At 35.9% G+C, this 281,899-nt stretch overlaps 28 protein-coding genes and 1 long non-coding RNA gene across 42 annotated transcripts in view; 17 read left to right on the plus strand and 12 right to left on the minus strand.

Annotated features, from left to right (window-relative positions):
- Nucleotides 1-1,950: 1,950 nt before the first annotated feature.
- LOC129787504 (kinase D-interacting substrate of 220 kDa) lies at nt 1,951-30,848 on the plus strand. Of its 5 annotated transcripts, none has more exons than XM_055823166.1 (13): nt 1,951-2,368; nt 12,505-17,456; nt 20,147-20,365; nt 20,855-21,922; nt 21,984-22,982; nt 23,352-24,151; nt 24,224-24,402; nt 24,461-24,735; nt 24,813-24,983; nt 25,096-25,296; nt 25,970-26,078; nt 29,268-29,492; nt 29,553-30,848. In XM_055823166.1, the coding sequence occupies exons 2-13, from the start codon at nt 17,370-17,372 to the stop codon at nt 29,756-29,758; spliced, it is 4,539 nt and encodes a 1,512-aa protein (XP_055679141.1). In that variant the 5' UTR covers nt 1,951-2,368; nt 12,505-17,369; the 3' UTR covers nt 29,759-30,848. The 5 variants fall into 5 exon arrangements, with proteins under 5 accessions (XP_055679141.1, XP_055679139.1, XP_055679142.1 ...); XM_055823164.1 differs by having other exon boundaries at nt 1,953-2,368; nt 12,505-12,959; XM_055823167.1 differs by lacking the exon at nt 12,505-17,456 and having other exon boundaries at nt 1,953-10,949.
- A 1,088-nt stretch (nt 30,849-31,936) lies between these two features.
- LOC129787505 (glycogen debranching enzyme) lies at nt 31,937-42,723 on the plus strand. Its single transcript, XM_055823169.1, has 13 exons — nt 31,937-32,212; nt 32,325-32,502; nt 37,600-37,774; nt 37,840-38,634; nt 38,693-39,233; nt 39,295-39,693; nt 39,757-40,082; nt 40,149-40,349; nt 40,411-41,247; nt 41,308-41,819; nt 41,884-42,074; nt 42,139-42,324; nt 42,396-42,723. Exons 2-13 carry the CDS (start codon nt 32,346-32,348, stop codon nt 42,660-42,662), a joined length of 4,587 nt encoding a protein of 1,528 aa, XP_055679144.1. The 5' UTR covers nt 31,937-32,212; nt 32,325-32,345; the 3' UTR covers nt 42,663-42,723.
- LOC129787631 (multidrug resistance protein homolog 49-like) lies at nt 32,759-34,324 on the minus strand. Its single transcript, XM_055823355.1, has 4 exons — nt 34,240-34,324; nt 34,009-34,174; nt 33,547-33,951; nt 32,759-33,483 (listed from the first exon to the last, which is right to left on the minus strand). Coding segments are annotated over exons 1-4 (912 nt in total). The 5' UTR covers nt 34,242-34,324; the 3' UTR covers nt 32,759-33,144.
- Nucleotides 42,724-42,828: 105 nt separating the features above from the next.
- On the plus strand, nt 42,829-46,288 carry LOC129787535 (putative sodium-coupled neutral amino acid transporter 10). The gene is made up of 4 exons (XM_055823236.1): nt 42,829-43,210; nt 43,303-43,420; nt 44,023-44,711; nt 44,852-46,288. The coding sequence occupies exons 1-4, from the start codon at nt 43,124-43,126 to the stop codon at nt 46,142-46,144; spliced, it is 2,187 nt and encodes a 728-aa protein (XP_055679211.1). The 5' UTR covers nt 42,829-43,123; the 3' UTR covers nt 46,145-46,288.
- On the minus strand, nt 46,278-53,136 carry LOC129787552 (serine/threonine-protein kinase meng-po). Of its 2 annotated transcripts, XM_055823257.1 has the most exons (6): nt 53,086-53,136; nt 52,153-52,998; nt 50,274-50,635; nt 47,809-47,991; nt 47,419-47,729; nt 46,278-47,330 (listed from the first exon to the last, which is right to left on the minus strand). In XM_055823257.1, the coding sequence occupies exons 2-6, from the start codon at nt 52,213-52,215 to the stop codon at nt 46,363-46,365; spliced, it is 1,887 nt and encodes a 628-aa protein (XP_055679232.1). In that variant the 5' UTR covers nt 52,216-52,998; nt 53,086-53,136; the 3' UTR covers nt 46,278-46,362. The 2 variants fall into 2 exon arrangements, with proteins under 2 accessions (XP_055679232.1, XP_055679231.1); XM_055823256.1 differs by having other exon boundaries at nt 52,153-53,136.
- A 3,625-nt stretch (nt 53,137-56,761) lies between these two features.
- Nucleotides 56,762-63,948, minus strand: LOC129787527 (uncharacterized). The gene is made up of 6 exons (XM_055823219.1): nt 63,892-63,948; nt 62,844-63,061; nt 62,495-62,557; nt 60,096-60,258; nt 58,462-59,878; nt 56,762-57,993 (listed from the first exon to the last, which is right to left on the minus strand). Exons 2-6 carry the CDS (start codon nt 62,912-62,914, stop codon nt 56,972-56,974), a joined length of 2,736 nt encoding a protein of 911 aa, XP_055679194.1. The 5' UTR covers nt 62,915-63,061; nt 63,892-63,948; the 3' UTR covers nt 56,762-56,971.
- A 5,323-nt stretch (nt 63,949-69,271) lies between these two features.
- Nucleotides 69,272-103,820, plus strand: LOC129787531 (hemicentin-1). 4 transcript variants are annotated; one of them, XM_055823227.1, is made up of 16 exons: nt 69,272-70,202; nt 78,881-79,013; nt 82,561-82,778; nt 82,897-83,010; nt 85,789-86,001; nt 86,182-86,351; nt 87,658-87,793; nt 91,637-91,773; nt 91,854-91,992; nt 92,533-92,681; nt 92,807-92,957; nt 98,571-98,761; nt 100,166-100,340; nt 100,489-100,735; nt 102,507-102,670; nt 103,508-103,820. In XM_055823227.1, the coding sequence occupies exons 1-16, from the start codon at nt 70,061-70,063 to the stop codon at nt 103,576-103,578; spliced, it is 2,550 nt and encodes an 849-aa protein (XP_055679202.1). In that variant the 5' UTR covers nt 69,272-70,060; the 3' UTR covers nt 103,579-103,820. The 4 variants fall into 4 exon arrangements, with proteins under 4 accessions (XP_055679202.1, XP_055679205.1, XP_055679201.1 ...); XM_055823230.1 differs by having other exon boundaries at nt 100,531-100,735; XM_055823226.1 differs by lacking the exon at nt 103,508-103,820 and having other exon boundaries at nt 102,507-102,832.
- A 4,773-nt stretch (nt 103,821-108,593) lies between these two features.
- Nucleotides 108,594-130,154, minus strand: LOC129787510 (ankycorbin). The gene is made up of 9 exons (XM_055823191.1): nt 129,820-130,154; nt 126,845-127,137; nt 121,478-122,049; nt 120,321-120,780; nt 116,217-117,024; nt 114,242-115,352; nt 110,292-110,571; nt 109,932-110,052; nt 108,594-109,148 (listed from the first exon to the last, which is right to left on the minus strand). Exons 2-9 carry the CDS (start codon nt 127,082-127,084, stop codon nt 108,865-108,867), a joined length of 3,876 nt encoding a protein of 1,291 aa, XP_055679166.1. The 5' UTR covers nt 127,085-127,137; nt 129,820-130,154; the 3' UTR covers nt 108,594-108,864.
- Nucleotides 130,155-131,819: 1,665 nt separating this feature from the next.
- On the plus strand, nt 131,820-165,954 carry LOC129792608 (dynein beta chain, ciliary). Its single transcript, XM_055831879.1, has 23 exons — nt 131,820-131,969; nt 134,932-135,102; nt 135,693-135,863; nt 135,957-136,076; nt 136,312-136,701; nt 136,777-137,042; nt 137,431-138,611; nt 138,684-139,372; nt 139,491-139,655; nt 140,078-141,907; nt 145,593-145,859; nt 146,065-146,184; nt 146,689-147,833; nt 151,747-152,638; nt 152,711-153,270; nt 155,393-155,992; nt 156,747-157,488; nt 157,647-157,988; nt 158,080-158,255; nt 158,331-159,591; nt 163,590-164,315; nt 164,747-165,346; nt 165,446-165,954. Exons 1-23 carry the CDS (start codon nt 131,820-131,822, stop codon nt 165,908-165,910), a joined length of 13,029 nt encoding a protein of 4,342 aa, XP_055687854.1. The 3' UTR covers nt 165,911-165,954.
- A 5,166-nt stretch (nt 165,955-171,120) lies between these two features.
- LOC129787663 (uncharacterized) lies at nt 171,121-177,207 on the minus strand. 2 transcript variants are annotated; one of them, XR_008750247.1, is made up of 4 exons: nt 177,090-177,207; nt 174,487-177,022; nt 174,033-174,426; nt 171,121-173,948 (listed from the first exon to the last, which is right to left on the minus strand). It is a non-coding gene; the product is annotated as an uncharacterized LOC129787663 (long non-coding RNA). The 2 variants fall into 2 exon arrangements; XR_008750246.1 differs by having other exon boundaries at nt 171,121-174,426.
- A 365-nt stretch (nt 177,208-177,572) lies between these two features.
- Nucleotides 177,573-183,242, plus strand: LOC129787590 (protein fork head). The gene has a single exon (XM_055823305.1). The coding sequence runs from the start codon at nt 178,776-178,778 to the stop codon at nt 180,069-180,071; it is 1,296 nt and encodes a 431-aa protein (XP_055679280.1). The 5' UTR covers nt 177,573-178,775; the 3' UTR covers nt 180,072-183,242.
- A 35,875-nt stretch (nt 183,243-219,117) lies between these two features.
- Nucleotides 219,118-219,961, plus strand: LOC129787655 (40S ribosomal protein S13). The gene is made up of 3 exons (XM_055823384.1): nt 219,118-219,196; nt 219,375-219,502; nt 219,589-219,961. The coding sequence occupies exons 1-3, from the start codon at nt 219,174-219,176 to the stop codon at nt 219,891-219,893; spliced, it is 456 nt and encodes a 151-aa protein (XP_055679359.1). The 5' UTR covers nt 219,118-219,173; the 3' UTR covers nt 219,894-219,961.
- On the minus strand, nt 219,932-223,354 carry LOC129787544 (formin-binding protein 4-like). The gene is made up of 5 exons (XM_055823246.1): nt 222,677-223,354; nt 221,702-222,364; nt 221,500-221,633; nt 220,323-220,569; nt 219,932-220,256 (listed from the first exon to the last, which is right to left on the minus strand). The coding sequence occupies exons 1-5, from the start codon at nt 223,352-223,354 to the stop codon at nt 219,957-219,959; spliced, it is 2,022 nt and encodes a 673-aa protein (XP_055679221.1). The 3' UTR covers nt 219,932-219,956.
- Nucleotides 223,355-223,503: 149 nt separating this feature from the next.
- Nucleotides 223,504-226,148, plus strand: LOC129787566 (actin-related protein 8). Its single transcript, XM_055823279.1, has 5 exons — nt 223,504-223,621; nt 223,751-224,211; nt 224,279-224,446; nt 224,506-225,688; nt 225,757-226,148. Exons 2-5 carry the CDS (start codon nt 224,197-224,199, stop codon nt 226,056-226,058), a joined length of 1,668 nt encoding a protein of 555 aa, XP_055679254.1. The 5' UTR covers nt 223,504-223,621; nt 223,751-224,196; the 3' UTR covers nt 226,059-226,148.
- Nucleotides 226,149-226,739: 591 nt separating this feature from the next.
- On the plus strand, nt 226,740-227,437 carry LOC129787656 (glutaredoxin-related protein 5, mitochondrial). The gene is made up of 2 exons (XM_055823385.1): nt 226,740-227,103; nt 227,165-227,437. Exons 1-2 carry the CDS (start codon nt 226,851-226,853, stop codon nt 227,347-227,349), a joined length of 438 nt encoding a protein of 145 aa, XP_055679360.1. The 5' UTR covers nt 226,740-226,850; the 3' UTR covers nt 227,350-227,437.
- A 725-nt stretch (nt 227,438-228,162) lies between these two features.
- On the plus strand, nt 228,163-230,938 carry LOC129787571 (probable methylmalonate-semialdehyde dehydrogenase [acylating], mitochondrial). Its single transcript, XM_055823283.1, has 3 exons — nt 228,163-228,367; nt 228,679-229,036; nt 229,572-230,938. Exons 1-3 carry the CDS (start codon nt 228,344-228,346, stop codon nt 230,747-230,749), a joined length of 1,560 nt encoding a protein of 519 aa, XP_055679258.1. The 5' UTR covers nt 228,163-228,343; the 3' UTR covers nt 230,750-230,938.
- Nucleotides 230,939-233,384: 2,446 nt separating this feature from the next.
- Nucleotides 233,385-237,071, plus strand: LOC129787621 (uncharacterized). The gene is made up of 4 exons (XM_055823344.1): nt 233,385-233,775; nt 233,968-234,828; nt 234,898-235,047; nt 235,136-237,071. The coding sequence occupies exons 2-4, from the start codon at nt 234,028-234,030 to the stop codon at nt 235,202-235,204; spliced, it is 1,020 nt and encodes a 339-aa protein (XP_055679319.1). The 5' UTR covers nt 233,385-233,775; nt 233,968-234,027; the 3' UTR covers nt 235,205-237,071.
- A 132-nt stretch (nt 237,072-237,203) lies between these two features.
- On the plus strand, nt 237,204-238,628 carry LOC129787619 (GPN-loop GTPase 1). The gene is made up of 3 exons (XM_055823341.1): nt 237,204-237,526; nt 237,589-238,183; nt 238,246-238,628. Exons 1-3 carry the CDS (start codon nt 237,304-237,306, stop codon nt 238,556-238,558), a joined length of 1,131 nt encoding a protein of 376 aa, XP_055679316.1. The 5' UTR covers nt 237,204-237,303; the 3' UTR covers nt 238,559-238,628.
- Nucleotides 238,445-249,408, plus strand: LOC129787502 (receptor-mediated endocytosis protein 6 homolog). Of its 3 annotated transcripts, none has more exons than XM_055823160.1 (8): nt 238,445-238,534; nt 242,858-243,083; nt 243,158-244,800; nt 244,859-247,070; nt 247,146-247,717; nt 247,889-248,059; nt 248,327-248,423; nt 248,636-249,408. In XM_055823160.1, exons 2-8 carry the CDS (start codon nt 242,934-242,936, stop codon nt 248,768-248,770), a joined length of 4,980 nt encoding a protein of 1,659 aa, XP_055679135.1. In that variant the 5' UTR covers nt 238,445-238,534; nt 242,858-242,933; the 3' UTR covers nt 248,771-249,408. The 3 variants fall into 3 exon arrangements, with proteins under 3 accessions (XP_055679135.1, XP_055679133.1, XP_055679134.1); XM_055823158.1 differs by lacking the exon at nt 238,445-238,534 and adding an exon at nt 242,442-242,576; XM_055823159.1 differs by lacking the exon at nt 238,445-238,534 and adding an exon at nt 242,645-242,778.
- LOC129787517 (nardilysin-like) lies at nt 238,561-242,278 on the minus strand. The gene is made up of 6 exons (XM_055823204.1): nt 241,914-242,278; nt 240,371-241,854; nt 239,921-240,309; nt 239,686-239,840; nt 239,230-239,626; nt 238,561-239,167 (listed from the first exon to the last, which is right to left on the minus strand). The coding sequence occupies exons 1-6, from the start codon at nt 242,072-242,074 to the stop codon at nt 238,565-238,567; spliced, it is 3,189 nt and encodes a 1,062-aa protein (XP_055679179.1). The 5' UTR covers nt 242,075-242,278; the 3' UTR covers nt 238,561-238,564.
- Nucleotides 249,409-249,924: 516 nt separating the features above from the next.
- LOC129787616 (diphthine methyltransferase homolog) lies at nt 249,925-251,393 on the plus strand. Its single transcript, XM_055823339.1, has 3 exons — nt 249,925-250,534; nt 250,611-251,050; nt 251,118-251,393. Exons 1-3 carry the CDS (start codon nt 249,958-249,960, stop codon nt 251,148-251,150), a joined length of 1,050 nt encoding a protein of 349 aa, XP_055679314.1. The 5' UTR covers nt 249,925-249,957; the 3' UTR covers nt 251,151-251,393.
- On the minus strand, nt 251,387-256,903 carry LOC129787565 (uncharacterized). Of its 2 annotated transcripts, XR_008750241.1 has the most exons (7): nt 256,738-256,896; nt 256,426-256,583; nt 254,563-254,719; nt 253,776-254,486; nt 253,240-253,639; nt 252,901-253,164; nt 251,387-251,949 (listed from the first exon to the last, which is right to left on the minus strand). XR_008750241.1 is itself a non-coding variant. In XM_055823278.1 (6 exons), exons 1-6 carry the CDS (start codon nt 256,802-256,804, stop codon nt 252,984-252,986), a joined length of 1,674 nt encoding a protein of 557 aa, XP_055679253.1. In that variant the 5' UTR covers nt 256,805-256,903; the 3' UTR covers nt 252,632-252,983. The 2 variants fall into 2 exon arrangements, 1 of the variants encoding a protein (XP_055679253.1); XM_055823278.1 differs by lacking the exon at nt 251,387-251,949 and having other exon boundaries at nt 252,632-253,164; nt 256,738-256,903.
- Nucleotides 256,904-257,684: 781 nt separating this feature from the next.
- On the minus strand, nt 257,685-260,220 carry LOC129787547 (signal recognition particle subunit SRP72). The gene is made up of 4 exons (XM_055823251.1): nt 259,867-260,220; nt 258,266-259,778; nt 257,986-258,195; nt 257,685-257,900 (listed from the first exon to the last, which is right to left on the minus strand). The coding sequence occupies exons 1-4, from the start codon at nt 259,973-259,975 to the stop codon at nt 257,774-257,776; spliced, it is 1,959 nt and encodes a 652-aa protein (XP_055679226.1). The 5' UTR covers nt 259,976-260,220; the 3' UTR covers nt 257,685-257,773.
- Nucleotides 260,221-260,482: 262 nt separating this feature from the next.
- On the plus strand, nt 260,483-267,858 carry LOC129787518 (transcription intermediary factor 1-alpha). Of its 2 annotated transcripts, none has more exons than XM_055823205.1 (6): nt 260,483-260,997; nt 262,686-264,872; nt 265,885-266,062; nt 266,136-266,487; nt 266,563-266,686; nt 266,760-267,858. In XM_055823205.1, exons 1-6 carry the CDS (start codon nt 260,872-260,874, stop codon nt 266,922-266,924), a joined length of 3,132 nt encoding a protein of 1,043 aa, XP_055679180.1. In that variant the 5' UTR covers nt 260,483-260,871; the 3' UTR covers nt 266,925-267,858. The 2 variants fall into 2 exon arrangements, with proteins under 2 accessions (XP_055679180.1, XP_055679181.1); XM_055823206.1 differs by having other exon boundaries at nt 260,486-260,997; nt 265,888-266,062.
- LOC129787654 (coiled-coil domain-containing protein 115) lies at nt 267,856-268,491 on the minus strand. The gene is made up of 2 exons (XM_055823383.1): nt 268,407-268,491; nt 267,856-268,337 (listed from the first exon to the last, which is right to left on the minus strand). Exon 2 carries the CDS (start codon nt 268,330-268,332, stop codon nt 267,856-267,858), a length of 477 nt encoding a protein of 158 aa, XP_055679358.1. The 5' UTR covers nt 268,333-268,337; nt 268,407-268,491.
- Nucleotides 268,492-269,092: 601 nt separating this feature from the next.
- On the minus strand, nt 269,093-273,580 carry LOC129787539 (ubiquitin-like modifier-activating enzyme ATG7). The gene is made up of 7 exons (XM_055823239.1): nt 273,356-273,580; nt 272,733-273,290; nt 272,155-272,665; nt 271,902-272,090; nt 271,654-271,827; nt 269,451-269,741; nt 269,093-269,386 (listed from the first exon to the last, which is right to left on the minus strand). The coding sequence occupies exons 1-7, from the start codon at nt 273,541-273,543 to the stop codon at nt 269,225-269,227; spliced, it is 2,073 nt and encodes a 690-aa protein (XP_055679214.1). The 5' UTR covers nt 273,544-273,580; the 3' UTR covers nt 269,093-269,224.
- Nucleotides 270,177-271,656, plus strand: LOC129787626 (32 kDa beta-galactoside-binding lectin). The gene is made up of 5 exons (XM_055823349.1): nt 270,177-270,418; nt 270,511-270,689; nt 270,747-271,152; nt 271,235-271,324; nt 271,396-271,656. Exons 1-5 carry the CDS (start codon nt 270,327-270,329, stop codon nt 271,589-271,591), a joined length of 963 nt encoding a protein of 320 aa, XP_055679324.1. The 5' UTR covers nt 270,177-270,326; the 3' UTR covers nt 271,592-271,656.
- A 335-nt stretch (nt 273,581-273,915) lies between the features above and the next one.
- LOC129787523 (importin-11) lies at nt 273,916-278,555 on the minus strand. The gene is made up of 9 exons (XM_055823213.1): nt 277,960-278,555; nt 277,770-277,883; nt 276,291-277,704; nt 276,067-276,216; nt 275,309-275,516; nt 274,978-275,215; nt 274,585-274,917; nt 274,341-274,509; nt 273,916-274,271 (listed from the first exon to the last, which is right to left on the minus strand). The coding sequence occupies exons 1-9, from the start codon at nt 278,196-278,198 to the stop codon at nt 274,140-274,142; spliced, it is 2,997 nt and encodes a 998-aa protein (XP_055679188.1). The 5' UTR covers nt 278,199-278,555; the 3' UTR covers nt 273,916-274,139.
- A 278-nt stretch (nt 278,556-278,833) lies between these two features.
- The window catches only part of LOC129787536 (protein AF-9), a 3,584-nt gene continuing 518 nt past the window's right edge, over nt 278,834-281,899 (plus strand). The window contains exons 1-3 of the mRNA XM_055823237.1: nt 278,834-279,097; nt 279,526-279,720; nt 279,798-281,899. The exon at nt 279,798-281,899 is cut by the window's right edge and continues 518 nt beyond it. Coding sequence (XP_055679212.1) covers nt 279,540-279,720; nt 279,798-281,770 — 2,154 coding nt within the window. The 5' untranslated portion in view covers nt 278,834-279,097; nt 279,526-279,539 and the 3' untranslated portion in view covers nt 281,771-281,899. The remainder of the gene's footprint in view (nt 279,098-279,525; nt 279,721-279,797) is intronic.

The following is a 281,899-nucleotide window of genomic DNA, read 5'->3' on the forward strand; positions in this document are numbered from 1 at the left end:
AAAAATATATTTTTTGGGTGGTATTCTAGGATAGAGACACCTTTCAAGATCAAGATAAAAATCAAAATAAAGACCAAGACTGTCGGTATTCTACTTTACGACGAATTATCCAGGAAAGTAAAATCAAAATTTGCGTTATCCTACTTGGGTGGTATTCTAGGATAGAGACACCTTTCAAGATCAAGATAAAAATCAAAATAAAGACCAAGACTGTCGGTATTCTACTTTACGACGAATTATCCAGGAAAGTAAAATCAAAATTTGCGTTATCCTACTTGTCAGTTTCTTGGTTTCAGATTCGCGCCAAGAAAACTTTAGCGATATCTCTTTCTAACGCATTAATATTTTCTATTGCGCTTTCTCGTTCGCTCTCGGATGACAATTGAACGAAATTTAAACACTTCATGGGAATTTCTTCCCTATTGCCATTACATCCAGGAGCCCTGATTGTATAATCTCGGCTATTATTCCCAGGCATTATTGCTCCGGGAATGGAATGAATATTGTCGGAGAGGTGCTTTCTGCCTCCAGATTATGATAATTTGGTGGTAACTGTACCCCCAATGATGGGTATGCTACAGCAAAATTTTGAATTTTTCTTAGGAATCGTAGTCACTTCTTCTTGCTATTGATGGAGTGACCTCCGGATTAAGGAAGGATCTCATCCCAGGATTGTCATATCCTGGACAATCCTGGGATTCTGGGGCAATTTTTTAATTTTTTTCCAGGATTAGTGGTCACTTCTCATTGGTAATGATAAAGTGATCTCCGGATTGGGCATCTCATCCCCGGATTGTCACATCCTGGACAATCCTGGGTTGCTGGTGCAAAAATGTTTGTTTTTCGCCGGAATTGTGGTCACTTCTCATTGGTAATGATAAAGTGACCTCCGGACTAGGGATTTCATCCCAGAACTATCAAGCCCTGGACAATTAGGGAATGCTGGTGCAAAATTGTGGTTTTTTCGGCAGAGTAGTGGTCACTCCAACATTACTAATAGGAAGTGACCACAATTCCGTCGAAAAACCCAGAATTTTGCACCAGCATCCCAGGATTGTTCAGGATGTGACAATCCTGGGATGAGATCCCCAATCCGGAGGTCACTCCACCATTACAAAGGAGAAGTGACCACAATTCCAGTGAAAAACAAAAAATTTTGCACCAACATCACGTATTTGTCCAAGATTTGACAATCCTGGTACAACCCGGAGGTCACTCTATCATTAGCAAGATGGAGTGAACACAATTCCGGCAAAAACCCGTCATTTTGCATCTGCATCCCATATTTGTACAAGAGTTTTCATATCTCCCATACTGAATTTACATTGCCTTTACCTCATTTAAAAACCAATTTTTCAAAGGACCCCAAAACCGTCTTGGAATTTCACATAAATCCAAGACATTTTACGTTATAATAAGACCGTAAATCTCTATCGTAGAATACAGAATCTTGGAATATTTTTATCCAAGTCTCTTTTGACAACTCATTTTGTAAATCTTTATTTTGATTTTGATTCGTATCTCAGAATACTAAAAGTCTTGGAAGTTGTATGAAGAAACAAGATTTTTAGGTTATGGTTCGACCGTAAATCTCTATCTTAGAATACCAAATCTTGAAATATTTTGAATTTCCAAGATTATCCTGAAAATTTCTTGGAATTTTAAAGTAGAATACCAAATCTTGGTTTTTTTCTTTATTTTGATCTTTATATTTATCTTAGAATACCGCCATTTGTTTCTCTTTTTAGAGCTTTAAAAAAGGTTAGAGCTCGCGGCTTAGAAGATATTAATAAATCAGCAAAAACATTAAAATCCGAAGCAAAAAAAATTAAAAAGTTTATTTTTTAGATTTTTTATCAAAAAATTTAATTTCTCTTCGCATTATGTGGGACACACTATCATTCCGCATTTATTGATTCGCGGTTTATTTGGGTTCACGATACGCACTTCGCGATGTCACTTTGACAGGTTTGCGAGGTTTTCTTTATAACTTTTTATTAACTTGTGTACTTGTGTTTTTCTGCATTTTTCCCCGTGAAAATGTACTTAATTGCACTTCTTGATAGTCTCCACGGATTCATCAATTAGTCGTGCATCAAGTTTGTGTGAAAAACTGATAAAGTGAGGTGGAAATTGGTGGGAAAAGGTTGAATGAAAAAAGGTCAATTGGAGACATCAATTTTCTTCACTTTCATTTTTTGCCCTCCACCGTCTTCGAGCACTGCGAGGAAGGAAAATGGAATAAATTTGATTATTTGCCAAAAGGAAAATTAAATGAAAAGCTGCCACAGTGATTTGTGGTGTTTTCTCGAGGATTTTCCGTGGAATTCAGTGAAAATTCCGCGACACTCAGCGACAGGAGGAAAGGGTGAGTAAGCTCTTTTGTGAGATGATAAAAGATTTTTTTTCTCTATAAATTTTATTCTCATTCTCAACATTCTCAAGTTATTATTTTTCTTATCAAATTTATTTGTACAGCCAGAATCTATTAATAGAGGCAATATTCGTATAAACACAATTCTTTGGTCACTCTCCTCGAAGTGTGGAAATTTTTTTAGGCTATTCAACACGGGCTGTTTGCTAATAAGAAAAAAAAACCTCCGACTGTGAGGTCCGGAAGTATCTTGGGGCAAAAAGTTGGGCTACTTTTTCAAATATTTGCCTTTTGAGCCATCATTGAGCATTGTTGGCAATTTTGTATTATTTTATTTTATGCAAAAACAGCATTTTTTTGCCCAAGGAAACACGTGGATTAGCTCAGAGAATGTTTACTGAGCAGATTTTACTCTGATTCGTCAGCCAGCCAAGGTTGAACAGTGAACGAGAGAATTTCCTTGGCAATGAACGCAAAAATGTGTTGCAAAATCTTATTGAGGAAAACCACTTTAACCTGTTTGCCGGTCATGAAATTTCCAAGAATCGCGCTAATTCTTTTCAGCACGTTTCACTCATCATGTTACCACTCCCATAAAAAATACAAACTCATTGGAAAAGCTTTAAAACAATTATTAGAAATCTCTCTTGGAGAATATACTCTCTGATTTTCCTAATTGAATTACCCTCATTAACTATTCAAAACATCTTTATTGATTAATCAAGCATTCAAGCATGGCAGTTAGAGGCTAATTTTGGAAATTTCCTCGTGGAATATTCATTAACATTCACATAACGCTGATCTTCTGACATATGCCGCGCACCTCTTAAAATAAGATATTCACATGCGAAATTCATTTCAAACAAGAAAAAAACTTCCAATCAGAATGACAAAATTTGCGTTTTTGGCATAAAATGATAAAAAAAAATAAAATTCTAACATGCAGCGTATCAGTGTGGGAATTGGGGCAGGGAACATCTTGGCAGAATCACCTGTTTTTTTATAAGCGTGTTAAGAAAATTCTTTGGATTTTTGCGTCGAATGCAAGTCAAGGTATTTTTCTTTTAATTAATTTCCCACTAAATCTGTGTGCAAGAATTCTGGGAATTTTGCTAAACAAAGCATCACTCGTGAGTATTTGTTTTTCTTCTGTGCGGAAATCTAAAATGAATAAATTCTCAAAACTACAAAAGAATTGCCAAGGGGTGATTAGCATTGAAGTTTTTGTGAAAAACTGTAGGTTTTTTTTAGAACTAGAAAAAGACTAAAAATTATGAAAATTATGCACATTTTTCTGTGCAAGATGTTTTTTCTGGTATTAACCCTTTCGAGTCCGTGATCAAGCGAGCTGATTGAACTAAAAATAAATATGGGTTTCTTTAAGCTCAAATAATGCATTTTTACCAAAAAAAAACCAACTAAAAAATTTTCGGTTTTTCGTTCTTCTTGATACTGTGAGTCCTTAGGGATGTCCTTTTGTGGTCATAAAATAATCTGGGATTGTAAAGACATAGTCCTGTATTAATTTGGAGTCAATATTCATAAAATAACTATATAAAATAAAACATTTTCAAAATCGAGCCTTTGGGTTAGCGTATGACCCAATGGACCTGACAGGGTTAAGTTATTTGAAAAGAATTTTGAATGGTGAAAAAAAAACTAAATATTAAGATTTTTATAATAAACTGTTTAATACTTTATTTAATATAGTTGTCTTATTTACGTAAGTTGGCCTAACTTATTTATTTATTATTTTATTTTATTTTATAAAATTGTGGCATTTAGGTACCCTAGATTACAACTAAATGAACCTAATAAAGATTTTAAGTTTTATTAGATCAATATAGCAGATAAAAAGCTTGAGAGCACACTTTTCGTGCATTCCAGCGACGTTTTGATTATTTTTTTGCTGTCTTCTGCAACAATTTTAACGCAAAAAAATATTCAGCTTTCACAATGTTCTTAACTTTAGTTCTGAAAGATTAAGAACAAAGTCAGAACGTTTAACAATAAAAATTCAGTTAAAAAAAGTTCAGTTAGACTCTTATTGGATTTCTTTTCCAAGCAGTTAATTTTTCAAATTGGAATGTAAAATGAATCCAACAAGAATCAAATAAGTGTTATTTTTTTTGGCTATGCTGCAGATCTTATCGAATATTTAAAGACCAAAATGAAGAATCATTATCAGCTAGGTTTAAAAAAAATCACAAAAATTGATTTAAATAAATTATTTTATAATTTTGATTAAAAAGGTAAAGGGTTAGGATTTTATGGGGCTTTTTATTCAATATCGCCCGCAGTTTTTGTGTGGAGTGAAGTTCTATTGAACTCACTTTGATTTTGTGTGATTGTTTTTTGTGCGATTTTATTTTTTGTGTGTGTGCACTTCTCTGTGCACACATTATTTTGTGCGAAAGAGAGGAATGGGAAGGAAACCGGTATTAGGAAACGCTTGGCCAAGGAAAGGTAGAAAATCTACCCAGCAGGGAATCGAACCCGCTTCGTAGCGATATTGGGTATGATCAAATCGGAGCGTTAACTGATTGACCTACCGCCACCCTTAATTTTGATTAGCAAATCCCAATCAATTAAACTTTTTGAAATTTTTTTGATTTTTTAAAAATTATTTTGGAAATCGTTCGAAACTTATATCAAAAATGAATAAACTCCTTCAATTTGCAAAGTTTATGCTATTGACCCCCGGCTGTTTGCCATCAATGCTGATTCACGATGGTTTTGTGATAACTTCAAGATACATTTTCCATTCCACATGTTATCACGAGTGGCTTATTGCTGTGATGACAATAAAATGTGATTATTTTTTTATACGATCCCTCGTGGCTGATGAGGGTGGAAAAATTTCCACCTTATAGTATAAAATTGTATATTGCTGACAATCGTCTGCATTGCGTAAATCTTTTATAGAAATTTACTTTTGTATACCTACCCACAAGATAAGACGCAGGATATTGCTTTTGCTATTTTTGTCTCTTTTTATGGATTTTAATAAAAATTCTTGGCTGAAAGAATTTTTATTTCCTGTTGGGAAAAAAATCTTATTTTGAGGAGCTTTTCTTTAGCTGTTAGCTCATTTATCATTTGGATGCTGTGACAGGGAGGAGAAAATATAAATTTTTGGGCAGCATTATGGATATATTTCTATGTGTAAGTGCAATATGCGGGGAATTGTGTGTGGTATGGGGAGAAATTGTGATTGCGTGTGTTGGTCTCTATAGATAATGATTTATCACTTTCCGTCACATTCTATCGCAAATTGCGATTATTTTTACGATTTGAGAGTGCATCAGTGATTTGTGGGATACCCAGGGGAGAGGATGCGGGAACTTGACCGCGCGCACTCAAGTTATACATTTACAACGAAGAGGAATTAGTATCACACAGTTGGATGTCTTTGGGTCACGGTCAGAGGCACATACGGGGGAGCTAAAAGCAGGGTTGTGTAGCTAAGAGTACGTGGTTGAGTCAATGTGAAGCTATCAGCTGTGGTGTCTGGATGTGACTGAGGTGAGGTGGCTCCGTTCGACATCTCATCTATCGGATGCGGACGACAGTCTCCACCGGAGTTTGGGGGCATTTTGTGGCCGAAAGAAAGGAAAAATACCAAATGAGTGAGACAAAACTCATCCATCTCGTTCACATTGAGCAATCAATTGGCATAAATTACCAGCATTTTTTTTTATTCGTGCCGTTCTATTGCTGTGGCATGATTGATTCGTGATTCGGTGACAAATTCTGTGCTTCTCGTTTATTTCCTCGTAAAGAAAAATATCACTTCTTACCCACAAGTTGTGCCTCTTTGTACCAACACACTTTTCCCGCCACTTTGTGGACCTTCCTAGCATATCGCGAGTGTTTGAACAGCACCGAGTTTTTTTTTGCATAACAATTTGGCACACTTTTTAACCCCTTCCCACACTTGACAATGAGTTTTCGTGCAAATTTACTGGAAAAATGCGAAAAGAGACGACCTGTGGTGAGAACTGTTTCGGAATTGTCACCACTTAATCCGCCAGCAAATCAATCCACAAGCCGTGAAGAGGGAAATTTCTACGGTAGTACATTTTCCTCCTACTTGGGGGGCTTTCGACGGAATAAGAAATCACATTCAGCACAGGTAATTTATCGCATATATATGTGTCTTCCTGGCAAAAATACATATAAACCTACTATTTATGTTACTCTTCCAATAACTCGCGCACTTTCAATGACAAACTCTAATCTATTTTGTACACTGCGATGAAGAAAAGTTGGAGCATTTAGTTTATCTCTAAACGACGTGTCTTTTTGTTGAATATTTTCATGAGAAAACAGTGGAATTTTTTTCATCTTATTTGTTTGCGAATTTAAGGTGTCTCACAAAGAAAGTAAACGGCATTGTACGTCATTTGTTTTAACTACTCAAACAGGGGAAAAATATTTAAGTTGAAAAGAAAATTTACATAATAATTTTTAATTGGTGTTTATATAAAAATAAAATTAAATTACCTGTAAATCATTGAAAGAAGAAAAAACTATTATTTTATTTAAATCAACTATTGCTTTAAAGCTTTTACGGGTAAAAAGGAAAAGCTCGACGAGGATTAACCAATAAACATTTTAATTGAATTTTTTAACCAATAAAAAAGGAGCTTTTAATTCTTCTTATTTATTTGATTTTAAGCAAGATATTTTAGAAACAATTTTTTTGGTCAATGAACTTAAACTCCACCCACATTTTCATCAAATAAAATTTGAAATCAATATGAATTTATTTACCTTCTATAAAATAAAACTAAAAATCATTGAAAGGAAATTACCTTTCAAAAAAATCTTAGGAAGATCTTATTCTTGATCTTATCAATCAAATGAAAAGATTTTCTATGAGCTATTTATAGAAAATCGTCTCCTCGATCTATATATTAAATTTTATCACAAATTTGACAGAGAAACCTTGTATGGTGATAATTCTTCCTTGTTGCTATAAATATGTGAGGTAATGTTGATCGGGTGGTTTAAAGCGATGGAGATATTAGCGTGGAGAGCTCTTGAGTGACTCCCAATATAATTAGTGTGATTATCGCCCAATTATTTCTCTTTTTTTTGCAAAAAAAAATGACTGATAGAGTGATGGAGAGCGAGTGAGGAAAAAGATGAGATAGATAGGAAAAATTATATAACGATTTTCATTACAAAGCGTCAATAAATGTTTACTGGATGATTGTGAATTGAGGCTAAAGTCTCTTCACAAGCTTTTATGCATGACTCTCTGGAGGCACCACCATTTTATTGATGGGCAAAGGGAGAAACTAGAAAAAAAAAGTTTAGAAATCGGGAAAATTACTTTAATAACAAGTTTTTATTAAATATTGATCTGTTGTTTATTTATTCACTTTTATTTTTCCATTAATTTTCTTTTTAAAACCAATACAGATTAAAACTAAATAACGTGATATGTTGTATAACCAAATTGGATTAGTTTCATTGGGATATTTCAGTAAAAATCTACAAATTCGTTTTGTTACAGCAAATTAGAACCTCTGTAGAGCTGATGTGAAAATCTCCAAGCTCAAATTATGACATACACACATTTTAATTAACAATTTATACATACATACATTACTATGTATCTATATAAAACTAGGAGTGCAAAGAGAACCCGCAGAAATAGTTTCATTAACTTCTATATAATAAAATAATTCTAGTTTGATTGCCACATGTTTCATTTATTTTTTCTGTTTTCTCCAACATGAAAGTGAAGTCTTTCTCGGAGTTGATTCATTTTCAAGTGATGTCGTAGAATTTTAATGAATATTTAATTGAGTTGAGTGTGGAAATATAGATATTTACAGACTTTAACGGAATAAGGTTAATTTTAGGTCGTCTTCTCTAGAAAATTGTTTTAAAGCAATTATTTTTAATAAAAGTGTTTGGAGTTTTCAATTTATTCTAAGGGAAATTCTAAACCTTTCTTATGACAAAGAAGCAACTCCAGTGAAATTTGAGATATTTTTTAACAAGGAAATTTTTTTAACTTTCCTCAATGTCACGAAGAAAGAAGGAACTTTGAATCTTTAGATAAAATTAAAGAGGAAAATTTTTAGAAAATTTGCATTGAAGGATTCGGCATTGTCGGTATAATTAAGTCTTTATTCATGTATCAGAGAACCAAAGAATATTTTGCTGTGAATAATGAATTTACATTTTATCCATAATCTACAATTTAATTTTATTAACTACGCTCATTTGAAAAGCCACAATCATCAAAATGCGCCAGTTGTTATTTCCTTAAATCGTTAATTTGCAACAATGTCATTTCAGCAGTATGAACAATATTTTAGCACGCGCACCATACAAAAGGGAATTTATTATTGCATCGATTGGCATGCAAATGAATCACTGAAAAATTCATCAAATTGTTTCCACTACAATTGCTTGACATATGTTGCACAAAAATTGAGTGCTAATTGATGGAGATATTCAGTTCAGACAACTCTTGTCAATTAAATTCCCATTTGACTTTTAATACGTAAATAAATAGTGACGTGGTTTCGCAATAAATTTATGTTGCGGAAAGATTACAGGGTGTTCCACAAAACTGTTTGTTTTAGATGGAATTGAAATGAAATGAATTGATAAAATTAGATGAAAATGGCAGTTCATTGTAAGCCATTTATCAATAATTTTAGAATTTTGTAAACAAAAGAAGGAACTTGTTTTTTATTGTATTTGATCTATTTAGACCTGATGAAGTATATAATATTCTTCAAAACATCATGATCATCTTTCGCGTTCCGGAAAGACTTAAAAAATTGAAGAATATTGATCTGCAAAATATAATTCTATGCTCTAAATTATGTAGAATTTTACAAACACCTTTTCAGCTTTTAATTGATCACCAAACAATAAAATATATTTTGCCAATTAATTTATCTAAAGAAAAATTTTCAGCAATTCTGCCGAAGAACCCTGTATTATGAATAAAGAAAAAAGAGAAGTGCTGTGGGAAGATAGAAAGCAAATATTGTCTTTTGCTTCTGTTTGTGCACAACAAAAAGGAAGAGATATATAGAAAAAGATTCTAACGTGAGTGACTGTTCTAGTTCTCAATGGAAATTGAGAATGAGGCTAAAAAGGCAAGGCAATACAATATACATTACATATATTGCAAATACATAAACTAATTGCAATTTCTACAAAGAGTATCGTTACTTTTCATTTTTAATTTGAAATGGAACATGGGGCGCTCTTTATCATTGCATTGTCTTTATGTCCGTCCCCCGCCCCCACTCCACGGGGGAAATGTGGTACGCGGGGGTGAGAATACGGTGTTGATGTACGCGATTATTGTGTATTGTGTTAAAGTGCGAGAGAAGGAGAGCATGACAGATAATGGTACTACATATAATGTGGAGATAAAAGCTGACGAGAGACACTCAAATGTGTATGATGACGCTTTGTCGACTTCCCCAGAGAAAATCTACAAGTTTGCAACTTTACTTATGGAAGAGTCGCCTTCAGTCACCAACATCCATTCCAATTGCATGGAAGTCTCTTCCTCGTGGGGGCCTATATAGTGATGGCATTTTCCCCCCTCACAAAGTGCCTCGTTCCGTGCATTGTTGTTGCAATTTTTTGAACTTCGTGTGGGTTCTATCTTTTGCAACTTTTCCGCCACTTTTCCTTTCGCGCTTTTCCCATTCGGCATTGTGCCCCGTTTTTTTTCGCGCGCAAAATGCGTTCTCAGAAATATTAGAGAAGGAAGGAAAAAACGAGACTCAAGTGCTCACAATCGTGATACTCCCCCTAATTGGCTACACCAAGTGTGTGATCACTACATTGCGATTTTTATCACACATTTTAAGATTACAATAATTGTTTAATCACTTTATACACGCCAATTTAGATGAGCAGTGTATTTGAACAACATGTGATATTAGGAAGAAGTAATAGAGAGATATTGTTAATTTAAAAGCGTGCGATGGTTATTTTATACATAATAATGTTAAATACTGTGCCCACTTGTGTGTGCTTCTTCAGTCGCGATCTTCCCATTTTCGTAGTTTACTGAAAATTTACTTGTTTTTTTTTTTGGACGAGAATTTTCATGAGCGGTGCTTTGTCAGACTTCTATTTGAGGGGAAAAAATGTCTTTTATCTCGTCTGTCGTCATGAAAGTGGTGTTTCTTTATTGTTTCTGCAAAGATTAAATACAGTTGGGGCTTTTAATTGCACCCGTGGTATCTAATTTTCTTCTATATATTTGCTAAAAGATAATCGCGCGTTTACAAGAATTAGATAATGTGAATTTGCAGCCACCTTCCACTTTCAACCAATTGAACCAACACACACGGTTGTCGCTAAGAGAGAAAGAATTGCAAATGTTAAAGGACAAAAAATAATTTTGCAAACATACTTCCGACTACATAAATTCATTCTCAAACCGTTCTGTGGTTCAGTTTCAATACAAAACTCGCGGTGGGTGTTGTGAAAGTTTCTCTCTTCGATTTTAAATTTTTAATAAGGAAAAGTTTATCTTGTAATCATGCTGAAGGGATTTAGAATATCGCTTGATCAGGTAAATTGGATTAATTTGTGCTGTGTTTTAGTAAGAAATTTTGTTAAACTTTGGTTTACATTTTGATAAGAAATCGATTGATTTTTCCAAATCATTTTGCCTTCGATATGTGCTATCAATAGAACTTTATTGCATGTAGAATATCAATTTGTACCATATATATTTTTATTTATTGTTATGTCATCTTAAAGCTCTTGCATGTGAGGGTGGATTCCGTTACAAAGTTATTTAATATAAATATTCTTATTATGTATAATTTCATTCAACTTTTACCTTGGCTTTTAGGAAAAATACTTAATACTTAAGGAAAATTACTTAAGTATCAATTTCATGTAAATTTGTGATTTTAATCTCAAATCTTATCTAGAAATCTTCCAAAGATTCTGATGATTTTAAAGTATAAAATTATCTTTGTGTAGAAAATAATAAATAAAGATATTTTTAGATTAGACGAAGAGTTTGATTAACAAAGAAATTCTTTGTTGATTTTCATTTAAAAGATCTTCTTGATTCTCTTTGTACACAACAGCACGTAAATCGTAACATTTTTGACGATAGAATTACATTTATTATTGTTTTGTCATCGTAAAATGACACGCTGCTGTAGTAAAAAAAAAATATTTTAGAACAAATAAGCGCAAGAACTTTTAATTCATTAGTTTCAGAATTATCTTGATGCAATCGTTTAAATATTTTAATCGAGATTTCCATAAAAAAAATGTCTCTTCAATGTAGAATTTTTTTTATGTTTTCGTTAAGCATAAGAACAAGCAATAGAAATAATTTGCTTGAATTTTCTTGGAGTCTTTTCCGCAATAATCTTGAATTTTTAACATACCTGACTTGATCTGTATTAGCTGGTATTTTAATACACGTTTATCACCTTTCATATTTGTTTTTTTTTTTGTAAAAATTTTATACAACTTTTTAATAAATTGATGAAAAGCTAAAGACGCGTTTTTACTGAGAAAAATCTTCTGTGTAAAAGATACGAATTTCTTTTATCTTAACTTTATTTTTATCCCCAATATCTTTGTAAGAAAATCCTCTGGTAAACATTGCGAACAAAACCATTACTACCAGTGCACACAAAATCTGTCGTCAGACTATAATCGAAGTTATTGCACTTTGCACACTGCTGATTTAACGATTATATAGGTAGCAAAGAAGCGTGCGTAAGACGAAGGAATATTTTATATTTATCTTTCAGCACATTATTAAAAGAAAAAATTCGCTCAACATGGTTTTTCTCACAAACTTTTTTTTTTTGCAACACTCAAGGAATTTCTCTGAGGTGCATTATGCTATAAAAAGAAGCACGTGCGCCTCATTATGTGGTCTCATAAATTCAGCCAATTTATTGATTTTTTTTTGGCAACACACTGAAAGGGGAGAGTGACTATTTTAGTTATATATTTTAGAGCGTATAATATTATGTATAGTATATTGATGTAGTAAATTGAACTTTGATGTTGTTGGGGGCAAAAGGCTTTCACACACTGATCACTGATTTATGTACAATACACAAATTTTGTGTAAAATTATTTCTCTGTAGAGCAAAAGATTACGTGAAGAATGAGTTCAAGTGAGTATGAGAGTATAGCGGCCCTTGTACGGGGTCTGCATGGCAATGGCGGTGACGGTAGCCAAGGAAGTGATCACGGTAGTGATCGTGGTGAGGGTGGTGGTGATGGTGATGAAAATGATCGTGCCGGAGGTGATGAAACAGAACAGAAAATCACAGAATCAACTCAACTTTTGCGTCCAATGCTGAATCTTCGCCCTCTCTTTATGGGACGACGTGCCTCTCAGGGGTCCGTGGAGATGGAGGGTAGTCGCCCAGTGAGCCCTACACCGTCAACGGGTGGTTCATTTTTCAATGTACGCCTCGGACGGCACAGTATCTCCAGCTTCCAGATACCCAGTCTCATTGTCACTGGCACGGATCACGAACATTCGCCACACAAACGTTTCAGTTTTGGACTACGGAGACACTCACATACCAGCACGGTATTTTGCGCCACTTTTTCGCAAAACTGACATGTTTGTTGCGCTTTTTCTTTTTTTTATCTTGATGGCTCCGCTGATGCGGATTGGTGGTGCAGGAGGTTGTGGAGAAAGAAGATGACTTGGCGCCATTTCTTCACTGCTTCATCTCAAGCGCAGATGATGGCTGTGTTTGTCTCCTCTTTTTACCTTTCTTCTCTGGTGTGCAAAACTCACATAACTGACTCTTTTTCAATATGCTGTAGCTGCTTTAACCACTAAAAAATACCTTATACCTGACAAAATATCTTCTCATTGGTGGGTCTATGTATGCGGAGAAATTGGCCAAAAAAAAACTTTGACCAAAGGTGGGAGGAATAATTTCGTTACGAAGATGCAAAAAATGTGGGAATTTTTGATAATATACGGAAAATTTGAGGTGTGGAGATTGGCAAAAAAAAGATCACCATCCACGTTCCAAACTGACGTCCCAGGTTAAATATCAATGAATATGCGGTATAAATTTCAGGTTTTCGCGTGTAATTAATGCAGAATCTCATAAATAAATCTATGCTGCTGGTATGAAAAATTAATTGATGTGCGTGTTTGTGAGCTTTTTGCTGTGCACACATTTTAGCTACATAGATATAAATACATATCATTCAATGTTGTATTTCCCAGAGTGAATTTCCACAGCTTAATAACATTATTTATGACTCAGATTTTGCATATCTTCTTTTTTTTGGCTAAACATCTGTCTCATGCTTTATTTACTACAATTTGCGATGAAGATTTTTTTTCGATAAAATACCGGAGGGAAACCCCAAAAAAGACATGATAATAATTTGTAAATATCGTGTTTTTTGGCAATATTATTCAATACAAAGATACGTTGATTTTGTGATCATGATCGGAGCTTTCTCTCGCACATCATTTTTTTAGTGTTGCGAATCTCGCTGCTTTGAGTGCGCATAATGAGAGAGAATGACCTGAAATGATATCAAAATGCGCACAGATTCCGAAATGGGTATTAAATCACACCTTATTTGATGCTTTAATTGCGGTTTTCTTATTGGCGCCAATGACATGGAGTAAAAAAAAAATACTTTATTAGACGACGTCAACGACATTTTGTGACAAATTAAATGACAATTTTTTCTCACCACCTGTATGAATTAAGATTAAGAAAAACAAGAAGGAAATGTCACGAAAAAGCTTACAAGACTGTTGCTTATTTTAATAAGTCAAACACTTTAAGATGGAGTAGGGAAGGTCGTGTGTTGTTTTTAGGCACTGCAAGAAAATTTAAAAAATAAATAAAATTTTTAAAATTATTATACGTAATTTCTCTTTTTTTTTGACAATCGAATCTTAAAGAAAAATCCAATGTCTTAAAAAAAACTGAATGAACAATCCTGAGTTTAAAAAAAATCCTTAAAATTAAGCAGATTCTTTCCATTAAACATTTTCATTCATTCATAAAGTTGTTTACCTCTAAAATTCGGGACTTTTTTCTGTGATTTACATGACAGGTAGTTTTATTGTTTAATTAATTTTTATGTACATATTTATTAACCTATTTAAATCACTGAATTTTAAGGAAAAAATTTGTTTCCTGAAGCTTCGCGGTTTTTTACATGTTTTTTTTTTAATTTAAAATGATTTGTTATTATTGTTTTTAAAAAGTTTTATAAATCTCAAAACTTTGAAAAATGTTAAACTTTAATTGTGGAGCATTACTCTACTGTTTGTCAATTCGGCCCTTGCGTTGGATGTTTAGACAGACCACAATTACGTCTTTCTGTTCGGTAACTAAAAGTAACAATATTCAGTTAGTTCATGCTTCAAATTAGTAGTTCTAAAAATATTAAGTCCCCAAAAATTTATTTATGTCGGTAAAAGGGAATTTAGGTCGTCGTTTTGAATAAAAGAACGATGCAAGAATTTAACGCAATTTCAGAAGATTTCTCATAAAACAAATTATTATCTCAACATATCCCGAGCACTCCGCTAAGTTCTACGCCCCTTTTCGTCTGCGTTCCTGGACAGTACGCCCCACTTCCGTTCACTGCGAAGTATCACAGAGATTGTAATCTTACAATTTTGTATATTTCTTTTGGCACCACATCATATGGTCGTTGAATCCCCCCAAAGGTCATTTATTATTTATTTTTTATCACACAGAAACTTTTTTCTGCGCTGCTGTTTTAAAAATTCTCAAAACGTCATAACACGTTGCTGTGAAGAATTATGTATGTAGGTATAAAAAAAGCTCACATCAATTACGTTCAAAGAAATATAAGTTCAATTCCACGCAGTCAATTCATAAACTTTACACCACAAAATGTTGCGTCATGGAATATGCTGATGTTCTTGGTTTCTTTGATTTTTTTTGCCCACATCGTCGTCCTCAATGTGGATTTTTAGTTGATAAAATGGTACAACGGAGATTCTTGAGCGCCACGCAGGTGTTTGAGGAATTCTGGTTTTGAAGTTTTCTAATCATTTTTACGGGCATGGCAATAAATTTGGATAAATTCTGCAAGAAAAAATTTACATTTTTGCTGACAGATAAGTTGACAATATGATGCGATAGTTTAGTGTCCTCACAACCGCAGAATTAAAGATGACCTTTCTGGTAAAGCTTTTTATGCTCCTTATTGATTTGGAACTATCTGCAAATGCGGGAAACGAGCCTCGTATTATATAGTTGAAAGAGCAATTCAAACGATCACATCGAGTCGCAATAAAAATGTCATAAATCAGGGAGTTTCTTGCAGAAATAAAGTAGCTTTATCAAATGATTGAATATATTGAGGAAAAATATATTGCAATATGTTGCAATATTAAATTATTCCACAAAAGTTGGAATTCTTGTAGTGAAATCACAACAGCGTCATTTGACTAACAAAGGATCTCTTGAGAAATAATATTGATTGGCTGAAGAATTCTTCTTGTAGACTTGTTTTTTCAAAGAAATTCGTCTTAGGGGTGAGATCGTTTAATTATATATTTTAGGCTCAGGATAATGAGGTTGTAGTGGGGATATGTTATGATCGTGTTGAGATTTTAATGCATGCAAATAAAATGACGACGAATAGCCGGTGTGACGCAGATAATAATTGGGGAAAAGACAAACATTGAGCTGGGGCCGATCGCAATCGCAACGATCGGTCGACGGCAAATCAGTCCACCTGAGATCGTCTCACGGGGAATTTCTCAGTGCCGGGTGACAAGAAGTACTACGTGCTCGGATCACTGGCAAAAGAGACAAACTGGGTGGCAGCCATGCCGCTGTTGCTGGTGGTGATCTCGTGTGCGATCGCGCGTTAAATCCATGGATTGACTGAGTGAGTTTCCTCAGTCGCATCTGATTCTTGCTGCTGAAAAGATTGGCAATAATACACGGAGTGTTGTATGCCCCATCGAGTGCTGTGTGTCCCACTGCAGACACACTCTTTGCCACTCTGTCCAATTTTTCGTGAACAAACTCTTTTCCAAATAACTCTGCAAAGAGTGATCATCCGTGTTTGTGCAATTCCGTGCATCCTGTGAAAAGGAGAGTTTTTTTAAAGCTTAAATTCAAGTGCAGAACAATTCTCTTTTGCGTGTGGTTACAGACAAGTGTTCTAGTCTTCGAAGAAAGAAAAAAAATAGCTCCTTGTGTTGTGGCGAATGGTGATGGTTGTGGTCTTCAAAGCATTGCAAGACGAAATTAATCGAATTGGTTCTTCCTGGCTGCTTTTTGAATTGTCTTGTGATTTGACAAAAATTTGTTGTGATCACTCAATCGCACAGAAAGACTAACTACAAAAGTCATAAATATCTACCTCAAGTGTTTGCCATTTAATTTATTTATTTAAAGACAAAAAAAAAGAAAGAAATTTGTGCATTTTTGGGGGAATTTAAAAAAAATCGCCTTGCATGAATTCAGTGCATTTGGAATGGAAACCAATCAATAATGCGGTGATTGCAAAAAGAGGAGCATCGAAAATAACATTGGAGAAGAAGAACACAGTGAAGTGGACAAGCAAAATATATATACGAAAAAAAAGAAGTATTAAAGGAGAAGAAATATTGTGGTTAATGACCTTTTGCACTTTTATAGCTGCGTGCATTTGGATTGAATTTGATCAACCTCTAATAAAATTCCCAAATGGGATAATTTCATAAAATTATGCATTTTCCAACGAAAAAGAAAAGTGCAAAATATCTTTAAGGACCTCTGTGATCTCTGTGTTATGTTAAGAAAACAAAAATTCCGTGCCACAACTGCCGAAAAAATCTGTGATAATTTTCATTCCATTTGAGACAGTTAAATTAGAATAAAATAGGTGTGATTGAGTAACCTTTTTGGAGTCTCTACACGTACTTTTTTATTTAAGAGAGTGAATTTATTTAGTGCTTAAAGAACACTACACAAATATATCGAAAATGCGTCAATTTTCTGGACCTTTTGAGGAATTAATTTTAAATGTATCCCGCCTTAAGTTGCATCGTTTCAGACCATCGAGATCTAAAGTAATTTCTTAAAGATCTACCTGCTATTTGAAGCTTTTCTCTATAATTCTAATCAATTTTCCGTAAAAAAAAGCTTTTAATTCTCTTCTCACAGCACTAAAAAAAAAGAATTGACATAAGAATTCGCTTGGTGATGGTGTTTAGTGATATTTTGTGGTGATTTGGAGTCTCCTTGACGGGAGGTACTTACTATTGATACTTTATTTTCCATAATCAATATTTTTGTCACACACACTCCTCGAAAAAACTCAAAAAATGTGAGAAAAACGACAATTTTGATCATCATGTCGTCATACTACGTCATTTTGTACATAGCCTCGACATTTTCCCAATAAAATTGGATCTCTAGACTTGGGTGACACATACATAGGCTTGTTGCATGCATTGAAGAACTCGATGTAAGATGGAATTTGGGAGATTGTACGCTGAATTGCGCAAGAAAACCTTTTTAATGGAAAACTATTTAAAGTATTTTTGAAGATGGTTAAGTCATTGACTTCTTGGATTTTCTTAAATATTTATTGAGAGTTTATCTTGCTTATTAAAGTTATGTGAAAGTAATGTGCAGGATTTACAGAGTATGCTCAAAAAGCTTAAAAGCTTTCTCATTTAATTCTTAACTAATTAATCTTGATTAATACTGGAAGATTTTTTTTAAGTAAAATTTGCATGGCTAAGGCTTATTCAGAAAGGATAAATGTCAAACGTTAGAATCGCACCAATTGCCAAAAACTGCTAATTTGAATGCAAAAACGGTTAATAATGGTTTTGTAAATCTAATCAATAGAAAATTTGACTTATTAGCTCTTTGAAACGATTTTTGGCTTTGCTCTTGCTACAACTATATTCTTTAATTTAACTTCTTTTAAAAGAGAAGAACCTTAACGGACCCAGTGCATACTGTGCGTGCATTAGGTGACTTCGTCTTTGGAGATGTGTACAAAATTTCAAAACCGTTTTTGATATATACACTTGAATTCCATGCCATGAAACGAGTTTTTGCCATAAAAAACAACCACAAATTACAGGTGTTTTATAAATAGAAGAGGAAATTGTCCAAAAAGGAGTCTCTCTGCATCTCTTTGGCGTGCAGTCATGAATGAAAATGTGCGGCAAATGCCCCTCATGATGACAAATCTCGTTTCTCAGTCACCATTTTATTACAATGCGTGCATTTTTTTGGCTTTTTTGTACAACCTCTTCTCTATCTCTTGCATGATTTTCTTGTAAATTAGCGGGAATGTCTGCGGTGTGTTTCACGTGTTGGCGGCCCTTACATATGGGGGGAATTCCCCATTGTGGCATTGCAATGAAAAAGAGACATTTCAATGCGTGTAACATCGAATTAGTATAAATGTTTTTTTTTGCGGTGTGTTCATTCAAACACTAAAAATTTTAATTTTAAGATTTATTCGCAAATTTACCTCCTCGAAAAATTATTTGCTCTTCACACTATCCTTGCTTTGGGAGAGAGAAAAGAAATTTCGCCTTTGAGTGTTTATTATAACAATGCCAAACACATGGCAATGTGCTAATTTAAACACACAGTAGTGTTAGGAATTGATAATAAATTTTTATTTTTCGCATTTAACCCAAATTGCAGTTGATAATACCGTCGTTATATACCTGTATAGTGAGCCTCTATTTTGCAAAAAAAGAATATTCGCTAATCTTATTTCATTGAGTAAAGTTGGTTTGGTGAGAATTTCTTTTTAAATGGTTTTGTAACAATTCTTTGAAATGTTTTATTTTATTTTTGGAGTTGGAGAGTTTATCCTTGATCTTTAAGGAAACGCCGTAGCTGGTACTTCTGACTTATTTTTAATAGTTCTATTCAGAAGTTTAAATAAAACGTGAAAAGTTGTCAAAATATTATTTTTCAGTAAATTAGAATATACGCGGTAAAAGTTCTTTTTGTTGAATTATCGTGCGAATTTTTCGTAAAATTTTAAAAGAAAATAAACAAAAAAAAATTTGGACTAAAAACGTTAAAAAAGAATTGAAAATAAATAATAAAAAAAACAACTAATAAGTTCTTAAGTCTTAAGTCGCAAATTAAGAGCGCTTAACTAGATTTAGTTTTTTTTTCTAAACTAAATTCTTCCTACTTTTATTTTGGGAAAGTTTATTTTTAATTAAACCTGGAGTAAAATCTCATAATAATTAATGTTATTTCTTTTATTTCTTATGGATTTTTTATTGTCCAAGTCACTTTTTTTATAATTTTTAGTATAGTTTGCTAACTTTTAATGAATATACTTGAAAGCTGATTTTTTTTCATGAAATCAACTGGAAAGGCCCATCTCAATAAAATTTACTTTTAATAATTAATTAGACTTGGAAAGACCCGTGCTATTGAACTTATAGCTTTAAATATTTTGGCAAAAAAAGAAAGACTTGCTAAATACTTTTTTTTTGCAAGTGTGCAAAAGTCTTATTGAAAAATTTCCAGTAGCTTTCTCGGAAATAATTTATCTTATTTCCCCAAAGCTACTTTACGCACCACAACTCTGTGGTTTCAATGTCGGGTAAATGAAGCTAAAATTATGAATCATACGTCAAATTAATTTCCACGAAATACCAGCTAATGGTGTGAATGAAATAAGAGGAAGATTCCCTGATAGAGGAATAATTTGTCCATGATTTATGATTTGGTTTATTTCTTACGTTTTCTTCTTAACAATTTCCAGACTCTCAATCGTTGCGAGTCGATGGGGGCATTTGGATACAGGACACTACTACAATATGTGGAATCCAATGATTTGCAAGGGCTCAAAACACTCCTGGACACACGACACCTGCCCGTGGATGATCGAGATGAGAATCAGACGACCGTGCTCATGGTGTGCGCAACCCGTGGCATGGTATCATTCGTCCGGGAGTTGATTGCACGTGGAGCTGATGTTCAAGTGAGTCGTGATCAATTTTTTTTGCTCTCTCCCTCTCTTGTTTTATTTACAAAAATGGATGAAGTACTGTCTAGTAGAGATAAAGTTCTAATCAGTTTTGGATTTTTTTCGCCTCATTTTGAAGTAATTTGGAAAAAAATTGATGAGATAATCAGAATTTTCCTCTTTAATTGACCATTAATGACTTTATTGATGCTTAAAGAGAGCTTTCCTTGAAACTGTTCTTGAAAATTATTATTTTCCTAATTTAATCTGAAATTATAAATTCTTAAATATAAGTTAATAGATCCTGTGTGTCCTTTAAATATCCCTCAAGATCGAAAAATGATCTTAAAGAACCCTTAAAGAATTTTAGAGTTTCTGGAGCTTTTTGCATGCAAAACTCCCTCCTAAAAGCTTTCAGATTAGCAAAGAATCTTTTCGGAAGAAGAAATTCTTCTCCTTCTGCGAAATTTCCGTTTGAATTTTAAATGAATCCCTCGTGTTTAGGCCGAGGACATTGATAACTGGACACCCCTGCTGTGTGCCGCAAAGGAAGGTCACGCGGATGTAGTACAACTCCTGCTGGAACATGATGCAAATCAGGAGCATCGAGACATGGGTGGATGGTCTGCCCTAATGTGGAGCTCATACAAGGGACACACGGATGTTGTGGCTCTCCTGCTGCAGCGTGGTGCTGATGTGCATGCACACGGGAACTACCACCTTGGGCCACTTCTGTGGGCAGCTGGGCGGGGGCACAAGGAGATTGTGGAGATGCTGGTGCAGCGTGGTGCCAAAGTGAATGTGGGCGATAAGTATGGGACGACGGCACTTGTTTGGGCGTGCCGGAAGGGTAATGCTGAGATTGTGGACATTCTCCTCAAGGCGGGTGCCAATGTGGACAATGCTGGCATGTACTCGTGGACACCGCTCCTTGTCTCCGTGGCCGGGGGGCATCAGGAGTGTGTGACACTGCTGCTGGAGAAGCGTCCCAATGTGAATGCATTGGACAAGGATGGGCTCACGGCGTTGTCAATTGCATGCCGGGAGGGGCTGCAGGATACAGCATCGGCATTAATTGCGGCCGGAGCTTATGTGAATATTCAAGACCGTGCTGGTGATACGCCACTAATTCATGCTGTCAAGGGGGGGCATCGAGGTGTGGTTGAGGCGCTCCTCAAGCGACATGTGGACATTGATATTCAGGGAAAGGAGCGCAAGACAGCTCTGTATACAGCTGTTGAGAAAGGCCATACGCTAATTGTGAAACTTCTGCTTGCTTCTAATCCGGATGTGGAATTGGCCACAAAAGATGGTGACACACCACTACTCAGAGCTGTCCGGAATCGGCATCTTGACATTGTGCACATGCTGCTGGAGAAGAAGGCTAAAGTTAGTGCAGTGGATAGGAGGGGTGACACGTGCCTTCATATCGCCATGAGGGCACGATCAAAGGCTATCGTTGAGGCGCTACTGCGTAATCCTAAAAATAGCAAACTCCTCTATAGGGCCAACAAGGCAGGTGAAACACCCTATGGACTGGATACGGTGCATCAGAAGACGATTCTAGGGCAGGTTAGTTGCCCCTTTTGCACGTTTAAGGAAATAACTTGAACATAGCTTAATTTTTCTTTAGGTTTTTGGCGCTAGACCTCTGAATACAAATGAGGATTCTGAGGGAATGTTGGGCTATGAGCTGTACTCCTCAGCTCTTGCGGATGTCCTCAGTGAGCCCACCCTCACAACCCCCATTACAGTGGGTCTGTATGCAAAATGGGGCAGTGGGAAGAGTTTCCTGTTGTCCAAACTTCGGGATGAAATGAAGAGTTTCGCTCGGCAGTGGGCTGAACCACCCATCAAGGCACCCTGGCTACTCTTCACCGTTTGCCTACATGTTTGTCTTCTACTTGGAATCGTTGTGAGTCTCAGCACGTGGTCGTATGTTTGGGGAATATCAGCAGCAGGTTGTGCACTTGTTCTCTTCTACGTAGCTAACTTAGCGATAAAGTTTGCCAGTAGACGGTACGACATCAATTGGGCCTATTCATTCCATCATGGACTAATGAAACGCATCGGAAGGCTTCGGCTCATCATGCAGGTGGCTTTCTGTCATCCACCCGGATCTCAGGGTGACCCCCATGCAATGCCGGTGCGCTTTCACTTTGCCGAAGCAAGTAGTGCTGCTCCAAATGGCGAAGGAGCCGTGGGGCATATGCTAGCGTCGCTCTTTGAAGCCATTGAATCCCACTATGGTTCCCTACCGACGCGTCTCTTTCGCGCCTTTCGTCCCAAACATACATCATCGAGTCACTGGCGATGGAGAAGAATGTGCTGCATGCCACTCATCTTGCTCTTTGAGCTAGCAATAGCAGTTGCAGTAACGGGTACTGCTCTGCTTATTCTCTATCTCAGTAATCTCGACACGGAGCACGATGAAGCCATTCTCATTGCAATCTACGCCTTGGGGTCGGTGCTACTGGTGGGATTTGTGGGGAATCTGCATTCGTGGGCAAAAGCTGTGAGAGCGCTCTTCTTCTCCCAAGGGCGTCAATTGAAGAAAGCCATGACTTCCGCTGATCATGCTTCCCTTACGGCTCTCGGAGCGGAAGTTTCCCTCATGGCGGATATGATAAAGGTTAGTTGGTTTTTTTTTTTCGTTAATTAATTAATTTAATTCCCGCATTAAAAAAATCTTTTATGGGTGCATAATGAGAAATTTATTGCGGAATTAACCAACATTCAACGTTCAATTAAATTGATGGGTTTGCAATTATTGATAAAATGCAAAATAAATTAATTTAAATGCTTATCCAGAATGTTGCTGGCAAAATATGTGGGGTGTTGACTTTGCAAATTTTCTTTATTATTCTTAAAAGGATTTTTTAATGCTTATTCAGCATTTTATTTTAAGTTCTTTCGCCGCTTTCTTTCATATCAAAGTTATGAAATTTCTTAAGATTTCCTAAAATCATAGCGATGGGATTTAAATTAAATTCTTTCGCAGTGTTTGGATGCATTTACGGGACAACAGAGTCGATTAGTTGGTGTGGTCGATGCACTGGATTCATGTGATACGGAGAGAACACTAACAATGCTGAATGCCATTCAAACTCTTCTCTCATCGCCAAATCGTCCATTTGTCCTCCTTTTGGCCGTAGATCCGCATGTGATTGCCAAAGCGGCTGAGGCCAATAGTAGACGTTTGTTTACGGAAGGTGGTATTGGGGGTCATGACTTCCTGCGGAATCTCGTGCATTTGCCGGTGTATCTGCAGAATTCGGGGTTGAGGAAGGTGCAGAGGGCACAGAATACGGCTCTTGCGTACCGAAGGAATACCACAGATGCAGCGGAAGATCCAATATTGAGTCATTCAGCCTCAGCGAGGCGGCTTTCGAATGCATCGGAGATTATGTCGAGTCAGGAGAAGCTACGAGCTCCCCCCGGAACCTCGCGTGGGGGCTCAAAGAAGTTGAGGCTATCGGAATCCGTGGCGAGTTCCATCGGGTCCAATCTCCATCGTGTTGGACAGAATCCTCAGGGTACGCTGGACATGTCGAAGATCCTCCTCACCGATGACTACTTCAGCGATGTCAATCCACGAAGCATGAGGCGCCTAATGAATGTAATCTATATCACGGTGCGCTTGCTGAAAGCATTCCAAATTGACTTCAGCTGGTATCGTTTGAGTTCATGGATCAATCTCACAGAACAATGGCCTGTGAGAGCCAGCATGATTGTTCTGCAGCACGATCAAAATGGTGATTCCCTCGATGACTCAACATCACTCCAGTCAGTGTACGACAAGTGAGTGCCTCATTCGAGTTTTCCCCTATTTAGCATTTTATTTAATATCAATTCTTTGTGGTTTTAAAACAGAGTCAGACCGAAGATTAGTTGTTTGCGTGAAGCAGCAGCACTGTTGGAATTGGATCGCGATGAAAGGAAACTCGATGCATTTCTTCAACTTCACAAAGCTGATCTCCTTGTGGCTGATCTAAGGATCTTCCTGCCGTTTACAATAAATCTCGATCCCTACCTGCGAAAGGTCCTTAAAGGTAAATAATTCTTTTTCTTTTCGTGAATTTTTGCAATAAAGTTTATTTGTTTTTTCAGAGGACCAACAAGCAATGGAGGATGAAGGGATAATCATTCCATTAAAACCAAATATACCGCTGAATCCACGTACTAGTCTTCCGCGCTTTCCGCAGCCTTATCCGCCTTATCAGAATATCTTTGCAGCTGCAAATCCGGCAATCCCAGTGCTAACTTATCAGTCGTATGCAAAACCACCGCCTGTGCCCACGGTTGAGCAGCCGAAGAAGAAGATTCAATCTCAATCCAGTGATGTCTCACAAACTGCTCTCACGGACATTCTAACGAATGTTCCTGTAAGTTTTCTTTGCCATTTTCACTTCAGAATGTTTAAAGAAGCCCAACAAATGATTTTTTTTTCTCCTTTCCTCAGGCGAATTTGCATCAAATCCGACTATCAAAGTTAAATGTAAGTGGCTTGAGTGATTTACTGCAGCAAATCGATGAGCTGCGACCCGCCTTAGATAGTCTTCTTCCGGCATTGAAGCAACACTCCATTTCTGGTCGTGTCTTAATGCACTGTGATCTTCAAGAGTTAAAAAATGTAAGTTTAGTAATTTTTCTCTCTCTCTTGTGGTTAAAATTGTGGTGAGGAAGTTCGTGTCAAAATGCCAAATCACTCAACTATTGCCTTGATTTCTTTTTTTTTTTTTCAGTTACTTAATTTAAGCTTTGGTCATTGGGAAATCTTCAGATTACTCATAATTACACTGAGAAATCTGGAGAAGCAGCAACCAACGACGGCTACGGTGCGCGTGCAAGATGACGATGCCATTGATAGTCAAAATATTCAACCACCGACGTCATCGGCTTCGAGCTATTCGCGCCAAAAACCACAGAGTATAATGGAGAAACAGGTGCGTGGGAATGTTTTTGTTGTTATTTACTTCTTTCTCTTATTCAATTTCGCATCATTTTGCTTTTGGGAGCACGAGGAAGTTTTTCAATGAGGTGTGAGGACTTTTTTTCTTATAAACATTTCAAATCTCAATCTTTTCATGCAGCAAAGGGTGCACGATTATGAATTGTTGCAGGTGTGTGTCTAATGTTGCAAATTTTGTCCTTTTTTGTGGAATATTGTTTGAGATCCCGGTGTTGTTTTCCCTGATTTCCCATTCAAATTAATTCACTGATTTATTGAGGAAAAGGAGAGGTTTTGGTTTTTCATCTTTGCAATTAATTTTCTTGCTGAATTTTCTTGTCTTTGTATTGCTTCTTTGTTCTTGTCAACTGCTTGATTTTTCTTAATTCTTTTTTGAGATTTTGGAGTAAAGAATGAACTTTTTTCTACTCATTATGTTTACTCTAAACCTTCCAGAGAAAATTCATTATTATTTCTAAGCTTTTGTTCATAACATAAGTCATTTAGAAATTTCTTTAATGTTCTTGCATTATTCATTTTTTTATGTCCTTTTTATCATTTAATTTCCTTCTCAAAGTAGATCATAAACTGAATAATAATTAAAAGAACAATCTACAAGAAGAAAAATCAAAGCAAAAATATTCTCTATATGTATCTCGGCTGTTTAGGTTACATTGGAGGAACAGATGATCTGTGGTGCCCTGCAGACGCTCAATGAGGAGGCTTTTGAGGATGTTGTAGGGAGTGAACGTGGTGGTTCGGGGGAGAAGGTGTCAGGTGAGATTTTGCACCAATTAGATCCCATCCGGGAGAGCTTTGAATTTAACTCACCCGGCTCCGACTTTGGGGGCAGTGTCCACACAATGGTGATCCCCACAGCGCCCTACACAGCCGATCTAACCGATAACATTGATCCCGTTCCCACGGTGATTGTCATGTCGCCACCATTTACGCAAAATATCGACGACACACCACTCTAAATTAATTATTTTTGTGTGTTTATTTTCTATTTTTAATTTACCACTTAATGCCCAATTTTTAACGCAATTGCCGAACAAAGAGTTTGAGGATTTTATTTTTATTTTATTTTGTACATTTTTATGCCATTACCAGTGAGAAATTTTTTGAGTAAAGTGAAAAAGATTTGAAATGCTTGTGTTTGATTTTATTTGGTAGATAAATTTTTCATTTATCTAAAATCAGTGATATATTTTTTAGCTTTAATTTTTAGGATTTTTTTTTATTTTTAACACAAAATTAACAAAGTAAAGAAGAGCGAGTTTGTTGTAAAAAAATTTTAATTCTTCTCTAATTTGCTTCTCATAACAGTTTTTCAGCCTTTAATGCATTCATTGATTTTTTTTTAACAAATATAAAAAAAAGTATTTAATTTGAATCTGATGAGAAAATTAACAGACTCTTCTGTAGGGAAAAATGTAGTTTTTTTGTAAAAAGTTTGTAAATAAAATTCACAGAAAAGTCTAACGATTTCCATATCAATTACTAATGCTAAATTTAGTAATATTTACGCGTTATTTATTGATTGGTTTGCATAAAATATGATAAAATAGTGCAAAAGTAATTAAACGGAATAGATGTTTAAAAAAAAAAGCTCACATATCTGATAGAGACTAATTAATTGAATTTATGCAAAAGAATGGAAATAGTGAATGTCTGAAAACGGATCTCTCAATCAATTCCTTTTAACCTGCAAATTCAAAAGAAAACACATTAATCTTACATTTAATGTTTAAGAGTTTCTTTATTTGCATTCTGCTTCGACTCACAATAAGTGATTGGAAAAGGAGAAGGAATTGAATTAAGTGGAGAGAATAATATGCGTTGATAAGGAGAATAATTATCTTTTGAACCGTAAAAGAATCTTTGAAAGAAAATCTCATGGAAATTTCAGTATTACGCGATTCCAAATGAACTTTGATAAGAAGTTGGTTTGAATTGAGATGTTTTTGTTCAAAGAATTCCGTGCAAATTGCAGTGATTCAAATATTTGTTTTTGTGGTCAGTATAGATGAGGAATATCTGCAGATGAAAATTTTGGCGACATTTTTCAATAAGAAGTTTATTGAATAAATAAAAAAAAAACAATCAATTCAAAGTATTTGAAAAGATTCAACTTATTAATAAAAGTGTTTAAAAAAAATATATTTATTTAACCTCATAAATTATATTATTCATTTTTATGATTTTATTAACAATTTAACCGCAAATTCATAAACCACCAGAGCGCAAAATTTCCCCAAACAGTTTTGTATTAAATAATTTCCCACATAATTGCCAATTTATTGGATAAAATATATTTTTTATGGGCATATTAGGAAAGCCAAAATAAATCCCATGGTTCCCACAAAAACCAACGTATATCGCATTAAATATTAAAACTTGTTGAGATGTGATTACGAGGAGTAAATATCATCTAATTTAATAGCCACTTTTATGACCAATTCATGTTGATTTATTTATGTTTTCACACATTTATTTATAATTCAATTTCATGGGGCCATTGGGCGCGTGTTTTTTTATTTATTCATTTAATGTACCCGAGAAGACCAAACAGTGAATGAAAAAAAATCAGAGGATAATCCAATTAATTGCCAGAAGCAATTTCGAGTGTCCCATGAAAATGAACTGACTATATAAAGCCGCCGCAGCATATTTGAATCACTGACAGAATGTACCTACTGCAAATTAATGCTGTTTCATTTAAACTTGATCCGCGTGGAAGCACGATTTATAAAAAAAATGTATTCAATTGTGATTGATTAATTGTTGCACCGGAGTGATTACTATGTAGTTGGGTGTAAATGAAGTATAAAATGTAATAATATAGCCGCAAAAAACACACTTCTAATCAATTTAAATATTGAAAATTTATGAGTTTCAACTTGCCACTACTAAAGCGCCAAACTCATTCATTTATTTTTTTTCTTCAATTGACTCTCGCTTGAAAGAAAAAAGAAGGAATTTTATTAATATCTTGTATCCAGGTGAGAGGCAATTGACAATGAATGCGGCGAGACGAAGTTGTTTTGATAAATTGTCGTGCACGCGTAAATTAAACTTCCACGTGGAGAGAAATATTTTTTTAAAAAAAATGCAAGAAAATAGGGATTTCATAAAATGAAAAATCTAGATATTTTATAGTGGCTAAAAGAAATCAAGGGGCATACAACTGATAGGTTCTCTAACAGTTTTAAAAGAATGGAGAAAATGTTGTACAATATAAGTCAATTTTCTTAAATATCTTACCATTTTAATGTCTATTAATGTTTATTTTAAAACATTTTTTTCTCATTTCTTTCTTTTTCTTTCTAAATTTTGTGTTCTGTGCCCATCAGTTCTATGCCCCTTTACTAAAAACATAGTGTTTGTATTGCATGGAAAAGACACATAGATTGGACAATATTAACGAAATGTATGTAGATGGAAATTATACCAAAATTTTGAAATTAATAAAAAACTAAATTAAGATTAATACTTACGTGCATTAATTCGTTAAAAAACTTTAAATTTAAATTGAAAAAATGTCTTTCTAAAAGGCATTTGAAGAACAAAAAATCTTCAAAAAAATAAATTTCAGCACCTACTAGGCGGCACCTAACAGCTTTTATAGCAGGAATTTCCTTCACTTTGTCTTGTTTTGTGCGTTTTATTCCATCCACCTTTGTTAAAAACCATCAACATACCTACTTATTTTTGGCTAATCAGCACACAACTGAGCAACATTCTTTTGGACATTTTTTCTCGCAATAAATGCTTTGCACTGGGCTTTTTAGTTGCTGTTGCTGCTGCTGCGTCTACTAAACCATCACACCATCACACCGCAATCATGCAAAAGCGATTGGATAAAAATCACCAAAATAGCGCAAGCTGACCGTGCGTTTTGGGTAATAAGAATTTTCCAGAATCTTACTTATATTTTGGGAAAAAATTGGTGATTTTTTGTAGATGGGCAAATTGGAAGGGTATCACCGTCGTCCAGTTGGTCCGCATCGCCGTCAATTGTGCGAAGGGAGCCAATTTTGAGGCCACGTGGGAGTGTTAAGTCAGAGAAGAAGGTCTCAATTAAGAATGAGGTGCCCATTAATATTGAATACATTGCAGAGAAGAGGCATGGATCAACGGGATCCTTTGCTAAGATTCTCTCTCCTGGGTCAGCAGGACTTCCAGCAGGTTTGTTCACATAAAAAAATTCTCTAAAAATTAATTTTCATTCTACCCCTCAAATTGTAGGACGTCCAACAACATTCGTCTATGCGACGAAGAATGAAAAATCCGAACAAGCAGAGAAAGCCTTCAAGATGACCCGGTCGTATTCCTTTGATAACGACTCACTGGACAAGGGGATTGAGCTGAAAGACATTTCAGGAACACCAGCCGGATCAATGGATGAAGAAGTTCAACCACTTGTCAACGCTGCGCCAAACAAGACAAAGTGAAATTTCTCTCTGTGGCTTCCCGCACTTGGCTGGACTTTCCCATTTAAGTGTTGCAGCAACGTTTTCGTTTTTTACACACTCGCTCTAGTCATGCTTGTCGCAAAAAAAAATCAACGATTGTTAAAAAAACCCCAAAAAGTTGCACCGCTGCGTATTATTAGCGCTAAATTTATATTGTTTCAGCTTCGAATAAAAGAAATTAGCACTTTGCTGAAATTTAGTGGGTCAAAGTTAATTATTATTGGCCGAATGCGTTGCGTCTTGTTCCACGAGACAAACACAAATTAATTTAATTGAAATTGCAAATTTTAGTCAAATGAATATAATGAGAAATGTACCAAAAAATAGAGGATCAAAATAGCGAAAATAATAAAGAATTTATTATTATTTTATTAGCTGAATTGACAAAATTATCCGGAAACATTAAATATTTTCTTATTGAAAAGCATTTTTACGTTTTAGAAAAATACTTGATTAAAAACTTAATAAAATAAACGTTAAGTTCTGCCCTACATATGCCCTACCGAACGATGAAATGATTCCGAATTTATTTATTCTTTATTAATATTGCATATCTTAATGATAATTATTTTGATTTTTGCTATGTGTTGTGTCTTAATTTAAGAGCGTGGGACAAAATAGAGCAAAAGTGTCGTTAAAATAAATATTTTCAACGTCCTTTAAAAAAAAACTTCTTATTTCAACTGATTTTCTTTTAATTTCTAGAAAGAATTTAAGAACTTAAATTTTAAATCTTAATCTTAAGCAATTCCGTACATTCATGAGCAAAAATAAAGGCCTAAAATCTCATCTTAAAACGCTTTTCTAAATCTTGAAGAAAAGTGTGTGATTTTTCTCATTCTTCCAAACTTCTTAAGATTACGGAATTGCTTAGAATTTATACTTAAATCACAAATTGATATGGACTTGGTGACTTCGGTACAAAATCAAAATGAAATCTTAATTTTCTCTTAGCAAATATAGGCACTGTAATTCAATTTTAAGGTATAGTAGGTACTGATTGCGATATAAGGTGCAAACAGAATTTATATCCACTTGTTGAAATAAATTAAATAATTATGCAAATTAATTCACATATTTTTTAATTTGTTCGTTTTTTTTTCTTCTTTTAAGTTAATTAATGATTTCTTTAACCCCTAATTTTTTTTATTTCTCTGCATGGAAAATTCCAACAGGTGTGATACAGCTCTGTCAAAATAATAAAATTGATTCGGGAATTTGTACGAGATTTGTTTTTTCTTCTATGTTCCTGTCCTAGACTTCCACATAATTTGCATATTTTTTCTCTCTCAATGTCTGGGGAATTTGCGAAAATTTTTTCTTTTTATTCTCATGTGGTCTGGTCGGTTTGTGACAAAATATGGTTGAATTAAGAAGAAAAAAGAATTCTGGGTTCAATGGCGCTAAGAACACGCGACTGAAGGACGTTCTAATGTGGAATGATTTAGTCTACGATAGAGAAGAGTGGAGTTTATCTGTTTTTTTTTTTGTTGATTACTCAAGTTAATTAATTAAAAACCCTTTTTTACTCTTTGCACGATCATTCCAAATGATTTAAAATAAATTAGCTCATATTAATACAAAGAGTCATATTATTTTATTTCCTATCACTTCTTACTGATACTGCTGACTCTAAAAATAAATTCTTATTATTATCGCTTTTTATGAGACTAAACAAATTAATGCAAAGCTACAAAATATTTTTGTTTGCTCAGTCATTAATTTAAAAAGCTAATTAAAGCTCTTTTATCTCTCCAATCTCATGAAAAGTTCTTGAATAAAAAAAACTATAAATTATTTTTTCTTCTGAAGCTTTAATAAAATTTACAATGAATCATAAAACTTTTGATAAAATATATGATGCAAAAAAAATTGTTAAAGGTCGCAGCATCTTACCTGTGGCTGAAATTAAAGGTGATCTACTCCCGCAAATACCTACTTCTTTGCTCTTTTTTATCATAATTTCCCAGACACGTGAGTTTAGTTTTTTGGCGCGTGCGCCTCTATGGATACACAGCACACCGTCTTTCCCCAGCGTCATGTGTTAATGCCCCACGATGATTTCCCACAACATTTAGCCACTCTCTCGTGGCCCCATGTGATGAAATTCTGAGAGAGGAGAGCGCACACATTTTCATGTGGTGGGGCCGTTGTATCTGAACACTGTGGTGGAGTTCAGTGCGACAAGAACCGGCGCCAAAGTAGCAACGAAGTGAGTGGAAATAACTGACAGTCGGGCCCAGAGGTCACCTTGGAGATTGAGATTTCGTGCTGAAAATCCCTCCTTTGAGGCTTCCGCTTGCAGGAAAAACCCCGCCAAGGAGTGCCAAATACCTGTTTGCGTGATTTCCTTCCCGTTTTTGCCAAGTGCAAGACCACAGCTAAAGCAGACAAGTGAAAGAAGTTGAATTTGCTTTGAAGAAATCATTGAAGGTGATAAGAGCTCTCCATTTAGCAACTGTGGTGCCTTCGCCTCTGCTCTCAAAACAACTCCATCATCTAGCCTTGATCTCCTTCTAACAGATTTTTTTCCTTTCTTTTTTAGAATTAAATTAAACGAGCCGCAATGGGGCATCAGGATGTATTGAGTTTGGCCATTTCACACGGTGAGGATAAGGAAGGAACGCTCTTCAGGCTCAAAAGGGGTACAATTCTGCACATTGTTCCTGGACCTAATCTCCTTGGCAGGCACATCGCATTGTACTGCAACTATCCACAAAATGGTGAGAAAATTTCTTTAAATTCATTACCTAAAGCATGAGGCATTTGCTCTAATTTTAGCCAGTATGATGGTACAACATCAACAACAACTACAAAATGATCTTGTTGATCATGTGTTGATCAAGTCTAGTCATCAGGGTTGTTTACATTTTTTTTGTCAAGATCTTACTATGTATGTTGCAACTTGTTATCTATTAATTATAGTTATTTTATTAACATGTGAAATAACAATTTATAGCGTAAATTGGTCGTAACATTTTTTAAGGCTTTATTTGAAATTAATCTAAACTTTCAATAACAAACTTAGGGTCTTTTTACAAATTAATTATCATTAAATAAAAATTTAATTTGTCTGACAGTCACAGCTTTTTCATACAGCTTTTTTTCTTTAAACTGAATTTATTTACATTTCTTCAATAAATTTTAATTATTCCACGCAAAGCTTTTTGATAGAGACATTTATTTTGATTGTTTTTAATAAAACATACTATAAAATTCACGTGGTTGTATTCTTGACCCAAATAAAACTTAAAAAAAAAGTTATTTCAGTGGAAAGTTTTAGTAAGATTTAGTAAAATTTTAGCGTGAAAGAAGCTTAGAATCATTTTTTTTAATTAAAGATATTCTTATAACTTTTCAAAAAATTATTGAAAAGAGCGATAGAGTTTAGAATAGATTCCATTTGCATTTATGAGCTCATCGTGAGTTCCCATCTCGGTGATCTTTCCTTGATCCATCACACAAATAAGATTAGCGTTTCTAATGGAGGATAGTCTGTGAGAAATGATCAAGCAGGTTCTGTTCTCACTTGCTCTATTCAGAGCATCTTGAACTGTCTTCTCACTTTCGGCATCCAAAGCTGATGTTGCTTCATCCAGCAGGAGGACTTTTGGCTTCCTGATAAGAGCCCTTGCTATGGCTATCCGTTGTTTTTGTCCACCCGATAGAAGAGTTCCTCGTGATCCAAGACGTGTTGCATAGCCCTAAAAGATAGGGTTTTGCATCAAATTAATTCGTAAATTATTTTTGTGATTGTTATAACTTACAAGAGGTAGCTTTGTGACAAATTCTTGATGTATTTGCGCTTCTTTTGCTGCCTCAATAACTTCCGTCAGAGGTACATCTCGTGAATTGTCACCGTAGGCTATATTTTCAGCAATAGTACAGTCAAAGAGAACAGGCTCCTGACTTACAAGACTTAGGTAGGCACGAAGCTTAGAAAGAGAAAATTCCGTCGTTGCTGCACCATCCACAGCTACTTTTCCCTCATTAGGATCGTAGAAGCGAAGAAGCAGTTGAAAACATGTTGATTTTCCACATCCTGAAGGACCCACAATAGCTACGGTTTTCATTCCATCAACATGGAAGTCTAGACCTTTAAGGATTTCCGTTTCTGGTCGATTTGGATAACTAAATTTTATATTTTTGTATTCAATATCTCCAGAGAAAACCTAGAAAATACAAAGTTTTGTTGAAAGATCTTCTTTCTTAAAATTGCTTAGTCTTACCATTTGGCCGTCATGCTTCATGCTCTGAGCAGTTTCTGACGACTTTGTTGAGGTGTCTATAAAGTCCATGATATTTGCTGCAGACGTTAGAGCAGAATTAACATTTGGAGCAGTATTGAGAACAATTCCCATCATCCATGCTCCATAAATTATAGCTTCGATTACCCTAAAAGGATAAAAATCTTATTTAAATCTTGCCCTTATTCTTAGATCCTTCTTGTATTTACTTACATTAAAGCATCAATTAAGGATATTTCTCCGGTTGATATCAAATGTCCAGCGTAGATAAAAGTAACGCCGTATGCAAAGATACTCATTGAGATATTTAGACTATATGCTAGACCTCTATATTTGGTACTCTTCCTTGCTTCTCCTTCTGCTATTTCAATCTTTTCAATAAATCTCCGAAGTACGTGTTTCTCCTGACCAAGGGAGGCTACAGTTCTTACGCTCATAATTGCTTCAATAGCAATCCTTGAAGCATTTTCCATTGTTTCCTTCTCCTTTGCTGCGCTTGATTTTGCATAGAGAGACTCAAAAGCAGCAACAAAGATGAGCAAAGGTACGGTTAGGGAGACAACAAGAGTAAGCTTCCAGAAAACAACTGATCCTACTATAACGCCAATTAGAATGGATGAAGTAGCTTGGAGGATTCCAGCTAAACGAATCCCCGTAGCTCCTTGAACATTAGCACAGTCAGTGGAGAGTCTAGCAGATAATGCGCCAACGGCATTGCTTGGATGATCATACCAAGCTATATTCTGCTTTATAGCAGTTTTGAAACACAAATTCCTAAGAAGAGAAGTAAGACGAACTCCAGCTTTCCCGAAAACATACGTTTGGGTTACTGAAGCTATTCCAGTTACAGTAGCTAGAATGAGGAAGTTTATTCCACATTGAAATTGAACCACATGAATCCTGTCTAGGTCTGTTGTTTCAAAAGCTTCAAAAATTTCCGCATTTAATACACCACTTATGGGGTATGATGCCCCAACGATGATTGAGCAGATGCATCCAATAGCTAAGAGCTTCCAATCCTTCAAACTTATTCTTATAAGGCGCTTCATTGTATTTTTCTTCATTTTCAGAAGCTCTTCTTTGTCTTTGACACCTACAATATCCAATTGTCCAAAATCTTTTGATGGAAATTCACTTTCTTCATCAATTTTATCGGTATTATCAAATTGTAGACCATCATTGAGATCTGAGAATGCAACCTCTTGGCTAGCCATTCGTAGATCATGGTAGATTCCTTTTTGAAGCATTAATTCATTATGCGTTCCAACTTCTGCGTTTTTTCCCTGATCCAGGACTATTATAAAGTCAGCATTTTTTATGGTTGAAAGTCGATGGGAAACAATTAGAGTTGTACGACCTTTTAGAGCCTTATCCAGAGCAGTCTGGACTAATTTCTCCGACTGAGCATCCAAGGCTGAGGTTGCTTCATCAAGAAGCAAAATTGCTGGGTTCCTAACAATGGCTCTTGCAATGGCAATTCTCTGTTTCTGCCCTCCAGACAGTTGGGCTCCCTTTTCTCCAACCACAGTGTCGTATCCTTGCGGTAGCTTTGTAATGAAACTGTGACAGTTTGCTATCTTGGCTGCATCTTCAATTTCACTTTGAGTTGCTTCAGGATTTCCAAAACGAATGTTTTCTGCAATGGTTGTTGAGAAGAGGACTGGTTCCTGATTAACTACGCCTATTTGGGATCTCAAGAATCCTAAATTGTACTGTTGGATGTTGACCCCATCTACAAGGATTTCCCCCTGAATTAAAAAAAAAAAATTAAATAAAATGAAAGAAGAGTTTAACGTTTTTTTTCTTTAATTTCTAAGATACTTACATCATTCACATCATAAAGTCGTTGAATGAGTTGCAAACACGTAGACTTTCCACACCCAGAATGTCCAACAATAGCCACCGTCTGACCACTGTTGGCACAAAAACTGACTCCTTTCAATACTTTTGTGTCTTTCCGCGATGGAAATTGGAAATGAACCTTTTTAAATTCAATGTTTCCTTTTAAGTATTCAACCGTCTTTCCTTTTTCACTAAACGGATTAATTTTAGATTTACGATCAATAACTTCATGAATACATTTTATTGCTCCTTTTGCTGATGCTATAGTTTCCAAGCTAGGAATTGTTAATGTAACAAATTGCGCTCCGTTAACCATGCAGAAGACAACAGTTACAATGGAAATTAAGTTGTAGTTCCTCTGATCTTCAGGTAATTGAAATTCATCAATCATTAGCTGTATACCGTAGCAAAAAGCCGCACCAAAACATGCAAATACCAGAAACCACATAAGGCCACTTTGAAGTCCAGTAAATAGACTCTTCTTAATTCCTGCTGCTTCTGCTATCTTGAGATTCTCAGCATACCTCTGGGATTCTTTAGTTTCACCATTGAAAGCTTTAACTGTTCTAATTGAATCGAATACTTGTTCTGCTATTGCTCCAGCTTTTGAGTAGCTCTGTAACTCTTTTTCTGTTAAGCGTTTTGAGGATTTTCCAACATAAATGGAAAAACCAATAATTAGAATTGTGTAGACTGCTGTCATAGCAAGAGCTAATTTCCATCCTACAAGAAAAGCTATAACAACTTGCCAGATAAAAGCTGAGAAGAGGAAAACGGTTGTTACGAGCTTTTCACCAATAGCATCCTTTATCAAGTCAATATTGCTCGTTATATTGCTCGCAATATCCATTTCCGTCCTGGTGTCAAACCACGCCATATCCTGACTGAGGATAGATTGAATAAAAAGTTTACGGAGACGTGTAGTTTGTCTAAAAGCTAGAATATTTATCTGGTAAACTGCATGCGTTAGGACAACAATGATTGCTAAAACAATTGCAACATTTAAGTAGAACATAGACATAGCATCAGCACTCATAGCTTCTGAAATTTCCATGCTGGTTGCATTTGTTAGAATTTTTCCACCTCCAAAGTAATTAAGTAGGTTGATTTTTGTCGTTGTTGTATTGGCTTTTGTACGATCAATTGTAATTCCAAGAACTTCAGCAAAACCAATGGCAGATAGACCAATTCCCAAGGAAACCACAGACACAAGAAAGAGATTCACAACTGTAGCCAATTTTTCTGTAAACGTGGCATAGCGAAACTGAAATTTTATATTTAAAAATCTTTGTTGTAAAAAGAAAAATATTTAGAATTTATCAATATTAAAACACTCACTAAATGATGAAAATCAGAGGAAAAATTTAGAATTTTGGTCTTTTTCATTTTCTCTAAATTTTCACAAGTATCACAAGAAGTAAGATATTTTATAAGTTGAATTTCTTCAGTCAACAGCAGATCCACAACTGAATAAACCTCGCAACTTGCAGAGAGAGCAAAATTTCTTAATTGGTTAATTTACATTTACACTTATAATAAAAAATTTTTGTGCAGTATGTTTAATCTTTTTCGTGTTAATATTTTTTACTAAAATCACGCACAGTTGATTCATTTTACTTATTCATTCATACGTCATACGTGCATCTTCTTACGTGTTGAGCTTTTTTATAAATGAATATTTAAAATTCTACTACGGTTTTCCTTAAAGATTTTCTTTTTTATTTTTGTCAGATTCTAATGGTTTTGAAAGAACAAAATATTCAACTCTAATTTGGCACACAAGTTCAGGGCAAAAGCTCACAAATGCGGCTCAACCCTTTGTCGAAGTTAATGATCTAGATATTTACTGCGAAATAGTGGCTAACAAATCAGGAACTTTTCATTTCTACTTTAGCTTCCAAGAAAGGTAAATTATTTCTTTAATTACTCAATTATTCAGTATTTTAAACTGTTGTAACTTTCTTGAATCAGTCCAAAAAAACGAGAAGGTTCCCTTTACGTTCAAGTTGAACCAAAGATTAAAGTCGGACCGAAGAATGCAGAACGTGAGATTCCCCTTGACTCCATACGATGCCAGACTGTGATGGCAAAATGTCTGGGGCATTTGGAGACATGGGAAGCTAAGTTGAGGGTTACTCATGAGAGTGGCTACAACCTCCTTCACTTCACACCCATTCAGAAGCTAGGAAACTCCCGTTCGGGATATTCCCTGTGCGATCAACTCAGCGTCAATCCAGACTTCGGTCCTAGTGCAAATTTTGATAAAGTCGGAAAAATCGTTAAAAAATGTCGCGAAGAATGGGGCATTGCCTCTATCTGTGACATTGTCCTCAATCACACAGCCAATGAATCTCCCTGGCTAAAGGAACATCCAGAGACAACCTACTCATGCAGTACTTGTCCACACCTTAGACCTGCTTTCCTGCTCGACAGCGTCCTTGCAATGGCGTCGAGTGATACAGGAAATGGTCTTCTGGAAACTTTCGGTGTACCTGTTGAAATTGATCGTGAAGATCATATCAACGCATTGCGTCATCAACTGCATTCAAACTACCTTCCCAAGGCTAGAATACATGAACTGTATCAGTGCAATGTGGAGGAGTATGTTAAGAAATTCAGTGAAGAAATGCGCAAGAGACCTCCGCCAAAAGCTCCAAAGGAATCCCAGTCAAAGGAGACAATCGTCTTGAAGCAGGATCCTGCCTATAGACGCCTTGCTTGTACAATTGATTTTGAGAGTGCTTTTGAGATCTTTAATGTTTTTAGGTAAGATTCATAATTTTAGGTAGACTAGGATTGTTGTCTGACTATCCTTTTTTACCAGGAATGACGCCTTTGATGAAGATACAAGATTGAGGAAATGCGCTGAAGCCTTTAGGCAACACTTGGAGGAGTTAAATGAAGTTGTTCGTTGTGAAATAGCTGAACATCTTCGTTCAGCCGTTGAAAATTGTTTATCCGGTCTCCGATATGAAAGGATTCAGGATGATGGTCCTAGACTACGGGAGATCAGCATCAAACATCCACTGTTCTGTAGATACTTCACAGATGGTGATGTTACGTGTAAAACAATTGAGGATATTGAAGCTCTCATGTACGGGGATTCGGCAAAGTATCTTATGGCTCACAATGGATGGGTTATGAATGGGGATCCCCTGAAGGACTTCGCTAGGCCCCAGCCAACAACTGCGAATGTCTACATTCGACGGGAGTTGATTGCTTGGGGTGATAGCGTTAAGCTCAAGTATGGGGATAAACCCGAAGATTGCCCATACCTGTGGGATCACATGAAGAAGTACGTTGAGATAACTGCTAAAATTTTTGATGGAGTTCGTCTTGATAACTGCCATTCAACTCCGCTGCATGTAAGTTTAAAGAAAACTGCTCAAAATCTTTAAGATCATTTTCTAAATTTGATAATTAAAGGTTGCAGAGTATCTTCTGGATGCAGCACGAAAGATTAATCCTGAACTCTACGTTGTTGCGGAACTCTTTACAAATTCCGACCATACGGATAATATTTTTGTCAATAGATTAGGGATTACATCGCTGATCAGGGAGGCTCTTTCCGCATGGGATTCCCATGAAGAAGGGAGACTTGTTTATCGTTACGGAGGAGCACCTGTTGGGGCATTTTTCAGCTCTCCCAAGAGACTCCTGGCGCCGTGCATTGCTCATGCTCTCTTTCTCGATCTTACACACGACAATCCGTCCCCGATTCAGAAACGATCGGTCTTTGATCTGCTCCCCTCAGCAGGATTGGTTTCAATGGCATGCTGTGCAACTGGAAGTACAAGAGGATATGACGAACTCGTCCCTCATCATGTAAAATATTTAAGAAGAGTTTCTTTTTTCTTTGTTTTGACTGAAAAAATATTTTTTCATTAGATTCACGTCGTTGACGAAGAAAGGGAGTATCAGGAGTGGGGTAAGGCTGTTGATGCGGAAACTGGAATAATTTCTGGCAAGAAAGCAATTAATCTTCTTCATGGAGAACTAGCTGAGAAGGGTTTCAGTGAGGTATTTGTTGATCAAATGGACTACAACGTTGTTGCTGTTACCCGGAGTTGTCCTAATACGAGAGAAAGTGTCATCCTGGTTGCACACACCTGCTTCAGTTATCCAGATCCATACAGTGGACCTACAAATGTTAGATCTCTTAGATTTGAAGGGCATCTTGAGGAGATTATCCTTGAAGCAGGAGTTACTCACAAGTATGAGTCAGATGAAGGATCAATCCTAATTTTTTCAACATCTTTTTTTGGTGATTCTTATTGCAGATCTCCAAAGCCATATGACTGTCCATATAGGTATGAGAAAGATGAGAAATATATCAATGGACTCACAGAGTATCAGTTGAAGATTGTTGAGCATATTCCTCTGGAGAAATCAACAATTTTCAGCACAGAAATGGTTAAAGATGGCAACATAACGCAATTGAATTTTAAGAATTTAACTCCCGGATCAATTGTTGCTGTTCGGTGAGGAAGAATCTTTACGCATCCTTCTTCCTTCTTGTTCATTTTTTGTGATTCTTTTCAGAGTTTCCCTGCATGAGCGAACTCGTCCCCATTTTGCCAATGTTCAGAAACTCGTGGATGCTTTTCACTTCCAAAAAGGCCAGATCTTCAGTGATCTCCAGAAAATTGTGTCCAAACTCAATCTCATCGATCTCAATCGTGCTCTCTACCGTTGCGATGAAGAGGAGAAGGATATGGGAATGGGGTCTGGAACTTATGACATTCCCGGATTTGGGCGGTTGGTTTACAGTGGAACTCAGGGATTTGCATCAGCTTTGAGTGTTATTGGGCCTAATAATGATTTGGGGCATCCATTCTGCGATAATCTCCGTCGTGGGGATTGGATGACTGACTACATACGCGATAGATTAGCTCGTTGGTCTGGGACTAAAGCTCTTTCAGAATGGTGGGCAACCAATACGGCATCCTTGAAGGAAATGCCTCGTTATCTGATTCCCAGCTACTTCGATGTTATCCTCACGGGAGTTAATACCCTTCTCCTGGAACAGAGTGTAACGCTAATGTCTGATTTTGTCCGGAAGGGAAGTTCGTTTGTGCAATCTCTGGCCATGGGATCAGTTCAGTGTGTTTCTGAATGTCCATCAGCTAATCTTCCGGCTCTTAGTCCGCAAACAAAGGATCCCAAGCCGCCAAATCAGTGTGCAACTATGTCAGCGGGATTGCCGCATTTTTCAACAGGGTACATGAGATGCTGGGGCAGGGATACCTTCATTTCCCTCCGGGGACTTCTTCTCTTAACCGGAAGGTTCGATGAAGCACGCTACATGATTCTGGGATTTGGTTCCTGTCTAAGGCATGGACTTATCCCCAATCTTCTCGATGGTGGCTACAAAGCAAGGTGAGTTGTGAACAAGAAGAGAATTTAGCAAAGATTTTACATTTTCTTATGAATTTCCAGATTCAACTGTCGCGATGCAATTTGGTGGTGGCTGTACTCCATTAAGTATTTCGTGGAGGAGACTCCAAAAGGAGCTGAAATCCTCACGGAAAAAGTCTCCAGGATATTCCCAATGGATGACAGTGAAGCCCGCAAGGCAGGGGAATGTGATCAAGCTCTCTGTGATGTAATCCAGGAAGCCATCACTGTACACTTCCAGGGTCTTGTTTACCGTGAAAGGAATGCAGGTCCTGCCATTGATGCGCACATGACGGAAAAGGGCTTCAATAATCAAATTGGTGTTCATCCAGACACGGGATTTGTCTTTGGGGGAAATGATGCAAACTGTGGGACGTGGATGGATAAAATGGGATCGTCAGAGAAGGCAGGGAATCGCGGAGTTCCCAGCACACCACGAGATGGATCAGCTGTGGAGTTGGTTGGTCTCCAAATGGCCACCCTCAGATTCTTGCAGAAGATGAGCGGAGAAGGGAAATTCCCCCATAAATCTGTTGAAAGATCATCCAAGAATGGTAAGGAGGATCTTTTTTAATTTCTTAGTTAAATTGTTCTTTTAATAAGATTAATTTGCTCCAGGAACCAAAACTGTTTGGACGTACAAAGAATGGGCTGATAGGATAAAAGCGAATTTTGAGAAGAATTTCTTCGTGGGACAAGGGGAAATACCTTTGGCTAACAAGAGAGGGATCTACAAGGATTCATGCGGAGCTACGCAGACGTGGCAGGACTTTCAACTTCGCCCCAATTTTCCAATTGCAATGGTTGCGGTAAGATTCTTAAAAATTAATTAATTAATTAATTTAAAAACTATTATTTTATTAATTCTTTTAGGCTCCTGAATTATTTGACCCAAAACACGCATGGGAAGCTCTCGAACAAGCTCGAAAATACCTTCTTGGTCCGCTGGGGATGAAAACTCTCGATCCTCAGGATTGGGGATATCACGGCGACTACGACAACTCCAATGACTCTGAAGATCCAAAAGTAGCTCATGGAGCAAATTACCATCAAGGCCCTGTAAGCCCATAAGCTAAATAATTCTTAAATTAGTAAATTAATTGAAACTTTTATCCTTTTTAATTTTTAAGGAATGGGTTTGGCCAATTGGATTTTATTTGAGGGCTCGACTGATCTTTGCCGCACAGAATAATCGCCTGAAGGATACTGTTGCTGAAACATGGGCCATCCTCACAGCTCATCTCAAGGAGGTGAAGTCCTCCTGGTGGCGAGGACTCCCTGAATTAACAAACTCCAACGGAAGCTTCTGCAGTGGTTCCTGCACAACACAAGCATGGAGTATGGCAACTGTCCTGGAAGTTTTGTACGATTTGGAGCGTCTTAAATGTAAATCTTAGAGTGTAGCTTCCTAATTTTTTTGGAGAAAATTTATAAATATTTTTATCGCAGCTTTCAAAATGCATTTATTTTTAGCGAAAAAAGACTTTTCTTTCCCCGCCTTTTTGTATTTTCGCGCGCATTTCAACTTCCCGCGGTTTTTTTTGTGGATTCCGTGGAACATGTGGAATTGAGTGTGTTTGTTTACAACAGCTGTCACGGAATCTGCTGACGACGCAAAGGTGCTGTTTTTAGAAAATTATTGCCCCGCAATTTGATAATTTTCCAAAGTAATTACGTGGTTTGTGTGCCAACACCCTCATACGTCGTCCTCAATAATTCGCGCATATCGGGAGTGTGTGGAAGATGCCCAATTGAGGTGGGTCACAGGAGGTGAATCATCCTTCACCCTTCTGCAAGTTTGTGGTAGTTTCCTTGGGGGCTCACTTCCGGTGATAAATGCAGGGCAGGTGCTGCTATCATGGGTACCCAAACGACCAATGTGATAACGCTGTCCAACAGCATAATTGGCGTTGGCATACTCGCGATGCCATTCTGCTTCCTCAAGGTGAGTTTCTTTTTTTGGCCAATTTGCTTATTTTTTCTTTTAGCACTTCCGGGAACCACAACGAATAATCTGTTGACCTTGTTTTTTTACAGTGCGGAATCATCCTAGCGATTGTCCTCTTAATCGTCAGCATGTACATCACAAGGATCTCAAGCCACTTCCTCATTAAGTCCTCCTTCCTCACAAAGAGGCGCAACTTTGAATTTCTAGGTAAATCCCTTTTCTTTTATTTCTTTCTTGATCGATCGTCTTGATCGTGATTTTTAAAAGAGTTTTTCTGTTTAATTAAGGATCAAAAGATTTATAGAAATTAGTCAAAAATAAATATTTGTAGGAATCTCCCTGAATTTCTTTACGAATATTTTTATTCCAAAAGATTTGATTTATTCTTGACCTTTAAATAACTGTGGAGGAGGAATTTTAATGTAAACTGTTTCGGAAAGCGATTCTGTATTAATAAGCTCTAAAGTTCTCCAAGAAAAAATCTTATAAATAATGATCTTGCATTAAATTTTTAATAAGTTCAAGATCTTTATGGAAAGAACAGAAAAATAGCTGAAAATCTTCGTTTTTAAATTAATTTCTGTACAATTTTTAACCCTGAGAGGATTATTTCAGTGTTAATTAAAGCTCACATAAGTTAACCCTTTCAGGATCAAAATTAGGTTCATTTTGTTAGACTTTTTTTAAAGTTAGAAGCTCTGCATAAAAAATTAATCAAAACAATCAAGAAGAGATCACTTAATGATCACATGAAAGGGTTAAATAATACAGAAAATAAAAATTTCTTATCACTCTTAACTCCTTGACAGCCTTTCATGCTTTCGGCACGTCCGGGAAATTGATGGTAGAACTTTTCGTGATAGGCTACCTCATGGGCACATGCATTGCCTATTACGTGGTCGTTGGTGATCTTGGGCCACAGATCACGGCAAAAATCCTAAATATTCCTCAAACGGATCTTCTGCGGCTGTGGGTGATGGTATTGCTGACCCTTCTGTGCGTTCTCCCGCTGGGATTGCTCAAGAACATCGACAGCTTAGCCACTGTGAGCACAGCCTCCATTGGATTCTATCTCTGCCTCGTGCTGAAGGTCATGGCTGAGGCAAAGGGGCCCTTCCTGCTTGGGGAATGGCGACATGCTGTACTTCTGTGGCAACCAAGTGGCATTATGCAGTGCCTGCCGATCTTCAGCATGGCCCTGGGGTGTCAGATGCAACTGTTCGAAGTGATCGAAACCATACCGGGGGTTTCACTTGAGAAAATGAATCAAACTGTGCGATCAGCAACAGCTATGTGTTGCATTGTCTACATTTTCGTCGGATTCTTCGGCTATGTTGCATTCTGCACGCAAGATTTTGCCGGGAATATCCTGCTAAACTTCTCAGCCACCCTCATTAGTGACGTTATCAAAATTGGCTTTGTGATTTCGGTTGCGTGTAGTTTTCCACTCGTTATTTTCCCGTGTCGAGCTTCACTCTACTCGCTGCTGTACAGAAAGGTAAAGACTTCCCCGCACCAATGCCTTATCAATTTCTCATTATATTCCCATTAATCCATCATCTAATTCATTGAAAAACATTTAAAAGTTCACAGGGAGGATCAATTGAATTGACTGAATATTTTATTTTTTAATTTTAGGATCACATTGATGCTGTAAACTACATTCCTGAAATGAAATTTCGCCTTCTGACGGTTGTGATTGTGGTGATTTGCTTGATCATTGGGATTCTCATTCCTTCAATTGAGCTCGTTATTGGACTCATTGGCTCCACAATGGGTGTCTCCATTTGCATCATTTTCCCAGCACTTTGCTTCAAGAGAGTTTGCAAGAAAGACTCCACGGAAAAGTCCATTGCTCAATTTATGTGCGCTTTTGGGTTTATCCTCATGATCTTGGGTACTTATGCCAATCTCAGTGCAATTGATCAAAAGAAATCCGGAGCTGTGAGCAATGATGACGCTGAACTGATGAATGTGAAAGAAAATGCTGGAGAAATGCCGAAGATTCCTGAAGTGGAGCTTCCAAAAAGTGCTGAAGTTGTGCAAGAGAAGATCACAGAGAAGCCCAAACCACCGGATATTGTACCGAAGGAACCACCTGAGGAAGCTGTGAAGAAGAAACAAGATGAAGATGATGGGAAAGATAGAGAAAAAGTCCTCGATGCTGATGCAATAATGAAGGAAGATCATGAGATTGCTGTTGAGGATTCAGCCAATGCAAAGAAGCACGATCATGAATTTCATGCAGTTGTCAATGAGATTCAGCGACAAAATAAAGAAATGATGGAGAAACTCGAGCAAATTGCTGGAAAGTTTGAGGGTGAGAAAAATTCCAGGGAAGAAAATCACCCACCAAAGGATGAACCTGCTAAATCACACGATTCTAGTCCCAAAATCGATGATCACAGACCCGAGCCACCTGCGCAGAATGCAGAACCGGTGCGTGAGGTTAAAATTGAAGAACCAGCTAAGGTGGCGCATCCGGATGAGGTGTCTCGGGAGAAACTTATCCAAAATATCACAAATCGTTTCCCAAACCCCATTCCCATTGCCCTCCTACCGAATGCATCTCAGAAACACGAGAATGTGCTCAGAGAATCAATAATGCCAAAGAATAGGAGTGCTGAGGTACCCGCGGAGGTGCCTGCAAAAGTGCCTGAGAAGCCTGTTGCAGTGGAGGCGCCTGTGAAGGAGCAACCAGTGGAGCTTGATAGAGCCACACAGGTTCCCATGGATGCGCCTAACAACGAACAGAAGAAAGAGGGACTGCCAAATGAGGAAAATAAAGTGAATGAGCAGCAAGAACCTCTATCGAAGGAAAATATCGACACCATTCGAAGGGACCTCTTGGGGGTTAATTCCCCACCAGCGAGAGAAAAGCGCAACATTGAGAATGATCAAGAATGCGAGAGAGATCCTGAGCAGCTTTAATGTGTGATGTGAGTAATAAAGAACCAATAATATCCCTAAATGAAATTTTGATTATTTATTTGAGGACTTTTTTGAGTTCTTATCTGTCAAAAAAGGACTAAAAGACTAAAGAATCCTTAATAAAACATTAATATTTCATTGGAACATCCTTTATTAATATCTTCTTATGCTTATTGATAAATTAATGTGTGAAAGATACCTGAAGTTCTGAGTTCAGGTCATTTCTTTTTTGTCTTGGACACAATACGATCGTACGGGGTATCCTTCATTGAGGTCACAACTCCTGCTGCTGAAGGTCCCACGAGATTCACAAATCCCGTTGATCCGCGTGAGCTCTCAATGTCATCTGAATCAAATGGGCTGTGATCTTTGCTTGATGATGAATTATTCATCATGAGTGATCCTCCGGAATCAGAAGATCGCTGAGAGGATCGTTTAACAGCAACAGGTGGGGTACGTGGCTGCTGTTGGGCAACCTTTTCACCTCTATCTGCATTTCTTCCAGTCATAGAGTTGGCAAGTTCGGGTACAGTTACATGAGCAATTGAACGTATAGTTGACATGATCCCCTTGGAGATCACACCACGATCATTATTGATTATTGAGCGTGAGGAGTAGTTTTGTGTCTCATTGAAGGTCTTGATGTTGCTATTTGGACCCTTCATGGGGAATTCCAAGCGTGCATTAACCATTGTCTGCTGCATTGTGGATCCTGTTGATGCTACAGACATCCTCCTGTCAACTTCTGCATGATTTCCATTCACACGAGATTCAGCGGCGTTGTTTGGGTTAGCCACAGCAGGAGATTCTTGGTTGTTGACGCCCATTTCACTTGGACCACTGTGAACAGCTCCTGTGCGGGGATCCATGTGCTTTCTCGAGGAGTCCTTAATTGTTGTATGGTACTTCTGCTCACGCTGCTCCTCAGCCTGCACGGAAGACACATGTCCAGCTACGGGTGTTCTGGACATTGTGGATGAAGGTGTATTAGTTCCAGAATCATCCTCTTCGTCCTCCTCTGTAATTACGGATGATTGAATCCAATCACGTATGCGAGCTTTCTTCGCAACACGATCAACCGTTGTTTCGATCCCTGCTTCCGCCAGGGCGTAAAGGAGTTTATTCTTCTCTTCAGGGCTGCTGTGGAAGGAGTACATTGACGGGCAGAGCTCATCCGGTTCATTTGCTAAAGAGAAAATGTCAGGGATTTGCATTAAATTTATTAAAAATCAGGAGGAAGTTGAAGGACATTGAATGCAAGAAATTTGACCTACATGAAATTTCCTTCTCAGCCCCTTTGGCAAGCCATCGATCATCGAGGTACTTGGTGAGTTCACTGAGACTCTTTGGTCGCCTCTCCTGGCGTGGCTCCAGGAATTTGCGGAACATCTTGCTAGCGCGCGCCGACACGAGTTTAAAGAGCTTCGGCTGTCTTTTAATGGGAAATGCCAAATTGGATGTGTGCCATGCAAAGTAGCGCACGTAGCGGGGGTCATCTTGGGCGGCTTTCTGCCACGGAAGGCATCCCGTGAGGCAAACAAAGACAACAATGCCAAATTGCCAAACATCGTGCGACGGATCCGTCCTGCAATGGGGCGAAATCTTTCGATAAGACTACGTCTTGTGTATTCAAGGGGAAAAATAAGGGGTAAATACTCATTTACTTGTAAGAATCATCAGTGCGTATGGCCAGGACTTCTGGTGGACTGTATGCTAGCCATTCGTTGCGTCGCTGAACACTCGCATGGAATCTGCGGGATTCACCAAAGTCGCAAAGTTTTACGCGCGAAAAGTCCGATCTGAAGACAAGCACATTGTCCAGCTTCACGTCCCGATGGACAATGTCTCTGAAAATAATAATAATTCATATAATTGTTATGCAGTTTAACATAAATGGTTTTGGTAGGTACAAAATCACTCCATTGTCTCTGGATTAGAGGAATTAATTTTCCATATCGCGCGACATTGATAGGTGGCTTTAATTAATTCATGTGTTGGATTAGGAGGAGTTTAAAGTTGGGATTAAATGAGGGTAAATGTTATTATCAGATAGAGCCCATAATTAGTAACTCTTAACATTGTTTTTGATCTATATTTAATATTCGGAAAATAATTTCTTTTTCTTTTGAATGATTGGAAGAAATTCAAAAAAATTTATTTAAAGATTTTCCACATTTTTTTTCATTTTCTGAGCAAAATAAATTTTCCTTTGAATAGAATCAAAAGGATCAAAAGGACACGAATGAAAAAAGATTTTTTTTATGATATGATTCGTAATTTGATCTTATCTAGCAAACATTAATTAATGTTTTGCCTATTAATTAAAAGCTCACTATACAAAACACTATCAGAGCTCTCAATTATCCAACAAATAAATATCATAATTATGAAGCTTTTTTTTTATTTTAAATTTTAAAGCCTTTGAAGTTGTATTTCCTATGAAAACATTCATTTCCAACACATGCCCCCATTTAATAAATGTTTAGAGAGGATTCAGTAAAACAGATAAAATGTTAATAATTATGCTCTATTCCTTTTTCTGTAAACAACATTTGCAGAACTAAAGCTCCGATACGTATAGAGGTAGCATGAAATGAGAATTGAGATAAAAAACACGCTACTTAGGAATGTTTACAGAATGAAAAATATAATTTATGTTTGTTCGTTTTAAATAATCTAAAACTATTTGCTCTAGTTTGTGCGAGAGAAGTTTTTCCCCCGAATTTCCTACCTCTGTGAAAATCGTATACATAGTGTCCAAAGTGTGGCTATTTGGGCTATTTGAGGTGTGTTATTCCTTATTCAATAGTTTAGCAAATTTCCAACAAATATGGAGACACCAAATGCATCAGGATGCTCTTTGCAAATCATCATAAGCTTGTGCCGTAATGCAGTAAAATCCTCAGAGGATGTAGTATCTTACTCTGAATATATCACATACATTAGATATTTATGTATAGGATGGCATCCACTCGGGGTGTGCAAGAGAGAACGGCAAGAGAGAAGAACATTCAGCATGCATTCGGTGAAACCACAAACAAATTTCAAAAATATTCATATTAATTATTTCTCTGTGATTTCGATCGTACGTGCATTCAATCCATTCAATAAAGTTTAATATTTGTGTATTACCTTTTGTTCAATTTTCAAACAACTTTATTAATTAAATTGCTTTTATATTTGGAAAAGTACATTCTTTTATTTGGTGCCATTTAATTATAACCAATTTGTCTCTTTTTTTTTTGAAATATCAATAAATATCTGTTAAAAAGTGCGTAATGGTGTTTAGGGGAGGCCAGGGAAAGTTTGTACATCTTTACGAGGTTTCTTCAAATTATTCTTCAAACTCATTATTATGTCTCAATGAAATATTCATTTTTAAATTTCTTTTTTAATTAATTTAAAAGGTCAGTAAAAATTAATTTGTGGCAAAAATTGGGGGTAGAAAAATTCCACGAAAGTGACGAATCAATTTTTAGATTTATTGTTTTGCAGATTCTAAAAAATCCTTTTTAATTAAAAAAAAATTATAATATTTTATTTAAATTTTTTTCAAGCTCATTAAAATGACTAAAAAGCCCCCTAGTATCTCTATTTAAAATAAAAACATTTATATAAAAAGACGTGATTGAACCGCTACAATCAACTCAATCAATCAATAACAATATAATGCTTTTTGCAATATTGAATGATTTATATCCGGAAGCAAGAATTATTATTAAACATAGTCTGATTTTCTAACAAATATTTTACTCATTATATTTAGTTAATTTATATTCAAATTTCTAGCCGTATGATAAATTTAATATTATGCTGCCCGTATTAATTAGAATGAATATTTGAAATGGTATTTATGAATAATTTTGTGATTAAAATATATTTATGATTTGGACATTATAACATGATTTCCATAACATTTATTCAGAAATCATGAAATCATCAATTCTATTTTTTTTTCATTTTCGCTAGTTTGACGTCAAAATGTATCAGAATGCAATTTAATTTTGGCATTAGTTTGGCGGTCGTTTGGCTGCACCACACAGTTAATGTAATGAGCTTTGAAATTGCTGATAACCTGCCATGAATGCCACAGGCAGTGTTCATTCATCACACTGCTATATAGACTCACCTGGAGTGCATGTAGTCGAGTGCTGAGGCAATTTGCTTGGCAACCTTCTTGGAGTGAATCTCCCCAATACCCGTGTCGGACACATTGGACGTGAGATCCCCCAGTGGGGCGTATTCCTGCGTGAAGACGTAGAAACCAGCCGTCTCGAATGCCACATCGTAGGTCGTGACGATATTCTTGTGCGCCCCAAGGTGCAGTCCATAGTGGAATTCACGATAGAAATCCCGGAGACTGACATAGGGCTTTGGCAGTGCCTTCAGAACCATTTCCGTGTCGCTGGCTTTGTGTTCCACCAGCAGGATCTTGCCGAACCATCCCTCTCCGACGATTTGCAAGATGTCAAATTCATCCGCAAGGCACACCTTTCAAATATAAAGCCGGTCATTAGCAAGAAGTGAATCAGCGGCTAGGGACGTAGTATGGGCATGGCGAGAGAGACCCACGACGAAATCTCTCTCCCTGGCACACTGCCAGATGCTATAGTTGGAAACAATGTCGATTGATACTGGTAAGATAAAATTGAGATGAGGTTTCCAATTTATTTTCAATTACCCCCCGTACATTGCAATTGTTAAATTTGCAATTTTTATTGGCGGAAATGAAGTTTACAGGTAATTCGTGAAATTTAAATTGCTCATTCTCTCATAAATACAAAATAATTTCCAGTAAATTGCAATTTACAAAACTACATTGAATTTTAAAGGGATGAAAGTAGGTACTTTTTGTGCAAGCTTCCTTAACAGATTGTAAAGAAAAGTCGGCAAACAATTGATAATTTGAATTTCTTATCAAAATTTATTAAACATATTAATTCAAATCGTCCTGTTAGATTGAAATGTTCTTCAGGACCTAAAAAATTTAATTTTTAGACCAGCTCTTTAAGGAGTTCTCAAGACATGTTGCCCAAAACACAATGAAGTAAATAATTAAGAATACGTGACTAAGTGGGACACTTGGGAAAATTGCATGAAGTATTAATTGCAATTTACATGAGAGTCTCTAATAGACTTTATGAATAGTTTCATAGAACGCTTAAAACTCATATAAATGCAATTTGATGATATTCTGGGAATTTTGTAAATCAAATTTCATGAAGTCAAATTTTATAGTTCATCGAGAATAATTAAAAAGAGGAATTTCAATCAATCAATGCGTTTGTAATTAAAATCATTTTAATTGCTATTTTATGTGAAGAAACATTTTGTCGTAAAAGTATAGGTATTACGTGAGGTTAAATTAGTTGTTAAGTGAAGAGATATATTCTGGCAAGTTTACATGCAAACAGCATTGTTGCATTTTGCCAAAACAATATTTATTATAACACCCTCTTTGTAAATTACTCCTAAAGCAATTTACAAAAGCGAGGCGCATAACTTGGCGCCTCCACTGTTAGCTGTAAAGTTATTGTCTTCACTGAACTTCCTGTCCACTATAGGCGTCCCCATCAATTTTCGTGGGTGGATTTTTAAAGTAAAAATTTAGGGATTAACCTACGATAAGTTATGTTAGAATTTTTTAGCCATTATTAGAAAAATAAATAAATAAATAATAAAATCTTATAGATCTTTTTTATTCAAATTTTTATTATAAAAAATAGGTAATGTGTAAGATTTCGAGTAAGAATGAAAAATTGAATTTTTCATCAAAATGATGCAAAGTTTGAAGAAAAATTTAAGGTCAGAACAAATAGATTTTTAATAGATTTTAAAACAATAGTAGTTCTAATTTCGATGTGATTAAAATTTCTAATATTACCCTAATTCTAAAGTTTCCATAAACTATTTTAAATTCTTCGCAAAAAGCGCGCATTAACATACTTTTTTCTTTAAAAACTTTTAAAGTTTCAGAGGAAGAAAAACAAAAATCAGGGCAAAATTACCTTTTCGAGTTCAAACTCCCGGATTCGGTGGATGTGTCCGATATTCTTGCGATTTGCATTCATGTCGTTTGTAACCCTCTTTCAGCTCATCAAGACTGTTGCAATTGGATGTGGTGCATCCTCCTCACGATGTGTGACCGAATTCTCAAAATTCCACATCAACGGGAGACGCAGAATTTTGCAGAGAGAGAGAGAGAGCTTTAATTGTCTCCTCCCCCGTGTACCGGCTCCTTGTCTTTCGCGGCCAAATGCCAAGCAATACAAATGTTTCTCACACTCCCAGAGTTTTGTGTTTTCTGACCGCAAATTTTAATTGAAATTCTCACATCAACAGCAAAAATAGCCAGAATAAGACACAATGGTGGATGAAAGCTTCTCGCGTGTGCTATGTTCGGATGTGTTGGAGGTAAAAATTTACTGACGATTTAAGCGCGCAATTCATGGGCAGTTTTGCCGCCCTTTGAGGAATTTATACCATGTGTGTTGTGTACCACACGGGTGCTTCCGCGCGTCGTTGATATGCACTTCATTTAGATAGGCGTCACAAATGTGGAGCAAGTCAGAGTGGCGTCCGGACGGATCCACTTGGACGGACCAGGCACATCGAGTTTAAATATAAATTACAACACATAAGGAACTGCACTAAAAGCACAAATTTCGTGTCTGTGTGACGCTATATATTTTACGACTTTTCCTCTCTCGCGCACACTTTCACCATTTAGTAGAAATTTTCAGTGGAAAAATTTTTAGTCACCACAATTTTGAAAAATCCTTTTTAAGGAAAGCAAAAGCACAACACTTAATATTCCTTAAAGATTGAGGAGGAGATTTGTGGTAAAGAAATCCCTGTTGCGCGTGAATTGATAGAAAGAAGAATTCGGTATAAGAAAAGTCTGACAATTGGATATGTATTTGTGGGAAATTCCTCCGTACCTCGAGGAAGCTGAAAACCCGTCTTATAACCTCCTCACTTGACGTTCAACTGATGCTGAGAACCGAGATTTTGCTCTCATGTGAAAATTGAGATCTATTTTTGTGATCAATTTTGAGAGAGGGAAAGCATGTTTCCCATTTAAAAGCTCCCCCGTACAAGTAGAACACACAGATTTTTCCTTCCTGCCATTCATTTGCCAGAAGTTTTCCTCTCATCTTCTTCATTTTCAATTCATCTCACAGACCACACCGTGGTGGTGGCTTTTAGCGGAAGAAATAAACAAATTGCTGTGTGCGCAAAGTATGAATCAAGAAGAGATCTTGAAAATGATCATGAAAAATAGATTTTCGCACAGTATGTAGAAGAAGGAAAAGCTCTCGTATAGAGTGTGGGTCTTTGCTTGAAAACTCGTGAGTTGAAAGTTTAGAATATTTCATTGAGAAATGTACTGGTAAGCTGACCAAGCTTACGGGAGCTGTGTTTCTTTCAGTGTACCAATTTTGTGAGAGCAAACTAGAACGCGAATCAGTTTAAATACGTGCAAAGTCGGGAAAAGTAGAAAAGTCATACCCTAAGAAATCTTTAGAAGGCCATATCTCGAGAACGGATCCATAGATTTTCATAATTTTTTTTTTATTTGAAAGGTCTTGAAGTCAGCTATAACATATCGAAAAATGAAAAAAATTTATGTCGCCATTTTCGAAAAATTCGAGTTCGAAATTTTCGAAAACTTTGTTTTTGATTGTAGCGCCTCTTGCGGTCATTTCTCGAAGTTGCAATGTTCTAGACATTTGTAGGGTTTCTCGAAACCTTTCATTTGCGCTTGAGTTGATCAAGATCGGACTTGTAGAACCCGAGATATGACATGCCAACTTTGGAAGGCTATATCTCGAGAACGGATCCATAGATTTTCTTCATTTTTGGCATGGAGCTAGATAATATGGTCAGCTATAACATATCAAAAAATGAAAAAAATTTATGTCGTCGTTTTCGAGATATTCATCGAAAACTCATCGAAAATTTTGTTTTTGATTTTTGGCCCCCTAGCGGTCACTTTTGAAACTTCGGATGTTCTAGAGAGTTGTAGGGTTTGTTGAGATCTTTCATTTGACCCCGGGTTGATCAAAATCGGTCAAGCCGTTTTCGAGTTATGGTCGATTTTCGATGAAAAATTGTGGCGGCCATATTGACTAAACGGCTTGACCGATTTTCGAAAATGAGGTATCGTTGGAAAGGTATTGATGGCCCCTACAACATATCAAAATTTCAGCCCTCTAGCTATAATAGCGGCTGAGATATAGCGAAAACAAAATTTTGTGGTTATTCAAAATGGCGGACGGAGGGGAGGGGGGGTGGATTTGACCTCATAATCGGATGTCTTCCGGTCGATATTTAAACTTTGCCGTTTACCGCAAGTCTCTATCTATCACCGTTCTCTTGCAATTTAGCGTTAGGTTCCGGCCGGCCGGACGGACGGACGGACGGACGGACGGACGGCCGGAAAAAATTTTTTTTTGGCGCATACGTTTTTTGGAATGTGGGGACCCTAATTCGTGCTCATCCCAAGTTTGAGCCCGATCTGACGACTTTCGATTTTGCTCGGTACACAAAAGCTGTGTCTGAAAGAAACACAGCTAAAATTGATTTAATTAAACATATTGCTGTATCTTAATTTATTTATAAGAGGAGAGAAAATTGAGGGTGAGGGGTAGCCTCATACCCACATATAAAAAAAACTATTTTTATTAATAATATTGACAAATGGCAGCTATTTATATTCATTTCTAGCATTGTTTAATGAATTTTCCCCAGATATACAAAAAGAATAATAAATTCCAATATTCCCATTCATTGTTGGTTATATTTGTATGTATCTATCGTATCTACATTACATTTACCAACAAATATAGGATGGATAAACCATAACTATTTACCAGAATATTAGCAAAGATGTAAAAAAAATGAATGCATCAGCGGAATTCGCAACATTCCAGCACGAGCAAATATATTTCCCTTTGAAATTCAAACTAATAAAAAAAGCAGTGGAAAAAGCTTTCTGCACGATAAAACTACTTATCTACATAGCTAAAATGAGGGAGAAAAAAGACAATAATTGAACTTTTAAATAACATTTCGTGCTATGAGGCATTCTAGAGCGTGATTTTGGGGTAAGCGACACTTCCAGACGAGCGAGCATATAAAACTTGTGCGCTAATGGAATTGCATTTGTTGATTTTGTGAAAATGCGACTTCCTAATAAAAGGGATTGGGGTTTTGCCGGAGGTGGATTATTCAATCATCTTCCCATTTGAAGCTCCAATGTAAGTCAATATTGACGGGAAAAGAGTTGATGGCACACCCCAACAAATCCCAACCAATTCTTCCCCAATTCTTCGTGCTTTTGCCATCAATAGTTAATTCATTTTAAAGCCTCAGCGGAAGAGAACAAGCACTGATGCGGATCAAGGTGGAGCTTTCATGAAAACTTTGTCTTCACCTCTTTGCAACTTTCAATTCAATATTGGGGAAGGTGAATTACTCGGTGCGGGGTAAGATAAAAGTAAAAATCCCTACTGCGGAAAATCCATTTTCTTAATCAGCCATCCCCTTGTGCTGATGTGGGGCTTCATCAAAGATTTTATAGCTTAGATTGATTGGCAATTACAAAGTCCCCTTTTTGGAGTTTCTATTAAATTTTCAACCCTTTCATTAAATTTAATGTATTGACAGACAGTCAGTGATTTAATTTACGAAATCATGGCAAATTTACGCTATAATGGAAAATATTTCCAAATCATATAGGAGATTTAATTAACACCCACACATATATTATATTAGTATGTATATAATGTGTACGTAGGGTGGTACCAGCTGGTGGTTAACATGGTTTTTAGAGGGTCTTTCTGAATTTATTTAGTATTTATTAGGTTGATGGGATTTATATTTAATTTGTGGTTTCATGAATGAGATTTATGGGGAAATTTTTAGTTCAAATCGTTCAAATATGGTTTTATTTTAAACAAGAGAAGGGTTTTCTTCTTGAAGAATTCCTAGAAATTTTTCCTCCATTCAAAGAACTGAGAGTCTGATGTATTAAAATGGGATTGATTCTGGTGTTTGTTATTTTTTCCTCAGTCACCTTCAAGCCATAATTTGTCTAATTTAACTTAGATTCAATTTAGATTATTTAATTTATTTTGATTAAATTTATCATTTCAAGTTTAAAAGATATAATTTGATCCGTTTTAATGATTTACTCTAAATGGGATTTTAATCTTAAAAAGAAATAAGCAATTTTTTCAAACTATTTGTAACCGTGTATTAATTTAATTAAATTCCTTCTGAGAATAAATCGAATTTCCTTTTAAATAAATTGCTATTTCTTCATTCATTGAATTTTTTTGTTTAAAATATTCTCTTAAAATAGCTAGACAATCCACTTACCTAAAACAAAAAAAGGATTCTTTTCTTACATTTTCTTTCTTCAGTAGCTACCTACATATATAGTTGATCAGCTTTGCATTTCTCTATTGTTCTGCATTCTTGATGTTTTCTCTAATTAACCGTTTTGGGGAATATCTTCTGTCTCGTCTCCATGGTTCTCCCCCTAAAGGAATTCTATAGAATTCCCTAAGAGAAAATACCTCATTGTCTTGAATCAAAAGAAGATTTTACTCCGTATCAATTGCCATTTATTGTCAAAGAAAAGGAAATACTCTTCAGCAACAAAGTCAAAGCTTGGGATGCTGAAATGCAATTTGCAATTGGGTAAAGCGTGAGCTTTGCAAGTTTCTCTTCACCTATACATCAGTGCCGTCCATTTTGGGGAATGGGAATAATTTGTGTTCAATTGTCTATATAGGTATGTTATGTATATTTTCTTATTTATTTATCATCCCTCTGGGATGAGAAGTCAAAGTCACTCTCATCATTGGCCGGGAAATGCTTCTCTTCATCGGCAAACTTTACTTTTTGCCCGGGACGTCTTTCGGATTCACTACTACTACTGTCCAGGAAGTTTGTGCTCTTTGTGGTTTTGGGTTTCTCCGTTTGGAGGGTTTGCTCAGCAATAGGTGGTTCTTGGGTAATATAATTGGATGAATCATCGGAGTATGTTGTCTGAGGAGATGGGGCATCTTGATTTGCATTCTCCACTGGGAGGGTTTGCAGAGTAGCATTGGGATCTAATACATTGGACGCTACTGTGGGTTCCTCAGTCAAGTTATAATAGTCCCCCTGAACTTCCTGTTGATTGCTATATTGATCTTCCTGCTGGAAGTTTGCATACATTGCCTGTGATGCCACCACTTGATCCGACGGTGCTACTTCACCACCACTCATGTACACCCCATCGGGTCCCTGCTCATACTCACGCACCTCATCAGTGCCAATGTAGCTTCCTGCACCTTCGGCGTAATTTGCATCTGAATAGCCCTGCTCGTAGCCCTCTATTGTTCCACCGGAGGCATATTGAACGTCCTGACTGCCATAGTTGGCATAATTTTGCTCATAACCCATCACCCCCTGATTGAGATTATAATCCTCCGGCTGTGATGGTGCACTCGTTGTGTCGTACCCATCATACTCCCCAACTTGATTGATTGCACTGCCATCGTACTGTTGATACTCACTTCCCGTGTAAACTTCATTAGCCCCAAAATCTTGGGGCGTCTGCTGCTGAGGAGCTTCCAAATATTCACTCGATGCTGTGAATCCACTATTTTGGTACGTGTCTTGCTGTACATTGGCATCAGGGCTAATGAATTGTTGATAGGGTGATTCTGGTTGCTCCACAGCAGTAGTGGGGTCTTGAGTCAACAAATGCACCGATGGTGTTGACGATACCTCGGACTGGGGCAATTCACTGTTGTCTTGCACATAGCTGCTGTGGACTGCAAATGGGGCTTCTGAAAAGGCACACAATAGTTGGAGGATTACCGGAAATTTAAACATATTCCTACGTGGGGAAAATGCTAAATTTCAACCACAATTGCTTTAATTGTTTGGTTTTGGTTTATGCAAAATTTTCTTTCAACAAGGAAATACTACATAAATGTACATTGTTGTGCCACAATGTGCGGCAATAGTACATACATTAAATGGGACGTTTAATATTGTATACATAGGGAATGTGTGTACGATACATGGTGCTAAGGAAATTATTGCTTTTAGTGGTTTCGGGATTTCTCAAATGAGATAATTGTATAACATCTTAATAATAATTTTGGAAGTCATTTTGAGAAATTACAACATCTTGCCATGTTGAGCCAATTAAAATGTTTTTTTTTTTCACTGTTTTGTCATACAGATTGATACCTAACGCTAAGACAGCGGTAGACACACACAAAATGTTATAGAAAATGTTAATTTCTCACCTGAAGCATAAACATTCTCATCAACAACTGTTTGCACATTGTCCTCATTTCCAGCATAATAGGGTTCCACCACCTCTCCCGTTTCCGGATATTGGTAATTACTACTTTGCAGATTGATTGTTGATTCCTCTACTGCTGGAGTGTATTCCACTTGATGCTGTGGAATGTCACCCGTCTCAATTGGTTCTTCATGAATGTTTTGTGTGTCTGCGTAGGATGGCTCCTCCTGCGTCTCACTCTCGAGTTCATCGCGTTCGTATTCATCATCGAATTGATTTAATTCCTCTCCCTGTGTAGGCTCATAGGGTTCCACATACTGTGAGTAATGGGGTGACATCAAAGACCTTTCCTCCGCGAGTGGTTCCACTTGGGTTTCTTCCGCATTTGCTTTGTAGTATGGGGATGAGGTTGTTTCCCCAATCTCATCCAAATTCCATTGACTCTTGGTGTCTTCGTGTGATTCATTCTGATCCAGACAGAATTCCACCCTCTTAACGACCTTCTGCGTACCCTTGTCACCTCCGCTCCGGCCCCGTCCTATCAATTCGTGTTTTGTATTCTTCAGTAGAGCATGTCTCAGAAATGAGGTCCGTGGCTTTGGTGTCGCCGCTGTTGATAAATTACCCAATTGTTCCCCCATCTCGTTCTGTCCACTATCAATTTTCTCCTCCTGTACCACTTCTTCGGCTGTCTCATTGTACTCAGGTGTGTTATGCTCTTCGATTTTTCCATCATCCACTTCTTCTGCCTCAGCCGTAGGAGCATGTGCCACCACCTCAGGCATCTCGCGAAGGTAGAATGATGGTTCGCATGGTGGGTCTTCAGGCTGAGCAAATGATAACTTTGATGTATTCTCACTTGCTCCTAATTCCTCATTCTCCTTTGTCTCTTTCATCTCCACCTCATGAATTTCCTCCCACTTGGATGGGGAGCTTGCGTGGTAATCAGATTGAGAAGTTGTAATTGTAGAAGTTACCACGGGATTGGGAAGCATTTTATTCCATTCAGGTGAGACAGATGGTGGAATTTCTTTCGCGCCACATTCTGGGCTTTCCATTTGATTTGCCAAACTTCCCGCGCACTTGGCATCTTGATGGTTCTCCTGAGGGGACAATGGGTCCCTAGTGGCTCTCGCGGATGCCAGGGTGCTAAAAGAAGTTACCACGCTATGTGGGACATCGAGCATCGTGAGAGACGTTTGAATTTCCATATCTCGAATCTGTGGTGCATTCTTCATACTTCCTCCCATCTCACCATCAGACCAATAATTTGGCCCGTGATTCTGATAAATGGGCGATGTTCTGGCATACCTAATGCCATGATACTCCTGCGGACTCGATATATTTGATCTATGTGAAACTATTCGGCTACCACCGTCCCCAGCCCAGTTTTTCATCAGAAGACTCTTATACTGTGTCTACACAAGAAAGTTCAAAAAAAAATATTCCATGAACTCCATTTTCAGCCAGATAATGGGAAAACTTTTGAATATTTGATTTTTTCATGTGATATTCCTCCGCAGGAATGTCTCACTGGTGGGATCACATAGCATAAGAACCCATATACCCGCAGCGCTCAACCCAAAAAAAACTCAATAAATTATCCAAGCAAACATTTCTCCAACATTTTCTCACCTTAAGCAACTTTAAACGTTCCGTTTTGGCGGCCAGTGCTGCTGCCTGAAAATCAATACGATCCAAGGTTTGCAGTAGATTTTCATTTCGTTCCACACGTTGCCTGTCCTCGTCCATGAATTTCTTGTACTCCTCGCGTAGTAGCTTTAGTGATGATTTTTCGCTAAAGGAGAGAGTGAAAATAAAGTCACGGATGAGGGGTGCATAAGTAGGTGATTGTTATAGATTAGGGGACTCAAACAAGGAGGGTATTGTATTCCCTCCATTCCCTAAAGGTGTTCATGTGATGTGCACAGAAATATTTAGGGGGAAAAATGTGCTGCAGAGGGTGGTTGTGGGGTGAGTTACATTGCATGATTACGTGATTAATGATGGCATATTACAGACAAATAGTATATTAATTTAGGAAATTTCGTGGAAATTTTGCTGCACGACCTGGGCTATACAAAGGCTTATTTAGGGCTCCTCTTTATATCAATATTTTCTTTTTACAATTTATTTTAATATTACATAATGCAGACGATTATGCACTATTAGATTTTTGAGATAGTAAAGTGAATTTATAATTTAGTTTTATGCTATTTCAGCGAATTTTCAAACATAAAACTTTTAGCATAAATTTATTCAAAACTAATTTATTGGAAAATTAATTATTTTCTTTACTGTTGTTTTAATAGATGTTTAAACACGATAGAAATTTACCAAAATAATTTATGACATAAAATTTTAAACCAAAAAATTAATTAATAAAACTTTTGAGTTTTTTTTTTATTACATAACGAGTAGAAAAATTGTTTGTTTGATGATTCAAAGAGCACAATAAATTAAACAAAAATAATACAGGTGGTATTATCACTCATTTACGGAGATCTGGGTTTTCTTTTTTTTATATTTTCCATGAGAGGGTTGAAAAGTAAACAAACGTACAATTGTGGAAAACTTTGAGGAACTATGGAAAAACAAACAGAAGTAAAATAATTGAAATTGAAAAAGAGACAATTAATTTAAAATAGATTGAAAATATGTAGGTACGTAAAGACCTCATTACATTTAATGGGAAAAATATTGTTTAAAGTTCACATACTCCAGCAGCATTATTACCTATGTATGCTTAGTATATAATGGTTTGTGTTGGTTTTACCTAGATATAAAAGACAAAGTTGCTGTTTCAGATCATTTGCTTGCAAATTTACTTATCTATGCGTAATAATAATGGGCTACAGGATGGGGATGGTCAACAATAACATAAATACTAAACAAACTAAATTTAATTTCATTTTGTGGCTAGTTGCCAAATAGTTGAGGCTACAGTTCAAAAAATCTTATATAAGTTCTATCCGTGTGATATTACAAACAAAAATATGATTTAGTCGCTATAGAAATTCGATTTTATTATTAATTGAAAAATTAATCTAATTTAACCGATTGACTTATTCTAAGAATTTATTTGTATTATACTTATATGAAATCATTACCGCTATTTATTCATCTTATTCTTTAATTATATATCCAAAATGAAGGACAAGGGAGGTGCTAAAACTCATTATCTTTTTTTAGTCATTTCCATCAGTTTAATTAAACAGAAATGAATGGATGCCGCTGGGACTTTGTAAGTTTAAAAGGAAAGCTGAAGTTATTTTTCCTTATACTGAATTTCCCGAGATATAGAGAGTGAGAGAGAGAATAGAGCTCGGGAAATTTTCTCAACTTTTGGACTTTACTTAGCTGAAATTTGTGATCCTCTTAAATCCACTCTATGCAACAGAGAAGTCACACATTGCATTATAATCTCGGTTTGCTTTTTGAACAAAGAAACAATTCTTGGGGTAGGTACATACATACATACATATATATTATTGTATGCTCCAATTGAACTTACTGAAGCAGGTCATATTATATATACCATTAAATTGATATTTAGCAAATCTTACATTTTGTGAGGGTTGTTTATTGTGTACGAGGGGGGTGACTATTGAGGAAATTGTAGTATAACGTCTGTGTGCGGGGGGACAGAAACACGCATTTTTTCCCGCACCATCTGCCATGGAAGGGAAAATGGGTCGAGGGATCGGGGACATATATAACAATGGAAAAGGGGCGGAAAAGTAACAAACGAAAATACATAAATTTCAATATTGACGCTAAAAAGGAACTGTTCTCAGAACCGATATATAGATTGAATTATGATATGAGAGCAATTATGTTCTTCTCAACTTGCAAGGAAGGGCACACGAAGAAGTGCGAGTCCTTGGGTGAAAGGAGGAAGCCTGAGAAGAAGAAAAGCAGTTTCCCGTGGGACGATGGAAGTTCGAAGAGCTGTGTGAAGGGTGCACAAAGAAGGGTGTTTTGTGAGACTGTGAAAATTGCAGAGAATAGAAATGAAAGAAAAATGTATTCACCATTCATTGGAACTCCTCATCAGGTTCTGAAATCTACATTCCAATTCCTGACGCTCCATTTCACTGCGAAGAGACATTTACATGGAAATTCTTTATTAGGGAATATATCTCCAAGTGTGAGTATTGTGAATGAGGAAGGGCACTCAAAGAGAGAATAAATATTTGGATGATTGAAATTCTTTTTATGCTTTTTTTCAATGAATTTTTAATTTTAGCTCACCCCCCAAATGGCCCCTCCTCATTCCAAATCTGTATACCAAAAATATTTATTTCATGGTGCCCTTGATAAGTATGGATGTGGAATACAAAATTTTACTACATATAAAATGTATGTATGTTGGGTACCAACCTCTTTCGTATTTTTGCTTGGAGCCTCTCAAATTTATTCCCATGTACTTTGTATTCCATTTGGGAGTGCATTTTTCTTTCCAAAGAGTCCCCTGGACGTGGAGAGCCTTGTCTGATGTACTTGGGGGGATGTCCCACAGGAATTAGGATATGTCGGAAGTCGTTGAGTGAGGTGGAGTTGTAATGAAATTCCTTTCACTTGCCAATGGCCTACTACAACTTCCAGATAGACACAATTATGTACGTATATAGCACAACACACCCTGATGAGATATTGCCTTGTGTGGTTAAATTTCTAATATCGTTATCTGTGCCAGGACACTCCTTTTGCCCAAAATGCAACGCTCAGGAGGAGGCACTATGACCACTACAATACGGGGTTTCAACCTCAACTGATTGTGAGGGTGCAACTGCTCAATTTTGTGTTGGGACTGCTTTTGTAAAAAGGGGCAAAACCCAGGAGGGGTGCTTATACCTCACTGTAGTATGTGTTTGCACCATTGTATTTCACAAAGGCTAGAAATTTCTACCTTTTTAATACCAAACAAAATATTTTGTTTTGTTGAAGAATCCATGGAGACCAAGGTTCTCATCACTAAATGGACTTGACGTGAAGTATTTCGTGCTTAGGCCTGGGGAGAGGTGAGAGCCAGTCCTGGCGGTTACCTTAATCTCCATTCATTTTAAATTTACGAAATTAGGATCGTTGTAGTCCTTATTTTATTTCTTTTATTTTATGAAAATTCTCTTTTTTCTTTTCCTATTTTTTTCTGAGCTTTCCACCCGGTGTTAACATAAAAGTTTTTATTTCCATATAATTCGAATAGATTCGATTAAAAGAAAAGTCTTTGAACTTTTTGTGAAAAATTTAAAGAATATTGGTTCTAAACTAAAAATTTTTTTAGGCATTTTTAAAGTCAGAGTTCCACACCTAATATTAAAAATTTTCTTTTACATTCTTAGAGATGCATTAATTACCTAATATATGTATGTACGTTAAACTCCCTAATTTTTCCACATGGGATCAGTTTTATGTAGTATAGCCATACCTTTTAGTCGACTGACACCTCCATACAGATAGCTACTTTTTCCATCCACGTTTCCTTCCTTTTTGGCTCCACCATCTCGAGAACCTCTCCACTTTGGGGGTGTTATTTCGCAACAACTTTCCAATACACACAATAAATAATAACATTTCGGGTATCTCTTCACTCATCTATATAATAATGAATGAAGTAAATGGGGTAAACATTTCCTTCATTGTGGTCTCTTATTGATTTTTCTTGTCATCACTCTCCCGCTGAAACATTTGGTAAATGCGTCTGATTTCTTCTTGTTTTCCTTCTCACCAAACATCTATCTTTTTTTTTTCCTTTCATCATTCCTCCCAATGGCCTATCGCAGAAAAGGAAACGACTCGCAATCAAAGGGTTGTGTTCCACCATAAAATTAATGGTCCCAATGTCGATGGTGGTAATTGAATTTTGTAGCAGTCGTTCAACCAACTCGTTGGGAGCCACTGTTATTGAATTTCCACATCACTCTCACCTTCTCATATTTTTTGTATTGATTTTCAGTATTTTCTCGTGGGTGGAGGGGGAATGGGGGAGGGAAATCTGCAATATTGTCTCCCATTTGACTGACGGTTGGAACAATTTGTTGCTTCTTCCAATATTTTACCGATCAAACGCAAAATGTTACCCAAACATGCGGAGGGGAATTCCTCAACTGCGAAAATTATACATCTAATAGCAATATTGTGTGTTCCATGCTGAGTGAGTGCTTTCAAACGATGATTTGAATTGTGCTAGGATATGGTTTTGCGTTATGAACAATTCCGATATTATATTTCTGACATGATAACCGACTTTGATTGCTATTTCAATGTTAAATGGTACACAGGCTATTAGGTTTATTGAATTAGCCTCATTATTTTCTACTAAAAATTGAATGTTTACTTTAAATATTTGTTTGGCTTTTTTATGCTATTATTGAGCGTAAAAAATAAATTAAAAAAATAACGAAATTAAGGCTCTAAAGAGTCCTATTTTCTTACAAAATTCAATTTAACTAACTAAATTATTTAAATTTCAATTAACGTTAAATAATTGATTCCAGTAAAGACTTTTCCGTGGTCTTTTATAATTTAGTCGATTAAATAGCATAAAATCCACACAGATGAAAGTTTTAAGGCTACCAACATCTATTCCTTTGCTATCATTGAAACCAACCATTTGCTACCAAACGTTCCTTGTTTTTTTTTTCTAAAAGAGATTCTGTATTTGCAAAAGCGAATACTAAATCCAATAATATCGGAAAATTTCTCCCAAAATGAGTCCTTTGAATGCAGGAAACATTTACTACATAATGACTTCTTATCGTATCTCCTTAACAAAAATAAAGGACTTTCCATTGATTTAATATCATCAGAATTATGATTATTGTTTCCCGAAGTTCAAGAATTACACACCAAAAAACAAAACGTGACCACACTTCCAGATTGAATCACATTCATATTGATTTTTTCTGCGTGCTCTTGTGCGTCAGCTTTTTGTACCACATTTTGATGAAGTATATATAGGAAATGTAATCATAAATTTATGAAATTCTTTTTCATTTGAGATAAAAGAAAACTCATTTTGATGGTATGGAAAAAAATCACACATAGAATGAGGAATCATGTTAAAATAACTTTCCGATGAGAAAACATTGCATAAATCTTTCATATCATACATATTTTAAATTTTTCACCGTGATAATAAACGCAATTTCAGAAACTTACTTTCCTTGTCAAGAGAATGGTGTTCATATCGCATTATTCCATAAAGAATCATCTCACATATCTTTTTGCACTTTGAGTGATGCAGAAGTTATTCTAGCTGGGAGACTTTTCACATTGCACTGAAAATACAACACTATGTATAATTTAAAATTCAGCATTGGAAGTCGAACGGTGTGAGCTCCAAAGTTTTCCCAACAGTCTTAATGGAGTGTCGTGACGAAAAATCCACACAAAAATATACGTGTTCAGTCTGACAGTACATATGGTGGAGAAAAATGTAAATTGAAAATGGGAAGTATGTTCCTATATTTGAGATCATTTGGAATTCGTTAGGAAGGCCAAAAAAAGGACCAAAATCGATCAATTCCTCTTTATATACCACACCTTTGTCTCAAGACGTGCTCCAAAGACGCTCTCTCTTTTTCTCCTGTCACAAAGAATTTCTTTCACATCAAATACAGCCCGCGAGTTAGCATTAATTGATGACTCCTGATCTCAAGACGACTCACAAGATAAATTCCCCGAGTATTTTGATGTAGAGCGTGAATATAAATAAACTCCCTGAGCTTCTCTATATTGAGCAACATTTTCAAATCCCACACCCCGCGAAATGCGTGTGTTCCACCGAGAATTGCTTCTTCTTCTCATTCGCTCTCTCTCTGTAAACATTAGTGAATTTATTAGCTGGGCATGGTGTACCGGGAATAGAAAAAGGAAGAACTCTTTTTAAGAGTGATTCCCCATCTGTACAATGGCATTTACTTACAATCTCTTCATTGTACATAATATAGGAAGTTTCTTCCGGTTACAATGAGTGTACTGTTCATGCTGGAAAAACTTTCCTTTTGGCACAAAGTCATTGAAAGAGGATTTTCCTATATATGTATATACGTAGAAAATTCAACCCTAAACAGCTTATATGCTAGGATATGTGAACTTTTCCGATATTGCAAGAGAGATTTGATTGTTTGTTGCATCAAATTACTAAGTTGGGTAAATAAACTGCAAAGTTCCACTTAAAACCCCTGTGGGGGAGTAAATTCAGGGCTCTCTGGTTGGGAAACTTTCATCGAATGATGTATTGCGGGCAATTGAAATTGTTTGAACCACGACTTTAAGTCCTCCACTTTGAGGACAGAAGTATTGGTTTGACATATTTCTCACGTTCAATCAGGAAAATTGGAAATTGATTGAAAGACTTTAAATTGTATTCAATTTAATATAACTACATTCAAAGGAATAAGAAGGGGTACAATTAAAAGGGATTAATTAAGTCGGTTTCGATTAGTTTATGCGAATTTTAATGAATCAATTTAAACAAAGCTTTTGTTAAAAAAATACTTTAAAATAATTAGTTTAATCTTCTAATAGATTTAAAATATTCATCAGGTTAATCGAATGTTTGTTTAAATTTATTGCAAAATTGGTGGAAAAGCAAACAAATCGTATTTCAGTGAAAAAAAAAAACAACTCATAAAATTTTAAAAGCACAAACAACTTACCTATTAAAAAATAATTCAAATTTGTTATTAAGAATGCGGTAATAAATTTAAATATGTTCAGAGCATAGTTGGAGCGAAGCATAATGAAATAAAAAACCACACAAATATAAAATTCAGGGCAATAAAAATTATCTGTGGGTTTTGGGCATTTTTTCAACCTGTCTAAAATTTATAAATCATTCTCAGGGAAATATTTCGAATTGGTAAAGCATATTGGGGATGTATAGTCGGAAAAAACGAAAGAATCGACATAATATGGTCCGCAGGCATATAATTGTGTACCACTGACCTACTTTCTATCATCGCCAATTTCTCATTTTAATCTCACATTTATTCGCAATGGGATCGCTTTGGCTCAAATACCAAGTGGTAGGAGGCAGAATTTCACAGGGGATGGTGGGATAGTCCCACAAATACTTCTGCGGAGGATGGCATGGGGTTTCAAACTCTTGCACTAAATTGCTAATCGATGCAATTTTTGTAGTGTGTTTTTTACGATAATATATTTTGCTCTATCAGTTTTTTTTGTCCATGGATAGGGAGGATTGTTTAGTGCGGTGGTAGTTCACTTGAGAGGTTCCTCTTTTTTCTTCTCCTTCGTAAAAATATTCTCGTAAATTTCCCATAATGGTTTTGTATTTTCTCGAAGGGATTCCCCACCAGATATTTCGAAGAGATTTCTCATATAATTTTCACAAACTACTCCCAAACACTTGGTGATTTTCTTGGCACTTTCCCGGCTTTTTTTTTCATGCCTCATTGTGGGGAAATGCGAAATTGTGCGTGTGCGGGGATGGGAGTCTTTTATTAAAGAATATTTTCAACAATTCCCTCGTTCTCTTCCTGCAGTGAAATTCTTGCACATAAACTCAAAAGTCGATCTGGCACAGCATCGAGCACAGAAAGATCAATAAATTCACTAAGCTTTACGCTCCTTTGCAGGCGGTTTGCCTTGCGGAGGCCAATAAAAACGTTCGGGAGGGATGAAATTTCACTTTCAATTTCTTCCTCCTCGCAATACCCTCCTCATCGCCCCTGTGTTCCATCAACAACCCCCGCAATGCCATTCCCAGATTCACCCCTTCGGGTATTGATTCTCAATAAATTTCACTTGGTGGTGCCTTAAGGCTGAAATTGAGCTGTAAAAATCATCTCCTCACTAATTACTTATGAGCCAAAGACTCTTCGCTTGTGCGAAATAAAGTATCTCGCATTCGTCCATCTCCTATGGGACATGCTGTCGTCTCTTGAGATTATGCCTCTCGCACAATTGTTCTCAATGGCATTGCAGATGGATTTACCATTTGGATGTAAAACTCTATTGTAATAACAATGTAAATACATAAAAGAACATATTGTTGTGTTGTTATTCACTCAATTTATTCCCCTCATTATTGTATGTATTCCTTTTTGGTGAGGAGAACCCCAAGAGAACCCCGACTGCTCGCCCTCGCGCTCACGAAACGATCATGTGGTACAATGAGTAAGATATTTTTATTCTATCACAGATGAGCTAAGTATGTTCAAGTTTAAAGATTAAGTTATATTAGAAAATATATAGATAAGTTAATTTTTTATAGAAGAAAAACTCTTGAAAATAAATAAGATTGCTTCAACTATTAAAGATATAAGATCTTTATTTAATACGTAGGTCACAAAGGTGGAATTTCTTGGAAAAAAAACTGTATTTTTTTTTAAATTAAAAATTTCATTAGACATTTTCTTAAACCGTATCCATGGATGAATTTTTCCTAAAGAAAAAAACACTGAATTATGAAGAATTCTTTAAAATTCTTTACTGTAAAATCTTTTGAATTAAATACTTCAAATAGCCTGCAAAACATTTTTCACAATTTTCCTTTTATCAAAATGTTATCTATGAAAATTTGTATTGGATTTTTATTCAACTCTGCCTATGATTAAGTGGTATAGAGTGGAATGTGAGAGAAGAGTGAACGAACCCATCTGCAAGGAGAATTTTCTTCCCCTCCTGGGTTGTCAGCGCCAGAATTTTCCATGTGTGGTCGGTGTTGGAAATACAGCCGGAAAGTTAGAATTGAGAGAGGAAAGAAAGAGAGAAACCGCCAGCACACAGAGAGAGTATCATCCTTGCTGGTGCAGCTCGCTGTTGTGTGCCAAGCAAGCACTGCCTCAGTTGATTACCATCCGTCGGCGTGTCTGAATCAATTTGTAGTCGTTGCTGGCGACATCACCGAGAAAAGAGGGATTCTTTCTGCATGTTCGGCATTGCGGAGGAATTCGGGATTTAGTGGGTGTTTGTGGGTGATTTTTTTGTGCTTGCGTCGCTTCGACAGCTGGACCACCAGCGAATACGGATGATTAAGTGGAGCTATAAATAAGAAAATTAAATTGTGTCGCGCTGTGTCAATAGGGTTGATTCTGCACGAGCAATTGCTCGAGTGATTCTTCACACACAAAAAAAAAATATAAAAAAGAGAATGTTTTCAATGTGAGAGAGAATAAGGATTCGCTATATATACGTACTATATGGGATTTGCAGTGTTATTTATTTGACTTTTGCCAGAGAAGAATTTCAATTGCTCACAGGAAGTTTTTCATTTTTCTTCTGTTGTACTTTCGTTCCGCCTCCGCTTAACTCTCAACAACCTGGAAAACATTCAGTGTTGGGATACAAACAGATTCAAGAAGGTATCACGCGGGGTTGGGATATAAGAAGTGCGAAGCATGTGGCATCGAAAGAAAAAGTGGATGGTAGTGTAGATTTAGCAAAAAGGAGGGAAACAACAACAAGAAAAGAAAAAAAAAAAAGAGGAAATTAAAACAACCGGAAGCTCTTGAGTGTGAAATGAAATTCAAGAGTGGAAGATCCCTAATGAATTTCAATGTGCTGTGGTGAAAGTTGTGGTGGCCCATTCTCTCAAATGTACCGAGAATGAAAGTTTTATATGAAACATGGAGAAGGTTCACAAGTTTTATCAGTGGAATATCGGCGGTAAAACCCTAATTCGGCATTTCCTCGTGTATATTTTATGTATGATTGGAATGTGTCCATTGAGGATACATTGCAATGGATCACAGGATTTTCAGAAGCATAGTAAGTTCCCATGAGCATAGCCGCACCGTATATTTTGGGGGCTACTTTTATGTTTCCACATCCTTTATACAAGTATATCCCAAACGGCATTATAACATTGGTTTTTCTCTCTCGTATATTTGCTACATATTTTATATTTAATTCCCTATACTTAGACCTTACACATACATACATATATACATACATTTATGGAACGGATAGAATTTCTGGATTTAATTAAAAACATGCAAAACTCGTAACCTTTTGAAGATATACTCCACCAAAATGTTCATCATTCTCCAAGCAGTACTTTGAGCGTCTCCTCAAACATGTGCTGCTGGAAATCAACACACATATGTATGTACGAAAAGAGAAGCTAATCCCCCCCTAATAAAGTATATCAACCTTATACGTTTACGGATTCATATATTGGTCCGTATGCTTTCAATTAAGAATTTGATAATGATTTTATTAAATAAATAACGTGCTAATTCTTGATATTTCTGTCCATACGTTTCTAATAGTGTGTTAATGGATATAACTATATATATCTAATATAATAGTTTATACCATTTGATGTTACCTGTTGCATACTAAATAATAATATTAAACACACTTATGGCCTCTTGAGAAATACTTACATATATACATACCTATCTAATACTAAAACATATTAGGTAGTATTTCTACAGGTTGATTTATTAGGTCATTGTGCTTATATTCATGAAATAGTCATAACGAATATAATGGTCAGGAGTCTTAATATAGAATATTCTTAATGCAAGTTCTGACCTCTGACGTAATCATTCTAGCTCATTTTCTTTAGTAATAAATTTTAGAATTTGATTTTATTATTCAAAATAGGCGTCTTCCCCTCTTTTGGAATATATGCTTACAAGCATAGTTAAGAGAAGAAAATTGCTATTCACTTTACGTTGTAAGAGTATACACTGAGGTTATGTTAATGATGGCACGAGCACTATAATATCTCATTAACGCTATAGTTGCCTGAACAAGAAATAAACCAACTCAATTTTATTCATATTCAGCTTGAAATTCAAGATTTAATAAAATCTAATAAAACTTACGACTAATTACTGCTTAAATCATAGGACTTTCAATCAAACTTTACTATGCATGCATCCTATTGTAATTTCCTGAAGCAACACATTTTCATCATTAAGCTCTTTCAACCCCTTAACCCTCCTCTGGTAGTGCAACCATCTCAGACATCAAGTTTTGTAAATTCTCTGACATTAGATTCAAATCACTTATCCTTACTAATGAGCTTCAAAAGCTTTTCCTTGTACTGTAAAATGCCAATCTGACATCACAGCAAGTTCTTCAAGTGAAACACACGAAATGTAAGTTGATGGGAGTGAATCAGAGCTAAAGGAGCATTCCATGCTGGGGAATTATTCATGTGAGGGCAAAAAGAAACGCCAAAAAAAGAGATATCCCAGTCAGAGAAGGTTTTCTCAACATAGAAATATTTTGATGGAACTGTAGCATGTGAGAATGCATATGGGGAGAGCATGAAGCCAAGTGCACTTGCTGAGCGTTTCTCTCTATACATGTATAACCCTATTTTATGACACGTGATACGCTATTTGAAAGCAAAAAAGGACCCTCTTTTTTCCACGAAATTCGCCCGCGAGATGCAAAAGTTGCAAAAAAGTTCTACGGAGAAAAAAACACACCAAAAAGATGAATGATAAAAATGTAGAAGAATTTTCATTTAAGATTACGATGAGTTTTTTTTTATTTTTGCTTCGTGTCAGTCCATTTCTTGGAAATTCTGACAACTTTTTCCCATAGCTTTGGGGCACCACCCACCCACTCATCGGGACCCTTTCATGCAAAACCATCAATGTTATTAAATCCACATTAAAGACACATCCCAATGGAAATGACATGACAAACACACAAAAAAAGGAAACTTCGGAAAGATGTTTCTGATTTCGTCACACCGACATATTTTTTTTCCCTGGGTGTGGGAATTTTCCCTTGAAGGCATTCATCATGTTAAATTGTGACATTGCGAGATAATAAAAACAATGCATTAATTTCCACTTTTTGATTTTTTTGCTGGACTTAATTCATAAAAAAAATTTTCCTTGGCTTTTGGGGCGTTGAATGTGAAACTAATAAAGAACAAACGAGCCTATCTAAAGGCTCACTCTTTACATTAAGTTTTCATTGTGGTGAAATATATTTTTTATATATTTTTTAAACCGCCTATTTCTTTCCCTACTTGGTAAATTATATCAAAACTTATATTATCAAGAATTCAAGTTTCTTATTGAGAAGAATTCTAACCACATTCTCAACTGCAAACTCTTCACTCTGAAATCGTTAATCTTAAAGAATGCTTAAAGAATGTTTATGAATATTTCATTTTCGCAACTAAAGTTCATCTAATCGATTTACCAAGTAGGTAAAACTATTAAACCGTGTAAATTCCCCGAAGTATTCTAAATTATTGGCATTCATAAATGTCGACACGTAGTATTCTAAAAATAAACTATCAATGTTCGAAAATTATGTTAAACCATCCCAAAATAGAAATGAAGAATGGAGCTAAACAATCTTTAATTAATTTTTTGCATAAAAAAGTTATTTTCGTTTTTTTTAAAGGTTTTTTTCTTTCTTTTTTTTTCAAATCGGCTGATGAGAAAATTCTATTAAGATACGAGGATTGTTGATGTTGAGTGCTCTTGAAATCCTCAAAGTACAAACTTTGCAGTTACACCAATTTTACGTCTGTTTTCGTGATTTTAAGCTTGTTGTTGTTTTTTTTTCTATTTAAACTTATTGTGCTTTTGTGAAATGAAATTACCCACCAGGCTACAGAGCTCATGGTAAAGTACTGTGTGACCGCACTATACTTGCAAGTATTGTCTTCCAAGTGATGCTCAAATGTCAAAAGAAAAAGTTTTGTAATGCTGTTAGAAAGCAATTTCGAAAGCATTCTGGCAAAAAAGGGGTACCAAACATAAAATCAATTTACAGCACAAGGCAAAGTTTTCCTCAATCTCACCCATCTCGGTCAAAATACAAAAAATATATTGCATAAAACTTAAAAGCTTTTTTTCACTATTCGGTTCAATAATTAATAATTTATTTATAAAAAAAATTTCAAAACAATTTTGATGGTATAAAATGAAATTTTTCATCATTTTGTGATTTATCGGATGAATGAATTAACACCATAACTACGTAATTATTGGATTTGTGGGTATTTTCAGATTTTGTTGGTTATATAGATTTGCGATTAAAATCCGGTATTATTTATGAATGAAAATGGTTATTTGTTCTTTTTTTTTTTCATTGCAAATGAAAAATTTTGTTTTTGTTATGGAATTATTTATTTATTATTATTGACAAAAAAAATCGTATTATTATTCGCATCAAGTAAACAATTCAGGAGAATTATTTTTTGAAAAATTAATATTAAACTATAATTTGCAAAATAAAATCCAGAAAACTCCGCAATGCAAATTCGTTTTATTTGTATTATGTACAATGCGACATACATATATGTATGTGTATATATACATAAAATATTCGGAGCTTTTAATTACACCCTCATCCGGTTGTTTGTAGAGCCTAGAAAAATGAGAGTGATAAAAATTGTTCATTATTTCACGTCTGTTTATTCATCATCTGATCTCGTAGAAATATAATTGCTTTTTATCTCCCCTTTAGGGGTATAAATAAAATTTTTTGGACTGAATGTGAGAGATAATAAAATCAAGGGATGTTTTTTGTGTATTACCTTGTTGTTGCATTTTTTCTGGTTGAAGCTTCTGTCAAAATGTCAACTGAAGTGGGTATTTTATGTTGTATTTTATTATGTTTAGTGTTTATTTTAAAGTTCAGTTAATTTGTGAAAATTTTTACTCTATTTAGCCTTAAAAAATGAAGCAAGAAATTATGCTTAGTTCAAGCTCATAAGTTTACAAATTTAAAAAATATATGTATCTCCATATTATTCTGACTATCCATTATAAACTAAAGTATTTAATTGCTTTGTTATGTACCAAGGTAGAAAAATAGTTGAAAGAGTAAATTCTTAGAAGGGTTTCCAGGTAATACGTTGATATGTGTGGATAGATCGATACAATTAATCATCAAAATTAATTAAACCATTCATGCGATTGATGATTGGGAATATATCGCTCATCAATAAACTGACAATGAGTCGCTTCATTGTTTTCATCAATTTATTTGTCTAAAGTATTTGTAAAGAGGAAAACAATCACTCGCAGCATACTCTAGAGGGCTTTTAAACTCTTCCCCAACTTCTCGCATTTAAGAAAGCATATACAGTGTTCTGTTCATGTAGTGGAAGAATGTGTGTCGACAATAGTCTGGAATTTTCCGCTCAAATCCACCCCAAAACTATTAAAAGGGGTTTATATGTGCCTTTGGTATCCCGTATCATCGGTATCTGTGAAGCAATTTAAATGATCCAAGAGCATTGCTTAAGGCATTTTCCCCCCAAATAATGCGATAATTCGCCCGGTTTTCCCCCAATTGATGGGGTCGCTATTATCACCCCATTAGGAGGAATATTTTTTATCGTCCCCTCAGAGGGGTTTGTAACACAATATTTTCACTCTCTTCAAGAAAAACTCCAAACCCACAGATTTATTCCAATTTTGGCACTTTCTTTCACACGGCATCACGACGGATGAGAAATTGCCATCAATTGATTAATTTCTATGAAAAATTTCATCTTATTTATCATGTGACAGAATATATTTTTGGGGAAATAAATGCGGGTGGGGAGGGAAGTTTTTGCATCTATTATATGTCTTATTTACCGGAACAAGAACTGAGAGGATGTTATGGGGAATTGGGGGAAGGGGATAGAGAAAATATTCCAGACAAGCTGCATCCGGAAAACTCTCGAGTAATTCGTTTAACATCCACAGAAAGTTTAAAATTTATGGTTTAAAAAAAAAACGTATTGTGTTCTGTTTGGGGTAAAAAATACAGCAAAAGACGAATTACTAAAAACTAGAGTAGAGTGCATTTTGCAGAAATGAAGTGGACTGAATGTTATTTTTGTAAAGTTCCTGATTTTGCTGCAGCTCTATATAATGAAAACAAGTGAAGTAATTGAGGCATTTTCATACCAATCACCCGGTCTTTTACCATACAGTAGTGCTTTAGTGCACAAGTAATTTAGTTTCCGTTGTTATGGGAATTTTTCTATTCATTAATATTGATTGATAAATGTGGATGGATTTAATAAATTTTTAGAAAAAAAAAGACTTTTTCAACCCGAATTTTCGGTAAAAAACTTCAAAAATAACAAATTAAAATAATGAAAATTTAAACTAACACATTCTGTGGGTTCTTTAGGTATTTAATTTCGTGTTTCTGGTGAGCTTTGAATAAATGTTGAGGTGAAAAAGCTTCAAAATTTTAATGCACGTTGAATGCAAACTCCAACAACACCGCTCAAGAATTCTAAGAAAAGATTAATGCTGGAAATCTGCATAATTCCATTTGTAGTGGAATTTCACACAAAAAATTCACACTACCCTTTTTTTATTTATTCTAGTCGTGGATAATAATGAATAATTCCATTAAGTTCTTTTTAAAAACTAAACCTTTAATTAACTTTAGTGTGAATCATTCTTAAGGTGGATTTTTTTAAAACTCATTTCTAAATGCAAATCTCTATCCAATTTTCTTGTCATTTTTCTCAGAAATATTATTGAATCAGTGAGTGGTTAGATGTGGTAGATGCGCAATAAATGAAAAATTCCGTTTTTAATTAAGTCTCTTTGTTTGTTTGGTTTTTTTAATTCCTTAACTTCTTGGCTTCCTCCATCATCCGTGACGTTGAAATATGATATGAATATTGCATGTAGTGAGACGTAATTGCATCTGTGATGTGTACAAAAATTTAGATGGGTCTGTTAAGTGCGGGAGAATCAGTTTGGAAAAAGTGTCGCTTTTTGCCGTACATGGCTTTTACATTAAATAAGCGGAAATTCTGGCGTAACGAGATGAGGGACTGTGGGAAAAGCACGATGCAGTGATTATGGAAATTGAATGGGGAAAGTGCGTGGATTTTTTGAATGGTGGGGAGAGCGAGTCATCAACGTGCCATAGGGTTAAATCAAGGGGTTTGGTGGCAACACAACACAGAGAGACGAATGATGGAACATAATGTAGGTCACTGTGGTACTGTATGCTATGTTCATGTACAGGGAAAGCTCGTGTGGAAATTTATGAAATTTTTCACATTACAGCCAAAAAATGCGTATTAGTGATATTCAATGAGCAATTAGTGTCTCCACATGTGTGTGGTACAAATAAAAAAACACAAAACTGCGGTAGAGGAGAAAAAAAATGAGATTCCACCAGTTTTTTTGTATCCCAATATTTTCCATATGAAATGCTTTCGGTGCCAAAGTGTCGCCGAAAGATTAAAAATAACATGCCCGCAACATGTGACGCTGCTCAATCTCCTCCTATATCTCCTTCTCATTCGCCCCAAAAGAATTCTATGCTATACCCAGAATTTTTCTCAAGAATTTATTTATAGTCAAAAAGAGTGAATTCTGCTTGTGATGAATCTCTGTAAAATGGGGAAACTTGTTGTAAATCTGCTTTTTTTCTGCACTCTCGTAAAGAAAGAAAAAAAAAGTTCAAAAAGATAGAAAATAGAAAAGTTTTCACACTTTTCTTTTAAGGACAATTTGTGCAGAACTTTCATTCACACTAAATTTTTCCAGCAGTAAAAAAACGTGCCAACTTTAAAACATTTAACTAAAGTGCTCAAGGGACTTGCTAAATTCGTACATTTTTCTTCTTTTTTTTTTTTGAAAATTACTGTACATAATAGTTATTCAAATTGTTTGCATTGAGTTTGTATTCCAATGAGACTTAGCAACTTTGGAGTTTCATTCTCAATTTGGTACTCCTTAGAGAAGAATTTACTTCAAAAGATCAGAACATGAAAGGTACATACATAAACAAATTCTTTATTCTTTGTAATTTTTTTGCAAGTTTTTTTTCTGTTAAGTTAAAGTTGAAATTCTTTGTGATATTAAACTTCTTTCAATATGTTGGGGAAGTTTTATGAAATAGAATACCTATTTATCCTTTTCTTTTATGTATCATGTATACCGTATCCAAAATAAGTGAGTAAATTGTGTATAAAGTGAATTTGTGGTGAATACAATTTTCTGTACACTCCTTGCATATGTGCTGTCAGACTCCCCATACCCACAGCGTCCCCATGCTTACTCTCCCCATTTGCCCGAATGTGTACACAATTTCCCACTCTGGGACGTTTTGGATGCAGAGGAAACAGCAAAGAAAATCTATTTTGGTTAATTCTATCCGTTTGCTCTCTTGCACACTCTCATGTTTAACTTTTATGTAAATGATCTTGAGAGCACCAAAATTCAAATGGGTATGAGTATATGTGGCAAAAAGTGTTGTAGTGCAAAAGGTACGGAATTAATTTCATGTGTGGGTTTTACGTGGCCTATTTATAGTATAACTCCTGAACCAGTTGGGACTGCAAACACCCAAGCTATGTTTACCATTGAACTGTGATTATTCTGTGTAAAAATGTTTATGCCATTTCCATGATCCTCCTCAGAATTTAGTCAAGCTCTCGGGGTCCCCATATAGTCCCCCCATCACATATGTATGTGATGTTGACTCGAGGAAAACATTGGGATTGGGTGTCGGAAGAAATTCCAACAATTCAAAATATTTCATCAAGTACATGGGGAATGTATATTTACTTGAGAAAGAGAGACAATATGAAAAAGAATTAGGATAATCCTTCTTGTGAGTTCTATTTATAAAAAAAGCACATGTTTAACATTCATATGTACGTACATAATGTACATAACATGCACTTTTTCCAGGTATATACATTTAATTAAAACGAGCAGAAAAGCATAAAAACACATTAGAGTGATTTAAATTATCTGCTGTTTTCTTCCTTTAAGTCTGCAAAAGACGTTATTGTACAAATCAAAATTATTCTATTACGAGTTTCTAATTAAAGGAAATTATTTATATAAAATTCTTGAAAGGTACTTCTGTGAAATTTCCACGGGAATACCGTCAAAAACCAACATGGTTCATGCTTTTGTTAACATTACATATTTTTGCTAATTTTTGTGCTAATTTTGACACATATTGTGCAGGCAGACAATATGTGAGATTCCGCTTGTATGCTGTGAACTTATTTTTGATACATAAGCAACCAGATAAATTCATCGCTTACACATATCCAAGTACATATTTCGGTGTATATTCTCTTTTATAAACTTCCTAGATGTCAAATACAGTATTATGTGTAGCTGCATGAAATAAACCCAAATCTAAAGAGAAAAACTTATGAAGCACATTGTGCTTAAATTCAGCATTAAGCACTCAAATCCATACAATGTAATACCTACAATTTATTTTCATTATAATTGCCGATTTTCTTTTGGTTTTCCCATTTTCACATAAGTAATATTTTATATTTTCACGTGAATATGACATTTACCTTGCACTTGAGTCCCATTCAAATACTCCATGTGTGGCATTGCAGGGGAGAAAATCATCATCTCCATATAATACCCTTCCGTTAATGTTCCACATAATGCCTTGAATGTCACTAAATAATAAATTAAATGGCAAATTGTGCTCATTCTCTTCCTATGTAGTTCCAACACGCCTCGTGTGGGCAGCCGTGGATCATGATGCAGAATTGCCCTGTGACGTAGCATCATCAACACCCCGGGACTCAGCTAAGCTCGTCCTGTGGTTTAAGGACTCCACCGGGATACCCATATACAGGTTTGTTGTTGACGCATTTCAACTATGAGCTTTGGAGATGATTCTTGTTCATGGAAAATTATAAATGCAACTTCCAAAAACTCCTACTGAATTAATGATCTCAAGTTTCTTCGTATATATGCATGCTTGTAAATCCATATAGCATAACAATCTTGTGATGACTTGAATTTTGGGTAGAAAATGTCATGATTTATTTTTCTTTCAAACAACTTTTGCTCATTTTATACCATAGTTTCAACTAAATAAATAATTAAAGCTTGTGAATAAATTAACATTCCACGAAACTTCTCTTGTGCACAGGGGTCGATTTATTTACTTTTGCACATCTAAAGGAAAAGTTAAGAGTTTCCATTTTCACACGCCTTCAGCTTAAGTGTTTGAATTTTAATTAGTTTGATTTTGTTTTTGAGTATATTAAATTCGAAACAAGAAGCTACAAAATTGCTTCGCTTCTCCATTTGTACAATGAAACTAATTCAACGAGATTTTATAATTGGCAATTTACAAGAAACTTTTGGTGTTTTTGTCTTTATTCTCTTAATTGCAAAACGGATTTTTTTTTATTTTGCAACAGATACAATCAATGATAAAACTTTATTCCTTGTTTTATTTATTTTTCCTGAAAGCCTATGTATAATTTATCTGTTTTATTTATCTCTTTTATTGTGGAAAATTCACCATACTTTTGTAGCTTTTTCATATTTTTCACTGTAAATTGATTTTGTCATTTCTCTGAAAAATAAGTTTTATCGTGTATGATGTGGGTGATGTTTTGCGGGAAAAAAGAATTTTTTTTTATATTCAACTTTTTGATAAAATAATTTTTGACAGTTAGGTAAAGTTTTTTGAGAAAATATTTGTCAAAATACCCCCATGGGATCGTTAAACATGGGTTTTCAACATAAAAATCCCCATGCGTAATTTTTTTTCATTCATACCCCGTGACTTGTAGCTGATTCAATAAACTCCAGGATAAGCCGCAGGACTGCCTTTGTAGGTAACAATACACACTCACACCGCAATGGGTCCATTTTTATCGCCCCATGGTTGGAAAAATCCTCTCTCTAGGGGAAAAAATCGCCCAATTTTTATGCATTTGCGGTATACAGCATTTCCTGCGGAGTGTTACCCCATTGTTTTTCCAGGAGGCATTTGGGATTTTTTATCACCTCACTCTGCAAATATATCAATACAGAATGTGTTTTCCTTTCCGTCTGATTCTTTTTGCTCATTTCCCCATACATGTTTCCCATGTTTCAAACGAACGGTGAAATTTTCATCATCTCCTTTTGGTTCAATTTTAATCGTAGAATCTCATTATGTGGTAAATATTTTTGTTTGTTGTGTATGTTTTAATGCACTTTGAACTCTACGATCCTACACATAAGTTGATGAGCACGGCGAGCATCGAAATGGCGGATAAAAGGGTAAAGAGACCGAAATAGAGCAACAATTTTGAGTTAATCAAAAATAGAATCAAAATAAAATTGAAAATTACGATTGTTCCCCGCGAGGCAAAATCTAAAATGTATTTTAGCCTAAAATTATTCATGTTGGTCAGAATATCCAATATAGTAACATTTAAAAAAAATAAAAGGAAACAAAAAAACTAAAATGTAATTCAGGGTTGCAAGGCCTAAAAAAAATTGGAGAATTGTTTTTTATTCAACATTGCGGAAAGGGTATTCCACCCTGATAAACACAGCTTTTTACTAAAAACTATGTAGTAAACTTTGTTATAAAATAGTCCAATTTAGAGGATGCAACGCTTTTTGTGTCGTTTAAATATTTGTACGTATACTAACGTGGGATTTAGTGGAAAATAACTAATTTGAGAAAAAAAACATTCAATGAATATTTTTTGAATTATTATCTGTGAATTAAAGTTATTGGTTAACTTATTTTGTGAGAGCGAAAAAACTTTTTAAGCCAAGCGAAACGTAAATTATGAGTAAAAATTTTCCATTCTTAAAAATCCGAATTTTCTCACAATCAGGTTTATAGAGAATTTGAAATAAAAATATAAAAAAATCTGAATTTATTTAAGTATTATTTCTATTTATCTTTTTAGCTGAAAGATTATTTCTTAAACAAACACAGATTCTATGTATTTTATGGCAAAACCAACAATATCTTTTAAAGAAAAATCTAAAGTCGTTAAATCAGCTAAATCCCACAGGAAAAACTAATAAAATAAACCTTAGCCATTAAATTTATATGGCACATGTAAGGAATGAAACTGCAAGAATCCTTCCAAAAGATATAGAATTTATTGTCTGATGTACCATGAAAGCTCTCTCCTCGAAAAATATAAACTGCAAAGATAAAAATTAAATATAGCATGGATGGAACAGTATAAAGCGAAAGAACGGTAAGTAAAACTTACGGGCTGTGATTCTTTCTTTGTCAGTGAAATGTGAAATTGACGGAAAATTGAGGATGGGCAAATTTTGAGGAAGGCTTTCTCGCGCACCGAATCACAGCCAACGCGCAGATAATTTGTGAGAAGCCTTAATCGTAGGGCTCATTAATATCTTTCATTTGACCCCGGGTTGATCAAAATCGGTTAAGCCGTTTTCGAGTTATGGCCGATTTTCGATGAAAAATTGTGGCGGCCATATTGGCTAAACGGCTTGGTCGATTTTTGAAAATGAGGTATCGTTGGAAAGGTCTTGATGGCCCCTACAACATATAAAAATTTCAGATCTCTAGCTATAATAGAGCCTGAGATATAGCGAAAACAAAAATTGGGGGTTATTCAAAATGGCGGACGCGGGGGTGGGGGGTTGGATTTGACTTCATAATCGGATGTCTTCCACCCGATATATGAACTTTGCCGTTGACCGCAAGTCTCTATCTATTACCGTTCTCTTGTAATTTAGCGAAAGGTTCCGGACGGCCGGACGGACGGCCGGACGGCCGGACGGAACAATTTTTGGCGCATACGTTTTTTGGAATGTAGGGACCCTAATTCGTGCTCATCCCAAGTTTGAGCCCGATCTGACGACTTTGGATTTTAGAGTGTACACAGAAGCTGTGCTTCTTTGAAGAAAGAATCACAGCTAAAAAGGCTTAAATGGTGTGGGGTTGATGGGGTAGCTCTTGGAGAAAGAATAAAAGTTGAATGGGGGTTGAAAAAGAATTGAAGCTTTTCTCTGTATTTTTTGACCGCTAAATAATATTTGCTTAAGAAACTCCGCATTGAGAATCTATGGTCATGGTCTATAGGAGCGCCCACGGTTGGGTTATATTTTTAACAAAGTACAACAGCGGGATATCATGAAAAAATTATTACATGTGGATTTGGGGAGATAAATCAAATTGTGTAATAACTTTTTTTTGCCACTAAACTCTCCTCCAGATGGTTAATTTAGAGAGTCTCCCAAGAGAAGTGTTGCATGTGGCAATGGGTCAGCATTCTTTTGCCATTCTCTGGTGGGGGCGAATTTTGGGATAATTGCAAAAAGACTGAGATGGATTAATTTTTTTTTGGCATTGCTTTTAATCACGACATCTCTCTTCCATGGGGCCACCACATTGTGTGCAGCTTGGATTCCCGAGGTGGAGGCCCATTTGAGTCTGCCACCCACTCCGCCCTTGCCAGTGATCTCGGGAATCGCCTGTACTTCTCATCCGGGACCCGACCACATGATGCCAAATTGCAGATTCGTGGTGTCAAATCCACCGATGAGGGTGTCTATCGGTGTCGGGTGGACTTCTTCAATTCACCCACTCGAAATTTTAGAGTTAATTTAACTTTAGTTGGTGAGTTACGCCCTACCAATTCTGGACCACAATTAAATTTCATTACGTCACTTTAATGCAATTTATAGTTTTGTGCTCTTTGCAAATCCAATTTACCCATCTTCCATCTCCTTTACAGTTCCACCCGAGGAACCAAAAATTTTCGATGCTCAAGGCAAAGAAGTAACAGGTGGAGTTGCTGGACCATTTCGTGAAGGTCACGAACTCTTCCTCTCCTGTCAGGTTTCTGGAGGTGAGAAATTGCTTTTCCCTAAAATTATGCATAAATTGGGCGAAAGTTTTGCGAAACACGAAAGAAGATTTTGCTGGTATTAAGTATAATATTATATTATATACGACATACACATACACTTTTTGGAAATACATAACTTTGACTATTTCACCTATCTCCGCTCATTCAGGAAAATGCTCTTTGATTTATGAAATTTATTTCAACACAGCTCAGGGAGGATTTATTGTTAATTTGTTTAAAATTATAACCCTAATTCTCAAATAAATTTAGTCGAATTTTCAAGAACTGGCTCTTAAATTTATAAGCTAGGATAAGCTATTGATAAATATCCATTTTATACGGAAGCTATAAAAGGTGGAGTATTCCGCACTATGTTAGTAAAATGGTAGATTAATTTCATAACCGCATGATTATACCCTAAATATGATTTAAGTTCGACACTTTAGACCAAAGTTGAAAATTTTTCGATATAACAGCTAAATCATAAAAATTTCCACAAAGAATTGAAAAATCTTTTAAATGGTTTAAAAAAAAATCTCCTTTAGCTCAACTATGCCAATCATAGCGAATACGTAGAGCTCGTTTTATGTATTTTTTCCCCAAAGTCATAGTTATACATAAAATAAAAATATCTACTTATATTTAGCATCCAAGTGTGTGACATCTTTTGATATGACCGATTTGGAGAGAAAATTGCAATGTTGTGATCAAAGCGGTGTGGCAGATTTAAAAATGCAATTCAAACAAATTATGGGTAACACATGGTGATCATTGTCGGTGTAATGTGACAAAGAGGAGCGTTTTATTATGCACAGATGTTTCCAGTATTGATATTTATTGTCAGTATAATTTTTCCCCTCCTGTTTTCATGTATATACACACGAAATACGTATAATGTAATGCTAAGTTGGAAGGCATTTTCACACGCCTAAATATGTAATTCCATTCTCTAAGATGGGCTACACAAAAACGACAAAAACAGTGTAAACATCAAACCCCAATTAATTGAGGAATTTGTAGGGGGGTTTTACGTTTTTTTTCTTCTTCCTTCGTCCCTAGTGAGTCTCGTGATAATTGATTGCAGCGATAATTTAAAAGAGATGTGTCGAACACCCTTCTTTGGTGGGTGCTCCTGAGCTGATGTATACTTATTTGTATTCCACAGGGGCAAGAAAGGTCACGAGGGTGCACCAAGCCGCTCAGAGACACGTTCTCATTTTTTTTCGCTCTCTCTCTCTCTCCACCGCACTTACATCGTGAATTCGTGAATTTTTATCAAGCAAACTTATTAATTTTAATATACATGCATTTGTAATTCAAAAGACCTTTCACACTTCTTGTGGGTGGATTTTAAAATCTTTCCATCAAACATGATAATTTCCTCTTCAGGAGTGGCTTTTTTTATCACCACTCTGTGCTTTTTTTTCTCGTTTTGTCCATGAGCAATGATGGATTGCACTTTCACGTCACCAACCACTTTTGAGGTGCAAATGCGCCAAAAGTAGACGAATCAGCAATTCACACCGCAATTTATCCGGTTCAACCTTTTGTGGGATGTGTGTGCTCTTGGACATGTCCCAAGAGCTGTTGCCTTTGTTTACCCAAAAACTCCTCGCCACCGAATTGATGTGATTAATCAGCAATGATGGATGAGACAGTGAATAATTAAATTGTGTGATAAATTGGGGAAAAGTTCAATGAGAAAATGTCAAAAGCACGATAGTTATGACAGAATTCTTGCCTTCATTTTCAAACACCAACAAAACAAGGTTTTAGTTTAAGGAGGAGTAAATTTTGTGTATAAAATACACTTTACGATCTGCCTAAAAGCCTCACAGTTCATTATCCTTCATAGAACGGAAATTATGTTTTTTTTACAAGTTTTCAATTACCATTTTCCATTAAAACCGTTAGACGTAAGTTGTTTATTTTCTTACATACATATTTTTATAAGGCATATTTACAGTGATCCGTTCATTTTTCAAAATTTATTTTAAAATTTTTGTGCTATCTGGAGTCTTTTCACATCTAATTCCAATAACCGATTTGACGATCTAACTAAACGTAATTATATTTCCCAACTTTTCTAATTTATCCCACTCAGGAAATATTTTTAGAAATCTTAATTACCTACCTATTCCAGGTTATACGAATAGTAAAGCTACCTACCTTATGTCTTTTATTGATCCAAATGAATAACATTTTCTTCGGCTAAATGAGTAAATATTTATATGAAATTATGTACATTATGTATTCAGGTACATAGGTGTGAAAGAAAAAGTTGGTGCAAATCGCTTCAATCTCTCAATTGAAAATGTCAATAAAATCATTTGAAAGTGCAATGTGAAAATGAGTGCAGAATACAATTCCAAGTTTAGGTGTGAAAACTATCATGAGCATCTATCGGATACAAGTTTATAAGCATTCGTGCGATATACATAGTTTGAATGGTGTTTTCGACATAAACAACAAACTTAAAGTTAGGAACGTTGAACATGGGTCTTGTTAATGCAGCAAGCGTAAAATTTTGTGTTAAACATTCATTAAAATCGTGGTGTTATATCACCCCGGTATGAGATGCGAAATACCAGCACAATCTTTAATTTTCCCGTATGCTGTGAGAAATAAATTAGGGAAGTGCCATGAGCTACGAGGAAGTCAGTAGAGGTGCAATTAGCAGTTGGTTGGCAACTTTTCCTCGCTTTTCCATCCCCATCGATTTGGGAGATGATATTCTTTGCCGTGGGTGTGTTAAAAACAAGAAAATGTTCTTTCCAGGGCGCCCTCCACCCAAAGTGACTTGGTGGCGAAACAGCGAAGAAATTTCTGGCATTAGTCACCCCTCGGCAGACATTCAGACTACCACCGTTGTGAATCAGCTCTTCATTGGCAATATCACAAGGGAATTTCTGGGTACGAGGTTGCAATGCCGCGCCCAGGGTTCCAAACTCATTCCTCCGGTGGTGAAGGAGTTTGCCATTCAAGTACATTGTAAATAATTTTACTTGATTCCTATGTATACAATCTTCACTTTTACACCATAACATTTACTTGCTATATACATACTATGCATATTTGCCTCAATTTTGACTCATGGTTGTTTGCTAATAATTGATTTTTTCGTCTTTTCTTCCCCCTCTCGGTACGACGATTGATGGATGGGCTATAAAGTGAAGCCCCTCGCAGTTAAAATCGTGACGGCGAACGAATTGCTGCGGGCTGGCCAGACTATTCCATTGCGCTGTGAAGCCTGGGGGTCGCATCCTCCGGCAAAGATTGTGTGGCTTCTCGACGGGGAGCCCATCAGGAATCCCAACTTAACAATTTGCAGCGACAGAGATGTGAGTTATTACCAAATTAACATGACATTTTATCATACAATAAAGGATTAAATTTAATATAATGGAAAATACCCCGAGGAAATACCGCAATTTTGAGTATATAATATTGTCCTCATTTAACCTACCTCCCACATACACACTCACGCATGTAGCATTGCACATGTACACATATTGGTAAACCTCATAAATAATTATGATTTTGTCCGTAATTAAAATTTTGCATGTTAGTTGAAAATGAACTATTTTAGGCGGGCCCCCCTCATTAGTACACATAATAAGCATGTAGACAGATACATGCCTAAAATAATGAAGAAATCAGAGCTACTAATATATTCCAGCCAGGAGAAAGTAGTATGGTAGGTTTTACATTTTTCAGACTCATCCTTTTTTGAGAACTTTTTGAATTTATGGATTTACCTGCAAAAGAAATCACTTAATCTATTTTGAAAGAACAATCATTTGAACCTCTCTGTAATATTACATTAATATCTCAATTTTATTTTAGGCACTTATCTGTAATTACATAATAATATGTGCTAATTAAATTCACAATATCCCACGTGCATATTAATGATTTAATATATTACCTCTTCTTGCCTCAATTTAACCAACAATTTAGTCAATATTTCGGTAAATGATCGTATAAAGTTTTATTAAAACTTACTATATATAGACCTTTTTTAGTAGGAAATAAATTCCCCAAAATTGGACTTTATATAAGAAATCTCATGCTGGGATTTTCAGTGCGATAAACCTTGATGATGAGGAAGACAAAAATGAAGTAGCTACACATATATTGCCTATTTATATTAATTTATGATTTTACAAAATTAAAAAAAAAATTTTGCACTCGAGTGTAGAAAACTATTTTAACTGCAAAGCAAAATTAAAAAAAAAATAAAACAAATTGCCTCAAAAGAGATTATATGTGAAAAAAAAAACACGGTCCTGCAGGATAATTTATTCAGAAGGAACACCCCTGGAGAATACAGCATGACACGTCCGTGTCTTTACTTTCCCATACTATAGTGCTAAATAATCACTATATTCTCTCCTTTTGGAACCTAAAACCTGCAATTTCATGGAGTGCCCTAGAAAAAAGTCCAGCCAAATTGCATCCTTTGCCAAGAGTGCTCCCACCCCCCCCCTCCTCGTACCCCTTGAGAATTTCCTGAGATTTGCAATATGTGTCCACTTTCATGTGTGGTTGAGTGTATATACGGGGTGAATTGAGGGGACTCATAAGCTATGAAATTTTCTTCCGCAACCCTCATTCATGATTCTCATTTCTCTCCCCCAAAAACAGGATGGTAATTTTACATGCAGCATTCTGCCATTGCGGGTTATTGCCGAATATGATGGTGCTGAATTGACGTGCCGAGCCACTAATCCCTGGTTCTCAGCGGGAACTCTGCAGGATAAGCGAATTATTCACGTTGCATGTGAGTTGTTGCTATATGAATTTTGTAACCATATATGTATATAGAAAATTGATGGATACTCCAATTACTGCCAGTCAATTCGTTAACACAAGAGAAAATTCCTTTTTCACACCCTGACAAAAAAAGATTATATGCGGAAAAATAGTTTTTACATCGCACCACTATTTTTCACTACCCTCTCTCTCTCAAATTCTCTTAAAAACTTTCAATTATGTATCTCCATTGTGGGTGCAGACCGCAATTTCTCATTGCATTATGGCTCCACGAGATGAAAAAAAATTCGCGTCAGCACGGGGAAGTTAATAAAAATTTTTGAAATGATGAATCGCAAAAGTCGCCAGATACAGTACCAGGAAGTACGAAGCATAAAAATGTGTACACTGACTTAGAGAAGTTTGAAATCACCATCGCACCAGGAAATTATTATACCATCAAAGAGCAATTTCAAAAGTTTGATGCTTTCCCAGAGATTTTTTTTATTGAATTTATTTGAAGTTTTTCTGAGAAAAGAAAAAGGGCGAGGGCAAGTAATTCCAAGTGTGATAATTTCAAGGATAAATCCTTTGAGAAGATTTATGAGGGATAATATCTAGAACTGCTAAATTTTAGATTTATAATTTCCCTTTGAACTGTTTTTAAGCTTTCTGTGCCAATTTTCATTCACTAATTTAAGATGAAATGAAAAATAATCTTTGATTTTTTTCTCCTGCAAAGATCCTTCTTTTATAGAGAAGCTTATCAAATAAAAACCAAGATAATTAGTCAATCACGTATAAAACACGTGGCCTTAATCACTAAAAAGATAATACCTCGATTAACTTACAATGCTTCTTAATTTTCTTCATTCCAGTAATTTTTCATTCTGGTTTGTAAAATCCTTCCATGTACTTTTTTTTCGCTTGTAGCTCAACAAAAACTTTTTTACACGTGTTGGTATAAAGAAAATTCTTATGGCGTAAAAAATTGTCTTTCAAAATTGAAAGAAATCCCAAAGAGGATTTCCGTCGTAGGCGGGCTGTGAATGAATGCGGTTTCCATTTTAAGGGCTTTTTTGTTTATGGTGGATAAAGTGTTAATTCAGCCTGAAATGGTAGTGTTCCCTCTTTTTACTCCTCTTAGCCGTGCACTGTCGCGTGGTAAATCCATCTTTTTCGCCATTAACGTGAATCTCTTCAAATATTCATTTCTCTGCGGACGAACGCGGCAATGAGTTTGAGCCTTAATGTAACAAACATATTTTCCCTTTCCCTTCAGCATCCAGGGTTGTTTAATTTTTTTTTTAATTCTGCTTCCTCTTCCCATATTATGTAGTTCTATGTGATCTAACTGGTCAATTTCAGCACCTAAGTTGTAATCTGTTTAATCTATACTATCCTTGTCCTTTGATGAGTAATTTAGTAGCAGATTGGTTTATTGAAGCAGAATGTTATGCATAAATCAGATAGAGATGGTCAATACAATAGCAGTGATGTGTAAAGTCCACTTTTTTCCTCAATATCAGTAGGTAGATAGGTATATAACTTCATGAACTCAAGGAATAGAGTCAGTTGTATACCTACAGGATAGTTTAGGCTGTGTTAAGTGGATTTCCTCTCCAATATTGGTTCATTTTCCTGAGGGAAGATAAGATACAGAGAGCTACTTGAGAGCTTCTCATTTTCTCAATTCATACCCTATCAGCCGAGATCGATCAACGCGATAGGCGTTTTAGTATGTTGAAGGAACTCTTGGCCAAAGCGATGCCAAAGTTCATTTTCTTCAGACGTACAATTTCCTATGAGAGAAAAGTTATTCGAAAGGAAAAATTGAAGAGAAGAAAGTGGAGTGGAAACTCATAAGAAATTCAAATGAGCAACTTTCACAATTTTCCACTGTTATTTCACTTAAAAGCATCTGACACAAATTTCTTCTAATTAAGTGATTCTCAATTGATTGAAAGGAAATTTTGAGGGCTAAAAGTCTTTATTTGGCCTTGAAAGAAAAGAGGATAATTTATGGAATATCGGTGGGGTAAAAAAAAGCTGAATTTATTATTTCTTTCTTGCCCTCATTTGAAGTTTTCCAAGTATAGAAAATGGAAATATACAAATTCCAGGAAAATTTATTTATGCGCAAAATATCATTATAGAAAATTTTCATTGAACCTTTTGTTTCTTTGAATTCATAATCATTTGTACATAACATACAAATGTCGTTAATTTATGTTGCAATAATTCTAAGAAATAAAAAGAACAATTCATTTTTCTCCTTTAATTTTTTTTTTTCTTATAATTATTTTTCTAACCTGAACATGACTACATAAAACAGCTCACATTCACACAAAATTAATAGTCTATGCTGTAAATGATTTTATGTTTAATTTTCATTGAGTTTATTTTTATTTTTATTTTTCGTGTGAATTTGTAAAGTAAATCTCCATTTCAAGAACCAAAATGCTTTCTTTTCCGGAACATAAAAACAGCTCTGGAATTCCTTATGCGGAATGCAATTCACTCTGGAGAAATTTGTGGGGTCACTGCAGAGTTTACAATGTGTGTACCTACATATATATTTTTAAGCACTCAACGGCACTGTTGATTTATTTTATTTGGTTGGAAAGAAAATAAAATATTTAGGAAAACAGGAAAATCACTTCGAACATAAATCACCGTGTTTTGGGGCTATTTTTGTGCATGATTTTAATGCTCTCATTTGGTTCTTGACTTGTGAGGAAAACCCACACATTTCGTCGAACCGATATGTTTGGGAATTTGACTCCCTAAAGCCACGACATTTGCGATATTTTCCTTTAAAAATTGATTTTCTATACTCAGGCTGGGAAATTTATTATTACTCAAATTACACACGTGGATTGGTTTTCACGGCTTTTCCTACAAACTTTGTGAATGAAGAAATTTCTTTTAAAACAATTTTAGTACATTTATTTTACATGCTAAAAGTAATTAATAAAAAATATCAATTTCATTTCCAAAATTCTGATTAAAAAAAAGATTTTATTAAAAAATATTGTTAAAATTCTACTGAAATGTAATTAAAAAAAAATTAAAAATTAATTGAAAACAGTTCTAGGTAATCTACCTACTACCTTTTTATTCACTAAAAATATCACGCAGAGATGGATTAAATTGTACGCTTGAAAGTAAAGAAGGAAAAAAGAACATTTTCTATGCTCATGTCTTCTATGTACCATTCTTGAGTAATGCGCCGCATTTTTCTCCATTCCGAAGATAAAATTCATTTTAGCGAAATTCCTTTTTTTCTACATCTCCTTTAGAATACACTGAAGTTCCTTTAGCGAAGAAAATCCATTTGCAAAAAGCCCCATATTGAAAATTAGTTATGCTTTTAGTTCCGCATGTTGGAAGAATTTATCGAAATTTTTTATTCTATTCGAAGTGATGGAAATGTCTTCTTAGCTCATAGAATCGGTTACCCCCTTGCGCTATGTCGACTCCGTATGAGTTAAGCAATATATGCGGGAGTGCAATAAAAGTGGAATCCCATGTAGTGTATGAAGCTTATTTTTATTTTATTTTTTTATATTTTAGCATCCTTGACACACTGAGAAGCTTTAAGCATAATCCTTTCATCTAAAGAATTCCCCCTTTCTGAATTTATGTGTCCCCCCCCCCATACTTTAATGCTCCACATTCTCGATGATTTCAAACAGTGTGCATGTATTGTGCTATATACATACACATACATTATATATAGTATCCAAGTGGTGAAAGTGTGTTAAATCAGAGTAAAAGCATCCCGAAGGCGGAAAAGGAAAGAAAGGAAAACTATGCGGAATTTTTATCTGATGAAATTATCGAAATTTATTCCTCAAACTCTTTGCAGATCCACCCATTGTATCTATCCACTTGGCCAATGAGGACCCGAGTCGTCTGGTGATAAGATCAGAAGGACAGAATGTTACACTGAAGTGCCGGGCTAACGCTAGACCATCAGTCACATCATTTGGTTGGTACAAGAATGTAAGTAATAAATTTTTGTCCCCATGACTGCGAGCGTTTAACATGAAAAATGCTCATTTGTTCATTTTGGTAAATGCCAGGGAATGAGAATGACGGGCGAGAGTTCAGAGACGCTGCATCTCATGATGCTGGAGCGGGAGAGTGAGGGATCGTACAGTTGTTCAGCACTCAATATTGAGGGTGAAACCCAGAGTACCCCTCTCGTCATCCAAGTGCAATGTAAGTTTGTGGTAAACCGAAGAAAAACAAAAAAAATCATCTCGTGTGGTCCACTCTTTGGTGTTGACAACATAAAACACATTTTGAATATTACTTTCCATATCAAAGGACCAGAGTTGATGGGAATTTAGATAAAAGACTGAAGTATATTAATTTAACATTTGGCAACATGAATTCTCATAAGAAAAAGACTTTCTTCTCTAATTAGAAAATTTTGTTTAAAAAATTGATCAATTTAAAATTCAAATTCCAACATAAATGTTAAAAGAATCCGATTTCCTTTCTGACGACGAAATTCCTTTAAAAATAAATCAGTTTTTTGCATCATCAGATTATTAAAGAAAATATTGGCATTTTTCCAATAAAAAGAACCTTATGGTTTTCATATAAGGAAAAGTAATATTTTTACAAATTCAAACAAGAAGTTTATATATGTAATCCTTTCAGAAAGTAATATTTAAAATGTATCTTTGTAGCCCGCTAGAGATAGAAAAGACATAAGTAGCTTATATGTAGTGCATCCTATTGATTTACTCGCAGATTCTCCACGGTGTAAGCCTGGCACAGAGCAAATCTCACTGGGAGCCCTCAATCTTCACACTATTTCTGTGAAATGTGAGGTTGATGCTGATCCGGCGGATTCTGTTCGATTCAGCTGGACGTATAACAATACTCGGAATGTCTCTCCAGTATGTTGATTTTACATTGCATATTATGAGATTGTGCAGGAGTGGGAGTGGGTGTGAAAATGGTCCCAATTAACATCCATTGCTTATACTGCATGAAATCCTATATTTTGTCTCCTTCTCTGTAGGTCCTCAACTCCCGGATAAACTCACACGGATTAGTCAGTTCTATGACTTATATGCCACAATCAGACAGTGAATTTATTACCCTGGCGTGCTGGGCGAGCAATTCTGTTGGAAGGCAGACGATACCCTGCCTCATTCACATTTTTCCAGCAAGTAAGTCTCATCTACTTTCGTATATCTATATAATAAAGAAAGGTCTGTTTGTTGGTAATCTTCCGTCGTGTTCGGCTATACAAATCTACACCGTTTGACCGATCGCGATGAAATTTGGCACAGAGGCTCCTTATAACAGGCGGTTTCGAGTGGCCGTATTCATTTCCCCCCCAAAGCCCCCCTTCAGGTAGCCCCCATATAACTCTCATGCAGTTTTTGCGAATTTTTGAATTTGGCGCCGGAAATGTTGTATGAAAATGATTTCTTCTCTTTGCAATTTTTTTGGGGTTGATGAGTAACCCCAATCTACGTATAAATCACCACAGTTTTTTTTCTCTCTAAAATTTGCGCGAAGCGCAAAACCCCCCGCGAAGCGGGGCGAGGAAAATTGGAGCGAAGCGACAATTTACCTCGTATACATATAAGTATTCAGTTTAAATGCCTTTCCGTCCCAAACCTCCCCATTTTCTTGTCACACATAAGAAACAATGCGAAGCAGCAGTGCCTATCCTTTAGAACCCATTCTTGTGTGTGCCTTTTATCTTACATTTGCATTTTCCGCGTCGTATAAAATACCATCCTTTTAGCTTCTGCTACGATTCAGTAGAAGGATTATGGAGAAAGAATGTCAAAAGACAGATGCATATAAAGTTAATTTTCAATATTAAAAGAATGTTTATTGCATTGAATGTTTTCAATTATTTTTTTCTTGATAAATTAGTTCCTGGTTTTTGTGAAAATTTGACAATTTCATTAGAAAAACAACCCACATTTTCCTAAAGCTCTCAGAGCTCAATAAATCAAAGAGAAAATTGCGGAAAATAGGGGACTTTCCGTGACTTCTAAAACAGCAAATAGAAATTTTCAATAAATGCTAATTTATTCCGTGAATTATAATGTGTCGTTATACAGTGATCTGCATATTTCATTTTTCATTTGAAGACTATATGAATAATACATTTCATTGGTTCAATTAGTGACACACTGTGGAAAGAATTGATTTTCAAAAAATTCTAATGATTTGTTCCACAAACACAATTCTTTTTTTTTAAATAATTTTTATGGCTGTTTCAACAATTTAATTTGCTTTAAATCTTTTTTAAAAATAATTTTTCTTATCATTTTCCTTTCTTAAATTTAAAATTATGCGAATGTTGGTATTATTGTTCTAATTGTGGGCCGTTCACTAGGCCAATCAAGGAGCGATATGTCATGTGTCGCATAAGCCAAAGTACTCAATTATGCAAAATAATAAAATGATAATTGAAATAGCTATGCTATGTAAACAGAGTGAGAAATGAGGAAGCGTTCCATTAATAAAATATGCATGGCAGTGTTCGAGTGGAATTAGGGTAAAAATTTCATTTTTTATGTTGCTATATGATTTAATAATATTTTAAGAATGCTAAAAAAGCAAATAATTTGAAAATTTGCATGACAAGTGAAATGAGCAAAAAATTAAATTATTATTTTTTTTCAATCATGCCTAATGATTTTCATATGCGGATAGGGGGTGATGTTATTATGTATTGACATAAAATTTGCACACAGTTTTAATGAGATCTCTTGTCATATTGCTCTTGCAATCAATCATACACATAATATTCGGAGAGCGAGAGAGAGTCGCTTAGAATCTCTAATTTAATAAGAATATAAGGAGGAAACAATGTGGAAAGGACTTGATCAAAGTAAAACAATTACAGCATATGAACCGAGAGAGGTGGATTTTAGTGGTATGAAAATTAAATACAAAGTGGAGGGCGCGGTTTGAGTTACTTTAATACGTTAATACTTTACGACTCGGCAAAACCTAATTCACACACAAGTACGTGTTAATTCTATGATTTGTGTGTCTTGCGTGCTTACAAGTTAGGCAGACAGAAGAGGTTCTCTCTAAGGTTATCCCTCTCTAAAGAGTAAGTGATGACACATTAATTGGATTTTGCTGTTTTGTACATTTCCATATCAAGCCGAAAATTAATTCATTTCTCTTTTTAACTTCAATAACACCCGGAAAATTCATATATTGAGTATTAAGTGACTAAATTATTATAAAAAATAAATAACACAACATTACCCGGAAATTTCATAATTTGACAAAATGAATTTTAAATTAAAAACAAAATCGGTATTGACAATTTACAGAATATTATTTTAAAAGGTTGCACGAAATTATTAATTAACAACGTGATATCAAGAGTATTAACACATCCTGGACGGCTTGACGCACATCGGCGTCCACTGACAGTTCTCAATTCTGTACGCTGTAACAATTTGCCACTCTTTTTGCGTTTGACATTTACCCGGTAGGAAAACTTCTCCAACATTTTTTCAGCAAATTTTTATTGCTGACTCGTAAGGTGTTCATATATGATTAAAAAAATTTATTTATTAAATTTCTGAAATGATTTGGAATCAATTTGAAATGATTTGAGATTGATGTGACAAGAAAATGGAATATCTAGAATATTCTATTCTATTAATCTTGATATTGACAATAGAACGAATAGAACATTCTTAGATATTATTATCCTATAAAGAAAAAAATATGAAAAATATCATGTCAGGAGAAATAAAATTTTCAAAAATTAAAAAAAAATAAGAAATAAGTAGAAGGATATTTAGAATATTCTAGTTTTTTTTAATTGCTCTGTCACAGAGAAGATTTTGGCTAAATACATGTATTATGAAGTTTTCAGAATTTTTAGAACAAAAAAATCAACCTGCTCGTTCACGTTAAATAAATGGTAATATTACCATTTATTTTTGATATAAAATAATGTAAGTGCTAGAAAATTCTCAAAATGGTTCAGAACGGATGGCGAAGCATTTTTTTTAGCTGTGATTATTTCTTTTTGACATATCTGGCATATTTTCTCGTTTCAACATAACCTAATTTTTATTCTGGTGCCCGAAAAAAGTGAGAATTATGGAATTAATTAGCAAAGAAAAGCTTCCAGAAGTTTCCCTTTAGGCTATAAAATAATGTTCTAGTTGAAAATTCAAATAGAAATTTAATTTTAAGTGTTTTGTAGCTGAAAATCTTCATTGCATAAAACTTTAGGTGAGTTAGGTTATATATTTTGCGAAAAGAAAATTTTCCTCTTACATAACCTCAATTTTTGTGATAAAAAAAATGCTACATAATGTTTAATAGCAAAAAAGAAACCTGTCTGAGAGATTTTCATTGAAATTATCCCATAAATCTGACTTTTTTTCCCACGTAAATATAAAAGTGCGGTTATGTTGGAATCAGAAAAAAATGACAAATATGTCCAAAAAATTCTCTTCACCACTATCATACCATTTAAACTATTCCCCTGACTGTTCTGTGAGCTAGAATTTGATGTTCAACATACAACAGTTAGTGAAATCTTAAAAAAAAATTTTTGAAATTTAAATTGTATTTTAATTTGAATATTATTCTTTTTTTTATTGTTTTGTTTTCGATTATTTTATATTAAAAAAAATATTTGTGTTTCACTTAAGTGAGTATTCTCTCAAATAAATATTTTCTGATAACGTGCGAAGAACATAAGCACACTATGGTCCCACCGGGTAACATTTCTGGACGCCAGTGACTAATTGTTACATGTCGTGTAAAAAACCTTTGGGAAGTATTTTACCCGTCGTCAGTGTGTTAATAGCTGCAAATAAAATTGTCACCAATTGATAAATCTTATTTTTTTTAAATTAATATTTTAATACATCGCCGCTGTGAGTTTGGAATTAATTTTTACATGATATTAAAACGTTTTTTTTATGTAAATTGATGAAATTTTAATATTTTTCATACGATTAATATTTATTAGTGTTTCGAATTACATTTATGAAAATATATCTGATAAACTTAATCGAAATCTCCTACTGTTGAAAAAAAGTTAATTACTTTGATAATTGCAATATTCACGTGCTTGATTGCCAAATTTATAACTTTTCGTTAAGCAAACTGAACATTTTGAATTATTTCTGCAAAGTTTTGCTTGAAGCATAAAGCTTTTTTTGGGAAGCTTTTTAGTCTTATTGCATAATCACATCACCCTCGCTGTCTTTTTTGTGAAAACATCCCCTTCAAAATTGTCAACACTTGATGGCAAAAAGTGTGGTGTGGGCAAGAAAATTTAATGACATTTGAAGCGTTGTTGCTCTCCCAAAAGAGGGACGATTTAAATCCTATTCTTTATAGGCAATAAATTTTAAAGTTTGCTAATAAAAGCTTTTTTACATGCCTCCACGAAGTGTTGATGATACAATTTTGATGCGCAAACTTCCCCGATAATTCATTACAAAATAATTTCAGTCTTTTCAACTTCTAAAACAAATCCATTTTAGCGCTTTCCCCATAGAGTCTTTCTTCCCATACATATAGGCTATGATCTTCATAAATTTGCTGGTGTGTTGAGAGACTCGATAAAATATCACTGTGTATTAGGGCTGAACTCAGCGCCGGGGATTTTGTCGTCCGAAGGAATGGGGAAAAGAAAGACAAACTCCCAAGATGATGTTTGGCCTGAAAGATGGGGGGGGGACGAGGTGCCTTATGTGATTATCTCTAACAAGCTTATAGGAGATTTGGTATGGGAGGTCGAAGGGTTGCGATGAAATTTCTTTGGCATGTAAAAGGATTCCATGCTCGCTCTAGATAAACAGGGCGGGGTATTTGACTTGCAAATGGTATGTTGCAAAAGAAAATATATAATTTATCGCATAAAATAAATTTCTTGTCATATATATTTTTTTTTAAATTTAAGTAAAAGCTGAAGCTCTGGTATTAAGCTATTTATGTTTTATATGCTTTCCTAATCTCTTTGGCACGTATCTTTTAATTTTTTACTGAAGTGGAAAAATTATTAATAGTAAATAGCTTTTTTGAAAGAAATTGAAAATTAATTTAAAAAAAAATATTTTCCCTAAATAAAGTACAATTTCCACTTGATGACTAAAAAATTCAAGGAAAGAGGAAGAAATTAGGAACTTTTTCTGCTATACCACTTTTATTATATTTTTTTTCATAAAGGTCAGCAAAAGTTTAACCTAACGACATAAAGTACAGTCCAATCGACCCATTCTATGCGTAGGCGACCATACAAGTATTTTCGATATCCAATACATATTTAATGCGATAATAAGTGGAATATAACTTTACCATTATGTCTCTTTTTTTTTAAAACAAAAAACATACGGCTTCATATCAACTTGTAAGATATACTTTGGATATAACGTACGTGGCGGAGTGAAAGAGGATCCTTAAATGCAAGAAGCGTGCTACGAAAACGCTTGAAAAAGATGCTCTGCGAAAGCGAAATTTTTTCGGTATTATGCGGTTGTGGTATATACAGAGGAATAAAGTCATTTGGGAGTGCAGAGAGATGCTCCTCCGTGGAGCACATCAACATGAATTCTAATAGGTTCCCCGTTCCATATGGATGTTCCTTTTTTCTTGACGGAAATATTTCATAATGTTAGGTGAACTGGGGATGGGGGAGGTTTCTGGAGAAAGCACTGCAAAGTCTCCGCATGTTGTTTATGGAATTGTGGGAATTGTGAATGTGGTGTGGAGGAGAAGTTACCCATTGAATATCACTGAACGATGAATTTCTCGTGTTTCAACAGGAACGCCAGATCCACCGCGGCTATGTGAATTGTACAATAATACACATTTAGAAGTCGTTTGTATAGCAGGAAATGATGGTGGCCTGGAACAGCATTTCCTGCTTGAGGTGATAAATGGCGAGGATATTCACGGACGAGCCTTCTCTACATTGCCGGATGCAGAGAACGAGATATCCACAATGAATGATCAGGTTTGGCAAATTCCATGTAAGACGACCCTCACCATGCCATTTAGATTAATGCTCCAGGTGCCACAGAGCGATGTATTTTTGGGGATGAGAGCTATGTGTTAGTATCCGGGCAAGAGAAACGAGAAAGGCCGACAAATGTCAATGTATTTTGTCATGCTCTTCTGCCAACATTTATTTCCACCTTTTTTCTGTGGCTTTTCCCTCCATAAACCCCCAAAATCACTCCCCCATTCCCGGAACGGAAGCAATTTCTCTCTTGGACTTCCGAATTCCTGCTCACAAATAATGCAAACTACATGCCCAAAATTAGATAATCTCATACTCAAATCACAACTAAAAGAATTCATTTAATATGGAAATTCATCTGGGAAGAAGATCCAAAATTCTTCTCTCTAATTTAAATAAAACTTAATTAAAGAAAAATTAATATTCAAAAAATTTTTGCCATAAAATCCATAAAATGCAGAAATTTTCATTCTGAATTTAAATACAATGTTTTCGAGAAATATTCTAAGTCATCACCAAACGTGAGAAAAAAAAAACTATGATTTGCAGAATTGTTCTGTTTATAATAGATTTCAGTTTCTGTTTTGAATTGATTTAGTAACAATACGGTATTAGTTATTTAAATTTCAGAATAAGGCAACAGAATTCAGAATAAAAATATTTTTTCCCCGAAAGCTTTCTGCACATAGTTATGCTCTCAACTTATAGCTTTTATAGTGATTAAAGTGTAAAGAAAAAGTCATAAAGTCTTTTTCTTTTTTTTCTTCTTGAAAAAAATTCTTACGAGTATAATGTGAAGTAACTTCACGAATAACATTTCGTGCTATTGGTGCTATTTAAAAGTAAATAGAATAAAAAATCTTCTTTCGTTGTAACTTTCTCATGACTGTTTTATGTATATATAACTTGATATATACATTACAAAGTACATATAGGGATTTTAAAAGTGCATCCAAGATGGAGGAATTCGCCTTTTCTCTAAGTTCAATAGGCCACACACATGGTGGAACGTATAAATTACCTCTTTCTTTCCAAGGCAAATGAAAAAAAAATCCTCAGATGATAGTGTAATATATTTCAATCACGCATCTAAAAGTTTTCCAACTCTGCAAAATTGTGGCTTTCATTTTGAATACATAATATGCAGGTCGTGTGAGTGATATAAAAGAGCGCAATAATGGATTGTCTACACCGGGGATATGGACCATATAGTAGGTAATAAAGCATCAAAATGGGGGTACTCACTGGGAGGCATTTTGGGTGAGGCGAAAAAGTTTCGTAAAAGTTTTTGTTTTTGAAAATTTTCCCTGAACGATAGCCAGGAAAACTATACATGGGAACGAGAACCAGAATGTGGCTGAAATTGAAAGTAAAACACTCACTCCTTGTCACTTGCAGGCGACATCAGCACCATTGTTGCGGCTAAAGGAGGATAAGCCATTGTTCAAATTGGATAATTTGGAGCATGGCCGAGAATACCAATTACTTGTGTATGCTGTTAATGCTAAAGGACGAAGTTATCCACCAGTTGTGCTTGACAAAGTGAGAATTAGCAATTTAAATCTCCTCTATGGTGAGTTTACCTTACATTTTGTCCACCAATGTATGTGTTATTAACGTGTTATTTCTACTTATTTTCAAAAAAAAAAACCCTACCTTTGAACCCCTAATTGGGTTAATGAAACACATACACTACCATTAAATTGACTAAATTTTAACAGAAAATATCTCTCTTTTTCCAACATTACATGACAATATTGCAGATGAAACAATAGTTTCCGATGACTTATCTTCACCGCCAGCAAATGATGGTAGTGAAAAGAGGGAATCAACATTGATTATCCTTGTTGCTATTGTTGGTTCAGGAATTATTATTGTTATATCAATTGTCATTGCTGCCATTGCGATTACATATCATCACATGCGACCCAAGCCGCCACAGCCCCAGGATGTGAGGAAGAGGATGAGGTGAGTGGAACCATTTAATTCGATTATCCGCCATAAACACGATCAACATCCATTAAAGCAGCATCATACTGCAAATCAAAATACACTTTAAAATTTATCCCCCCAACCTCCCCCGCCCTCATTTTATATATATAAAACTTTTCCTCCTCTTGGCAACTTTTTCACTTATCGTGCTTTGCCGCCAAAATCCATTTAAGCATAAATTTTCAACCACTCTAACGCATTTATTCACTTTAGTTGTTCCTTTTTTTCCTGGAATTTTTGGCTTTTAAAAGGTATTCTTCTTGTAAGAAAATACTTCATGTGAAGGTCAAAATTGTTGTTGAGTTTACTTGATAAAACAGGCAAAGAGTTGAGCTTAATGTTTCTCCAAAGTACATAACTCGACATCTTGTTTGTGCCTAAAAATACATCACTTCTCCGACACAATACATAACATTCCAATTTTAAATTATGTACTACTTAAATGTCTCTCGAAATAGGCGATAACGTGAATTGTTTCGTGAAATTCAATTTAATTTAATTGTAAAATTACCTTTTAGCGAATGGAATTTGAGAAATTAATTATTTTAATTGCAAATTTCCTTCGTCTCATTATGAATTATTGGTAATATGATCGTGACGTAAAAAAGGAGTTTCCTTTTTTTAATACCATTTTGGATCTTTTCCAGAAAAAAAATAAAGAGATTAGTATTAAGGAGAGCAATATTTTAGTTTTCCACTTCAATTTTAACCTTCTGTCTGCTGAGCTGCTATACGTTCCAGAAAAAAAAAACTGTTTCTGCAAAATAATTTTAAAAGCAATTTTCTTTTATTTTTTTTAGCTAAAAATTGTTTTTTTTCCAGCAATTTATTTTTAATAAATTAGAAACTTTAAAAAAAAATATTAAAAGAAAATTTAGTGAAAAGCCAGAAGTGGAAAATTTCTATATATTACTAAGGAAGAAAAAGAATGTTTTAAAATCGATTTCTTCACCTCAGAATCCTTGATTATAAAGCTTCATTCATGCTTCTATCTTTTTTTTCTCTTCGTACATTGTGTTTATCTCCTGTACGCGATGATATCTCATATGAAATTCTGCAAAAAGATAGGAAAAGGCGAAAAATATCTCATGTAGCGGTTGGAAAGTTTGTCAATAATTCACACCACTTTGCACACTGATTTATGTTGTTGAGATAAAAGTTCACTTTGTTGACAAGCACTTTATCTCAAGCGCTGATAAATCATTCAATTAATACCAAGTAGGGTTGGAGGAGAAGTATTTTTGTTGATGCTTTGGATTTTAAATAGATGAGCTGGAGCTTCTGTGTAATTTTTTAACTTTTTTTTTCAACCAAAAAAATATCCTAAAATAAATTCTCTAAGCTCATTGTTTAGAAACTTTTCTTGTTTTTTTTTCATTTTTTTTGTGTAAAAGGTTTTTAATAAAATTGCAGGCAAGATACATATATTTTTGTAAGGAACACCTGAAAAACAAAATATTTAATAAGTTTTTTTTTTCTCGTTATATTCCATCCATCAAGAAGTACTTGTTTTTAGTCAAAATATAAATATTTAAGTGTGAAAAACAACAGAAGTGCGCAGAAGTTTTTCCTTGAAAACATTAAAACTTGCAAAATTTTCATACGCTCTTCGTGAGTTTTCTCTTGTTTGTGGTGTGATTAATTAAATATAAATGGATGGATGGATAGAACGTGATGCTGAGTCGCGACTCTCGTTAATTCATCACTAATTAATTCATTTAATTTTCTTTTCCACACCCACTAAAAGGCCGGCAAGAACCGACGTGCCATCGATGTATTCGAGCGAGGAGGTCCTGGAGGAGGAGGTGACGGGATCCACCGCAATTCGACCCCATCATGCATCAATTAGTCGAAGTAGTCGTTATATAAGTGAAGGATTCGTGCAATATTCACAGCCGAGTCTCAATAATGGTAAGGAATTCAATACTACCCAAGGGGTCCATGACTCCGACATTTCCGTTGGATGTTTAGCAAGTAACACCAACTGTGCCACAAACAGTACAATTTAATGCAAATAAATTTATAGAAATTCTTATAGTTAGGAAGATTAAAGAAGAATTCTTTTGAACGTTTTAGTGGATGTTTTAATTTATTTTTGATTTGGATTGAAAAACAAATAATAGTTTTTCCTTCTCGAAAATTGTGGTTAAAAGTGAATTTTCTTTTAGTTTCTACCGTGAAGGTTTTATTTGATGAAATGTTGAATAAGAAAATTTCCAAAGCAAATAGAAATTTCTCTTCAAAATGTTTTCACTTGAGTCAACTCAGCAGTTCCTTAATTAATAAATACAAGTGGACAATCTTTGCATATTTTTGTTTTAAATAAATATAGTGAGATATATAGTACGCCTTCAGTTACTTTTCCAGGAAGAGTATGTAATTTTTATATATTCAGTGCTTTAATCATCAACTATTTCTTTCCTATAATTTTTTCTTTAAATTTTATCAGATAAACCTAACTGCAGGATAACAAAAATGTAGAACTTTAATATAACTCGGTAAAAAACATTTCTCAATAAATAAAATGATAAAATGGAGACAAATAACAAAAAAAAATTCGGGTTGTTAACCCCTCAACATTTCCGAACTTCCGCATATGCTTTTCCCCTTCCCATCAACCATCCTTCACACTTCCTCCGCTGAACTCAATATATATTCAAGTGATTCTACAGAATTTTTCTATACTTGTCGATTTATTGGAATTGTGTGCTAAAATGATTTTTATTCTATTTTCTCTCCACCCCGCAGTATATATTACAGATCCTGATTTAATACTCCAGCACAGCGATTTTGAATTCAGGAACATTAGTGGCCATTAGAGGTTTGGATGAGTGGAAAAACATGAAAATTTATAGACATCACCGTCAAATGTGTTAGGATATAATAATGTTAGATTATCAAGAAACTATATATTATAAAATACGGAAAAATAAGAAAATTAATTTCAAATCATCACCCAAAAGCATATGTTACAATTGTAGGAAAATGATTGTATCCATATGGGCGTAAATGAAAAATGGATTATTATGGCAATAAAATCAAACGAATGGATATTTTTTAATACGGTTTTTCATTTCCGTTCAATTTTCTTCGTCTTTGTCGAATGAATAAACCTTTTCATTGCGCGAGAGAAAATGTCTATATGTGTACACACAAAAAGTTCTCTCATCTTCCCAATTTTCACGTTTTTTTTTTGTGTCACACTTTGTGCATTCCAATCTAAAATTTCAATTTACGCGGCATTTTCTCACACTGAGATTCCCCTTTTTTGTTACTTTCCTACGTGGCACAGGGAAAATTGTCAAGGAAATTCTTTTTCGGCACCCTAATGGATCTCTCTTGGCGATGTGTTTTATCATTCTTCCACACAGCAATTTCATCGGAAAACAAGGCAAAAGAAGGAGTAAAAGGAGAGCCCACGTTGTGGAGGTTACTAAAAGAAATGGGAAACTGTAAGTAAAGTGCAATATTGTAGGAAAAAAAACTTAACAAGACTTTTCCTTCATCTTAAGTTTTCGATTGAAGACTTTGGTGAAACCCTATTTTCAATCAAATTGGAGAAAAAAATCACCCCCAATGCGAAACAATGCATAAAACAGAGAGAAAAGTTTCTATTGCTAAAGAATAAAGTTTCAAAAGAAAATATTCCATTACGTGTGAAAAGTTCCACACAATGAAGCTTTCCCGAAGCTTTCCTGGTGATGGTAGCAACAACGCCCCGGTAGCAATGAAAGGAAGCAACCCCACAAAGTGATTACAATCAAAATGTGAACCCTGTTAATTCTTCAATTTTCCCCGCATTGCCAAACAACGTCACTTCCTCCGCGCAAGAAGTCATGCAGCCACATTTTACTAATACACAAACCAATATCTGTACCATTGTTTCCCTCATCCATGTGTGATGGGTACACCAAAGTTAATCTTTTCGAGTGCTGACTAAAGAAGCATTTTTCCCATATTTCCAAACCAGAAAGATAAAATTAAAATTCATTGCTCTCGCTCCGAGATATAATCTTTTAAGACATCTCTCCTCCAAGCTACATAGAGATATAAAATTTAATTAAAAACTGGAGTTTCCAATGGTGATTTGTTGAGATTTTTTTCTTTTACATTCACCGAATCCAATATATACATATAGGTACACTTTGCAAAAAGGAAATTGTATTTAAAATATCTTAATTTCCCATCTCTATTCAACCCGAATTTTATGATTCTTATATGGATTTGCGCAAGGAGAAAAACGAAATAGAGGTAAGAAATTTATATTGTATATAGTTGAAGATTTAATCAAAATGAACAGAATAGAAGTAAAGTGAAAATACGCGAATTATGTGTAGAGAAAATTTCATTATACTGTACTTCACAATTAGGATTTAAATTTTAAATAAACACTTCGCGCGAATGCTACGAACACAGGAAATTCTTCATTTTTTTATATTTGTATTAAATTAAGGATTCAGTGGAGAAAATCTATAGAGAATGAAGGGAACTTAAGAAAGTAGCAAAGTCATGTGTTATAGATTTTTTTTTTTCATAATTTGTTTGAACTCATCTGAGTTTTTCAAATACTTATTCAATACAAAATGCCAAAAGTCAAAAAACAAGAATTTAATACAATTTTCTCAATTAACCCATTTCCGTCGAGTTTTCCATTTACAAAACACCTGTCAGGATAATTTTTAAGGATATTAAATTCTACTCTTTGGTGAATCTGCTTGTTGTCTGTTCTTTGTCTAAATGAAATACTTGACTTTCAGGAAGCTCCACTGCACCAATTTTAATGAAGATTTGTGAGAATTGCATTTGAATTGACAAAGAAAATTCGCAGATTTGCATTTAACCTAAAACGATAAGAAATAGAGCATTATTTACCCAAATTTCTTAAAGAACCACTCATCAAGTTCAACACTTTTATATAGTTTCTTTTACCATAATAGATGAAGTTCGGCTCAAACGCTCTCAGTTCGGCTCAAACGCTCTCAGTGTGTGCACGTATTTTTTTCGGTCCTCTGCCAAAAAGAGAATGTCGCTTTGTGCAAAATGTAGCAAAGGTTTTGTACGGGCTGCAAATGATTGTCTTAAATGTGGAACTTGTGGACAGCTTCATCACTCATCCTGCGAGGGGATGACGATTCAGGATTTGGAGGCTTATAAGGCACTGTCTCCGGCTCAAAAATCCACCTGGAGATGCCGTTCTTGCACGGTTCGCCGAAAGAGCTTCATGAGAGAAAGTGAGAGAGCCGATGGTCATGTACATCAAAGAAAGAATGAGATGGAAAAGGCAGAGGTTGAGCGTCCCGAAAGTTCACATACTGATCAGGGCAGTGAATACAAGGAATTAAAGGCATTAATATGCGCTGGCTTTAATAAATTTGATGCGAAATTTGATGCTCGATTTGATGCAATGGAGAAATGTATAAAGAGTATGGAGAATGCCTTCAAAGAAGTAAATCAACGAATGGATGATCTTAGCAAGGAGAATAAAGATCTAAAAGATCGAGTGGAAATTCTGGAGGAGCAATTGGAGTCTGAGAGACGTTGTGACATGAATGCCATTGAGATTCATGGGTTGTGCGTGGGGAATGATGAGAGTAAATTTGATGTCGTACAGGAGTACATCAATACGTTCGTGAAATGCCCAATTGACATTCGTGACTTAGATCAGTGCACTTATATAAAAAAGAGAGAAAATGCTGAACCACCCAAGGCCGGACCATCGTCATCTCTATCATCTGCTCCGCGAGGTGTTGGAAGAGAGATGCTAATTGTTCGCTTTACTTCCAAAAGAGTGAGAAATATGGTATTAAACCGCTGGCGAGGGTTCTATAGAGCTGGTCAAAAAACCTCCAACTCTGGAGGATCAACGGGATCACGCATCAGGGTCACCGAGAGAGTCAGCCGCTCAGTGAGAATTCTTTTCAACGCAGCGAGAGATGCAGTAAAAGTGAACAAGTGGAAGTATGTGTGGATGCGCAATGGGACAGTTTTTTTGCGCAAGACCGAGAATGGTAAAAAACGAATAATTAATTCTGTCGCGGATATCGAATATGAGGAACAATTATGAATCTGTTTGCTGGTGTAGTATGGGGGAAAACATTATTTTTTCTGGATTAATTCATTGTGTCATTATTATCATAGGATTTGCAATTTAGAGGATAGAGTAATATTTGAATGAAATTATTGTTTATGTAAATTGATAGAAGAGTAGAGTCGAACTCAGTGTAGGCGACACGAGCATATTTTTGCTCCTGCCACACTTACCTCAAATCTTTGTAAAATAAATATAAATAAGCCTGGACATGTAAATGATATTGTAATCAAAGATTTGAGAGAATAAACATATTATTATTATTATTATTATTAGAAGAAATTGATTAATAAAAATCAAAGAATTAATAAATGAATTATGAGAAAACTTACTGGAAAATGCTCCCCGCAGCCATAAACGAAGGCCTCAAAGGAGGCAAAAAGCTCTAAAAGGGAAATTAAGAATTTTCTCTCAACTCAACGCTTAAGGAAAATAATCTCTCACGAAGGAAATATTTCAAACATTTTTTATGTACATCAGATTTCTGTTAAAAAAATAAGGAAAATAAATATTAAAGTGTGTAGGTTAAAAATATTAAAATATGAAGAGCAGAGTAGGTACTTACAAATTTTTTTTACAACCTCAATAAAAATATTTTATTGTGGATTATTTTACTGCCCAATTATAAATACTTCTGCCGTTTAATAGTTGTGTAAAAAAAATTTTATTTTTTTAAATAAAATATGATTATGCCGATTATGCTCATCTTTTGAAAATAAAATTATTATTTATGGGATTCTCATGGAGAAAAAAAAAGGTTAACTGGCATTTAATGCATTCATTGATTTATGTTAATAAATCTCGTTAACCATATAGGGTTGACTGTGATGAAGTTAATCAAACGAAGGTTTCTAAATGGACAGAACATTTTTTTTAAAGCTGCTTTATTATTAATAATTTAAGTTAAATAAATATAATAAATTCCCAGAAATAATTTAAATTAACCTATTTCCCTCCGTCTCTTATTTTTTTAAAGCTTAGTTCATAAATCTTGCTTGAACATCATATAGTTATAATAAAATTACATCTCAATTTGTGGTGCTGGTGCTCTACGATGGTGTATGAATGAATAAGAGGTGCCTTGTGGATTTAGTCATTAAAACTAGATGATAAAATTAAATTAGACAACTCTAACGGAGAGATCCGGTGGAGTTAGGCAAATTTTCAGTGCAGGAGCCGCACGCCGTGAACTTGTGCGAAAACATCGTTGTTTGCAACATATTGATGTAATTTCAACGAATTATAAACATACCACAGAGACACTCCATTGGATTAAGTTAAATTGAGCATTTTGGCTGAGGATGAATATTGCAAAATTAGCATATAGGATTATTTACACTACTTAACTCACCTGGATATTGCAGAGAGAGAAATGTTTCACATACCTACTTACCTTGCCGATATGCTCGATCCTTGTGCAGTTTACTGAATGCAAAATCTCTCGTCTTATGTGCAAGAAAAACAGCACTTTGTAAATCTTGAATAAATAACTTTCTGACGAAGTGAACAATAAAATCTGTGTGAAATACTATTCTCTCACTGAAAATCAGTAAAGCTTCCTTGGTTCCACGAATAAATATGTCTTGTAGTTATTTATTTTTATGTTTTCAAAAATATGCTTCCTTTTCCATTTTGTATTAAAAAGCTTTTCTCCATCTTCGTTGCATCGCCTTTGGTGAATTGAGGAAAATTTCTATAGATAACAGGAAATGGACTACATTTCAATATATATGCTTTTTTCTTTATTTCACTAAAATAAATATATATCCTTCTGTCGTGGAAGTTTTATCATTTGCACAACATTTGACATACACACGCAAAATTACATTGTTCGTTGTCATCTAAGGATAAATTCACACGTGATGAGGGAGAAAAATATTTTCTTTTTTTTCCTTACTCGCTCCTTTTTGTTTTGTTCAGGAAGAAAAATATATATGTATATATGTATGATATGGGGGAGATACTAATATATCAATTTTTTGGAAGGAGAGGGAGGACTATACTAATGGCGTACTCATTAAATTTTATCGGGTATGTGCTCCGTGTCAGCACTTTGCTGGTTGACTCCATCGCTTCCTTTCACCGTAAAAGTCACATAGTAGCGCTTATTGCTGTCTAATTTATCGGATGGCAGTGGTATTAATTGCTTATTGCCACCATGTGATAACTCCAGTGAGACTTTACTGCTGCACTTTGGGAGCCCAGCCGTGAGAATCTTTGGTAAGTAAAAGCTCCCAACGCCAGTTTGTCTGTATGCACCAAAACCGAGCTTTGGCATTGTGTGGTGATTCATCATGGGAACTGTGTGGAAAGAGGGAATGGGGTGAAAAAGAAAAGAATGAAAAATGCCAAGAAGATGGTGAAAAATTGAATTTTCTATAAACCTACATGGGATTGCTGCACGAGGGGTTAATCACAAGAACTTTTACCATGCCTTTTGACTTTTTGCATCACTAGTTTCAACTTTATGTATGAACAAAGGCGAGATTTTCAACAATTCCCTCTGTCTCTTTGTCTTCTACAAAATGCTTAGGATTTTTTTCGTATATCAACTGTGTCACAGAGATGATACTTTCATTTATCACTTTTGATATTTTTCGCTTTATTTAACTCATACTTTATGTAAAAATATCTGTGTAGCGTACGTATGCTTTTGAATTTAATGCTTTATGCTACTTTGAGCTTTTATTTAGACATTCTTTTGGAAGTGATGGAAACAAATTGAGCTTTTTTCTCTATTTTATTTCTCTTTGATTCCATCACAGAAGAATTCGCTGTAAAGTTGATTTTAAATAAATCGAAACGTCGCAGTTGATAAATTCAATTACTCCCTAATTCATATTGACTGTTTTTCGATTTTAAAATAAATCAGAAGTATACGTAGTAAGTTAGAATAAACATAATTATTCGTTCTAGAGGTAAAGGCTAATATTTTCCAGTAGAAATTGTGTTAGGACGATTTTTCAGCATCCCATAGTGGATTGAACGATTTAAAGGTCTACGTGGAATAACATTAACATTGTGGTCTTTTGGTTTACGTTCATGACCCGCCCCTTAGTGCTCTCCCATCAATTTTTCACTTACTATAAGCCGCACAAGGAATTCCCGTATAAGCATGGGCCGCATGGAGACATCGATGGGTTTTCGTTGTACACTGGAGAGCTTTCTCATATTGATTGTAGTCGGGGCTGAGTCTTCTCTCCGCCTTTTGTTGCACATGAGAAACCACAAGAAAGCACAATTGAATGTATGTATACATAGATATGAGGAAGATGAACAAAAAGTGCAATTAGGGGAATTAGGGGAATATAGAGCAGATTAGGAACATTTCTATGTATTAAAAAAAACACTTTAGGTATTGTCGTAAGACGGGCTTGAACATGGTGTGAAATAAGTTTGCAGAAAACTATGCGAAAATCAATTGAAAAAAAAAAGTTCACGTACTTCTCTGTAAACTTCGGAGATATTTTGAAAGTTGTATGTCCCGGTTTTCTGAATGCTTTTCAGTGTTTCATAGAGGAATACTTCAAAGTTCTTGAAGGTGTACTCCTTGTGTGGATAGCGCTTTAATGTGGCACCCGTTTCATATCCTAGCGCATCAACAGATTTATGATAATCATCAACAGCTCGCTTCACCAAAATCGCTTCATTTACTTTACTCGATCTTATTTGCAAACTCTTGAGCTCCAACAAATGTTGAAATATTTTCCTCTCCATGTAGTACCTGGGGAAGATGGTAGAGAGATAGAGTAAATATTTAAGTTTATATTGATTTTATACCTCTTCTCTACTCTATATTGTGCGACAAGGGAATTTTAGAATGTTCAGTGTAATGCTTTCCAAAACAGAAATGCGTATACCGGGATTCCTTTTACCTATACAATACATACACTGAAATTTCTCTTTTGCACGCTGCAACAGACAACTTTGTAAAGCTTCTCCCCGCTGTGAGACCGATAACTCTATGTAACGCGAGTATTGTGCGCTTGAGGGGAAAATGAAGTGACAAACAGGAAGTCCTTTTGTAGTTAAGCGAGCATTACGAAATTTTGAAGGATATTGAATATATTTAGGTATGATTTGTATTCATGGTGTTTTGTTTACATCAAAGTCCAAACGGAAGCATCACTAAAGTTTTGAACTCTGTTACTACTTTTTTTTTCTAAAAGGATGTCGTATAGAAAATATTATTTTGAAAGTAATTCAACGACGCGTAATCTGAAGAAAAATAATTTTAATACTTTTTCTCAATAATATTATCTTCCTTTGACCATTTTCTTCTACTCGTAGAGGAACAACAATCACTGTGAAATATATACTGACTGCTGAATCAAAACAATCTCATGAAATATACGAACCATAACTTGATGGTTGTTTTCTTGACGTGGTTAGTTTAGCTTTTTTGGTGGGAGCTGAGGTGCTCTCTCCGGGGGCGTCAAGGGTCCGTGTCAATCCGAGAGAAACACAATTTTTACCAGAGCTTTCGGCGAATCACCTCGCCTTCTTCTGTGGTCAATTTTTGTCTATTTTTGGATTCCGTCAATTTCTTTTTCTCTTTCAGGCAGTATAATGACCGGATGGGGATATTTTTCCGGGTTTTTCTCAAGTTTTCCCAGAGCACAGAACATAAACACTCTCATTTGGTGGCAGTTGCAACGGTTAACGGATAACCGTTGCAACTGCCACCAAATGAGAGTGTTTATGTTCTGTGCTCTGGGAAAACTTGAGAAAAACCCGGAAAAATATCCCCATCCGGTCATTATACTGCCTGAAAGAGAAAAAGAAATTGACGGAATCCAAAAATAGACAAAAATTGACCACAGAAGAAGGCGAGGTGATTCGCCGAAAGCTCTGGTAAAAATTGTGTTTCTCTCGGATTGACACGGACCCTTGACGCCCCCGGAGAGAGCACCTCAGCTCCCACCAAAAAAGCTATACGAACCATAAACACATATTTTTTGAAAATGTACATCAATATCGCAACTATTTTTCACCCTTCTTCGAGAACGCGACCTTACTACCACCGAGCTTTCATTTTCCCGCCTTGTTTGAGCTTCCTCTCCTTCAACACCCACATTCACTTCCCACCATTCAAAAAGAGATATTTGTTATCACACTGGGACAGAGAAGCACAAGACCAAAAGGGTTGTACGAAAAAAAAAGAAGCTCTGTGAAGACCCCCGTATACAGCAAAATCAATTTAAGCTCCATAGCATAGCTCATCATTTTATGCTTTCACGATGTAACGGCGAAAAAAATATGGCCTTTCAATTGACTTTAATTGCAATGAAAATATGCATGAAGACCCAGGACCAAGTGCATTTAACTTCATATAGTGTGGAGTGATTCATACGTGTAGTACGCGTATGGGCAGGAAAATCGTGGAGGGTATAAGCGGATTATGGACTCTTTCGAGGAGAATATGTGTCTGGAAAAATGGAAAATAATGAAATATTTTCCAGTCAACAGTGGTATGTAGGTCACGCTTGGTGGACTTCTTCTCGCATAGAAATTTTCCAATGCCATTTTGTCGTCGTCCCTTTTCAATAAAGCCATAAAAGTAATGCAGCTGGATGGAGGGAAGCTGTTTCCACGCTGATTTTTCTCAAATGCCCCCTTTTTCAACTTTAAAGTTGATTTAGCGTAAAAAATCTTATTACATTTTTGTCCTTAATTTGCAAAAATATTGGAAAATTCCCATAATTTCTTTAGAGCTTTTGAATACTACATTTTATACTTTTATTGGGGAATTGCAAATGCATATAAGCTTTTAGTGGTGCAACTTTCAGAGAGTGCAGAAATTCAAAAAATTTCCCATGTCATAATATATTTTTTAATTCTGTAAGTAAATTAAATATGAATTCGAATGCTTCAGTCCATATTGTGCTTATTTAGTCAAAATATGGAGTAACAATATTAACTGGGGAAAATGAATAAATATAAAAATTGAACCAATTTCTCGTGTCTACTTTTGAAAATTATTGTTATTTACTTTGTTTGGGAGAAAAAAAAACAAGTGAGTTTAATTAAATTTATGCCATAAAATTCTCATATTTAAGACTTTAATTAATTTGCACTATAATATTTTTTGACATGTTTTGGGCATATGTCGGTTAATTTCATTGGGAGGTTTTTAGTTTGGTAGTGTGGTGGATGTGAAAAAAACAACATGAAATCCATCCCCCATGGTTCTCCTCCACTCTCAGCTCTAGGGAGCTAACCTATTAAATTTTCCGATTGCAGTGTGTGAAATTGAAAATGCTTATTCACTTGAAATATGGTGATTGATGCGAATGTGCGATGGAGTAATAATTTTTCACGATTGAATTCTGTATTTCATTATATGTGCCAGGTTTGGATAGTAGATACATACACACATAGGTAGCTAAATGGGGATGAGAAATGAATTTGTATATATTTCAGTTAATTTAATACCTCTAGCGTGTTTTATAATGTATAACACTTATTGAATTTCACATCATTTATTTGCATTATATATGCACTTTGTTCCACCAAAGCAGCATAAATTTAAAATTGATTTTTTTTAATATTGTGCACCATCATACAATAATTGAGAGCCTCATGAACATTTTTGGTGGCATCCTATTCAATGCTGCAGATTAATTTCTCTTCAATTTCCGCCAACGAACCAATTTCTGGCAAATTTTCGGCTTTTTATTGCATAGCTTTTTAATGAATTTGTATTTAAAGGCAGGGCACATGAAAGGTTATAGTGAAATGATGGTGGTGGTCCTTTGTGAAATAATTGACCGAAAATGACTGCATATTTTGTACGTTTAACGTGCCAAAACCGCTAAAGGGTTGAAATACTAATAACAACGTCCTGAAAGGAAAAATTTGTTACGGAAAATATTCGCCATGCAGAGCTTTTGTGCTCTCTAAAACTTTCCCAATTCAAATAATACCTCTATGAGCTGCTAAATAACATTTTGTTGATATTTTTGGAACTACATATAATAAAATTGAAGCTTTTTACAATTTCCATCAATTTCACTAAAACTGATTTTTTATAATTGATGTCTCTCATCCGCTTTTATCAATTGATACATGGCCAAAAAAATCAAATAATCGTATATTCTGTCTCTGAGATTTTTGGCAGCTAAATATTCATAGATTTTTTTTAATGAACTCCATCCGTTTATACATGTCACGAAAGATAGATAGATCTAATAAAAATGATAAACCAACCATCCAACAATTTCACTGTTGCTGAGACCATCAAATTCAGCACAGCAATTTTGAGTGTTTGAATGTTCCTAATAAAATACCAAAACGCTTCAGCAATCGATAACCACCCCTTTTCCCAAATAGATCTAAAAGGATTTACGCACAGAACATGCGGCATTTAGGGGCGCACATAAATGGGGATTTACCTGCGAATGTTCCTCTGAATGCTGGCTGTAACTGTCGTCATGTTGACAGCACTCTGATCCCCAAGCTTTCTCCCCTCGGGTCGGCATCTCCCACCTGCATCGAGTGTGGTGAAAGCAGCATCTTTTCTGGCCACAGCACGTGGCGTGGGAATTTTTGTCCTACCAACACGTGGACTGGGTTCAAAGCCCGAATCTTGATCCCTTGTTTGCAGTTGTTTTCGCATGGTGCTCTCATCATCTGACTTCTCCACTGTGGAATCTTTACTGTTCTTTAATCTCTTCTTCAACTTCTTTCGCCTTCCATTGTCCACCTTGGATGCGCTATCTTCGCGCACCTCGAGGTTTTTTGAGTGTTCCTCATCGGAGGTGTAGGCAGCATATCCACCAGTAGCAGCTTCGTCGAGAACTTTGAAGCTTGAAGGACGTGTTAAGTCGGATTTTGATTCATTTTTCTGGAGTACCGTGAAACTTCCGCGAATCCCTTTGTCATCCCCCGCGGAGGGTGCCACATCAATCACAGCAAAACTCTTCGGCTCATCCCCAACGGTATCCTTGGCCTGCTGATCCGCGCCACTTTTACCAGCGGCCGCGTCCTCTTTTACCTTCTCGGTTTTTACCTCTTCGGTGGGTGCGTCCTTTTTGCTCTTTGGCGTAGAAATCTCTCCCCTGTCATTCGCCATTTGTCGCTCATCCTCCACCTTGTCGGCTCTATCGAGCGTGAAAGTGATGTCACTCTGAGCATCTTCATCATCAGCATTTCGCTCTTTGACATCCAATGCCCCACCCTCCGCCTGACCAGCATCCTTTGTGTGAACCTCCGCCTGCGTTGTTATTTGCTGTGTGGCGCCAACACATTCCACCACTTCCGCCCTACTCTCATCCTGAGATTTTCCACGCACCAGTTCAACCCTCTTCTTTTCCTCCTCACTGACTTCCTCATGAACCTCCGCAGTGGCTTCCAGTTGCTTCACAGATTGTTCCTTTGCCTTCTGGCGACGTTGAGCCGACGTCACTCGAGCCGACTGGGGACGCTTCTTATCCGTATCGGAAGTTGCTGTTCCCGGGCGACTGGCTCCCTTTTCATTTGAACCATCATCGGCATCATGTTTTGCTAAGAGTACAATAAAAAAATTACATATTCTCACAATCCATTGTTATCCAATATTAATGCATGAAAGCATCATAAATTTCCCGCAGAGTAAGCACCAAAATGTTCCCCTATAAATAGTATAAATCTCCCTTCCAAATCATCATTCTTATGCTATGGAAAATTATGAAAAAAATTGCAATGATTGACTTTACATTTTACACAATTTTTTTGCAAATTCCTTAAATGGAGCATAAGAAGGAGATTTAATCGTGCTTGAGTTTACCGTCTGTGCTATGATGGATTTCGACAACATGTCCTTTCTTATTAACATGATGGATTGCGTACTTAAACATGTATCCATGCGAAAGTTTATTTTTATAATTTTAATAACATTTTTGTTGCTATTTAAATCATATATTTAAAGACATATATAATATAGGTAGGTAATAAATAACCAAGGGAGCTTTTATTTTTAAGAGGAAAAAGGAGCTTTTGAAGGCAAGCTTTCAAAAGGTTAAAATACTTTTTGTTTATTTTTCATTTTCTTGTGAATTAAATTTATGTACCTACTTAAAAGCTGCGACTTCAAAAGCTCAAAAGCTCATACGTCTATTTTTAAACTCACAACTAAAATATTTGCTAATTAAATATGGAAAAATATTCAGTTTTTGTGTGTAAAAATAAATGAAATAGAGTGTTGGATGAAATGAGTTCAAGATGGATTTATTTTAATCATGCAATGTCGGTCAAAAGACTTTGCTTTAGTGAAAATTAAAGAAGTACGAAGCTTTTTTAAATTCTATGTTGCTTACGGGTTTTGTAAATATTCAAATTAATTAGGAATTATGCAAATGAAATTATTATTTAGCAATTCTTTGCACTCACTTTCTCTTTTCTCGCCTGTTTCCACTTTCTTCTCAGCCGTATGCTCCACTTTCTTCTCGACAGTTTGTTCCATTTTCTGCACATCTCCGTCATCAACAGCATCACTGGATGCTTTTTTAGCTGTTTTGAGTGATTTGTGCTTCTTGTCATACTGCTTCGAAGGTGATTTGTGTCGTATGGACACATTGTACTTCTTGCAGTGCCTCCGTGAGCGACGTTTCTTGTACTCATGAAAGCTCACATCACTCGAAACACTTGCATCCGAATCACTCTCCTCGGAGGTCGAGTAGAATTTATCCCTGGACTTTTTTCGTCTTCTAATTTCGAGATTACTCTTCGACCTTCCCATGTCTTCATCCTTTTCCGTCACCCGGAATGTATCGCTACAGCTACTTGTGCGCCTTTTGTAGCGTTGTCGCTTATGGTGGGTACTTTCGGGGCTTGCCCGGCGCTTTTTCACACTCCTCTCGTCTCGCTGTGAATTTGCTGATTCATCAGATTCTGACTGCTTAACATACACAACGTAGTGCTTTGAGTGTTTATCTGCATTCTCCTTGGATGGAGCAGAAATGTCTGCAGCTGACACCTTGTCGGTGAATTTCAATGGTGTCACAAGCTGTTGATCATTCAGGGCGTTCACTTTTCTTCCGGATAGATGCAGTTTGCCAGCTGGCAATCCACCATGCATCTGCAAGAATTTTGCCGTGGAGCGGAATCCTTTCTGTAGAGCACAATCCAACGGTGTCATGACGACATTCCGTGAAGTGCGATAAATGCTATTTACATCCGCTCCAAAATCCAACAGCATCTGCGAAACACAGTGTACAAATAGGGTTGATGAGTTAAAAATGGAAGTACATGCGGGGGTGTTGTAACGTAAAAGTGGAAATCATTAACCCACATTTTCCCTTTTTTCAATTCACGTCTTCCTCGTGCTTTGGTGTTCATGATAAATTCATTGAATTTACATTCCTCATGTACATAGTACAAAGGTGTAGGTATATAGGTATTGTAAAATGTGACATTGATTTAATATTTCAGTTAGGAACGATTTGAATTATTTTCAATCACAATCTCACATTTTATTCTATTTAAGAAATTTCTTTGGAATTGCATACAATTTAGATAACCAGTTTCCTATTTCTGCTCCACACATTTAAAAGAATATCCTACTTAAGCCAAACGATCATCGTTTTAACTTTAAACTCATTCAGCAACTCATAACACAAAACCTCTTGATTCAACCATAAGTGGGAGAATGAGATCTTAAAGTTTATTCAAATGGAAAACATTTTCCTCTGAGTCCTTTTCTAAAGTCATCCTCTTGTCCTTTTCATTGAAAAGCTGAACTTAAGAAGAAAAAAAGAATCATTTTGTACATTCCATTCAGTGTGGTTTGAGCAGTCTCCTAAAAAGCTCTAAAAGAAGAGAAATGCAGAAAGTTTTGATTCGGGCACTGCATAAACTTAGATTGATGCACCTGAAGTTTTGCACTGTGTGTACTGAGGGTATTATGCACCAGAGATTTAACATTTAACTACTAAATTCGAGTTCCTTGAAAATGTTTCGCAAACTCCATTTGTTCGTAAATGTAATTCCGTATTATGCATCCACCTCTCTTGCAAGCTCTATAATTTTCTCGCATATGTTATTGAAGCCTGCGGGAAGAGAATTCCGATATGAATTTGAAATGGTTTCGCGTTAAGAAATATATTGCAGAATCCTTTATGCACATTATATAGTTTCAAAAGCATTTATCAGTCGTAAATTATAAACTTTACATAATTTAATTCATAAAATTTATGTTTACATGCAATTAATTAATTTTATTAATTCACCGGCGCCTATTGTAAAAGGCATATTAAATGCTCTTGAACAGCCAGCATATTTTGCCGCTGAACTGTGTGTTGTGTATACACAATAAACAGAGTTCAGTGTCAAAATCCACATTTCACCCTTAATGGCAATAATTTCTGGTGCATTGAGCATTTTATTAATTCGAATTCATTTATATAATGAAATCCATATCCATGTCATATTGCATGACAAGAAGCCGCATTGTTTGCTGTTTGAAAAAAAAGAAGGGAAGGAACTCCTACTCAAATGGATTGCTTCGCTGTGGGATATTAAGTAAAAGGGGAGCGATGGGTAAATTGATCATATTATTAGTATTATTAGTTAAGAGGGAATAATGACTCAAATCATAAAATTATTAACTATGTTATTCAAATTTTTTTTGGCAAGTTTATAAAAAGAAAATTCTTGAATTCTTGGAGGTTCTAAGAGAATTCAGGAAATTCAGTTTTTTTCCAATATGCAGATACAACAATTTTTATGCAAAATACACGCCAATTTAAGATCCAAAAAAATGCAAGCAGTATATTGTCGAAATTATGCACGCCATATGTACATAAAAGAGAGCATAGGTAGGTGGTATAAAATGTGAAAGGAACACACAACAATTTTACAGCATTTCCCGCGTATAGAGCAAAACAATATTCTTTTAGGGATGTAAAATGGGTTGAAATTTGAACGTTCTCTTTTCAAACTTCTAAAAAGAGGGTGTTCTATATAAGTACAGAAAAAAATCCACTTCGAAGCATTGTTGTCCTATATAAATGACATTCAAAATGCCACAAGGGTGTCCCGAATTGAGGAATTCATTAAAAAAAGAGAGAATGCAGAGAAAGGAAAGTTGAGAGTGATCAAATAAAAAAAGAACTCAGACGAGAAAAGCCTTCAAGTTGAGTTGTCACGGTCGTCATTTTGAGGGTACATAAAAGTGAGGTGAATGGCCCAAGTCGTTTACAAAATGTGGGAAGAAATTTGTACGAGGAAGTTGGAATTGGTGAATGATTTCCCGAAGGAAGAAATGAATGTGTGAAGTTTGAATGGGGAAAAGAAAATCACCCATTTCTCGCTTGAAAGTATATATCGCGTTGCACACAAGTAAAAGGATGTGTGTAGTGTATTTCCTCGCAATTTGATTGATGTTGCAAAGTCCCTGTGAATTATTGTAATAAATTTCCACCAAAGAAAATATTACTCAGCATCTTTTTTATGCCATAATATGGGAATTTTTGTAAAGTGCTCCAGATGCAGCAAATATGATGTAATTTTCATGCTCTTCCCACAAACCAGGTGCACATTGGGAAACATTAATCCCCCCACGTGTTCACTTGTGGCAAAATTAACATTGAAATTGTGAAATAAACAACACCTTTCCCTCCCCTCCCCCACACACATCAACTTAATTAACATGCCATTGCGATAGCACACAGCACCCAGGCCCTGGGAGAAAAAGTTCTAAATAAAATTATATCTTTTTGCTAGTTTTTATGTAAAAAGTTTCTCCTTGAAAATTGCGCAGAGGTAAAATCTACGATTTTCCCAAGGAAGGAAAAAACCATGTTCAAATTTGTCCTCTCAATTTACTCTCTAGCACTTACTTTCCCAACTGAATGCAACCACAGTTAACCCAGTAATCAAGGGAAATACTTTTCCACATAAACCTTAACTTTTCCAGGTAATTTACTGCTCTTTTTTTTGGATAAATTGGAAGCATTTGATATATTTTTTTAATGATTAAAAAATTGAATCTTTATAAAAATTCAGAGGAATATTGGCTTCCCCATGAGTAGAGGTATCTCAACACGTTATGTTGATTGAAAGTACGTCGATTTTTTTCTTTTTGTTGTCAAAATGTTCATTAAATCATTTTGATTGAATAGGTCATCAACTTTTATGACATATTGCAAAGAGCCACGAAAATTCGTTTTGGTATTTGGAAATTTGTATATGAAATTAAATTCACGATCATACTCCCTACCTCATTAATTTTTCCAGACCCTTTTAATTTACATTGCATACAGTGAAATAGACTTTAAACTGTGAAAATTGTAATTTAAAAAGCAATAAAAATAAATCAAAGAATATCGTAAATTTTTTTTATATCCCTCCTCTGGAATCACGCGATTTCGCGAAATGAAATATTCCCCCGGAAGCTGGAGCGGAAGGGATATTGCGTACTTGGTGGAGTTGAATGGCTTTAGCGTAGCGGAAACTAATGGGGTAGAAGATAGAAAATAACGTGTAATAACTCACTTTGCAGTTGTCAGTATTGTCATTGCTGGCTGCAATGTGTAGAAGAGTTCTACCATCATTGCTGGTAGTGTTGATGTGTTTGGGCTGCTGCTCAAGGAGCCATTGGATTAATTCTCTGCGCCCCGAGAGTGCAGCTTCATGCACAGGAAGGTCCCCGCGGGCATTACGAAGCCAAAGATTTGCATTTCGCGCCCCCAGCATTTTTACCGTCTCAAATTGACCCTTAGCACAGCCACAGTGAGCTGGGGTGCGTCCCTTCCTATCCTGACGATTGGGATCTGCGTCGAGATTTAGGAGGAGTGCTGTCGCATCTGCATGACCCAATGTTACGGCGTAATGGAGTGCAGTGCAGCCATTGGAATCAATAAGGTCCGTTGGGGCACCACAGAGATTAATTAGTGCATCAATGCATTCTGTGTGACCCCTAGAGGCGGCACAGTGGAGGGCAGTGAGGCCATCTCTAAAATAAAATGAAGATTTAGTTAAAATAAAATGGCATTTTTTGTCACTAAACGGATAAAAATAAACTATCTCGCATACATGACCTACACCTTAATGTGTCTGATAATAATCTCCTAATAAATTTTGTTCTTCAGACGGAAATTTTCTGTCTACTTAATCAAATGGCCTTAGGCGTCACTTTATGTAAAAGTATGCAAAGGTATTTTCTCTTAATTTATGTGTGGACTCTACTGAAATTTTCTCCCAAGAAGGTTTTTTCCACATGAATATTCAAACTGGGGTTTATATGGGTTTTACTATGTATCTACATAGTAGAAAAAAATAATTGATTGAAATTGGTTCAATTGTTGGTGGTATAAAGGGAATTAAATAAGGATTGTTCGTCTTCGAAATATAGAGACAATATGAAAAACAATATGAGACTTATGATGGATTAAAATGCAAATAGTAAAATGAATGAGACGTTTAATTGTAAGTTTGATATGCATATCAATCACATACTGAATAGAAATTTATCCCTCAATAAGGATGAGAATTATATGTAGTGTGTTCTGAGCTGACAAAAGGTTTTCATACATGGAAAATCCCATTGTCTTTTCACAGACAATACCTATTAAATTTTGAGATGAAAATGCAATTAACGTGAATGATTGAGGAAAATCCTTCAAGGATTCAAATTACAAAATATTACTTACTTATCACAGCTTTCAATCCTAGCACCAGCCTTAACAAGAGCCAGCACGGCTTTCTCTGAACCAGCTGAGGCGGCCCAGAGAAGTGGCTGCCGGCCATCTTTGTCAATAAGATCTACCGAAGACTTTGGATGATGGAGGAGAATGTTGAGAATATCCAAGGCAAGTTTTGACGATGCCTGACCAGTTTTGCCGTCAAAATTTGTGCCACACATCTGTGCAGCATAGTGCAAGGGGCTTCCACCATTAATATCAGGCGTACATATATCAGCCCCTGCCGCAAGGACTGACCGGAGAGCTTCAATTTCTCCGCACACGATTGCCCAGTGAACCACGGAGTGGCCCTCGCCATCGAGAGCATTGACGTCCGCCTTGTTGGCCAGAAGGAGATTCACCAAACTCAAGTTTCCCTGTATCACGGCTAGGTGCAGCGGCGTGAATCCATCCTCGTCGGCAGACTCGATAAGCTCAGGTGCGGCCATTGCAACACTGGCAGCAGCCACTAAATCACGCTGCCCGCTGCAGTAATGTAGGACACTTTTGTTACTCCTGTCGCGCTTTCGAACTTCCTCTGGCTGAAAGAGACACCAAGATACGAAAATTAATCCTGTATCCACTCGAGAGAATCCTTTTTATCGCTTGGAAATCTCGCTGTTCTTCTCCCTAGAAAACTTTGGTTTCCCAGCACAGCCATGGCAACTAACAACATTTTTCCATAGCGACAGATTATAAACAATTTTCGTGTTCCCAAAACGAATCAGGTGTAAATGGATTGGATGCGAAGTGGTGCGGGAAGGATGGGGTATGTATGTCCATGGGGAATATTTCCTCAAGAGATTGTTCTAACGTGCAGAGAATGGTTATTTGAGAAGGAATTTACTTTAACCAATAAAGGTGTTCTTCCAACGAGAGCAGCGGAATTTCTATTAAGGGTATTTGAGATGATGTTCCCGAAAGAGGCTACAAACTTCCACAGCTCAACATCAAAGGGTATATAATCAAGTTCTACTTAAAGAGACTCGGCAACTTCATACACTGGAATGCTATTTTTTATGCGCTCTAATGCTTACAGCCATAAAGTCTTGAATAAAGTGGAAATAATATGCAAAAGAATTTACATATATACACAAGGTTCTAGGGCTAATAAATGGAAGTTTAATAATCTTATTTGACTAAAAATTAACTAGAGAAATACGAAAAGTTCATTCAAATTTAATTTTAATTTTATTTTATTGCTGCCAATGAAATTTAAAAGGAAGAATTATTTGAAAATTACTTAAGAATTATAATCTATACCATCAATAAATCTTACGAATTTCAATTAATTATGTTCTAAAATTTTAGTGAATATATCATCTCTATCTATTAAGTCTTTGATTTATAAAATCCACTTTAAAATTTGGTGGGAAATTGCAAGAGCAGTAAATCAATTAATTATACCAAACACTGCTGCATTAAATCACAAAAATGCATTACTTAGAAACCCTTCAATGAAAATCATTTGTTTGCTCGAAGACACTTTAAGTTGCAAAATGTTTTTACTCTAGATAAAATTGGCTGAATTTCTCAAAGCTTTTCTCTATCCAATTTCTTTTTATGCAAAACTTTTCCTGGCGATTATCCTTCTTCACGTCCTGTATTTGATTTTCTTTTTCTCCATTTTTAATGCACTTTTACTATCTTTTCATAATGCACCAAAATAAATTATTTTAGTTTTGAATTTATTTGTATTTTTAGAATGTTTAACAAAAAATTAATGACTTGGCTATTTTGAGGATTCTTAATATTTTATTACTTATGTTCGACTTTTAATACCTTGTGTATTTCATGTGCCAAGAATCCAGAAATGCCGAAATTTGCGCCAAATAATATCCAACCATGCCAAATGAAAGGAAGTTGTATTAGAGTTTGGAATTTCTTTAATGTTTATTGCGATAATAGAAATAATAAATTTTGTTGGAAAATACGATATTTACGGGAGCTTTAAAAGGTTCTATAAAGTATAGGGACAAATTCTTCCAAAGAGAAGGAAATTAATTCCTGCATTCAGCAAGTTATAAAGACGCAGAACTACAGTGTGGCATCATTGAAAAGTTCAGCATTGAAAATATTTATATTAAAAATTCAAATGTTAATATTAAAAATATTTTTAACTTCTCAAAATTGTAGAAATTCTATATGTTGACTATATAATCCTTCGGAAGCTTTAATACCGAAGAAAATATAAATTTTCAGTTTAGTAGTACCAGCTTGTGAACTTGGGAGGGGTGAGAAACTTGTAGGCCGACACAAAAGTTGCGAGCTTTTAACGGAACATGCCCAAGGAATGAATTATCTGAAATATTTCCGCTCTATTGACAAATTAAACTTTATTGGGAAACTCTGCCTGAAGATCAGCGCAAATCAGAGGGAAAAATTCTCAATGGTAAACTTTTATGGACGCAATTTTCTCACCATTTGGTCCTGAAACTTCATCATTATGTCCTTAATGGGGGAAAAAACGGGAGGGGGTGAGTGTTGTTCATTGTTTAAAATAAATTTACGTGTGTTGGGGAAATTTGACACGAAAATCATCCCTCTGGCTTTCTCCTGATGGTGTCTGTATGTATTCACTAGCTCAGCAGAGAATTTCTAAAATGTTGTGTAAATTGGCAAATAAAATAACTCGCTGTTTTTCACTCGGGTGCCTCACTCGGTGTCTTATGGTGTTGAAGTGAACATGAAAGAAATTTCCAATGCTATGCTTAAAATATTTCCCAAAAATCTTCGCTCCGTCGCTTCTATTTCAACCCCCCCCCCCACCCGAGGCCCTTCCTGAACTTACAATGCAGGAGCGATTGGCAAACTTTCCTCAGGCTAAAAATGTGAGGAATTCAATTAAAATTTCATACTTCATTTCTGCTACGTGCACTGACCAAATATATTCAAAATGGATCGATGGTGTTATTTGTCGGTGCAAATTTGCATTAAATCAACTTGCCCCATATTCACATTATGCCGTGGCCTATATCAATACAAAACACTACCCCCTCGCAATCCCGCACGCCCCGTTGAGCCTTTCAATCAACGCCATTTCTTGAGCAGACTTCCTTTTGGCATATTAACTTTTCTTTCACCCCTTGCATCGCAATGTTTTCTTCGAGACGATATTGATTGGCTTCACATTGAATTCCTTCAGCATGGAACGTCACAAAATTTCCGCAGAAATTAATTGCAAGCTCCAAGCTACCCCTATACTCGTAGCTTTGAGAAAACTTATCAACACATAAAATGAACTTAGAAGGACTTTTACGATAATAAACTATCAACTAAAAAATAATATTATTTTATCAGTTTGAGGTCATAACAGTTCAGTCTCTGTCACATTTTAAAGTTTTAAAAATAAACAGGCTAAAAAATCAAAGATTTAAGCATATAGATTGGAAATGTTGTGTTCCAATTTAGTTGGTGTATACCGGGTATCCTCTCAATGTAGGTATATGTAATTAAAATAGTGCGGTACCTATCTCGAAAAACTGGCACGCTCTGTCCCATATATTAAATGTGGGGATTTTCAGGCTGTGTGTTTATTTATGTCTATTGCAAAAATATTGGATGAGCCATAAAAAAAGCTGACATCAGCTTGAAAAAAAAGGTTGAATAGGTACTTCCAAAGCATTTGATTTAAAATGAAATAATACAACAACCTATAAAAAATATAATCTCCTAAAAAACTCCACATTTTGAAACCACTGCTGATGGTTTGCTATATATGTAGAACTTTTGTAAATTTTTAATCCACTCTGACAGAATAAATAAGTGCGGAAAAGCAGGATAAATACATTAGCGAACTTTAATAATTTAATTTCAATAAATATGAAATTGAATTGAAAGCAAAAATGTGAATTGAAAATAAAAGCAAATCCCATTAGGAGATCCAATCGTACAGTGAGGTATTGATTAACGTCGCATGGGATATACTCTTTCCACTCATTATTATTAATGGGTGGAAAGAGTATATCCCATGCGACGTTAATCAATACCTGACTGTACTGTGTTGGTATTTTTCTTTTAGTGGTCAGTAAATTGGCGTTTGCTGGCCGGCTTTCTTGCATGTGCCCCAAATAGGAGCTATATAGCGGAAAAGTAGTGGGAGAATGAGGTCATTGCTAAGTGTATATAAAATAAAATAATGCAGAATGTTGTCCACACAAATGGTCGAGCTTTTGCAGAAACTCTAATCCACTGAATATTGAAATTTATTATGTAATTGCGTGACACAGTCTAATTGTATGAATTCACCGACCGAAAAAGGCGCTGTGAGACTATAAAAGAGCCACATAAATATATTTTTATGTGATTGTGCTATAAAAATAGAGTACTTTCCCCCCAGAGGCTTTCATATTTGAAGAAATTGATCGTCATATATACAATTCTGCACTATTTGGGAATTAGTCTCTGATTGGATTTTTATATAATTCAAAAAATATGTATGTTTTTATAGCATAGGAATCATATATATTGTAGAATTAAAAATTGCTTCGGGTGTTAAATCTCAAATTTTTAAATGAACTCATTAGAATTAGAATTATTATCCTATTTCCAAGAAATAAAAATGTATCTAGAACTTTATAATGGTACTCTTGTACATTTATTTGAGACTGTGGCTGACATTTCTATTTATATAACGTTCATTCTAGATTCCAGCAATAATATTATTTTAGAATAATACATTTAAGTCAAAATGAGTTTTTAATGACAAAATAATTTTAGTAATATTTTGTTCATAAAAGCTTCTAGTAAGCTCGTGAAAAATTATTTAAAGTAATAATTGCATTTTAAATATTGAGTGATGCATATTAATGCAATAAATCATCTAGATACATAATGATCACTATCTTACTAGTTTTAAACAAAATCTTAGATATGCAGAAAAAAGGTTCCTTGAAAATCCGCAAAAGTGATTGGAATTTTTAAGATTTATCTTCACTGCGAAGTCTATTGGGTATAAGAAGTCTGCAAAATATTGAAACTTTTCGTGGGTTCTGGCGATGTCTGAATTTATGAATTATTTCTCATGAGGAGCTTTTGGGGAGTACATACAAATTTTGATTTTCTCACTAACATACCCCATGTTTTTTATGGGAAATGGAAATAAATTAAGGAGGTCTAGGTGAGATAAAACGTGAACAAATTTGTGAAAACGGAGAATAATAATAAATCTACTACCGAGGTCTGTATATGAACGTACATTACATATACATATATGCGGAAGTTGAATTGCACAAGAAGGAAGTTTGCGAATGATTAAAATTAAATTTGAAGATTAATTTAATGATGCTGGAAATTGGTGGTGTTCCCGTATATAGGTGGAATTTTAGCCACACTCACCTTACTCCTCAGCTCCTTCACAATGGATCCTGTTAGTCCCTGCTGACAGGCATACATAAGTTTGGTACACCCGTGCGCCAGGCGGCTCTCCTCGACCTTCTTGCCATCCTCACTTTCGCACGCCTCGTACTCTTGACCGCACTTTTTGCACTTGAGACGACACTTGCAACTTTTCTTTTGCTTTCCCTGTAGCTTTTCTTTGCCATTCTTGCGATTTTTCTCTACCCTCTCCCCCTCCATTGAAGTCCGCCCATTCGTGGCTTTGCTTCGTTTGCTCCCCACCCTCAATTTGGCTGTATGCGAGATGAGACGTGAATTAACTCATCTTCGAGCTCCCCCAATTGCGCGGAATCGGGGGGTGTGAGGATGATAAAAGAGACACCGCAGGAGACACACGATGGCTTTATGGAAAAGTTCTCATATATACGCCCCCAAAGTTTTTAACTTTCCCTGCTTCAACATGAAAATTCAATAACACCCAGGCGTCGGCTGCGAGGGTGAACTTCTTTGCTTCATTACACTATGTACGGAAGTGAAAACACTTGCGGCTGAGAATGATTAAAAAGCTATACACATATTACCAAGATGGAACATCTTGCTATGTATACTGGCTTTTTAAAACCTAATGAACCTAACTAAATTTACTACAAATGTTTGAAAGACCAATGAGTACAGTTGAATTGCTTCCTTTCCTGTTTCCTCTTAACTATCTTTTCTTCCACTCTTATCTCGTCCCAAAGCAAACACTATATTCTTGATGAGACTGACTAAAACTATGTAATGAAGAACATTAATCTGACTCTTGAGTAATTTGACAAAATATTTCTTCTCTGTGAGTGTTATATATTTACCTCATTTTATATGCTTTGTTATTTCAAACAACAAAACATTTTTCTTTGCAAAATTTTGATTCACTGTGAATTTGTAAAATATTTATATTATTCAGAATATAATTTAATTTATGTATATTACCCTATTTTACTATGCTACCTATATTTGAACACGCTATATTATGTATTCATTCATAATATTAAGCATAAACTGGATTTTGTTCCTAAATAAGTCAGCATAGAAAACATTAAAGCCTTATTAATAATAAATGGATCAGAAACTCAAATATTCAATCGATTTATTCTGAAAATATTTTATTTCAATCAGAAATTGTAGAAGGAAAATGTAATATTATGAAAACTATTTTAACCTTGTATTTGTCACCAAAAAGCTTGAATGACAAAAAAATCAAATAAAAAAAAATACTATCTATCGCGTATTTTGGGGCACATCTTAAGGGCTCAATAGCTCGCGCAGTGTAATAGGATTTGCGTGTTGGAATAAGGAAAAAAAATCCAGGTGAATGGCTGCTTTGCCCTTCATCCTCGACAGTGACAACAACGTGCACGGGAAAAGTGTGAATTTATCGTGGACCATCCCCATTTCATTTGCCCCCATAAAACCACCAACTGAGGTGATTTTTGGCACGCTAAGGGCTATGGCTGCCAATGAAATTGTGTGTTAGCAGATAGATCGGATTATGCACAATTTCACCGAAGGCAATAAATAATTGACATAATTGAGTGTAGATAATAAATTTTACATGGCGAATTTTACCTTGAATTGGAAAAGTGCCTGACGGAATGTGGCGTATCAGTGGTGCCTCATATCACAGAGGGGGTGAGCTTCTCGCAATGAATTGCGGCCGATTAAAAATAGCTTCGCATCATATGTTTTCCAGTATGTTGTCATGACGACAACACAACGGCAACACAGGCGTCGGGGCAAGTGGGGTATGGGTGGGTGATGGTTCGCCACGAAAAGCTCCCGCGCTGCACCCGAGTATACGGAAAGAGGGGGGTTTTGCATTGAAAAGAGTGGTAAACCCGCGTTAGCATGTACTTTTCCTCTCAATTAAGTTAATGTCCGAAGCCTCATCAATTTTCATTGTGTCATTTTTCCTCCGATTGTTCTGGCTGAAAGTCAACCACTCCCACTGTATAGAGGGTGGTAAGCGCCATAGTACATAATTTTTGACCCACATGCTGTTCCCACAGATTTTAATGAACTTGCCACACTTTACGAACCATGTAAAACTTGTTGGAATGTCCCTGTTGAGTTGCACATAATTTACTTTGACAAAATTAATTGAGGATTGAACTTATGCGGGGGGAATCCTTAAAAGTGAAGGACATTTCTGATGCTTCTCTACTGACATTCTGAAGAATTATTTGGCGCCGATGTAAGAAATATATTCAGTCTTGTCGATGGGAAGACTTTCAAATAAATCGCTGATGTAGTAATTAAATGAATTTCAAACTTTCCGAGCTTTTATATAGCTTTGAATGTTTCGAAGAATTTTTCTAGGGATACTACAGAAATCAATAAAATCAAATCTTTTCGATCAAAATTGTAGAGATTCTGGAGATCAGAAAGATTCATTCTGTTTGCAAATCATAATTTAAGGATATTTGATGATTATTAATCAAATTAATGAATAACAAAACAAATTAATTTAATTTGCAAGGAAAAATGTCCTTCTTACTAAAAAAAAAATATTGATATCCAAAATTCAAAATGCTCAAGAATTTTTCTATCTGCCATAAAAATCAGTTTTTGCTCTTGAAGAGCTTTCATTTAGGTAATTCCTTTATAAACTCGGAAGATAAAAGTCTAGAGAGAAATTGCTACAATGTCTCACTCAAGAATCAAAAAGTACCACAAAGCTTGAAGGGTTTAATCATGACTTTAGTATTGAACTCGCTTTTTTTCTACTAACATGAAAGTTCTTCAACTTCAGCACGCTATAAATTGTGCAGTGCTTTTTTTTAAGCTCCCGTCTGCTGAAGCTCTCGTATATCACCCACATTGTGTCTCTCTCACCTCCAACACTCGAAAAAGCGTGGGAAATTGCACGATAATTTGGCGAAGAAGGAGCCAAAAGAAATACTGCACTTTGAGTAAAATTAGAAAGTATTTCACACCTTTCTCCTACATTTCCTCCCTCTCGCTATACACGGTGTCTGGCGTGAGAATTGGCCTATATCACTGCGGGGATAATTGAAGTAAATGGTTTGGAAGATGGTGGTGAATGGAGAAATTTTATTTCTTAAATCATTGGATTAAGGGTTTTGTATATGTTAGGTATATATCTCTCTTTCTTTCTTCATGTCCACCACTCGGAAGAAATTGCCAAATTGTCCCCGTGAAAATTGGAATCACAGCACATACACACACTTTACAGGATATAAGGCGAGCTATGTGACCGGAATTGTCAAGTACAGGGAGCTGTGGCCACCTGGAATTCACTCGACCGACTAAACTCGCAAGTGGACGCTTCAGGTGAAAATATAAGAGGCTCCTTATGTATGTGGTAGAGCGCGAAATGCTATTGAGCCACCCACGGCCCATCGCATACGTGTGGTAAAATATACCTTAAGCCCCGCCAATGTGGAGAAAAACACAAAAAGTGAATAATGTTTCTAGCACCACTTTGTCCAATACAATCAAATTTACATTGGGTTGAGTGTGCGCCACAGCCACAAGAACCTTTCTCACCTATTCCCACCCCCCAACACCCCGTGCTCTTGCCCTCTGTGTTTGTGCCATGTTAGCACATACACGGGGTGTGCTTTAAGCTCCCATTAGAAAGCTTGAAACTGCCACCCAGTCACCCACTTTCTTCCACCAAACCTTTCCGCGTGTATACACGCTCGTACGTACCTCCACTGTATACGGGGTAGAAGAAAAATACCACAACCCTCGTGGACGAGCCAGAAGAAAAATGCTAATGTTACAACACGACAAAAATTCAATGTTGGGATATACCCCAGACGTGTGACGCTCTTGCCAGAGTTGAACGATTTAGATGTTGATTTTTTGTTGTTTGCAAAGACGATGCCAGAAATTTAGAAAATCTAATTTGGCATTGTCCCAGGATCAGGGAACATTGCTGCTGTCTTGGAAAATGTTGAAAAACCACGAAATGGCTCGATAGGTAGCCAGATTAAATTGTTATCGAATGAAAAGATCATTTTAAGTAAATTTTCTTTCCTTTCTTTTACAGATTAAAATTTTTAAACCTTAAATTTTTGATCTAAAGCCATATTTTGATTTTTAAAAATTAGATATAGAAGAAAATCTTCGGAAATTCTATTACCCTTCTTTAGAAGACTTATTATTAATCTTATATTAATTAAGATGCTTCAAAAGCTCTTTTCGTTTTAATGGAAAATTTTAGCATAACAATCCCTTAATAATTTTGATAAAATTCTTTAAAGCATTATATAAATATTTAAAATCAAGAAAAACTAATCCTAATCTACTTCTTTATCATCTCAGATGAGTAAGTATTTTCACTTTAACTTGACTCACCTCAGAAACTCACCCTACTTATTATATTCATATGTTTCTTGGTGTAAGAATGGTAAAAAAAGGGATGGAGTCAAAAGTAGTTCACGGAATTAATTTCACGTTAAGACTTTATTATTATTGTATCCATGTGTACATTCACGACAAAGGTGTCATTTGTACAAATGTAAATGTACAAACTTGAACCATTTAAAATTAAATTAATTCTCCCGCACCCTCCACATTCAATTTGCATAATTATATTTTTCAGTAATTCCTCATTCATAATCTCCCTCAATGGACATTTTTCCATCTTCGTGCTCACCGGCGCGGCGTATATTGTTTTTCTAAGGTACTTCCTGTGTTGCCTCAGGGTCTCTTGCTTTCTCTCTTGGCTTGTGCAAAATTTGGGGTGGTTTGGGTTGTGTCTTTGGGTGATAAATACCAAGGGGATAATTTGATGTCTTTGTGAGAGAGAGAGAACAAAACTGACTGTGAGTGCGGGTGGATTGTTGAATTTAAATTCGCACGAAGTGCCCCAGTAGGCGCCTATACTGCTAATAGAGCAATCAACTGACAAACAAATTAGTTTTCACAGACAGAATTACGAAAAGGTTTATCTGTGCGTAGTACAATGGAGGCGGAAGTGGACAATGGACACGAAGAGATGGATGATGAGACCAAGGAGGCCTATCTACTGGAAATTCTAGCGGAATTCCCCCTAAAGTCACTAAAAATGAACATGGACAACTGGGAGAAAATGCTGTCAATTGAGAAATTCAAGGTAAATCTCTTCTCCCATTTGTATATAGCTTTCCCTCCCACGCAATCTAATGGAAGGTCCTCCGGCTCTGAAACAAATGCTCGATTTGAGAAGGTTTGACCATGGTCCGAATTACTCTTTTATTTCTCTCACCATGCGGCGCCTTCCGGTTTTTTGCCTGATAAGAAAATTACGTGACGCACAGTGAATGGCGTGAAAATCACAAAAATGAATAATTGTGGGTGGAATTGACGAAATATCTCAAGGATTCTTCTGTAATTTTCCTTCTTGGGTCCCCTCCATCCATCTTTTGGCGCGCTCACTAAATGAAACCATACGAGTATCCTTCCTCCCCACAGCAATTGTTTGTCCAAGGCAAAAAAAATTATCATAATTAGTTGGTGTTCCACTTCGTGGCCAACACCAAGTATTGTAATCGTCGGATTTTCCGACCACCTCAGATCGGGCTCAAACTTGGTATGAGCACGTTTTAGACAACCCACATTCCAAAACTGGTGGTGGAAAATTTTTGATCCGGCCGGCCTGCCGGCCGGCCCGGACTCCAAACTTTGCCTTATATCTCAGGACCGGTAACAGATATAGACTTCGGATTTGAAGTTTTCTATAGAAATGTGGGTGTAAAATTTCATTTTTTCGCATTTTCAAAATCCAAGATGGCCGCCATCCGCCATTTTGAACTACCGTCAACCACTTCCCTTACAGCTAGAGGTCTGAAATTTTAGTATGTTGTAGAGCTCAGTGAGACATTTTCATCGATAATTCATACATGAATATCGGTCAAGCGGTTTAGCAAATATGGCGGCCTAAAGCAAAAAGTGTTTTTTCGATATAACTCGAGAACGGCTTGACCGATTTTAATCATCTTGGTATCAAATGAAAGGTTTCAAGAAGCCCTACAACTGTCTATAACATTCCAAGTTCCAAAAATGTCCGCAAGAGGCGCTAAAATCAAAAACAAAAATTGCCTAACTTTAAGGGGCAATATCTCTGAATCCCCATTATCGATTTCTTTTAAATTTTGATATGTTGTAGCCTGACTCAATATCTTTCCCCAGTCCAAAAATGAAGAAAATCTATGTCGCCGTTTAGAAGATATAGCCATTTGAAAAATTCTTGAATTTGAAAAGTTCTAAGAGTCATATCTCCTGAACTGCTTGACCGATTTTGCTCAACTTAGTATCAAATTAAAGGTTTTGCAAAACACTACAACTTTCTAGAACATTAGAAATCTCTAGAACCATTCCTTCGGGACAAAAAATAACAAAAACTGTTTTGGTAAAACTAAAATCCGCCATTTTGTGTTTTAGAGGTGACCTTGAAATGTACCATATTATATGTCAAATTATAGATCGATTCAATACCTTTCCAAAACTAGTCAAGAAATTTCTGTAGGTGTTATAGAACCAGAGATATGACCTTTTTTATGCATCAAATTACTCATTTTCACAAAAAAAAACCAATTTTGCCTACTAATACAACTCAGAAATTAACATAAACAAACTTTTGCACGTTGTGGGACACCAACTCTTATAACTGGACGCGTTATGATTGACTTTCGGTGTATAAATGTCTCTTGGTAGATGCCATATAGTTTTCTACATTATTCTGTGTTACCCCCATTGCCTAAAAAGCACTCGTTTAATAAAATTCGCATTGTTGGGTGCTCTAATTTAATTTGCGAAGGGATTTTTCACTGAATTCATTTAAAGTTTTTCCAAGGGGCGGTGTTTTTTTTTGTCTGTATGCAAATAATAAAAATTCCGTGTGAAAGCTCTGCCTAATATATGCTATTTTCTCGGAAGCTTTGATAGAATAAAAGAAGACATTTTTTCTGGCATAATCGCTTTTTTTATTAAAAATTTTATTTAATGACCAAGTAGAATTTAAACTGACTCGAAAAAATCCTCATTTATGTATACATGTATATATTTTTTAGATTTTTATGCTTAAAATTGAGAAAATTATTTTTTTTAGGATATATTTAATTTATTTTGTACTTTTTTCAATAACAAAAAAAAATATATTTCTCATAAAATAAATTTATTGAAAATTTATCGATTTTTCCCATTAAAACTTTATCTTAAAACATTTAAAATTGGATATAGTTTTATTTAGAATGATCATCCCCCTTGAATTTTCATTGCATGTACATAATATCGTATATAGTCCCCCGGGGGTGAAAATTCACACAGCAAAATTTTAGTGAAATTTAATGGCTATTTAAGTACGAATGGAGTTGTTTCCCAAAGCGAAAGTGAGTACAAAATGCGGTGAAAATGTTTCAATAAAGCTGTTTGAATATTATGGGTACTATATGGGAACAAGGTCGGGTCGATTGAGAGACCAAAAACCCTCAAGTGGATGGGAAGTGAGTGTAGTTTGAACAACCGGAAACATGGTCAGAACAGCACTTTAAATATAACTTAACATACTCCTCATTTTACCATATGTCACAGCGATTTAATTAAAATGACCACGCGACAGAGGTATATGGAATGAAAAAGGGATTTCCCAAACATAACCTTGCAGTAGCATAATATTTAATTAGATTTATCCGCTTGCTCGTGGACTTCTCTGTCTAAATCAATTCCCCATAGAAACGAATTGTATATAGTATCCTTCTCACATCCCGTATCCATCTTTCGGGTTCGCAGATCACAAACAGGGTAAATCTAATAAACGGAAATATTGAATTACACCTTGGTAATTTGGGGAATGTATCTTTGGTGAAAGTGGCAAATATGGGGAATGGGTTTTGGGTGGGAAAAAAGAGTTTTGTGACATACAAACCTAAACCAAAAATAACACAGTGTAAACCGCCCCAATTTAAACTTGGAAATGTACCAGTAAATGTATTTGAAATCACGCCAAATCCATATTAATTGGGAAAGTTTGTCATTAAATTTTCTCCCCCACTTCAATGATGGAATTCAAGGTGTCAATATCATGTGCTTATTTTCAGTCAATTGTACTAAATTTCCTCAACAATCCCCAACTGGAGCAAATATACTTCCTCAATGTGGATGGGATTATACTACCGTACGAAAAACTTCCAAAGACACCCAGTAAGAGTAGAATCGTCCTCTGCCAGAGGATTAAACCCGAAGTCATTACACTTGGGAATTACAGAGAGGTAAAACAAGAGACAATAAGGGATTTTGGCAAATGTTTTAGAGACAATAAAATTGGAATTTGCAGCCACTTCCATTGTCGATGTGTTCTCCCGCTGCTGTATGCCATGAACACATGTATATTTTAAGGCGAGTTGATCCATTTATAGATTAACTTTTATGGATTTTCCCCGCCAATTTGTATAACAAGAAATTATGATTTTGAGATTAGCGCAATGCTTTTGGGAGGATAATCAAAATTTGTTTTTTTTTTTGAAAAAGACTTTTCTTTGTTTTCCTTCAAAAAATAAATTTAATGAATTTTATTTAAAAGATTTTCTTCAATTTTTTTAACACACAAACTAACTGAGAAAATTGCATGCAAATCCAAAGCAGAATCAATGCAAATTCGTTAAGAAAATCTCTGATAAGAAGAAAAAAAACGTAACACGTATTTAATCAGAAATCAAATAAGAATCACGAACAAAATTGAATCACTTCAACAGAATTATATTTTATCTATATATGCAAATTCCAAAGTTGCCACGAACGCCAATCAATGGAGAAAAGAGCAAAATTATGTATTTAAAGTGTTTTTTTTTTACCCTTGTAGTCAGTTAATTTTGGTGATTTCCCTGCAAACACCATGGATTATCTCTACATACATACGAATTACATACAAATCCGACTACTTCCCCACCCAAAAGTTACATCTCAGCTGCCACCCATTGTGCAGAAAGAGGTGCAGGATAATTTGAACAAGTTGAAGAATCTCATAGATGTGGTAAGTGTTGAAGTTTTGTCGATTTTTCTTCAAATTCTATCTTATGTTTAATCCCACCACATACTTATGGGAGATGTTTCTTTCTTTTGATAGACAGAACAAATGGAAAGGGGTGAATGTGTGTTTCCAACACCATCGAGTAATGATTTATCACGCGATGCTGACTTGTATGTGCAACAAAGGTCTAGTGACACGGATTTACATATTCAGCAAGTGAGTAAGGAAAAAGTATTTGTGGTGTGAGGATCACAAGGAATTTTCTCATGTTTTAAGAATGATTTAAATTCCAAATCTGTTGGATTTTTTTTTATGAATCTACATATGTACTTTGAAAAATAGTCTTTGGGGGATTTTTTTTTAAATTCTAATTTAAATACTAATTTATACAAATGACTCTTTTTTTAGTAATTCAAATTAATTCCTTTCGGCTTCTGTTTTTCTTTCTAAGGCATCAACAGACTTGACACCACCCACTACTAATTCGCAAAATGCTGAATTAAAAGCAAAGAAAACAGCACTATTCTACGAACGCATAGCTGAAATTAAACCAATCAGCCAAATCACTCAGGACTATGGCAAGATTGAACGTTTAGAATTTGGAGATATTGGCGGGAAAGCGGAAACGCAAACTCTAAAAAAGATTCTAAGCGATTTTCAGGCACTTTCGCGTAAATTTCAGAATCTACCTTTCGACATATTCGACATTGATTCCACTCCGCATGATTTCAATTGCGCTAAACGCCAATTTCACGAAGAGTGTGAGTTTATGGATGAAAAAATTGCCACACAATTCTCTCGTGCACTCTCGAAATGCAATCACTCTTCCCAAGTCATCAATGTGAGTAATTTTCTCAGCCGAAATTCGACACCCCTATTTCCGCAAGTGAAAATCTATCTCCATTGCAATTTTCAGATTCTGATAAGTATCGGTGACTTTATCGAGAGACCGATTCTTTGGGGGAGATATCGTGAACATTTTGAGATGATTTGTGAGCTGTTTGAGCGGGAAATTGATGCACTCGCTGAAATTTTTTATGGGATGAATGAAAAAATCATGGATGGTGGAAAATTCCTGCTCAATCGCACATCATCAACCCATTCAGGCGTATTTGGATGGATTAATCAACTCAAGAGTATTCTCGAGGAGCCTTTCAATAAGTTGCCTTTCGTGGTTGATAGGTGAGTTCGTTTTTTTTTCCTCTTCCTTCTGCACTTTCGTAAAAATTTATTCGAGTTGTGAAATATTGCAGAACATTAGCTATGAGATTTAATTTCAATTTTTCTGTTCAGTATACATAAGCTCTTTTATAGCTTGCACTATTTGATGCGATGCTGTCTGAGGAATATTCTCATCTTGAATTTTCTCTTCCAAAGTTTTCTCTTATTTTGTAGAAAATAATAGTTTAAATAAAAATTTTCAGAATTTAAATATTAAAAGTTTTTCATAAAAATATTATTTCAGTAATTTTCATCATTTTATCTACAAAAAATTTCTTTTCATTTCCATAAGAATTTACTTGGGGGGAAAATATGAATGAATTCATTTCAATATTGATTCACATTGCAGTGATGAGATTTTTAAGAGTGAACAAGGAAGACGGATGATGGATAAGTTTAAGAATCTGTCGGATGAATTAAGAGAAATTGAGGAGATGACATTGAGAACATGGCACAAGGATGCTCTTGAGAAATTGAATATGTGCTATTCTGAGCCACTTATCGTGTTGGATGTCACAGGAATTCCATGCATTAACATCAACCACAATTTTGACGTCCTAATGAGAGATATTAGAAATATTCAGCAATTGAAGTATGAAATTCCAGATGAAATTGGTTCTGAATTGCTTGAGCGATCATCTTCCTTTTGGATTGTGAAAAATAAATTGCTTACATTCTGTGAGAAGTATCGCTTTGTGCAAACACAGATGAATGAGTTTGAATTGGCAGTCATTGAAGATGAAACCAGGGATATTGCCAATGATATTGGAATGCTAATTGAGATGGACAATTGGGGTGAATTTGATATGAATCGCGTTGAGGGAATTGAGGAAAAAATCAACAATCTTCACGAAAGAATGATGAAGGTTAAGGAGAACATGGCAAAAATCACTGAGCATCTGGCAGAGATGAATTATCCTTTGTACCATCGCAAAGAACTTTCATCAAACTCCACAATTTCTTTCTATAAAAGACACAAAATCCTTCCAAAGTGGTTTTGGAATTGTATGAAACTCAACAAACTCATCAGAACAGTTCTATTGGAGAATTTTGCATATTTCACCAACATTGAATACACGCCAAGTTCTAGGGAGGAAATCGAATTAATAAATCCCAAAACAATATCCTTCCTCAGAGGATTTGACAGTGAATTTATCAAGAAATTCGCCGAACCACGCCTTGAGTACTACTGGAGAGAAATTTCAAAAATTGGAGCAGAAAATAGTTCGTTCGTCAAGTATAAGAATTCAATTGACTCCATGGTCTTTAAAGAACTGGCAAAAATCGTGCGGGACTGTTTGAATTATTTTAAGGAAGAACTAACAAATGCACAAAATGAGAAAGTACCACCATTCGTGGAAATAAATCTATTTGCCAAGGGAGAAACCATCATCTTTGACCCATCAATTGAGATTAATAGTCCTAATGGGCTATTCAAGAAATTCCGTGGTCTTCTTCATGATACAGCAAGTATTTTGCAGCTCATCGTACGCATTAATGAAGAAAGCAAACACGAAATGATATCGACAGGTAAGAACGAATGAGGCTTTCTATAATAAAATACATTTCATTGAATATTTTCACAACATAATTTATCTGTAGGAAAAACTCCCACGTTTTGGTCACTTCAGAAAGAAATCGATGAAATTCAAAAGATATCTAATTTTGTCAACGACCTCATATCAGAGGCAATTGGATGCGTAAATGAGTGCCAGGACTTCTTCATAGTCTATGAGAGCTTCCTCAATTTAAATAAAGAAATGCATGTGGATGAATATGTGAAAAATGGAAAGAATTTTCCATTCTGGAACTCACCAACGGCATCATCTTACCTATCGAGAGCGAGCAGTGATACAGATTTGGTTAATTTTGAGCTTGGGTGCAATCATGAAGCGCAATTTGCCAAACTGGATGTAATTCATAATGTTATTTCGCAATATGAAACGCACAAAGTATGCAAAGGTTGGCTTATTGTGAATTCATCGCGACTGCGGCAGGATTTGCTTGTGCACATAAATCAATGGGCAACATTGCTAAAGAATAGGCTACACAAGTACGTTGATGAATGCCTCAGGGAGTACGAAATGTTTTTTGACCGAGCTTTGTGTGAGCTTAGCGGTGAAATTGATTTGAAGGATTTTGAGAAAGTAAAGAACGTAAAACGAATACAGAAGGAAATTGCGAAGGAACGCGACCAGGAGGATGACGGCGTGTTATTTAAATCGCTTATCGATATTGTGAACCTTCTCAAATCAATGAATATTCAAATTGAGGAGAACATCCTGGAAATGGTATTAAGGAGTGTGATGGATTAATTTGAATTTTCATGCAATTACCATCACTGACTTGTGATTCCGCACGTAAATTCCCCATTCCCGCATGCTCTCTTTTTTCTTATTATCTTTTCAGCTGGAAAATTTGCCCAAAAAATGGATTTTGCTGGAGAGGAAGAGCATCGAGAAGGAGGAGGAGATTGCCAATGTGTTGGCATACCAACGGGATATGATGAAGAAGGAGGGAATTCTTCTAGAGCTGAGATTGAAATTGTTTGCGGAAGATTTTGAAAATTCGCAAGTAAGTTGCAAACACCTCTTAAATTTTAAATTTAATGGAAGTTTTTTTAACAAGCAAAAAACATGTAATAAATTGATACTTCTTTGCTTGGCACATTTATCTTTCGTGCTTGAATTTCCTTTTAATGGAAGCATATTCCATCAGCAAATTTATCGCTCGAAGAAGAAATAATTGCGCAACAGTTTTAGGATGCTTTTATTGCATAAATAAATTCTATTTAGATTCATTTAATGGAATATATACATTTTGCATTTAATTTATTGTTTGCTAAAGAGAAAATTAGGGAAAACTATTGCAGATCTGACGATTAATTACTGAAAGAAAAATCTACATTTTTTATAAATTTTAATATTTTCTTTTAAAATTGAAATTATCTTAAAATATTCTTCGTTCAGTTTCTGATAAAAAGAAATATTTTTTAGCTTTTCACATTTCCATGCACAAATGTTTACGTCAAAGTGGATGAATGGTATGAAAAAATTGAGAAAATGCGACTCTACCACGATGAATTGGGGAATATCTTCAAGGATTTAGGTGTGAATTTCGATCAGAGAGAAAAATTGAAGGAGATTAAGAAGAAGCTGAGAAATATCAAGCACCTGTGGGACAGTGTGGCAATGATTGAGGCATCTGTGGCAGAATGGCGACAAACACGGTGGTTGGTGATTAATCTCGATGAGGTCGATCAGGAGTGTAGGGCGTACCTTAAGTATCTACGGACACTCGATAAATCAATGCATCAACTGGAGCCATTCCTGTACTGTGACACAACACTAAGGAGCCTCTTGGTATCCCTGAGGACAATGATGAATCTGCAAGAAACATCAATGAAAATGAGGCATTGGAAGGAGTTGGAAGGTGCTACGGGAGAGGATATAAAGATTGAATCAGGGACAACTTTGGGGACACTACTTGATCTTCAGTTGCACAAATTTGAGGAGAATATCAAGGAAATTGTTGAGAAGAGTATTCATGAGCAGAAACTCGAGACAACATTGGTAGATATAAGGAAATTCTGGAAAGTGTGCAAGTTTGAATTGGAGAAGAATGATAATTTGAAAACGAACATCCTCAAGTGGAATGAAGAGTTCTTTGAGACGCTCGATGATCATCAAATGCAACTCCAGAATATCCTTCATTCGAGGTACATTGCTGAGATGGCGGGTGAGGTAAAAAAATGGAAAAATGACCTAGAAATTGTATACAATATCCTCGATCTTTGGTTTGATGTACAGCGCAAGTGGCTATTCATGCAGAATATTTTCACATGTAGCACAGATGTTCGTGTCAAAATTCCCGAAGAAGCTAGGAATTTTACAACAATTGATGGACAATTGAGAAAATTCTTGGCACAGATTACAGCAAATCCATTGATAATTAAGATGTCGACGAAGAGTCACCTTCTCAAAGACCTCCAGGAGGTTAATGAGAAATTGATGGTCATTGAGAAAGTGCTAAATGAATACCTTGAGGGGAAGAGAATGGACTTTCCGAGATTCTATTTTATGTCATCAGTCGACTTGTTGGATATCCTTACGAGTGGTACACAGCCTCAGGAGGTCTTTCGTCACCTCACAAAACTCTTTGACTCAATTAAATCCCTTCAAATGAGTCGGGGTGAGAGGTCAACACAGGCAATAGGGATGTTTTCCAAGGAGGATGAGTATGTAGCATTTCAAAATAACTTCCAGTGCTCTGATGCTGTCGAAGTGTGGCTCAATAAACTCCTCATTGAGATGCGCCATACCCTGAGGCATATTCTGGGTCAAGCGGTGTTGGCATATACAGAAAAACCCCGGTACGAGTGGCTTTGCGACTGGCCAGCCCAGGCTGCCCTGTGTGCATCCCAAATTTGGTGGGCCATCGAGGTGGAGAGGGCATTCCAGTGGATAGAGATGGGAAATGAGTACGCAATGAAAAAGTACCACAATAGGCAGAAAGAGCAGCTCGCAGAGTTAATTAACATGCTCATTGGTGAACTAACGACTGCCGAGAGGCAGAAAATCATGACAATATGTACAATTGATGTTCACTCGAGGGATGTGGTGGCCAAACTGATTGCCGACCGTATCGAAAGTTCAACGGAATTTCAGTGGCAAAGTCAATTGCGACATAAATGGGATGAAGATGCTAATGACTGTTTTGCCAACATTTGCGATGCTGAATTTCGCTATGACTATGAATACCTGGGAAATACACCAAGGCTTGTGGTTACGCCACTCACTGACAAATGCTACATCACCCTGACGCAGGTGAGTAACCATACCATCAATAAATTGACTCACAGATATTGCATCAAAACAACCACGAGACACTTGGAGAAAATATGGGAAGAACATTAAGAAGGGTATTTTATGGTTCACAAATTTCAAAATGTGAAGTGGTTTATACATGTACATTGTATCATACAAACAACATCAATTCCTTTGATGCTGGGTATTCAACTGCCTGAACCGCCTTTTCATACAGTTCATGCGAATTTTAAATCGAAAATAAATATCCATTTGTGAAGGCAAATTGGACCCTCAAAATGCGAATCATTTAGATTTGTTGATTCGAGAAAAAGATATGTTAAAAGGTTTGTAAATTACAAGAAGTGTAGGTATACTACCCACCTACATACATAATATGTCAGAGCTGTAACAAACAATTTACACACATCCTCTATGCATTTCATTAGCAATAATCCATAGAAGAGACATCTTAATTAATAATTCATGCTGTGACAATTTAATCTCAACTACAAAGCTTTGATGATAATTCAAAGCTGCATGTCTTAAGGCTTGACCTAGTCATATTTTCCGCAAAAGCTCAAATTCTCAATATTTATCCCAAAAAGCTTTTACGGTTAAATTTTTAAAAATCTGTGCTTAAATTCTAGATAATTTTTCAGATTTGCATTCATTACAATGCATGATTGCATCAAATTGGGAAATTAGTCGTGCTTTTGTGAAATAATTAATAGTATTTAAATCGAATAAATCAAATAAATTCAAATGAAATAAATCTCGTGGGAAGTTATTATGAACTACTAAACAAATGAGATTAATTCATAACTTGTTTTACATAAATTATTTTATTGAATTTTATCAATTTTGTGGGATTATTTTTGGTCAAAACGAAAAATTAGCTCCATAATTAATTTGAATCATTTTATAATTTGAATTTGATTAGGTATTCACACGAAATGATTGAACAATTAGTAGATAACACCTCTATAATAATAAATTTTTGTTTAACGTTGGAAAAATCTTTCTCAACATAATTTTTACAATTTTATAAAAATCTTCACGTTTCACGAAGTTTCGTTAATAGTGAATTTTAGATGTTTTATTAAATGAAACAAATAAAAATCAATAATAATAAAATCAATGAACTACAAGAATTCAATAAATTCTCTGGAAAAGTTATTATTCCTTGTTTATAAACAAAACATTTTCAATAAAGAAAAGTAAACTTTATCTCTTTCACCTTCATTGAATTCTCTCTCAGTGTTTTTCTCACACCGTATATTTAATTTGAGCTGTCACTTGCAAGCTTTGGAGAAGATTATACAATACTTACTCACATGATATGTTATTAATTTAACACAAATTGGACAGGAAGTGATTTCAAATGATCCATCATACTACTCTCCATATACAATGAAATATTATATAAAACGCAGTAAATACAAAATGAATATGCGATGAAGGAATCCTTTCAATCATTGAGTGGGTCATTAAGATGTATCCTAAATGTTGTCGAAAGAGAAACCTCATGGAAGTTACAGTGGCAAAATTAAAGAAAAACTCATAGCACCAACGAAAAAAGCACTTAAAAACTCATTTTTCCGCCTTAATTTTAGCAGCTCTAATAGTCTTCTTTGGGTCTCCGTAATGCCACTTTTATGTGAAAAGTTATAAAAAGGATTTTGTACTCAAGATAAAATGGCATTATTGTCGTCCTTGTATTAAATTTGCAGACGGCAACAGAGAAATAAGCACAAAATAGGTTTATGCAAGCATTGCACTTTTGCACTTCCGCTAATGCAAATTATTTCCCTTTTCGAATTTCTTCCATTTATTTGACAACTGATGTACAGCTGATAGACCCTAATTTACGAGAGAGTTAAAAATATTTAATGACAGAAAAAAGTTTCCTCCTTCATTCTATCGTGAAATTGAATATTTAGTATGTAGGATTAGTATGCAAGGAATGCTATATATGCGCCCCGCTCCTTCTCGCAACTTGCGAAAGCTCTAATAAATTTTATCCAATTTTCATATTGAATGTCATGATTTTGTCTTCACACACCTCGTAAACAGTGGCAACTTTATATAATATACCTACATACATAAAGCTGATTTTTCCTGAAATTTAAGAGCCTCGTGCAGTCCGTGAGGTGCATAATATACACTCTGTGCATATGGCAAAGTAACTCGAGACAAATCAATAAATTATTTTATGAGATTTCAAAAAAGGAATTTAATAAATTTTCTACAAATCCAATTATATTCGTCGGAATTTTCAATATATATTGTTAAACACACACTGTCAACAAAGCAAGAATTTATGACGTTTCAATGTACAAATATGGAATTTATTGTCCTTTGATTAATTTTACATAAAATCAACACACATATCTTTGTTCAAATTATAGTTATATGCATGTTTCAACAACTACAGAAGAAAATACCTTATCTTGCTTTACTAAGAAAGTTTTGTGAAGAAATTTTAGAAGTATTTTAAATTGATTGTTCCCCGAAAGTTCTAACTTTAAAACAGGACAAATTTGTTGAAATATCAACCACGTATTGGACGGGTGAGGTGATGTTTTCCTGTGTGGAAAATAATTCACAATTTAGTATCATCACATGAAATTCAATTTCACGAATTGCGCTTTTGCACGAAAACAACCTCGTAAACATTTAAGGGGAAAAACACTAATTAATCACTTTTGAAAATTTCACGGTGTGGTTAAAAAATAATAATTTTACTAAAGTGTTAGACGCTGTGAAATATTGATTAAATTATTATATACTTGTGCAATGTGCATATAGTTAAGTCACATTAAAAAGCTTTTAATGGCTCTTAAATGTAGAAGAAACAATTAATATAATTATTCTTTCCAAGTTTCAGAATATTGTGGGGATTTTAAGAGGCGACAGGGACTTGAAGCTTTTTCTAAAATTAATAGAAGTAATTAAATTCTTAACTCTATAAAAGTGTTTAAAAGTTTGCATAAAATGTTCGCAGGTTTTCTGTTAAAGCTCATTGTAAAAGAATGAAAGAAAAATAAATCAATTTATTAAAAGAAAAATTCTTTAGCTAAATTAAAAATTTAATTGACTAATTTTCTTATCTAAAAATCCTTAATTAACCGTTAATTTGCTTATAAAACAGCGGAGAAAAGACGTGTTGGATGGCAACATAAAGTTTTAGTTCTTATGAGCTGTAAAATCTGAATTAATTCTTAGTTTAATGCATCATGTGGCGCGATGCAAGTCATCATTTTCGTTGATATGTAGTTTGTTATTTTCCACAATGGATGACACAAACATTTCAAACGGCTTATTAGTTTTTAAGCGAAGATTTCATTTTAGATTGTAGAGCAAGTCTGCTTTAAAAACAGTCACGTCAGGATTAGCATAAATATGTGCCAATATGTACATGAACTCAAACTACTATGTAGTACACAAGATGATATTGATTCATGCAATATGGTAAATGTTGGTCAGCCAGTAAATCGTGTGAATGATGAACATACATAATGATGATTATTCATCGCATCCTAAATACATATAATCCTAGAATGATGGGACTTACAAAATAAATTCAGTTCAGAACATAAAGTCCAAATTTTGTCATAATGTAAAATATGTGTACCAAATTGATTCATCCACGTTTCTCTCTAAATCAATATGCGATGTATTAAGAAGAAAAAAAATCTTCCAGAGTCTCCATTTATTCATGGGTGGTGCGCCAGCTGGACCAGCAGGTACGGGAAAAACAGAAACAACGAAAGATCTTGGACGTGCTCTGGGCATGATGGTCTATGTGTTTAATTGTTCGGAACAAATGGATTATAAATCTTGTGGAAACATCTACAAAGGCTTGGCCCAAACGGGAGCTTACGGATGTTTCGATGAGTTCAATCGCATTTCCGTGGAAGTTCTCTCCGTTGTGGCAATTCAAGTGAAATCAATTCTGCAAGCTTTAAAGGTACGAAAAGCCATACAGCAAAAATATATTCTTCCTTCTACCTCTGTGATGTCCTTCATAATCTACCCACACACACGTCCACCCACACGACCCACTACAGCCCCCCTTTCCCAAACCACAAACAGTTTTTTTTTACAGTGTGACGAAAAAACACGTAAAGAACCCTCACAATCCATTGACATTCCTTCGAACACTCTCGTTGCAGGTTGGCAAGACGACATTCAATTTCTTAGGGGAGACGATAAAATTGGTGCCAACTGTTGGAATTTTCATCACAATGAATCCCGGCTATGCTGGAAGAACTGAATTACCGGAAAATTTAAAGGTTCGACCTAGAATTTTTTTTCCTCAATACTTCCCGAATATTTTTTCTTCACCTTTCCTCGGGGGCTTTTTTTCTTTCTGCACCAATACATGAGATTTGTGGACTAGCAAAATATTGTTTAATCCTGAAAGTGGGTAGTTTATTTTTTATCAGGGGGTAATCGACTATGCCCAGAATGTACCGCGAGACTGCACCGCGAGTGGCAAGAGTGGCAAGAGTGGCAATGAAAAAGTGGCATGAAGTGCACCGTGAGTGGCAAGAGTCGGATACCCCCTGTTTTTTATGGAAGTTCTGTACTTCAATAAATCGCACGAGTGAACGGGGGTGGTTTTTCTGAGAAGCTATATTCAAGTGCGGTGGAGGACTTTAAAAATATGTTAACTTTCCTTGAAGAAAATTTATTTATTTTTTCGTTTATAAGAAAAACATTAAGACGCATTTTCTTCGGAAGTATTTATGTTGGGTTTTCTTTTTAAAAGAAATATTATTTCATATTTTGAACAGGCTCTCTTCCGCCCCTGCTCAATGATCGTTCCGGATATTGAGTTGATTTGTGAAATCTTGCTGATTGCTGAGGGATTTCAAAGTGCAAGGGCATTGGCAAGAAAATTCATAAGTCTCTACTCCATGTGCCGAGAGCTACTATCGAAGCAAGATCACTACGACTGGGGTTTGAGAGCTGTTAAATCAGTCCTAGTTGTAGCTGGTTCACTAAAACGTGCTGATCCTGAACGATCGGAAGATGAAGTTCTCATGAGGGCATTGAGGGACTTCAACACACCCAAGATCACAGTGGGTGACACCCCGATATTCCTTGGACTTATTGGAGATTTATTCCCAGCTCTCGATGTACCACGACAGAGACATACGGAATTGGAGGAATTCGTGAGAAAGGCTGCGTGTGACCTCAATCTCAAGCCTGAGGCGAGCTTTGTGCGCAAAGTAACAGAATTGGAGGAAATTCTGCAAGTACGGCACTCGGTGTTTATCATTGGGGATGCTGGAGTGGGGAAGTCGTGTGTGTGGAAGGCATTGTTTCGCACATATGAGATGCAGGGTAGCAATCCTATTTACAATGATTTAAACCCCAAAGCCGTGACAAACGATGAACTCTTTGGTGTTGTACACCCCGTAACGCGCGAATGGCAGGATGGGTTGTTCTCAATTATTATGCGTGATCAGGCGTATGCGTCAAGTTCTGGTCCCAAGTGGATTGTCTCAGACGGCGACATTGATCCAATGTGGATTGAGAGCCTCAACACCGTGATGGATGACAACAAAGTGCTCACATTGGCAAACAACGAGCGTATTCCACTCACGCCATCAATGAGATTGCTCTTTGAGATTGGGCATCTTCGGACAGCCACCCCAGCAACAGTATCCCGTGCCGGTATACTCTACATTGATAACCAAGTCGTTGGCTACCAACCCCTCATTGACTCGTGGATTGAGCGGCGTGATAGTGATGCGGAGAAAATACTCTTGAATCACTTATTCCACAAATATGTCCCAGTTATTCTCGAAGCTATGCATACAAAATTCACCACCATCATACCACTTGTGGATGTAGCCCTTGTTCAGACAACTTGCAGCCTCCTCGAAAGTCTTCTCACAGCGGAAAATGTACCACCAAACAGCCCGAATGAGTGGTAAGTAATGTATGTAGATATTTGGCCCCATAAAAAGACATTTTCCACGCAATTACTCCCTTAGAGACGACCAATTAGTTGGTGTTCCACTTCGTGGCCAACACCAAGTATTGTAATCGTCGGAAAAACCGACCACCTCAGATCGGGCTCAAACTTGGTATGAGCACGTTTCAGACAACCCACATTCCAAAAATGGTGGTGGAAAATTTTTGATCCGGCCGGCCTGCCGGCCGGCCGGTCGCCCAAACTTTGCCTTATAGCTCGAGAACGGTAACAGATAGAGACTTCCGGTTTGAAGTTTTATATAGAAATGTGGGTGTAAAATTTCATTTTTTCGCATTTTCAAAATCCAAGATGGCCACCGTCCGCCATTTTGAACTACTGTCAACCAGTTCCCTTATAGCTAGAGGTCTGAAATTTTAGTATGTTGTAGAGCTCAGTGAGACGTTTTCATCAATAATTCATTCTTGAAAATCGGTCAAGCGGTTTAGCAAATATGGCGGCCTAAAGCAAAACGTGTTTTTTCGATATAACTCGAGAACGGCTTGACCGATTTTGACCATCTTAGTATCAAATGAAAGGTTTTGCAAAGCCCTACAATTGTTTAGAATATTTCAAGTTTCAAAAACATCCGCAAGAGGCGCTAAAAACAAAAACAAAAATTGCCTAACTTTAAGGGGCAATATCTCCGAATCCCCATCATCGATTTTCTTTAAATTTTGATATGTTGTAGCAGGACTAATAATCTTGCACCAGTCCAAAAATGAAGAAATTCTATGTCGCCGTTTAGAAGATATAGCCATTTGAAAAATTCTTGAATTTGAAAAGTTCTAAGAGCCATATCTCCTGAACTGCTTGACCGATTTTGCTCATCTTAGTATCAAATTAAAGGTTTTGCAATTCTCTACAACTTTCTAGAACATCAAAAACCTCTAGAACCATTCCTTCGAGACAAAAAATGCCAAAAACTGTTTTCGTAAAACAAAAAACCGCCATTTTGTGTTCTGGAGATGACCTTGAATATTATTGAAATTTATGTCAATTTATAGTCTGTTTTAATACCTTTCCTAAATTAGTCAAGAAATTTCTGTAGGTCTTATAGAACCAGAGATATGACCATTTTTATCCATCAAATTGCCGAATTTTACAAAAAAAAATCAAATTTGTCTACTAATTCTGCTCACAAATAGTATTACAACGCATAAACAAACTTCTACACGTTGTGGGACACCAACTCTTATAACTGGACGCGTTATGATTGACTTAGTGAATTGCATAAATCTCCAAAAGCTTAATCTATATGTATGTATGCTCAAAATGAAATTGTCCAACTTGGAAAATTTATTCCAACATCTCGGGATGCCTTATAACCATCCCATTTTGTTCTCCCTTTTCGTCTCACACAAAAGCTCATTTCAAAAAGTTTTAAGACAGAGCATGTCATCTTGTTGCAAATAAAAGTAAGGGATGGTCACGTTATTTTGGAAACTCTACAGGAACAAAATGGCCAAAATGTGAGAATTTCAAATAAATTTTTTGAGCACAAAAATTTATTTTCTAAATCAAAAATACTGAATTCTTATCAGTATTTGGCCATTTAACAAGAGTGCAAGCAGATTTCAAAATTTTGGTTTAAAAATTGGCTTGAAAATCGCTCTTGAAAGTCCCCGAGTTTCCAAAATAACGTGACCATCCCTTATTTTCATTCCAACTTTTCTTCATTTTCACATCTTCAGATTGAACAGAGTGTATGTGGTATATGTATATACACAAGTCACTTATAAATCAAACACTAATTGGAAATCACAAAAGAATGTAAAATTTAATTTATTCCTATAAGAAGACTTTTTTAAATGGATATTCTTTGATCTTATCTTTGACATTATGCGATGGATGGTAGAACAGATGGAAGATTATGAATGAAAAATGGATTAATTTATAAAAGTTTCATTACATCCAAGTCATAAAAAATGTGAATTGAATGTAACTCTCCCTTTTCTTTGTAAATTAAATCCTGGAAAAGCAGAGAATAATTTTAAAGTTCTCTAACAATTTACTTAGAAATATAGTTGCATAATGCTAAGAGAATCCATCTTTTCAATGAAATAATCAATCAAACCTTTTTTGTAAAGCTCCAAAAAGTCTCTCTCATGCATTTAATTCAATAAACCATTTTCCATTTATTTCCGTTTTACTGGAAAACCCCTTTTAGTTTGAGGACAATATTTTAATGTCATTTACAAATTGATTTTTTTCTTGGTTTTTTCATCTGCCAGAGGATTCTTTTCTCCAAGAAAACTCACTGTTTTTCCTAGAAAATATTATATATTGCAATGGAAAATCAATGGAAAATTATTTTTCAGATATCTTTCTCTCATGAGCACCTGATTGAGAATTCGAGTGCAGTCGAAAGCTCAGAAAAAAAATTCAATTAAAACTACAATGTTGGAAAAATACAAATGTAATTAAAAAAGCTTTCTCAAAACTTTCGTAAAATGATGTGCGGAGCATACCAAGTTTTTCTTTTATATGGAATTAGTTGGTGTTCCACTTCGTGGCCAACACCAAGTATTGTAATCGTCGGAAAAACCAACCACCTCAGATCGGGCTCAAACTTGGTATGAGCACGTTTTAGACATCCCACATTACGAAAATGGTGGTGGAAAATTTTTGATCCGGCCGGCCTGCCGGTTATCCTGCCGGTGGTCGTCATTTTGCCTTATAACTCGAGAACGGTAACAGATAGAGACTTCGGGTTTGAAGTTTTCTATAGAAATGTGGGTGTAAAATTTCATTTTTTCGCATTTTCAAAATCCAAGATGGCCGCCGTCCGCCATTTTGAACTACTGTCAACCACTTCCCTTATAGCTAGAGGTCTGAAATTTTAGTATGTTGTAGAGCTCAGTGAGACGTTTTCATCAACAATTCATACTTGAAAATCGGTCGAGCGGTTTAGCAAATATGGCGGCCTAAAGCAAAAAGTGTTTTTTCGATATAACTCGAGAACGGCTTGACCGATTTTGACCATCTTGGTATCAAATGAAAGGTATTGCGAAGCCCTACAACTTTCTAGAACATTTCAAGTTTCAAAAACATCCGCAAGAGGCGCTAAATTCAAAAACAAAAATTGCCTAACTTTAAGGGGCAATATCTCCGAATCCCCATTAGGCAAATCTTTTAAATTTTTATATGTTGTAGCCTGACTCAATATCTTTCACCAGTCCGAAAATGAAGAAAATTTATGTCACCGTTTAGAAGATATGGCCATTTGAAAAATTCTTGAATTTGAAAAGTTCTAAGAGCCATATCTCTTGAACGGCTTGTCCGATTTTGCTCAATTTGGTATCAAATTAAAGGTTTTGCAATTCTCTACATCTTTCTAGAACATTAGAAACCTCTAGAACCATTTCTTGAGGACGAAAAATGCGAAAAACTGTTTTGGTGAAACAAAAAGCCGCCACTTTGTGTTCTAGAGGTGACCTTGAAAAGTATCAAAATTTATCCCATATTCTAGCTTATTTTAAGACCTTTCCATAACTAGTCAAGAAGTTTCTGTAGGTGTTATACAACCAGAGATATGACCATTTTTATGCATCAAATTACTGAATTTCACGAAAAAAATCAACTTTGCCTACTAATTCTGCTCACAAATCGCATTATATCGCATAAACAAACTTCTACACGTTGTGGGACACCAACTCTTATAACTGGACGCGTTATGATTGACTTATTATTAGATTGATTGTGAATTTGGCAATTTCCACACGAACTTGTGCCAAAAAATATTGCAAGAATTTTTCCAATTGATTTTCGAATATGTTGAGATGAGTTTTCGTTGTCTATCGAATTTACAATTAGTTAGTCCATATAAATTCATACGTACAATCTTGTATTGATCTTCTCTCCCTTCAAGGTATGAAATATTCTTTGTATTTGCTGCAATTTGGGGTTTTGGGGGACCACTATATCAAGATCAGCAACGTAATTGGCGTCTCGAATTCCACAGATGGTGGGTGAGGACGTTTAAAACAGTTAAATTCCCTGCCACAGATGCCACAGTGTTCGACTATCATGTGGATTTAGATACGAAGAGGTTCATTTTGTGGGAAAACCTCAGGGATGATTTCAAATTCTACCCTGAAATCCCATTGCAAATGACCTTTGTTGACACGGAAGAGACTGTGAGGCTTCAGTACCTCCTAACACTTCTCATCAATGCTGGCCATCCGGCAATGATTGTGGGTGGTAGTGGATGTGGTAAAACGATGCTGGTGCAGAGGAAACTCACCACCCTATCTGGTGACTTTACAAGTGCAAACATCCCGATGAATCTGTATACGACTTCAAGAGGATTTCAGGCATCACTGGAGGTGCACCTCGAGAGGGCCACAGTACGGACCATAGTGCCAAGAAATGGCAAGAGGTTGATTTATCTTGTGGATGATATCAACTTGCCACAGGTTGACCAATATGGCACCACTGCACCCCATACGGTCCTTAGGCAATTCCTCGACTATGGACATTGGTACGAATGTGAGAAATATATCCTCAAAAACGTTCAAAATTGCACATTTTTGGCAACAATGAATCCGAATGTGGGATCATTCACCATTAATCCACGACTTCAGAGGCATTTTGCAACGATTGCACTGAATTTCCCAGCACATTTCACCCTAAAAGCTATGTACGCATCTATTCTGAGTCAACATCTCCAAAATGCAGCCAATAAATTCACCCCCTCAGTCCAGGGTATTTATTTGAACGTTGTGCAGAGTGTAATAGATTTCCATGCAGAAGTTTGTCAAGTATGTGATTTTATTTCTTGCCATTTAATTTGTCTATCTTGTACACATGTCTCTCATTATTTTCCTCCATAGAACTTCCTGCCAACTTCCATAAAATTCCACTACAACTTCAATCTGCATGACATCACCAACGTCTTCCAAGGATTAATCTTTACGCATCATGCCTCGTGTCCAACCACTGAGGATTTCTTCAAACTCCTCATTCACGAATTCTATCGGGTCTACGCAGATAGATTGCTTTCGCGTGAAGATCTGCAGGTGTTTGAAACCCTAATTAGGTCAGCTACTGCAAAGGTTAAGAAATATGTTGATGGAGAACTTGAAATTCCGAATCCATTGCTTTACTTTCACTATGCAAATGGACTGAATGATACGGAATACGCTAAAGTGGATTCTTGGAAGCGTCTCAATGATGTACTGGAGGAAGCTCAAGAGAATTACAGAGAAATTGTTGGACCATCGAATCTTGTTCTCTTCGAAGATGCCATGATTCATATATGTCGCATTATACGCATATTGGAATCAGCCCGAGGGAATGCCATGTTGGTGGGTGTTGGGGGTTCAGGAAAGAAGTCCCTAACGAAACTTAGTGCCTTCATAACGTCTCTTCCTGTTGAGGAAATTCAATCTAGGTGAGTTTATATATTGTTTCTTTAAAAAAAATACCTACAAAATGGGACAGGGAAATTAATCAAATTGTTCATCATTTGAAGATATTTTCATTTTGAATTTTAGGAATTTTATAATTAATTTAAATTGAGGGATAAATTACTTGCTAACCCATATGCCATATAATAGTGATGCACAAAGTACAGGGTTAGAGGGGTAATTTTAAATGGTTGAAATTAAATTTTGATTTGTTTTTCATAGCTGGTCCGGAAAAACATAAAACAGGCGAGTAGTTAAAAATTACTCAGGGATAAAATTAAGTGTGTACACTAACGGAAGAGTGCATAAAATTGCACTAATGCTTCTGACCCATTTCACTGCGAAATTACTTGTTAGGGCTTTTTATATACATACATATATAATATAAGTGTTTGATGGTCATATGAAAGCATACAGCGATGGGTTAAATGGTGAATGTGTGGAAGTCTTTAGCAAACCTTTGCAAAAAAAAAAGAATTCCTATAAACTCACCTGAGATTTTTAATTTACATCAGTCGGGATAAATGAAATTGCAAAAAGATTGTGAATCTGCATATTTTGCAATGTTGGGGTACTTTATAAATGGAAATTATGTGTTTCATGAGAGGGATTTCAAGTATTTGCAATTTAAATTCATGAAACCTTCTATGAACAATATGGAATTATTAACAAAACAAAGGAAATAAACTATTGGGTTATATCCTTTTGATCTGTGGAATCTATTTCTCATTTAATAAAATCTCTTCTATCTAATACATATTTCAAAAGACAAAGCTATATGAAATGAGAAAAGTACATAAAGTTAGTAATTAACACATCTACTACATCTTTATTATTTAACACTATTTCATGTGATAATTACAGAGTAGGGGAGACCGGGGCTAATAAAGTCACTTAAGGGTTTGGAAAAAGCATGAAATATCATATTTCCTAGCTATGGTCACGTTATTTTGGAAACTCGGGGACTTTCAAGAATGATTTTCAAGCCAATTTTGAAACCAAAAATTCGAAATTTGCTTGCACTCTTGTTAAATGGCCAAATATTGATAAGAATTCAGTATTTTCAATTTAGAAAATAAATTTTTGTGCTCAAAAAAATCATTTGAAATTCTCACATTTTGGCCATTTTGTTCCTGTAGAGTTTCCAAAATAACGTGACCATCCCTTAGATAGAACAAAATGATCTGAAAAAGAGTTATAGAGCAGTAAATTTCCTATAGAAATGAGCTACACATTTCGTTTTATCTATTTGGGAAATATGATATTTTGAGCTTTTTCTAAACCCTTAAGTGACTTTTTTAACCCCGGTCTCCCCTACTCAAAATATTGCTTAATAAATTGTCATGGTGAATAAATCTTAATTTTCTTGGAAAATTTAATGTTTCAAACACTTCTTTATCAGTTCCTTATAAAAAATGATTTATAAAATATTACAATACGAGTGACAAAAAAAATTCAACACTTGAGTATTTCTGGTTCAATGAAATCCAATATTCTCCTTGACTTTTATACAAAATCAGCAAACCTCAAGGATTTTATATTCAAAGATTATACTTCCCTTGTTGAAATGGAATGGAAATTTGGTATAGGTACTCCTTGCAAAGAGATTTTTTTAAAAGATTACTTAAATATTCCAAAAGATTAACAGCTTTTATGTACCTGACGTATATATCTTGTACATTATGCAAAATTAAAAATTGAAAAAGGAGATGAGGAGCACTAATCTTCATTTCTAATGTCTTCTTTTGATGTGTATTTAATAAGAAAAATAAAAAAAAATACCTCGTTCCTTTTTTTGCAGCATCATTGGTATGCTGTTTGCAATCCTTGCTATTAGATAGTGAATTATTTATGAAAGACGAGGGAGTATAAGGTAAAATCTGTTTCTATATATACAGATTCAGTCAATTTGATTGATTGATTTTTAATGAGATTGAAATGTTCCTCTAATTCAGGCAAATTCTATCAATTGGAATCAAACAGGGGATATAGCTCATTTAATACTTTATTGTCAATGGACTTTCATTTCCCATTTGTATGTGTGCAGGATGTATGTATATGTATGTGAAATGAAATTGAGATATTCATGATGCTCTAATGTTTCAGCTCAGGGTATGGTGTACCCGAATTCCGCAGTGACCTCGCTGTGTTGTACAAGAAGACCGGGGTGAAGGGTACGAAGTGCTGTCTAATGATATCTGATGCTCAAATTCCCTCAGAGGAATTTGTCATGATAATTAATGATGTCCTCACGACTGGGGAGTGTCTCAATTTACTCCCCGAAGAGGATGTCCAGGGGGTGGTGCAGCAAGTGCGAATGGCAGCAAAGCAACAGGGTATACCAACTGATCGAGCCAATTGTTGGCGTTTCTTTATCGATCGTGTACGTAATAATCTCAAAATTGTCCTTTGCTTCTCACCGGTTGGTAATACCATAAGGCAGAGAGCACGAAAATTACCCGGAATGTTTAGCAATTGTCGCATCATTTGGTTTCATGATTGGCCAGAGGAAGCTCTTGTTTCCGTCGCCAAGAAATTCCTTGCTTCATTCGAGCAAATTCCTGCAAATTATGTGGAACCCATCAGCTGTTTCATGGCTAAAGTGCACAATTCTGTGAATGAGGTTTCCAAAATGTATCTCGAAAGTGAAAAGAGATTCAACTACACCACCCCTAAGACATACTTGGACAACATTGATCTCTACAGGTAAGCTAATGTTTGGTTTTACTTAACTCGGGCACTATCAAATTATATATGTGAGTGGGTGTCTGAACTTTCACCCAATTAATTTATTGATCTGAAATAATTCATGCAATATATTTATTTTATGTATAGATGAGTTAGTTTGAGTACTTTCATAACTTTTGATGCATGATAATATATTTTTATATATTCATATATAAAATTTTCAATGGAAAAAAAACTTTAATAAGTTACTCTTATAGCACAAAAAATCCCAATTAATGTTTTAAAACATTTAATAACTTCTAAACTCGTCCTAACAACGTTATTATAGCCGTTGTCATTGTGTCGGTTTTTGAATGATTTTTTTTGTTGTTGTTGAAAATTTGCATAGTTATAGAAACTATTTGCTATCCAAAAACTACGCATAAAATCGATATTTATGAAAATCATTTATTATATTAAATTTTGCTTAAACGACATATGTATACCTACCTATACCTGTTTTAAAATATAGTTGAATTTTTCGCTCATAGCTTTAATAGAATAAAATTTATCCAGACAATGAGTTTTAATTTAAAAAATATACATAATAAAATTTCCAAGAAAAACAATACCAATAATAAGTATAAATTAAATCAATTTTATTAAAATACACGGAAAAATAATATTGATTCATTTTGGTTAATTTTACAAATTATTATTTAATATCTTTATTTATCACACATTATTTAAAATTACGCATAATAAAAAAAAAAACAATTAATTTTTTTAACAGAAAATTGCACGAAGAGCGTAGAATTAAAATAATTCATTGGATTAATCGCTTGGACTTGGGTTTAGTGAATTTGGATTCATGCTCAGAGCAAGTTGATGATCTCAAAAAGTCCTTGGCTGAGCAAACAGTTGTTACACAGGAAAAGAAGAAAGAAGCAGACAAGATGCTAAGTATTCAGCGCGAGAAAAATGCCGTGATGTCTGAGGAGAGATCAACTGTAGCTGAAGAAGAAAAGCGTGTCCGTGTAATTGAGGCAGATATTGCCAAAACGGCAGCTCAGTGCGAAGAGGAAGTCAAATTGGCAGAGCCAGCGATCCAACAGGCAGAAGCAGCTCTAAATACGTTAGACAAGAAAAACTTGACGGAACTTAAATCTTTTGGGACACCCCCACCGGATGTAGTAAAAGTAACAGAGGCTGTCCTTATTCTCTTTTCAAAAGGAAAAATCCCTAAGGATCGTTCGTGGAAAGCTTGTCGTGCAATGATGGGAAAAGCTGATACATTTCTCGGTAATCTCAAAACTTTCGACAAGGAAAACATTAAAGATGATACGATCACGGCCATATTGCCATATGTTAAAGATCGTGGCTTTAAACCTGAATTGATAAAATCCAAATCATCAGCTGCAGCTGGATTGTGTGCTTGGGTGATAAATATTCATAAGTTTCACATGGTGTATTCAGATGTGAAGCCTAAACTTGAAGCTTTGGGCACAGCAAGGGAGCAACTAAAGGCGGAACAGGTGAGATAAATTTTGTCTACGTACATAACATATACACATATGCTATGTAAGTTTTAATTAGTTTACATGACTTTCCATGTTGAAATATTTTACATTCAAATTACATGATTTTCGCCCTAATTTATTACACACTTTCTTTACATTTTCAATGTTTATAGAAAAAGCTCGATGAATTGAATGAAAAGCTTCAGGTATTGGAAGATAAATTGAGTGAATCCGAGCTACAGCTTCAAGCTGCTCTAGATGAGCAAACACGTTGCCAGAATGAGGCAAATCAAACTGAAAAATCACTCGATCTAGCTCGTAGACTAATCGATGGGCTATCATCGGAACGTGTGAGGTGGAGACAGGATATTCAGAAGCATAACCAACAATTAGCTTCAACCCTTGGTGATGCATTAATAGCTGCATGCTTCGTCTCATATATGGGATACTTTACACAGAGTTATCGTGAAAAAATCATCAAGGATTATTGGATTCCCACATTGGCAACCCTTGAGGTTTGTTCCCATTTCCTGCTCTACTCAGAGAAAAGCTTTTTTTTTTTAATTTAAAAAATCCTTTTTGTTGCTCAAAATTAATTATTTTCAGCCACGAATAACGATTGGAGATGACCTGGTTGATTTGAATCCCTTTTGGATCCTGTGCAACGATGCTATGATGGCTGAGTGGAACAATGAGGGATTGCCAAGTGACAAAATGTCCATGGATAATGCAATGATTCTTCTGAGTAGTGTGAGATGGCCTCTTATGATTGACCCCCAGCTGTATGTTTGATTTATTGGAAAGTTTTGGGGGATTTTTGTAATGTGTATTGATTGAAAATTGTGAATTATTTCCAGGCAGGGTATAAAGTGGATCAAAAATAGGTTTGGGGATGAATTGATGGCAACGCGTCTCGATGCAAAGGATTTCCTCGAGGTTGTGGAGCATGCAGTAAAAGTGGGTGGTGTGCTACTGATTGAAAATGTGGGTGAGAGATTTAGTACGATGCTGGGGAATCTCTTTGGACGCGTTCTAACAAGAGGCGGTCAAACAGTGATGCTGGGTGACCGAGAGATTGATTTTAATCCCTCTTTGAGACTCATCCTGCAGACGAAGCTATCAAATCCACACTACCAGCCTGAGGTGCAGGCACAGCTTGCATTAATTAATTTCACCGTGACGCATGAAGGCTTGGAAGATCAATTGCTGGTGGATGTTGTGAAATTGGTGCGTCCAGAGTTGGAGGAGCAACAGCATGAATTGACGGTACAGAGGAATGTTTTTAAGATTCAACTCAAAGAGCTACAAGATAAATTGCTGGAGCGTTTGTCGGGGGAGACAGGCAATATTTTAGAGAATTCATCACTAGTTGAGAATGTGGAGGCTAGCAAGGAGTTGGCAGAGGAAATTGAGGCGCGCTCCCGGGAGGCACGTGAAATGGCAAAGGAAATCAGTGCAGCACGTGAAATGTTCCGCGATGTGGCCAAAAGGGCGGCTGTACTTTACACAATCCTCATGGATATGCATCGTGTGAATCCCATTTATCAGTATTCCATGGCGATATTTCAGCGTATTTTCATTCGTGCTATCGAGGAGACACCAAAGGATACGATTGAGCGTGAGCATGTGAATGCACTTATTGAAAATGTTACGTACCACGTGTATGACTTTGTAAGCCGTGGCATGTTCAAACAGGACAAGTGGGTCCTCATCATCCAAATGTTCTTGCAATTGTATATCAATTCAAAAGAATACAATGCAATTGAATTTGCTTTCCTGCTGCGGTGCCCAAGTAAAAGTGCCAAGACACCTGTATCCTTTCTCAGTGATGCCAATTGGGGTGGGGTGCTTGCACTATCGGAGTTGGACAATTTCCGTGACATAAATAGAGATATTGTGGAATTCAACAAGAGATGGGAACTTATTGTGCATTCAGAGATGCCTGAAAATGAAAAATTTCCCGGAGATTGGCGCAATATGAATGCTGTACAAAAATTGTGTATTCTCCGTGTCCTTCGTCCTGACCGGATGGTCTATGCATGCTATCAGAGTGCCATAAACAAATTTGGACCAAGATTCCGGAATATACCACCCCCTGACATAACGAAAATCTATCAGGTACGTAAAAGCTTTTACCACTTTTCGCACTATCTTAATTTGAGAACGTACCCCACCCACAATTTCAATAGAAAATAATAAATTAAAGTTACATTATAGAAAGTTGCGAAAGAAACTTTTCAATGTGGCCATAATGGAGCAATTTGGTGCTCAAAGTTTAATAATATTGCAAACAATTTAATGAGTTTTTCAATTCAAAAGGATTCCCCCCATAAAAGGGGATTTCACTTTAATTTCCCAATTGAAAATTTATTCATTACTATGTTATTTCTCACACTTTACTCCATGAAAATTTTCTATTCTCCCCCCTCCTTGAGGGATTTCTCAAACCAAAATATTCTCATGATGAAATGTAATTCACTTTCTATTTACACTAAAAATGATGGAAATGTAGGAAATTTTCCTCGCTTCGACTCTTCCCATCGACCTTCGTTTTCCGCCTTAAGCGGGCTACATATATGTAGGTATATGAAACAATTTTTATCAATGTAGATGGAAAAGTTGGGTGAGTGAAGAAGAAAAGGCCACCAAAAAGGAATTTTGACACGGTAATTCACATAAAACGTGTTGAGAATTTTGGATTTAGCTTTTTGAAGTGGAGAAGATATAATATATATATATAGCAAAGCCCAATATTAAAATATGGACAGAATAAATATGTGGAATGACTTTTGAGATCCCTCAAAATGTACACACAACACACCACATTGTATCCATCCATATGTATTTATATTGCCGTAGGCGGAATAGAAAAGTTTGAAAACTTATTGACAAAATTTAGGAAGTTACGCGTCAGTAAAAGTTTCCCAGTGATGGGGACTTTCTTTTTAAATTCGATTTATATATTTTCTGCACTTTGGGATTATTTTTCAATTCTGAGAATTTTATTTAATTTTCATTTTTATCTGTTCCTGTTGTATCCAAGAGATATATCATATAAATAAAATATTTACTACTAGTCAACCCGAGCCCCCAATCACGTGTGAGCAAACTCCATTTTAAGTTATAAAAGGGGGGCGTATTTTAGTAGGGGGGATGAATATTACGGTACCCCGAAAAAAGTTTTAAAATAAAAAATTCCCATTATCTGACCCTTAAGCAGGTAGAAAATGGGAAAAAATCAATTTTTCTGTGGGGGCGCTATAAAGGGGGGAGGGGGCGGAATCTTATATAGCGCTTGCAACTTGTATTGACCCCCTCTACCCCCATACCAAATTTCTTAGAGATCGGCCCAGCCGTTTCGGAGGAGTTCATGTGCCACAGACAGACAGACAGACTTTTCAGCTTTATATATTAAGATTATTTATTTTTAATCTTCTTCTTATAATTAATCAGTCAGAGCTAAAATAAATGGCATTTATTTACATATCGATGTGTAAACATAAATTGAATTGCGAATTAAATGGAATTATATCATTATTCTTGGTATTTCATACAACATAATGCCAGTCAAAATTTTCAATGTGCGTTAATACCACATTCATCTACGAAATTATTAAAATTACACACGTGGAGTTTTTGGATTTGAACACAATGGGAGACAACATACGAATTTGGGGATACTAATAATTATCATATTATTATACCTAGATAATCATGGTATTTAAATTTATTAAAATTGGATTTATGACTAGCTCATTCAGGGTTATCAGTGCAATTAATTTATCAATTAAGTTATGAAATAAAACTAAAATTTGTTATGTTTTCTTCAAATTCAAATTGATCAATCTAATTTTGTGTTATAAGCTCTTTGAAGCTTTTTTGTCAAATTAAAAACTTCAGAAAATTATTAGATAATTTTGAATAACATCAATAACATAGGTAGGTACATTTATTTACACATCATTGTGTAGATTACAAAATTAATGCTGTGCCTAATCAATTGATAACATTGCAAAATAATATTTGACATGAATTTACATATGAAATTGGCATAATTAATTAGAGTCAGAATTAATATTGAATTTTAAATATTATAACCATACAAATGCTCACTTTATTTTTGACGAAGGCATTGAAATTAGAAATTTTCTGCTAATTAATTAAAACATATAATTCCTCCAAATTATATGGGAATAAAGGATTTTCAAAAACGTTCTATCTTAATTTAAAATTATGCTAAAAGTTTTTGCTACACGTGTTAATTTCATTGCACTCCTGCATGTTTGTTTGTAAATTAAATTGAATAACTAATTTGTTTTTCATTTCTAAAAACAAATCAATAGTTTACTAAACTATTTAATCACTTTTGTCAGTGCTTTTAAAAATTTTGTGAAAATGAGAATTTGATTTAATTCTCTACAACTACTGCAATTGAGGTGCTGTAACATACATACATACATAGCCTCTATACGCATTACATAACATGCATAATGTATTATTGTTTGGTCTATGGAATGTGCTCTCGGTGCTCTCCCTATAATTCGGTCATTATTTGATTTGTTTATGTCGGTTAAATTTGAAATTATAAATTTGTATTTATGCGCTGCAATTTCGGTTAAATTGCAAATTCTGATCCAATTATTCGTCGAATCGGGCATTAGTTGGACAATATAGTGCGTGAATTTCGGCAAAATTTCGATATGCGTCGTAAATATTGTAGCATGGTTAATTTAAAGGTTGCAAGGTTTTGTCCTATAAAGGGTTGATATACACAGTAGGGCTCAAAATATGCATAATAAATTGGAATGAATAGGAATATATAGTTTCTTTTTTAATTTATACTATTTAAAAAAAATTATAGCAATCTGAACAAGATAGGATTTTTTAAAAAATTTTCTTGAATTTATTCTTCAACTTATATGATCCTTTTTTGACTCCTTTATCCTTTATTAGCCCATAAAGTTTTTAAAAAAAAATAAATAGGTTTTTTTTGTTTTTGGATCGTAATGAAACCAAAATCAAGCATTACAATAATCTCTCTATTTATTCAATTTTGATTCTATTTACCCCATTTTACGATTCCATTGATGGACAATACACATAAATATTGACAATATTAGATTTCGCCGCGTATTCGCATTTCAACCCACCTCCCTTCTACATTTACCATAACAACATTATATAACATAACATGTCAGGTTGTTTTTGTAATTAAATATCTGCTGACCCTGAAAATACCATTACATATTTGATTACATTTCTGATGAGGAATTTCTGATGTCTGAATAAATGAATATAAAATGGAAAAAAGGATGATAGAAAAAATCATATTGAGGAGTGATTTTAATTTCAAGGGAATTTCTATTCGATTAATGGAATGTACAAATATCTCATAGCTTAATAAAAGGAAATAAGAAAAGATAATTTGTACAAAAAAAACGTACGCTGAAGTTAAGTTAATTAATTTTACTTTAATCATGATTTTTTGTAAATTTTTAACAAACTGTCTTTTAATCCATTTTTTTTTGTATAGTAAAGAAGGTTGAAAATTTCGTTTTTCACATTTTCATTTTAGTGAAAAAAAAAAGAATTTATTAATATTTTTTCTAATTATTTTTTTCAAACATGATTTCATATAAAATGTTACACTTTGTAAAGCTTTTCAGTTGTTATTTTACATTATTTCTCCATGCAATAAATTTCACAAGCTTTTTGCAAAAATATATTTAATTTATTTTTTACAATTAAAATTTATCGTTGCATCACGTTACGCTGCCAATACAAAATGTTCTTGGTTTTCATATTATGTATATTTTTGTGAAAAATATTTTTTTTAATATATTTTTTAAAGCTATATTGATTCGGAAAATCAATACCAATACTAGTATTGTTCTTCTTTAGGATCTTTTAATATTCGTAAATTGTACGTAACTCCCAACTCACCATAGTCCCCTAACCACCCTATGTACATAGCCATTGTGCTAAACCCCAAATATTTCCCCTTCTGTGCCAGCCCTCGGAGCGAAATCAAATAAATGGGCGGAATTTTTATGAAGCATCAAATTATCTGTATTTGTGTATTTATCTGCCCATCCTATCTGTGTGTACCATTGCAGGAGAGCTCATCGACAATTCCTATTTTCTTTATTCTCTCACCCGGTGTGGATCCCATTGCGGAGGTGGAGAAGCTCGGGCGGCAGCTGCATTTCATGCCAGAGAATGGGAATTGCCATATCATTTCTCTGGGTCAGGGTCAGGAAAGAAATGCTGAATGCGCACTTGTCGCTGCAGCCAAAGAAGGACATTGGGTTATTTTGCAGAATATCCATTTGGTGGCAAAGTGGCTACCAGTGCTGGAGAAATGCATTGAGGAGGTTTGTGTGGCGCCACATGAGTCCTTCCGGTTGTTCATGAGTGCTGAACCAGCTGAAAATCCGGAATACCACGTCCTACCTCAGGGTATCCTCGTGTCAGCCATTAAAGTCACGAACGAGCCGCCATCCGGCATGAGAGCCAACCTACACGGGGCACTCAATCAGTTCTCGCAGGATACACTCGAAACGTGCCCCAGGGAGGTGGAATTCAAAGCAATCCTGTTTGCCATGTGCTACTTCCATGCCATCGTGGGTGAAAGGAAGAAATTTGGCCCCGCAGGATGGAATCGTTCCTACCCATTCAACTATGGAGACCTCACGTTCTCCGCCAGTGTCCTCCAGAACTACTTGTTTGACGACTTAAAGGAAATTCCTTGGGACGACCTGCGTTATATGTTTGGAGAAATAATTTATGGCGGACACATCACCGATGACTGGGACAAACGTCTCTGCCACACGTACCTCAAGGTGAGCTTTTCAACAGTATTTGGTATATATTTGGGGAAAGAAAGGGAATGAATTCCTTTCTTATGATGTAGAATTTGAACAAAAAAAATATCAAAGAAAATATTTGATTAGAACATCTATTGCGTTGAGAATTTAATCTGAAAATTTTAAATTTTCCATGAGGAAAAAAAGCTGTATCTGAAAAAGAAACACACCTAAAATCTTTATAAAGGTAATGAATAATTTTTTTATTAATTCAAAATTAAAGTAAAAAAAAAAAGAAAATCATTCAGGTGATTTTTAGTTTTTATTAGTTTTTAAAATTATCAAAAGGAGGTTTTTAAGGAAAAAATTATTCCACCAATTGTTGTCTTAATTAAATTAAAATCCATTCATCAATTAAAACAATTTTTTTAATTAAGTAAAAATTATTCTCTTTTTTTATTTGATAGAAATTCCTCCTTCCAAGCCTCATCACGGATAAACTGGAATTCTGTAGTGGATTTGAGTCACCCGGTAGTTTAGATTATTCCGAATACCACAAATATATCGATGAGAATCTCCCCGAGGAGTCACCCTATATCTATGGTTTGCACCCCAATGTCGAAATTGTAGCTGAAACAACAAAGGCCGACGATATGTTCACCCTTCTGCAGCGTCTTCAGGTTCACAGTGTCAGCACATCAGCAGCAGAGGGCAGGAGTGAGCAGGATGTTGTGCTTGATATTGTGGAAGATTTCATAGATAGATGCCATGAGGGTTTCACGATGGAGGAACTACAAACAAGGTTGGAAAACCCGAGCCCCTATGCTGTTGTTGCGCTGCAAGAATGCGAAAGAATGAACGTACTGTGGGGTGTTATCAAGAAATCACTCATTGAACTCAAGCAGGGACTATCTGGGGAGCTAACAATGTCCAATGAAATGGACGAAATGGTTGCATTCCTTTTTATCGACAAAATTCCCACCAAATGGTTGAAATTCTCGTATCCGAGTCTCCTTGGTGTTCAGAATTGGTTTGGAAATTTGCTTAGTCGTGTGCAACAGCTAGAGGTATTGTAGATGAGTTTAGAAAAAAAAATGTTTCGAAAATTAACCCATTCACTCCTCTCATAAGATTTTTATTTTTAATTTTTTTTTATTTACCTTAAGATCTGGACCTCGAACTTTGCACTACCACCCGTTGTATGGCTCGGGGGATTATTTAATCCACAGAGTCTCCTCACGGCTGTTATGCAACAAACAGCTCGCCGACATGGTCTAGCTCTCGATAGAATGGCGCTAAATTGTGATGTTACCGATAAATCATGGAGTGAGATTGGAACAGCTCCAAATGAAGGCATTTACCTCCGTGGACTGTATTTGGAGGGGGCTCGGTGGGATGTAGAGACGGGAAATATTGCGGAAGCTACCCTCATGAAGCTTACTTCGGAACTTCCGGTTGTCTATCTGAGGGCGGTTGTGAGTGAGCGGCAAGACAAGCGGGGTATGTATGAGTGTCCGTTGTACAGGAATCGTTCAAGGGGACCCACCTACGTCTACAAGTTCAATATCAAGAGCAAAGAAAATCCGGAAAAATGGGTACTCGGAGGAGTTTGCTTGCTTTTGGAAAAATGATTTGTTGTAAAATAAAAAATTTTGGCTGATTTAATACAATAAAATCCAGTTTTCTAAAAAAAAATTCTTTTAAATCACTTTTCTAAAAATTTTCCTAGAAACTGAATAAAATATCTCACAATCAGAGACGTCGGAAATGGGTTAATGAGCTAGACTGGTTTAAAATTAATATTTGACTTTTCAAATTCTTATCTTTAAAAAATAACAAATTGCTTAAAACTACCACAATTTTTAACAAGTTAAAGATGTGCAAAAAAAATTATTAAATTATCGAATTTGGAGGCAATTTGCAAAAGATAATTCGCAATCCTGATCCTTTGTTTACTTAACTGACCAATTTCCCCCAACTTGACTGCACAGATTTATCCCAGAGAATTCAATCTTCAGGATGCTTTTCTCTGTGATTTTCAATTTGCTTAATTGATGATAATCTTGAGGCATTTTTCTTCTCTTCCTGCGCCCTTCGTTTCGTAGCATCTGTGGGTGGCTGATGTCGAGTGGACAGAGTCCTTTTCCCGCACATAAGATGGGTCCGAGTCCTCGTACCGCATGAAGAGGGGGTGGAGTGGGTAAACATTGAGAATATATAGGGCCAATATTACGATGTTGTACTGTGTTGTACCTAAAAGGCGCAAAATGAGAAAGAAGGAATGGAGAATTGGTGAGTGAATTTTTCTTTATTCTCGAGGTTAATGTTAATAATAATAAAAATCTAACACAAGGGTGCTATAATAACATTTCTGTAACCATTCTGTTTGTTTATTCATCTTCAGCGATATTTTTCATACAGCATATTAATATCTGGGGCCCAAGTCTTTTTGTGCCATCGTACCTGGGGAAGTTCTTGTTTTTCTTTTCACCTCATCGACCATTCTCTGTGGATGTCTTTAGAACAACTCCATGCGAGGTTGTTTTTGCTCCTTGAGAAATTTCTTCCTTTTCCTCCCTGAATGTTCTTCAGCTTTTTTTTTCCCCGCTGCTTGCCCTCTCCACATACATACATATAATACCTTTTAGAGAAGGTGAATTGGGGTTCATTCCTCTAAAATGTTTTTCTTTGACTCTTTCGTTCTTACCTCCAATCCATGGTCCAAATAGCCGGTGTCTTTAAGGTGTATTTTGGGTATGAGTTTGATGATGGACTGCGTGGGTGGTCTTGTGACTATTTTTTTCTAAATCCTTCTTGCACCTTGGGTGGATTTTTTTCAGGATAAGGTACCAAAAAGCTTTGAACCTAGCACGCGCACCAATTTACCCTGAAAATCACTTTGAAATTCTACTAAGAATTTCATGCGCGTGAATGCAAAATAACTTACAGACCATCTCTTACATCGAAGTGAGCTACTTAGTCGTTCCATCTTCCTCACATTCCGTCCAATGTTTACTCACATAAGTGGATGAATGAAAATTGGATCCGATCTAAATGTATTTCGATGAAAATTGCCATGGTAAATTGTCATTGGGCGGTTGGTTGGTAACACAAGAAGGACTTTGAAGAAGAAAAAAAAACTGTGCCCCTCACAGGGGGTGAACGATGTGGATTGTGCCACAGTGCGCATCCCAATCCATTAACAACTTTGGATCGTATTTCATGCGCCTTTAGAAAATCGATTTTATTGTGTCTGACCATTCCTGGATGGGTCACACAGAGCATTAAATGGCACGATTGTCGGCGCAATTCTTCCATCATAAATTTTATTACCATTTGCAAGAAATAACGCGGGAGCAAAAGAATTGGCGACACACTCAACAAATTAGCGAATCTTCCGTACAGCACTGCACGCGAGACTAAAATTCCACACACACTTCATTCATACCTTTTTGCCATGACTCTTTCACCTGGCGGAACTCAATAGTTTTGCCACTTCTTTGGCATTATCTTTTCCCCCTACAATGCCCGTTGTTTTCCATTTCATTTGCGCCGGCAGCCCACCATGTAACAACAATGGCTGTAAAATAGAGTGGAGTAAAATTTGTATGTAGTGTCAGGTGACTATTGATGGTGTCTGTTGATTCATTCACATCTCCAGCTTCTCACAGAGAATTGATGAATAAATTAAAGTTGTAAAGTCTCCGGAGAAGAACCACCACCACGCTCATGGAGGATGATGCTGCATTTGTTGAGCCCTGTTTAATATACTTCTTGAGATATTTTTAAAAATCCTCAATGAAGAAACATTTCAAAAATTATCAAAAAAAGAAAATCTAAAAAGAAGAAAAACTCTCCTTCTGTATTGACCTCGTTGAAAGTTGGATTAGATTTTAAGAGCTCACAGAATAAATATTTTGTAAGAAAAATATTTGCTAGTGGGTATTGAGCCTCAGGTTAAAGGAGTTTCTTCACATTCTACATTTTTTTAACATTCAATTTTATATATTTTTTTAAAGGAAATTCGTAGCATTTAAGCTCAATATTAGACGATTATTTAAAGCTTATTGGTAAATACTTCCCAGAGAGCAATGGAGGCACCTGATAATTTTTATTTTATTGAAGCAAAATTATCCGTTAGATGGAGGCGCCTGGTAATAATCAAAATATCTCCATTTAAACACTAAATAAAAAAATCTTTGGAGAAATATTAATATTTTATTTAAGCTTCAGCTTTAATGTTGGTTTCAATCCCGCGAAGCCTCAGTGTGGCCCTCAATGCCTCTATTCATCTCTCTTATGTTCTCGCAGACGACAACAATATATGTTATGCCTTAAAATGTTCTTCACATCTCTGTAACACTTCTTATACCTTTGAAAAGCGTTTCCGACTTGGTGCCATTGTCAAGTGAATGTTACACAGAATCCAGCATGAATTGCAGTAACAGAATTTCTTTTTGAATTGTTAATTAGGCTCAACCGGAAAATATTTATTTTAACTCCCGGTCATTGTTATATTTAGTGCTGTGTCTTCATAAAAAGCGAAAATTTGTCACAAAACTGATGACTGAGAAAGTATGGTTCATCACCTCATGTGCCTCAGGAACTCCAGGTATTACATTTTGTTAATGAATGTACTAAATTTTCTAGAGAATATTGTTTCTTCTGTGCTTTAAAATTATCATACATATATATACATATAGAGGGTGAAATGAGGTGTCCGGTAAATGAGGCAAAAGTTGGGAGGTCAAGGTCGTCAAATATTTGGATTGCTCCCATGAAAAACTTTACCATTTCCATGACAATCCGTTGACCGTGAATAAAATAACATAGTTTCGTGCCAATGATGTTTTTGCGAGATGCTAAAGAGACCAATGTACATAAATATATATGTATATACGAGGTAAATTGTCGCTTCGCTCCAATTTACCTCGCCCCGCTTCGCGGGGATTTGTTGCGCTTCGCGCAAATTTTAGAGGTAAAAAAATTGTGATGGTTTAATTGAGGCCACTTATAAATCCCGGAGAAAAATTTCGGAAAGAGAAGAAATCAATTTCATACAACACATTAGGCGCCAAATTCAAAAATTCGCAAAAACTGCATGAAATCTCTATGGGGGCTACCTGAAGGGGGGCTTTGGGGGGAAAATGAATACGGCCATCTGAAACCGCCTGTTATAAGGAGCCTCTGTACCAAATTTCATCACGATCGGACCAACGGTGTAGAAATGCATAGATGAACAGGAACGAAATTTTAGAGAGACCTTTCTTTATTATATAGATGGGCCACGCAAAAACTTCCAACAGATATTTCAAAGGGAAAAAGTGAATTTCACACAACATTTATGGCGCCGAATTCAAAAAGTAGTCAAAAAATCGTGATTTTTATATGGGGGCTATGTGAAGGGGGGCTCTGGGGGGAAAATGAATGCCGTTGGTAACAATCGCCTGGTATCAGGAGTCTCTGTACCAAATTTCATCACGATCGGACCAACGGTGTAGAAATGCATAGATGAACAGGAACGAAATTTTAGAGAGACCTTTCTTTATTATATAGATGGGCCACGCAAAAACTTCCAACAGATATTTCAAAGGGAAAAAGTGAATTTCACACAACATTTATGGCGCCGAATTCAAAAAGTAGTCAAAAAATCGTGATTTTTATATGGGGGCTATGTGAAGGGGGGCTCTGGGGGGAAAATGAATGCCGTTGGTAACAATCGCCTGGTATCAGGAGTCTCTGTACCAAATTTCATCACGATCGGACCAACGGTGTAGAAATGCATAGATGAACAGGAACGAAATTTTAGAGAGACCTTTCTTTATTATATAGATGGGCCACGCAAAAACTTCCAACAGATATTTCAAAGGGAAAAAGTGAATTTCACACAACATTTATGGCGCCGAATTCAAAAAGTAGTCAAAAAATCGTGATTTTTATATGGGGGCTATGTGAAGGGGGGCTCTGGGGGGAAAATGAATGGCGTTGGTAAAAACCGCCTGGTATCAGGAGTCTCTGTACCAAATTTCATCACGATCGGACCAACGGTGTAGAAATGCATAGATGAACAGGAACGAAATTTTAGAGAGACCTTTCTTTATTATATAGATGTAGTAGCTCCAGTGAGACTCTCGTGTTCGTGATGCAATAAATCAAGCCACAAAACAACGGCTGTGTCAATGAATATTTTAATATGAAAATAACTATCCGGGAGGTAATTTATCATTTTTCCCATTTTTTCCTCTCACTTCTTTCTCTCTCATGTTATTTTTCCTCGGCAGCTCTTCATATGACACGTGTCAACGCTCTTTCTCTCCTTTTTCCCACTGTGTGTTCAATTTTTTTGTGTGTACCGTTCTCAAGTGAATCGATTCAATTTCGATGGTCTCCTATCGAATTCATTTCACCCGGCGTTTTTTTCCGCAAAAAAAAGGGGTGCGGGGGCCAACCTAACCACAATGATGTATTTCCCTCCCATCCCACCCACTATAGTGGGCACTTGTGTGCGTCATTTCCACGAAGATTGAGTTTTAATCTCAACGAAATCACCCACCAGACCTTCGAGCAAGTGGCTTGAGCCCTTGACGATTGTAACGCGGGAGCAATATACACGCAATATACGGATCAGCAAGATAATCTTCCTCCTTCAGTTGGGTGCCTGAGAAAGTGATTACAGCGTGATGACCTCCTAAAATGGCATGATTTGTTAACCCTTTCGTTGAATTTTATTATACCGTCTAACATAAATTCAACGTTTAGAAGAATATTATTTTAAAATTTTAAAGAAAAATTGAGATTGAAAATGTTTGTATTAACATTTAAGTCAAAAATATATTTTTTATCATATAAATAAAAAAGTTTATTATAAAATGATATAAAAAAAATTAACAGAATGTGAATAAAGAAATCAAAATTTTCTTCACCATATAAAAAAAATCCTGTTTCTTATTCTTCCTGCAGGTTATTTTTCCACCCGCAGCATCATCATGCTTGCTATGTGCATTGGTTTTCCCCTACTTCAGCCAAGTTGTTGATTAATTTCATGAGACTCGTGGGAAAGCCGTGGAAATCCGCATGGAAAATCAGAGAAAAATAACCGGCAATTCAGTTACTTATATTGTTGTTTAGCCTTTGTGTACATGTGCGGAAAAGCAATTTAGATCGCTTTTCCCTTTATCCCTCTATCAACCACCCCCTAAGGAATGCTCTCATAGGTCCTGGGTGCTTTTTGCGTGGTACCAGTACTAGAGAGAGAACTGCACCCCTTACACCGGGTCCGAGGTGAGGGTGCCGCGTGCAAGATAACGTACGCATCGTGCAAACATGAATTCCTTGTTGCAATTGTAGTTGGGAATTGAGAGGGTGATGGATAGCGATTTAATTTGTCTAGTTTTTTTTTCTTCTTACCTCAATTGAGGGCATTGTGCATAATTCAAAATGATGATTCAATTTTACATTGTTTGGCATTTTGTATTTTGGGGACGTTGTGCATGCGTTTAATGGAAAACAAACCACCCTCTCAAAGTGCCACAAGTTTTTAATTCAATTCTCAGTGTTGTTTTTTTGTTACCCAGGAAGGACGACACCCAATGATCAGGATGAAGGGTCACAGAGTGGCAGGAGCTACAAGGCGGGTGTCTGTCGTGCTACAATTCCTCCCAACTTTACCTGTAATTATGATCATTTGGAAATTTTTGTGGTCACGTGCGAGCACAAGAGCACTCAACGATTTCCCTGTGTAATGTTGTCTCATAAATTCATAATTTATTGGATTGGCTTTGTGTGTCATTTTCGATTTAAACATAAGCGTGATCTTACATGGAGGTCGCGTGTTTTTGCCACTCATTTGACCCGATGCGCAACCCCTTCACATTTTGCTTGTGGTTTATTTTAAATGAGAAAATTAAGCATGAGAATTCGCATTTTATGTTTTATGTTATGTAGTATAAATACTGCCAATCGGGGTGAATAGGTGCGCCAATTTCTTTCCTAAAAGAAAGATAAATTCCTGAGTAAAAAACAAAAATGAACAGATTTGTTCAAGTTTCTTAACTTTATTTTTTGAAAAAGATTTTTATTTAAAAAATATGTGGTAAGGTTTTTAATCAAAATGTATCAAAAAATATTCAAAAAGAAGTTTGAAATTAAATCCTGAGTAATTTAAGAAAAATCCAATGAAAAAGAAAAAGATATTAAATTATTTGAATTAAATAAAAAAATTAAATTCTCTCCCATATTTCCCACTCTCTTCTATAAATTGCAGACAGAGAGAAATCGTTCGAAGATGGTATTACGCACAATGTTGGAAGAAAGTTGCCTTCCATTGAACTCTCTGGCGCTTTTATCAGCTCGTCTGGTGAGAAAACAATAAATCACTCGTCAATTGATTTTATTTGCATAGCCACTGTACCAACACAACATGAATGAATTTCTTTTCCCCTGTCTTTTCTTCCTGACCATTTGTGTCACCTTGGGTTGGGCCCCTTTTGCAGGTCTGCTGTTTGTGTGGAAGACCCCCTGAAGCGTGACTCAGGGGTACAAATGGTCAAATTTCGTTTCATAGCAGACATTGCCGAGACATTCAATAAAAGCCCAAATCACGGAAGAAAAGCATTAAATTGATTCAATACACGCCAAGATCAATAAGCAATAATGGAAAATTTTTTTGCTCATCAAAAAGGATTCTCCGGAAAATTACTCTGCGCATCTTCAATAATAAAACAATAAAAATGGGAATTGCAGCTAAAGTAGTTCGTTGAAAGGAGATCCTCTGAGTCATGGTAAATGTGAATGAATTTTCGAAAAATGCTGCGTCTTTCACACAGCTCAGGCGGGTTGAAGGTTGAAGGTCTCACACGCTATGGATCAGTGATGTATTTGTGGGTTTATGCTTTCTCAGAAAGATAAACGCCAAGAGGTGGATGCAAGAAATGAATGGAAGGTAATACTCGAGTTTTTCGCATGACTCTTACACAGCCCATTGATGACCGGGGGAATGCTGATTGAGGAATATAAACAACCACACATATAGGAATTTTTTAGTGAATGTGATACGAAAAACTCAGAGGTGTTCAAGTGTCCTTAATGCTGGTGGCTCATCGAGTGTATCTCCTCCACCATGATGATTTGGGATAAAATCACCCAGAAGTGCATCACTGACCAAGAGACCACCCATGATTCTTCCTCTCGTCCACGCAACATTGGGATTTTTCTTACGCGCCACCACGAGCCAAGGACCGCCAAAAGGGGCCCATAAAAAGGTGAAAATTAATTTTTATATAACCCTTTGGTTGCATTGAAAAAGTCTCTCCCTTCGGGAGTATAACAATTAAATAATGTCGTCCACGAAATCTTCGTCATGCTGTCTCGATGCTGCTACCAATGAATTTTTAAAGTGCGAGGTTATTTTTTTTCTTCTCCTTTTTTCTGGCCACTCATTTGTTCAGGTGTTAATTTCGGTATTAGTTTTATTGGAAGTTTCCGCAATAAAGTTCGATGTGTTGTACGAAAATACAATCTTGAAGACCTCTTCTACATGTTTTTCTTCCTCTGCTGGCCTTCCTTTTTCTTTAGGCATTTTTGTTACCACATAATCCCTTATATAGACCATATATTGCGATGTGCTTCCATACCAGCGCTAAACAACACCCGAAGGATGAATGAACAGTGCTTTAAATAATTTTAGAAACATGTAATAAATAAATTTAATAAACTTTTTTTGCTTTAATTAGAAAAATTACCAAAATTACTCACAATTTAGCAGATATGAATGATATCTCAATTAGAGCTGGAAAAACTAACATTTTCTTATCCCTCTCTCCTTACAAATTTTACTAAAAGTCCTAATTTTCTCCTCTCTACTGTACATCTATATTATATTTTCTCTTCCAGCTTTTTATGCTATTTACATCGCGTCTATCTATTCCACCCAAATATGTATATGGCTCTATTTTCTCATTTTTCCTTCACAATTGGGGATTCAGAGAGATGGGAAGGAAGGGAAGAAAAAAAAGAGAAAAAATATCCCGTAAGAGAGATGGTGGATGGTTTAGCAGCTTGGCGCCCTTTTGAATACACATAACTTTTGTGCTATGTTATTTATATGAAAATCATAATGTTCCTCTTTCTATGCCCTCCGCACACAAAGCTGCAGGAAAGGAAAAAAATATATATATGAGCCACATCCATAAACCCATGTCCTCCTCACCTCGACAAATCATACAATTTGTGCCTGGGTTGTGTGTGATAAAAAAGGAGAGAATGCCGGAAAAAAGGAGGGAAAATCGCTGTGCAAATAGAACACACCGGTTCGGATCAGGATCGATTGGCATGAGTCCCAAATATTCCAGGCAAATGCGTAGGTATATGAATTTGTGTCACGTATCCTTCACATTTTCCCCGCCATTTGGTCAGAGTTAGTTGATTTTTTTTCTGCTGAATTTTCAGGAAAAATGTGTCATGAAAGGACAAAATTTCAATATTCTCATTCTCCTAACTAAATGCTGATGAGGATATAAATTAATTAAAATTAAGCAAAGAGAGGGCTCAAATGATTAATAAATAGGTTTTAGTCGTGAGCCTACTTAAATGAAATTTTTATACGAAATAAAGCTAAATTTAAATACAGACAGACGACTCTATATATATAAATCTTTGTGCATGACTTTACTTAAATTTAAAATACAACTCAAAGAATTTTGAAAATCAAATTAATTAGGCATTTAAATAAAATTATAAATCAACCATGTACTCAATGCATCTTTAAGGCCTTTAATTTTAATCAGAATTTAAGGACAATATGTTTTTTAAATATTTTTAATTTGGAAAATTATATTTTCTTTTCTTCTTAATCTCTTTCATATTTTCATGATAACTTAAAAAAATATATATAATAAAAATGTTCTAATAGGCTTTAAAAATAAAAAAATAAAGTTTTTCATGAATTTCAGTGTATATTTTTTCCCATTCCCCTCCTATGTGTAATTATCATAACAATATGCTAATCTTTTAGCAAAATTTTCTTATGCTCTCCAAACTCCACTTATGACTACTGAACTTGTATGAGTTATTATGATGAGTATGTTGTGTAATTCTTTTCCTCATTGTACTGGGAAATCAAAATATTATTCGACATGTTCTTTATGCGGTAAGTGTTTCTCTTGCCCACTGGTGTAGGGAATTCATTGAAAAATGCCTAAAAAATGAATCAATTGAATATTCATTTTGTAATCAATTGTCAATTGTCCCCCTCACAAGAGTATCACTTCAGAAGCAGAATTACTTTTTTTGGCTACATCAACCGCGGGGTAAGTAATTAAACCGTCGGTGAATTGAGACGCCTCAAGTGAGATAGTCAATATATGCCATTGAGCTTCTGGATTGTTGTTAATAAACAACGTATTTTTTCTCATATCATACATTATCTACAAATTGATTATTTTGATTGGCGATTGTGGCTGTGAGTCTTTTTTTTTCACAAAAAAATGCCATTACAATCAACCTTTCCGATAAATCACAATTATACGTGGATTTTGATTGAAGCTCAATTGTCGTCTTCTGATAATTATGGGCGATAACGTAATCTTAGATCGCGTTTTCTTCTATACATGGCGCTGTGACTATTTTTAAGATATTTTTTTTAATGTATGTTGATCCCTGATGCATTATGTGCAGTGAAATGAAACATTGAGAGAGCATACAGGAGGATAGCATAGGATATGTAGATGGTGTAAAGATCACCAAAATTTCCGATCGAGGTGCTCAATGAGCGCAACGAAGCACGCGGAGAAAAATTGCCAAGTCATCAGGCAAATGCAGCATTACACATAATGTATGTTTGCTCATTTTTATGAGGACCCGGTGCGATGTTCAAATTAATTTCTGACACGTGTCACTCTAAAGATCGTCGAGGGTCACGTAGCACCACGGATGGATTATTTCACCTCTATTTTTGGGCTATTCAAGATAATTCGCATCATCCTACCGGCTTTTTTTTTATTTTCACGAAAATTTGTGATTCTTCTTTAATTTCCACGAAAACTCCGTGATAGACTTTATAGCGACGGTGATTAAGCTTCTTCTGATTCACTTGCATTGTATCAGAGCGTGATAAGACGCTACACTGAATAACTATTCCTTTGTTTTAAGGCACTTTTCTATATCAATCTGGGACTCATTTCCGTTGTGTTTCATAACATCGATTCAACCGGATAAAGTATTCTAGACGAGGTCATTGCAGCTTAAAATATTAACTTTAATTTTTCAAAGAGAATTTACGTGATATATATTATATAATATAGCACGTAAATTGCATTTTTCACTAAAATCACAAAACCATCAATATAAAATTTAAATTTAAAAAACTTAACCCTCCAAAATCCTTGCACAAATCTCCGTATGGTCTTTGGAGACGTTGATAATAATATTAAGATGTTGGAGATCGACAAAAAATCACTCGGAAACTGATGAAAGTTTTAATCCTTCAATGAGCACTTGCGTGACAGTTGACGCCAGAGTGGTAGAAGATTTGATTTTTTTTTCTTTTGGAAAAGTCTCCGTGTCGTCGATATCAAATCGATTCTCGACGAGGATATACATTTCAAAATCATTTAAAGTCTCGCAACTTTACTTCCCCACATACATAGTGGCGCGCATAGTCTCATCCCTTTTCCTCTTCCTTACCCTGCAGCGTATCCAATTAATTCGGCCCTCTGGCGGGTAAATGGGTGTGAAGGAGATGGGTGCTAAAATAAATATTAATGATGGATTTTACCAAGAGAGAGACATTTTGTATACTATTACGAATATTACCCTCAATGATGGGTACAATTGCGCACTGTCAGAATGGATCGGTCCAAATGACGGTTGTAGATAGGGGCGTGGCTTATAGTGGGAGCGTCCCCATCTGGCGGTTCCCATGGTAATGTCGCAAGAGGAGTGAGGATATCTCATGGCATTGTTGCTCTCACACACGCGACACATTCAAGTAAATCCCCTCTCTGTATTGGCTCAGAGAGTGCAAAGTTGGTAGACACAGAGCAGCCCACTGCTACATGCCCCTTCCCATGCGTTCCGCGGTGGCATCATCACCTTCGCACATCCAACTTAAGACTCTGAGTTAAACAGAGACCACTCTATAGCACTCCAGTTGCGTTTTGGATATATTGGTCTTACTGAGAGAGACAACAGTATCCAAATTCAAAAATTAACCAACGTTAAGCGCAAGAAAGACAACTAGGCTTAACTCGCCAAGAGAGCTGTTGTATTGGAAGTTGAACGTTGGGTGGTTAGTAAAAAGCACTATTTGCGACAGAAATAGCCGAGGAAGAAAGAGACAGGGTTTGGTGAACATTTACGTAGAGAAAAGTTGTTCTGGGATGGCACTTCAGTTGGGCTATCGTTTATAAGCCAAATAGTAGGAATTCCCCTCTGCAAACAGTCGCATCTTATAACGTTGTGTTTTGAATAGGCAACATACAGTATTGGTGGTGTATATCTGTTGGTAATAAGGTTCCAATCGTGTGTGTAAATTTCTATTATTGTTAACCTAAGCCAACACTAGGAGATTATTAATCGCGTAAATATAGTGTTTATTGAGCGACGGTACGCGACGGTTTGTTCTTTTTAAATTTATACTTTTTTTCTGAGACACTCTTTGCTTGCAAATCACAAACTACATCTCAGTGTGAACTCAAAAGATTTGTACAAGAGAAAAGAAAGATCTTTTGGAGCATACAAGAATCCTTGCAAAGTGAATAGACAAATATTAAGGAAAAAGTTGTGCATACTAGTGACCTAGACTAGACTATTATTTTGAATTTGAGGATCTGTGTAACAGACTTGTGAATAAAAAGGAAATTATTATTTTCAAATATATAACTACTAAAAGTGAAGAGTGTAACGTCTAAGAGGCATGTTGGGGAATAGGCCCTACTGTGTGTCTTGTCTATGTGTTTGATGGTGTCTTAAGGCCGCACCTACCCCTGGAAGAGGTGGAGGTAGCAAACCTGTTGCCCCAGTAAACCATTCAGTACACATATCCTAAAGGATACCATCCCCGTGCAAACACATCAAATCATCTCCCAGAGTCAAGAGAATTTATTCAACTGGGTGGTAAATTGTACGTGGAGCAACAAGAACAAATATTGTCCACGGAGGGAAGGTGGTAACCCCAACGGAAGACAACAGCATCAATGGTTGTTGTATATTTGTGTTCGGATAATTAAATGACTTGTGCATTTAAAATTGTGTCTCATCCCACCTGAGGATTAACAAGCACACCGAGGTGGCATAAATAATTTGCGAGTTTGTGGAACATCATTGACCACCAAGTTGACCAATTTATTGGCAGTGCTATTCAAACGGCTAAATAGCTGATTTAAAAAAAAATGGTGTGGATTGAAGTGAACTAGCTAGGATTAAAAGAAATTTATGTGCTTTATGAACAGTCCGCAGACTGTGTAAATACGTGCTTGTGTAAAAGCCCAGCGGGAAAATATGCAAAAGCTCTATCCAGAAACGACCAATTCATCGAGTATGGCAGGCGGCAATATGAGTCCCATGGGTGCACCAACATACTCCATGAACACGATGGGTATGACGGTGGGTGGGATGACGTCGGTGTCGCCACAAAGTGGTAGCTTTGGGTCAGCAGTACTCGGTTCATCCGGCATGTCAAGCATGGGGGCGGCTATGAATACCATGGGTGGTAACTGCATGACACCCTCAGCAATGGGGTATAGCTCAATGGGATCCCCGCTGGGCAATATGGGATCATGCATGAGCTCAGGCATGGGTACAATGGCAGCCAGTATGGGTGGCTACACTTCCGTCGGAACAATGGGTACAAGTCGAGAATTGGGTGATGCAGCGTCACCCAACTCGGCGGTGTTGCAACGGTCGCGTGTTGAAAAACCAAGTTCCTACCGTAGAAGCTATACGCACGCTAAGCCACCATATAGCTACATTAGCCTTATCACAATGGCCATACAAAATAATCCCCACAAAATGCTGACTCTTTCCGAGATCTACCAATTCATCATGGATCTCTTTCCATTTTACCGCCAAAATCAGCAACGTTGGCAAAACTCAATTAGGCATTCGCTGAGTTTCAATGATTGCTTCGTAAAAGTTCCCCGTACCCCCGATAAACCGGGTAAGGGGTCATTTTGGACGCTGCACCCAGATTCGGGAAATATGTTCGAGAATGGGTGCTACCTCAGACGACAGAAGAGGTTCAAAGATGAAAAGAAAGAGCAACTAAGGCAACTGCATAAGAGCCCCTCATCAAGCATAGAAGCCACGAGTCCAGGAAAGAAAGATGTCATCCAGCATGATGACCACCATCGTGACCACAAAACCGACCCACATATGACGGCTATGCTAACCTCAGCCCACGGCAAAGATGCCGAAACGCTGGCTCTTTTGCATGCGGGCGCCGAGCTGGGTCTTGCACAGCACCCCCATAGTCAACACCCGCCACCCCATCAGCAACTCCAACAAGAAGAATTATCCGCCATGGTGAATCGCTGCCACCCATCGCTACTCAGTGACTACCACTCCATGCATCATCTGAAGCAGGAGCCTGCTGGCTACACACCGTCGAGTCATCCATTCTCCATAACACGACTCCTGCCCACCGAATCGAAGGCCGACATCAAAATGTACGACATGAGCCAGTACACTGGCTACAACACCCTCAGCCCACTTCCGAACTCACATGCTGCCTTGGGACAGGAATCCTACTACCAGAGTCTAGGATACCACGCACCAGCGGGCACAACGAGCTTGTGACATCAGTACCCACTGGCCTAAGCTGTGATCTTATTAGAACCAACTACTAAAATTTATATCGAATAGCCTACGGGTGCAAATTATCGGTTCACCGGTGCCCTGCAGCCCGGCACTCCCCATTGCCCAAGAAGAGACGTCTTGGGCTGTTTTTTTTGAAGATGAGAAAAGCATTGCTGTGGAGGCTGATCTCCACTGTCCACTCCAGTGTAACCCTGAATACCCGCAGAGATGAAGAGTGTCACACCACGCAGTGAAGAGAAAAACAATGTACTCCCACTCACAGATTTTTTTCTTGGTTGGTATCTTCTTCAACAACCAACATTGCTTTGTACAGACAATTAGGCGTTAAGACAAGGTAACTTTCGAAATAACCTAACTCACATTGGCACTCCCCAGAAGGGGCAAATTTTTATTATGTATAATTACTATATACCTATTTCCTTCGGTCATCTCATGCTATTTGTTTGATGGAAAACTTTAAAGGGAAAATGTCTCATTAAATATTCTTTCCCATATAATAAGCAACAACACTACCAACATTCTTGCTAATTAATTAATTAATAAAACTTAATATTTGTTGATATTTTTTTTAATTGAGATTTCTATTGCGATTTTAATTTATGTGGCAATTTAATTAGCTTTAAGAAATTCTTTAAAATAAAATAAATTGATAAAATTTAACAGAAAAAATCGCACTAAAAATCAGAGTTAAGATATTATGTGTAGTACAAAATTACCTGCTATTTTTATAAAAATATTTTCTCAACAAAAATGTCTTATTTTAACATCTTATCTGTCGTACCAGTTATGTATTTCATTTGTAAGAATAAACTAATTGAAACATTCTTTTTAGAACTCTTTAATAAAGATCACTTCAAAGCATAATATCATAACTTTGTAATGAATCAGATGAATAAAGTCTTTTAAAGAAAAATTCCAAAATAATTTAGTTCTCTAAATGCTGGTTGTGTTGTTTGATATCTTCATTAAGTTCAACTTGCAGAAAATGCATAATAATGGAGTCACATAAACCGAGTAATTCTCAATGGTTTTTCTTACCCGTTTGCTCATGAGATGCTCTAACTCAGACGATTATTGACAGAGAAAATATAATTAAACAAACAAATATAGGGAGTTGCAGTGGTTCAGAAGTTTAATGGCTGTAATTGAAGACTTTCCACATATAACCAAAAGTTCGGTTTTGGTCATTTCACTCGCGACTGCAAGAAAAAAGAACACAAAAGAGATGTAAAAAAAATTTAGCAGAACATCGTGAATATTTAATTAGTGAGATACAAAATGTGTTTACACGTGAAGAATGCGACACATTGAGTGTAGTGCTATTAAAATACGCGCCTTGTGATGTTAAGAGACCGCATCATTCGTTCATGTTTTGTGTCTCCTCTCAGATTCATTGGAATTATAATTTCTTTGACAAAAATAACTGTTTGATGAGTTTCCTATACAATGTTCTGGAGAAAATATATTTATTTTTGAATTTTCTTTAAAGGGAAATTTTTTTATAAATAAATTGAATCTGAATTATGCATTGCAGCATAAAAAAATGAATCATTCAAAAAACTAACTTTCTTTTTCACAGAAAAAAACTTAAAAATCAAACATTAATCGTAAAGTGAAAATTCAGCACTTAATTCATAATTTTAACGTGGAAATTTTGTGGGAAACTATTTTCTGTGAATAAGCATTTTTCCAGATTTTCTTACTCTAACTCTCATTGGATATTATGTAGGTGTCTCGCAGTTTCGTTGTTCCGAATTTTTGCCCTTTTATGAGTCATTACTGATTACCCGGTTATTCATGCCTTATGCTTACCTCTATCTTTATCTTTTAACGCACTTCTGACATAACAATTTGTAAATCATAACATATGAAATAATTCAAGAAAAAAGAAACAATGAAAATTATCAAAAACTGCGAGTTTTCAGGAGTTTCAATAACTTTTTTATCCATCAAACAATTCAGTATGCATCCTCATAGCCTTGAGCCTTATTTTTCTTGAGAAATAAAAAGAAATGCCTCCCAGAATTTTGTGATGATTAAGAAACAGAAATTTCGGCAAAAAATCTCATTTTCTCTTTAGATTTAAGATTTATTTACAAAATTCTACAATTTCTCATTGCGATTTAATGTAGCGCTAGAAAAAAACAGCAGTAAAGCGCAATTTTTTAGTGCTCTGCTATCACTATCAATAAGTCAAGTATTTTAGTCATATCTTTAATTGCAATCTAAACAAAAGGGGGTTTTATAAGTTCTTTTATTTTCTAGCATAATGTGGGTCAGTACTGAGTGTCTGTCATTTTCCACCCAGCGCAAAGAATCTTTTTTATTGATCCATTTTCTCTTTATTCTCCTATTCTTGCGTCTTTTTAAATTATTTATCAACTTATAGCTGCTATAGTGCAATAAATGTTTCAGAAAATAAAACTTGAAAGAGAGAGAAAACCACCAAGAAAAAAAAGGGGGATTCTAATCAAGGAGAAATATCTCGAAATGACCTTCTTCTCGCTGAAAGTCGCGCAATATGATGGAAGGAATATATAAATAAAAATTATATATTATATATTAGGTTTTCAAAGAGACGAAAAAGTGCATTTAACCTGATGAAACTGAATGAAGGAAAATTTTAATATTGAAAAGAAAAATCATAACTGAGAGAATACTATGAAAAAAACTTTTTTTTTTAGTTTGTAAGAAGACGAATGAAAGACGATTTTGTGTTATAAGGAATACAAATGTACATTTTGATTGCGTATAGGATTGAAAGTAAAATGAGACGAAATAATAAAGCATTATTGATTATAAAGGAAAGTGAGAAAAAAATTGTAGGTTTAACTTGTAATTAGTAAACTAAAATAGAGTAACAAAAAAGCCGTGAGGAAGAAAAAAAGAAAAAATATATAAAAATTACATTCAAATTATACCTAATTAACTATGAGTAAACAAAATGAAACATCTACCAGTGTAAGAAATAATGTAAAGAAGAATCACATTTCAGAATGATAAGTGAAACTAATGTAATAATGTATAAATATGGGAAATTATATCTAAAATAGATATTAGATATTATAATTAAATTGCAAGTGAAAGAAAGAAAACAATTTGCCCGATTGATTTCTCAATGAATTAAAATGATTTCAAGAAGAAAAAAAATGAAGATGGAAAAATAATATGATAAGATATTAATACTGTTTTGTCACGAATAATCTGAAGAAAGTAATAAAAATTTCAATGTTCAAATATAAACGAATTTTACCTGATTCCTTTAGTTTTTGATGCTTCTTATATTATATGAGTGAGAAAAATCCTCCTATCAGTCGCCATGTTTCTTATCAGCAGCTATCAGTGGACTCCAATATGTGCATAGTGTGATGATAGTGCGACAGAAAAAGCAGTGAGACGATGACATGGGAATGCATTTCCTATATCAAAGACCCAGAGACTGTATATAATTTCATGTAAATAAATCGTGAGTTTATCAAATAAATTAAATATAGTTGCAATTAATAATATTTATGGCAATTGACAACAAATTCTAAGTGTGTATGAGTGTGTTTGGATAAATTAACTTCTAGTCAACATAAATAATAAATCAAACATACAGAGTGGGCACAAAATTAATCAAAAGGAAAACTTTTTTTCTAACCTCCCAAAAATGAAAGAAATTTAACGAATTCAAGGGAAATTGATTAGAAACTTCGTTAAAAATGCATGTTATTGATTTATCCGCGTAATCACATTGCTTTCCACTACACTACAAGGGGTTAAATGAATTTGTAGCTTGGTAAAAAAAAAATGTCGCAATTTTCACACAAAAACAGTCACGCTTACAGGAATAAACATTTTTGAATTTTCAATGTCAGGGTTTTTAGTAGATATATAATTTTATTTTTACGTGTTAAGATTACTAGTAAGATAGAGCATTAATGTTAAAATAATATCATATTGGAAAGCATAAATTATTCATAAATTTTTTCGTTTAAAACAAATTCTGCTTTTGTATAAAACTTAATGAAAACTGACGTTAAGGAAACAAAATTATCTATATGATATTAGTTTCTTTATTTCCGTCATGTATCTAATGTAATTTAAGAGCATTAAGCTCAAAAAATTCAAACAAAAGAAAATAAAGAAAGTCTGCATTTTTCATAAAGTTCAATCATTTCTTTTTCGAATGAAAGCACATTTATTCAAATTGATCAAATAGATTGATTTTCAGACTAATAAAATAATTATAAATTCAATATTGAGCCATTCACAATTTTAACAATAACATTTTTGTACACTTTTGTCCTTGCACAAAAGAATTAGAAATTAATCCACAAGCACAATTTTCCCTTCTTTTTCCCCATAGCATAAAGCATTTAAAAGCCATATTACTTGGGATGGTTATGAAAATTGCGACATACGTAATTATGTGTACTTAACCCGTGGCATATTCTTTTGCGCTTAATTCCTCTGATTTCACCGCCAAATTGCCACAATTGTTAAAAGTTATCCGAAATAAAGGAGAGTACGGTATAAGCAATAAAATAAGCGTTTGTTTGTACCGTGGAGGAAATCAAATAACAAAATTCTGTGGTTGGTTTTCAGAGGGTATGGGAAAGCCAGAGGAATATACATAACAAGTAGAGACCGGAGAGATTATCTCTTGTGCCGAGTGAGATTATACACGGAATAATTAAATAAAATGCCGCAATTAATAATAAAGGCGCGAATAATTGGTGTATTATGTATATGAGGTGCGTAAAGGGGGGAAGGTGGATCATTTAAATTCGTGCGTTCCTGACGTGCCACAGAGATAAAAATATTTATCTACGCGTTCCGGTGTTGCAAACTAAATACCACGAGCATGATTAAAATTCATTGTCTCTTGGGTTTGGCCATATAGACAACATGGGGTTTCTGTACGTACAACCCTGTTGTAGATGGAAGAAACTGCAAAAGCTTTTCTCTCTCTATATGGGATTTTTCATGGTGAAAGAGAATGCACATAGCATATAGAATCCTCTAGAGGAACATTTTCAACTCGCCGTGCTTTATGTGGTGGAGAACTTGAAGCACTTTCTGGCATGTTGAGCGCCATCATTGTCTGTGTACGTTGATGGTTTATGATTTCGACATGCGCATATCAAATAGTCAATACTGTCATCCTATGGTGTACTCATATATATAGCTCAATGGTGTCCTTCTTCAGAATCATCCGCCGTGGAATAAACCAAAAAAATTATGACCTCGTCAAAAAGCGTCCAACGCTGTCCCTCCACTTTACCCAGCCCAATGTAGACAAAGTGCTATGTGCAGACGTGAACTTGGTCAGAGAAAATGTTTTTTTTTGCACTATTCTTCTTCCCCAAAAGGTGCTGATAAAAAACGAGAGAAGATACAGGGATTGGTGTAAAAAAAATGGTGTGGAAGAAAAAAAGCGTTTCCCTGATATTTATCTACACTCGCACACACTTATTTGATCGCTAGGTACATAAACGTGGTATTGCTACGTGAATTCAAATTGATAAATTCAAATGATGTCCATAAATAAACATTGGATAAAACCGCGCCTTATGTACACACACCACACGGCACAGCGCATTAAATTTATTTAAACTTAGATATTGGTATGAAATATCAAATGTGATAATGTCCTTGCCGCGCGTTTTAATATTGTACAGCCCAGGTAAGTACCAACATTTTCCAAAGTGAAGCTCTGCCATTTAATTTTCATTGTATCAACTTTCCCCTTTTTGAATTTTTTTTCTCATTCTCCTCACCCATAATTCAATAGAAAAAATATATAATATATGTGACGCATTCCGCAGAGAGGTGAAAAAAATTATAAATGACTTATATAGCTTATGTGGTTTGTACTCATAATTTCCCGGGAATCGTCAGATCTTATAAAAAGATAAATTCGTGGAATTAGATATAAAAAGCGACTGTTCTTGAAATCGAAGGTAAATAGCTCTTTAAAATTGAATATGTGATTATTGCGGGATATAATAGCATTAAAGTATTTTTTTAAAAATTCAGCAAAATAAATTGTTTTAGAAAAAATATTATTTTGTCATAAAAAATACTGAACTCAGCATAACAAAGATTCAATCTGAAAGCTTCCAGAAAAGCTCGAAAATTCGTTCAAAAAAGTTTACTAAAAAATTTCACTCTCATTGCAAAAATACAACTCGTTTGAAGTATATGAAAAACATTAAAAATATAAATTAATTGCTCATTTAGTTGGTATACCACATTTTTTAAAGTTATAAAAAACAATTTTTTTGTAGACTTAAACTGACACAATTGTAAAATTTACAAAGAACTTACTTGATCTCCTAAAAGAATTCAATTTCTTATCACGATTTACAACGTAATACTTACCATACACTTTAGCAAAAAGCCCAGAAAATGCCCTCATATTTTAATTTAATTTAAAACAATAAATAGCTTAAGTTTATTAACAAAAGACAAAGCCTTCAGCCATCTCTTTCACTCAGCATATGTAAAAATTTTATGATAAATGCAAATATCACGACACCTCATGCAGTAAAATGATTTTCATTTAGTTGTGATTGACTATTTCACAGCACATTAACCCAAAAGTCAACGAAAATCATTATCACTATTTTTATGGAGAAAAGAACTGCAGTCCCCTCGAAAAAAAACTGCGTGAAATTTGAACAAATAAAAAACGCTTTTAAAGGAAAAAATGACTTTGAGTTTGCAAAAATCAAGGCAAATGTACCGCGTGCTCTATGTGAATTGTATGGTACTGAATTGAATTTACAATAACTCACAAGATCGATAAGCAAAATAGTGTATGAAGGAGTTTTCTGAGAGCTTAAGTGTGATTTGAGCCTTCGTACGCGGTGATTCCAATTTCATGGCATTTCCGAGTGTAAGCAAGTTAAAATTGGCTATCCACAAGATTTGAGGAAAATCATGTTGATAATATAGCGCTGGGCTGGGAGTGACTGTGTGCTCTTTGGCGGATGGTGATAATGCCGTGCAATCTGCAAAGAATGGGGTGCTTTAATCCATGGCCATGTCGATGGGTCACGCATCTCTTGAATAACTCTCTCCCGGCGCCCGCGTTCCTTTCCACCAACCCCAAGTTCCGCATACTCACACAGTATATAATAATATCTTGAACGTGGTATCTGCCACTGCATAGATTTTCAAATGGTGTCGGAAGGGGCAACACCCACACCCCGTTAAAAGCAACCCAACATTGGCCCCTTGTTTTTCCCACCCACAGACATGCATGCGAGAGGGTAAGTAAATTTTAGGGACGGAAAATGGAAAATTAAGAGCATGAAATTATTGTTTGCACAGACACAAAAGGCAAAGAGTGAAAATTTTCAAAATATTCAGCTCGTCTTGATGATGGATATTGCACGCAAATGTCTTTTTCCAACTCTTTCATCATACCTATACCTAATGTTTTTCAGTGCTTTAGAACCCTTTCTGGTTCAATTTAGGGGGAGAATAAGAAAAGTTTAAGGGCGTTCCTTCCTACAAATGCAACCAATAGCAGGAAACCATTAGGAAAATTCTACAAGGATTTTCTTTTCTTGTTTTTCTTAAGGTAGAGTCCTTGTATTATTTTAATAAATTGAAAAATTAAGGAAAGAATAAGTTTGTGTGTTGAAAATATTTAAAAGGAATGCAACCCCTAATTTTTTGTTGTGATTTTCTTAAATAAATTTTCTTCTTTGGTGGCGGCTCACAAGAAGAAGAAACTTAAAATTAATCCCTTACCTTAAATATGATGAAGTGGAAAAGTACGTTTGATGCATTTGCTGAGGAGTCAAAGGAAACAAAGTCATCACGAGGAGTCAAAGAATTTTTTGGCAGACACCCGAAACATCTCCTTTTGATTGTTGAGTCACGTTTTCTCATCCATGAAGAAGAGTCGTCACACCAATTGATTTGAATACGATGACTAAGAGCCCGGGGCACCGGTGTAAAGTCTCGTTGCAAAGCCGATAAGATTTCTGGTGAAACTATGATAATTTTCAAAAATCAATTCGTGGAGGATCAATTTAAAAGATTTATCTCGACTTAAGCGGAGAGAAAAGTGCCTGTGTGGGTGAGGAAAATGTCTGATGGTAATTTCTACCACACACCGTATGCCTAATATTTATATATAATTAATAATTTCAACAATAGTGTCGACTCATTTGACCTAACTATACACTGATTTAAGCGGCATCAGGTTTGACTTCGCACCACCGTGCTAATCAACTCTACCCAAAAAATCTCTCTCTGGCCGTTTATTTGTAAAATGTCAGCGAGTCTCGCGTCTTCAAAATACACGCCACACAAACTCCAAGAAATCTTCTCTTTTTCTTCATCTCAAATGAACAAAACATGTTTTTCATCACACACATCTCCCATGCTTTCCTTCCCTTCTTTTCCGAACCCGCCAAAAAAGCATATCTCTTTCTTTCTGGAAGAACTTCCATGTGGAGACATCGATGTAGCGTGCTTTAGGGTTTGATAATTTCTGAAATTTGGAATTTTTCAAATAAGGTGTACCTAATTTACAATCTTAATATAAAAAAAATATTAATATTGAAAAATTTTCTTTTAACTTTAAAAGCTTCAATTATAAGTAAAAGTTTGTTAAAAAAAAACAAGATGTCATAAAAGAAAATCTTAAAGGAGTTTACTCCTCATCCGAAAAATAACCAGTTAACGCGTAATTTTTATACGATTCAAAAAGAAAAAGAATCACAAAAACTTTCCTAAAAATGCAAACAGTGACATCACTATTCGATTTTTTGTCTCGTTTAGTGTATGAAGCATGACAATATATTCTCAAAACTGACCGAGATATCATTTACAAGCGTAAATGCCTCAAGTACTGAAAGGCAGAAAACACAACAGTAACATTTATAGGGAAATCTTTGTAGTCTCTATTTAGATCATCCCAATGGAAAATAGTAAATCTGTTTGGCGATTTTATTTTCTCTTTTATAAAACTATTTCCACGAATTAGATCATTCACACACCGATGAATGATCTCCTTTAACTTGATTTAAGGTTTTTCTGAATGCACCGAGACAGCCTTAAAGTCTCAAAAAACTGGGTTTTCGTCTATTGATAAAGTATTGGCCTTTTACGTAAATTTCGTATTAACTAGATTCTGGATCAGAGATCTAGATCGATTTTGAAGAAAAATTGATTAATGTTTTGTCTTAATAGCCAAGAAAATTTATCTCATCATGAAAAAAATAAAATAAATGATTTTTTTGCTATTTACTAATGTCTGTCTTTTTCTTAAAATCGCACGTCAGAATTTTCAAACATCGTTAGTTTAATAAGCCTTATAATTAATCACTTTAAAATGTTTCAAGCAAAAAAATTCATAATTTCTTTACATCCAGAATATTCTCAATATTTCATTGAAACTTTCAGAAACTTTGGTTAGTCTAATGAGAGTTATCGTCTACGTAGCATTAAAACATGCCTCAATGGTGAAAGAACGGAGAGGCCACAATAAGAAATCTTCAACACAAGGCGCTAAATTGTTGAAATTACCAATTTTTTTTTAACTTCATCGTGTGCGTTGCCCACTAATGGAAAATTGAGACAAAGAGTGATCTTCTACTAAGAAAGTTTCTGTGAGAAAATCTCCACGAGCACTTAAAATCGGTGCCAATGTGCCGATATTACTATTGCTGCTGGGAATATTTTTGGTGATCACTGTGGCCCCTTTATTTAAGAAAAAAAAATCTTTAGTGTGAAAATGTGCGGAAAATGGAAAAATATTGTTACGAAATTCACTAACTACGAAAGCTTGGTTGGGTATTGGATGGATTTTTTCTTGTTTGAATAGCCGTGTGATAATGCTAGCAAGGAGCATAATTAACATTATTTATTCCAAGAATTTTCGTTAATGAAACGCTTAAACACGGTTTAATGTATATCGTTTTTGTCTCAAAACATTTGCCTCTCGTGGGTTTTCTTGCACCTCATCTCTTGCTTGTTTGTTGATTTATTTTCCCAAGACATTGTAAAAATCACCATTTTATGTTTCTTTTCTCAAATAATATACATTTTTTCTCTCTCTCTTATTCGTGTTTCAACACCTGATTTTCGTCTTTTATTTACTCTTCTATTTATTTGAAATGCACATTTAAAATCTAATAAGTGGATTGTTTACCAAAATTATTAAATAACATTTTTATAAATTTTCTATCCCACTCGCGATGCCAAAAAAAAATTCCGTCACTGTGTCTACTGTGAAACGTTTTTCGCTCATATGTCGCATTTCTCACACATTTATTTTTTGCCCAAACCGTGTGTTGTGTATCAATCAAAATTGATTGTTAATTAATTGATGGTAGGTGTAATAAAAATCACAAACAGACGAACAGAGAGCGAATGAGACTGCAAATGTCTAATTATGAGTTAAATAATAGATCATAAATTGTCTAATAAAAAAATCATGGAATTTATCGCATCGATTTTTTTGTTTGCATTTGGATTCATTCGGATCCCACACTCTCTGTCAATCGGTGCGTACCTTTTTGAGATAAAAAAATTTAATTGGGTTAATTCACACGTATAAGTGAGCGATAAAGGTGATTAAGAATCTGTTAAAATTTCTCAAGTGTTATCCATATTATGAGAGATTTGTCATTGAAGTTTTGCTTTATATTAAGGAAAAGGGGCTTTTAATTAATCAAAATAAATAAAAGCAATTTAAAAAAAATAAATTTGAAAGTTTTATTTTGATTATAATTTTTTGGACGATTTCTTTCCAACAAAATAGATTAAAAAAAATATATCTTTTAAGTTTAATTCCTTAAATTGCGCTGAATGAAAAAAAAGGTTAATTTTCTCCAAATTAACCCTAATTTGTTAACCCAGTCATCTCACCTCGATCACACTGATGAGATATGATTGAGTGAGTGAGACATGATAAGTCGTCTATCGTGCGTGATGTGGTTTTTGTCCCTCAATTTTGAGCACAATTGAGATACAAATTTCACCCTCGCCAAAGCATTAGGGCGCACAATAATTGTCACAATAAGCTTTCCATTATCACAATAGACACAAGTCTGGGCGATTGAAATGAGACAGGGGCTGATTTTTCCACTGTTGATTTTCCTCCCATATATAGCGCCTCACCCAAAAACTAATGCACACGCCCGAAATGATTCGACCACGCAGGGAGGAAAAAAAAGGACAATTGAGACTCCTTTTGTTGTGCACACCCGCCGTGGAAATTCAAAATGGGAAAATACGTATTATTAGTTGTGAAATAAACCGCATAAACGTCACTTATGCTTAAGGCGTGATATCGACATTAATATGTATTTCTCAACAAGTGCTATATAGCAGCACTATGACATTCATTCAATGCACGAGGGGGTGCAGTTCACCCCCCGGCGTGTACAGCTACTTTTCAGCATCTAATAATAAATTCAAGGGAAGTTTGTTGGATTTAAAAGTGCAAAGTACACTCACACACTACTTTTGACCCAATAAAGTGAACTTTTGTTCTCTGACGTGCGTGCACATCACTCAAGTCAATCAAACCATTTAAAAATTGTAACAGATGGCCCAGTTCTTGCATTATTTTTACTAAACAGGTGTATTTATCATATGGCAATTAATTGTTCCTCCCTCGTAGAGCACATAATTGAAATCCCTAAAGGTATAAAGGCACGGTATGTGCTCATTTATGTAAGAAAACTAAACTATTATAAATTTTCTTCTGTGTATTTTTACTCAATCACTCGATTGGAAATTAATTGAGAAATCTTTAACAGGTGAAACTATTTCATGTTTTGCAACGATCCTGAATAAAATTGCAAAATTTGTATGCTCATATGTTAACAATTTGTCAGGCATTGGAGATTTTTTTCATGGCTCAAAATCAATCAATTTTCCTTAAAACAACAAACAGCGTTAAACATAACGAAGAACAAAACACGCAAATTGTAGGAAGAAAAGTTATGCAACAAAGAAAATTTTTTATTAATTATTTTTACCTCATTTTGCCTTAAATCTTCGTTAAAAAATTTCATATTTTAATTCAATCTTGTACAGGTATACTAATCAGTTCCAGAAACAATTACACCCTCGCTGTTTCAAATAATTCCTTTAAGCTTTAAGTGAGTATAAAACGATAAATCTACTCTGCAAGATGCACGTTGAGATTATGATTCGGTATGCAGAGAAATTTCTCTGCAGGCAGATTGCGTTTCATCAAAAACCTAAAATGTGAAATATATGTATATAGGAGATTGTGTCTCCAAAGTTGTAAAAGTCAATTCGAAAATGGTTGTGTTGTATGCAAACATCCTTTTTCAAATATTTGTTAATAATTTTCAAATTATGTGCTATTTGTTCAACATTGAGGTAGGTTTTTCCCTATAGCGTCAACATTATTTGCGTCAATATAGAATTTATTCTTTTTCAACAGAAATATGTGATTTCACGATTGGAATCTTCACTTCATTTGTCTATATACCCTCCCACGTCACGTCATTTATGCACATCGCGATTTTTTCGCCTTCTCCTTGGGGGTGCCGATATGCGGGAAGGAGGTTGCGCGGGGGTGTTTGCTGTGTGGGAAAGAATTGTGCTTTAGCGCACCCCATTTGTTTTTGCAACATAATCTTGTTCAATTAGAAAAGAATGTCCCCTGACGAAGAGTTCCTCTTGGCAGTTGGAGGGACATACATCATATACGAGAGGGGTGAGATATGTTTTGTCGAACAATTTCCTCAATGGTATTGAAGTGTTACAAAAAATAATTTTTAGTGTGGAAACAGTGTAGCGGGATAAGTACAACAAAACAACCCCGCCAATCAAAATAATAACACAGACCAAAATGCAAAGGGGGTGGCAAATAAATGTGACAAAGGCATTGAATTGCATCTTGGGTAAAATTCACACAAAATATATAACAGGAGGGTGGAAATGATGAGGACCGCTCTCTTCCTGGCAAAGAGCACACTTTGTGTACACATTTTCCTTCGTTGAAAATCGAGGGTGGAATTTTCATGTGGTATACATTCCCACCTCCCTTGGGTAGCCTCCTGAATCAACTTTGAATTTCGGTGTGTCGAAGGGAAATAATTGAATATTTGATAGTTGAACCAACTAACAAATTAACATGTAAACTCAATTCTACATTCATTTGGAAGCATTTCCATCTAAGACAACACCAAATTCCGACACGCCATGAAGATTCCCATGGATGGAACATCCTTGTGCAAATATAGCACACAATTTCTTTATCTTTTTTATCTACATTACTCACGAAACTCAAGACGAATGGGAGTCGCGTGAAGAAGTGAATGAAATTGTAATTTGCAAAATTGATGAAAAAATTTAAATCAATAATTTAATTATGTCGACATCATGCTGGAGGATTTTTGGGTGGAATTTCTCTATTTGTTTCCTCTTACTTTTTTTTTTCTTATATATCTTCCTCGTTTTAAATCCCTGCCCGCCCATTTTCCCAACTTTCTGCCGTGAAAAATTCTCTATATTCAAAGTTGGTGAAACAACAAATTCAAATATTGACAATTACACTTCCATCGTACTTTTTTTTTCGCTCTTCCTTCATCCTCGAGCACTCTTCTACAGTTCATTCGTGAAATATAGATGCAGATAATTTGTTTTGAGCTTTGTAATTAAATTATTTAATTTCCTTTTTTTGATCTTGTAAGAAAAATATCCCTTTAAAAAAAATTCTTTTACAATTTTAATCCTTTCCGAAAAAAGATTTGGCGCATATCAAGATCAAAAGCCTGCCTCTAAAAACTTCCACCCTACTGTACATTTATCCCTTTCCATTTCTTTCGCACTGATCAATGAAGGTAAAACACGTGGAGCACGTTGAACGGGGTTTTTGGACTCTGGAATACATCGTCACAAGTTACAAGAAAAAAAGTCAAAAGGACCTCAAGAAAAAGATGTAAACCAAATTAACTCTGCATAAAGAAAGTTAGGGCAAAAAAGCGCTAATGTCCAATTAATTCCCCATTGATTTGTGAATTGAACCATTTTACAGATCAATTAAAATGTCTGGCAAACCCTATTAATGAACTTTGCACATTGTTGAATTAATTGTGATCCAAATTGAATTCAAATGTAATTTTCGAGCTCAATTATAAACTTTTTTTTGCCATCCAACCGCATATTCAACTCTCAAATCCCTGTAAAGGTTAACAAGGGTGGTAGTGTGTAGTTATATGTATTTTTCTCATTTAAATTATCATTACCTCATGATAATGTGTCATTTGTACGAGGGATATTTACACAAGGAAAATTTCTATATGACACACCACTTGGTAAATATTCATAATTTATGGGCGGAATATTCAAGTTTTGATAAGTTAGCAGACACACCATCCCTGTGGGTGAAGTTGTTCATTTCTACAGAATTTAATTATTCATACTCTAAATTTTTACTTTTTTTCTCACGAACAAAAAAATTTCACCTAGGCCCTCCTTTTCTTACCCAGCACATGAACAGTAAATGTATGTATGTCGTGGAACTGCCTTTATTTCTTTGACTATGTACTTTATTCTCTCGTCGGCACGCGATTTTCATTCATATTCCACGGTGGGGCTGAAGAAAAAATCACATTGACAAATATTTGATAGGAAAATACTGACAGAATGTTATTGCTAAATTATTATGGTAATATGCCTTGTGTATATTACATTTTCGCATAAATCTTTTATGATTAGTCAACCCATAGACACGGTGTGGTGTGGCAGAGATCCTTGGAAATAAATACCTTTATTTTTACTTAAAAAATCCGCCCTGAAAATTTCTTATAAGAAAAAGAATGTTCTTTGACTTTCAAAAGAAAAGCAAAATTAATCCATGATCAAGACTTAATTTATTTTAATTTTTACAAACTATTTTCATTAAAGATAAATTCAAAATAAATAATAAATTCAAAAGCATTAACCACTCATCAATTTACAGATAATTAAAATAAAAAAAAGAAGGAATTTATTTGAAATGGGGATCCTGTTGATTTTTTTCTATTTGCAAGGAGAAAATATTTGTGCTGAAATGTCCAGAAATAATATTTGCAGTTTGATTTAAGTTTGTTTTATTAGCTATGAAAGTATTACGTAAACGTAGGAAGAGATGGAGGTAAAAAATGCAAACATGACGGAATGCGAGGAAAAGAGTATGGCACCACAAATGGCAGGAAGGACTTCAATTATGTATATATTCAATTAAAGTGGATATCCTGGCGATTGTTTGTGCTTTCGCGAAAAGACTCGCGAAAAGCTCGTATTCGTGGCAATCACTGCCAGGACACAATACATGAATATCGTGTGAATTGGCGCGAAAAATAGCGAACAAAGGGGTTGATATTTAGTCGAAAGAAGAAAAAAAAGAATCACAGCTAAAATGAGGGAGTCGCGTTTGGGAGACACCGATTCCAGAAGGTACCACATATGGTAGTAATCTTATAACAAAATAATAAAATCAAAACAAATTAGTGCGCAGCATTTGATCTGAGAAGGATTTATTCCTTTTTCATGCATATATAGGCTGCCCCCGAAACATCCTGGCGCACAAGGGGTAGGATATACAATTGGCCGATAATGCCGGGGCAATTGCCGAGAAGCCCTCATGAATGAGCGATAAATCCAAATAATACAACACATATAACACCCCCGGGATGAATAATTTTCCAGCATTTTCTCCACACCCCACCAAATCATTTAGGGACCATGTGAACAGATTCACGCCTCGGGACTTTGCCACCCTTCGACGCAATTTCTTCGGCATTTCCATTCATTTGTCGGATAAAAATTCCTCTTATCCCTTTTTTTCAGCTTGATCCTGAGGCCAATACAAGAGGGTGGATTACACTGTATTATCTCCCAAGTTTGTAAAAGTAAGCACACACAATATACAGAGCGAGAGGAAAGAGAATTCATGCGAGAATTAAATAAATTCACCGGATTTGTCCCTTTTGCTGTGTGCACCAAAAACGCGCCGAAAATTGGCGTGAATGAAAAATTCAAATCAAACAGTTTTTCCATCATAAAATATTCGCAGTTTTTCGCGGATTTTTCCTCGAAGCGGGAAATGGACGTGAAAAAAACGAGGCACTGAATGAACAGGCAATCACATTCATTCAGTCAAAATATGTTTATATTCCTGCCGTTTGTACGAATTCACAAATATTTGCACTTCTATTTTTGTGTTGCAATATTTCCTTGTGTCAACAAATAAAATGGTTCATTAGGCACCATCGCATAGGGACTCGAGAGTTTTTTCTCGTTGTACTGTTTTTCAAAAAAATCATATACCAATTAAATAATTTTTATTTCCTTTTTTCCCTCAGCAAATGCCGGCAATCACATCGCATTTGCTGGCTGTGAGGTTTGAGTATGTACTTTACAAGAAGAACCTTTAATTTGTATAATTTGGTTGTAATTTTATACTTAAAGGGCCTGGTAAGTAATTTACAAAAAAGGATTTTCTCTTGAATTCCGTAAAAAAAGGAACAATTTTTAAGGACTTAAATGCCCCTTTAGAATTTAATTCTTCAGGATTTTCCGTCAAAAAAGAAATTAAAATAATCATTTTATACCATTGGTAATTCCCCCGGCATTCCCTTTTATTCCCTGATCTTCCCATCCGTTTGTGGTTTGATTGAATTTGCAACGAATGAATGAATATGGTTAAATGTGAATCCCAATAGGAAGTTGAGGATTTGCAAACAATCTTGTATTTCTTTTCTAATACTTCCTTCTACTCTGAAGCATCTCATAGTCCTTCATATTATCATCCCAAATTGGGATTATCCCAAGAATGAAGGAGGATTCCAATTCATAAGAATCCAAACCGGAGCTGAGGAGAGTTGAAAATTAAAAGCCGATGGTAACGTATTAGCGTAATTGTTAATTTACATGTGGTCATGGTATTTGCATAAGCATTTTGCATACTCATGGAGCACAATCACTGTCATCATCGCGCGCACTACACCAAAATGATAGCGCGAGTGTTTTAAGGCATGTCGGGTGAAACTCTTATATGGGATGAGGAAACTCCATACTCAGTTTTGCACTGCGTGTGTACCCAAAAAATTATCATTCTGCGAAATTTCCAACAATCATACGGACTTGGATGAGGGAGTCTTGTTGGAGATGGAGTTGTTTTTTACACAGAAAACACCTTCCCTTTGTACCCCCCTTTGTACCTCTTCTTCATGAGAGATATCTGGGCGTGCTAGACGCTGTACTTCAGTGCCCATGTAGGAGATTAACATGGTCACACAATCGGCTGCAATTGACCAAAAGTATTAAGGCCACGTGCGATGCACATAAGCTGGCAACTTCTAACACGAACAAATAGGTGATTGTAATACAAAATCTCTTTGAGATACAATGAAAATTCCCATCGTTATGGATGAAATGAAAGTTGTCACAATTTTTCTAAAAAAAAAACTAATAAAAATATGTTTAAAATTATTGTTATTTTCAAAAAAATTGATTAAACATTGCTCATAAAAATCCTCGATTTTCCATAGTTAATTACTGAACCATCTATCAATTTAATTTTCAAAACTCTTGAAGGAGCGAAAATTTTTCACAATTTTTAAATCTTATTTTATTAAATTATTTATTCTGAATATATTTTTTTTAATAAAATTAGAATATTTCTGCAAATTTTACAAAATTAATAATTTCATTATCTATTAGTTTATCTTGAGCAAATAACTAAAAATATAAGTTTAACATTCCAAAGAAAATATTGTCAAAACTGATATGGTTTTTCTTTTCCAAAAATGCAGCATTGTTGTGTGTACCTAAACAGGTAGATTTTTATGTGAAAAAAAAGAGAGAATGGCCTGAAAAATTGCGACATTGTGTAGAAAGATTATAAAAGCCAATATGTTCCCAAATACTTGACGATATTATCTTCTAGCAAATAAAATAGAATCTGTTTATAATTTTAATGGTAAATATTTTATTCACATACATGGTGTATGATTGTATTTATTTGGCAAACTTCTATGCATTATAACTACCGTGTAAACTAACATTTACTTGTATGTTGTCGGAATGGGGGAGAGTTAAGGAACCTTTACACAGTATAAATAGACATTTACTTTATTGTAATAAAATACTAACGCAATTGTCAAATAAATTCCAAAGATATACAACATGAAAATGTTGCTCTATCTTCCAATGTTTGTAGGTAAATTTTCACCATGATACAGAGCTCTTTCCACATCGTTTTTCCCCAAAAACCCATGCGGCAGCCACATATAAGCACCCATGTTATGACTCTTCTCCACATTTGACTCTCACATATACCACATAGAGAATTTTTCCCCGGCTATATGGAAATCTCTGTTTGCTTTCAGCTCACTCCCGTGTACGCCTCTCCTCTCTGGGCTGAATAATTTCACCATTAAAGGAAATATTTATTAAAAATTTGTTTGCAATCAAATAATAAAAGGGAAGAAGTGAAAAGAGTGGCAGAAACATCCCATATCCGGAAAAATATTTGGAGCAAAGCTTATCGATCTCACATGTGGAATGGGGTCGCTACGTCAAGGAAGCGAGCCATATAGTAGAGAGGAAATAGAGTTATTAACAATATGAATATTGAATTAATATTGCTGATGAATAGTTTGTGTGTTTATCAGATCAATATTGGCCTATTTGATGACTTAAAGAAAAACACAAATATTTTGAGTTTGATTTCATTAAATGTTTAACTTGAAAGTACATTAGTAAATATAATAAGAGCAAATGTTTCATTGAACTCCCAGAGCGTATTAATGGATGGAATTTACTCTAGCATTTTGTACATATATTATATTGTTTACAAAATATCAAGATGGATGGGAAAATATTTATGTGAATATGCTGGAATACTTTTTTCTTCATTGAAAACTTTGCTACGATCATGCTAAAAATTTGGCAAAACAACTGTTGCATTTCATGGGAAGATTTTTGTGGAAATTTTCCACAATATTTGACTTTTCATCCCACAACGCACCACCATTTTATTTACAGAATTATTCACGAAAAATACTGTTATCATTTCTTTGTGTTTCAAAATATGTATTCTCCTCAAAATTTCTTCTCATAGGCCTTCCACAAACTCCACCAGAATACTCTTACGCGCAGCTTTATTTGCTCACAAGTGTTGATAAGAAAATTATCATGCTCGTCTTCCTTTTTCCCAGAGAATGACTCAAATACATACGCCAACGGTTACAACTTTAACTTACCTTCCTTGGTTGTGCGAACAATGTCACAATTGTGCACGTTAGAAAATGAGAAGTAAAAAAAATCGACAGAACACCTCTTAGTTCATTCACCATTCTTTCCTTCACTTTATACCTTCTATACATATATGTAGGTATATACTGCAATAATTATGGCTTAGGGAGGTGTCGTTAAAATGTCTCAACTTCCCCACCTTTCAAATAAATTATCCAATTGTTCATCGCTCTGACAAGGGGAACCATATATTCTCTGATCTCTGTTGAGGAGACAACATCCTTGATTTGAAACTCCATACAATAAAGATATCACGTCACATGATAGTCTGACTTTGATAAGAAATCTCTCTCAGATGCCTTTCTTTTGTTGTCTCCGAGGACAGTGATTTCAAAGTGAAATTTCATTGCCCTTGGGGCAAAAGAGGGCAACAGTCACATCCATAGGACAAATTCTTCACTTTGACTCATATATATGAATGTAGGTATATCACTAATGCTTCAGCTATTTTTGAATGTCTCCTCCTTGAGACAAAAGATAACGGTAGAGCTTTCCATGAAAATTTTATAACGCAAAAAGTTCTTCCAAAGGAAAGAAAATTGAAAAGTTTTAATTAAACTTGTGTTGCCAAAAGATTTGTAAGCTTTAGATTTTAAATGAAAGCATGTAGTAAAATTTTTGACAATGCTGAAAGAACAAAAAAATTATACATAATTCCATAGCTAAATAATCGATTGTTTAGTAAGAAAATCGAACTGAAACCTCGAATATTCTTCAAGATTAAATTATATATATTTAAAAAAAAAATAAAGAAAATTATTCTATCGTCCTGGATTTTCCAAAGATTCCCAGAGTATCCCTCTGAAATGAAAAGTGTCCGTTTGACATGGATGTTTTGTGATGCTGCGGCGAATGGTATAAATAATAATTTTCGTAGAAATGAGAAAACAAATCCACCCTGTCAACACGACCACCTCACCCACTTTGCTATTTATCCCTTTCGTCTCGCACACACTTTCCTTTCGTTTTGTCGCCCTTTTGCCATTACAACACAAACAACACTCACACAGCGTACAGAGTCTCAATATTTCGTGCAAACATTTGCAGATCTGTTCACAATTAAGTCAATCTAGTTTTAGCACCTCCCTTACCCGAAAGCGTCGAATGCCAGGAGGAGATTTTTCGGGGGGAGGTTGTGTAGAAAGAAAACGGATCTGATGGTGGGATTTTGGGGGCTCAATTATAGACTAGATTAAGTGCCACAATCGATGGACACACACATGATGAGCAAGGATGATGTTGGGACAGAGTCTGTCTGGGGCGGATCAAATTGCGACTAAAAGGGTATATATGAAGTACCTTGTGTGTGTGGAGGCGCCTGGTGGTGAGCTTTGATTCACTTTGTTAGTCATTTCTTTCCTGTCCACCGAAGCATTTTGGGTGTTTGAATCACCGCAAGAGGACCCGTGGAAAAGTGGCAGTTTGTCCATACCAAAATGTGGCAATACTGAAAGGTTACCTACCCTAGAGCTATTTTCCTTCTGGGATGTACAAAATGCTAAAAATGGGTGAGATTTTAACGCTCTTGGCAACGGACAGTCTTTTTGCATATAACGATACGACCATGTCCCACAGCTTAGCTCAAGCATGATGCAAAAAAAAATTCCATGTGCTCTCACATCCAAGCCCGAGTGAGGGATAAAAAAAAGCTTCTACCAACCGATAGTGGCATCATTTTCCATCTGAATGTTCACTGGTGCCCCCCAGAGACGCCAGACGAGGCGAAATTGTCGCACGGCCAAGCGTTTCGTTCTGGTATTTTTGCAGGGTTTAACCAATGTTGACACTTTGCTTTGCTAATATTTATTATTCGTGATCCGGACAAAATATGATGAGGATGGTGGTCTAAGAGTCGACGACGATGGTGTCAATGGGGGCGCCGGGTGCTCGTACTCAACCATTCAGGTCGTAAATTGTATTACAACAAATAAATTGCTTTTCATGCACACTTTTACGAGGGTCCAGAAGTAAAGGAATTGGGTTCTAAAAGTACTTCGGAATATCTTTAATTCTTTAATTTATATATGCTAAAAAAGCTTTTAAAAAAATAATTTATGATTTACTCTATTTTTGATAATAAATTAATAAAAAAAAAGTATTATTTTAGTTTTATTAAAACAAAATTGCTAACCTATTGTGTAATATTAACTAATACAACTGCGTCATTTTCTCAATTTTCAATGTTGTGAAAAACTCAACGTTCTCACAATATACATAATTAATAATAATTAGCCACACGTTTAATTTAAAACTGGTGCCATTTCCCATGTTTATAAAGTACGCACATCTCCCATGGTACAAACTTGTGGCTATTTCTGTCCACAAAAATCCAAATCGTGGAGCTCCTCTAAGCATCCATTCGTGTATTTACTTATAAATTATTTTAATTATATATTGTTTGATTTAAAAATTCTCATTTCCTCTACAATTCTTTCATTAGCCATACCAATGATTTTTAGGTGAGCCATTCACAAAATTTGAATAATTCGTGAACGTTGTTAGTGTGTTTTTCAGTCTGTCCTCTCTTTCCCATGTTCACCTCATGTGGCGTTTTTTTTTTCATACCTCCACTCATTTTGGTCGCCCAAATGAGCGCGGCGAGGGGAGATTCATATTTAAACATTTAATTAATAAACCAATATTTGGGTACGTACTTAAGGCCATTGAATATCAATATAACCATTTATACACTAAAAAACATTCCTCGAGTTCCACTCATTATTGCCTTGTGTCCAAGCCTCTTTGGCAACCTATCTTGTGGCGGGATCAAGAATTAATTCCACCACATGATGCTTTTATTGTTGTGTCAGAGAAGACCGACCCAAGGTGGTCAATTTTACCTAAAAGTCTCTTCAAACGATGTTGCATTTTCTTTCCAAAAGTCTCTTGACATTATTGCTAATCATGGTAATTTTTTAAGAATGTTGGGAGAAAATGCACACTTGGTCCATTACTTGGAAAATATCTTTCATTTTCTTAACTGAAATCTTCCGCCAAATTTAAAGCTTTAAAAATCAATTATGAAGCTCGAAAAAAAATTACAGAAAGTCGTACTTTGAGCATCTTTTTCTATTTAAACTTTAAATTGAATTTTTATTATTAAACTTTGTGCCTTAAATTTAAAATTAAAGGGAACTTTCAACCCTTTCTTTCGCCTCTCCCCCCCCCCTCCAAAGTTCATATAGTTTTAATTGATTTTCTTCCAATTAAGTACCGAATAAACAAGTTCTTTGAACGATTTTTTTGCCCATTCGCGCAGAATGGACGGAGTTGCATTGCAATGGCCTATTCGAAAGCTTTAACTTCAATTTAAGTCGGCAAAAAGGAGAGTGGGTTGGTGCGGGATAAAGCTGAGTGACTGTGCAAAGGCATTGCCTTCGATTCTCCATGCGGGCGCCTACACAGAGGACTCAACATAAATTATACAGCACATGGCGGCACAGGAGGGATGGGGTATGTTTCCATTTGAAGCGTCGGCCGAGTTTGGGGGCGCGCTTGACTGATGATGGGTTCTGTGAGAGTGTCATCGGGGGGTGGGTGGTGAATGGGAAAAGGGTAGCTTGTGAGTTTCCATGGAAACTCTGATATGATGGCGCACCTTATATACCGCTTCACACGAATTTCCCAAAGATATAGCCGGAGTGCCACAAGAAGGATATCGACGCTCAATATAGTGTGTGCTACATTCTATGTACAACATGCGATGATGGCATACGCGGGGGTTGGAATACAATGCACTTGCCTTGAATATTTGCGAAATAGGGAAAATTTTCTTTTTCTTTTGTATGTACATACTTCTTTTCCATCACCAAGTTGTGTGTGTGTACTTTCCATTTTATCGTCACCTTCAATGCCTAACAACTTCAGGACATCACTTCGCAACAAATTTACATGGAAAAGTTGTTTTTCACTATGTATACGTTTCCTTAAATCCAATATTTTCATAATAAATTTCACAAAACAGTAAATATTTGAATTAAATTTTCTTCACGAATTAAAATTGAATTATTGTTTTTTAATCTACTGACAATGTCAAATTAAAATATTTTATGATTGAATGGCGGGAATCTTCCTGAAGATACAGGTAAGTTTCACTTAATGAACACTAAAAGAAAGCAATTAAACATACAATTTTAAAGAACTTGATTTCTATTTGATAGGTACGTTGAAAATCTTAAATTTTCAAGCAATTTTCCATGAAGGAAACATTTAACTAAAAAACATATTAATTTCTCAAAATGTTTTAATCAGTTCATCAATTGAAATCTTTCTGTTTAAATAAAATGCTGCTTATACCACACAAATCATGAAAATATTCGATGAATAGATGATGTATATGGAGCTTTGATTCTGATGCCTCATGAATTTTCAGCTTGGAAAATTTGGCTTGAAGCACATTGGCTTTTATTGCAAATTTTCCAAATGACGAATGATGTTTTATTAGCAAGTGGAGGCGCCTGGTGCCTCCGTGCAATCCAAATACTAACATTCGAACGCCCCAAAGTGGTGGAAATAAATGAAAATTCGCATACGAAACGAAGCCCCCACGGTGGTTCACTGCCCAAATGTGGTCATGGGGTGGTGGTATGACTGGGAACGTTGCGGTTTCAGTGATTGCAACTAGGATTGCATCGCGGCTTTTAGTGCCGCCAGCAGGAGTATGCGGTATGTGCTGGATGGTAGGGGTAGCCTAATTTGAACATTTGCCAAACCTTATTTAAATAAGGTGATTTGTATTTGAATTTGCTAGTGCACCCACCAAACATTTCCCCATGGAAGCCATAAAACCACTGCAATGGATCCACCATTTTATGTTGTGTGCACTTTAAATATTTTTCTATTTCATACACAAAAAGTTCCCCCAAAAAAAAATACAACAAGAAAATTCTAAGAAAATAGATCTCTATGTGCGGGTGTGGAGAAGAAAAATCACCTTTATCCCACCCACCAATTAGATGTGGACACAGAGGAGCGAAAAAAAAAGTGAGGAGAGAGAATGGAAAAGGCAAAATGTGGAGCATGAAAATGAATGTGAAAAACGTTTTGGTGGTGTAATGGAAATACAAATTCTCATAAATTATTTCACTGCTGGAATAGGACTTTGGAAGTTGGGAAAAAGAAATAGAGGAAAAAAATACACATACACACATTTCTGTGTTTCTATCGAGGAATTTTCTCATTTTTTATTCATTGCCACTTGCTATTTGTTTTATGTCAATAGATTTTTTTTACCACATTATACAAAGTTTTAGTTATTAGTTACATTCTGAAACACTTGACGTAGAGTAATTTCAAAACACAAATCAATCAAGGTGAAAATTAATCGTAGGAAAAAACAATATGTATTTTTTTATTGCGGAATATAGAATTTATCTTGACACAAATTACCGGAAAAATAACGAAAATTAATTACTCAATTTAATTAAATATAATTATGTAGTGCTACAGCATAGATTTTATGTAATGGGCCTAATTGTTATTAGAAAGCTGAAATGATCACAATGTGCTCAATACTATATTGGCAAAACATCACAGCAATTACGAAATGGTATAAATTCAAATAATTGGATGAAATGAAGGCAGCTTTAATTTTCCTTCAACATATATCCTGAATACATAATGTACACATGCTAATGTAAAATGTCTTCTTCACCATTTCCAAATTAATTGGATAGATAAAAGTGTGTGGGAGAGCTCTGTGATGAAAGGACTAACGATCATGAATGTGATGCGGTGAGGACTCGAAAATTTTCCACATTTGACGAATTATGATGGTGAAATTTCATCCGCAAAGCAACGCACACCTCGGCTTTTCCTTACCCCGGCGGTTTCCTCAATATGTGCTCAAGAGCTATGTTATTGGGTGGTCCTTTCTTCACTTCACTCTTATTAAGTTCCCCACCCTACTTGAGCACGGTTCAGCGAAAACATGAGCGCGGTTTTCCTCTCTACCCCACCTTCGTCTTCCTTATACAAAAGGTACCACATATATATAACTATTGCTCCATGTGCTACGTAAACAATTTGGTATAGAGAGTATAGGAAAAAAAAGAATTCTGGAACGCCGCAATGGAGTGTCTTTCCTTTCCAGCCGCCGTGCTGTGTCAATATTTTGCTTTGTTTGATGGCAGAATGATAACATTTTACCTGAATGGTGTGTATGGGATATTATGATGAGTTGACGATCGCAGGTGATGTCTTTGCTCGCCCTATCCCCCACTGTCTCAGCTGCAAGCCAAAAAAAAGCAAAGTGATCTTCTAAATGAGAATCCTTGTTGTGACTCTTTTTTTCTTTTTCTTGTATACCCACTCCAAGAAATTTTCTCTCAACCAAAGAGAAAGCCGCCAATTTATTCAACTTTTCATTGCGGCTTTTTCGAGAAAAAATGTAAATTTCAGTTTGCTCAGTCTACACACCCTGTGATCGCACTGAAACCCGAAAATTCCCCATTTTAGTGAGAATTACGATTTACGATCATCACATAAACTTGATAAATTCTAATAATAGTTGTTCTCTTCCATAACCAATATTAAAATTTAAGTTGACTTAAAAACTGACTTTGTGACTTATAAATCATAAATTTTCTTATTTAGAAAAAAAATTTAGGGGCATTTACATATTTTATTTAATTGCACAAACATGTGGGAAGAAAAAATCACTTAATCTTTAATTTAAAAAAAATAACTTTTAAAAGAGAATTAATTGTTTAAAGAAAGGATTTGATAGAAAAGGAAAAAAAATCCCAAGATATTTTCCCAAAATAATTAATTGAATTTCCCACCCAATCATTTTAGAAAACAAAATTAAAAATGGCTGCCATTTTGTCGTTGGAAAAAATATCTCAGAGATCGATCAGCCCTCCCCAGCTCGCTTGAGACATCCTCGATATCCATTTGCGTGTTGTTTACACACCCAGAGAGAGATGCCTTAATTTCCTTTATGAACCGCATTGTCATCAACATCATCATCCCTCATATGAAATTTAATACCTTTTTGGGTGAATTTCCTGTGCGTCTCCCGCCATCTTTCACATCCATTCGCCTTACCTTATTTTACATATACCTTCCACCAACTTCCATGTACTAAAAGTGATGTATTAAGTGCGGGGGGTGTTTGTATATATACTTTTTTCCCCCAAGTTATGAGAAACACCATCTCCGTGTGCTTACACGGGAATGATGGTTGAAGAAGAGAGGAAAAGCTGTGTGAAGGAAGAAGGTACCCGAAAGTCAGGAAGAATTTATATGGTGCATGTGAGATAACGCGGGTGGTGGGATTTTTTTTTTTTTGCCTTTTTCCCCAAGAGATGGGAATCGACAGAGAGTTATGTAAAGCATCGGAGATATATTGTGGAATGAAAATGGGTCAGAGGACATTTTATCATGCAATATATTTTTCAGCAGCTAACCAATTCATCTCCCCCGAAATGCCTCATGATGTGCGCGACCATCTCCCCAAAAAAATATTCAAGATGATCACAAAATTTTGCGCCACACAAACAAAAACGGCCATATTTAAGTTGGTTCGAGCCCCGCCTCTTGTTTCATCTTCCAATCTTCCGAACAAGTCATAATTTAGCACTGCGGATGCCCCCTTCTATGTCGCCCACGGTGAAGAAGCGATTGAGCATCTTCGAGAGTTATGGGCATATCATGGAACGCGTTGAGTGCATTTTTCTCCAAACCACGATAAAAATGAGGGATCTGTTTTTGAACGATGAGGGTGGAGTGAATCCACTTGATATCTCGAGGGTGATTTTTGGTGACGTTCCCTTGAAATGTTCTCAAGTTGTTTTATTTTCCAACCTCTCGTCCATCTGGCGATTCTTCACTGCGAAATTTCTCTGCAATGTTCATGGATATTTTTATTAATATGGATTTTTTTTATTATTTAATATTATAAAATGAAAATTTGCAATGCGATAAGTGGCGTATAAGTTGACAGGATTGATTAATTTGGTCATCAATCATCCCCTTTTGGACATCTTCATTTGGAAAATTGAATAGGGGTCAAAATTTACATCAGGATATGCGATTAGACCGATTGGAAGTAAAATTCATACGTGCTCATGAAATATTTAATTTAATTTAATTTAATTAAAGCTCTTGAAAGTTATGTGGGTGGAGTCCCTTTCTAAGAAGAAGTTCCTTTTAATCCTACTGACTGCCTTTGACCTCACATATTTACCACTCCTGTAAAGAAATCTCAGCACATTGTTTTAAAATTCTTCCTTTATCTCAGAAGGAAGTGATTTCTAATAACACGATACCCTCCCGCAAATCCTAGGTAAGGACTTCACTCAAAAAGTCCACAGGGCTTCTCTGCTATAAACGCCGCTTAATCCAAAAATTTTCAATTGATCCCCTCCTGTGTTTGGTGGTTCAGCAAAGAGTGAAAAGTTATCAAGTTTTCTAATGTGTTCTCGGATGGAAAATCCACCCTCGTTTTTCCCGGGAAAAGTGCCTGAAAACAATCCCCTTTGTTGTGTGTGTGTCTGTACTTGCTTGATAAAATGTTTAATAAAACTCGGCGGAACCAGTCAACTAATAAAGCGAGAGTCACCCCTCACGTCAAAATGCGAGGGAAGGCTGTAAATACCAAAATGACGCTTATACACTCAGCAGGAATTGAGCCCCCTAGCTCGTTTCTCCGCATATACAGAATACTCTATGCTCACCCCCTGCAAGTAGTCGCATACCACAAAAACCACCATCAAGATTGGCGTACCCCCCAACCCACTACATCGGGAAATTTTTATTGTTTTCACTTAAATGGAAGTTTGATATTTCAATATCCATTTAATCCTTATTGTATAGGTAATACTTTATGTGCAACGTCTTACAATTAGACTACATAATTCCTGTTCTAATTGGGAGATATTTCATTCATTTAATGATCTATTAAATCGAAAGTTTTCTTTTCAAGTTCAGGATTAATCATAAGTCAAAAGAATAATAGAAACTAGAAAACTAGTTTAAGAATATCTTTCATTTTTTAAAGAAAATCTTCGAAAACTTCTTTTCTAAATTTCTTGTTCTATAATTTTTTTAAATCGCCCAAAAACGTTTTTTTTCTAGGTTTCTTACATATGGTAAATTAGATTTTTCTCCCTATGCTGTAATGATGCTGATAACGTGAAATTTTTCTTAAAAAAATAAAAGGTGAATAAATGAAACATGCTTCCAGGCGAGTTATACTCCAAAATTAATAATTCAATGAGATTTCTGGTAGAATTTGTAGTTTTAACCAAAGAACAAAGTATACATAATTAATTAAGTTAGGTTTATCACACGCCTGGCAGATGACTCTTGCAGTGGGGGTCGAGTCGAGAGTTTGGATATAATTTTTTCCTCCTCAATTTTCCACGAAAAGGATTCATCCCCGCGCAGAACTCTGTGTTAGCGAAATATCTAAATAATTAATGATGGCGAGGGTAAGTAAAGTCAAAATTAGAATCTTCTGGTGCGTATAACTCTTGTGAATTTCGTTAGCTTGTAAACTTTCCTAAAACGCTTTTTCCGCCTTTTCACAAAATGTATTAACTTTTGGCTCTGCCACAGCTTTTGCGGCTACATGTTGAAACTTTATTAATTAAGATTTAATGTACACAATTTTCATCTTGTACACCACCTTTTCCGTGGTACTGCTATGTATTTAAATTCTATTCTATGCCAAGAAACGCTCTCTCTCTCGCATTTCATATGCAACTTTTATATGAAATTAGCGCGATGAGCAGTCCCCCACCCCCCACTGCCTCATCGTGGCGACTGTGCGTGAAGCTCGATTCCAACACAAAGAGAGAAAATTGTCGTATTCATCCCCTCGGGCCATGGTGGAGTGAAGAAGGAGAGAGTGGGAGGTTAATTAGAGAATGGAAAAGCTTATGAATATTTTCCAACTTCCCTCCCATTTTAGCTCTCGTATAAAATTTTTGACATAATAAGAAACTTCTCCATACCAAGCTCCCCTCGTCTGTGTATATCCTTTTTTCCTTCTAAACTTTTGCTCTTTGCTATTAAAAAGTTTTTTGAAAAAAAAATCCTTAATAATATTCCATGCTTCACTTTTCCACGAAATTTCTACTGAATTTAATTAGAAAATTGTCTTGGTTGGGTATCTTTTGTATGTAAAACTTATTAGATAAATTGTAAATTTTTATGTCTGGGTGCAAATTATCCGAGAAATTGTAGTTTCATCGTCTTCGTCCACCTGCTCATGAATTCCGTGAATTTCTGCTTGAGGTACATTCTGTCTTATGTAATTGAATAAAAATTATTAAAATACACAATTCCACCATTTGCTTTGGCATTGGCGAAAAGTTTTTTGTATTTAATTAATGGCTGTTGTGCAATACCTTGTATGGGGGATTCTCCACAATTGAAACTAGGTATCCACCATATGTCTATGTATGTTGAAATATTTCTTTGCAGGAATGTTATTAAAAAATTGAAATTTTATTTGAGAGAAAATTTGAATGATTTTCTTTTAATTTTCCGATTTTCTTTAAACGTGCAAAGATATTTTTTTTGATTATTGTATTCGATCACCAATAAATCATTTAACTTGCTTCAATTGAAATAGCTATACGATACCGGAAATATGGCAAAATATCAAATTGCAATTACTCTTTTCGCATTCACAGGACCTTGTAACAATGATGCATGCAATATTTTCTAAAAGATCTTCAACAATAACGAAGATATGTATGGGATGTCATGTTTGCAAAAGAAATGGCCAAAAGGGTGGGTGAGAGTGTTGGTGTGAAATGTGCCCTGCTGTGCGGCACAATGGAGATTTATCATGCCTTTTAAAATGTACAACAAAGTCATATTGAGTTAAAATCTTCCCTAAACTGCATGTTTTACACACCCCACGCATTAGGGGTGCAAGAGAGACCCAAGGGAGTGCGTACAAAAATGAATAGCTTCCGAATTTTTATACCTTCAATCCGGTTTGGTTTTCACGCAGATTTATTCGAGGGTCAGAGGACAACGTGAATGCACCACAGGGGGTTGTTTTTGCCATTCATAAGGCTCCCTTACGCACCATCTCGATAAATGCTGCAACTAATGTGTCATAATATGGTGTGTCGAATGGTGAATTACATCAATTAAATCTTTATTGGATTTATTGGAGATTTATCTAACGTTTTGCACAACTCTTTTGGATTTTTTTCCTATAGGGATATGTAATAAAAAAATAATTTTAAGTATTTTTTAGGAGATAAAGAAAATGAGAAAGATCCGAAAGATTCTATGAACATTCTAGGAGTTTTAGAGACATATCCAATGCTATACTATAAAATGCAAAATACATCCCCAATTCCGATTACAAGTCTGGCTTTTCTCAGCTATTTGCCCCTCAATTTTACCAATTCACCCAACATTTCCTTCTCTTGCATCACCGTGATTAATTAGATTTCACACTGCTTCCGTAATCCTTTTTACCAGATAGAAGGGTGATAAATTAACAAGCAATTGATTGAGTAATTTCGGTTCCAAAAGAAAGCAATTTGCTAATTAAATTAATATCGCGTTTGCCAATAAAAGAAGCGACCTCAATTGAATTAGAGGAATTATTTCTCTAACTTTCTACTGAGATTTTTTTATGGACTTCTTTTACGACCCATTTGACCAGCCTCATGCTCTTTGTTGCCATTTGCAGACTCTGGCAAATATTTTGAAAACACTCTGACTTTTATTTGTTATGAGATTTACAATAAAAATTTACAACGGGATTGAAGGTCTTTTCTTACATCACACCTCCAGAAGAAGTCCCTCAATGAACGAAAAAAAAATATCAATCGTTGCGTCTCGGCCGGAACAATAAATTATATATCCTTAGATGGACGGAAGGAAGAAATGAAAATATAATTGAGGATACAAGAAGATCCATTCATGGGCATTTGACAGAGACACTACACGTAGTTTGTTTTCAATGGATGAAAAGACGTAAAAACATGCCATATCCCATTGTCGTCTCCCTGGGGAACTTTTGCAGCAGTCCCCAATGTGAGAAGGTGGCAAAGAAGACTATATAACCAGAATGTCTGTTTCGTATAATACAATTATTATTCAATAATACTTTGTTTGTTGTTTACTCAACTGTCTTCGAATTACACGCCATTGGAACAATTCGGTGAAGAAATTCAGCGCCTCCGTGGCATGTTCTTTTGACCACAGAAGGTCATACGGTTGAAAATACTATATTGAATGAAACAGATAGCTAAAACGAATTATGTATGTATATATAGATATTTTATGTAGTTATAGGTATCAAGAACATTTAATAGCAATCTCATGAACAAAAATTATTAATTAATTGAAAGAAGCAATTCAATAAAGAACATTTTTGAAATAAAATTAATAAAAAATGATGAGTTCCTTAATAATTTAAACGATTCACGTACAATTAATAAAATTTAATTTAATTTAATTATTAAAATGAACATTCATACATTCATCTGGCGCCTTGTTTGTTAATCGAAAGCATCGTACATACATCGCATAAGAATCTCAAAATTTATGACAGCAAAATTTTGAGGGTTTATTCCCATTCCCATTTTTCTTTGCGATTCCTTTCCTCTTCCTCAAGAAAAGGAAGAAAAGAAGAAAAGGACCGAAAACAAATACAATGTTTTCGACTATGCCGAAAAATATCTGTGACAAATCCACCATGAGGATGCCTCTAAACATTTCACCTCTCGATGTCACTCAAATTCTTTGTCCGTATGGACATGCGAGTGATTTCATAGCCTAAAGCATCGTATAAATATATATAATGCAACAGATATCGCAAGCTGTTTAGCATTTCAATTGAGGCAGAAATAATTTTGAACGTTTTGAGGATGGGAAAAGCAATAAATTTTCCTCTAATTAAAACCAAATAAATCATAATCCCACCAGCCAGAAAAGGGATGAAAGGCCGACAGAGCGACTCTTGCAAATCAAACAATGGGCAGAGGTTTTAATTTTCGAGAATAAAATCAACAAAATTGTAAATGGAGTTTGAATATTGCACAATTTGTAGTCTTTTGCATTAAACGAACATGTTTATTTGCCAAAGGGGTTTGCGCGGGAGGGTTTTCCCAAAAAGAAATCATTTATTGGCCCCTCATGCAGGACCCCTCGCATTGTGATTCCTCCTCCAGTCATGAGCGGGTGTCTCCTATGTAAACATCCACCACATGTTCCAGCGGCTGCAAATACAATTTTGCAGAAAATAAGAAGGAAAACCCACACCCCACGAAAATCTTCCGCAATAGACCAACCACCCTCACCCCTCCCCACCCCCTGGAGGATCTTGTGTATAGTTAGTGTGTAGTTGCATTTTGACAAATTTTTATAATATAATCACGTACGATGCACGTGTCCTCCAACTTTTAATTTATTCCTGAGAACAAACTTAAACAGTTTCCCATCTTGTGCGCCTCCCTCTGCATTTTCACCCACATTTTAATCTTTCGACACTATTTCGTGTGTTGTCTGTGTTGTGCTGAGATTACGAAGTATGGGAGCCTCTTCTCTCATGTTTTCTTATCAACACAACACCCAAATAAATTCATGATCACGCAAACTTGGGCACTTGCATTTGAAATTTTTGTTTCCAAAGATAAAATAAAAATTTTCCTACATATAACAGAAATATTATTGAAAAATCTTAATTGAAAATTGCAGAAGGAATATATTTAAATAAAATTTATTGATCCAATGCTGATTTCCAAATTCTATTAATATTGTTTCCTTCAAACATTGAAATAATTTTTTAAATAATTAAACCTTTGTATATCCCTTAATTTTTTTTAAAAAACATCCCTCAAAACCCTTGAAAATTCTCTAAATTGAGATTCTCAATTTCCCTTCTGGAGCTTCTTGGAATAGAAAATTCTCTATTTTCCTGTGTTCCGGGTAAATAGCAGAATGTTTGAAATTATTTTCCTACTACACTTGGGGGAGGAGATTCCATGAGTAATTTGCTCTTTTAATCTCTTCAGTCCACTTGAGCAAAGCGCACTGTAGAGGTTCAAAATTATTTGAACGTGTAATTTTAGTGAAAAGAAAGGTGAAATGGAAGTAAAGGTATAGCGTAGAAAATATCCGGTGTGCGCCAAACGAAAGGACTACACTAATTTTCCTTATCCAAAGCACATCAAAGGGACTGAACCAAAATTTATGTTATATGAAAGGGGTTGCAATTTGGTATGGTTTGAGTTAAAAATATATGTATAATATAGGTAGATATTTGAATTTTGCAATTGTTTGGGGAATGGTGCGTGGCTTGGGGCGGAAAGATATTTCGAGTGGAGAGAACGAAATTGGATATTTCTTGCAGTTTTGGCTCAACATGTTTATTGGTTCCGGATAAACAGTGGAAAATTGCAAAATTTGCTCGTCAGGTCGCGTCACACTGAATCAATTGTGCAAACATCGCAGGAAATTTGTATTTCGCAGGAAATATTGCTGGAGATATGACGATATAGTCTGGGTAGAGGAAGGAGAGTGGATTTATTTGTAATCAAACAATTCAGTCTCTTTATAACTTATTTTTCTTAATACGCTTAATATGTTGAGAAGACAGATATAAAAAAATCGCTTTGCAAATCGTCTGCTTTATTTTTGGATAAAAAAACGATAATAAATTATCTGAGGAGGAGTTGTATAATTCCTTTGGAAAAGTGCCCTGAATGGCGGCCCAAGTCGATACAGAATGTTTGTAATTTGAAGATTAAACGTTAAACCACTTGGTGACACATTTATGCAATTTAGCTCCATTATAAGTCGGTGTCTCTTTGTCCCATTTGATGTACAATTGTCGTCTCCTCATTGGTATATTGTCTCAAGACCGCCATTCTTCTTTTTCCACGCCTCGCACCCTCTTGGCAAACATTTTGTGATTTTTTCCACCACAGCAGTGCCTCCAACGAAGAAATCTTTAAATTATATTGACAATTTTATGCTCAAATCAATATTTGATGTTGTGTCGTCACACACTCACATAAATAAAAGGATATCATTCATTGGAATTTCTTTTCACGCTCGTCAATTTTTTTCTGTTTGCACTTTGGAATATTTTCAGCATTAAACTCAATAATACACCATGCTATGTCTCTCAGAGATGCCATACTTGGTGGCAAAGATTTCCCTTTATTTTCATGCTTTGTGATATAAGACGCATCTCAGATCTTTAAAAATTATAAGATCAGACGCCTTTTAGTGGATTTTTGACCAATTTCTTAGACAGAATTATGTATATAGGTATTCTTTATTACCTTTGAAAGCTCCGTCGTGAAAGCTCAAATTATATATATATAAGTGTCCGTTCTGCGAGCATTTCGGGATAATCCACGTTTTTTTCCTGCCGCGGGATGTTTTTTTTATCAATCTCGCGGAAAATTGTCGCGATAGTCGCGTCCCCAGGATGAAAATGCGAGTATTACGTCACCAATTCAATTGGAAAGCCACCCTCACCCCACCATCAAGGAAAAAAAAAGGGGATGAGTAAATAATAATTCCACATCTACACCCCCCGCGGGCGTTTACGGTCCGGTACTTTTTTGCCGCGATTTTATGGCAAAAGAGGGGTCTCCTCTGTCGGCCCACATGGGGCGTCCAATGTGTCCCATTTTCCGCTGTGTGTGCTTTTAATTTTGAGCGCGCCATCGTGCCTCCCCTTCGCACACGCGACAAGCGCATATCCCAGCGCGATTGCAAATATTTGCTCCTGGAATATTTGCGCGTTCCATCATAATTCAAACAGATGCGATATTTGCAGAAGAGCAATCATTTTAATATGGACTCATGGGATGGATACAACCCTCCCATTTCTCCACCCTTCCGTTTGAAAACCCGCACCCCCGCTTTGCGCAAGGAATTTGCAGACACACATGTATACACAATACGTAATACGCACACAAACATAAGGTAGCATAACGACGCAGTCAAATAATCTGATAGAGTTGAAAAGAAATTCATCTTAATTAAATTTATAGATGAAATTGCATTAGATTATGTTGAAATTTTAGGAAAACTGCCTTTTCCTCCCAAATATGCAAAATATTAAGGAATTTATCATGGACCTGATTTAAAAGCCAGGCAGTCTCTTTCGACTATCTGTGTCTTTACCTTCTGTGATTTATCTATCTCAATTATTTATTCTAATGAAGCTTTCAACCGTATTGATTTAATAATTCATTTAAGACATATTAGAGATCCCTGAAAATCGGAATCTTTAATCTTTATCCGACTTAACTCTGCACAACACGGTAAAGGAATAAAACTTATCTCCCTTGAAAAATTTTCTCTTGCGCTGCAGAGCTTTCTCCCAACTTTTCACTTTACCTATACATGCTTATACAAGGATAAAAATTATTGCAGAGAGCTCGTTTCTTTTTGTCCCCCATTTTCCGGGCTTTTCTTCACTCAAACCTCCCTTTTGTGTGTCCGTCCACCAAGGGGGAAAAAGGTAGAACGCAAAATAATCCATTTGCAACCCCATTGTCGGACCACCCAGAGCAATTTCATCCATTTTTTCTCATTTTTCGTACCCTCCCTTACATCCCCCACACATACATTTTCCAGGACATTTTTCCTCACTGTACAGGAAAATGGCGGGGCAAAGCGGTATACTATACATAGAGCTGTGGGGGAAGGGGAGGAGTAAAGTCTGAATGCGGGGGAGAGCGCAAGCAGGAGGGAAAAGCAATGGAGGAAAGTGAAAAAAAGTAAAACATAAAGATCGATATCAAAAGCCAAAATATTTACCACCAATAAATATTGAACTAATACACAATGTTCTCTGTTGATCATGAAAATATTCACACAAGGAATTATAAGATAAAATACAACATTCTCTGTTATTCCAACAAATTTTCCACACAAGAAGGCTTCATTTGCAATTCACTGTGCTATTTTTTTGTAATACCATACATACATATTTGGTCTCTGTAGCCCCCAATTGAGAGGGAGCTTATTTGCAGGTGACATTATACCTACATATAGTTGAATAAAAAATCAATAAAGGTATATATGCAGGGTACAAAAAAAAACTCTTTTGACGCTTTTGACGCTCAATCAATGCAGAATTGCCGAGTGAATTAAAATGCAATTGAGCTGAATAAACAAATATTTTATAGGGTCAACAAATATGCAAATTAATTGCTTAACTATTTTTCAAATATTTGAATTTCTTCATCAGTAGCACATTTTCGGTAATTTTTATGTGCGGAATTGAGTGAAAAGTAAATCATTTTATTTTTTTTTCTCATTAAATCTTTGCTTAACCGAAATAATTGAAAAATGTTTTAAATAAACTATTTTTTGCGCTCTAAAGGAAAATTTAATTACTTCTTTTTTATGAACTGCTTAAAGTTTCAATTTGACAATGTAGGATTTTTTGTGGTTACTCATAAAATTCAATAAAAGTTTATGCTAAAAATTGTATTAACAATTTTATATTTTTTTCTTTTTTTTTAATTTTATGCTATATTGGGCCTTATTCAGCGACCAAGAAATTCTTGAAATTCGCTTGAAATCTTGAAATTTCAGTACAAAATTTAAAGATTTCAAGGGTTTCTTGGTCGCTTTTATTCAGAATATTTTTTTTAGTTTCTTTGTTGTCCATTTGATTAAAAATTTAAATTTATTATTAAACTACGTGACCTATCAAAAGAATTTTAGAATTCTTTCAAAGTTTTAAGGGATGGATGGATTTTTAATCTTAGAATTCTTTCCATGAAAAATACATAAAATTCTACAACTTTATAATATTTTTCCCCTTAATGTATATAGTTAAGAATTAATTTAAAACAGTAAAAACTATTTTTCCATTGATTACGTGATTTATATTACATCTACAAAATATTTTCTAAATGAATTAATAAGAATAAGAATTTATTAGCTGGTGTTCTACTTCGTGGCCAAAACCAAGTTTCGCATTGATTTCGCAGAAAAGATAGAGCTTTGACTAACTCAAGAATTCATAGAAAGCTTTTTTATTAATTAACGGGTGGATCATTCGATCAGATTTTATTAATTTAAACCATAACTCTTTGAATATAATATTAAATTAGAAAAAAAATAATTATTTATATTAATTTCTTACAACGACATCATCATACATACGAGACAATGAAGACGATGGAGTCGATTTTTTTGGAGATTTAATGGGAAAATATATATGAAGTTATGTGGATTGAGCGAAGAGGAATTCTCGTGCAAATATTTGTTAGGAGAAAGCAAGAAATAAAAGTTAAATTTACACACGTGGCGAAAAAATAAATATATTTTTTATTCCTAACACAATTTTTATGCGAGAGATATTCGCATGATATGTAGTCATTCAGCAAATCTTCGCAGGACTAAATTAATCTACAATATTATGGCCTCTTTTTGTAGGAGAGAAAGAGAGAATTTTGTCCCACATTCAATCCTCTAATACTGTAGGTATTTATAGAAAAGATTAACAAGAAAATCTTTTCTAAATGACGAAGAGAATTGATTGAAATGCAAATGTGCAAAGGTGTGCAAAATAAATATTAGAATTCTTGTTGTTTCAGTGTCAGTTTCTACTTTCTGTCTGCTGCATTCTTTGCGTAGAGAGAATTTCTTTTTTTTTTTAGATAGATTAAGGAAAAATGTCCTTCAATATGCAAATAAAATGTACATATAGTTTGAAATTAAATCCAAAATTACCAAACAATCCACACATTAAGCGTCAATTTTCTCACCTCGTTTTTTTTTGTGCCCATCACACACAAATAAACCCCCCTGACCAATTAATTAATGAGTGGGTACATAGAGAGTGGTTTTATTTTTCAAATGCACTTTCGTGCTGAAAAAAAAAGACTGGCAAACAGTGGGCATTATTTTTCATTGAGCATCGCACGAGGGTCAACATTAAACAGTGTGTCAACTATTGAATCAACTCACCTCACCAATTTTCTACACCACGCAAAAATTGGAACTCAAATATTTGCTATTTTTCAAATTATTGCAATTGGGATTAATGCAGCCTCCAATTATTTGATAAAGTAATTGGAACAGAAAAAAAACTGTGGACACTAGCATAATAATTTAATGCATTTTTTATTGGAAAAATTCTGGGAAAATTTTATTCCACAAACACTGAAGCTAAAAAAATGATAAAACAAAATTATGGTTGATAAAATTGTTTTTACTGTGTACGCAATACATTATTTACATAATTAAAAATTTAAAGGACATTAAATATAAAATATAAATCGACGTATCTGCTATTAAATTTATTTAAATAATTTGTAAAAAAAAAAAAGGAAAGAAAAAGATTTTTTTTTATTTTCAGATTTTTGTTTAAGTGATTTAATCGCAAACAAGCTATTTACCTAATATTTTCTAGCTTTTCTAGCGTTTTTTCCAGAATTTTTGGGGCTTTTCCGAGCGGAAAATGTGATTTTTCTCTCGCGAAATGTTAATTTTCTAACGGAAATTTTAAATTTAAATGGCAGTTGAGTTTCAAGTGGGATTGTTTGGGAGAAATATTTTGAGACTTTCCCTCCTGAAAATTTTATAGAACTTTTTATTTACCGGAATTGATTTTTCGCGATATCCAATCTACGCGACGCCCCCTCCTGAGCCTGGAAAATTCGCCGAAAAACGTGAAAAAATTGTGAAAGCAGTTATTTATGGGACACACTAATAATAGCAGTTCAAATGAACAAACTAGTCTAAACTAAATTACGTGTACTAAAAGCAATATGGCGTTGATGCTATTTCCGGTTTCTGTCTCTTTTGGAATAAAAATCCGTCAACATGGGTCGTATGCACGCTCCTGGGTAAATATCTCTAAATATTTTGCTCAAAACTGTGTGAAATCATTGAGAAAATTGAAATTAGTGTTTGTTCTATTTGGTGGATTGAGTAAAAATTAGGAAATTTGAGTGGAAATGCGTGAAAAATGGATTTTTATGTCCGGTGCCACATGGATAATGTTTTCTTTTTGTATCTTTTCAGCAAGGGTATATCCCAATCAGCACTTCCATATCGCCGCTCCGTGCCGTCATGGCTTAAACTCACCGCGGATGATGTTAAGGATCAAATTAAGCGGTTGGGAAAGAAGGGAATGACCCCATCGCAAATTGGTAAGTTTTGAGGTTAATTAATGCTGTTTCCTTGTCTTCCGGACACAACAATTCAATTTAATTTGCATCATTTCTTCTTTTTACAGGTATTATCCTTCGAGATTCGCACGGTGTTGCTCAGGTGAGATTTGTCAATGGCAACAAAATCCTGCGTATCATGAAATCCGTGGGCTTGAAGCCTGACATCCCGGAGGATCTGTACTACCTGATCAAGAAGGCCGTGGCCATCCGTAAGCACCTCGAGAGGAATCGTAAGGACAAGGACAGCAAATTCCGTCTTATTCTCGTGGAATCCCGTATTCATCGGCTTGCCCGTTTCTACAAAACAAAGGGGGTTTTGCCACCAAACTGGAAATACGAATCCAGCACGGCATCTGCCCTTGTGGCTTAATGTGTGTCCGGAAACACTTGATGCAAAATAAGAAGGGATATTGAAAAAAATATTTCTTTTATTTTACTTCTGTAAGTCTTGTTGCGCCTTTTGCCATTTAGCCATCATGAGAGAAACCTCCTTCATGTCCGTTTTGGATGTTTTAACCTTCTTCTTCTTCACTTTGGGACTCGGGGCAATTGGTGGTGGCTCAACTTCCGGTTTCGTTGTCTTTTTCACATCCGCCGCCGGTGCTTCTTCAATCACCTCCGGAGGTGGTGGTTTCATTGACGTCTCCAGGGATGCTAGATCAGAGTAGAAGTAATCCAGCTCCAAATTCAATTTATTTGTTATCACCGGCGGTGGTGGTGGTACAGGAGTAATCTGGAATAGTAAAAGAACGTCAAGAAAAGATGCTAAAGAAGGAAAAAAAAGAATTAGGATCCTCACCATAGGCGCAGGAGGTGGTTCCGGACTGGAATTCCATGCTGGCGGCTCAGGTGCACGAAGTTCATCCCCACTGTCTTCCGAAAGTTTTGCCTTTTTCGCAATGGGTACCTCAGTTTCACTCGCTCCGGGATAGGGTGGTGTTGTGCAAATCTCCATTTCGTCCCCAGCACACGTGACATCGGGTTCCGGGAAGTCCCACTGTATCCTGCCAGTGGCCAAATTCTGGTAGTAGTACCGGGAGTTTTCCCTAAAATTTTTTGAAGCCGAAAAAAGAGAGAAAGAAAAGAAGAAAACAATACAGCGAGCATATTCTCTGACCAATTGTTCTTGTGAATTTTTTTTTCTCCCGAGCAAATTCTTCTCAGTTTGAGAAGAAAAATCAGGTAGAGAGCTCCTAGAATTGCACAGCACACACATTCTGAGCAACTCCCGGATATCGCTTCTAGCCGTCCTTTTGCTAAGATAAAAGCATAGAAACTCCATTAAATTAATCATTCAAAGGGTTTTTGTAGAAAAAAAAATTATACATACCTCGATGTATACAACATAATACATAATAAATTCATTATTTTATGCTACTAAAGAAGATCCTGAAAGTGAATTTCTCATTTTTTTTCTTTAAATATTAAACATTTTCACTATGTTTTGCTGAAGATCAATCTCCCAACGAAGCCTATATTTTGTTCCTTTGGGAAGAGGATTTCTATTGGAATCACAGTCGGATATAGATTTTCTTTTACATATCTTAATATATAAAGCTGAAAAGTTTGTTTGTCTGTCTGTGGCACATGAACTCCTCCTAAACCGCTGGGCCGATCTTGATGAAATTTGGTATGGGGGTAGAGGGGGTCAATACGAGTTGCAAGCGCTATATGGGATTCCGCCCCAACCCCCCTTTGTAGCGCCCCCACAGAAAAACTAATTTTTCCCACTTTCTACCTGCTGAAGGGTCAGATAACGGGATTTTTTTATTTTTAGAATTTTTCGGGGTACCGTATTATTCATCCCCCCTACTAATATACGCCCCCCTTTTATAGCTTAAAATGGAGTTTGCTCACACGTGATTGGGGGCTCGGGTTGACTAGTAAATAATAATTTTGAGGCAAAGGCTGCCTATTGGGGGGCTTAGGGCCAATTCTTTGGCGATCTTTGCGATACAAATCCAAAAATATCCTACCTATCCCATTTGCATTTCCAACCATTTGGGGCCACATCATTCTCCAGCTGCAAGAGGCTTTTTGTCGTCGTGTTGAGCCAATTCATTATGTAGTGCTTTGATAGGTGTCGAGTATCAAAAGCAGCCAGGAGAGTCTGAAAAATTAATAAAAAGATTTTTTTTTCTCTGCAAAAACTTTTTCTTTTAAGCAGAAAAATCTCACCTCAAGTTGAATCTGCATAATCTGTACTCCAGAAATAATGGGTCTTCCCTCGGACAGGAATTTTACTTTTGCACCAATTAACGAGCTAAGTTCCTTCACTTCCTCAATGCTCTGCTCATCATCAGTCGCGGTATCCGTTGAAGCATCCTTCGTTGTTGTCTCAATTTGTTTCTCCTCACTCTCCATCTCTTCATCCTTTTTATCAGAAAATTCAACACCTCCCTTCTGAAAGTTCTCATAGAGACTTCCTTTGGGTTTGTTCTCCGAACTCCCTGAATCATCTTGGTCAGTTTCCGGTTTGGAAATTTGTTCTGTCTTCGGGGGAATTCTTGGAATTTCTATTCTTCTCTTCCTCATTGTGAGTTTCATATCAATTTCCATGTTGGAAATTGAAGATTTCTCCGACATTTTATTTGCATCGGATCCTGGGAGATTTTCCGGTGATTTGCTTTTCTCTCTGTCCGCCTGATAGGTTCTCTCCAATTCCGAGAGAGTGACTGAAGTTTCATTGCTGAAGAGAATACTGCTTCCGGTGGTATTTACTGTTTTATCCGTTGCATGATGGTCATTTGGATCGTGGGAATACAATTTGTATGGAAGAAGTTCCTCGCTGGGAATCGGTTCAGGAGGTTTTTCCGATGATTTCTCATCTTCACGATATGCCTGGAAATGTGAGATTTTTTTGTATAAATGTCCTCTAATAAATTAATTTTATTTAAAGGGAAAGGATTGACTTCAGATTGAAAACTTAACCATCATTGGATTGCACCGATTGCACATCGTTGAGCCCAAGAACTAATGGACCAAACAACCAAACTTCTACTATAATATTAAAAGTCCTAGGAATAAGATTCACAGCACTTGAGCCCAGCGAATGTAATGCAACGGAATTATTTGAATCTCAGGCGCAGGATATCATCATATTATTGTCTTAAAAAAATACTTTTTAATGAAGAAATCCGTGGAATTTCTTACCTCAATCTTTGTCTTCTTTCCTAAAGTTGCTGAATGTTCAGCAATAGCAGTTGTTCTTGACTTTTCACCCTGACCTTCAGTTGATTCACATTCATCCTCAGATGAATCACTGGATCTCCCGTATGAGGAAATGAGCTCAATCTTCTCATCGTCGGAATTGTAATTTGTAAGATGTTCCGGATATTTTTTTGCCTGCGTTTTGTGCACCTTCTTTTCCACCTTTTTCAGAACCTTTTGGGGTTCCTTCTGCGGTTCTTTCCGGACTTCCTTCACGGGTTCCTTCTCATGAGACGCCAAACCTTTTTTGTACTCCTCAGGCATTTCCCAGAAAACAATGCGCGTGACCTCATCAACATAGTAGGGAGTTTTTGTGTCCTCCGCCTCGTAAACCTTCCACCTCTGTTCATGGCTGAATTTACTGCTCTTCACCCATTCCAGATAGGTACTGTACTCCTGTGGCATCTCCCATGTTACCTCCTTGGTTTGTATGTTCCAGAAATAGGGATGTCCGGAATCTCTGTCAAAACATTGCGTCCACTCTGTGTATAATGTATTGTTGTCTGCATTCATCCCATTTTTCCTCTCTTCCGGTGCTTCCTCTTCATTCTCATTATCACTATCGGAATTATATGCACCCAGGAGGTGCGTTAAACGATTTTCACTGTTGTTTGCAAGCATTTTTGTGAAATTTTAGAATTTTATCAACTACACAGCGTCGCTTCAATCAGCATTTACCATAACCTCCGAGACGACTTCATTCCTCGATTGACAGAAACTAACCAAACAAACGTAGTGCAAAAACTGCAGAATCATTACTAAATATCGACTAAATTCTTGCAAATAATAGTAGTTGCATTCAACTGAAGATGACTGATAAGGAGAAGCCCAAAGTTGATCTTGGTTTGCTGGAGGAGGACGATGAATTCGAGGAGTTTCCTGCTGAAGGTAAAAATCTTGCAATACTCGCAGTTTTGCGTTCTTCAGTTTTCAATTCCAGTCTAATTCCAAGGGCTTTCCCTAGCCTTATGTCTATTAAATGTTACTCAAGTAATTATTTTCCATTTTCTTTTGTAGAATGGGCGGGAACTAAAACGGAGGAGGAGGAAATCAGTGTCTGGGAGGACAACTGGGATGACGACAATGTCGAGGATGACTTTAGTCAACAGTTGCGTGCTCAGCTGAACAATACAAGCAAGGAGGGGCAGTGATTTTCATTCTCAAATATATTTCCTTTACATTTAACATAAAAAAATAAAAATTAATGACAAAATAAGAAAAGATTTTTTAATGAGTATAGAAAGTGAGGTTAAGTTCACTGAATTTTACAAACAACGCTGCGACTGAGCTGAAGTTTTAATCTAGCGCAGGTTCTTTGTGACCACCCTGTGTTGTGAAATTCTTGTAAAAACTTCAAATTGCAGTGTAAACAAAGCGGCAACTGAAATATTTTCTTGAAAAATTCTTTTGGATTTCTTGAAAAGAATTTTTAATTGTTCTCGCTAAAACTTTACAAACAAATCATGGAATCTGCTGAGGTAAGTTAACACACATCTAACACTTTAATCCACATACTTCACTAGATTTGTTTTTAATTACTTTCAGCAAATTCAAGCTCAAAAGATAATTGTAATTCATCCGGGTTCTCTGAATTTGCGGATTGGGAGAGCCTCTGATCTCAATCCTCATACAATTCTACATGCTGTGGCACGTAGGAAGGGGCCAAAAGGAAAGGCCTACCGGGACACCATTCTCCCTAAACTCTTATCAAAGGTGAGTCAAAAAGTCAAGATATTCTGGGAATGAAATTCTCAAAAATAATTTATTTTTAGACGCCAGAATTGCTGCAGGAATTGGAAGATTGTCGTCTTGCTGTTTCCCACACACTGCAATCGTGTCTCCAGTCTGATGGCAGGAGGAGATACGCTACACCCCCACAGCAAATATCTGCCTTCAATCGCCGCTCTACTCCGGATGTTCTCAATGAACCCTCATCAGATTGGTATGAGCCAAAGGGGGATACAGTATTTGGGAATTCTGTACTTAATCTCGACCCGAATGGGGACTTCAATCTTCATTTCCCTATGCGTCGGGGAGAATTAAATATTCACACGGACATTGGGGGCTCTCTGACTTCCGTTCTGACTGATCTTCAAGCCATCTGGGAGTATGTTCTCTCAGCTGTAATGGAAATTAAGATTAGTGATCTGTCTGCCTATAAAGCAGTTCTAGTCATCCCGGATATCTACAATAGAGCATATCTCCGGGAGCTCATGACACTCCTTCTCTGTCGAATGGGATTCAAGAGTTGCTTCCTCGTGCAGGATCATGTGGCAGCAACATTTGGAGCTGGTTTAGGGTATGCCTGCGTTGTGGATGTGGGTGATCAGAAGACATCTGTTTCTTGTGTTGAGGATGCCATATCTCATCCCAACACACGTGTTCGCTTGGAATATGGTGGTGGGGATGTGACACAGACATTCTACTGGCTCCTCCAAAAATGTGCATTTCCCTACAAAAATTGCAAAGTAAATCTCCCCCAAGATGCCATGTTGCTGAAGAAGCTGAAAGAAGAATTCTGTCATGTAAATTTGGACGTGTGTGGTTCAGAGGAGAAACACTTTGATGCCATTCAACCGGGCAGAGCTTCAGCACACAGATACACTCTACAGGTTGGTGATGAAGCTATAGTGGCACCATTGAGTTTATTCCACACGGAACTCCTCAATGTAACTGGAACGACAAAATTAGCAAAGACTCAAATTCCCTGGACAAAGCAGTACGATCCGGAAGATTGTTTCGATGCGGAGTACCTCAAGGAAACCAGCAGACGCAGTGCTAAGGAACAACTTGAGCAATCAACTCCGGAATTTTTGCACAATGAGAATCCCGATGAAGAAATCGTCGTGGATGAGGATAAGGAGAATAATAAGCAAATTGAGAAGGAATTTGTGGTTCCAGGTGGTCAAATTATTGGTCTGGATCAAGCTGTTTTGCAGAGCATTGAACGATGTCGTGAGTATTTCATGAAATACTTCTTTTTATGGGTTTTTTTTGGTGATTTTTTAATTGTTCTTTAACAGCAAATGAAGAACTGAAGAGAAAAATGTACGGATGCATTCTTGTCGTGGGAGGTGGTATGAAATTCCAGGGTATTGGAAAATGGCTTCAGAATCGGGTAGCTCTACAAATTCCCTATCTCTACCGCTCAGAACAATTGGACATAGTCACAAGCCCGAAAGATATGGATCCTGCTATGACTGCATGGAAGGGAGCATCAGTTCTTTCTTGCCTCGAAAGTGCATCGGAGTTGTGGATTACCTCACAAGAATGGCAAAAGTATGGTGTAAAAATTTTACGAGAAAAAGCTCCGTTTGTATGGTAAATAATTCTATTTCTTCAATTTAGAAGAAAAAATAAATTTTATTCTTAAGATTTAGAAAGAAATTAATAAAAGTAAAAATTGCTAATCTAATCGTTCTCATCAAACAATTTATTCTTGTTTATTCTTATCATAAAGCCTTTAGGTAGTTTATCAATACTCTTAAAAGATAAGTCTTATTTCCTTTTAAAATTAAATTAATCCGGAGTCTCAGTCGAACACTGTTCCCATCGATCAGCATTTTTTTCCATATGCAATTTCTTATGGAGGATATTGTGTACTCGTTCAGCGGAAATGCCAACAGTCTTAGCGATCTCCTTAATCTTAATACTACGATCCAGCATAACAATCCCGTAAATTCTCTCAATCATATCAACAGTTGTAATTTCCTTGGGACGACCACCACGACTTGTGTCCTTTGTGGATGTTCGTCCAGCTTTAAATTCATTTATCCAGAAATAAATTGTCTTCAGGGCAGGTGCAGACTTCCCGTGAACGCTATCCAGCTCAGCCTTTATTTGACTAGCTGTCCACTCCTTCATGTAAAAATGTCTTATCACAACACGATATTCCTTTTTATTCATTTTATTATTATTGCAAATGCATTTTCTTTATTTACACGTAAAGATTTTTTTGTTGGAGATGAGGGATTTTTTAAGGTTAGAATACAATTCACCCAACTCATTCCAACCCATTGGTTTTAATGCGTAAGAAGAGTATCCGAAAAATTTAAATGGGGATATGACTGTAGTTTTGTGACATACACCGGAAAGTCAGTAAAGAAAAATCAGCAAGATGAGTTTCCTCGCAAGATTTGCTCGCCAGTCGAAATTTCTGGCAAATTATACAACAAAATGCACCTACACAACATCCCCAATGTCCAAGGAAATTGCAGACATGGTGACAAAGAATAAAGTTGTTGTATTTATGAAGGGAAATCCGGAAGCTCCTCGGTGTGGATTCAGTAATGCTGTGGTCCAGGTGATGAGGATGCACGGGATTAAGTATGATAGCTACGATGTTCTCTCCGATGAGAATCTTCGACAGGGTAAAAAGCTTCTTCTTTTCCATAATTCTCCTTTATGCTCACAATCTTTGCTTTCTTTCAGGAATTAAAACATACAGCAACTGGCCAACAATCCCTCAAGTCTTCATAAATGGGGAATTTGTTGGTGGTTGTGACATCATACTGCAGATGCATCAGAATGGTGAACTGATTGAGGAACTCAAGAAAGTTGGGATTGTAAGCGCCCTCCTGGAAAAGCACTCTGAGACTGAGAAAACTGAGAAGTAGTTCCTCCTCCCCCAAATCTTATGTAATTCTCAGTTTTAGTTCTTTTTATATATAAAATCTATAAAATGTAAATAATCATTGCTAGAGATATGATTAGAATTATTTCTTCTGCATTTTATTGGTTGATGTTTGGTAGAGTCGCATGAGGATGTTGTGCTTCAAATCCTCAATTTGGCCTTCATCACCAAGGAGGAGCTTTATACATTTCTCCTGGAAAGATGGATTATTTGATGATAGAATTATTCCCTCGAGCGCTGTTGCCATGGCATCACATCTAAGGTAATTTTCATCATTCCTTCCGAGAATGTCCAACTTCTCCTTTTCCTCTTCTGAAAATTGTCTGGAAGGCTTTATGAAGAAAGGTATTCAAAGATGCGAAGAAGATCTCAACCTACCTTTTTGGCATTATTCCTCTGAAATCTTGAAAAATAATAAATATGATAAAGGGCTAGTTCAAAAATCACGATCAGCCGGAAATGATAAAGAAGTGCATGACTCGTATTACTTGTCGTGTAGCTCAATGTCTATTGTAATCAATCGATTTTGATAAAATCGATTTAATGTTCCAATACCTTCTTTAGAGATTAAAACTTTTATTATTTATTGAGATATGCTTGAATTTTAAAATTCTTTAATTGAAAAAGATCTTTCTTTAATGATCTTTTAAAAATATTACTTAAAACATATATAAAAAGTTCAGCTTATGAGTTAAAATAAAATTTTTCAATTAAAAATATTTTTTTATTAAAATTTTTTTTTTAACTTTTGCATCAAAATAAATTCAAGGAATTTTACATAATCCAAATCTAGAGCACACAGCAAAGCTCATTTGTCTTGGTAGATTTTCTTTGATAACGCGATCACTACGCGGGTCGTATCGCGCGAGTTTCGGCATACGTCAAACAGTTGCTCTTCAGTAATCCTCAACGTAGGAAGATACTCTCCGAAATTGTTTTTTTTTAGTATTTCTACACAATTTGAACATTTTTTCACAATGCTGCGATTAATCGGAAGCGAGGTAAGTTAATTAATTTTCTTTTATTTTTAATTGTTTCATAAAATGGGAATTTTGGGTGAAAAATTAGCCAAAATTGCTGATTAGTCTGTCGTTACATAACTCCCAAGTTGTGTGGCCTTGGTAATACATTGTCCACTCGTGTGTGCCTCCCTTGGCACCCAGCTCCACATAAGTTCCTTCAATTGAAAGAACAATTATGTGGCAGAGTGCTGCTAATTTGCAATTTAATCGCTGATTGAAGGCGATAGAATCAACCGGAGGGGCCTCATTTGAAAGTTCATCAAATGTTTTTTTTTTTTCGATTATTTTAGACCCTCAATGTGGCGAGACGTTCCTACGCGAGCTCTGCAGTGCCAACGACAAAAATGTTTGTTGACGGGAAGTTCGTAGAGTCAAAGACTAAGGATTGGATTGATTTACATGATCCGGCTACAAATGAAGTCGTGACACGTGTGCCGAAGTGCACACAAGCAGAAATGCAACATGCTGTGGAATCAGCGAAAAATGCATTCAAGACGTGGAGTCAGACATCAATTCTCACGCGTCAGCAGATCATGTTCCGGTTACAGCATCTCATTAAGAGCAACATGTCAGAATTGGCGAAGAATATCACAAAGGAACAGGGGAAGACACTTGTCGATGCCGAGGGGGATGTTCTCCGTGGATTGCGTAAGTGTGGGGCTTGTCTTAATTCAGTGTGATAATCTCTTATCAGCAGAGCTGAACTGCAAAAATATCTTGACGCGTTTTGTAATGAAATTGAAAGCCCAGGGACAAGACTAAAAATAGAATTAAGTCTTTATATCGTTCGCTTTTTTCTTCATTTCACTTAATTTGTAGTCGAGTTAGTATTTTAATTAAGAAAAATTAGAATGAAACTGAGTTTATGTTGAGCACATTAATGTTTTTTAATGAAAGATAAGAAAAACTATTACAAATTAATTTATTAAAGTGATTTATGATTGTCTTGATTATCAAGTTTTTTATAGAAAATTTTTTCAAAAGATCTTTAATATGTCTAAATGACTTTAGAAAGGATAAAAAAAATCTTAATTAAATTCTGTGTGATCGTCTTTTAATCTAAAGCAGAGACTTTTCTGTTTATCAGCTTTGATAACAAGTAATCAGCTCCCCTTCGACGATTAAAGATAATAGTTTTTAGTCTTGAACTTGATGCAGATTAACGCATTATTTTATTTTTCAGAGGTCGTTGAGCATTGCTGTAGCATCCCATCCCTTCAACTTGGTGAAACACTGCCCAATGTAGCCAAGGATATGGACACATACTCCTACACCCTCCCTCTTGGTGTCACTGCCGGAATTACTCCATTCAACTTCCCAGCCATGATCCCCCTGTGGATGTTTCCAGTGGCAATAACGTGCGGCAATACGAGTATCATTAAGCCTTCCGAACGGGATCCTGGAGCAACCATGATGCTCATGGAGATGCTCAATGAAGCTGGATGCCCACCAGGTGTTGTCAATGTCATCCATGGTGCTCACGATACGGTTAATTTCATCTGTGACCATCCCGACATCAAGGCTGTTTCCTTTGTTGGCTCTGATCAGGCTGGAAAATACATCTATGAACGTGCTGGACGCAATGGGAAGCGTGTCCAATCGAATATGGGCGCTAAGAATCACGGAGTAATCATGGCAGATGCCAACAAGGAGAATACACTCAATCAACTAGCAGGAGCTGCCTTTGGAGCTGCTGGACAGAGGTGCATGGCCCTCTCGACGGCAATCTTTGTTGGGGAAGCAAAGAACTGGATCCCTGACCTCGTTGAGAGAGCCAAGAAGCTCAAAGTGAATGCTGGCCATGTTCCCGGAACTGATGTTGGCCCCGTAATTTCACCACAGTCAAAGGAACGCATCCACTCACTCATTCAGTCGGGCATTGACGAGGGAGCTAAATGTTCTCTCGATGGACGTGGAATTAAAGTACCTAACTATGAAAAGGGCAACTTTGTCGGACCAACCATCCTTACGGACGTTCAGGCGCATATGAAGTGCTACAAAGAGGAAATATTTGGGCCTGTCCTTGTCTGCCTCAACGCAAATACCATCGACGAAGCCATTGAGATCATCAATAAAAATCCATACGGCAACGGTACGGCAATCTTCACGACGAATGGAGCAACAGCACGAAAGTTTGTCAATCAAATTGATGTTGGACAAGTGGGAGTCAATGTACCCATTCCCGTTCCCCTGCCAATGTTCTCCTTCACCGGCACACGAGGCAGTTTCCTGGGTGATCAGCACTTCTACGGCAAACAGGGAGTCAAATTCTATACGCAGACCAAAACCGTCACACAGCTATGGCGTGAAACTGATGTCTCCCACACACAGGCTGCTGTTGCAATGCCCACGATGAATTAAAAATTTTCGTGTGAATCAATAAATGCAAATTCCAAATGATTTCTTGGAATTATTTGCTTTATTGAGAGAGAGAGAAAAGAGGTGCATTTTCGAAATTGTTGCATTTAACTAAAATTACATGTAAATATTATATCATAAATTTGAATGATATTAAAAGGACCTTTATTACTGCGGTGACGAGAACTGGCATTTAAGTATTTTTTTTGTTAGTTCTTCTCCTTTTTTTCAGATTAGAAAATGTTCATGAAGAATTTTACAAACGACTCAACAATAAACAAATAAAAGGAAACTCAAAATCATCTTTAAAAATCTTTATTTCAACACATTTTTAACAAACTAATTTTAAGGATTTCTTCATTTTTAACAATTTTAATGAAAAATCACTCGACTTTTTTTAAATTCTCAAATAACTTTAAACGGAGTCCTTTAAAGCATTTAACTTATCTAAACCTAACTTTTCTAGCACGACATTTCATGTCTGGTCTGTGACGATATGAAAAGACGAAGTGAATTGTGTGAAGGATGTGGAAGAAATGGAAGAATACCGAATCCATGGCCCGACTTAATATTGATTTTATCTACATAAATATATGTAAAAAGGAGTGTGCGTTTGTACATTTAGAATTTGTGGAGAACCTACGATATGTTTCTATCTGTTTTAAATATAAATTCGTAATTTTTAAAAATTTTTAGGCATAAAAAAATTACGAATAATTCTAAAATAATATTCTTGCTAAGGTTTAACCGCGGTCCAGCTAGCTAGCGACCGTGGTTTAACAGAATCCTTACCAGGACAAGCAGGACAATCGTTTAAGGACAAAAATTTTTTTCCAGTACATAAATATCCAGAGAATTTGACTCAAAAATTATTTTAAAATAATGGATTTTAATGCCCAGAAAAAAAATTACTGACTAGCTAGATAAATCAGTAGTTCTATCAAAGACAGGGGCGTAGCGAGGGGGGGGTTTTGGGGGTTATAACCCCCCCCTCGAGCCAAATTAACTCAAGAACAGTGTGACCAAGTATCAGAAAAATCGCTAAAATTTTCGATTTTGGGATCGTTTTTTCTCATTTTCTTTAATCTTAAAATCAATAAATGTCTAAAAGAAAAAAACAACAAGAGTTAAGAGCTACCAAAATACTATTATTAGCCACAAAAATTTTCATTTTCTGTTTCACTGATCAGAAAATTTTATTTATTTATTTTTTGCAAAGAGTCACTCAAAATCCATTTGATATTGGATGAAATTCATTAGTTAGACAGACTTAAGTTTTCTCAAGAAATACTTAGATTTTCTTAAGATTTTTTTTAAAAGTTTTTTTTAAGAATGTGTTAAGTTTTCAAAAAAATTTCTTACGAATCCTTAAGAAAAAACTTAAGATCGTAAGAAAAATTTAAGATTTTTAAGCTTTCTTAAACGAAACTTAAGATTTCTTAAGTAAATTGAGCAAAATGCATTTTTTAATGACATTTTCTGATCGTCTTGAGGCATTGAAATTCGTAAAAATCATCACAAATATGCATTTTCCTCAATTTACTAAAAGATCTTAAGTTTCGCTTAAGAAAACTTAAGATTTCTTAGGAAAAAAATAATATTCTTTAGATTTTTCTTACCAAATTTTAAGCCAACTTAAGGAATCTTAAGAAAACTTTTAAAAAAATTTAACAAAACTGAAGACTTAAGATTTTTAAAGATATTCTTAGGCGAAACTTAAGATTTTTTAAATCAGTTTGAATCGAGCGAAATGCATGTTATTCGATGATTTTTACTAATTTACCTGCCTGAAAACAATCCGGAAGTCTTCGTAAAATATGAATTTGAACCGAATCAGCCTGATTAAAGAAATTCTAAGTTTTGATTGTGAAAACTAAGGAAATTCTATATTTTCATTAAAAAAAATTCAAATTTTTCTTAAGAAAACTTGAGAAATTCCTAAAAAAAAAAGTTTTTTAAGAAAATTTATGATATTCTTTGACATCTTAAGATAGTATGACTAATGAATTTTACCTAATGATCGGTACTGTGAGAACATTTTGTTCTTACAAAAAATGAAATCAAAAGTTTGTAACCATTTTGGCTATATGAATCTTGAAGGAGTTTAAAAGCCGTTCAATTAAAAATGAAGAAGAAGAAATTTCTACCCCCCCCCCCGTCGTACAATTTCAAAAGTAAAAACCCCCCCTAAAATTTGGCTCTGGCTACGCCCCTGATCAAAGACCTAGCTGGGATGGTGAAACTAATATTATATTTTTAGAAAGATAAAAATAAATTATGAGGCAATAATATCTCATTAATTTTTAATTAAAATGACTTTTCAGCCTGTTTCCAAACTCTTGCAAATTTTTTAATTAATATTTTTCATATTTTAAATTCGACAAAGCTCACCAATGATAGTTCCCGTTCAGCTCCTTATTCATATAGGATCATCCTCATCTATCCCATTTTCCCATTTAAAATTTTCACATAAAATCCACAAATTCTTTCATTTATTTTAAGAAAACTTCCTATATGCGAAAATTAAAGAATTTCTTTGCGTAAAAGGACATTTTTCGAAGAGTTGAAATTAATTCACATTTGCCCGGGGATTCGGGACTACTCTCGCATATATAGCATATACTACACAGAAAGTGATGTATATAGTATTTCGCAAAAGAGTGAAGAAGTATATGTTAGTATCATATCAAAGTCAATGGGAAGCATAATAAGTTTTAGCTCCTCTAAATGCTACATGTAGGCAGTTTTAATCCTCGCAGTGACTACCAATAAATAAAACGAACCATTTGGACAATTCCCAAAGGAAAGTTCTTGCAGTGAATTTGTGAATTTGAGCGGTGAAAATTTTCAATCAGAAGGAATGGTTCTTTTTTTCTACTAGTGTATCTGTGTGTGCACTTTCCGTGGCCCCGCAGAGGATAATAACTCTGCACGGACATTTCAATCGATTTTACACAAAATAATCAGCAAGAGCTGCACAGCAGGGATTCCGGGTCAGTGGTGTTAATTTTAAGGATCCAAATCTACAGGTAAATGATTATGTGGAATTTTATTTTATAAAAAAATTGCTAGGAAAAAACATTTTCAATATGCTACGAAGTGAGTTTTTTTGCGATTCATAAATGATTGATTAGGATTTTGCGAGAGGTTGCCTTTGAAAGCTACAAAGAGTGGGTTTCATGACGAGGAATTTTTTTTTGTGAAAAATAACTTATTTACAGCCCCCAATTAGCTGGCAGATTTCCTCGTAAATGCAAGTGAGGAAAATTATTTAAGAGAAAATGTACAAGACATTGCGTCATGGTGAGAATAGTCTGCAGTACACAATCCTGCCCCAGAATGATGACTACCGCAGTGGAACAGGTGGTGGGGAAGGTAGCAGAAAGAGGAATAGCACAACATGCAGGCACAACCGCAAAAGATCCATCGTGGCATATGTGGGGCTATTCTTTGTTGGTGCTGTAATTGCGGGAACCCTCCTGATTCCCCTAATGGTGACCAGTGATCTCATGCCAAGCCCCGCTTCGTGGTTCTACCGGGCTCAGAAGGCACGAGAGATGCGCAATCCTGTCACGGTGAAGTATCACGTGGAGAAGACGGCCTTACCACCTGGGAATTCATCCCAGAAAATAAAGAAACAGAAGACACAGTCACCAGCATGGTCAGATATGCTCAACATCACGGAATTTGAGAAGTTGTACGATGAGAGCAATGCTCTAGCAGCAAAATCAACAACAAGCACCCCACCTGTTGTGAGGTTTACGCCACATCTTCAGCCGCTGCAGTCAACCACAGAGACCACGAGCACCACGACTGGGAAGACCTCAACCGCAGCTACACCCCCAAAGCCCCAAATAATCCCATCAAATACCCCAATTCCCACCATGATCAACACCCAAAAGCAACCACTTCTATCAAGAATTAGAGACTTTACGCGCTTCTCCAGTAAACCCATTGTTATGGTGAGCCAGCAAAAGGATAAAATTCCCGTCAACTCCGCATCTGATAAGACTTTGGAAGAGAATAATTGGGTGCAATCCCACTGGCCATACGTTGATCCTTCTACATATTTTCAGTGGGTGGTAAGTACATAATTTTCTCAGAAGCTGATTGCATTAATTAATTACCTACATAATTCTTTTTAATTGCAGGGATACAACACGGAAGACAGAGTAATCTTACCTGCCGTCCTGGGAATAACTCTCATATTGATTCTCATCATTGTAGTCCTCTGTGTGATCGCGCGGCGCAAAGGAGTTTGCCAAGCATGTGCTAGAAGAAATGGAAAGAATGTCTTTGAGGTAAGTTAAAAAAAAATATCCTTTAAAGACAAATTCTGCCCCTTAATTAAAAAAAAATATTTTTTGAATAAATTTTCTGCTTTTTCAGAAACTTGAATCACAAAATGATGACAACAAAACCCTTCTTACCAATGAAAATCATTCAGAAGAGGAGTAGAGATCCCATCTCAATCTTTTAAACTAATTAATTTTCAGATTTATGAGTTGCTTGTCTTAAGTAATTTAAGGATATGGGCAAGTTAATTTATAAATTCTAAAATATTTAATTTGACTTTTGATTTACAATCTTGTCCAGAAAATTGATCTCTGTGCTGGAAGGAACTAGTCAAACTTGTGCACCATAAATAATCTAAAAAGTATTTAAATAATGAAAACTCATTCCATTAATCTCTTTTTCAAGCCATGAAAATTATTTCTCTTCATGTCAGGCTTTATGCTATAAAGATATTGCTTAAAAATGAATTTAGTTTTTATAATCTGATAAAAACATGTAAACAGTATAAAGAAAACGTATCTGTAATAATCCTAAACTAACAAAAAAATGTAATACATGAAATGAAGATTCTATAAGTCTTGTAAGTTGACGATAAATTGGTATTTAAGATGTATTAAGAAAATTAAGGATAATAAGAAAATGTACTTAGGGTAGGATATGGAACGAATTTCTGGGACTGTATTTCTTTCAGTGTGATTTCATCAAAATTAAACGGATATTTTTATCTTAATTGTGGCCGCCATATTAGATTGAAATATCTTTGTTTTTTTATATTTTTGTGATGAAGATTTTTGGATTAGGCAATCATAAATATTCAAATTTTACTACTATTTACTATTTACAATGGACTGCAAGCTTATTTTACAGCTTTTAAATACTTAAGATGACTTAGAATATAAAGCTATATCTAATAGGCAGTTGTTCAGCCATATTTGTATCAGAAAAAATAAGATCAATCTGATCAATGATTTTTTATTTTATTTTCTTTAATTTTTTAGCTTGAAAAAAAAACCTGAAAGAAGCAGACTTGTTATAAAAAGATGGAACATAAGATAAATTAATGAGCAATAACTATTAAAAACAGCCGAGCAGTATTTAATTTGGAAGCAACAGGAGGATGAAGCATGCTAACGTAAAAAAAGTATTATTCTCTGCTTGATTAAAATGATCGTATAATATTTATATAATACTTCAGAAAATCTTCTTATATGTATAAGATAATTATGCGTGTTTAATTAAAACGGTGTATTAAAAAAAGAACTAATAATGCAAAATATTTAACTGACAAATATATGTGATTTTTTTTCTTTTAAATACTTTTAGCATTCATTTTTTATTGTAAAGAAAAGCCTGTGAAAATATAATAAAATCTAGCTTGTAAGAATGATAGAATAAAAGTAAATTCTCAACTAAAAATATAATAATCTCCCAATGTTCCCAAAAAGATTGTTGTGTAAAAAAAATATTCTATTTAATGGATCAATGGGAGGATGTGTAGTGAAAGAAGAGGTATTTTGAGGAGCGAATAGAGAAACAACATATAACACATAAAAACCATAAAAAAGTATGCTGAAAGGTGCCTTTTCAACAAGATAAACCATATTTTTTTCACAGATTTATTTTCCCAAGTAATATTTTCTTATAATAACTTAGATGAACGTTTTCGATTGGAACTTTTCATCTTTATTTTTATAAAAATGAAGAAAAAACTAAAAGAACATTTTAAATGGATTTGTTGTGTGGGTGTGTACATAACTTACTCTTTAAAAAATGGTAGAGAGTAGAGCTGGTAGAGCTAGAACCAAAGAAGAAAATCCTTTAGAAACAAAAATTACTTCTATTTTATTTATTATTTGAATTTCTCAATTTTTAATTGCATTTTTAGTGTGGATTGATCCACAATTAACTAACTTGACTAACTTTTAACAAAGAAGCACATAAATATGGAGGAAAATGTAACTTTTCTTGTAATGCCGATGTACTCTTAATAATAAGGACTTAAAAAATAAAATGTAAAATTCAACAATAATGGATTTTTTTATTATATAATCTTTATTAAGCCAAATTTTGAATAAATTAAATATTTTTCTTTCTTCAATCTTCCTCGATCGCGATCGATGAAGATCATAAAAATTGAAATTCATCAAAGCGCGCGAAAACATTGAAGTGTTAACACAACATAACCTCACTTTTAAAGAAATTGCGAAGCGCAAAAGTTTATTGTTTGTGTGTGAAAAATTACACGTTTTTGCAAATAAATAATGGAAACTAGCGCGGAAAGTAGTGAAAAGAGCGAGGGACAGAGTTCAAAGGCCAAATTAGATATAAAAGAAAAGCCATTATGCCTGATAGTCCTGGGAATGGCTGGTTCCGGGAAATCAACCTTTGTCCAGAAGCTAGCACAGCAAACGTACAAGAATAAATTACCTTACATCATTAACCTTGATCCTGCTTGCAAGGAGACCTCCTATCCTGTAAATATAGGTAATTTGTTTTTATTCAAACTTAAGGAAAATATTGAGAAATAAAATTAAATTAAATTTCAGACATACGAGACACAGTGAACTACAAGAAAGTAATGAAGGAATACAAATTGGGGCCCAATGGAGGCATAGTAACATCCCTAAATCTCTTCTCGACAAAATTCGGAAAGGTTGTGGAGCTTATTGAACGTGCCGGGGAGAAGCATGAACTCTGCATCATTGATACTCCCGGACAAATTGAAGTCTTCACATGGTCTGCATCCGGAACAATAATAACCGAAGCTCTGGCCACTACATTCCCCACGATAGTTGTGTACATCATGGATGTGGTTCGATCGACAAACCCAACAACCTTCATGTCCAACATGCTCTATGCTTGCTCCATCCTGTACAAGGCTCGCCTTCCCTTTATCATTGTCATGAACAAAATTGATATAACAGAGCCGGATTTTGCATTGGAATGGATGCAGGACTTTGAGGTGTTCCAGGAGGCATTGGAAAAGGAAACAACGTATGTGAGCAATCTCACGAGAACAATGTGCCTGACCCTCGATGAATTCTACAGAGATCTCAAGGCTTGTGGTGTGTCTTCGAAAACGGGAATTGGATTTGCCAAGTTCCTCGATCTCCTCGATGAAGGGGTTAAGGAATATGAGAGGTATGAATTAAATTAATTAAAGATTTGCTTTTAAGAAAAAGATTTATTTAATTATCTTTCAGGGACTACAAAGCAGACTACATAAAAATGCGAGAGATTAAGGAGAAGGAAAATAAGCAGCGATATGAAGAGAAACTCAGAGAAGCAGCAAAAATAGGTCCTGGAAAGGAAGTTCCATTGGGTTTGGTAACTCACGTGCCTAGCGGTGTGGAGCTCTCGAGTGTCTACCTCAAACATCCCGGGGGTGATGATTCAGACGACGAAGACGACGGTGAGGAAGAAGTGAGACCAATGGACGTGGAAATGGAGGAGCAGAATTTTCAAACTTTCATCCAACAACACAAAGACAAGGTAACAAAGCAAAAGAATCAATAAAATGAATTAAGATAATTTTTTATTGAGAGCAGGATGGAGGAATAAAGAATTTCTGAATTTTGCAATATCATTCACATACTTCCATTGCGCGCTTTCCTCTTGAGGAACATCAAATGTATGTTTAAGAATTTCCGGTAAATGTTCTTGTTCTTCAGCATTTTCATTGACTTCTTTGTTCCCTCGTACCTGAATACTCAATTTCCGTGTAAATTGCTCATCTACGGCATACTTTTGATAGAATTCAATCATCTTTTCTTGCGAAATATTCCCTAAAATTTCTACTTCTTTCGCAATTCGATCAAATATATATTGCTCCGTTACAATCTCATCCCAATTCCGTAAAACTTCATCCTTTAGTTGAACGTCGGGAATGAGTTTTGTCTTAATCAGGGAATCCCTTGCGTGGTGATAGTCCTCCGTGGACATATCTTGAAGAATTTTAAGGAATTCCTTTTGGAAGTTTTCAATTCTCTCAATTACATGCTCTGTTGTGAATTGACTCTCCTGTGAATTCACAGCAACTGTCCATCCGGCTATACCACAATTTTCACGAAGATCACAGTCCACGATGTAGCCCAATTGCTCAACAGTACGGAGTTGATTGAAGAGCTAAAAAAGAAGAGATTCTTTTGAACAGTTCTTATAACCTTTTAGTTCTTCTTTAGACTTACTGGTTCCTCAAGAAGATTAACCAGAAGCTCTACGTAGCAGGAATTTTCCAAAGAGGGCTGATCAATTTGATAGAAATTCACAATGAAACTATTGACGTCATTTTTGTTAAGGCTTTTAACGCGAACACAATGATTCCCAATAGGAATTTGATAAGTTCTCTTTTCAATTGTAGATAGATCAGTGATTGGGGAACTATTTACAACATTTAGAACATTTTCTGTGATCGTTGTTGCCTCCTCCTGAGTCATATTGCCCTGAATTAAACCCTGAATCTTCAGGAACTTCAGGAAAATCTTGGAAAAATCAAGAAGATCCGTGAGAGTTATATTCTTGAGAGCGTTGTACTTTTCATATTGCGGTATATAAGCCTTTTCCACAATTGAAAGCCGGATGTCTCTATCAAGGAAATATTTTATAGAAAAATGAAAAAGAACTAATTTGAAGAATAAACTTACCCATTGAGTGTTCTCGGTTTGATCAGATTATTGTGATATTCCTCCAATTGTCTCGTCTTGAGAGCCTCGAATAACTCTTCTGTGACCTCCAAATTGACCATTTTCTTTAGAATTGCATCCATAACAAGATGAAGCTTTTCATTGTAGCCACTGACCTATTTTTGAATGATAAAAAAAGATTAAGAAGCTCAAAGAACTTTAAATATTTCTTGGAAATCTTTAAAAAAAACTTTACCTTTACGGTGAAACTCCTCTGTCCGGGAATTATGGAATACATGAGATTAGCCTCAGAGGCAGTGGTGAGCTCTTCCATGAGCAAATACTTGAGAATTAGCACAAAATAGTACATCAGGGCTGAATTCTTGGCATCCATCAGGGGCAATGGGCTGGAAAAGTTGAAATAGACGAAAGCTCGTGGTAAACCAAATCTTGTATCTTCCCTGTACCACACCTCGCAGAGATCGTCAAAACGAATGCGAATTGGTGGTTTAGGGGCGTCCATGGGACTTGTGACAGGATGATGAATTGTAAAGTCCGTTGTTATGAAATTATTTGTCTGATTGATGTCAAATTCGGGGAAAATTTCCACATTTTTCCTCATTATCTTCCATTCTTCGGGCATATCTGAAGGAAGAACAATTAATTAGGTATTAGAGGCCTTCATAAGTAAATTAACTGTACGTACCTTCAACCCTGTATTCAGTTCCAAACCATTTTTCCTTCTGATCCTTCGGAGTATCGTCGTCACTGCACCAGATCATAATATTACAGGGATCGTGGTAAATGTGATCAAGGAAGGTCTGAATCATCTCCGGGTTGTACTCAAAGAGCAAACGATTCCCATTAATAACATTCTTTGATGGATAGTACTTGAGATTCATCACTAATTCCTCAACATAATCAACGGGATTACTCTCATTGGCATATTTAAATTTCGCCTCGTCTATTGCTTGGAGTTCTTCGTAGATCTTCTGGGAATTTCCTTGCTCATGAAGGAGCTTTATGTAGGAGAAAATTGTCCTGAGGACTTCAGTGAGATTTTTGTAGCCATTATCTGTTAGATAGACGTGAATGCTGAAGATGGAAAAGAGGGAGTTGTGGCAAAACCCATCAGTTTCATCAATTTCAGCCATTAAATCCAAAATCCAGAGTTTCTTCCGCAAGTACGCAGATAGGCTGCCCTTCTTCTCGCTCTCAAGGAAATGACTCACGAGTTCCTGTGGCTTACATTTGAATTCTCTAACCATGGAGGGCAGGCACCAATTTATGTCAACTCTCTTCATGGCTGCAATGGGTTTAACGTAGTAGATTCGCTCAAAGAAGGTCATTGGAAAGACATTGGTGTGGTTGAAGCAGGAAAAATCTGACCCAGGAAGGTTATTGCACGGAATATCTGAGAAGTACTTCCTCGCAATTCGCTCCAGCTCATCCAGAGGGTAACGTGCTTGCAAGGCGAGGTACATTCGATGTGCGGAGTAGTGTCTCTTCTGAAATTCAACCACCCTATCGTGGAGTTGCTGATCAGAAATATTATTCTTCAACGTCTCAAGATTGCCCCAAGCAAAGGTATGACAGGGATGCTCCTTGTTTGCTTGGGAGCTGATTAGCTGCTCAAGCCTCACATTGTCATCCTTGCTACGTGTTACGAACTCTGAATCAACAGATTCCCTTTCACGTGTTATTGAATCTTTTTTGAGAAGAGGTTCCGCAAAGAGCCGGGAAAATATATCAAGACCACCCTCAAAGTGCTTCTCAGGGATCTCAAAGTAGTAAACAGTTTCCTCGCAATCCGTGCTGGCATTATCTGATCCCCCGTGCTTTCTTATGAATTTATCAAATTCATTTTCCTCAGGATACTTCTTACTTCCCATGAAGATCATGTGTTCCAGGAAATGTGCCAAGCCATTGATATCCGAAGGATCACTGAATGATCCGACATCAACCAGCAGGGATGCTGCGGCCATTTTTTCCTGCTCATCAGGGGCACTTGAGGATGAGGAAGCGTCTGAATCGCCGGAAAATGTGTCTGAATCCGAGGATGAGGTACTTTCACCATCATACCCATCCGATGAGAGAGAAGATGTATTAACTGAGGATTCTGAATCAGAAGATATTGCCGATGGGTCCGAAATCAGCAGAACCTTCAGATTATTTGGCAGTGAGAAGATCCTAAAAGGAACAGAATTTATTCAGAACTTACTCTTATCCTTTAATTTGTTTTTTTTTACCTATAATCTTTCTTGTCAGAGACTGATTTCTCGGGAACTTCGTAGCTCATGGCAGCCTCAGGAGTTAGCTTCATCGTAGATTTATTTAATTTTCTTTTTTTGGAAAATTTCCGGCCAAGAGAAGAAAGTTTCCGCTTTGTTAGCGATGCCAACCTGTTCATATGGAAATGAACAGATTCTCTGAACACAGCACAATAAATTAACTTTTTATTAATTTTTCTAATCAATTTTTTCACCACACTTTTTTATGAGGCTAATTTGTGGTTTTTGTACGGTGTCACGGAATTAATTCCCTAAATTGAAAACGAAAAAAAATCAGCACACAGCCACAACGTGACTTAACCTCACAAAAACTTAACAACTTTTCCAGAAGACGTCACAGATTCGAAAACTTTCGGAGAAGATCGTGCGAAAAGAATACATACTCCGTACACAATACTCGGATTTACTACTCTCACTCATTACATGCAATGAGTTTGAATAGTACATCCGAGGATGTGTTAAATTGAGCAACCACTGTATACATATTTCTCAGGGGCACAAGAAAGTTTCTTTTTATAAATCCTTCTTTGTATATTTGGGGGTGTATTTTGTGTTTCTAAGGAATAAATTAAGCTAAGAAAGTGAAAGGATTAGTGAAATTAGTTTTCTATGGTGTTTATGGTAAATTTCGTGATGTTTTTTGTGTGAAAAATGAATGAATCTGTCAAAAATGTCTCTGTTTTTGACATGCCAATATTTTCTAATTTTATATTTTGCCTTTTTACCTTATTCCATTCTATTTATCTCTCTGTAATTAACTTCTGTGTAATGATTAAAAGGTTCTTTATGTATTTTTGCTTAACTGTTACGTACCTTACTAATGGTACGGAAACAAATGGAGGAAGAGCAATTTATTTATTTATCAATGTTTACTCATTAATTTAAAGTTGTTTTATTTTTAGAATCATTTTTAGACCCTGCATTGGTTAAAACGCCCCCGTTTTTACGTCTGTAAATACGCTTAAATTGCAATTTGCAATGATGGAACCCTCGACGGGAGGAAATTTGCTGGAGGTAATTGATCTGGCCCATTCTCTGCGTCAAGAGCAGCTGTTTGTGTCGAAGGAACAGAACTTCTTTATCACCATCAGTAAGGCTCTTCAGGAGAATGCGTCAGAAGTGTCGGAGGTACATTGAAAATGTTCTTAATTAAATACCAATAAGTTAAGATAAAAGAATTAATTATCTCTCTTTCGATACAGCTCGCCTGGATTTGTGCGCAACATCGGCTGAATTTGAGTGATTTAATTGTGTCAAAGCCAGAAACGGGTCCCTCAGTATGTTGCCAAAAGGCCAATACGTTAGAAAATATGAAATTTATCAAGGCGTATCAAGCAAAGGGTCTAAAGTATCAACAAGTGTTGGCGTACACAAATCTCTTCAACTACTTGCACAGCTCTCCGTATCTCCTGGCTCAGTGCTTGGCCATTGGTAATCAACTTTCGCGCAATGTCTTAAGTTGCGAGCAAACATTCTCCATTACAAATACCATCATAAGTGGGCTCTATGGCAATGCAATTCATTCCAAAGATATTGAAATTCTCCTTAAATTGCTCAAGGAGTTGATTGACATTGAGATTGTGCCGAGTGAGACGCCACGGAGGATGCTTCGTGCTGGGAGTTGTGCCTTTTCACGACTCTACCATTGCCTACACGAAAGGATCTATTCGGCAAAGTTATTTCTCACAGCAGCTCTGTACGAGCCAATAATGAAGGTTCTTGTGGAGGATGAATTTACACTGGAGATTGATCCTGCCAAGGCATCAATTAACTATCCACCAAAGGAGAGACTTAAGAAATTTGGCAAAGAAGGAACTCCGGAGCATGAGACAAAAATGAAGCAATACATTAGGGAAACAATTTGTTCCCTCACCATCCTGACGAATAGATTCATAAAGTCTCTCTCAACGCACTGGGCACTCTTCCCGTCGACGCTCCGGTGGCTTGCTCAGACCATGTACCTCGCATTGAAGCGTTCAAAGCTCAGTGATAAGGAGATTAATGTTATCCTCACGGATATGGTCTTCACGAACTTCATCTGCCCTGCAATTGTTAGCCCTGATGTCTATAGCATTGCGGATGCTCCAATATCGCAAAATGCACGCAATAATTTAATAACAATTGGGCAGATTCTGCAGAAATTGGCGCTGATTGAGCACGAAGAGGTTGATGTGAAATTTCACGAATTGTATGATAAATTTGATAAGCAAACAATTACGGGCCTCTTAGCACAGCTAATGCCAAAGGATGAGTGTGATGTGGGAATAAGTGTAATTAGTATGTCGTCGCATACGAATGATCTATCTCGTGATAGTGTTCTTGTGACCCAGTACGAGCTGAATGTGTTTATAGACTACCTGCGTACTGTCCTGAGTTATGACGAATTGAATATTTCCGGTGAAGCGAGGCGGAAGTTGGGAAATATTCTGGAACAGCTGCCAGATAAATGGGAGACAATCATAAATGGGGATTCAGTACAACACACCGCCGCAAGTGGGGCATCGACAAAGAGTATAATTAATTTGAGGAAGAATATTGAGAGTAAATTGGCAAAAACAATGAATCTCAGCGTGAATTCCGATGGAACTCATGCGGCCAATGCAATGGCGAATAGCAGTGGGGAAGGAGATGATTTTGCCAATGTTCTCGTGATTCCCGTGTCTTTTGACGGGGATAATACAGTGCAAATGCTCACGGAGGAAGAGGTGCTAAATATGAATACAATTTCAAAGGATATTCAGGAACCTTTAATGCTTGAGAAGGGCATGGAAGATATGAATCATCTTGGTGAGAATGCAAATCAGAGCGATGAAGTTCTCTGCAGCAATCATTCGAAGCATTTGAGGTAAGAAGATCAAGATTTTAAGTAAAATTCATTAAATTTTAACATAAAACCCTTTCAGGTACTCAATATCCCACGATGATGCCTCAATTGGGAACACGTCGGATAATTTGGAGGCTGTTAGTGAGGCCCCGAGTAATCATTCAATGGCCAGTTCTCTTGAACTTGAGGAAAATGATCAAAATGACAATCTTTCGGACATGGTGTCGGCAAATGTTTCAGGACGTGGAACACCCAATATCTCGGGGAGAGACACTCCATCGTCGCAGGTGACTGAAGGGGAAAATCGTCCACAGCAAATTCCAACGCCACAAATGGCGAAGATTATCAACAAAGCTCGATCGGATATTGAGGATAAATTTTGTAAGTTTGAAATTAAGAAACTCATCGAGGGTGATGAGACAATCTCCATTATATCGGACACCTGGAGTACAGATGTCCTTGCCAGTGATTCCGAAACAATTGGTGATGCTGAACGTGATAGGAATTTCTCAACACCCCTCATCCCATCGGCTGTTATCCTTCCGGGTGATAATAACTTTGATGTCCTGTCCAATGCAACGTCCGCGCAAATGAGGCAGAATAACATGGATGAGACACAATCGGAATCAGCATGGAGTATGGATGTGCTGGCGAGTGATTCGGAGAAGATGACAGAGGTGGATACGGATGACAATCAGAGTATTGCAGCAAAGTCTGACATTACGGATGCTGGGCGATCTGATGCAGGAGATCTTCGTGAAGGGGATGCAAATCGTGCACCAGATTCGCCATTCTTCAATCCAAGGAATGCAAATGCGTCATGCAGACAAATGGATTCCCCAAGTCATGGAGCTAAGCTGCAGGATTCGGTTTTCTTCTCACTAGCTCGTGGTGGGGAAGCAGCTGCTGCGGCTGAGACAGATGGGGGGGAGTTTGAGCAGAAGCACGTATCGTCAGGTACAAAAGGACATCGGGATCAAAATCGCAATCTCTTCACGTCAAGCCTTGAAAATGCTGGTGCTATGGGTGGAGGAAGTCAACCAAACAATACTCAATACCACGGGAAATCCTCATCCAGTCAACACTCCTCCCGATCAATGCGTCAAAGCTCTTCAAAAAGCAATTCTAGTTCAAATTTTGATCAAGATCAAGACAATGGGAAGTCAGATTTTTCCTACAGGAAGCAAAATAAGGAATTCGTGGATTCCATTGCGCACCTGAGTGTCTTCAAGTCAGCTGACAATGCCTTGGATCGTTTCAATGAGGATCAAAATGAGAATTCGATAAAAACTTCCGAATACAGCAATATGTCCTACCATGATGTTTATCGCAGCTCCCAGGATTGCGTTGTGAAGACAAGTACCAACATCCTCAATCCATTTTGTCGGGAAAATCAATCAGGGGATGCAAATGGGTTTGAGGAGCATTTTAGTGAGGAACTTGTGGAGCACAGGAGGATGTCGTCAGAGCAGAGAAATGCCTCATTCGATGGGAGACGCAATGGGATGATAAGTCTTCCACCTCCAACATCCAATATCACCACAAAGAGGCAACAATGCTATACGTATGAAAATCACGAAATCATCCGGGCAACGCAGAGTCTCCGGCTGTCGGATACAGAGAATAATCATGAGAGTAGTGAGATGGATGTGGAGAAGTTCAATGGGGCAACAAATGCCAATGAGGGCTTCCTGAATGTCCTCCAGAAGACTCAATCACTAAATATTGGAACGTCGACAACAAATGGGAATATCCTGCCCAATGGAACGGTAACAAAGTCAGGGAAATTCACAGGAGCCATCCCCAAGAGCATAAGTTTCGATGAATCAGCCGATAAGAAAAATCTCAATGCTCGTCACACAGAATCTCGCTTAAATAGTTCTGGATTCTTCAATAAAATCAAGCGTGGCTTTAAGAATCGTCGAAGTCACAAGCATACCAATGGCCCTGATGGGTTTCTCAGTGAACACTCCCAGCAAGAAGATGATCTTATCACGCAGGTTGATAGCACTGAGAGTGGGGAGTTTAGACAGTCGGAATTTTTGGAAACAACTGAAGACATTCTGGCAAAGTATCGTCGAAAGGCATCATCATCGAGTGAAGCCACAAATTCCGATTCAACGGGAAGTCACAATTCCAGCAAAAGTCGGAGTTCACACGAGGGGAGTCTCCCGAAGGTGCTACTAAATCGGAATGGAGATCCCTTTTTCTACTTTACAAACGCAAAAAGGAAACTTCGAACTGTTCTATCAACAGCTGACCTCCAAACGGCGGACTTTAAGCACAGTACGGTAAGTTCTTTGAAGGTCTTCTAATCCTTAGGAGAAGAGTTAGGTCTTAGTTTTTAAACCGAAATGAATTTTCAGTGCGGAAAATCTTCCCCGATTGTGCTGTATTTGCAAATTCAACTAGCCCAGGCGCGTAATTTGAATAATCCCCAGCAAATTGCCTTTGTATCCGAGGCCTTACGGTATCTCTCTGAAATGGATATAGTGCAGCATAGGAAGTTAATTGAGGAACTGCAGGAGGATCTGCTAAAGCGTCAAACGTATCTGCAGTATTTAGTGAGATTCCGCCAGAATCTCCTTTCAACACTCGATCGCCAAGATCGCCTCAAGGAGCGTTTGAAGAATGAACGTTTTGTCTGCATGCGGCACCTCGTGAAGACACTCGTGAATATGTTTTTGGACAAGAGGGAGACACTCATTGCGGAGCTACAGAGTGAATTTGTCGAATTGACGGTTGTTGATGAGAAAATTTACCTTTTGGATCAATTTATCAACAAACTAATGGATGAACTGAGTTCAGGATATAATTCTATTGGGATGAATGAGTGGCAATTGGAAGAGGCACGCATTTGCATTGAGAGGAATCTCCTACAGAGACTCTATCGTCAAGTAATGTTCCCCAATGATGATGGGGATATAGCACGAGATCAGTAAGTTTTAATATTTATTTTAATATTTTTTCTGTGGATATAGAGGCCTGATGAAGACAATTAATTTACCGAAATGTCGCAACAAGTGTTTTAATGAATACTAAATTTAGTTTCTAGAAAAAGAAATCAGAATAATTCCTTAATATTAAAGAGCTTGAATCCTTTTTTTAGGGTTCTTCGTGAACATATCCGAAAGCTGTCGCGTTTGGTAACACCGACGCATGATAAACTTCGCATTCCACATGAGTACCTCATTGAGGCACCCTGGCCTTTTGCTCAACAGGAAATTGCCCATATTTCGGCATACAAGACGCCCATAGAGAAGGTGCAGTGCATTGTGAGGTTAGTTTCTTTTTTGGAATATAATATCTTATTTAAAGCATCTTTGCACTAAGGTTCCACCAGTTTCAAGAACTAAAATCTCTCTTTGAAAAATCAATGAATAAGAAGAAGAATTGAAAGATCTCTATGATTGGCTGACGAACGAGAGCTGAATATTCATTGGCTCATTCTCCCTCAAAGCTATTTTATAACCTGGTGGAGTTTCAGTGCAAAGTTAATTTGAATAAACTGTTTTGAACAAAGTAAAAAATTTCTTTTTCTTCACAGATGTATAAAAAGCATAATGAATATTCTTTCAATGGTATCGGATCGAGTGCCTTCAGCTGATGATCTGACTCCTGTGTTAATTTACGTTATCATTAAGGTAAGTCTACTATTAAGCCATAAAATGGGGTAAATGAGATCAATTTGGGGTTAATTTAATCATCAATAATATTCTGCTTTAAATCGGAGAAATTGAAAATAGATTTTAAACAAAATCCTTTAAGAATCTCAAATCTAGATCGTCTAGACTTTAGATCCTTGAAGACAACTCAGTTCCTTTAATATTTTTATTTTTTTGTGTGAATTCAATAGGCAAATCCTCCTTATCTTCTATCAACCATGCAGTACGTGAACTGTTTCTTGGGTGACAAGCTCACAGGTGAGAATCAGTACTGGTGGACACAGTTCTGCTCAGCTGTTACGTTTATAAAGACGCTGGATTACTGAATTAGCATCCTATCAACTCTACAACATCTTTACTATATTTATAATTATAAATTTTAAAACTCAATTTCTAAATAACTTCTTAATATATTACTAAAAAGCAAAAAAAAAAGTTAAACTGAAATGGGAGTGTCGATTTATTCATAATCTTTATGTAACGTGGTACAACGTTTACATGTAGGTAGTTATTCATAAATCAAACTAAAGACACAATAAAAAATAAAGATATAATTTATTTTTCTAAAAATTAATAAAAAAATAATCAATTAAAGTTTTTTTTTCTTCATACAGATTTAGAGTAGTTTTAAGGGTAAAAAAAAGAATGAATAAACAGCTAAATAGGGAATTACTTTATGTGTAGTTTAATAACAATTTTTTTGAGGGTGGTTTAATTTTTACAATTTGATCCCTAAAAAAAAGAACAATAAAATTCTACAAGTTTATAAAAAAATGTATACAAAAGGATTTCTCGAAAGGTTTTTTTTTAGTGAAGTTTATTTCTTATCTACAGCATGTTATGGTGCTCTAAAAAATTATACATTCTGTATTTTAAAATTTAGCTGTAATGAGGTAAAAAACTTAAGTCTGGATATTGTATGAAATGTAAAGATTGTAGGATTAAAGAACTTATATAACACCAAGATTTTTTTTCTTCTTAAAATTAAGTTCTTCGTCATTTTTAGCATTTTTTATTGTCTTTTCTTAAAGGTTTTTTGGCATTAAAGTCGCTAATTGTCTTTTTATCATGAAATCCCACGAAATAGATAATTTTCTAAAAGTAAACTTGTAAGCGTCCTTGCTGTTACAGATTATGAGATAAAGCAAAAAATAAATTTTAGAATTTCTCCGTTGATCTCAATTCTTTTTTTTTTATATCGTAGCAAAACAGCCAACCGGCTTAAAAAATTATTTAGATACATTTTTATTTAAATTCATACTATAATTATCAATTCGAGCTGCTTCTAAGTTTCAGCCTAATCTGGAGATTTAGAATTTTGGAACACATAAGAACTGTGAGAGATCAATTCTTATTTCCCGCAAATTCACATCTCCGGACGTAGTCAAAAAAGATGTAATTTGCTATGCCCACAATTCGTAAGTAATATAGGTTATAGCAAGAGCTACACCAGAATGACATTCCTCTGAACAGCAACGACAGCAACACAACAACTTTCCGAGTTTCTCTAAAAATGTGCATAAAGAATATTTATAAATATCAAACAAAGTACTTTGCTGACTCTGTAGAATGGTGCGTGGATCCACAAGAATTTCAACATATCTTCTCTTGTGGGACTTACCAGTTGGATGAAGAAAAAAGCCAAGAATTTCAGCAAAGAAAGGGATCAATTATAGTGTTTAGCATCTCAGTCAATGAAGCTGCAACCACCGAAACGGAAGTTCAGAAGCTTTTTGAGCAGGAAACTGATGGGATTTTAGATCAAAAATGGTTGAGGAATGTTGATGCTCCACTCTTGGCTGCAGCTACTTCCTCTGGAGGTGTTGACATTTATTCCTGGGAGAAGAATCATCAACTATTAAGCCGGCATTCAATGAAAATTGATCCAGAAGATAGAGAGAACATAGCATTGTCCCTTGATTGGGATTCGCAGAAGCATAAAATTCTTCTTAGTGATTCAAAAGGATGCATTACGCTTCTGGATTTCAGCGATAAATCCTCTTTAAATTTAGTAAATCGCTGGAATGCTCATTCCTATGAAGCTTGGACGTGTTGCTTCCATAAGAATGATACGAATATTGTTCTAACTGGTAAGCATCAAGCATAAATCTTTTATTTCAATGAAAATTTGAAAAGAAAAGGATTTTCTTCCATTTATTTTAACAGGTGGTGACGATTCCTTATGCTGCATTTATGATCTACGAGATTTGAGCAAAGAAACCCATTCAATCAAATCTCACGAAGCAGGAGTTACAGCATTCCTGACTTACGAAAGTCGTCCAAATATTTTCTGCACCGGAAGCTACGATGAACATCTGCGGGTATTCGATATGAGATCCTTGAGGAGACCTCTGGAGTCCATTAACCTGAAAGGTGGAATTTGGCGCCTAAAAGCGAATCCTTTTGCTGAAGACTTGATCCTCTGTGCTTGCATGTATCATAATTTTACTGTCTGCAGCCTCACTGCTGATGGATCACCGGAAATTAAAGCAACGTACAATGGAGATCACAATAGTATCTGCTACGGCGCTGACTGGTGCCCCATAAAAGGGAAACAGGAAGAGTATCTTTTTGGATCTTGTTCCTTCTACGATTGCCTTCTTACAGTGAATTCTTACAAACTCAGTTGATAATAAATATTTTTTTTATGTAGAATTTTTTTTATTGTTGAAGCTAACAAGACGACGAGGTGGATGCAGCCTTTGATGGATCAATGGTGTGGATCAGGATACCAAGCAAAAGTTAATGACATAAGGACGCAGGATAAGGGGATATAGACGGATATTCTACACCAAGACAATGCTAAGAACCAGCAGGAAGTAAGTAATGATTCTCTTATCTTTATAAAGATTTGAAGAAGGAAACTGTCGATAAAATTTTAAAGGAAAAATCAAAGAGACGCCTCTGGAAGAAATTCAAAATTAAATCAAAAAATCCAAAAATTACAAAGTACATTCTCTTTAATAAGATTTAATATTCTCATTAATCACCTATCTCCACCATATTCACTCAGATATCTATTAAGGGTATTAAGGTTTGACTTTCTTTTTCACTACAGAGATTATGACCTCGGTGCAAATTGTAAGCTCCAAAGTTATTATCCAGGAAAATGCCATTAAAGATTTTTTTCTTTTTATACTTAATTCCGCTTTATGCAAAGTTAGATTAAACATGATCAGCTTATTCTATTTTTTTCTTCAACTTTTTTCTTGTGATAGGACCAGAATTAACAAATTTTTGGTGATATTGATTTTGTATTTTATGGATGAAAATTTACTTTTTATTAAGATCTCTAATTTTTTTTTTGTTACCTAATTAATTTTATATGGCTTAAACAAGGCTTCGTCTCTCTGTGTCTTGCAGATCTCTTCACGATGATTTTATGATTTAGGTTTCCTCTAATTCCTCTAGAATTAAATAGATTGTTGTTGCAGGATATAAAGTCAGTTGATCCATTGATGTTGATGAGAGATTTCCAGATATTTCCTTGTGAATTTAATACTCACTGTTGCAATTCATACAATCAGGATGAAAGTACAAACATTAATCTCCAACATTCAATTACTTTTTATGTAGTTTAAAGCTTTTGAAAGCTCTCAAGAATTCTAATTTAAGGATTGATTCAATAATTTTGGAAACTTTAGATTCTTTCTAATTTGTTTTTGAATTTTGTGTTGGCTTTTAAATCTAATTTGTCTTCATTAAAAATGATTTTTTTTTTAAGAATTCTTTTCAAATAATTCAACCATCCTTTAAAATGAAAATCGGACTAGAAGAACTGTCGCCAATTGGTTAGAAAGGTGCCTAATTTTATTATTTTTTGTCATAATATTTATGCTCAATTAAAATTTAATCCTGATCAGACGATATTGAGCTTCTGAAAATTCTCAAAAACCATTTTTCGAAAGAAACAAAGCTAAATTTTATTCTTTGCGCTTTGATATGACATCATTCAGAGAGATATTAGACTTTAGGGAAAGGTGAAAAATAGATTAACTGATTACCTAAATGATTCAGATAGGTGAACTCACCTGAAGCACGAAAGAAGGTGTACAAAACACACGAATTTTGTATTTGTTTTAATCAATTTTAAATTAATCATGGGTTTTTCAAAGAATGTTGGAATGTTTACCAATGTAATTCTCAACATTATCATAATTACAGACAGATAGAACATAACAAAAAAGTTTGCAGAGATCTCTTTAATGCCAAAACATATTAAAGAAAATTTATAATAAAAATTAAATTCTATTTTATTCTTAAAAAATATAATTTTGAAAAAAGAGATCTTTAATATCTCCAATTTCTTAGAGAGAGAGAGAGAGATACTTAGCCCTTGCACTGCTTGTTTAGCATTCTATTTACATTGCACTTAGCTGTGTTTCTTTCATTTATTTTTTTCTTTTATTCTGTGCTTTGGCTCTACTACATTATAGTGAAAATATATTATATTTACCCTCCTTTTTTTTATCCCAAATTATCGTAATTTTAATATCAACAGGTTTCAGCATAGATCCCTCTCAGGTTGTTGTTTGTTTTTTATGTCATTGATCCATATGCGAGGGATGAGTCACCTGTTAAATGGGACGGACCGGGATTTGGAGAGTTCTCCCTGAAGGCTTGTCGGACACTATCAATGAGTCTCTGATGGAAGGTCTTGTACTCCATATCGACTGATTGAGTGTCCCCAAAGTTGAAATCAGCCACTTCGACAATTGATCTGTGAAGGAAAAACATTTTTTTTGTAATTCAAGAATTAGTTACACGAAAAAAATGTTTTTTAGGGAATTCCCACCTCTTTTTATTCTGTATGTAATATGCTACGCCGAAAATGACCGCAATCACAGCAAGGAGGGTGAATGCCACTGGCACAACGATCACAGAAAGTTGAGACTGCTTCTTCACTTCATAAATATTCACAGCAACTGGATTAACCGTCTTCGTGACATCATTCTTGATGATCACAACGAGCGTGTATTGCTGTGCCAATTGGAAGTAATGCGTTGCATCGAACTCACACGTGTCCGTTGGCAACCAAGCGATGCATGTCTCATTTCCCGTGACATTGTAGGGACCATTGTGAACTTTAAGGCAATGCTTAAAAGGTGGCGAACCGGAACATTTTACTTTAAGCGAGAGTAAATCTCCGTGATGAAGCCAATTGTTGCCAGTAATGGTTACATTTTTAATTGAATCTACGTAGAGAAAGTAAGAGTTATTAATTTATTGAAGCTAGATGTAAATGCTAATTGGTTACAAATAGATATCGATTTAATGATGAGAGAAAGTTAATTAATTGATTTGAGCATTTGGGTTCATTTCTCTACTCACGTTTGACCACAACTGTTCGTTTGAAGTATCCATACGTTTTCTTGGGATCCGGAGCTACAGTAGACTGATTAAAGCACACAAATGGTTGATCAATTGTATACTTCTTCTCCTCTTTGACTGAAATTTCCGTTCCTAGGAAATCCGTGGCGTTCTCTGGCGAAATCTTCTCTCCATTTGGTTCAATCTCTAAATCTTCCGGCGCCTCCCTCTTGGAAATGCTCTTTTCTGTGGTTGTTGTTGTTGTTGTTGTGGGGGTTGTCGTGGTAGTAGGGGTTGTTGTTGTTGTTGGTGTCGTAGTGGTAGGAGTTGTGGTAGTAGGGGTTGTTGTAGTGGGAGTTGTCGTAGTAGGAGTCGTAGTAGTTGAAGTTGTGGTTGTTGTGGTCGTAGTAGTAGTTGTGGTAGTAGTTGTGGTGGTGGTTGTTGTTGTCGTAGGTTCGGGAATTTTATCATACGAAGCAACAACAAGGGTTTCAATGTTATATTTTTGATTTTCATTTTTGTATTGATTGAAAAGCGTGTAGTTCTCCGTAAAGCCAACGTAGACGCAATCAATAAACCAGAATGTTTGAACATATGTTGCATTATTCTTCAACAATTCCATATCACTCTCCTTAAACTTTATCGTATGATCCACCAACGTATCACTTGCAACGTACTCATTTTCGCGCAATGTTCCATTTTGGGATAGCTCCAACTCTCCATTGAGCAAAGCTGTTTGAGATGAATAAAGGAATTTTTTTTTTGATAAAATAAAATATATTTTTAAAAAAGAAAAAAAAATACAAACTTGTGAGGTTGAATTCTATCCTGGCAGAGGCAATTTCAATGTAGAAAACAATCTCCCATTTTTGCACTGAAACTTGAACTTCATACGTCCCGGAAGGATATAAATCACTAGGATAGCTCAATGTCCATTCTGAGGTTGGTTTGGATGTTTTTTGACCCTGTTGAGGAATTAAATATTTTTAATTTAATTTTCAAAGTTTTTTTTCCGGTGAAAATATTAAAAACAAAAAGAATTCTTTCAATAAATATTTAGAAAAAAAATTAAGGGATGATTTATTAATAGTTAAATTGAAGATAAATATTATTTAAAAAAAAAGAAAATACTAACATTTAGCCATTAAGAAATTAATTTCAAAAAGGATAATAAAGTTCTAGACTTTGCAATCATCTGTGGATTTTTATCTAATGTAATTTAATTTAAAACTGAAATAAAATACTCAATTTCGTCAAACTAATTTTTTAGGGGAGACCGGGGTAAAAATAGTCAATTTGCATAAATCCTTATCTGCAGGATTCCCCAAGGGCAAGAAAATTTCCTCGATAGGTCATTCTTATAGGAAATTTCCTGGCCTACAACTTTGTCTCAGACCACTTTTCTCTATCTCCACGGGAAATATGAGTTTTCGAGCTTTTCGTAAACCCTTCCGCTTCTGTTTTTTTTTAAACGCGGCGGGTAAATATAGTCACCAGTTGGCTAAATAAAGTCGGTCGAATTTTCCGGCATTTCCAATGATTTTCCACCTGAGAGATTGATAGTAGTTGATAGCTAAACTTCTCACCTTTTGATCCGCGACAAGGAATTTCACTTTTATACGCACTAAAACAGAGAATTTTGCGATTTTCTCAATCACGCCATTTTGCAACAAATGGATAGAAAATATGTCAAAAATTTCGATCTCCCATATGATTTACATGGGATGACTAGATCTACCCCAAGGGGTATGTTTTGATTCAAAAAATTGTAGAGAAAAATCATTAAAAGTTATTGAAGAATACACCTTGGCAACATTTTCTGCACTAATCCAGCTAGTGAGAAAAATTATCAGATGGGAAAACTGCTGAAGGAAATGTTCGGAAAACGCGTTTTTCTCAATACGCAAAAGTTTGGGAAATGGGCCAAAAATCTATTTTCATTTTTAACTCCTAAAGTACTGATCGGATAACCTCCAAATTACTGTCAAAAATTATAGGTTGGTAGGGCTTTGCACCCTAATTTTTTCCGATTTTTCCGATTTATATTTTGGGAGAAATTGGCATTTGAAAATTCTAAAATGACTATTTTTACCCCGGTCTCCCCTATAGCTTTTCTTTTTAAGTAAAACCTTACCTCAAGGCTCATTGCACTGAGGAAGGACTTATATTATATAGTCCGAAACGTCGATCTTGAATAAAAATGAATTTGCCAACCAACCGAAAATCCGCCTCTTCAAACGTCTCTCAATAGAATTATTGCTTTAGCTACAAATTGTCGGCATATTGTAGCAAAATCTATTCTTCCGTCATCAAAAGCAAAAATTTCACTTCTGCACATGTCCCATTTAACTGAATAATCAAATAACAACACCTACGTGATTTATTCACGTTGCAATTTTACTGAACAATTTGCACATTTTTCTCTTTTTATCTTGACTAGAATAAATATATTTTATGATCTTATTCATCCCATTTTTCACTACATAACTACGCATTACAATACAACAATCTAACTGGCATTGTTGTTTGGCTTTTTTTCTTTATCTCTCGCAACTTTTGCATGTTTGATAAGAGTTGAGTTGGTATATATTAAGCAGCCACCATATGTGATGCCCCTTTTATGATTCATAAAATTTTACAATATTTGAAAGGAAAAGGAAGGCAAACTCACATGAGATCTATGACTGGGAATTGCATTATCCTCCCAGTAGAATTTGTATTCATCATCTACGAGCTTCCCATCTGTATACAATTCAGCACGGAATGTCACCTGAGAGCCCAGAACTGCAGGTGTGTTTGATGTTATTTTCACCTCGTAATTTGAATAAGCTGAAAGAACAAGAAGCGAATAAATTATAATTTTATCAACAAAGTCACAAAAAGAAGGTAGATCCAATCGGGTCAGAAGAACAAAAAGGGGTTGACTTTCAAGTCTCCGCTTTCTCGTGAACAATATATTGAACACCTCACAATTAATTCTCACCTTTGGATGCAACAATCAACGATAAGAGAATAAATAGTGTAGAAATATAGACATTTATTTTTATCATTTTAGCACATTGAAAATTAATTTTGATTTTCTTCTTCTATTATTTGCACAAGTTTTGACAGATTGCACTGGAGGCTACTCTTGGGGTATTTTTATGTGAGCTGCGCACTTGTCAATGTCAGAAATAATAAAATTTGAACTAAACGAACTTTTTTTTGCATTTCGACAAAATTCGTGATATCCGTATTTTTTCCCAAATTTGTGGGCATAAAACGCATTTTTTGGGCTCCTGTGGCACTTACGGGTGCTTTGGGAGCCTCGGGGAGCTCCTCCGTGCGGAATTTGGGGGCCGCGGAAATTTTGACGGTTGGGGATTTTACACGCACTTTTTTTTCTGGAAATGCATTTTCGCGAACTTTTCAAACCAATGATGCCATTCAACGCGGCGTCGCTTCCTGATTGCAAAAACTTACTTCCGGCCGGAAAACTCGGCGGAAAACGCGAGAAAATTGCGAAAAACTGAAAAAGTGAGGGAGACGGATAGCGGTAAAATGCATCCGTTTCATTTTCTCTTATACAAAATGTACCAAAAAGGGCGCCAAATTCAAAAAGTAGTCAAAAAAGCATGAATTTTATATGGGGGCGCTATGAAGGGGGGCTCCGGGGGGAAAATGAATGTCGTTGGTGAAAACCGCCTATTATCAGTAGACTCTGTACCAAATTTCATCGCGATCGGACCAACGGTGTAGCTGTACAGACACGAAATTATAGAGAGACTTTTCTTTATTATATAGATATAAAATGGAAAGACCCATCCATATAAGTGTGAATAAACTCCTTTTTCTCATTAGCTTTTCTTCCTTTAAACATTCCGATTCAGCAAAATTATGCATTAAAAAGGGCAAAAAGGTGAAATAAGCATAAGGAAATCCAAGAAAAAATTAACCGGCACCAATTTTTAATTTTTATTTATTCAAAATTGTCGCATATTAAGCTTTTAATATGTATAAATTGTATATAAATCCCCCTTTTAATGACGTCCCTTCTTCTTCTTCTGATACCCCTTCCGTTGCTGCTGCCGTGGTCCATGAGTAGGTTCCTGATGGACTGCAGGACTCGGAGAATTCTTGTTCAAATTAGCAGCATTCGACATATCGCTGCAAAGGACACAAAAGAAACAAGTTTAACCGGATTAGTTCTCAAAAATAAATAAATAAAAAAGGATATAAAGAGGAAACTTACAATTGATCAGCAGCCCCTGATGATGTTCCTTGTGACCCCTTCATGACTTCTTTTACACGACGATCACGTTTCTTCTTGTAAGTCGATCTTTCGTACCGTGGGAGCCACCTTTCTGGGTCCGGAGCAACATTAGAATCATAATTTTTGGGAAGTTTTCCCTTTCGTTTCCTCTGTCTCCTCTTCTTGAGCTTGTGAGCATTCTCAGAAGTCCTAAAAGCATGAAATTCACATTTTTTTTTACAAAAAAAAATATAAAGAAATAATTTGAAAGTAATTTTACCCTGGCGATTGGTCAGACTTGAGGGCAGTTTTCTTGGCAGCCTTGGTGCTCATCATCCAATTGGTGGCTTCAAGGTGATCAATCTCACTGGCAGTGGTGAGAGTTTCTAATGCAGGTAGCTTCCGACTAGCCTCTTTGGCTTTTTTGGGATTAAATTGCGCATACGCAATCACCAGCTGTGCTAGATTCTTCATATCTGACGGATTAGTACGCAAGAGTTCTTCTAGACTACTTGCAGCTGTTTCCGCTTCACCCCCGCGAAGATGGAAGTCCGCTGCTTGTCTCCACATGTCTGAGAGATCCTCCACGCGTGCCTTGTGCTTTTTGTACCATTCAACGGCATTCTTGAGCACCTGGGAGGCGGCTTGTTTGTCATCAGTACCCAAGAGGAGGGAGACAAGGGCTGAAACGACACCCGGACGATATTTTGCTTCTTCCAGCGAATACAGAACATCCACGGCTGCCTTTCGATTCCCACTCATTAGTTGCAGCTGCACAATGGCAAACTTTACAGCATCCCCATGTTGATTTTTCATTTCACTCTTCTCGAGCACCTCAATCGCTTCCTTGTACTTCTTCTCGCGGCTCAGCTGACTAACACGGATGAGCATGCTCTGGAACTGCAAATCCGGGTATTGCTGAACAAGTTGGGAGCACTGTTTAATGCATTGATCTGCTTGATTGGTGTACAGAGCCAAGAGGCAATTATTGAATGCAATATTCTTCTTTTGGCGCAGTGTTAATTTGGACTCGCACGCCTCAGACATTGCAGATCGCATCTTCTTCTTAGAATCAAAGACATTTTGATCCTTATTGATGGCCACCATATTGTTGCTGGCCACAGCAATGAGAGCTGTGTCATTTTTCTTATTCTTCAGCTCATCCACATAAATTGCAGCTGCTTCCTTTACTTTTCCCTGCATTTGCAGGCAGTAAGCAAGCTGAACTTTAATTATGGCCATTTCATCCTTGATATCTTCCTCTGTTGCTCCATCTTCTTCCAAGAATTCCCGGCAGAGTTTCTCACTTGTACGGAGTTTCTTCTCAGCTTCGGTGAACTTCTTCTTTCCGGCAATTAGGCAAGCTTTATTGTAGCACAATTCGTAGGTATCCTCACGGAATTCCGGAATCTCCTTCTTGGATCCCTCAATGGCTAAGTTTGCTGTTACAGCCGTTAAATTGGTTAATCTCTCATCATCGTAGTCATCGTGGGTATTCTTCACGAGATCTCTGTACAAATCAAAGCATTCCTCGAACTTTTCCAATCGATACAGTACCTGTGCTCTCAATTCCTTTAGACTAGGCGGAAGTTCTTCCTCCTTCACGGAATCAATGGTCTTCAATGCATTTTCCGGCTGATTCAGGCGGTACTCGCAGTAGGCCTTCTCGAAGATCATCTCCTGCAATTCGGACTTGTTGAGGAATTGCAATGCCTCGGAAAACTTGGAGAGTTGCATGAAGGAGATAACTTTGCATTGTTGCGCTTTCACTTCATTCGGGGCAATGTTCAGAACTGAAAAGAGAAGATTTTCCAAATTTTTCATGAAAACATCTGGATTTTCTGAGCAATTTAGCTACAATTTTTTGAGGTTAGTACTCACTTTTATTTGCCGTTTTTATTGCCTTCTCAAATTCATTATTTAGGCCGAACTTGTTTAGTTCATTGTACAGGCTTTTAATGTTGGTTTCCTTACTTCCTTGTTTAGCCATTTTTCCTTGAAATCCCGATAAATTCCAGAGAGCACAAGACTAATTTGTGGACATCTACTATGTACGTGTACTTTTTCTACGTGAAACTGACACGAAGGTGTCGAAAAATACGAATATTATATTACGTTAACACTTGCGAGACTTATTGGAACTTTATTATTTCGAAGTATGAAATTGAGAAAAATTTATTTTTTGTTCCCTCTTGCAAGAATAAACTCTTATAAGAATGTCTTTTATTCGTGTCTATCAAAATAGAATTTCTTACTATGCTCAAAATACTTCTAAAGTTCGGGTGTAATTAATCCAGGATAGGAAGTGTTAATGTGTGCTCAGCTCTTCCATTCATTGACATGCAGCGCCCTCATTTCCCATTCAAAGTCTCGTGGTACTTTTCTCAAGCTCATGACAGTGTTCATTGGGGCCAAATCTTATTGTCAAAATACCTTCTAATCTGCTTGCAACTCCCCCATCCTCCATACATCCCCACAGTGGTGACTTCCGCAAGCTAATTTTGACCATTGTGGTTAGACCCTTTAGAAACTTTCCCAAACGCCAATTTGTAATTTTAGTGAATGTTTACAAATTTTTCGGAAGCATTTGTTTTCCCTAGAAGTTTGTATGGAGCCCCATACACGTGGGGTGCTTCTCTAGGTGATTAACAAATTCCAATTGAATTCACGTGTAAAGGGAGAGGAAAAAGGGGGCCGAAGAAGTACCACAGTGATCACTAATTTTGGCGTTCGCCGCCATTGCAAAAAATCTCCAGGGCCATAGGAAAAAAAAGTATTTAGTACCAATTTTTCAAAAGAGAATTGCATTTTTGCGTGTAAAAGTGCGTAAAAGTGCCAATTGGGGAGTGAAAGGAAAGTGCGTGGAGTGTTTGGGAAAGTGTGAAAATGGAATTGGAAGAGCTGGAGAATATCAATAAGAATGACTTCCTGCCCCTACTGCCGCACAACATAAAACAGGAGCTTTTCGATAATAATGAGACCGGAAACTTGTGCGATAGTGTGGAGAAGCAAGTAAGAAAACTAACTTTAAAAAAAATCCTAATTTGAAGCCCTTCCTTTCCCTGTGTGTATCCTCATTGCTCTTATCAGAGAAAGGAGTTTATTCAGGCCAGTATGAAAGATGATCCTCTGTCGCAGAACAATTTTAACCCATTCCATCTTGTAAAGGATCAAAAAACATTGAAGAATCGCGAGAGAAACTCCCCAAAATCCACTGGGATCACATCGAAAAGTGCAAATAAAAATTGCAAAAAAATTCAAATATTGCGACGCCATTTGACGGTTTTTTCCCTATAAAAAATGTTTGAAAACTTTTTTGTAGACTTGTCGCTCATTTTCCGTGGAGTTTTTTTCTAGTCAAAATAAATGTTTATTATTTCGTTTCTGGAGTGATTTCTACATCTGAATCAGGTGATCCACAGCGAAATGAAGCTGAGGGAGGTTGATAGAACCAGCCCCTTGCAAATCAAAACATATCTTTTTACATTTTTTTTTGGGCCTCTTCGGCAGTGAGAATTTTAGCAAATCTGACCGAGTTGAATCCCATCCAGCGCAATATACCTGATTCAGATGTAGAAATCAGTTTAGTAGTCAGTATCCGGAAACATTCGACGGAGTCATCAAGCAAATCATGACCAGCACGGAAGACATTTCTGAGAGTCGCAGAACTAACTGCCCTCAAAGCTATTCTGGGATTCCTCCTGAAAGTCTCCTTCCGCGGATTGGAACACTGAGCAAGTCCACAAAATCATCATCTTCCCATTCATCTTCCCCAAGAGCAATGACTTCCTGGAGCTGACAAAAGTGATTCTCAACTCTCATTTTGCCTCTCAGAGTTCTTTTCTGCAGAATGTCCATGAGGTTTTGCTGGAGATATTGAGACTTCCGGAAGCGAAAGCATGCTCCGGCACATTGAAATTGAATCAATGGGCAGTGAACAGAAATTCCATGTCCTCCTCCTTGTTGCATCCGCTCTCGAGGAGGCTGCAATGTCAAGACATCCGGAAGTCTCATGAAATTATTCACAGCAATAAACTCGCAATTAGTTTGTTTTCTCAGTGCTTTGAGAGTATCATTAGATGCACAGACTTCCAAGGAGCAGAAGATTTTATAGATTCAGATGTAGAAATCACTCCAAAAACGAAATAATAAACATTTATTTTGACTAGAAAAAAACTCTACAGATAATGAGCGACAAGTCTACAGAAAACTTTTGAAACATTTTTTATAGGGAAAAAAACGTCGAATGGCGTCGCAATATTTGAATTTTTTTGCAATTTTTATTTGCACTTTTCGATGTGATCCCAGTGGATTTTGGGGAGTTTCTCTCGCGATTCTTCAATGTTTTTTGATCCTCTACAAGATGGAATGGGTTAAAATTGTTCTGCGACAGAGGATCATCTTTCATACTGGCCTGAATAAACTCCTTTCCGAAAGTTTTGCATTTTAAGAAGAGAGCATAATCCGCTGGCTTTCGCAATTCGTTAGCCTACACACTGTATTGCCTTTTTATTGTTATTTACTTTCTCTTTAACTTTCTGCCTTTTCTCATGCACAAGATTTCTCGTGAATATGTGAAATGTACATTCACTCCCATGGATATGATCAATGTCACGCCGTTTATGTAGGGGGCCCACCCTCCAATAGGATTTTTATTATTTAAAACTCCGTTCTAATTCTGCGTTTGTCCTTCGTTGCAGGTGGATACAATTCCCAACAAGGGTACCTCCACAATCCCCTCAAAGTGTGTTTGGTGCTCCCAAACACTGAGCGGGAATGATAATCCGAAGCTCTTGGAGTGCTTGCACGTTGCGTGCTCATCATGCGTGACCACAAAGTTCTCGGAACTCGACCGCGCCTTGCCCCCTTTAGTGCACTGCCCAGAATGCAATATGGCCAGTCAAATGGAGGGCATCATTGACAATCAATTCCTCATTGAGCAGATTATGTCTGCGGAGGAGCTGCAAAATTCCGGAAACCCCGAAGCAGACACAAAGGCAGTTATAAAATGCAGCAGCTGCACGGATGATGCCAATGCAACATCGTGGTGCGTTGAGTGCTCCGAGTATATTTGCGATAGCTGTGTTCAGGCACATCAGCGTCTTAAGATCACAAAAGATCACACAATAAAGCCAAAGGATGAGGCAACGGTGGAGAATCAGAGTAGTACGTCAATGAGTAAGAATCTCATGTGCCCCGTGCACTCGCAGGAAAAGCTCTCTCTTTTCTGTGAAACCTGCGAAAAGCTCACGTGTCGCGATTGCCAGCTAGTCGATCATCGTGATCACAAATACAAGTTTGCTCATGAAATTGCCACCGAGACACGCAATAATCTCAATTCTCTCCTCAGCGAAATAAATTACAAGCGTGTCCTTCTCACGAGCGCCATGAAGGTCATTGATGATCGACAGAGTTTGATTGCGGACAAGAAGAAGGAACTCATAAAGGACATCACAAATATGGTGCTAAAAATCACAAATACGGTTAATTTGCGCGGAAAGCAGCTCGTGATGCGTCTCAATGAGGTTTGCGATAGCAAATTGAAGGTGTTGAATGAGAAGAAGGAAGCCCTACAGCTGCTCTCTGGTCACACGGATCACTGTATTGACTTTGTGCAGAATGCCCTGGACAAGGGGAGCGATAGTGCGGTGTTGTTTAGCAATAAAACCCTCGCACGTCACCTTCAGAAGGTAAAATGCCAGCGAGCGGATATCCCCAATCCCGAAATACCCGTGCGTATTCAAGTGCAACTGAGTCAAGTGAATGAATTGCAAAAGGTCATTGCGCAGTTGGGAACAATCATTGTGGATGGCAAGGCGTACCCGCCGATGATTCAAAATTCCGCCCCTCAGGGTGCGCCAACGGTGCCGAGTCGTCAGCAATCGAGCCCCACAATGGCACCCCCGATGCGTCCGGGAATGGGACCCCCGGGGATACCAGGCGCATCCACCGGTGGGGCTTACAGCCAGAATGGGCCACCAATCTACAATAGCACCTCACCCAATGCGGCATTCAACAATATGCCCCTCGGCCGGCAATTCTCACAGGAAGGACCAACAAGATTCCCCAATATGGGAATGCCAAATCGCCAGGGACAACCCCATGTTAGCTCATCAACGCACCCACAGAATATGGATATAAGCTTACGGGGCTTACTGAATAATCAGGGTACTGGACAGAGTCCATGTCACAACATTGGAGGCTTCAATGCCCCACCGAATTACAATGCATCACAACCAAGTGGCCCCTCACAGGGTATCCCACAGATTCGTCCCCCATTCATAGGTGGACCACCCCCTGGGCATCAGAGTTACAATCAAAATCAAACTGCAGGCGGTAGTGGGGGCATGAACAACAGTCCCGCAAATTTCATGGCAGCCAATGGGCCGCGTTTCCAGAATTACCAACGAATGCCACAATCACACTCATCAGCTGCCATGCAGCAACCCCTTCCGGCTCATAGATCAATGTTGCAGAATCAAACGGGTGCTCTTGGGTATGCTAATCAGCAGCAGCAGCAGCAGCAGCAACAACAACAGCAGCAACAGCAACAGCAGCAGCAGCAACAATACAATCAAACAATGGCTCAACAAGTGCAACAGATGCGACTAGCAATGCATTCAGGTGCCAAATGGCATATTCCGCAATCACTGCAGCAACAGCAGCAGCAGCAGCAGCAGCAACAGAACCAAAATGGCTTTGCTGGGCCTTCTAATCAATTCATGCAGCAATTCAATTTGCGCCAAGATTCCTTTAAGATTTCCCTCAAATCACCGCCTTGTGTTAAGAATCCAGCTCCAAATATCACTATTGGATCCACCAATGTTATACCCAATGTCACATCAACTAATCCCAAGACACCGAGCCCCAGTACCGGTATCAGTGATGTAAGTTGCTTAAAGATTTTTTTTTCCTTTTGTGATAATTTTAATTCTTTTTCACCAAGGGGTGTTTATCTGCCGAATATTTTGACTATTTTGGCCATTTTGGCGAATAAGCACAATATATCCGAAGATCCGATTTTTTTCATTTTCAGCTAAAATTTAGTACCTACCTACTTTCTCGGAAAGAATTTAATTTTTTTTAGTACTTTTTAGGCTTTAATTTTAGTACCTACTTTTTCACCTTCAAATTACTACATTTTCCTATTGAATTCAGAACTTTTTCGGTTAGAATTTTCAATATTTTTGGCTAGAATTTGGTAGGTATGTTTTCGATTAGAATTTAGTACTTTAAATTAGTGAATTTACTTCCTAAGATTGAATTTAAAAAAAAATCTAGCCGAAGTAATAAATTCAAGCCGAAAAAGTACTAATTTCAATAATTGAAAGTACTAAATTTTATCCAAAAGCATAGTAAATTCTAGTTGAAAAATTATACTGAATACAATTGGAAAATGTACTAAATTTAAGCCTATAAAGTGCTAAATTGAATATTACTTTTTCGTCTAGAATTTAGTACTTTTTAGGGTTTTGCTTCTCAGTCTCTACCGATTTAAGGTTAAAAAAAAAAATGTTCGTCTCTGAATATTTTGATTTCTTTGTCGAATCATTCGAATAATCCGAATATTTTTATTCAGATAAACACCCCTTGATTTTCACCCTAATCTTTAACCCTGATTTTGTCCGGGAATTTTTTTTATTGAAATTTTCACAATGTTTGATTTAAATGTCGTCCAGAAAAATCAATTTTTTATCATTTTTCTTTAAATTTCTCTCAAAAGTTTGAAAAATTCTTAATTTTACAAAATCTGTTCAACTTTTATGAAAAAAGAAATTTTCAGCAGACAAAATCTGGGTTAAAAACTCTTTTTTTTTTCGAAGATTTTGAATAATTTTCAACAAAAAAATTCGCAGAAAAGACAGAATGTTGAATTAATTAAACTTTAACAATTTTCAGCAGAATTCAAAAGACTCAGCAGACTCAATTGATAAATTATGTGAGGAATCAATGAAAGATCTCATGACCACTATTGCCAAGTTAGATTCGAATGGTGTACAAGTCCTTCCGGAAGGACGATCAAAGGCAACATCACCTCTTGTTCACAGTTCAACGGATATTTCCGCAACAACAGATGGTACGACGTAATTGGCCAAAATCTGCTGATTTTTAATGTTATTTTATGTGAATTTTTAACGTTTAATTTGCAGACAAAAACAGCCAGAAGGATGATCCAAATGAGGATTGGTGCGCCGTATGTCTGGACGGTGGGGAGCTAATGTGTTGCGACAAATGCCCCAAAGTATTCCACCAAAATTGTCATATTCCATCAATAAGCAACTTGCCGGATGAGAGTGAGACATGGCAGTGTCTGCTATGCTACAATTTTGCCGATATAAAGTTAGATTCAACGGGAGAGAAGAGAACTGGAGATCTCAGTATGAGAGAATTGAAGATTATGCAGCGCATTGTACTCGAGATGTACTGCCAATATGAAATAAGTTTAGCTTTCAGAGATCCCGAACCGCTTGCCAATGAGGAATTCTACAGCATGATTAGCAAGTAATGTTAAAAGTTCTTTAGTTTTTTGTTTGTTGTTTTTGAGCTGAAATTAAAGAGTTTTTTTTTCCTTTGTAGCCCAATCTGCTTAGATGATATTAAAGCCAAGTTAGATTTAAATAATCCAGATCATTACAAAGACGTACAGGTATTTGTCAACGATGTAAGACTAATGTTCAAAAACAGCCTACTTTATCATCAGGTGAGATTTTTTTTATAATGAAAAATCGAATTTTAATCTCAAAAAAATTAATTTTTAAAATTTTCTTTTTTAGGAGAAAAATTTAGTAACAAAAATAATAGATTTTGGTCGTGAATTGGAGCAATTCTTCGAACAGCAAATGACAAAGTGGCTACCAAACTACAGCAATCGCCCAAGTGACGACGATGAGCGATTCCAGTGTCCACTGAAGCGAATGCGAAAAATCATTGAAGAATGAATAGTGTATCACTTCCTCCATAATTAATTCAATCCATTTGCAATTTTCTCTTTATAAACTTCTTTCTTTCGTTCTTTCCTTCAAAAATTGTGGAAACATTCTGGGAGGAAGTGGTAAAAAAATGGGGATTTTGTAAAACAAAAAGAAAAATAATTTATAAAAGAAAAAAATGACATCAAGCAATAACTTATTTTACGTCAAAAGAAAAAAATTTAGAGAAAGCAAAAAGAAAAAAAGTTTTGAGTAATACATAGAGTAAAAGTACATAATACATAAGATGTAGTAGATAAAGAAAAAACAAATACAAAGGCATCCCACGCACCCCACATATACAGATTCATTGAGAATAAATTACACATAAATTACCTTATTAATCGTATACGCATTTCACCTTTTTATCTATATTTTTATGGAGAATTAAATCATTATTAATTATGTAGTAAGACTATCAATTTAAAGAGAGAAGAAGAAAAGAAATTTTAGTTATGTAGTGATGGAGGAGGTTTTATGTATTTGAAACACATGACAATTCACTGAGAGAACATGTCTTGATAGGCTTAATGAAAAAGAAAAGAAATCACATAAAAATATACATAAATAGTATACATCCTTAGGATTAAGAGCAAAATTAATTACCCCTAAAAATAATCTCTTATTTTTCACAATTTTTAATTATTTTAATTTTCTGTAATTCCCTTCAAAATTGAAACATAATTTTATTTTATTTTATTTATATTTAATATTGAATTGATCATAAAACAAGTAGTAGGAAGTATAAATATTTAGGAGTCTTTATACAAAATGAATTTCCCAAATTTTTAAAAGCACAAAAAAAATACTTTGTAGGAAATAAATAAGAATTTTTTCAGCAAAATCACCTTTATGTACTATATTTGAAAATATATAACAATAAAATACATGATAAAAAAAATTATGAATGAACTTCTTTCATTTGTCGTAGCCCGGTTAGTTGCCGGAGGGCGTGATTGAGCTGAAGCTGGGTGTTTGTGCAGGAGACAACCAATTCGATGGTTTTCACAAAACGCGTCCTGGCCAATTGGAGGCTCTGCGGTACGAGAATCCCAAACCATTTTATTGGGTCAATGTAACCATCTTCCTTGGAAACTCTATGCTGTTCCAATGCAACATTAACAGCATCTCCAGTCGATTCCTGGCCATCACTTCCAACCGTCATTAGGGCCTTAAATTCCGGAGTATTCTCCGTGGGGAGCTGTGAAGCTGATACCGTCTGTTGCCCTTGGATGTACCTCGCCTTGGCAATAAGGAGATTTCCGCTATTGGAATTCTTTTCAATGTCAATCTTCAATTTTACTTCGTCCTCCATCAAATCCAGGATTTCAATTGTTAATTTATCCATTAATTCACAAATGTCTTTTTTGGATTCCATTGTGGCTGAAATATTAAATGATTTTAATGATTGTTTTATGTTTTCTTATGCTGAATAAAATGAGTTTTACTAACCTTTTTATGATTAATTTAAAGTAAACTCAATTCTCTCAAAATCATATGATTTTATTTTCATTGATATAGCGTCAAGTGGGGTGAATGGGGAACATCTGTCATTTGGAAAAATTACAATATTTTTTATTTAATCGAGGTTTTTGAGAAATTAGAGAGAAAATAGAATTCTGAAAATTCTGTTTATTCAATTTTGCTTCAATTCTAGAATTTAGGCAATTTAGAGAGAAATTTTGGATATCCTATTTGAATTAATTTTATCTTCTCACCCCAGTTGACGGTATTAATCGTCATCTGAATCATCTATTGGCGTAAATGGAAAATCAGACGAAATTGAAGCATTTGCTTACAAAGTCGACGTTTCATTAAAAATTGGGAGTGTGCAGTTAATAGAGCTAATAAAAGAAATAAGAAAAAATACTTAAAATTAACATATTCCCAACTAGATAGAGCAAAATGATGTGAGACATTCTTAAAGGAAATTTTCCGCTCTAAAACTATTCCTAAGGTTATTTTGCTCAATCTCATTGGGAAATATGAAATTTTGAGCGTTTCTTGTAACCTCGTCTGAATTTATTAGTTGATCTTCCCAGAGAATTAAAATAAAATTATATTATTTTTAAATTTTAATCCATTTTATTTGGGAAAACATGAAAAAATCTAGTTAATTTTATATAAGTAGCATAAAAACTAAGCACAAAAATGTATTGGAAATTAATCGTTATAAAACTTTTTCTTACAATACTTGTCTTTAAAAAAAGATAATATTTTTATTTCCTTGCAGAATAGCCAAATTCCCCTAAATACAATATTAATTAAATTTATTCAGAAAGCTCCAAATCTGAATCTAAGCATTCAATAATATCTTCATGGCTCTCCTTCATCATCTCTGTAATTCCTGTAATATCCTCCAAATATTTCGATGAGTTCAGAGCATCCAGAATAAAATCAATCTTCCTCTTTGAATACTCCTCAAGGATTTTCTACAAAGTAAAAGAAATTAATTAAATAAAGAGTTATAAAGTATTTGGCGCAAAGTCAACTTACTTGTGAGCATGCAATGCAGTTTGAAAACTTTTCAGTGGCAGGTAAAATTTGTTCAAAGGACGATATTACACCGCGGATTGAGTGTGGTAAGATACCGAGAATTCCTTCAGGTATTGGGTCAGAATCTTCGGCATTCTTTGCAGACGCTGCACTAACGAATGCAGGAGCAAATTCACGCAATTCATGCTGAAGGAGGGTTGTCATTAGCTCAACAACAAGTGATCCTGCAATGTTGCTAACTGCTGGTCGTGTTACGGTGCACTGCTGATCAAGAGTTCGATCACGCATGGACTGAAAATTAAAGAATTTGAGGATTTTTTAAGGCATTTAATTTCAAAATATTTCTAGCTATTATTTTGTGAGAGAAATTCCAGATTATTTTCTTGCTGTGTTTAAAATCAGGCTGAGAAAATCTAACGAAGAATTTTTAGTAACAGACTGTAAACGAGAATTTCAAAATTCTTGGCCATAGTTTTTGCTTTTTTTTGACTAAAATTCATTTCAACTAAACTTGATGAAAAATAAAACAAAGATATATAATAAGACAAATATTTGAGAATCTTCATCAAGCAAAAGATTTTGAACTTTGTTACGCATCGCTTAATTCATAAACTCAATGCCTAATTTTAATAATTAATAAATTAAATAATTATTCCCTGATTAATACATAAACTTCACCTTTTAATTTTATCTCTCTTGTTTTTTTTTATACGCTCATCGCACCGATAAGATAACATATCAGCGGTGTCTCTACAAATTTGGATTAATGACGTACACAAAGCATACAAGTCGATGTGAAAATTTGTAGTCTTCCATCCCCAATCAGTTATTGGAATTTTGTCAAAGTGAAAAGACAGAATAAATTAATAATCTAAAATGCTGACCCATTTTGCTGGAAATATTTTCTGCACAGTGGAGCCTGGGCATATTTTTGCAATTGGTGGAAAAACTCTCGATGGAGCATCCAGGTATAAATGTGAAATTTTCCCTGAAGAACACGTCATTTTCATGCGGCTGATAATGATGCTGATAAGAGTTTTTCTTTCCTCTACTGCAATAGGGTGGATATTAATTTAACATCCGGGAAAGGTGAAGGAGCTCCAATTCCGCTCACAATATCAGTTCGTTTCCATGAGGATATTATCGTGAGGAATACCTCACATGAAGATGGATCATGGGGTGTGGAAGAGCGTGAAGATAACTTGGATACATACACTGTTCCAAATCCTCTACTTGCAGGTGAATAATTGCCTAATCTTTTAAGTTCCGATTGAATATGATAAAATTCCTTTTTAGGTGAAAGTTTCAAAGTTTATATTCTCGTGGGAGACACGAAATTTCATATCGCCATCAATGGATGTCGTTACTGCACCTACATGTTCCGCACACCGCTAGAGGATATCCGGGCAATTACGGTAAATCACGACATTCAAGTTGTGAATCAGGTGGATCACAGACAAGCCTTCCCATCGCCCTACCCACCCGTGCAATTCGATGAAGCCCAATTAGCCTTCACCAATGATGTTCCCAAACCCTTCTCCGCGGGTCACGTAATAGTCATCACGGGGATCCCCTATGGGAACCCTAAGGGGCTCTTCATTATACGATTTACCGAAGGGGAGACTAAGAAGCAGGGACTCCATTTTAATCCACGATTTGAAGCACGAGTTGTCGTGAGGAATTCCTTGAATGATAACTTAACGTAAGCTCTTCTTCTGCTTCTTTCTTAAACATTTAATTGATTTTCCAGAATTATTTTTAAGCTCAAATAAAATTCTTTTCAGGTATGCTACTGAAGAACGCGACGGTGATTTCCCTTTTGTAATTGATCAGCAATTTAAATTGGCAATTGGATTCACTCCAAGTGAATTCAGGTACGAATGCACTGATAAGAAGAATTTTACACAAACAAATACAAAGTTAAATTATTTATAATTCTTTTCAGATTTGCCGTAAATGGAAATTACTTTGGGAAATTTTCATATCGATCATCCAACCTTCTGGACAGATTGAATGGCTTCAAAGTAAGCGTGGGGAATGGCCTACAACTGGAGATTACGAGTGTAGATCACATGAATATGGGTATTTTGGATTGTAGTGGATTTGAGGAATATTCCCGGCCAGACGTTATTATCATGTGAAAACCTCTTTTTTTGTTAATCAATGAACAGTTAGTTAGTTAGAATGTTTGCTTTTGACTTACATTTCCCGGAGCTGTGACATCATTGCAAAAGTAGCAACCCAAGAGGTCTCCTGGAATGCATTTTAATCCCTTTCTTTTGTATTTCTCATAATCAATTGCCTCCTGGGGGCTTTTCCTTGTTCCATGCCGCATTACGAGGTAGCTATCGAACCCTAGGGCAGCATTGAGAACAATCTAAGAAAAAAAATTAATATATTTGTACATAAAATAAAGAATTTCAATTAAAAAATAATTATTTCTTCAATTACTTTGCCATGGAAAGCACCCAGAACTGTTGGAAGCCATCGACTTTCCCTTGAATCCATTAGGAGGTAAATTACATCGTGCTCCAGTATTAGTTTTTCAAGGGTTTCAATATCTTTCACGGTGTTTCCTTTCGTTGTATCAGAAATGGGATGTCCTGGCATTGGAATGTGCAGCGTTATTCCTTTAGTGTTCTAACGAATTATCAATGAAAAATTAAATTAAAAAGTTCATCAAAAGGATCTTTAAAGAACTCACAAGAGCTGGATAAATTTCCAAGAGACGTTTTGCAGCTGTTGAAGCTTTTGGTCGTGCAAATTCTGCATCTTCGTGCTTAAAGAGGTTCTGTCGTACAGGATTGGAATAAGATACATTCCCATTGTCAACGAGGGTGATACAATTGACGCCCCATGCAAGGAGATTCCTCGCAACGGAACATCCCAGTGTTCCAGCACCCAAAAGGAGACACTTTGTGTCGGAAATTGCACTCAAATTGAGTTCAGGAACAAGCCGCCAACGCATTAGTTTTAAATTGAGATTAACAGATGTTTCTGCCAGCTTCTCTGGGTCCATTGAATTGGCCATTGATGCAATCCGTGGAACGTACTTTCCATGATCATTTGGCTCCCAGCCAATCCACTTGATCTCATTGCTGAAATCAATCGGCTTTTCCGACATTCTGGCCACGTACACAATCGACTCATCAATGGTCATTTGACGCTTCAATCTGATAGCGAGAAAATTGATCACACTCCCGCATAGAATTGGACTTTAGGGAAAAATTAAAATAAGATCAAGATTAGATAAAAACAATTTACAAAAATCCTTCAACTCACCAAAAGTGCGAAAGAACTGCTGCAAAAATCCTCAACTGCCATCCTGGATTGGGATTTTCAGAGGGATCTGAGAACGCAAAGTAAATCTTCTGCACATCAATTCCCTTGAGATTTTTCTCTTTGTCACTCGTGCTAATTAAATCTGAGAGCTGGTGAGTTTTGAAGCCATTTGTAAGGACTTCAAGGATAAAAAATGATCTAAACTTTGTATCTTCAATGTCGAGATATTTCTCCTGGATCTCCTTAATTTGATCCCCACTGAATGTATCAGAAATCTTTGTAGCTGGTTTGCTTGTGAATAAATTAGCTTCAGCAGGAGCTGGGAAAGCGAACCAATAGTAAAATTTGTATTTCTTCAAATCAGCATACGAGAGGATTAGGAAGTTGGCAAGAAGACTCGGATCCCTTAGGCATTGTCCACTGTCAACAAGAAGTCTAATTTGATTCCCTTCCTCCTGGAGAATTCTGTTTTTATCCACATTCTTGAAGTCCTCGATTGTGTTCTTATTGTGGAGCACTCCGTAGGCGTTGAAGCAATTCTTTGGTGGCTCAAACACCCTGTGACAAGGACGAAAAGGATAATTAATTTGGAATTAATTAAAGGCAAAGAAATTAATTAGTACTGATTGAAGGCTGTATATTCGACTTCCAAAAGGCAATTGCTAGCATCGATGTTGCTGTAGAATCCGTAGATTTTCTTGGCAGAATCACAGAGTTTGTCAACATTTAATTTATTTTCTGATAGCTTGTGCCAAAAGGAAGGATGCACAAAGGATGCAAAAGGGGTGAATTGCAAAATTTCAGAATCCATGCTTTTTGCACACAAAAAACGAAAACACTCACAATCTGTTTTTGAATTAAAGTGTCCAAAATTAAGGCTCGATATCTTTCTTCTGGGGTGAATCATGAACACCTTAATATCTAGCGCATTATAGAGTTGACAGACTTTAGACTTAAACCGGGACTTAAGTCTTAAAAATTAGAGAAAAGTTTTGAGAAAACGAAGTTGTTTTAATTCTGAAAAAGAAACTTTCCGCTGAAGAAGAGCTAAAAATGCAAATAATGACGTTAATGAAACATTCGCGCTGATGTTTCATCAGTGTTTTTAAAGTGACGTAACTGTTTGCATTTTCTAAAATATCTAAAACTCTGCCATCGAGCTAAATTCACCCAATAAAACACATTTTTAGGTAGGTACATACAATAATTTTAATCATGATTGAATTTGTATTTTTAGCAAGCAATTACATATCAATTTACTTTAATTTTTTTTCTCTTTTCAAAAAGCAGTGCTTAAATAATAATTTAAGCATTTTCTTCTGATGTGTCCAGTATTTATGTTATTATGGGTTTTTTCTTCTATGTATTTTTATGGCCTTTCGCTCTATAGATGGTTTGGTTAAATAGTTACGAAATTGTCTGATTAGTAGTAATTTCAATGTTAATAAAATCCGCTAAATTTGAGAGAACGCTCGGATCAATGCTCATCATTAAATTCCTATATCTTTCATCACCAATTTGAGTCCTTAGAGTGAATAACTGGAAATAAAATTATCCAATTAATTAATTTTTCTGCAAAGTATTAAAGAGAAGAAAAAAAAATCTTACTTGCGATTGAAGGAAATCTTTGAGGACAATTTTATGAACGGGATCTTCCATTGCCAATTGACGACATCTCTCGTAGTGGTGTGTTTTATATTCAAACTCCACATACGTCGATAGAGGCCACATTTCGCTGTTATTATCAAAATCCATAGTCTCCGAAAATACAAGTGAGCTACAAAGTAAATTAATATTTAATTAATTAATTAATTAAAGAAGAAATGTTAAAAAAGCGGGGAAGGATACGTACTCTGTGAGAAATCCAGTATTATCATCATCCTTCATTATATCATTAAGAGTTTCGCATATTTTCAGGATTATATACCCAAATCTCTCGAAAATTACGTCATTTTGAACGGTAACAAGACTCGTGAGAGCCAAACTGAGTAATTTCCTTTTATCAGCTTGTGCCACAAGAGGTAATTTTGCTATCCACACATCCAGGATATCCGCAAAAGCGTGTGGTTGCTGAAGTCCCTGAATTATCTCACTGAAGACTGCTTGATTGATAAGCAAAACTCGAGCCAATATCGAGAGGTACATCGTCATCACCAATGAATATTCTTTATTTTCCATGACATTCCTTAAGAAGCAATAAATTTTGTTAAATAAAAATCTTTGAGAGATTTAAAAAAAAACTTACTTGAAGACATCCGGAAGAACAGGCCTAAGTAATTCAATTGCAAATTCCGGTTTGGCACATAAAAATGCCTCAAAGAGTTTCATAATCATACAAATTCCCTCTGGTCGTATATCACTCAAGAGGTAGGAACACGTTGACACAACATTCTTTCCATGGTGCTCAAGATATATTTGAGGGCTCAACAAGATGTATGATTGAATAATGTAGAGCACAGTTCTCAGGTTCTCTGATGAATTTTCTGCAATTAAAATTATTTTTTTAATGAAATGAAAAACATTTAATTAATTTTCTTAAAAAAATCTTAAAAATTTTCTTAAATTTTCTTACTCACCAACAATAGGAAGAACATTATCACATAATTGCAGCAGTTCCGATGTCATTGTATTACTATTCTCAATCACACTCAACCATAATTCTAGACCTTCCTCCAGAAGATAAACATGCGATGGCTCATCCATGTTGGTGCTGATTGAGATGACAGGATAGAGGAAGGGTGCCAATTTAGGGGGGATATCGTAAAGGGCTTTTACAATTTGCAGCTAAAGAAAAGAAATTATGAGAAATTTATTTTAATTAAGGTTTATTTGGGTCTAAATATCTTTTAAAAAAAATGGATAATTTATTAGAAAGAAAACGTCAAACGTTAGAAAAATAAATCATTTGTTAGAAATAGAAAAAAAAGACATTAAGAGTCAGAAAACAATTTTAAACGTCTCAAAACAAGAAGCATTAAACGAAAGAAAAGAATCATCAGACGTTAGAAAAGGAAACGTTAAAACGTTGGAAAAGAAACTTAAAAATTCGAAAATAATCTTCAGACGTTAGAAAAGAAGCATTACATGTTAGAAAAAAAAAACATCACACGTTGGAAAAGACGTCAAACGTTAGAAAAAGAAACGTCACTAAAGAAAAAACTCATTTCATATTAAATAAAAAGTTTCTCACGTTGGAAATAAAACGTTTTACGTTAAAAAAAATTGTAAATGTTAGAAAACAAAATAAACATTAAAAATGAGAGGAAAATTAGTTTTTAAAACGCACATCCTTCTGATTAGATTAGCATAAGTAAGAATAAAATTCTCAACTTACCAGAATTGAAATTATGGCACAGCGCAGCATATTGTGGTTTACACTTTCATCCCAAAGAAGGGGCAAGTACTCAATTAAATTGTCAATTTGTGAGTAAATATTGTTACTCATTTTATCCACGATGAATGACATTATGTTGAGCACATTCATCTATACAAATGAAAAATAAAAAAAAGTTATAAAAATATAATTTTAGCGGCATTCCTTGACTTTGCAAATCTCACCTTTGTCTCACACTCTTGTGCTTCCTTGAGGAGTGAGAACAAGTAGTAAAATGCAGGTTCGAGAAACGGCAGGAAGGCATCTGGATTAAATTCAAAGTCATCCATTGTCGTCATGAGGGTTTTTGCGGCAGTCAAACGAATATACATATCCTCCTCGGGTTTCAGCAACTCCAAACAGGCTGCATAGACTTGGGGTCTCAGTGCTTGGGAGAATTTAACTCCCGTCAGCTGCCCAATGAGCCAAATTGCACGTTTCCGTATGATTCTGAAGTTATTATTCTTAATTTTCAGCTCATCGAGCAGCTGTGAGGTGAACCATTGATCGAAATCCACCTCATCGAAGAGATTAAAGGCACCAAGACCAGCAGCATTGTAAATGGCATCCTTCAAGAGGATATCCTTCAAGTCTGAATTCTCCGTTAAAATAGTCATTTGAGCCTTCTGGATGTATCGCACCACCTCCGGAATAACATTTTCCCGAAATTGATTGAAAAGTGTGAGAAAGAATGATTCCGTGCACGGCTTGAGTTCATACTTCCACGAATCTCCACCCTCATCCGATGCATACGACTCGGGATCTTCATCCCATGCATCCAACTCACTCTGTGTGAGTATAAAGTAGTGCATGATGATTTTTTCGCAAATATAATTAATTCGTTCTGGTGTAAAAAATTCCATTTTTGCCTTTGTCGCCTGTGAAAAGTCCACAGAGCCGGATATCTTCCCGGACATGCTGTACGTATTATTGGAAAGTATTCTCTTCATAAGATTAATGCAGTGAATTGCAAAATTGGTAAATTGAACGGTGTTCCCTTCGAAAATCATATTGGTACCCTCATTGAAGACATAGTTGAAGGAAAACTCGAGAATTGTTTGGATGAAATCAATCGCAGAGACGGGATGTTGCTCCAGGAATTCATTGAGAATCTTCATTTGCTTCAAAATGAATTTTTCCGTCAGCTCCTGCAGATTTCGCATTCGCGGTTGAACTTTCAGTCGCATTCGACATTCCAGGGATTCTTTAAGTCGCTGGAAAATTGCCTTTATGAACAGCATGCATGGTTCCGATTTGTGGGGCTTACTAATGCCATAGATGGTTAACTTTCGTAGTATTTTCAGTGCAAGCAGGGCCTTCTCAATGTACGAAACACTCACGTCTAGTGCTGTATTTTGGTCGTGTATACTTTGGAAGAAGAGCGTAATAAAGCTATCCCACAGATTCAGTATGAAGCTGTAAACATTGTCAGTGAGTTCTTCGAATATACGTCGATCAGTCGGTAATCGCTTTGATGAGAGTGTCTTAATAACATGCTGTAGGACAAGAAGTGCACGATGCTGCTGCAGTTGATTATCACTCCTCACAGTCTCCAGTAGCGTAGGAATAAGTTCCGGCCAATCACGCGGGCAATCAAGTCTGTACAATTAAGTATTTTATTGAATGAAAATATATAAGCAAAGGGAAAATCAATAGAATCTTACCTGGCTATCTTTGAAATGATAACAGCAAGTTGGACGGCAACCTGCGGTACTGGTTCATTCAATGAAGTGATAAGAACTGCCTTGATGGACTCCTTTTCCTCTCCTTTGATTTCACTGCAAGAAACAGATCAAAGATAAAAGTTCTTAACTGCGTTCTTAGTCCCCCATTTTAGCCACTTGAAAAACATACTTTGGTGCATTCTTCCGCCAGTACTTATTTACGCCGTTTTTAAAGCAAACTGCCGCCATCCAGCGAACAGTCGCATCCACAGTGTGGTCAGTACAGATTCGCAGTAAAATACTGTAGAAACCCGGCTCAACCTCCCATTCAATAAGTTTCTGCTCGGCTGGTTTTAACAGCTCAGAATTTTGGCTACAGGCACACTGAAGTGCCTGAAAGACCATAAATTGCGGAGAAGATTCATTCATTTTCACAAATTTTCTTTTTTCAACTTTTAAATCGCCATGAATTTCCCAGCAGGCCGAAAAAATGGAATTTTCTTCAATTTGGAAAATTGATAAATAAATTAAAATTGAGGTTAGGCGTGGTCTTTGAGGCGAATTCACACGTAAAAAACACTCTCATTTATTGTTATTTTTGCACACGGAAAATTTGTAAGTCACCATAAGTAAAACATGTAAAATTGTGCCAAATTTATGGAGTAATTAACAATAAAAAACCATTTAATTCGTCCAAAAGTATTAAATATCACTCGATATCAATAGTCGTCAACATTTTGTTTTGTAATATGGGAAGTCACGCCCATATAAAGTACGTTGGATGTCAAAGGTATGGAATATCCTTAGACGTGTCCTTTTGTCCCACTGATTTCCACGATTTCCGAAATCTTTTTTTTTTCTGATGAGAAAATAAATTATCAAAATAATCAAAATGGCATTCAATTAATGTTTTTAATGAATTTAATTTAATTCATCTTTTTACAAGTAAAATTTTAAGTGTTTGTTATGAAAAACTACTTGTAAACTTTCATAAACCACAGTGGATTCAATCGATATGTCCTGAGAATGTCGTAAGAAATTCCCAATTTTTTTTCCACTAAAGCACCTGAAGCAACATACATACATATATTTTTTTGGGCTGTCAAAGTGGACTTGTGGAAAAAATTTTCTAAAAAATGTAGCATTTTGCGAAAATGTATGTTTTGTTGTTTATTGATTTGTGAAGTGAAAAAACAAAACATTCGGGAAATTATTAACATTTAGCCGTTGAAGAATTGCAACAAAAGTCGATCAATGCATGGCGAAGAAGCCTTTTCCATATGAAATGACATTTTACAGCTCTTCCCCAAAAGAGACAACATTAAATTGTAAGTCCCCAAAACACCCGAAATACTATTTTAATTCACCTAATTTCTTGTTCTCAATGTTCTTCTTAGAGAAAGTTTAGAGTTTTGCTAATTTTTCATTCGAAATAAATGAAGGAAAATTCTCTTTTCAAAACACATCATAAATCGCCTGCTCGCTGATAAACTATGCTGAGCGCTAAGTAAACTCTGAGGTAGTTTACGTAGTTTCAGTTTGATGCGACGATTAATCCAAAACAAGCTTTTAATTATTTATCAATTATTTAGGGATTAGTTTAAATAATTTTTAGGGAAACTTGTTTTAAAATATTGAAAACTGTTTTAGTTTAACTTTGTGCCTCATACTGTAAGCATTGATTTTATGCTCCCCAACAATATTAAAAAAAAAAAAGAAATAAAGTTTGTAATAAATAATTTTATAAACTTTGTAGGAATAAACGGAACAATGTCAGTGAAAGTTTTCTTCGAGATCGGGCACGATTCAACCCTAAAGGCAAAGCCCACTCCTGAGGGTTTCACGCACGATTGGGAGCTGTATGTACGAGGATGCGAGAATCACGACATCAGTCACTTTGTGGACAAGGTGGTGTTTAATCTTCACGAATCATTTCCAAAGCCAAAAAGAGGTAAAATACAAAATTTATTTTCAAGACAAAAAATCAAAACTAAAAGCTAATAATCCGTTTTATTTCGTCTTTTTCAGTTGTCAAGGAAGCACCATATTCAATTAAGGAATCTGGTTATGCGGGTTTTGTCCTGACAATCGACATCTACGTGAAGAATCGCGAAGAACCAAAGAAGATCAGCTTCTCCTACGATCTTGATTTGCAACAAACTGGCCCAACAATTCAGCGGAAACAATCGGAAAAGTATATTTTTCAAAACCCCTCAGAGGATTTTAAGCGGAAACTCCTCAAAGGTGGTGGTTTGTTGATGATGAACCCCACAAATAATCTGGATGAAAAGCTCAAGGATGATGCGAAGGGGAAAATGAGTTCATTCGCTATGATTGAATCGTCAAAGAAACACAAATTGAAACCCGAAGATCCCTTTACGAATCTCTTTGGAACCCCCATCACGAAGACTTCGACAAAAGTGTCTCCGGATCCAAAAAGAAAGGCCTCCCCAAATCGTACTAAACCCCAACAGTCGGGTAGTCAGAGTACCAAGTCAAGTGGGGATAAGGAGAAGCAGGATAAGGAGTCCAAGTCCCGGCATAGCAAGCATAATAGTCCGTATCGGGAAAAGTTGAGTGAAGGCGGAAAGGATGCCCGGAAGGCTGAGGAGAAAAGTGAAAGGCGCGAGGAGAAGAAGAAGGATCGGAGTTACTCAAAGGATCGAGACAAGAGTAAGGAGAAATCCGTGAAGAGGCCTCCCAGCCCCGCGAGGAGCCCCAAGAGATACAACAGCCCCAGCAGGAATAGCTCAGGTACGAAGACAGATGAGAAACTCCAAGTATCCGTTGCAACGGGGAGTGAGAAGACAAATAGCAGCAAGAAGATAAAGAAGGAGAAAAAGGAGAAGAATCACGAGAAAGATAAGGAACGGAAGGAGTTGAAGAAAGATCAGAGAGCTGGTTCTGAAAAAGCAGCATCAAAGAGTACTAGTGCGGAGCGGAAGGACGTAGTCAAGGGGAGGGATGTGAGTCAGGGACCAAAGGATCACAGTGCACTTGTAGAGAAAGGGAAGGACACAGCAAGAACACCCGTGGAAGGTGCTTCAATGGAAACGGCAACAATGAAAACTCAAGCTCCGGAGAAGCGTTCGGAGAAGCACGAGCGGGGGGAGAGTGAGAGGAAGCACAAGCACAAAAAGAAGGATAAGAGTGGGAGTGTGAAGGAGAAGAAGAAGGATAAAAGTGGCAACTCAGGGTCGCGATCGCGAGATGATATGAATTCAACGCCAACTAAAACGGTTTCTAAGAGTGCCCTGGACACGGGGAAGAGTAATGCGGGCTTTGTACCTCAGGACAGCAGCAGCGGAAGGAAGGCCACAACATCCCTTGATAAGCTGTACAATGAGCTCGGTGAGGGCCTATCGAGTGATTCGGACCTTGATAGTGCAATGTCGGATAAAACAGACGTTGCCGCTGTGGGAAATGATAATCCAATCGCCAGTGCTCTCCCGGAAGCGCCTCCACCTCCCCCACCACCAGCCAAAGGGGCGGCTGAAGCGAAGGGTGGGAAGAAGAGTCGCGATAAAAAATCCAGCGCGGAGAAGAAGAAGAAACGCAGTAGGGAGTATGCAAATGAGAGTGGCTGGACGGGCGGGAGTAAGGAGAGTTCGGGCATAAGTAAGATGGACCCACCAAATAAGATCCCGAAGCGCAATACGGATGACCTGTACAAGAATGGTGACACAGGACCAGCTAATTTCCTCACCAACACCACACCCGGCAATGACAAATCATCCTACAGGACGGGAGAGAATGCTGCCGGGAATGGGAATGCCATCAGCGCGGGGAATCCACCTCTATCCACGGACTACATGTCAGAGCTGAAGAATCTGCAGCAGAAGATCATGACGCTGCAGGATAACAATGAATTGCAGCAAGTGGTGGAGATGATTGCGGCAACGGGTCAATATGAGATCACAAGTAAAACTTTTGACTTTGATCTTTGCGCTCTCGATAAGGGCACCGTACAGAGGTTGCAGGAATTCTTCGCTACATCGTGACGTATCGAAATTAATAATTCCTTCAACGGAGACTGATTATCTCTCCCATAAAATCTTCACCCCTCATCCTTTTTTAGTTTTCCCCTCAAAGTTTTTTTTTTAAATATATTCAGCAATGTTTGTCTTGTG

Source organism: Lutzomyia longipalpis, chromosome 1 (assembly GCF_024334085.1).
Source record: "Lutzomyia longipalpis isolate SR_M1_2022 chromosome 1, ASM2433408v1".
In the NCBI taxonomy this organism is placed as follows: Eukaryota; Metazoa; Arthropoda; class Insecta; order Diptera; family Psychodidae; genus Lutzomyia; species Lutzomyia longipalpis.

Excerpts from the sequence above, each read along its gene's own strand:
- LOC129787504 (XM_055823164.1), top strand. The coding sequence starts at position 12,525 with ATGAGTTCAAGTGAGTATGAGAGTATAGCGGCCCTTGTACGGGGTCTG. Across the intron at positions 22,983-23,351 it reads TCATGGCGGATATGATAAAG|TGTTTGGATGCATTTACGGG; the intron begins GTTAGTTGGTTT and ends ATTCTTTCGCAG. Across the intron at positions 24,403-24,460 it reads CCTGCGAAAGGTCCTTAAAG|AGGACCAACAAGCAATGGAG; the intron begins GTAAATAATTCT and ends TTGTTTTTTCAG.
- LOC129787505 (XM_055823169.1), top strand. The coding sequence starts at position 32,346 with ATGGGGCATCAGGATGTATTGAGTTTGGCCATTTCACACGGTGAGGAT. Across the intron at positions 32,503-37,599 it reads CTGCAACTATCCACAAAATG|ATTCTAATGGTTTTGAAAGA; the intron begins GTGAGAAAATTT and ends TATTTTTGTCAG. Across the intron at positions 41,820-41,883 it reads TGAAAGATCATCCAAGAATG|GAACCAAAACTGTTTGGACG; the intron begins GTAAGGAGGATC and ends AATTTGCTCCAG.
- LOC129787631 (XM_055823355.1), bottom strand. Across the intron at positions 33,952-34,008 it reads TGAAGCATGACGGCCAAATG|GTTTTCTCTGGAGATATTGA; the intron begins GTAAGACTAAGC and ends TGTATTTTCTAG. Across the intron at positions 33,484-33,546 it reads TTGTCACAAAGCTACCTCTT|GGCTATGCAACACGTCTTGG; the intron begins GTAAGTTATAAC and ends CCTATCTTTTAG.
- LOC129787535 (XM_055823236.1), top strand. The coding sequence starts at position 43,124 with ATGGGTACCCAAACGACCAATGTGATAACGCTGTCCAACAGCATAATT. Across the intron at positions 43,211-43,302 it reads TGCCATTCTGCTTCCTCAAG|TGCGGAATCATCCTAGCGAT; the intron begins GTGAGTTTCTTT and ends GTTTTTTTACAG. Across the intron at positions 44,712-44,851 it reads ACTCGCTGCTGTACAGAAAG|GATCACATTGATGCTGTAAA; the intron begins GTAAAGACTTCC and ends TTTTAATTTTAG.
- LOC129787552 (XM_055823257.1), bottom strand. The coding sequence starts at position 52,215 with ATGAATGCAAATCGCAAGAATATCGGACACATCCACCGAATCCGGGAG. Across the intron at positions 50,636-52,152 it reads GGGAGTTTGAACTCGAAAAG|GTGTGCCTTGCGGATGAATT; the intron begins GTAATTTTGCCC and ends TATATTTGAAAG. Across the intron at positions 47,730-47,808 it reads CGCACTGATGATTCTTACAA|GACGGATCCGTCGCACGATG; the intron begins GTAAATGAGTAT and ends GCCCCATTGCAG.
- LOC129787527 (XM_055823219.1), bottom strand. The coding sequence starts at position 62,914 with ATGCACTCCCAAATGGAATACAAAGTACATGGGAATAAATTTGAGAGG. Across the intron at positions 60,259-62,494 it reads ATGAGGAGTTCCAATGAATG|CGAAAAATCATCACTAAAGC; the intron begins GTGAATACATTT and ends TCTCTCCTTTAG. Across the intron at positions 59,879-60,095 it reads AACGTTTAAAGTTGCTTAAG|ACACAGTATAAGAGTCTTCT; the intron begins GTGAGAAAATGT and ends TTTCTTGTGTAG.
- LOC129787531 (XM_055823226.1), top strand. The coding sequence starts at position 70,061 with ATGGAGAAGGTTCACAAGTTTTATCAGTGGAATATCGGCGGTAAAACC. Across the intron at positions 86,002-86,181 it reads GTTTGCCATTCAAGTACATT|TGAAGCCCCTCGCAGTTAAA; the intron begins GTAAATAATTTT and ends TGGGCTATAAAG. Across the intron at positions 86,352-87,657 it reads CAATTTGCAGCGACAGAGAT|GATGGTAATTTTACATGCAG; the intron begins GTGAGTTATTAC and ends CCCCAAAAACAG.
- LOC129787510 (XM_055823191.1), bottom strand. The coding sequence starts at position 127,084 with ATGGAGGGGGAGAGGGTAGAGAAAAATCGCAAGAATGGCAAAGAAAAG. Across the intron at positions 110,572-114,241 it reads ATTCAGAGGAACATTCGCAG|GTACTACATGGAGAGGAAAA; the intron begins GTAAATCCCCAT and ends CATCTTCCCCAG. Across the intron at positions 110,053-110,291 it reads TCTCCGAAGTTTACAGAGAA|GCGGAGAGAAGACTCAGCCC; the intron begins GTACGTGAACTT and ends GTGCAACAAAAG.
- LOC129792608 (XM_055831879.1), top strand. The coding sequence starts at position 131,820 with ATGGAGGCGGAAGTGGACAATGGACACGAAGAGATGGATGATGAGACC. Across the intron at positions 135,103-135,692 it reads CACTTGGGAATTACAGAGAG|TCAGTTAATTTTGGTGATTT; the intron begins GTAAAACAAGAG and ends TTACCCTTGTAG. Across the intron at positions 155,993-156,746 it reads GACAACATTGATCTCTACAG|AAAATTGCACGAAGAGCGTA; the intron begins GTAAGCTAATGT and ends TTTTTTTAACAG.
- LOC129787590 (XM_055823305.1), top strand. The coding sequence starts at position 178,776 with ATGCAAAAGCTCTATCCAGAAACGACCAATTCATCGAGTATGGCAGGC.
- LOC129787655 (XM_055823384.1), top strand. The coding sequence starts at position 219,174 with ATGGGTCGTATGCACGCTCCTGG. Across the intron at positions 219,197-219,374 it reads GGTCGTATGCACGCTCCTGG|CAAGGGTATATCCCAATCAG; the intron begins GTAAATATCTCT and ends GTATCTTTTCAG. Across the intron at positions 219,503-219,588 it reads AATGACCCCATCGCAAATTG|GTATTATCCTTCGAGATTCG; the intron begins GTAAGTTTTGAG and ends TTCTTTTTACAG.
- LOC129787544 (XM_055823246.1), bottom strand. The coding sequence starts at position 223,354 with ATGCTTGCAAACAACAGTGAAAATCGTTTAACGCACCTCCTGGGTGCA. Across the intron at positions 222,365-222,676 it reads GAAAGAAGACAAAGATTGAG|GCATATCGTGAAGATGAGAA; the intron begins GTAAGAAATTCC and ends TCACATTTCCAG. Across the intron at positions 220,570-221,499 it reads TGGAAATGCAAATGGGATAG|GGAAAACTCCCGGTACTACT; the intron begins GTAGGATATTTT and ends AAAAAATTTTAG.
- LOC129787566 (XM_055823279.1), top strand. Across the intron at positions 224,447-224,505 it reads TCCCTAAACTCTTATCAAAG|ACGCCAGAATTGCTGCAGGA; the intron begins GTGAGTCAAAAA and ends ATTTATTTTTAG. Across the intron at positions 225,689-225,756 it reads GCAGAGCATTGAACGATGTC|CAAATGAAGAACTGAAGAGA; the intron begins GTGAGTATTTCA and ends GTTCTTTAACAG.
- LOC129787656 (XM_055823385.1), top strand. The coding sequence starts at position 226,851 with ATGAGTTTCCTCGCAAGATTTGCTCGCCAGTCGAAATTTCTGGCAAAT. Across the intron at positions 227,104-227,164 it reads CGATGAGAATCTTCGACAGG|GAATTAAAACATACAGCAAC; the intron begins GTAAAAAGCTTC and ends GCTTTCTTTCAG.
- LOC129787571 (XM_055823283.1), top strand. The coding sequence starts at position 228,344 with ATGCTGCGATTAATCGGAAGCGAG. Across the intron at positions 228,368-228,678 it reads TGCGATTAATCGGAAGCGAG|ACCCTCAATGTGGCGAGACG; the intron begins GTAAGTTAATTA and ends CGATTATTTTAG. Across the intron at positions 229,037-229,571 it reads GGATGTTCTCCGTGGATTGC|AGGTCGTTGAGCATTGCTGT; the intron begins GTAAGTGTGGGG and ends TTTATTTTTCAG.
- LOC129787621 (XM_055823344.1), top strand. The coding sequence starts at position 234,028 with ATGTACAAGACATTGCGTCATGGTGAGAATAGTCTGCAGTACACAATC. Across the intron at positions 234,829-234,897 it reads CTACATATTTTCAGTGGGTG|GGATACAACACGGAAGACAG; the intron begins GTAAGTACATAA and ends TTTTAATTGCAG. Across the intron at positions 235,048-235,135 it reads ATGGAAAGAATGTCTTTGAG|AAACTTGAATCACAAAATGA; the intron begins GTAAGTTAAAAA and ends CTGCTTTTTCAG.
- LOC129787619 (XM_055823341.1), top strand. The coding sequence starts at position 237,304 with ATGGAAACTAGCGCGGAAAGTAGTGAAAAGAGCGAGGGACAGAGTTCA. Across the intron at positions 237,527-237,588 it reads CTCCTATCCTGTAAATATAG|ACATACGAGACACAGTGAAC; the intron begins GTAATTTGTTTT and ends ATTAAATTTCAG. Across the intron at positions 238,184-238,245 it reads GGGGTTAAGGAATATGAGAG|GGACTACAAAGCAGACTACA; the intron begins GTATGAATTAAA and ends ATTATCTTTCAG.
- LOC129787517 (XM_055823204.1), bottom strand. The coding sequence starts at position 242,074 with ATGAACAGGTTGGCATCGCTAACAAAGCGGAAACTTTCTTCTCTTGGC. Across the intron at positions 240,310-240,370 it reads AACTGAATACAGGGTTGAAG|ATATGCCCGAAGAATGGAAG; the intron begins GTACGTACAGTT and ends TTCTTCCTTCAG. Across the intron at positions 239,627-239,685 it reads AAACCGAGAACACTCAATGG|AGACATCCGGCTTTCAATTG; the intron begins GTAAGTTTATTC and ends TTTCCTTGATAG.
- LOC129787502 (XM_055823160.1), top strand. The coding sequence starts at position 242,934 with ATGATGGAACCCTCGACGGGAGGAAATTTGCTGGAGGTAATTGATCTG. Across the intron at positions 244,801-244,858 it reads AATCATTCGAAGCATTTGAG|GTACTCAATATCCCACGATG; the intron begins GTAAGAAGATCA and ends AAACCCTTTCAG. Across the intron at positions 247,718-247,888 it reads GGGGATATAGCACGAGATCA|GGTTCTTCGTGAACATATCC; the intron begins GTAAGTTTTAAT and ends TCCTTTTTTTAG.
- LOC129787616 (XM_055823339.1), top strand. The coding sequence starts at position 249,958 with ATGTGCATAAAGAATATTTATAAATATCAAACAAAGTACTTTGCTGAC. Across the intron at positions 250,535-250,610 it reads TACGAATATTGTTCTAACTG|GTGGTGACGATTCCTTATGC; the intron begins GTAAGCATCAAG and ends TTATTTTAACAG. Across the intron at positions 251,051-251,117 it reads TCTACGATTGCCTTCTTACA|CTAACAAGACGACGAGGTGG; the intron begins GTGAATTCTTAC and ends TTATTGTTGAAG.
- LOC129787565 (XM_055823278.1), bottom strand. The coding sequence starts at position 256,804 with ATGATAAAAATAAATGTCTATATTTCTACACTATTTATTCTCTTATCG. Across the intron at positions 254,720-256,425 it reads TTCCCAGTCATAGATCTCAT|GGTCAAAAAACATCCAAACC; the intron begins GTGAGTTTGCCT and ends ATTCCTCAACAG. Across the intron at positions 253,640-253,775 it reads ACGAACAGTTGTGGTCAAAC|ATTCAATTAAAAATGTAACC; the intron begins GTGAGTAGAGAA and ends TTCTCTACGTAG.
- LOC129787547 (XM_055823251.1), bottom strand. The coding sequence starts at position 259,975 with ATGGCTAAACAAGGAAGTAAGGAAACCAACATTAAAAGCCTGTACAAT. Across the intron at positions 259,779-259,866 it reads AATAAAAACGGCAAATAAAA|TTCTGAACATTGCCCCGAAT; the intron begins GTGAGTACTAAC and ends TTCTCTTTTCAG. Across the intron at positions 258,196-258,265 it reads AAGTCTGACCAATCGCCAGG|GACTTCTGAGAATGCTCACA; the intron begins GTAAAATTACTT and ends TCATGCTTTTAG.
- LOC129787518 (XM_055823205.1), top strand. The coding sequence starts at position 260,872 with ATGGAATTGGAAGAGCTGGAGAATATCAATAAGAATGACTTCCTGCCC. Across the intron at positions 260,998-262,685 it reads GCGATAGTGTGGAGAAGCAA|GTGGATACAATTCCCAACAA; the intron begins GTAAGAAAACTA and ends CCTTCGTTGCAG. Across the intron at positions 264,873-265,884 it reads CCAGTACCGGTATCAGTGAT|CAGAATTCAAAAGACTCAGC; the intron begins GTAAGTTGCTTA and ends AACAATTTTCAG.
- LOC129787654 (XM_055823383.1), bottom strand. The coding sequence starts at position 268,332 with ATGGAATCCAAAAAAGACATTTGTGAATTAATGGATAAATTAACAATT.
- LOC129787626 (XM_055823349.1), top strand. The coding sequence starts at position 270,327 with ATGCTGACCCATTTTGCTGGAAATATTTTCTGCACAGTGGAGCCTGGG. Across the intron at positions 270,419-270,510 it reads ACTCTCGATGGAGCATCCAG|GGTGGATATTAATTTAACAT; the intron begins GTATAAATGTGA and ends CTACTGCAATAG. Across the intron at positions 271,153-271,234 it reads TCCTTGAATGATAACTTAAC|GTATGCTACTGAAGAACGCG; the intron begins GTAAGCTCTTCT and ends AATTCTTTTCAG.
- LOC129787539 (XM_055823239.1), bottom strand. The coding sequence starts at position 273,543 with ATGGATTCTGAAATTTTGCAATTCACCCCTTTTGCATCCTTTGTGCAT. Across the intron at positions 273,291-273,355 it reads GAATATACAGCCTTCAATCA|GGTGTTTGAGCCACCAAAGA; the intron begins GTACTAATTAAT and ends TCCTTGTCACAG. Across the intron at positions 272,666-272,732 it reads GCAGTTCTTTCGCACTTTTG|TCCAATTCTATGCGGGAGTG; the intron begins GTGAGTTGAAGG and ends TTTTCCCTAAAG.
- LOC129787523 (XM_055823213.1), bottom strand. The coding sequence starts at position 278,198 with ATGAATGAATCTTCTCCGCAATTTATGGTCTTTCAGGCACTTCAGTGT. Across the intron at positions 277,705-277,769 it reads ATCATTTCAAAGATAGCCAG|ACTTGATTGCCCGCGTGATT; the intron begins GTAAGATTCTAT and ends TTAATTGTACAG. Across the intron at positions 275,216-275,308 it reads TAATGTTCTTCCTATTGTTG|AAAATTCATCAGAGAACCTG; the intron begins GTGAGTAAGAAA and ends TTTTAATTGCAG.